Consider the following 266,364-nt stretch of genomic DNA (forward strand, 5'->3'; position numbering starts at 1 on the left):
TATACATATGTATATATATATTTATATATATTTTATAACATCTTCCTCTATTTTATGTGTTGGACACCTGCCACAGCATGGCTTGATAAGTGTAGGTCCACATCTGGCATCCAAATCGGCAAAGCCTAGGCTGCCAAAGCAGAGCGCGCAAACTTAACTGCTCCACCAGTGGGCCAGCCCCTAAGAGTTTCTTTTTTGAATACGTAAAGCATTTACATGGTTCAAAAGTCAAAATGATATACAAAGATATAGTTAGAGACATTTTGCTCCTATCCTTAATCCCTAAACCACATTCCCACCAATTCCTATAATAACCTTTTCATTAGTTTCTGGTTTCCACTTGTCATGTGTGTTGAGGGTTTTTTTGGAAAGAATATTTGTACATACTTATATTTCTCCTTTTTCATTACACAAAAGGCAGCGTACTGTATATACTATTTTGTAGCTTACATTTTCACTCATCAGTACAGAGATCCTCCTTGTTCTTTTTTATGGCCACATAGTGCTCCATTTTGTGAAGTTTTAAAAGCAAACCTCAAATTTAAATAAAAAGAAAGAGAAATAAACTTAATTCTATATCAAATAACATAACCTCAGAGAGAAAAAGAATTAATTCAAGTAACTTTGAGCACAGGCTTCCCACTGAACACATTTTGTGGAATATGATTTGAAGACAAAAGGAACTGCAATGAAATCTTAAAATTTTGCTTAGAAGATTTGTTGTTGGTAGTGATATGGGTTTTGCATCTCTGAAAATCTTTTGTGTGTAATATAGAGAAGAGCAAATGATTGATATTGAGAACCAGGGTTTTTGCTGTGGGAAAAGGAAAATACAAATATGGAATGGAAGACGAAAGTGAGAAAAGACCTTGTGATGTGTGATTTGAATTGGAGGAATTAGTAAAAAGTCATGTTTTTTGTTTTGTTTTTAAGTGTATTTCCTAGTGCCTTTAAGTGCACGCATTCTGCTTCTCGGCAGGCTGGGGTTTGCCAGTTCTGATCCCAGGTGCGGACATGGCACCGCTTGGCAAGCCATGATGTGGCAGGCGTCCCACATATAAAGTAGAGGAAGATGGGCACAGATGTTAGCTCAGGGCCAGTCTTCTCAGCAAAAAGAGGAGGATTGGTGACAGATGTTAGCTCAGGGCTAATCTTCCTCAGAAAAAAAAAAGAAAGAAAGGAGGGGAGTTGGGCCTGGGGTTAAAAGGGAATGAATGAATAAATGAATTAAACAGGAGAGGGGCCTTGCATGGGGCAAAAGTCATATTGTATTCAGGGTTTATTATAAGAAATAGTAATTCCTTGCCCATCACACTCTACTCTGATTTCCACAATCCTTAACATTCAGCTGTTTCAGATTTTTCTTTTGGTACTTACCTTGTATTTCTAAATAAAGCTTTTAAGCTCTTATTCTTGATTTTCCAATTTTAGATGTTTTCCATTGACTATAAATTTCAGAGTCCCTCACTCTCACAGGCCCTTTTCAAGGCCCCATTCTTAACTTCAGACATGCAATTTTCTATTGCTTTTCTTAAAGAGCACCACTCCAATCACATAAGTTTCTGGCCCTAAAAATCCCAGTCTACCCCTGATTTACCACCTACTGTGAGTGATGAGGCGTTAGCTAACTTACAGCCCACCCCCTTCAACACGCACCAAAATATACACATTTCCCCTCCCCAATCTCCAAAGATTTTATTATATTTTTAAATTTTAGCTCATCTATCATGTTTTAACCTCCAAGTGCTCTTTCATGTTATCTTTTCCACATCATCTTGTTCTTGTCTTGTGGACGCAATATTTTATCTCTCTGGTAATACAGAGTTTGTTTTGTTGGATGATTGGTTGTTTGGTTTAGCTTTGTTTTATTCCCTGAACTTGTCTTGGTTTCTTCTACATTCCTTCTTTCCTCATGGAGTGTTTTAACCTCTCTCTTATATTGGAGGCTTTCCTTAAATGAGAGGTGATGCAATCACATTTAAGAATGAGGCACTTAGGGGGCCGGCCCCTTGGCTGAGTGGTTGAGTTCACACGCTTCACTTCAGCGGCCCAGGGTTTTGCCAGTTCGGATCCTGGGCCTGGACGTGGCACTGCTCATACGGCCATGCTGAGGTGGTGTCCCATGTGCCACAACTAGAAGGACCCACAACTAAAAATATACAACTATGTACCAGGGGGCTTTGGGGAGAAAAAGGAAAAATAAAATCTTAAAAAAAAAATGAGGCACTTAGAAAGGGATCAGGAACTCAGGTGGGGAAGTCTTCTAAACGGTGGGTGTTGGCAGGCAGGCTCTAAAATGGCTCCCAGTGATCCTCACCTTCTGTAGTCCTCCCTGTGCAGTGAAGGATTAATCTTGCCCAAGCAGAGGTCTGACCTTTGTCCTCAGCTACTGAGGTCATCTCTAAACTCTTGGAATGCTCTGCCTGATAAGAGTGTCATGTTTACCTGGGGGCCTTGGGCCATGCCAGATAGTCTATACTCACAATGTGATTTATGATGGGGGCTTTGGACCCTGCAGTATCAGCTAAATCTCCAGAGGGGCTGGAGACTAAAGTCAGCCATGCAGGCAATCATGTCTACCTGACTGAGTCCCAATAAAAATCCTGGACACCAAGGCTCGGGTGAGCTTCCCTGGTTGGCGTTGCTCCATGTGTGTTGTCAGACATCGTTGCTGTGAGAAGTGCTACCTGCACAACTCCACCTGGAGAAGATGACTGGGTGCTGTGCACTTAAAACTCTGCTGGCTACTGCCTCAGGTGCCTCTTCCCTCGGTGATTTTAATCTGTATCCTTTTGCTATAATAAACTGTAACTAGGAAAATAACAGCTTTCAGTGAGTTTTGTGAGTCCTTCCAGCAAATTATCAAAGCTGAGAGTGGTCTTTGGGACCCCCAAATTTGTAGTTGGTTTCAGAAATGAGGGTAGTCTTGGGGATTCCCAAAATTGACAATACCCTTGTGTAATACTCTCCCCTTGAGTTTGGGCTAGACTTACTGACTCATTTCTTTCTTTCTTTTTTTTAATTAGGAACTTTTATTGGAAAAGTAATTGAAAAGACAACATCAAGACTGGAAGAACATATTGAAAAATATTTCCAATGGAGAATTTTTATCAAGAATCTATGAAGAAATATGAAAACTCAGTACTTAAGGTGACAAATCATATGAACAGAAATTTCAAAAAAGATGTTGATTAAAATTTAATACATGAGGGGCCAGCCCAGTGGCACAGTGGTTGAGTTTGCATGTTCCACTTTGGTGGCCAGAGGTTTGCCGGTTGAGATCCCAGGTGCGGACTTACGCACCACTTGTCAAGCTATGCTGTGGCAGGCGTCCCACATATAAAGTAGAGGAAGATGGGCACGGATGTGTTAGCTCAGGGCCAGTCTTCCTCAGCAAAAAAGAGGAGGATTGGCGACAGATGTTAGCTCAGGGATAATCTTCGTAAAAAAAAATTTAACACATGAAAACCACTCGATGTTGTGTCATTAAGGAAATACAAATCAAAATCATAAGACACACTATATACTTTAGACTTATCAGATCACTAAAATTACAAAGCCTGACCATACTAAGTGTTGGAAATGATGTAAAAAAACTGTTTCTGGATCTTCTGCTGAAAATGTTAAAAAAACAAACAAAAAAACCCCACCACTTAAGAAGTTTGACTGTCTCTTCATAAGCAAAACAATCACATACTCTGACCCAGAAATTGTGCTGCTAGATATTAACTCAAGAGAATGAAATCATTTGTCTATATAACAATATATATACAGATGTTCACTGCAGCTTTATTTGTAATAGCTAAAGATTAGAAACAAACCAAATATCCATTAAAAGATGAATGGAGGGGCAGGCCCGGTGCAAAGTGGTTAAGCTCGCACGTTCCACTTCCCAGGGTTTGCTGGTTGGGATCTCGGGTGTGGACCTATGCACCGCTTGTCAAGCCATGCTGTGGCAGGCATCCCACATATAAAGTAGAGGAAGATGGGCACGGATGTGTTAGCTCAGGACCAATCTTCCTCAGCAAAAAGAGGAGAATTGGCAGCAAACATTAGCTCGGCTGATCTTCCTCAAAAAAAAAAAAATGAATGGATAAACACTATGCGGTATATCCATACAAATAATATAACTCAACAAAGAGAGTTACCTATTCATATAGACAACATAGATGAATCTCAAATAATTGTGCAGTCTGCAAGAAACCACACAAAAAAAGTAAATGCTTTATGTCTCTACTTACATAACATTCTAACAAAGACAGAAAGTAACTCAATGGTTTCTTACATTTTTAAACTTTTTTTTTAGATTTTATTTTTCCTTTTTCTCTGTAAAGCCCCCCAGTACATAGTTGTATATTTTAGTTGTGGGTCCTTCTAGTTATGGCATGTGGGATGCCACCTCAGCATGGCTTGATGAGCAGTGCTAGGTCCATGCCCAGGATCTGAACCAGCGAAACCCTGGACCGGCCCCTCAGTGGTTTCTTAAGTGTGAACTTTTTGGTGATAAAGAAGAGTAGGACTGTGTCTAAAGAATTTTCCACATTTGCCACACTCATAAGGCTTTACTCCAGTGTGGATTCTCCGGGCTGAAGAAGTATTTTTTTTGTAGGTGAAGTACTTTCTGCATTGACTGCACTCATAAGGCATTTCCTCCAGTGTGAAATTTCTGATGCTTAATGAGGTCAGAGCTGCGTGTCAACAACCTGCCACCTTTGTTAGACTCATGAGGCCTTTCTCCAGTGTGGATTCTCTGCTGTTCCATGAATTTCACCTTTTCCTTAAAGTCTTGCCCACATTCACTGCCTTTGCGATGCCCTTGTTGAGTGGGAGAGGCCTCCCTGCTCTTCCTGCCTTTGGGCGGCTGCTTCCCACTGTGGGGGGCCTTCTGCTGCAGAAAGTCCCAGTTACCCAAGACATCCTTCTCAACATCGACACAGCTGAAAATACCGTCTGACACAAAGGTCTTGCAGCTCTCCACACACTGGGACCTATTCTCTACCCTCCTGAGGCGTTTCTCACCAATGGCACTGCTCCTGGTGCTGGAGTACGTATGAACTGAATGTCAGCAATTTTCTACAAGTCCCAGAAGTGCATGCTTTCAGCCTAGGTGCCCTGCTTTGGTTCTCAGCCAGAAACAAAATGTCTTTCTCCAACAGGGCACACATATCGCAGGAATGAGTCTTCAAGACAGAAGGGACTGCCTTTGGAGTCCTTGTCCGGGACACTCTTTCTACAGAAGTACATTGCTCAGAAGGGGCCTCCTCAGCTTTCACTGCATGCCAACAACCCAGGAAGGCCATAAGTGACCAGTTCTCCAGCATCACCTCTCGGTACGGGCATCCCTGAGCCTCATCACAGAGCACGCACTCTGTCTGGGAGAAGGACACAGCCACATCCTCAAAGGTCCCATGGCCCTCAGAGCATCAGGCAGACTTCACACATCCCTTAGCAGTCTGACCACAGCACTGACATTTCTTCATGGCTTTGCACGTGTTGGTAACACAGCCTTCCACACTCTTCCATGTTTCATCCCATTGCCTTTCAGCAATGGGGGCCCCATTCACAAACCCCCAATGTTCTGGAGACAGGGGCCTGAACCGCAGCGACCTGAGCAGGAGACTCTCATGAGGGGCTTTAGGCTTTGTGTCAGGGTCTGGGGAACACAACAGTCACCTGGACCAAGTCCTTTAGCATGTCTGTCACTACAGGACCCTCTGGGCGCAAGGCTGCCAGGAGACCCATGTGATCATGGCAGAGACCCAGGCCGGACGTCCCAGAAGGAGATCACTTGGGCTGCACTCACACTGAACCTCAGACCCACTCCTGTGCAGTGGGGATGGTGCCTCCTCTGGCTCCTTCCAGTTCCAGTTACCTCGGCCTACCCAGTGACCCGGAGCCGCAGATGAAACGGATGGCATCTGACTCGTTTCTAACAAACGAATTACACTAAAGTAATGAGATGTCACTTCTGAGATTAGTTTATAAATAGGCTGAGGCTTCCATCTTGGGCACTCTCTCCCGCATTGCTTTCCCAGGAAGAAGACAGCTGGCATGTCCTGAGCCAGCCCCGTGGAGAGGCCCACTTGGTGAGGGATCAACAACCACATAAACAAGCCTGGAAGTGGATCTCACCTCAGCTGAATTTTCACATGAGACTGCAGCCCTGGCTGACTGCTTGACTGCAGTCTCATGAGAGACCTTCGGTTAGCGGTATCCATCTAAGCCTTGCCCTGATTCCTGACCCATAGAAACTGTGAGAGAATAAATGTTTGTTGTTTTAAGCCACTAAATTTTGGAATAATTCCTTACGTAAAGAGCTACAATGTAAGGTGATCGGGGGACCTGTGTGTTGAGTATCCACACGTTTTTATCTGGAGGTCTTTTTCCTGGGGCTATTCAATTTCTTTGTAGAGCTCTCTAATCTCCCAGAGAGCACATGCCTAGCAGCCTGAGTTCAGGGGCCAGAGCTGGAAAAGGGACCAAACTTTCCCTTATTCCCTCCATTTTTAGCCACAAGGCAAACCCCTGCCCTCTGGCGTGTCTGGTGTGCCTAAGTCTGGAGCACGTCTCATGTCTTCTGTCTGTTGGTCCCTGGAGCGGTTGTTACCTGGCTACTCCCAGGTGGAGGAGGAGCCTGATGAGTCTAACTGCTCTGTACATAGACTTTCAACAATTTTCCTTGTTTTCAGTTCAGATTCTTGTTCTCATCTTTTTTTTTTTCCTAAAGATGGGCACCTGAGCTAACAACTGTTACCAATCTTTTTTTTTTCTTTTTCTCCCCAAATCCCCCCAATACATAGTTGTATATTTTAGTTGTGGGTCCTTCGAGTTGTGGCATGTGTGATGCCACCTCAGCGTGACCTGGTGAGCAGTGCCATGTCTGCGCCCAGGATCTGAACCATTGAAACCCTGGTCCGCCGAAGTGGAGCATGTGAACTTAACCACCCGGCCCAGTGGGCCAGCCCCTGTTCTCACCTTTTAAAGTAACAAGTATCTTACAAAAATCAATTTCAGAAGGGTTATGGATCTACCATGAAAGGCAAAACAATAAAGATTTTAGGAGATAATGTAAAAGAATATCTTTAATGACCTCAGGATAGAGAAAGATTTCTTAATCTAGTTTCAAAAAGCCCAACTATAAAGGAAAAAAATAATAATAAATTGGTCTACATTAAATATAAGAACTTTTGTCCATCCAGCAACACCATAAGAAGAATAGTAAGATAAGACATAGATAGTTACAACACATATAAAGGGTTCATAACCCAATTATATAAAGATATCTTAAGAATCAGTAAGAAAACAAAATCAACCCACTGGAAAAAATGGGCAAAAATTCCTGAGCAGGCAATTTACCAATGAGGATATTTAATTAAAAAAAAATAGGGGCTGGCCCCGTGGCCAAGTGGTTAAGTTCTCATGCTGCGCTTCGGCGGCCCAGGGTTTCATCAGTTCGGATCCCTGGCGGGGACATGGCACCGCTCATCAGGCCACGCTTAGGCGGCATCCCACATAGCACAACCAGAAAGACCCACAGCTAAAAATATACAACAATGTACCGGGGGGGGCTTTGGGGAGAAAAAGGAAAAATAAAACCTTAAAAAAAAAAAAGGAAGACTTGCTTAATATTGTGGGTAATTAGTGAAATGCACATAAAAACCTAAATGAGCTACCACACCACATCCATTGGATACACTGCAAATGTCCACCAGCAGAAGCATGGTAAGTAAATTGTTGTTATGTTCAGATAACAGAATACTGTCTTTCCAAGAAAATGCACAAAGATACAGGTAACATAATGGATGAATCTTGAAATACATTTTTAAATAAAAGGAGTAAGATACAAAAGAATAAATACAGTATGATTCTATTTATATAAAGTCCAAAATCAGGCTAAACTAGGAATGTATTCATAGATTGTACAACTATACATATAAAAAAGCACGTAATTATCATAAAAGTCAGGACAGTGGTTATCTGTATGGGGGAAGAGATTATGATCAGGAAAGAATGCTAGTAATGTTGCATTTCCTGACTTGAGTAGTGTTTAATGAGCATATGCTTTACAATGATTGGTTATTTTATAATTCATATTTTATGTATTTTTCTGTATTCCTGTTATATTTAATAACAAGAAGTTTAATTTCCTTTTTTGCCTTTTCTATATTTTTTGTTGTTATTGTAGTTCTGCTATTTTAAATGCCCTATTTTATTTTTCTCAGGGTTATCTTTATAATTACATCTTTATATAATATCCTCTCCCCCTCCTTGTTTAAGCAATATTTATTACTTTCCAGCTATGCACAACATGAGCTTGTATCCTCTTCTCTTTCTCCTGTCTCACCCCCTTCTCTTCCTCTATTCAATTTCAATTAGTAACATTACCTGACTCAGGGCTTACCTTTGTGCCATTATAGATATTTATCCTTTTCCTACTTGATTTGTCCCCCTTCAATGATACCCTTTGATTCTGATCTTTGACATGTGAGGCTTTTTAAACTTATTCTACTTCCAAATTCTCTCTCCCTTCTCCCATATTTTGGTAGCTCTAGTCTTTCTACATTGTTAGAGCATATAACATTCTGTCATATTCAGTCCCACATTTATTTTTCTTATCCCTACACTTATTTTTGTTTGTTTATTTGTTTTAGGTCTGAAATGATTCTTACTGTCAGCTCTTCAGCTAAAGTTTGCCCATGTTCTCTCTGCTGGCTACAGTTCTCTAGTGGTTTCCTCAAGACGAGTTCATGTAATCAACATTCTCTGGATTCTTTCTGGCTTAAAACTATTTGTCTGTAACCTTTCTGTGTGAAGGACAGCTTGGCTGAATAAAAAACAATCTTCGGCTCAGTTTCTTTCCTTGAGTATGTTGTAGGTATTGCTCTTCTGTTTTCTGGTATTCAATTTTGCTGTTGGGAAGTCTATGCCAATTTGATTTTCTTTCCCTTTTAAATGACTCTATCTTTCTATCTGGTGCACCAAATAATTCTTCCTTGAAATTTGGATACATTTACTGTTTGCTTGAATTTATTTACTGATCGTTGATTCCAGTGGTTCTTCTTACGGCTGTTCTAGCAGTTCTTCCGATGGCCACCGAAATGACTGGACAAAGGCCTTGGTTGAGAGCAAAGACAGAGGCCATGGACTTTCACACTGGCCTTTTCTTTAAGAGATATTATCACTCTCGTCCAAAATAATCCTGCCCCTATTAACTCTATTTTTCTAGACCTTTGCGAGGTAGCAACATAAAAAAAAAAAAGAGGTATAATTGAAATGCAATAAATGCACATATTCAATGTGTACTATTGGAAGAGTTTTGACATATATGGTTTTGACATATATAGGAGCCCTAGGTTTGGCTCCAAAGTATGTGAATACACATGATTCCCCTCAACACCCTCATTTGACCACTAACTCTCTGAGAAGAAAAAGGAATTTCAACCTTCTGGCAAAGGAAAACTATAGAATACACTCAACAAGATGCCCAATATATCAGTTAAAATCCCCTAAATATAAGTCTTAGGTTTTGCCTAGATTTTCCTTAAAGTGTTTTGTTTTTTGGCACTTGTGTCTTTACTTATATTTTATCCCAAACACCTTTCTTTTGAAATATAATTTCTTTGTTAAAAGTGTTTGGATAAATAATACATAATTATTATTAATACATATATTAATTATTTATTACTATGTAATTTTTATGTGGCCCGAATTTTGAAAGGCTCTTTAAGAATTTAGAAAATATATGGGGCCGGCTCCATGGCTGAGTGGTTCAAATTCTGAACACTCTGCTTTGGTGGCCTGTGTTCATGGGTTCAGATACAGGGCCCAGACCTACTCCACTTATCAGCCACACTATGGAGGCATCCCACATACAAAATAGAGGAAGACTGGCACAGATGTTAGCTCAGGGTGAATCTTCCTCACCAAAAAAAATAAAACAAACAAAAAATAAGAATTTAGAAAATACAACCTACCACAATCTAAAAGAATCATCCTAGTCCTTTAAAACTGTACATAGATCCCTATTTTTCTAATGTTGTCTTGGTCTGAAAGAACCAGCTCATAAAAGCCACAGCATTTATTGATTACAGTACATTTAAGTTCCAGTTTTATGTTCACATTACATATAGGTATTCCCCAATATATTCATTAGTAATTCCCAGACATTTTTGGCCCATCCTCAGAGGTTTTTCTCCTCTTATAAAACGAGTACTTTATACTTGAGAGAATCCTGGCAGACAGCAAGTAATCAAGGTTAACATCACCAGTAAGATATAGAGACATCATGTTGTGCCCCCTGACATGATGCACTGAGAAGAGCACGTCACCTTGTGGTATTCTTCTCAATGATGCAGAACCTCAATAATCATAAGAAAACATTAGACAATTGTGGGACGATTGTCCAAATTGCAGGACAGCCTATAAAATACCTGACCAGTATTCTTCAAAAGTGTCAAGGACTATATTGTAGTTACTCAATATTTTGTGTGTTCATTATTTTTTAACGGTTATAAAGTATTTCATAGTATGGATATTCTGTAATTTATTTGACCAGTTCTCCATTAACACACATTTAGGATATTGACAGCTTTTCACAATTACAAACAATACTTCTGTGAACACCATTGTACACATACCTTTCGGTTCTTGTACAAATAAATCTGTAGAGTTCATTCTTGGATCAAAGAATGTAAGCATTTCAAAAAATCTTTTTACAGGTGTTATCAAATTGCCTTCTCAAAAGGCTGTAGTAATTTGTAGTACTTTTTTGTTCTAACCTTACCCTCAACATTGTGGAAGTTCCCTTTCTCCCCAAGTCCTCTGCAACACTGAGTATTATCAATTATTTTTGTATTCACCAATCTGACAGAATAAAAAGTGATGCATTGGAAGGAGGATTCTGGGAATATGGTGGAGTACAAAGTACGAGAAATCTGTCTCCCCACCAGGACAACAATTGTGCTGGCAAAATCTGTCTGGTGTAGCTCTTTTGGAATTCTGAGTCTATTGGAAGGCTTGCAACTTCCAGGGGAAGACTTAGTCATTAAATTGCAGTTAATTTTGGTCAACTTAAGCTCTCAGCTGGGCAGCAGCTACCCGTTTCCTACATCCCAGCCCCATAGCAGGCAGCTGCGCATGTGTTCCAGGAGCAGCTTGCATGCAGCTTTTGGGAGCTGGGGTGAACAATAAGGACCTTGTCCTCTAAATATAGGCGATCTGTGTTTTGGTTGATGATTGCTGCTTCTCATCATGGAGGTGCAGATCACAGAGGGCAGCCATTGTTGCACTTCCCCACCCCCACCCTTTGTTAAAAGCCTCTGCAGCTGTGGCCGAAGTGACTTCCAGGGGATTTAAAGGGCTGATGCCTTTTCTTTACTCTTTACTTTTCTATTTTTCCCCTTTTGGGAGCCAGACTAGAACATTCAAGGACTAGGACATTCCAAAGCAACCACATATATGAGAGAATTTATAAAGTCACTATGTATGCCTAGGGAAAGGTGTAGGGTCAGAAAAGACTTAAGAAGACCCTAAGTTTACACCTCAGGTTTATTCCCAGCATGGAGACAGTCTAAAAACAATCAAAGAGAAAAATGGAAATAAAAACAAAAAATAGCAAGGAGCAGAGTCTGATTTCTAGAGTTACTACATTATTAGATTCAAAAGTTCAGTTTTCAACAAAAAAAATTACAAGGCATACCAAGAAACAGGAAATTATGGCCTGTTGAAAGGAAAGAAATAAATTAACAAAGTGTCTCCAAGAAAGATAAGATGGCAGACGTACTAGATGAAGACTTTAAAACAATCATCTTAAAGATGCTCAAAGAAGTACAGGAAGATGTGAATAAAGTCAAGAAAACAGTATATGAACAAAATGGAACTATCAGTAAAGAAATAGAAAACATAAAATGAAACCAAAAGGGAATTCTGAAGCCCAAAATTATAATAAACAAATTGAAAAGTTCACAAGAGGGATTCAATAGTGGATTTGACCAAGCAGAGGAAAGAATCACTGAATCTAAAGATAGAACAGTGATTATCATGTCTGAGTAACAGAAAGAAAAAAAAAGAGAGAAGAAAACTGAACAGGGTCTAACGGACCTGTGGGACACCATCAAATGGACCAATATAAACATTGTGGGAATCCCAGAAGGAGATGAGAGAGAAAGGGGGCAGAGATATTATTTGAAGAAATAATGGAACCTCCCAAAGTTTGAAAGACATAAATATAAACACCCAAGATGCTCAATGAACTCTAAGTATAATGAATTCAAAGAGACCAAGACCCGTTATAAACAAACTGTCAACAGACAAAGACAAAGAAAGAATACTGAAAGCAGCAAGAGAGAAGCGACTTGTCACATACAAGGGATCCTGAATAAGATTTCTAGCAGATTCCTCATCAGAAACTTTGGAAGCCAAAGGCAATGGGCCAATATATTCAAAGTGCTGAAAGGAAAAAATTGTCAACCGAGAATCTTATATCTGAAAAAATTGTCCTTCAAAAATGAGGGAGAAATTAAAACATTGCCAGATTTTTAAACAGCTCAGGGAGTTTGTTATTGTTAGACCAGCCCTGTAAGAAATGCTAGAGTGAGTCCTGCAGGTTGAAATGAATGGATAGTAGACAGCAACTCAAAGCCTTAGAAAGAAATAAAGTTCTCAGTAAAAGTAAATTTTTGGGCCATTATAAAAGCTAGTAACATTGTTACTTTGTTTTGTAACTCCCCTTTTTGTTTTCTACATGATTTAAAAGACTAATATATATATTTTAAAGCAATTATTTGTCTAAAGCTAGTACTAGTGTAACTTCGGTTTGTAACACCTAAGGTTTTAGGTAGTTGAATTTATTGCTATTTTCCTTTATGATTTCTGGGTTTTTAGACATGCCTTTAACAAGGCATTCACTACTCCAAGAATTTAAAATAATTCACCCATACTTTCTTATAGTGCTTTTCGTGATTTTTTCTTTACATTATAATTTTTTTTTTGTTTTTAATTTGTTTTCTTTTCTTCTTCTTCTCCCCAAAGCCCCCCAGTACATAGTTGTATATTCTAGCTATAGGTCCTTCTGGTTGTGCTATGTGTGACACTGCCTCAGCATGGCCTGATGAGCAATGCCATGTCTGCACCCAGGATTCGAACCAGTGAAACCCTGGGCCACCAAAGCAGAGTGTGTGAACTTAACACTCAGGCACAGGGCTGGCCTCTATAATTTTTAATTTATTTAGAACTTACGGTTATATAAGGAACAAAGAAAAGACTGAGGTGTATATATACATATATATTTTCAAAATGGCTTTATAGTTTTCCCAACACCAATTTTTTTATTCTATTTTTCTACTTTCAGTTTTTTCCTTTGATCTGATTTAGGTCTGTTTCTGCACTAGTGCCAATATGTATGAATTACTATAACTTTATAATAGGATTTATTATCTGGTTATTTAGTATGGCTAGCTACCTATTACTCATCTTTATTGCATGTTACCTGGCTCTTCTCAGACATTTATTCATCTAGATAAACTATAAAATCATTTCATGAAATTTTAACCAAATGAGCATACAAACAACAAAAACCAATTGGTATTTGGGTTTGGAGCTATGTTGAAATTATAGATTGATTTTGTGAAAAATTGGTATATGTATAATCTGTTTTAATCTTTCTAGCCAAAAACATTTAAAAATTTTATTCATTTCTTTTTAAAACATCTATTTCATTTTAATAAACACTTCCTTTATTTATTTTAAAGATTTTATTTTTCCTTTTTTCTCCCCAAAGCCTGCAGTACATAGTTGTGTATTTTTAGTTGTTGGTCCTTCTAGTTGCGGCATGTGGGATGCCGTCTCAGTATGGCTTGATGAGCGGTGCCATGTCCGTGCCCAGGATCTGAACTGGCGAAACCCTAGTCCACCAAAGTGGAGTGTGTGAACTTAACCACTCAGCCACAGGGCCCGCCCCATAATAAACAATTCTTGAATGCCCAATATGTATTAGGTGCTGCACTAGGCATCGGGAACAGAAAAATTAAGACATGGCCTCTAGGAACTCATAACCTGACTGGGAGTACTGACAAGTAAACAAGTAGCTCTAATGTAGTGTGTGACAAGTAAATATAAAAGCAGGTCTACCACTGAGAGAACAGAGATGAAGGATGTAACTGCCTCATGGAGAAGGGTGCAGGGAAGGCTGCAAGGAGGCTCCGACCCTTACCTGTTCCTTGAGGGATGAACATAAATTCATCAGCAAAGGCGAATGCATATGAAAAAGGGGAGGAAAAAGCATATGAAAAGGGACAAAATAATGAAAGGATATGTCATGGTGGGTTTGGAGAATTATGAAAATTTCACTATGGCTTGAGATTGGGTTCAGATAAAGAATTGGCAGATGAGACTTAAAAGATAACTCATCTTAGATTTAGAAATAATAGCAGAACTAATATGCGCCAGGCACTGTTCTATGTACTTTGTGTGTTCATATGCTATGTGTATTAATTCACCCATTCCTTACAACAACCCTATCAGATAGGTATGATTATTGTGCATATTTCTCACATAGGAAACAGATACAAAGAATAAATAGACTTGCCTGAAGTTACATAGCTATAAGTGACAAAATTTACTCCTGGAAGTTTGAGTTAACCACTAGGCTCACTATCTGCCTCTCTCTCAAAAGCTTTGTATGCCATGGTAAGAAGTTTAGCTTTTAATTGTAAGTAACAAAGGGCCAATGAAGATTTATTTTTAAAGAAAGGAATGACTTATTAGGTTAATTTTGGGAGGAAGATTACTTTGGTAGTAGCTTTGAGGGTGAAGTAGTAGGAAAAGAATGGTTACAAGAAGTGCAGGGAAGAGGCAGTTCCTATCATTCAGAGACGAGAAGGACCTGAATTCGTGGCAAGTGGCAGTGTATGCAGGAGATCAGGTAATGGGACATTTCCAAAGTAAATGAACAGGATTTGGTCACCACGGGATATAAGGATAGGGAGGTATCAAGGACAAGTTGAGTATGAGCATCTTGCAGAACATCCAGCTGGAATCCTCTAGGCCTGCTCGGTAGAGTCACATCTAAAGACACAGATTAGTGTTACCCAGTTTATTGGTGGTAACTGTAGCCTATGGGAATGGATGGCCCAACAGAGCCCTAGGGAACTCCAGCATGTAAGCAATGGGCAGAAGAAGAGAAGTAGCCTGAAAAAACACAGATAAAGACCAATAAAACAGGTAGGAAGATAACTAACCAAAAAAATAGAAAACAAAAAGAACCATATAAGAGGTACAAACAAAGTAATGTGGGAGTTCAGAGGAGGATTACGACTTAATCTCTCTGAGCCCCTGTTAAGTCATCTGTAAAATTAGCTTGGACTAAGTGGTCTCCAAATCTCTGAGTCTGTTCAATGTCTAGCACATGCCCACTAACATGGTAGGACGATACGGGAAGACACAAGGCACAACCCCTGCTCTGGAGGAGCTTTCAATCTACTGGGAAGCCTAACTTATACATGTGTGTGCGTGCACATACACACACACACACTAAAAAACACTGGAGAAGGAGATCATTTATAATTAAGGGGTGAATTTTGTAGCATAGCTTGTGGGCTGCAAATCCACAGAAGGAAGAAAATATGACCATATGTATGTAGAAGCTTAATGGAGGAAGAGAGTAGAGATGGGCTGGATTTAGACAGAGAAGGGGAAAAGCATGGGCAGAAGTAAAGATGTGAGTCCACTTACTTGACGAACCTTGAAGATCTCAGGCGGGAATTCATGGGAAGTAGGGTTTTAGATAGGTAGGGTGAGGCATTATGGAGTTTCTTATAAACTGGAGAATGGAGTTTAGAATTGGCGTCAAGGCAGGAGAGAGCTCCTGTAGATTCTTGGGCAGGGCTGTAATATATTTAAGGTACAGGAAGTAGGTAATTTGATTACAACTATTTTTACTGCACAAAATGTCTACCGCTATTACATTTTTCCCATTGCCAATATCACACTGTAGTGGATTCTGTGGTGTGCTTCACCCTCCTGTAGGTCCGAAGCACTCCAGCTTTTGGAAGAGTTGACAGCTGGCAATTCTCAACTGTTTCTCTCTGGAACTTGCCCTTGGCTGAAGAGAGCCACCTTGTCCGATGTCATGCCAACTCACCAGGAGCAGCCCATACACAATAAGTGGTTAACAGGGTTTACAAAGGCCCAGGCAACCCACCCCAGTTCAGAAAAACTTCAAAGTGTCATCTCAGCTTCAGAACTCCCAGTAGGGATTGGCAAAGGCCTTTGTTGCAACTGTATCACAGTTCAACTTCTCCTGCCCCATCCTTCTGCCTTCTCTTCCCCACAGGTATTGATTCCAAGAACACTCCCTGATAAACTGCCTGTATGCTAATTTCCATCTCAGGGTTTTTTTCCTGGGAAACCAAACTGCAACAAACATGGTAATTATATTTTCACTCAACTTTTCAGTTATGCTACTTAATTTAACTGTAGAAAAATTTTGTGAAGCAAGATTTTGGTTTGAGCAGTTTTCCTCAACAATTTTGACATTTGTAGTTTAGAATACCAAAATTTATCTGTTATAAAACCTGCAATATCTAAGATCACATACCCCTTTTGGCAACATGCATCAGTTCAGTTTGTGCAGAGAGCAGAGCCACAGCTAAGCATAAATAATGAATACCAATAAAAGGAAATAGTGGTTCGTGGTAACTATGTCTTAGCAGGATATCCCCTTGGCTAATGGAGCACACTGCTGGGTGCCTTGTATAGGAACACACTTGGAGGTCACAGGTGCTCTGCAGAGGTGGTCCATAGCTGGACATTTGAGAGTGCTGCTTCAGGTCACAAGGAAATTGTGACCTCATTTGATTTTATTTTCTTTTGCAGTTGTCCAAAATATCTTACTTTTATATAGTTTGCACTTAGCGTGGCTTTATTTTCTTTTTAATCACCAATCATTATACAGCCAGATGGCTCTCAGCTAAATACATTACTCTCCTTCAGTGTAAAAGCACCATGAACAAAGTTCAGAAATTTAATACTTGGAATAAAAATGGGCAACAACACATTGTCATTCTAAAATTGGTGGTAGGGCTGGCCCTGTGGCCGAGTGGTTAAGTTCGCGTGCTTTGCTTTAGCAGCCGAGGGTTTCGCCGTGGATCCTGGGCGTGGACATGGCACCATTCATCAAGCCATGCTGAGGCGGCATCCCACATGCCAAAACTAGAAGGACCCACAAGTGAAAAAATACACAACTATGTACCAGGGGGCTTTGGGGAGAAAAAGGAAAAATAAAATCTTAAAATAAAATAAAAATAAAATTGGTGGTAAAGTGTTGTTGTGGTGGTAAAGCATTGTCAAAATGATTGCCTCTAAGTGTCCACAGTATCAAAACGCCGCACAAAATATCTTACTAAAATGATGATTGGTCTGGCAGCTTCTGCGGGAAGGAAGTGGTGTGGAAAAGGGGTTGGAGAGATTGGCTATCTATATAGCTGATGGCACACGTCACTTTTTTGTCCTCGTGATGCCTTGTTTTTCAAAATCTCCTTTCCTCAACAAGATTAATAGATGTAATTTAGAAACAAGTAACATTCAGTGCTCACTGAAATTATCAAGTTTTTAACACTGAAGTGGATGGGCTTACAAAGCACTCTTTATAATACATACAAATTCTGCAAAGGGAAACATGCATTGAAAATGCTGGGTCTGCAACTGACATATTGCCAAAGAATAAATTATATCCTGTGCTATAATTATGTATTCAGCAATAATGAATACTAAGAGAAAATAGCAAAGTAGCAATTACACCAATTACAATTGATTAGTTGGTATTAACATAAAAAGATGCACTCATTTTATTATACTCTTATACCACAAGAAGGTTCTGATGTATTAAGATACCTGGTTCCTTTTTATTTTATTTTATTATTTTTTTTTCCCAAGAAAGTTTTGCCCTGAGCTAACATCCGCTGCCAATCTTCCTCTCTTTTTGTACGTGAGGTGCCACCACAGCATGGCCACTGAGAGACGAGTGGTATAGATCTGTGCCTGGAAACCGAACCCAGGCCACCAAAGTGGAGAGCGCTGAACTTAGCCACTAGGCCACCAGAGCTGGCCCTGGTTCCTTTTTAAAATCCCTTTTTATAATTGATTAAATTCAGTGAATTTGGAAGTAAACTGGGAATTTGCATTATTACCCATGATAAAATTTTGTTTAGTTACGCTACAAGCTTTGCTGTTTTATGCTACTATGGTTTCTAATTTTCTGTTTTTCCTGTGCTATTGGAATACTATCAGTGCATTCTTTTAGAGAATAAAATAATGCAAAGAAACTGCAATAACTGGAGTACATCAATATTCACTATTGTTTACTTTTTTGGTTAGAAATTGAGATTAAAGGCGGCAAAGTAATTGCTGTTCTATAGAGAGCAGAACTCTGTTTCTTTGCAGATTTCCAAAGTGTGAATTTCACAGTTTAGAAGGACAAGTTGATAATCTTATACTCTTCTGGTGAGTTCGGCACCCTTTATATTTCTAACAATAAAAGTGACGTCTACATGAGATTGAACTTAACCTCTGAAAAAAGCAGAAGGACCCTTCGATATGTGAAACATCAAAATAAATTAATTATCTCCGTTCTCTCAAGTCATGGAATGGAGCACGGACAGGTATTATGAATTGCTGCCTGAGTAATTTATTTAACTTTTTAATGACCTTGTGCCCTCTATGGTCAAACAAGAATACTACAAGAAATAAGCAGTTCCTCTCAAAAGTAGGAAAGCATAACAGAATGTGGATTGAAGGGAAGATCTTCAACTTAGCGAAAAGTACAAGACATAAAATAAGGTGAGGGACATTTAAGTATGGCTAAGTAGATGTTCTTTGGACCAACTTAGTTAATGGTTAAAATTTAATATAAGCAAAAGCATAACACATATAGTTATTAACAGAATTCAATTTAAGAAAGTTATTTTCTAGGTCAGCCCTGGTGGCCCAGTGGTTAATTCAGCACGCTGTGCTTTGGAGGCCCAGGTTTGGTTCCTGGGTGTGGACCTATACTGCTCTGTTAGCAGTTATGCTGTGCTGGTGGCCCACATACTAAAAAATAGAGGAAGATTGGCATGGATGTTAGCTCAGGGCAAATCTTCTTCACTAAAAAAAAAAAAAAAAAAACCAAAAAACTATTTTCTAAGCTGTACACACATCTTTGAAAGAATTTGATTGTATAGTATGGAGGAAGAAGGGAACATGGACTTTTTTACTCTCCTGAATTATGGAACCTTAAACTTCATATACAAATTACTTGACCAAAAATTTTTATGATCTAGAGAGAGAAAATTTATATTGGAGTATTAAAACCCTTCTTTCTCCTGTTGTATTTAAAGCATTTATTTTCACTTATTGAAATATAATGGGACATTTGGGGTACCTTCTATTTCATTTCTAAGTTCTGCAGAATGAGATTACGTATTCACATGAACAAAATTTGCTTATAAAAAATGTTGACACCGCTTTTAAAAGCATTTCTATCTGTAGCAAATTGTATATAAATTAATTTTACTACTGTACTGCTTTCTAATCTCTTCAATAAACATTCTCTTGTAATTAATTTTTTTATGATGGTACAAAATCAGCTTTGGGAAAACCAAAATTTAGCTGAAGGTAACTAAAAATATTGCAGTTGATATTAATGTTTCTACTCTACAGTGAAATCTCATTTTAAGAATGAATTGCTATGCTGTATCCAAATCTTATTAAAATGGAAATTTACTGCTACTGCACATGGACAGACTATTTAATCATCTAAGTAAAATAAATACTAAGCATATTGTTCACATTGTTATCAGCACAGTACCCTCCTTTTTCCTTGTGTATACGCCACCCTTTCTTCTAATGTTGCCTTGACAGTAATTTATGGTGTGGTGTTAGATAAGTCATCACTATCCAGGTGTAAGATTCCTGGTTGGTAAAATGTGAAAATTAAGGGTATGAGTTGCAAGTTGCAAACATCACTTCAATTCTTATCTCACTGAACACAACGTAGTCACATGGTACAAGCACATGATTGGATAGGAAACTGGGAAATTGGTTTTTAGCTGAGCAGCCATCTTCCAGATAAAATTTCTATTATTATAGGTGGAGATAACATATTAGAGGGACAAGTAGTAGTTCCTGCTACAATAAGTCACTAGGACAGTAGCTCTGAGTTTACCCATTTCCCTCTCAAAAGACGTAAGAATCCAACCAAGTGAGATAGATATTATAGGGGTAATTTTGAATCTGTATAATATATTTTAAAAAGGCAGTTATTAAAAACTTCAGATCTTCACCTACTGTTAATAACAAATTACTTATCCCTTATCTCTCAACAAATCACTATAGCAAGGTTAGGAGCTGTTGACTTTTATGGCTATTTCCCAGCCCGAACCATATAATAGACCAGTAACCACATCCCAATTCTCCACTACAAAAATTATACCATAACAAATATAACATGTCTACCACATTTTTCTCTATAAAGAAAAATATCATGGGGAATAGGTAGGTGAACCGCTTATCATATTGGGCCAGCTAAGTTAAAGGGGTTTTCTGTTAACATAGAGAAAATTCAAAGCATAATAAGTATTTTTATCTGGCTAACTTCTTTCTCTCCTGCTGATGGAAGCACCATCCCCATCTTACTTTGGGGAATTATTACTCCAATCCATTCAACTGCCAAGTACAGCACTCCACCACTAAGACCACAGGTACGTGACACGGACCTGGCCAATTACAGTACCCCAAATCTCCGGGCATACCTCTAAGTCCAAGGGCTGAACACCGAATCTAGACCAGGTCAGTCGGAACCCCCCTCCGGAATTATGTATACTGATATATTTTCTTTTCTCTGAGATAGCTCAAGTGGGATGATGTAAGCTGGGAGCTTCCCTGGCTTTGGCTCACATGGTACGGAGGAAGCCTATCTGTAGGAGGAGAGAATAAGGCCAGAAAAGGAGAGACAGAAAAAGAGAGATGAAAAGCAATTAAGAAGACATAGAATCCCTGGATTTAGTTGACCCTGCAGCCAGCCTCACCACCGTCCTTACTAGTGAAACGAACCAGTAATACCCTTTGTTGCTTGAGATCGTTTTAGTTAGCTTTCTGTCACCTGCAGATAGAGTTCCAATATGCAGAAATACCTTCCAAGGATGGAGGAAGCCAAGAGGATCTAATGTACTAAATGCTAGTCCTTAGGGTAGAAAGCAGGGTAAAATACAAATATAAACATCCATTCATAAATAAGTTTACAAAGTGTCTCACTAGTCCATCTTATTCATTTTTGATTTCATGGTATCCAACAAATTTGTATTGAAATAAAATGAAACGTGGGAGGGGCCCACAACTAAAAAGACACAATTGGGGCCGACCCGGTGGTGCAGCAGTTAAGTTTGCACATTCTGCTTCAGCGGCCCAGGGTTCACCGGTTCGCATCCTGGGTGTGGACATGGCACCGCTGGACAAGCCATGCTGTGGTAGGCATCCCATATATAAAACAGAAGAAGATGGGAACGGATGTTAGCTCAGGGCCAGTCTTCCTTAGCAAAAAGAGAAGGATTGGTGGCAGATGTTGGTTCAGGGCTAATCTTCCTCCAAAAAAAAAAAAAAAATACACAACTATGTACTGGGGGGCTTTGGAGAGAAAAAGGAAAAATAAAATCTTAAAAAAAAAAAAGAAAAATGAAATGTGTGGTTTCTATCTGTGACTATGTGCTTTTCTGGCATTAAACAAAAATAGTACCTTCTGGGGCCAGCCCGGTGGCACAGCAGTTAAGTGTGCACATTCTGCTTAGGCGGCCCAGGGTTCACTGGTTGGGATTCCGGATGTGGACATGGCACCACTTGGCAAGCCATGCTGTGGTAGGCATCCCACACATAAAAAAGTAGAGGAAGATGGGCATGGATGTTAGCTCGGGGCTGATCTTCCTCAAAAACAAAAACAAAACAAAACAAAATAGTACCTTCTGTATACAGACTGGCTATCTTTGAGTGGTGGGCTTATGGATAATTTTCATTGTCTTCTTTTTTGCTTGCATTTCCTGAATTGCCTATAACAAATATGTTTTTTTTTTTTACCATTTTAATCACACAGTTATTATTATTTACTGACTATTGTCTTAGTTTCCTATTGGTGCTATAGCAAATTACCACAAACTTAGGGGCTTAAAGCAAAACAAATTTCTTATTTTACAGTTCTGGAGGTCAGTAGTCTAAAATGGATCTACAAGCCTGAGTTTCCTCAGGAGAAGAAAGTTCTAGGGGTGATTCGTCTCCTTGCATTTTCTAGTTTCAAGAAGCTACCTACATTACTTGGCTCATGGTCCCCTTCATTCATCTTCAAAGCCAGGAGTTTCACATCGTCTTTACTCTCTGATCTCCTACTTCCCTCCTGTTGGGACCCTTGTGATTACATTGGGCCACCCAGATAATGCAGGATAGTCTCCCCATCTCTAGAACCTGAGGTTAATCACATCTGCAAAATTCCTTTTGCTGAGGAAAGTAACACATTTACAGGCTTCATGGATTAGGGCCTGTACATCTTTGGGGGCCATTATTCAGCCTGCCACAACTATCTACATGCAAATGCAGGTGAAAGGTAATTAATACAAAAACGGAAAAGCAAGCACAATCTAGTGTAAAGAGAAGGGGTCTTAGTCTGTTTGAGTTGCTATAACAAAAATACCACAGACTGGGTGGATTAAACAATACACATTGATTTCTCACAGTTCTGGAGGCTGGGAATCCAAGACGAAGGCATCAACCAATTCAGAGGCCAGAGAGAGCCCGTTTCCTGGCTCATTGACAGCAGACTTCTCACTGTGTCCTCATTTGGAGGAAGCTGTCTGAGATTTTTTTTTTTTTCAAGATTTTATTTTTCCTTTTTCTCCCCAAAGCCCCTGGTACATAGTTGTGTATCTTTAGTTGTGGGTCCTTCCAGTTGTGGCATGTGGGATGCCACCCCACCATGGCCTGACAAGCAGTGCCATGTCCACACCCAGGATTCAAACCAGCAAAACCCTGGGCCGCTGAAGCGGAGCACACGAAGTTAATCACTGGGCTGCGGAGCCAGTGCCTGGGATTTCTTTTTTAAGGGCACTAATCCCATTCCTGAGGACTCCACCCTCACGACCTAATCACCTCCCCAAGCTCCCACCACCAAATACAGTCACGTGTTGCTTAACAAGGAGATACCTTCTGAGAAATGTGTCGTTAGGTGATTTCATCGTTGTGCGAATGTCATAGAGTGCACTTACACAAATCTAGATGGTGTAGCCTACTACACACCTAGGCTTTATGGTGTAGCCTACTGCTCCTTGGCTACAAACCTGTACAGCATGTTATTGTACTGAAAACTGTAGGCAACTGTAACACAATGATAAGTATTTGTGTATCTAAACATGCCTAAATGTAGAAAAGATACAGTAAAAATATGGTATAAAAGATAAAAAATGGTACACCTGTATGGGGCAGTTAATCACAAATGGAGCTTGCAGGACTGGAAGTTGCTCGTGGTGAGTCAGTGAGTGAGTGGTGAGTGAATGTGAAGGCCAAGGACAACACTGTACAGTAATGTGAACTTTATTAACACGCTACACTTAGGATACATTAAATATAAAAACATATTTTTCTGGGGCTGGCCCGGTGGCATAGTGGTTAAGTGTGCATGCTCTGCTTCGGCAGCCTGGGGTTCACAGGTTCAGATCCCAGGCGTGGACCTACACACCACTTACCAAGCCATGCTGTGGCAGTGAACCACATACAAAAGAGAGGAAGATTGGCACAATGTTAGCTCAGGGTCAATCTTCCTCATCAAAAATATATATATATATTTTTTTCTTTCTTCTATAATAAATTAGCTTACCATGACCTTTCTTTTTTTTTAAGATTGGCACCTGAGCTAACAGGTTTTTTTAACTCATCTTTTTTTTTGCTTTTCTCCCCAAATCCCCCCAGTATATAGTTGTATATTTTAGTTGTGAGTCCTTCGAGTTGTGGCATGTGGGACACCGCCTCAGTGTGGTCTGGCTAGCGGCGCCATGTCCATGCCCAGGATCCGAACCAGCACAACCCTGGGCTGCCAAAGAGGAGTGGGCCAACTTAACCACTTGGCCACAGGGCTGGCTCCTACTGTGATTTTTTTGCCTTATAAACGTTTTAATGTTTTTTACTCTTTTGTAATAATACTTAGCTTAAAACAAACACCTTTTATGACTCTATAAAATATTTTCTTTCTTTATATCCTTATTCTATAAACTTTTTTCTATTTTTAATTTTAAATTTTTTTTTTTTTTTTTACCTTTTAAACTTTTTTGTTAAAACCTATGACACAAACTCACACACCAGCTTAGGCCTACACAGGGTCAGGATCATCAACATCATTATCTTCCACCTCCACATCTTGTCCCACGAGAAGACCTTCGGGGCAATAACATGCATAGAGCTGTCATCTCCTATGATAACAACGCCTTCTTCTGGAATACCTCCTGAAGGACCTGCCTGAGGATCTTCTTGAGTAAGTGTCACTGTTTTCAGAAGTAAGTCCATGGTGCTTTGCTTGGTTTGTTTCTTTTCTTCTTTATAGATTTGCTTGTAAGCAGGTAATGCACCATGAACATTCCTCTCTATTAATGAAAACCTTTTGGTATTGGGGTTCATGCTTCCAAACTTTTTAAGGAGCTTGTTGAGGTTTGTGAAAGCTTCTGCTAAGCCCTTCACTGGAAATTTTCTCGGGGGTTCTTTTTCTTCTCCTTTCAGTTCCCTTTTCTCTTTCTTCTCAGCTCTGCTTTCCTGTTCCAATCTCAACAACTCCTCATTAGTCAGTTCCTCAGGAACCACCTCTAGGAGCTCCTCAATGTCATCCTCATTCACACAAATCCTTCGTAGTCATGGGCAAGCCTCTTGAGTATCTTCTTCCAGATGCCATTCACACACTCCTTGGTGACATCAGCTCAAGCCCAAGCAAAGTTCTCGATGCAGTCATAGACATTGTCATCCTTCCAGAATTGCATCAGTGTCTTCTTCAGTTGCATCAATAGCCTGGGCAAAGGTCCCCCTCAGGTTGTAGGCCTTAAAAGCTGCTCTAACACCTTGGTCCATTGGCTGGATCAAAGAGGTGGTGTTTGGAGGGAGAAACACTGCTTTGATATTGAGAAGAGGATCGCTAATAAAAAAAGAGGATGTCTGAGAGCATTGTCAACAATAACCAAAATCTTGAAAGGTATGTTATTCTCCAAAAAGTACTTCTCTGATTTGGTGGCACAGCAATTCAGGAGGGCATCTTGGAAGAGGAGCTGGGTCAGTCATGACTTCTTATTGTTCCTGTAGTCCACTGGAATTGTGTGCTTACCTGAAGGCCCTGGGGTTCTCACTGTGCCAGATCACAAAGGGTTTCAATTTGTAGCCTGCAACATTGCTCCCAAGCAAGACTGTTACCCTATGCTTAAAAGTCTTGAAACCTGGCATTGACTTGGTCTTCCTTTCCAAGCATCTGTTTCTAGAATAGGGAGGTTTCATCATATTGAATATTTGCTCTGGCAAGTAACTTTCCTCCACAATCAGCTTATCTAGAATTTCCAAAAATTCTTCAGCTGCCTTCACATCAGCACTCACAGACTCACCACACCTTTGCACATTATGTAAAGAATAATGATTCTTGAATCATTTAAACCATTCAGAGATAGTAGCAAATTTGACACCATACCTGGGTCCAGTCTTTTCTTTCCACATTACAGAGAAATTTTTGCTTTGGCCATGATCGTCTTGGTGCTGAGAGGGATATGCTTGTGTGTCTGGTCTTCAATCCAGGTCATTAAAAGTTTCTCCATACCTGATACAGGTCCTTCTCGAATTTTTGTTAGTCTTGTTGCCTTCAATGAAGCAGATTCTTTAACAGCTTCTGTCACTTTGTTCTTGTTTTTCAAGATCATAGCTATGATGGAATGGGACATGCCTGACTGGTGAGCAATAACTATCACTAATTTTCCACCTTCATTGTCCCTTATCACTTTTCATTTTGTTTCCATGTCAATCTCTCAACATGGCCTCTTACTGGCAACATTAGCAGTAAATTTTGTATGGTTAGGGGCCATGATGAACAAAACAACATGAGATTAAATCAAGCACAAGAGAAAATGACGCAATCAAGAAATGTGGTAAACATGAGAGGTATGAGGCTGCTGCTGGTGTAACACGGCATACTGTTTTACACTAAGCTTCTTTTTATAAGTAGAAAGACAACACTCTAAAATAATGATAAAAAGTATAGTATAGTAAATACGTAAACCAGTAACATAGTCATTTATTGTAATTATCAAGTATTATGTACTATATATAACTGTATGTGCTATACTTCATTTACAACATTGTGAAATTTCAGTTCTACATTGTTATTTGTCAGTCACCATATAAATGTGCCCCTTCACCCCTCCCCCCACCTCCTTCCCCTCTGGTAATCACTAATCTGTTCTCTTTGTCCATGTGTTTGTTTATCTTCCACATATGAGTGAAATCATATGGTGTTTGTCTTTCTCTGTCTGGCTTATTTCACTTAACACAATACCCTCAGAGTCCATCCATGTTGTTGTGAATGGGACAATTTTGTCTTTTTTTATGGCTGAGTAGTACTGCATTGTATACACATACCACGTCTTCTTTATCCAATCATCAGTTGATGGGCACTTGGGTTTCTCCCATGTCTTGGCTACTGTGAATAATGCTGCAATGAACACAGGGTTGCATGAGTCTCTTTGAATTGTTGATTTCAAGTTCTTTGGATAAATACCCAGTAATGGGATAGCTGGGTCATATGGTATGTGGTATTTCTATTTTTAATTTTTTGAGAAATCTCCATACTGTTTTCCACAGTGGCTGCTGTATGTGCTATACTTTTATATGACTGGCAGCGCAGTAGGCTTTTTTACACCAGCATCACCACAAACATGTGAGCTATGTGCTGTACTATGATGTTATGATGGCTACAGTGTCACTTGGTGATAGGAATTTTTCAGCTCTATTATAATCTTATCAGACCACCATCATATATGTGGCCCGTTGTTGACCAAAATGTTGTTATGTGGTGCAAGACACTACTTTCACATTGGGGATTAGGTTTCAACGTATGAAGTTGGAGGTGGACACAAATATTCAGTCTATAGCAGAAAGCAATATTTCAATGGTTGGATGAAGAATGAAGACCCCCAGGAGAAAATAAGCTGAATAATCTCTGGGTCATGGTCTGGGCTCAGCTTTCCTGACAGCTGTTATAGCCTATTTGGGAAAGTCAGGAAACAAGGCTATACGCGAATCCTGGGAAACAAAGCATTATCAGGGGTTCTGGCAAGGCTGGAATGCAGGCTAGGAACTGCACATTTGGCAGGAATATGTTCAGGAGACAGATTCCTACGAATTTTCTACTGCCCAACTCTCCAGGAGTAGAATGCTTCCAGCTGGTCAAGGAGGGGAGAACAGGAACCTCATCAGGACATAGAGCAAGCCAAGGGTAGGTCAGAAACGTGGGCCAGGCTCACCTGGGCATTCTGCTCCTCAGGATAAAAAGATGATACACTAGTAGCGGGCATCTTTGTGATGAGAGCTCTCAAAATGTTTGTCTCCTGTGTTACACTGTTTCAGTCTGAACTGGTTGCCCTCTGTTGCATGTACAGATATAATCCTTGGATCCCCTTTCACCAAACTCTTTGTAAGAGTCCCTTTACCTTTTCCCTATGTTGGATCAGAAGAGCACATCCACCAGTAGCTCCTTAAGACACTCAGCTAGTAAATGTTTTTGAGATCTCTTTTGACTGAAAATGTCTTTATTCTATCCTCACACTTAATTGATAATTTGACTATGTATAAAGTCCTAGGTTGAAGAATTTTCATAGGAATTCCAAAGGCACTGCTCCACTATCTTCTTTCTAGCTTCCAGAGTTGAGGCTGAGAAACCTGAAGATCCTTTGATTCTTGATTTTTCGTGCGTCTGTGAGGAAGATTGGCCCTGAGCTAACATCTGTTGCCAATCTTCCTCTTTTTGCTCAAGGAAGATTAGCCCTGAGCTAACACCTGTACCAATCTTTCCTCTCTTTTATATGTGGGTCGCTACCACAGCATGGCTTGATGAGTTGTGTAGGTCCATGCCCAGGATCCAAACCTGCGAACCCAGGTCACTGAAGTAGAGCATGCTGAACTTAACCACTACACCACTGTGCCAGCCCCAGGATTTTTGATTTTTTTTATAAGTAACAGATCTCCCCTCTCCCAGATGTTGCAGAATCTTCTTTTTGTTTTTAGTGTTCTGAAATTTCACAAGTAATATTCTTTGGAGTTGGTCTATTTTCATTCATTGTGCTAGGACCTTAGAATCTGGAAACTCATGTCCTTCACCTTCAGTTCTGGAAAATTCTGAATTATTCTGTTGATGATTTCCTCCCTTCTGTTTTCTCTGTTCTTTCTTTGTTTTTGGTGTGTGTGTGTGTGTGTGTGTGTGTGTGTGTGTGTTTTATCTCAGATTACTTAAATATAGACTTTTTGGACTAGTTCTTCTATTTTTTCCCCCTATTTTCCATTTTTGCCTTTTTGGCTCCACTTTCTGGAAGAGTTTGTCAACTTTTTAATTTCTGATGCTTCCACTGAATTTTAATTTCTGCTACCATGCTTTTTAATTTATGAGAGCTATTTTGTTCTCTGAATGTTCCTTAATAAAATAGCATCTTGTTTTTTATTTTATGGCTGCAATATTTTCTTACTTCTCTGAGGATATATTTCTTAAAAAACAAGAAAGGCTTTCTTCTTCTTGCCCCATCTGTTGCTTTCTCCACAGGGTTTCACTGTTTTGTTCCATGTCTTTTACGATAAAGACATCTCTCAGCTATTTATCTGATAATCTTCAACTGTCTGTCCATATTTAAGAGTAGAGAGCTAAAATACAGATTAGAAGCTCTATGTGTTGGAGGTGGGGAGGTGTTGTTGAGGCTTATTGCCAAGTGACCTGGCTAGGTCATTTGCTGGGAAACCTTCAATTTCAACAACTTTAGGTCTTTTCTCTTGGGCTAGACAGATTCTCCAAAGGACTCTTCCAACTTCCTGCTGAGACAGCGCAGGGCGCCGGGGATGGAGGGATGGATTGCAGCCTTGGTATGCATCCATTCACATAATCCCTCTTTTCAATACTGACTGTGGTTCTCAACTTTGTTGTAGTTTATCTACACTAGTTTCCTAGGGCTGCCACAACAAAGCGCCACAAACTGAGTGGCTTAAAACAACTGGAGTTTATTGTCTCAGTTCTGGAGGCCAGAAGTCTGACGTCAAAGTGTCAGCAAGGCCATGCTCTTTCTGAAGTCTCTAGGAAGAATCTGTTCTATGCCTTTCTACCAACTTCTGGTGGTTGCCAGCAATCCTTGGAGTTCCTTGGCTTGTAGACTCATCACTCCAATCTCTGTCTTCATGTGGTGCTCTTCCCTCAGTGTGTGTTTTCACAGTGTCATCCTTGTGTGTATGTGTGTCTGCGTCTCTTCCCCCTTCCTATAAGGACTCCAGCCAGAATGCATTTAGGGCCCACCCTCTATGTAGATGCCTACTTTGCTCTGTCCCACCTAATGACTTTTGGACTGAATCATTGGTAAGAGAGTGGGAGGGATATTAAAACATGTCCAAGTTAAAAAAAAATAAAAACATGTTCACAAATTCTTCAACATTATTTCAGTCTGAGGTGGAATCTAATTTCTTTCCCCTTGAATATGGGCCGGCCTCACTGACTTGCTTCTAACAAATACAGTGGGGCAGAAGTAACACTGTGACCTCAGAGGCCAAGTCATAGGAGGTAACATCGCCTCTACTGGGTTCTCTGACATATGCCATTGGAGTCCTGAACTGTCTTATAAAAAGTCTGGCTACTCTCAAGCCACCATGCCAGAAAGAACACGAAGACATAGAAGGAGAGAGGTGCCCAAGGATTCCTGAATGTTCCAGCTCCCAGTTGTTTGAGTCACCCCAGCCAAGGTGTCAGGTGTGAGTGAAGAATCCATTGAGAGGACACTAGTCCCAGCCACCATCTGACCACAACTGTAAGAGAAACCCTGAGTGAGTATTCTCTACCTGAGCCCCGTCAATTCCCAGAACTGTGAAAGACAATAAAAATAAATGCTTGCTATTGTTTTATACAACTAAGTTTTGGGTGGCAGTAATATTGGATTGGAACAGAAGGATAGGAGAAAGGCAGGGAGAAGGGGCAGAAGGGGCAGGGGAAGAAGAGAAAGAAAGTATAAGTCTTTTATAAAAAATAAATTTTAGAGAGGTTTCAAGATGATGGTGTAGGTGGACTCTGAACTTGCCTCCTCCCATGGACACAACAAATTTACAACTACTGTGGGAACAATCACCCCTGAGAGAGAACTGAAAACTGGATAAAAAGAACTCCTGCGGGGCTGGCCTGGTGGTGTAGTGGTTAAGATTGTGTGCTCCACTTGAGCTGCCTGGGGTTTGCTGGTTTGGAACCCAGGTGTGGACCTACACATCTCTTGTCAAGCCATGCTGTGGCAGGCATCCGACAAATAAAGTAGAAGAAAATGGGCATAGATGTTAGCTCAGGGCCAAACTTCCTCAGCAAAAAGAGGAGGATTGGCAGTGGGTATTACCTCAGGGCTAATCTTCCTAAGAAAAATGAACCCCTGCAATAAGGGACAGTCCTGACCGAGGTGGAAGAGGCAGAAATCTGGAGAGAAAAAGAGCCACCTTCCCAAGCTGCAGTGGTTCATGGCCAGCTGGGAGCAATCCTAAGGTACTCAGCCTTCCCTGGAGGACAAGGGGAACTGAGCAGGGGAGCATTACTGCTATAAGCATCCTTTGGACTCAGCACAACTGAGATGTGAGTCTCATAATAGCCAGCTTTGCTGGCTACTGACAACAATGGGAAATAGGCCCAGAAAAGCTATCAGACATAAGGTAGAAAAAAAGCCAGATCTTAAAGGACCCATGCACAAATTCACGCATTTCAGAAAGCAACCTAAAATCACCAGAAAGAAAGGTACACAGTCTTTTGGTAAAAAGAGACTCCCCTGATAGGCTCCAGGTGCATCTTGCTGAGAGGTGAGACCTCTCCAGGGACTGAGACATTGGTGTCAGCCCTTACTGTGACCACTTAGTAGAGGTGTGCTGATACAGACACTGGCAGATGCCATTTGAGTTCTTCCCCTGGACTTTTAGCTCAGGGTCTACCCACCCAATACAGTACTGATTTAATCCAGCTCAGCCAGGACAGGCAGCCTCCCTAGGAAATGGCCCCACCCAACAGCAAGCCTTTAGGGCAACTTGTGGGCCTCCTTAGGCTGGGTGCCTGGATCCTCTGCAGCTGGGCAAGTGGGTCTGCCTCTTTGGGGCAGGGTATGCACGAGGAGAGGGTGGAGTGTGTGGGACATTGGTGGAGTGTGTGGGGCCTCTGCAGTGGGGTGATTTGGTCTGCTTCAGGGGGTCAGGGTGTGCGCACAGGGCAGGACTCTGTTGATGGTGTGTGTGGCCCTGTGGGTGGTGGAGCTTTTCAGCTACAGAAGACTTGTACTTCTCAAACAGTCACACAGGGGATCCTTTCCACCTTCCAAAGCCTGAAACAATTGGGTGATCCTGTGCTTGGGGCCAGTTCCACTCAGCTGCAATCCTGAGAGAGCTGACAAGAACCTTGCAGCCCAGAGGCCTAAAACAATTGTAAGCCCCTGAGCCTAGCAACCAGCCACACTGGGTGCCTACTCATTTAACAGAAAAACTGCAACAGGAATGTGCTATTAGACCTTGAAGCCAACTGTGCTGAGGCTCCCCATGCCCAAAAAGTGACTGAAGGGTCCATAGCAGCCACATGCAGCTGAGCATTACAACCAGCTGGTTAGGCAGACAGCCTAGCCTCCCCAGGCACCTGCAGCAAGAGCAACCCTGCCACAACAGAAGAACACATGTAGCCCACACAAGAGTCACTCCTGGAACATTTGGAACTGGTGATGAGAGGGAAGAATACTACTGGGCCTCATAAGGCATCTCTTATATAAGGCCACCTCTCCAAGATCTGGAGACGTAGCTGACTCACCTAATACATAGAGATAAGCACAGAGAAAGAGACAAAATGAAGAGGCAAAGGAATATGTTCCAAGTAAGGGAACAGGAACAACCCCTGAAAAAGAACTAAATGAAACAGAAATAAACCATCTACCTGACAAAGAGTTCGAAAAAAGTCATGAGGATGCTCACTGATCTTGGGAGAAGAGTGGATGGACGCAACGAGAACGTCAACAAAGAATTGGAAAATATAAAAAAGAACCAATCAGAAATGAAGAATACAATACTGGGAATGAAAAATTCACTAGAGGGACTAGATAGCAGAGTAGATGATACAAAAGAATGGATCAGTGAACTGGACAAAAGACTAGAGGGAATCACCCAAACTGAACAGATAAAATAAAAAAAGAGTTTAAAAGAATGAGAACCTCTGAGACAACATCAAGCACACTAACAGTTGTATTATATGTGTCCCAGAAGGAGAAGAGAGAGACAAAGGGGCAGATAACTATTCAAAGAAATAATAGCCGAGGGCCAGCCCAGTGGCGCAGCGGTTGAGTGCATACATTCCACTTCAGCAGCCCAGGGTTCACCGGTTTGGATCCCGGCTGCAGACATGGCACCCTGTGGCAAGCCATGCTGTTGTAGGTGTCCCACATATAAAGTAGACGAAGATGGGCACAGATGTTAGCTCAGGGCCAGTCTTCCTCAGCAAAAAGAGGAGGATTGGCAGCAGTTGGCTCAGGACTAATCTTCCTTAAAAAAAAAGAAAAAAGAAATAATAGCTGAAAACTTTCCAGCTACAGAAAGCACAGAGGACACCAAACAAGATAAACCCAAAGAGGCCCAGACCAAGACACATTATAATTAAAATGTCAAGAATTAAAGATAAAGAGAGAATTCTAAAATCCACATGAGAAATGCAACAAGTTACATACAAAGGAAAGCCCATTAGGCTATCAGCTGACTTCTCAGCAGAAACCTTACAGGCCAGAAGGGAGTAGCACAATATATTTAAAGTTCTGAAAGGAAAAAACCTACAGCCAAGAATACTCTACCAGGCAAGGTTATCATTGAGAATGGAAGGAGAGATAAAGGGTTTTCCATAAAACCAAAAATTGAAGGGGTTTATCACCAAGAAACCAGTTTCACAAGAAATGATAAAGGGACTTAAGTAATTGGGAAAGAGAAGACCACAAATAGGAATAAGAAAATTATCAAAGAAAAAAAGGCAATAAAATCACTGGTAAAGGCAAAAATACAGGAAAGGTAGAACATCAACCACCTATGAAGACAATATGAAGGTCAAAGACAAAAGTACTAAAATTGCCTATTTCCATGCTAAGAGGGCAATGGATACACACACACAAATAAGAGGCTAGATATGATATCAAAAACATAAAATGTTGGAAGAAGGGAGTAAAAGAATAGAGCTTTTAGAAAGAGGTCCAACTAAAGAGACCATCAACTTAATATAGATTGCTATACACATATTTTATTATATATGAACCTCATGGTACTGATAAACCAAAAACCTATAATCCACAAAATTTAAGAGAAAGGAACCCAAACATAATACAAAAGAAATCAAACCACAAGGGAAGAGAGCAAGAGAAGAAGAAAGGAATGGAGAATAACTACTAAAACATGCAGAAAAAAGTAACAAAATGGTAATAAGTACATACTTATCAATAGCTACTTTAAATGTCAATGACTGAATACTCCAATCAAACGGCATAGGGTGGCTGATTTGATCAAAAAATAAGACCCATATATATGCTATATACAAGAGACACACTTCAGACCTAAAGGCGCTCACAAGCTGAAAGTTAAGGAATGGAAAAAGATAATCCATGCAAATAGCAATGAAAAGAAAGCTAGGGTAGCAATACTCATATCAGACAAAATAGACTTTAAAAACAAAAACTGTAACAAGAGACAAAGAAGGACACCACACAATGATAAAGGGAACAATCCAACAAGAGAATTTAACAATTGTAAATATCTATGCACCCAACATAAGAGCACCTAAATAGATAAAGCAATCATTAACAGACAGAAAAGGAGAAACAGACAGTAACACAATAATAGTAGGGGACTTTAACACTGCTCTTACACCAATGGATAGATCCTCCAAACAGAAGATCAATACGGAAACATTGGCCTTAAACGACACATTAGACTAGATGGACTTAATAGATATATACAGAACATTCTATCTGAAAACCACAGAATATATATTCTTTTCAAATGCACATAGAACATTCTCCAAGACTGATCACATAGTAGGCCACAAAATAATTCTCAATAAACTTAAGACTACTGAAATAATACCAAGCATCTTTTCTGACCACAAAGGTATGAAACTAGAAATCAACTATAGGAAGAAAATCAGAAAAGCCACAAAAGTGTAGAGATTAAACAAAACACAACTGAACAATGATTAGGTCCATGAAGAAATCAAACGAGAAATAAAAAAATATCTGAAGAAAAATGAAAATATGACATGCCAAAATTTATGGAATACAGTAAAAGCAGTTCTAAGAGAGAAGTTTATAGCAGTACAGGCCTACTTCAACAAACAAGAGAAATCTCAAATAAACAATCTAACAGTACACCTAAAGGAACTGGAAAAAGAAGAACAAAGCCAAAAATCAGTAGAAGGAAGGAAATAATAAAAATAGGAGCAAAAATAAATGAAATAGAGAATAAAATATAATAGGAAAAAATCAATGAAACAAAGAGCTGATTTTTTGAAAAAGATAAACAAAATTAACTAACCTTTAGCTAGACTCACCAAGAAAAAGAGACAAGGCTCAAATAAATAAAATCAGAAATGAAAGGAGAAATTACAATGGATGCTTTAGAAATACACAAGAATATGAGAGAATACTATGAAAAGCTACATGCCAACAAATTGGATAATCTAGAAGAAATGGATAAATTCTTAGAATCATACAACTTCCAGAACTGAATGAAGAAGAAATAGAGTATTTGAATAGACCAATCACCAGTAAGGAGATCAAAACAGTAATAAAAAACCTCCCAAAAAACAAAAGTCCAGGACCAGACGGCTTCCCTGCAGAATTCTATCAAACATTCAAAGAAGATTTAATACCCATCCTTCTTAAACTCTTTCAAAAATTTTAAGAGGAGGAGAAGCTTCCTAACTCATTCTATGAAGCTAGCATAACCCTCATACCAAAACCAGACAAGGACAACACCAAAAAAGAAAGTTACAGGCCAATATCACTGGTGAACATTGATGCAAAAATCCTCAACAAAATACTAGCAAATCGAATACAATGATACATTAAAAAGATCAACACTTGGGTCCTGCCCAGTGGCGCAGTGGTTAAGTTTACACATTCCACTTCAGTGGCCCAGCGTTCGCTGGTTGGGATCCCAGGTGCGGACATGGCACCACTTGGCAGACCATGCTGTGGTAGTCGTCCCACATATAAAGTAGAAGAAGATGGGCACGGATGTTAGCTCAGGGCCAGCCTTCCTCAGCCAAAAGAAGAGGATTGGCAGCAGATGTTAGCTCAGGGCTAAATGTCCTCAAAAAAAAAAAAAAAAAGATCAACACCAATGATCAAGTTGGAAATATTCCAGGGATGCAGAGATGGTTCAACATCCACAAATCAATTGTGATATACCACACTAACAAAATGAAGAATAAAAATCACATACCTCTCAATAGATGCAGAGAAAGCATTTGATAAAATACAGCATCCATTTATGATAAAAACTCTGAATAAAATGGATATAGAAGGAAAGGACCTCAACATAATAAAGGCCATACATGACAAACCCACAGCTAATATCATACTCAATGGAGAGAAAATGAAAGCTATCTCTCTAAGAACAGGAACCAGACAAGGATATCCACTTTCACCACTCTTATTTAACATTGTATTGGAAGACCTAGCCAGAGCAATCACGCAAGAAAAAAAATAATAAAAGTGATCCAAATTGGAAAGGAAGAAGTAAAACTGTCACTATGTTCAGATGACATGATTTTATATATAGAAAACTCTAAAGAATCCACCAAAAAACTTTTATAAATAATAAACAAATATGGTAATGTTGCAGGATACAAAATCAACATACAAAAATCAGTTGTGTTTCTATACACTAACAACAAGGTAGCATAAAGAGAAATTAAGAATACCATCCCACTTACAACTGCAACAAAAAGCATAAAATACCTAGGAACAAACTTAACCAAAGAGATGAAAGTTCTGTACGCTGAAAACCAGAAAACATTGTTGAAAGAAAATGAAGAAGACACAAAGAAATGGAAAGATATTCAGTGCTCTTGGATTGGAAGAATTAACATAGTTAAAATGTCCATACTTCCTAAAGCAAACTACAGATTCAACGCAATCCCTATCAAAGTTCCAACAACATTTTTCACAGAAATAGAACAAAGAATCCTAAAATTTTTATGGAACAACAAAAGACCCCGAATAGCCAAAGGAAACCTGAGAAAAAAGAACAAAGTTGGAGGCATCACACACCTTGATTTCAAAACATACTACACAACTATAGTAACCAAACAGCATGGTACTGGCACAAAAATAGACATACAGATCAATGGAACAGAATTGAGAGCCCAGAAATAAACCCACACATCTATGGACAGCTAATTTTCCACAAGGGAGCCAAAAACATACAACGGAGAAAGGGAAGTCTCTTCAATAAACGGTGTTGGGAAAACTGGACAGCCACATGCAAAAGAATGAAAGTAAACCACCATCTTACAGCACACACAAAAATCAACTCAAAATGGATTAAAGACTTGAATGTAAGACCTGAAACCATGAAACTTCTAGAAGAAAACATAGGCAGTACCTTCTTCAACACTTATCTTAGCCTATTTTCAAGCACCACGTTTGATCAGGCAAGGGAAACAATATAAAAAATAAACACGTGGGACTACATCAAACTAAAAAGCTTCTGCACAGCAAAGCAAACTATCAATAAAACGAAAAGACAGCCTAACAATTGGGAGAAGATATTTGCAAGCCATATATCTGATAAGGGGTTAATATCCAAAATATATAAAGAACTCATACATCTCAACAACAGGAAAAACTAACAACCCAATAAAAAAATAGGCAAAAGAGTTGAACAAACATTTCTCCAAAAAAGAAATACAGGCCAACAGGCACATGGAAGGATGTTCAACATCATTAACTATCAGGCAAATGCAAATCAAAACTACAATGAGATATCACCTCACTCCTGTCAGAATGGCTGTAATTAACAAGAAAGGAAACAACAGTGTTGGAGAGGATGTGGAGAGAAGGCAAACTTCACACACTGTTAGTGGGAATGCAAACTGGTGCAGCCACTAAGGAAAACAGTATGGAGATTCCTCAAAAAATTAAGAATAGGACTACCATACCACCCAGCTATTCCACTGCTGAGTATTTATCCAAAGAACATGAAAACACAAATGCGTGAGCATACGTTCACCTCTATGTTCATTGCAGCATTATTCACAATAGCCAAGACCTGTAAACAATCTAAGCGCCTATCAAGGGACAAATTGATAAAGAAGATGTGGTATATATACACAATGGAATATTACTCAGCCATAAGAAATGATGAACTCTGGCCATTTGTGACAACATGGATGGACCTTGAGGATATTGTGCTAAGTGAAATAAGTCAGAGGAAGAAAGTCAAATACCATATGATCTCACTCATAAGTAGAAGAGAAAAACAACAACAAACAATCACACAGAGACAGAGACTGGATTGGTGGTTACCAGAGGGGAGGTAGGGAGCAGGGAGAGCAAAAGGGATGATTAGGCACATGTGTGTGGTGATGGATTGTAATTAGTCTCTGGGTGGTGAACATGACGACGATTCCTACACAGGAATCGAAATATAATGATGCACACCTGAGATTTTTATAATCAATGTTACTGCAATAAAAAAAAATTGACATCAGAGGAAAGAGTGACCTAAACAGAAATTTATCATATAAACAGCACAGACTAAAAGCTAAAAAATTGGCCCTGAGGACCTGTATTGTTATCCACTGCTGTGCAATAAATTATCCTCCAATTCAAAAAAGAAAAAGAACAAAACCAAAAAATAAATAAATACATTTAAAAAAATTACAAGGGGTAATGTGATTAAAATATGTTAAGGAAAATTAACAAACATGCCAGTAAAGTTGATGGTAACTGGGAGATTTCTTTCACCTGGACTAGGAAGCTCAAATTTTCTTGAAATTGATAGATAAGGGTGACTATTTCACTCTTATCTTTGTCCAGTATTTTCCCTTGTAGAGATCCCAAACCAAATTGTATATTGTGAGATAAACATTGTAAAAATCAAGCATTTTTCTGCATATAATATTAAATTTCCTTAGAAAAAAAGATCTGTATATTTTATCTTGAGGGCCTTAAGTTAGAATGGTTTATGTTGCAATTGATAGAAAATCCAACTCAAAGTGACTCGCAAAGTAGGCAATTTATTGACTCAAAATATTGAAGATCTAGCAGTGGAGCTGATTAACCTGTTGCAGCAGTTCATCCAACATCATGCAGACTTGTTTTCTCTTAGCTTTTTTGGGGCCATCCTCAAACTTTACGTAGATATTTATGAACAAGAGAGGAATCTCAATCAATGGGACAAAATTTTATGAGTATGATCGGTCTTATATGGCGATTTGTCATTTACTAGAACCATTACTTTCTACAGAGTAATACACTTTGAGCCTGGCACACCAAACTCACCCAGGCCAAGGGAATATGCACTCTTTGCAAGTTGGTCACTACAGTAGACTAGGATTTACCAGCAAAATAGTACAACAGAGTGAAGAAGACTCTGAGGAAACATCACTGAAGACAGGAGTTTGGCAAGGGGCAAGGGAGTACCTGAAGTTGTCTCTCAGGCACGCATGGAGGAGAAGACATAATTTTCTTGGGGCTGAGTAGAAGGTGCAGCAAAATGGATTAGGCAAGCGTGGGATGAGTCCCTCCTATGGGGGAAATAATGTAATTTAAAAAAATAAATCAAAAGATTGCAACATTTGGTGCTCATGGCACTTCCTGGTTATGACCTTGGTCACTTCAAGTTATGATGTTAAACCAGCAACTCTGCTCCCAAGGTGGTATTCTCTTTCTTCCATTATGAAAGACTTGAGAAGCATTGTTGTAGCACTTCACCTTACGCCCTCCTCCAATAATAGGCTTTGATGTTGTTTAGTTTTTATTTCATAATCGTAAACTTAACCCTGCAGTCTAGCTAGACTTGGTATAGGAAAACATGGAACCCAAAGAACTGCAGTGAGAGCCCAAAGATTATAGGAGACTACGAACAGATGGGGGTGGAGGGGTGCTCTCCTGGTGGTTAAGATCAAACATGAGTCAAATTTATTATAGTAGTCCAATGTGGTGACTTGCTGGGCTTGCCATTCCTGGACCCGAAATGCTCCATGATTTCCACAATATTCAAGCCCTCTTTTGGCTTGCCAAAGACCACAGGCTTTCCATCCAACCACTCAGTCTGGCAGTACAGATGAAAAACTGGGAATAGGCTTCTTAATTCAACAAAGATATAGCTCAGCTAAGGCTGAATCTGGTTGGGGAGAAGGGAGAGAGTGGATAGAGGGTGTTGGGAATTGATGTGACAGAAGAGTCATGTCTACTGGGGGAGGGACCATTCTCGCATTACAGACCCCCTTGAGAAGCTGATATAAATTCTACTAAAAATACACGCACACATGCAAAATCTCACACGATTTGAAGTTCATGATATCCTTGAAGCCACTCATAGATCTCTAGCCAGTTAAGAATATTTAGTGCACAAACTTTCAGGTATTTAGTCACATGAGGGAAAGTTACTTCCTTTTGTATATAAATTCCTATGAAAGTTTAGAAAGTGAGAAGTAAAAATGGGGGAGGAGAGGAGAAGGAAGCTGTTTCCAGAAAGCCATAACATGGAAAAATCCTAAATCACGCTAGTACTTTTTCCCTCGAGTGTGGATAACTTTGAGAAGTCTGTTATCAACCCCAGTCTAAAACAAACAAATCTGTTAAGAGAAAACTCAAATGTAATTTTTCCCCCTTTCATCATAAAGAAATATGTAGCAAGGATTATCCTCAACAGTGTTAACATACTATTGAACTTCCCCCAGGATTTAGACCATTGGAATGCATTTTGGATGCCAATTCGAAATCTTCAAAGACTTTTTAACTTCATCACCTTTTTTGACAATGTTACCTAAGCATTTAATACATTTCTCTAGTTTATTTTCCTCTGTAATTGAGCAGTCAGTCAACAGCTCAAGACCATTGAGCTTCCATCTGAGGTTAAAGATTTGTCAGTTTCAGCATATCTCATATATCCATTTCCCAGTGATTTTTACTTAAAAAAGGGCAATACAGAAAATATTCAATAAATTATAAATTCTGTTATACAAAAGATGGGCAAAACTGAACTGCTGGATGGCATCAGCTCCACCTGACAGTAATGTGAAATATTTGTCAGCTCATGTATGAAACTCCACACTTAATGTGTAGAGAGGGCATGAGTGTCAAAATACACAAAATTTTAAAACGATATTTTTTTTTCCTGACAAATCCTTTATTTCTCCACATTTCTTTCTTTATAGAATAATTTCATCATCAGGCTCTAGAAGAAGCTGCTTGGGTTCAAGTTCCTCAGCATTATTTTGAAGCAAAGCCCAAACATCAGCGTCAATTTATCCACAAATACTTCATTGTATACCTTTAAAGATAAGGGAGACTTTTCCAAACGCAGCCATCATGTCATTCATTATCATATCTAAAATATTAACAATCCCTTAATATCATCAAATAAGTAGTGTTCAAATGTCTGATTGTCTCGTACATTTGGACAAGATTGGCATAAGACTTGTACAAACTAAACACTAAGTTTAGTTTGAATCAGGATTCAAATAAGAATCAGAGATTGTAGTCGACTGTGTTTAAGACGATTTTTAAAAAATCATAAATAGGGTCACATCACACAAATTGTTCTGTAACCTGTTTTCCTAAACATGTACCTTCAAAAGCACTGACCCGTGATGTCACATGTCAATCATATCTCAAAAACAAACACAAAAAAAGCACTGACCAGGGCCGGCCCCGTGGCTGAGTGGTTAAGCTTGCAAGCTCCACTGCAGGCTGCCCAGTGTTTCATTGGTTCGTATCCTGGGTGCAGACATGGCACCGCTCATTGAGCCACGCTGAGGCAGCATCCCACATGCCACAACTAAGAATATACAACTATGTACTGGGGGGCTTTGGAGAGTAAAAGGAAAAAAATAAAATCTTTAAAACAAAAAAACAACGCACTGACCATTATTATTATAGGTTTAAAAAATTCTAGGTTTAATTTGTATTATTAATGCTAAACATTTTTTTTTCTGGCGGAGTATTCACCTCTCAATTTGTAAAAGGTCTTTGTGTATAAAGACTATTCTTTAACGAGTTGCAAATATATCTTCTGATTTGGGTAGGAATCTTTTGTATTTTTTAATTCCTTACAAGTAGAGGGGTAAGAACACAACTCTGGCGCTACACTATTGGGTTCAAAACCTGGATGACACTTTGAAGCGATAAAACTGTGGCAGGTTAATCAGCGCCTGTTAGATGTATGTGTATGGACAACAGTAACTACTTCCTAAGGTTTTTGTGAGGATCAAATGATTTTTTTATTCATATAAGTTTAGTTCATCTACCTAAAGTACTTAGAACAGTGCTCAGCACATATTAAGCTTTACGCAACTGTTACCTATGATTATGACGACGTATATGGAGTGACTGTATTTCTGCAGTCTTGTTTGGTAATCAAGAATTTGTTGGGGCTGGCCCCAGGTGTAGCAGTTAAGTTCGGTGCACTCGGCTTCAGTGGGCTGGGTTTGTGGATTTGGATCCCGGGCATGGACTTACACCACTTGTCAGCCATACGTGGTGTCAACCCATGTACAAAATAGAGAGAGACTGGCACAAATGTTAGCTCAGGGCGAATCTTCCTCAACAAGAACACAAAAGAAGTTGTTTAGAACTACTTCTTTATTTGAAAAATACATAAACCAAAAGTTTCCAACTTCTCGTACATGTCGAAAACTTTGAATAAAAATCTCTTGGATATAAAATATGGTCTAAATGCCTCAAAATTAATTCTATGATATGATATGATTCTAAAATCATACATATTTTGAAAGCCTGAAGTTTTTTTAATGGCAAAAAAACAGTACCACTAAGTTGAAATTTTTTATTTTGCTAAAATGTATGAACAGAACATAACAGTCCACATTTTATGGTTTCCAAACATTTCACCAGTGATGATTTCCCTAAGATGCTGTTGTCCTTAATAGTTCAGATGCCTGATCTTCTGTGAAAGCCCAACTTGCCTTCCCTTCTACCCATCAAATTAATTTGTCTTTTCAGAAGTCTTGCCGGATATTTTCTTTGTTTGCCTCTCCATGTTGCTGCTTAATTTGAAAGATTTCATTTTCTAACTGCACAATAGTCCTTTCAATCTCATAATTCTTACTGACGAGGGATACCCAACTAGAAAAAAAAAAAAAAGGAAAAATTACTCAATGTAAAATTTCTCTTAGAAGATTTTATCTTATATACATTTTCAGCCAGGACATAATGGTAACCTTCACTTTTAACTTTCCATTTAAGAAAACTGAGGCATAATTGGGGGAAAGTAAGTAAAGGGTACATGGGACCTTTCTATTATTTCTTGTAATTGCTTGAGAATCTACAATTATCTCAAAATAAAAAGTTTAATCAAAAAAACCAAGCAAATTGTAAAGAGTGGAAGAGACAGGAAAGAGTAATGGAAGATATTATTTAATTGAATTAATAGAAAAAGAGGGAAAATAGGGCAGAGACAATAGTTAAAGAAAAATGGTGGAGGGAGCTGGCCCTGTGGCCAAGCAGTTAAGTTTGCACACTCTGCTTTGGCGGCCCAGGGTTTTGCCGGTTCCGATCCTGGGTGCTGACATGGCACTGCTCATCAGGCCACGCTGAGGTAGCATCCCACATGCCACAACTAGAGGGACCCACAACTAGAATATACAACTATGTACCAGGGGGATTTGGGGAGAAAAAAGCAGAGGTGGGGGGGAAAGGAGATTGGCAACAGTTGTTAGCTCAGGTGCCAATCTTTTAAAAAAAAAAAAAAGAAAAGAAAAATGGAGAAATTTCTGCAACTGATAAGAAAAATACTATAGACTTTAAGGAGCCTTCCCCTTCCTCCACAAAAAAATCTCTAGGACAAATGAAAACACACATGTATATTCAGAAGATAAGAGCTTGAAGAAAAATGTGAGAAAATGCATTATAGATTGATAGCATGGGAAACATGGAGGTGGAAAGGAAGGTGGAATAAGAAGAATGTTATGGGTGATGAGAGAGGGAAGGTAGAGAAATAGCAAAGCAAAAAAGAAAAGAGAAATGACACAAAAATTCATGATTATATTTAGGTATTTGTATAAACTTATTTGCGTACATGAAGAACATTTTAAAAATAAAATATATAAACAAAGGGGAAAAAAACTGGGACACAAATTATCAAGAAAGTATGGAATCTCCCTCCTGCAAGAGTTAAAAAATAGACTTTTTTTTTCCTTTTAAAAAGGAATATAGGCAGAATCCTATTCAGAAGAGAAACAGTGGACTGAAAACAGGGCGCTCTAAAACCAGAATCAATTAGCAGCGGTTCAATTTTCGCTGATAACTCTCTTACTGCCTTCCAAGCCCACATGTCAGAAAGAGGCAGGGCAATGAAGAGCAGTATTCAGAAAACAGCCTTCTTTGACACTTGTGGCATTTGAATACTGTTTAAATCATACTGTTGAATCTTGACCTTAAAAAGTGCTAAACAATTTAAAAGACAATGGAATTGTAAATAACTCACGTTGACTCCATTTCTCTTAATTTAGATCCAGCTGTGAGCTGCATGTTCTTTCGCTGCCAGTTTAAATCTTGATTATGTTTCCTGTAAAAAATTATTTATACAACGCACCTAGATTTTATAAGATTAAAATCAACAGAAAAATCTAAAATCAATATAATACATCTTTAATTCCCTGAGAACAAGAGATATATGCAGTCATAGAGTAATTCCAGGAATTAACATTCTTCTAATTATCTTTCAACTACAAATTTCATAAAACAAGCTCACTGTGAAAAATTAAACACGCACATAAACAGATTAAAAATTGCAAGCCCCTCCTCCCACGTGCTGCTTCTTCTCCTTACTAACTGCGGCTTAGTTTTGGGAGGTGTCGTTCCAGACTCTTTCCTACACCACGTGCATATAGAGATTAGTTTTTTTCACATAAATGAGATTATACATATTATTCTGCAACTTTTCCCTCTTCTAAAAGTGCCTTTTCAATGTCTGCAGTCTTACAAATTGCAAATGACCTGGTAGAGATGTTTTCAGACCTCAGGTCATTTCTCCCCAACTCAAGTAAGGCAAACCCAACAAGAGATGCTGGATAAAGCGTGGAGCAAGTGTTTACTCTCATATGACTATAAAACAGTGGTTCCTTTTTTGTCTCACTCTATTTATCAAGGGTTCACCTAAACTTTATTCTAAAATAAGAGGAAAATACAATTTACCTTAACTTCTGGAGCTCTTTCTGTGCATGTTCAATCATATGAACTAGATTTCTAAGGAAGGAAAAGAGGAAAGTCAAATTAAGTACATTAAAATCTACCAGAACCAAGTAAAAGTGAACTATCTAGTTGATACAAGGTCAAGTTTTTCTGCTAAAAAGAGTTAATTTTATTGAGCTCTCTGTGCCAAAAACAATGTTAGACACTCTATAAACATTAGCTAACTTAATTCTCGGAGGTAGGTGTGATTATTCCTATTTCACATGTGAGGAAACTAAGCTTAGACAGATTCAGTAACTTGGTCAAGGTAACATAGTCCGAACTGAATTCTATTTCAGGTCTTTAAAACCCTCGAGCCCAAGCAGTTTACTGATACTCTGATTTTGTGTACTTACGTCACTTCTTAAACTGTCATCACTTCTTTTCCATGGAAAATATCTGATATGAGTACACTCATTTAAATCCTTTTCATCTCTATGTTTCTATATCTACATTTATCTTGTTATTGTCCCCTTCCTGTCCACTGCTAACTAGAGAGAGAAGAAAACAAAACTATTGTGGAAGGTTGGGATTCAGATTCAAGTCCAAGTCAGTCTAACTAGCACAGGGGGGAAGCTGAGTGACACAGAGTATACCATGTGATTATTATTAGAGAAGTGATTCAAGGGTTGATTTCAATCTCTCTTTTTCTTTTTTGCCGAGGAAGATGAGCCCTGAGCTAACATCTGTGCCAATCTTCCGCCACTTTATATCTGCGCCACTGCCACAGCATGGCTGACGAGTGGTACAGGTTCACAGCCAGGATCCAAACCCACGAACCTGGATTGCTGAAGTGGAGTGTGCCACACTTAACCACAATGCCACGGGGCAGGACCCCTCCTTTTAAAAATATATATATAAAAAATAAATAACAGCTTTACTGATTTCCTCTAAGGCAGCAGAGAATCACCTGTAGGGTACATTTCAATCACACTGGCCCTACTATGATCTCACTCTAGATCCAAAATCATTTCCTGACTTTTGTGACTCAAATTTCCTGCTGCTCGCCTGAGGTTTTTCTCCTATCTTTACTGACTGATTTCTTCACTAACTGCAATTCTCTCTAGATTTGGTCTTCTTCACACAGCTGTGCCTCTCCAAGCTTTCCTTCAGCTCTTCTCACTTTCCTTGACTTCAGCAATCACTCTATGCTGAGGTTAACCAAGCTTAGTACTCTATTCCTGACCTCTGACCATCAACAGGGAGCTTTTCTTCGCATTACCTCTTCCTGAAAGCCCAATTTATTTGTTGTCTTCTCCCTTCTTCCACCCTTCCCCTTAAGTATACAGGTCCCTCCTAAGTATTCTGAACATTTTTCTATTAAAACTTACTGCATTGTATAATGGGAATCAGAAGTCTTGGGTTCTAGTCCACACTCTGCCCCAAACAGCTGTGTCCTTGGATGAGTCATTTGACATCACTGGGGCTGAGGCTATTTATTGTAAAATGGGGGGCTGACCCTGAAGGTTTCCCCTAAGTTCTAAGTACAGAATTTTCTCCTTATTAACAAAATACAAGACTGTACTATTTATTTATTTGTTTTTACTGAAGATGATTTGCCCTGAGCTAACATCTGCTGCCAATCTTCCTCTTTTTGTATGTGAGCTGCCACCACAGCGTGGCCACCGAGAGACAAGTGGTATAGGTCTGCGCCTGGGGACTGAACCTGGGCTGCCAAAGCAGAGGGCACTGAACCCAACTGCTAGGCCACCAGGGCTGGTCCAGGACTGTACTATTTTCTTAGCAGTCCTGCACCAAGACTTGCTTAGAACTAAAAGGTTTCTGCCCAGCATGATTGACACTCTCAAATTCTTTCATGAGGAAAGAAAACTTACTTTGATGAGAAATAGTAACCCTCCTCTGGAGAAGCATCCATTGGGTCCGAAGGAGGCAAAACATGCTCAGGGGACAAAATATGCCATTCCAGGAGGAGGTGAAACATGAGTAAAGGCCCAGAGGCAGGGTACATGATAATTATCTGAGAGAGGACTAGTCTGGCTGGAGTGAAAGCCTAAAACTGAGGTATAGCCTTTTGCCTTGAATACCATGTTGAATAGTCTGGACCTTATCTTGCAGGAAATGGGGAATTATTAAAGGTTTCTAGGCAAGTTGAAAGCAATTTATTTTTTTCCCCTGCGTCCATGTTCTCCTCCATTCCTGGCATGTTCCTGCTCTCCTCTAAACATCTAAATCTCACCCCTTTTTAATAACCCTAATTCTGAATGTCCCTTCTCTGGATCTCCGTAGTTTACAGACCACAGCACACAATGCAGCACTTGCCCCCAGGCTGCCAAAAATGGACTACTAGTTATTCGGCATAGAATATCTTGTCTCTTCAACTAGATAAAGCTTCTTGAGGACAAGGAACACATTTTTCCACTTTGTGAAATACCGACATTTTCTTTGCTTGATCTGTCTCTTAAATTTCTTAATCGCTCTGACCCCATTTTTCCTTTATCCCCCTTGCAACATATTCACAAAAGAAACTGAACTGTTTGTTCTACTGTTTCCCAGATTCTAGATTTTGCCCACTAGATCCTTAGGCGACCATACAAATTTAAAACATAATTCTGAAAATTTGAGAAAAGGTATTTATCATTTGGTGATTTTGCTTTATTTCAGGAAACACACACTATTAACAGTTTTATGCACATACATGAGGTTCAATGGCCTTTTCTCCTTAAATAATTAACAGAGACTCGGGGGATTTTAGGGCTCAAAGGGGTCACAGAGACCATCTAACTACCGAATTTTACAAATAAGGAAATTGAACCCTGGACAGATAACAAAACATAAAGCTAAAGCTAATTATATGGAACAGAAATAGGAGCTCAGCGGCTTGTTTTGGCACTTTGTTTCTGGGGTTTATTCCCTACTTACAGTCAACTCTCATTTGCAGATTCCATATTTATAAATTTGCCTACTCACTCAAATTTATTTGTAACCCCAAAATCAATACTTGCTGTGTTTTGCGATCATTTGCAGACATGCTCAGAGCAGCAAAAAATTTGAGTTGCTGAATGAGCACATTCCCAGCTGAAGGAGTGGAACAAGGAGACGCTCTGCCTTCTTGTTTCAGGTCTCATACAGAGATAACCAAAGGATGGAGTTTAATTTCCAACTCTGGCAAGTTACTTAACACTTCTGAACTTTGTTTTCTCTTTTACAAAATAAAGAAAATAGTATCTGCCAGAATGAGTTGTTTCCACGATTTAAGATTATAATTCATGTGAGATGTGTATGTGTGCGTATTATATATGTATATACACACATGTATACAGACACACATATCACACATACATATTTCTCCCAGGAGAAATGGTAAAATACTTGCTAACAGTACAGTATTTGCTAATTCAGTATTCAAAGCCACTTTATAGAACAGAACATGCAACTAATGAGAACTGACTGTATAAGCAATCCCCCACATTAATGATCACATTCTACCACGTCGGGATTTGTAAATCAGACCTCAGGACTCATTTTATTACAGTATTATACAATAAACATGCTAGTTAGGTTTAGGTCCCCTGAGTACTCTAAACCTTTGAGGTGGGTCTCACAATGGTGGCCTTTCAAATGGGTTGTAGCTCTAGGACATGATTCCAGCTGAAAGTCCAGCTATACTATTTTTATCCCACTCCCTCTATCCTACTTCCCACATTTTAAAGAAATACCAATGCGGTGGGTGGGATGGGTTAAAAAACAAAAAAAAAGCTTCTTACTCATTATACACTTTCCAGGCGTTGCATCCATGCTGTGACATTAGTTCCAGATTCTCAATTCGAACTGCCTGATGCTCTAACTGGGCCATAGAATTATTTACACATTCTTGCCATGCAGTGATGTCATTTTTCTGACCCGAGGAAGGGGCTGGAAGTTCATATCTGAAATTAAACAATAATAAAACCACATATTCCTCCAAACTTTTATATCCCTCCTCCCAAGAGAACGCCTCACAGGTCTATGCACACTGTAAAAACTACAGAAGACTGAAGATAAGACATAGACCTTACAATAATAGGAAACCTATTTATCCTAAGAAACAATCAATTTACAAATGAGATTTAGCATCATTACGTATAGTAACAAAAAACTGTTCACTTAAATGTGAACTGATTCAGTTAGCTATGGTACAGGCATACCTCATTTTACTGAGCTTTGCTTTATTGTGATTCAGATACTGCGTTTTTCACAAATTGAAGGTTTGTGGCAATTCCGTGTCAAGCAGGTCTATCAGTGCTATTTTTCCAACTGCGTTTGTTCACCTTGTCTGTGTGTGTCACATTTTGGTAATTCTGGCAATATTTCAAACTTTCCCATTATTATTATATTCATTATGGTGATCTGTGAACAGTGATCTTTGATATTACTATTGTAATTGTTTTAGGGTGCCACAGATTGTGCCCATATAAGACGGCGAACTTAATCAATGTGTGTGTTCTGACTGCTCCACAGAGCACAACCACTCCTTTGTCTCTCTCCCTCTCCTTGGGCCTCCCTATTCCCTGAGACAAAATAATATTGAAATCAGACCAGTTAATAACCCTACAATGGCCTCTAAGTGTTCAAGTGAAAAGCAGACCCACACATCTCTCGCTTTAAATCAAAAGCTAGAAATGATTAAGCTTAGTGAGGAAGGCATGTCGAAAGCTGACACAAGCTGAGAGCTAGGCTTCTTGTGCCAAACACCTGGACAAGTTGCGAACGCAAAGGCAAGTTCTTAAGGGCAATTAAAAGTGCTACTCCAGTGAACACACAAATAAGAAAGTGAAACAGCCTTATTGCTGATATGGAGAAAGTTTTAGTGGTCTGGATAGAAGATCAAAGCAGCCATAACATTCCCTTAAGCCAAAGCCTAATACAGAGCAAGGTCCTAACTCTCTCCAATTCTATAAAGGCTGAGAGGTGAGGAAGCTGCAGAAGAAAAGTCTGAAGCTAGTGGAGGTTGGTTCATGAGTTTTAAGGAGTGAAGCTGTCTCCATAACATAAAAGTGTAAGGTGAAGAGGCCAGTGCCGACACAGAAGCTGCGGCACGTCATCCAGAAGATCTAGCTCAGACAATTAATGAAGGTGGGATACTGAACAACAGATTTTCAATGTAGACAAAACAGCCTTATATTGCAAGATGCCATCTAGGACTTCAACAGCTAGAGAGGAGATGTCAACGCTTGGCTTCAAAGCTTTAAAGGACAGGCTGAGTCTCTTATTAGGGGCTAAAGCAGTCGGTGACTCTAAGTTGAAGCCAATGTTCATTTACCATTCCCCAAATACTAAGGCTCTAAAGAATTATGCTAATCTACTCTGCCTGTGCTCTACAAATGGAACAATAAAGCCTGGATAACAGCACATTTGTTTACAACATGGTTTACTGAATATTTTAAGCCCACTGTTGAGACCTACTGCTCAGAAAAAAAAATTCCTTTCAAAATATTACTGCTGACAATGCACCTGGTCACCCAAGAGCTCTGACTGATGGAGACATACAAGATTAACGTTCTTTTCAAGCCTGCTAACACAACATCCATTCTGCAGCCCATGGATCAAGGAGTAATTTCAACTTTCGAGACTTAATATTTAAGAAATACATTTCGTAAGGATAGAGCTGCCGTAGATAGTGATTCCTCTGATGGATGTGGACAAAGTAAATTGAAAACCTTCTGGAAAGGATTCACCATTCCAGATGCCATTAAGAACATTCATGATTCATGGGAAGAGGTCAAAATGTCAACATTAACAGGGCTTTGCAAGAAGTTGATTCCAGCCTTCGTGGCTGACTTTGAAGGGGGTTCAAGACTTCAGTAGAGGAAGTAACTGCAGATGTGGTGAAAATAACAAGAGAACTAGAATTAGAAGTGGGGCCTGAAGATATGACTGAATTGCTGCAATTTTATGATAAAACTTTAATGGGGGAGGAGTTGCTTCTTATTGATGAGCAAAGAAAAGTGGTTTCTTGAGATGGAATCTACTCCTGGTGAAGATTGTTGAAACGACAAAGGATTCAGAATATGACACAAACTTAGTTGATAAGGCAGCAGGAGGATCTGAGAGGACTGACTCCAATTTTGAAAGTAGTTCTACTGTGGGTAAAATGCCATCAAACAGCATTGCATGCTACAGAGAAATCGTTCATGAAAGGAAGAATCAATCCATGTGGGAAACTTCATTGTTGTCTTATTTAAGAAACTGCCACAGCCACCCCAACCTTCAACCACCACCACCCTGATGAGTCAGCAGCCATCAACACAGATGCAAGACTGTCCACCAGCAAAAAGATTACGACTTGCTGAAGGCTCCAGTTGATGGTCAGCATTTTTAAGCAATAAAATATTTTTACATTAAGGTATGTAATTTTTTTTAGACATAATGCTATTACACATGTAACAGACTGAGTTTAGTGTAAATATAACTTTTACATGCACTGAGAAACAAAAAAAGTCATGTGATTTGCTTTACTGCGATATTCGCTTTATTGCAGTGGTTGAAACGAACCCACTATCTCTCTGAAGTGTGCTTAAAGGATTCTTATATTGGCTATTAAATGACATTACTGAAGAATACTTGGGCCAGCTCGGTGGCACAGCAGTTAAATTCACGCGTTCTGCTTCTCAGGCAGCTTGGGGTTTGCCGGTTCAGATGCGGGGTGTGGACACGGTACCACTGGGCAAACGCCATGCTGTGGTAGGCATCCCACGTATAAAATAGAGGAAGATGGGCATGGATGTTAGCTCAGAGCCAGTCTTCCTCAGCAAAAAGAGGAAGACTGGCAGCAGTTAGCTCAGGGCTGATCTTCGTCAAAAAAAAAAAAAAAAAAAAAAAGAATACTTAATGCATTAAGATGTTTGTAATATATTAAGGGGAAAAAATAGAATACAAAAAATTATGCTATAACTTTTATAAGACACACCTACATCCATACACCCTCCCACCCATACACCCACACTCCTCTGGAGAAAAAAAATGGGAAGGGATATAATAATTCTTTTGGACCTCACTCTTATTCTCTCACTGTATACTACCCAATCCTTAAACACTGCCAATATAGCCAGCAAATCCACTCTTCACAAATCTCAGTTCATTACTGAGTTACTAAAAACTAAGTTTTAATTTCCATTTTAACATTTTTTACTAGATACTGTAAAAACTCCAAATTATTCTTATGAAAACTTGAGCGATATGCAACTGGCATCAAGAAATAACGAACTGGGGCCGGCCCCCTGGCTGAGTAGTTAAGTTTGCATGCTCCGCTTAGCTGGCCTGGGATTCAACAGTTCAGATCCCGGGTGTGGATCTACGCACCACCCATCAAGCCATGCTGTGGTGGCATCCCACATAGAAGAACTAGAAGGACCTACAACTATGATATACAGCTATGTACTGGGGCTTTGGGGAGGAAAAAAAAGATGAGGAAGATTGGCAACAGATGTTAGCTCAGGGCCAGTCTTCCTCACAAAAAAGCATACCATCGGAAAACTATTAGAAATAATCAACAATTACAGCACGTTGCAGGGTACAAAATCAACTAACAAAAATCAGTTGCATTTCTATACTCTAATAACAAATTAACAGGAAGAGAACTCAAGAACACAACCCCATTTACAACTGCAACAAAAAGAATAAAATATCTTGGAACAAATTTAACCAAGGAGGTGAAAGACCTATTCAATGAAAACTATAGGACATTACTGAAAGAAACTGATGATGACATAAAGAAATGGAAAGATATTCCATGCACACAGACTGGAACAATAAACATAGTTAAAATGTCCATACTACAGATTCAAAACAATCCCAATCAGAATCCCAATGACATACTTCAGAGAAATAGAACAAAGACTCCTAAAACTCATACAGGGCAACAAAAGACCGCGAATAGCTAAAGCAATCCTGAGAAAAAAGAACAAAGCTGGAGGCATCACAAGCCCTGACTTCAAAATATATTACAAAGCCATAGTAATCAAAACAGCATAGTACTGATACAAAAACAGGCACACAGATCAACGGAACAGAACTGAAAGCCCAGAAATAAAACCACACATCTACGGACAGCTAATCTTGGACAAAGGAGCTAAGAACATACAATGGAGAAAGGAAAGTCTCTTCAATAAATGAGGTTAGGAAAACTGGACAGCCACATGCAAAAGAATGAAAGACCATTATCTCATGCCATACACAAAAATTAACTCAAAAAGGATCCAAACCAGCGAAACTCTGGGCTGCCGAAGCAGAGCGCGTGAACTTAACCACTCCGCCACGGGGCCAGCCCCCTATTAAACATGTACTCCGTTACAATTTACCATTCCTTTATTGTTGGGTCTTAAAATATTTTCCATTAAAAAAAATTTTTTTTTAAAGATTGGCACCTGAGCTAACAACTCTTGCCAATCTTCTTCTTTTTTTTTTAATTCTTCTCCCCAAAGCCCCCCAGTATACAGTTGTAGATTCTAGTTGTGAGTGCCTCTGGTTGTGCTATGTGGGATGCTGCCTCATCGTGGCCTGATGAGCGGTGCCATGTCCGCACCCAGGATCCGAACTGGTGAAACCCTGGGCCGCCGAAGAGGAGTGTGCGAACTTAACCACTCGGCCTTGGGGCCGGCCCCTTAAATATGTTCCATTTTTAATTAATGGCACAAAGAATATCTTTGAACATTAACACAGGACTATTTGAACCACTATTACATGAGAAAACAAATATACAAAAACAGATAAAATTTTTTTTGTTTTTAACATTTATTTTGACATGGCTACAGCAGTTTTACTGATAAATTAAAGTTAACAATGATTTAAACTCAGATGAACCCAGAAACAGGACTTACCGTTTCATACTGAGCAATTCAATCGGTTGTCGAGCAGCCAGTCTTTCAAATTCATTTCTCACTATGTCGGTCTGATATATGAATCAGAGAAAAACTTATTTCCAAACTCATATCAACAAATTGAAATTGACAATCACCAAATAGGTAGTGAATCTAACCTACTTATTTATACTTTATACGATCCATTGTAAAGAATCATTTCCCTTCCTCCAAGTCCTCTCTGGGTTAAATGATCTCTAGGATCTGGAGAAAACACAGACAGACAGACAGACAGACAGACAGACAGACAGACAGACACACACACACACACCCCCCACATGTAAAGGGGCCCACAGAGAAAGGTATTAATCCTAGATCAGTGGCTCTCAGTCCCAGCTGCAAATGAGAATAAACTGGGAGCTCTGAAAACAATTCCAGCCCCAGCCACATCTCACCCCTATCCCCCACTCCCATTTAATTATTCTGAAGTGGGGACTGGGCATGATTCTAACTGTTGTTTTTAACCCACCAGTTGATTGTAAAGTGAAGCCAGTGTTGAGAACTAGAGATCTGAGTATTCACTGGGAGTAGGGGAAGAAAAGAGAGGACTTGAACTTAAAATAATTAGCTTTAGGGCTATGAGCCTCAACTTATACTTTCTTTCTGGTCATGGCTGCTATTTTCACATTTTATTCATTGCAAAGAATTGAGAAGGGGGGAAGGGGCAAAAGGAACTGGTTCTGCTAGCTGCTCTAACAATTTTACTATTTTCAAAAAAATGTGGTGTAACTTAACTTCTTTAGGTCCAATGTTTTGGTCAATATCTTATTCCATTGGGTTCCGCAGATTTCCCCTCCTGACTATAAACAACTGCTCAAGTGAAATATTCATTTACAGCAATATCTTAGTTATCCCACATAATTTCAATTTTTCAAGGGCTTCAGCTATCTTAACAATTAGACTAAAGAGTAAGCAAAAAAGGCCTTCCAGAAGCCCACATTCTTTGTTTAAAAGTTTTACAGCAACCATCTCTTATTGGAGAAAGCCTTTTTTGGACTATGGCTGAGTTACAAGTAGCTCTAAGAACAGGTGATAATCTAGTTTCCTGCAGAAAACCAGGGCCTTCTAGCTAGAAGGCTATGCACAGAGACAAGACAAGGAGTAACAACTAACAATTAGATAAAAAACTATAAAAATGCACTACAAGCAGTCTTGAGCCATGTAACACAGGAGCCCTTACCTAACGCACATGGCCACTAAGTGACAGATCTGGAATTTCAACTTAACTCTCTTCGAAGACTGAGACAACACTGCTAGAGCTAAGTCATGAAAAGAGCTCTAGGTATGTCTGGCACACAGTAAGCATTCATTAAATAAAACTGCCTTAGAAGCTCTTCGTATATTCAACTGATAAATATTTAGGTGCCTACTGTGTGCCAGCCACTGTTCTAAGTGATGAAGATACAGTAGTGAAGAAGACAAAAAAGACCCCTGCCCATGGAGCAGTCTCATCTCAGAGCCTTCCTCAACCATCCTATCTAAACAATCACCCAGTCACTCCAAATCACATCACTACTTTAATTCTCTGTATAGCTTTACTAATAAGCGGATATTCTGTGATTTATTTGTCTGTCTCCACACTCTAGAATATAAACTCCATGAATATGGACCTTGCCCAATATCTGGCATAGAAGAGCCCTTCATAAATAGTTGTTAAATGAATTAATGGAAGAACAGTTTCAAAGGCTGTTTGAACAGAGGTCTTAAGCAAATTAGTTAGCCTCTCTAAGCTAGTTTCCCCTTTAAAAAACTGGGACAAACATATATAGTTCACAGGGCTGTTTTTAGGACTGAGATAGTGAGCCCAGTACACTATTAACTTCTATTATAAAAAAAAAATTAGTAACTTCAGTATACTAATTATAAAGATAGGAAGCATATGTTGTATTTAAAAGAGCTAAAAATGCCCAAACTGGTTAAAATATTTAAGTCTGTGACTGAATGCAGTTATCTGACACTTTCAGAAATCAATCTAATAAGGAAGCATTACTGTGCTCAGTTCTTACTGTGCTAACATCTACATCTGGGTAACAACACTTAGAAAAAGCACGGGAAAATATCATATCATAGGAACATCTCTCTCCTACTTACAATTTAACCAACATTTTTTTCATGTTACTTCAATATAAATACTGCGTTTTAATAACAGAATTCTTTCATAAATAAATGGTCACCTACAATGGGGGAAAAGCCCAAACACGTAGGTACTGAAATGCTTAAGAGCATTCATTAATCCAGATACCTTACGCTTAAGTTACTTGACTAGACCCCGAATAGTCTCTTGGGTACACTTCTGGGCTACATATTTAAATGGTGTATTACTTAGGTATGGTTTGTCTCGCCAGTCATTCACATACATCCGGTAAATACGTAGGCTTAGATACAACCTCCGCCCTCCAGTGGTTCTCAGAAGCTTAGGTAATCAGACGTACACATTAAAACACCCTAGATCACCTGTTTTAGAATGGACCTTAGAGTATAAAGGATCCCTTTGAGAACTGACGCAAGGAACCTATCTCGGGAAAACGTACAGATTAATTTTTGCATTGTTAGGCAGTTCACAGAGCCCCGGAAAGTCCTCCTTTAGGCGTCGGAGTAAGAACCCCAGCGGAGGCTATCTACCTAGCTGTTTTCAATGGACTGGTAATATCTATACAACAGGGCAAGGAATAGCTAAGGAAGCAATAGTTAAAGCTGGAATTCAAAATTCACTTATACGTGGCTAAGGCGCTCAATCCAAAATAAAGATTCACAGGATCCTGGTGCATATGCTGGGCTCAAGACATCACACTTACTTCAAAAGCAGAATAATCCGGGGCTGTCAGGTAGCTCAGGTAGTTCTTAGTAGGTCGGTATCTGCGAGTTTCCTCCTCCACCAGCGCCGCAGCCTAAGAACGAGAACAGGGCCAGGGTAGAGCCAGCAAATTGTAAGGGGCCTCTTCCAGCACTAAGGGCGAGCGAGCGCTGAGGCAGCAACACAGGCACCGCGAACTCACCGCTTCCCGCACCCCAGGCGCTTCATAACCTTGGTCAAAATACGGCAGCGCGTCCACCACCACCTCTCCGGCCACCAGACCCGTGCCCGCCATTCTCAGGTTCGCATGGGTTTTTTGAGTCTGCGCAAACTCTGGCCCAGTGAATTACGCCTGCGCCCACCACTGACGTAAGCCACGACGCCTGCGCATTGGCTTTGGCACATGCTCAGTTGCTAATGATGAAGGCACGCTCGCCCAGGCGCTAGGAATTGCCCAGCCATTTTGTTTTGGTCGGACGTGACGTCACGTCTTGGTTTTCTCATGTCTGCGGAACGTCTCAATTTCTCGTCCCCGCTTGTTCACCTTTTTCCCTCCGACTGGCAGCAGTTGGGAGAGGAGCTGAGACTTTTGGTTTCCTCCTGGACGCTGCTATCTGGGAGGGGAATCCTTTAAAACTTTGGAGGGAACTGGCTGCAGGATTTGGCGCGGAGGGAGAAACTGGTTTCCCACTTCAGCTTACTCCCCTCACCTTCCGACTTCTCTCCTTAAACTTCACTCCTTTGTGCCGGGCTTCTCTCCCCTTCCACTTCCTTTCTGTACCCCCTCTATTTTTCGTTCTTGGCTCCCTGAGAACCCCTGCATTGGGTAAGTGCAGTTCTTTCACAGACTGTAGAAGTAGGCGTCAGTCTTCAGGTAAAGTTTCGAAGCTCTGGGGTCTGCGTAACGAAAGGAACCAGATCTACCTCCAAGGCGAAATTTGTAACAGCTCACCAACCCTAATTTTAAAAAATCCTGTCATTTTGCCGTCAGGGCGTATGTAAAATACAATCATTTTGCCTTTAAAACTTCCGTTAATAGAGGAGCGCTCGGCACTGCCTCCCAGCCACTCCTGCTGCTGCCGCTGCACTACCTGGTCGGTGGCTCCCAGCTCCCTTTAGGACCAAATAGGGTAGTCGGACTATATACACGCTGTCCGGTTTGCAATCCTAAACCCAGGCTTTGTCTGCCAAGAGCCTGGAAATGTTGGCCAGTATTAAGCCTGGTTAATCTAGGATCGATTTGGGTTATCTTTTAATCTACCATTAGATATATGTGCTGGCTTTAGATTGAAGTAAAAGATCTTTACTTCTTAAGCAGTTTTATTTAAAATTCTCCAAGAGATCCATGGAATTTTTCTGTTTATTCATTAAAAGATCCGTAAACAACATTTTATACAAATCTTGAGCAATTCTTTTACAAACATGTCCAGAATTCCTAATACTTTACAAAAACAAAATAAGACAGACCTAAGAAAAGGAAGCAGCTTCAGATAGGGATAAAATAAGACCCCCATCCCTGAAGCAAAGGTCTCCTCACAGAGGGATGGCCAGGATCTACCACAGTAAACCTCCTACCCCCAGTTTATAAACACTGAATTCCCGATTACTAATTGTTCCCTCAGGGTTGATGTGTCAGAAGAGACCAAATGGGGAGATGTCTGGTAAGAGCCCCACTGGGGTAAGCTGCTTAATAAACATTTTTTAAAAGACATGGACTCAGTTCTATTTTCTGGACCCACATCTATAGTTATTATAATGCACAGCACCAGGCTTAAATGATGTCTGCTTCAGATTCATTCATGCACACCTGAATGGGTTGTAATGACAATACTGTACAAATCAATAAATTGTATCATAACACAAATTGTAAGGTTTTGTTAAGTTTGAATAAATATTTTTTTATGCCAGTTAAAACCACGAGTAGGAGTTGAAAACAGACATTTGCTATAGCATTTATCAATGAAAGTTGTACTATCACTGACAAATTCCTCTTTCCAATCACTACTACCACTTTAGATATTAAGGGTTGGGGTGATTATATGGTGTGTGTCCACAAAATATCCATATTCTGAGTCCAATTAATTAGAGTCTAATTAATTAGAGCAAAAAGTCCAACAACTCTAGAGCCAAAAAAAAGTCTCATCTAGGTACCCATAATTTGAAGTCCCTTATCCTCATAGCTGAGAGTTGCCTCTGGTACACTTCAAAGAAAACTTTTTCAATAGCTATAATCTCACAGAGCTCAAATTTCCATCTGCAGGACTAATCAACTTTCTCTGTGTTCATAAACTTGTAGTCCTGGCTTCAGTTCTGGCTCTGTTGTCTAACTTTGGGCAAGTTATGTAACCTCTTTGAATTCCAGTTTCTTCATTAGTAAAATAGAGATGCAAATATCTTATAAAGTTGATCTAAAGACTGAAAAAAATGACAGACATACATGTACCAAAGTGCATGGCACATGGTGGACACTAAAAAAAAAGAAAAAGGTAGTTCTCATGCCCTTGAAAGGACATATTCCTAATAGCTATAATTCCACAAAGTTTAATGTTGACACATGAGGGACAAGCTACTCAAGTGCCACACAATGAGGAGGAGCTGCAAGATGTCTACTTGAATAAGATACTCAGTAACAGTGCTAATTAGGGCTTTCACGTAAGTGAGATTCCCCCGGACAGAACATTAGACCAAAAAAAAAGGAGATATATGATGAGTATATTCCTTAGCTCAGCTCAAACAGCCCATAGGTTTAAAGCTGCCGTGGTGTTTCAGTGATGAGAATCACGTGTATAGGGCTAGTGTTCTCCACTTCTAGCATGCCTCTCTAGTACCTTAAACTCAGCGTTTCTCTCATTGTGCTCATATTTGAGCTGTTTTTTAAAAAATGCAACACTAAGTATTTCCCTTGTAAAAGACAAGTGCCTTCATAGACTAAGCAAAGAAAGAAAGACTTCACAAAACGCAAAGAATGAACCCAAGAATCAAATACTTAAAAAAAATAGGAGGCGGAGTAAAGACAGCATTGGTTCCAGACTACTCCCGACAATTCTCCAGTGATTACTACGGCAGCAACAGGAGAATCCTCCTCCAAGGACCTGGTCCGCTCTGTAAACTTTTCAACTTTCAAGAATTTTGTAGAATACTTCAGGGAATCCTGACTTGGAAATATGTTCTTTGGCACTTTCTATTCTATTTATGATGGAGACAGCCAATCAAAGATTTCATTTCTTCTGCAGAAACTTCATTTTACTTCCTAAAAAGGAGAAAAAAGTAGAGTGAACTCTCATTAGTTCATTTTTATTTATTGTACATTATTTGAGGCAAGAGATTAACAACCTTGTCATTCAGGACAGCCCAGGTAAGCTGCCATCTCAAGCTATCAGTTGTTTTTAACCACAAAAAACTCTGCAAGTGTCTAATGGTAGAGGTAGAAGAGAATTCACACATCATCTAATCCAGTGGTTTTCAACCCTAACTGTATGTTAAAATCACTTGGCCTGCTCCCCTGAGATTTCTTGGACCCAGGCCAGGGGGTGATTTTTATTTAAACTCCCTAGAGATTATAATATTGTAGTCACAGATGAGAACTACTGATCTAATCTAACCCCATGGTATAAAGATGAAATAACAGCCCAAGGCATAACTTGTCTCTCAGCTAGTTAAGGATAGGGCCAATTTTACTTAGGGACGTATGTTTCAAAGACCAATATAAATACCATAGAATATAAGTTCTTCATTGTTTTACAGGACTACTACACTACTGTTCTCCTATATCATACTGGATAATTAAAAGTTGACTAAAATTGAAAAATCATAAACTGTTTTTTTATGAAGTGCAAAATTAGAGACTTGCAGGAATTCCTCTTTTGCCTCAGATGCCCTCTAAACCAGGTGTTTTTAATCTGAAGTCCACTGATGGGCTTTAAGGGGGGTACATGAACACCCTAAAATTATATGCAAAATTTGTTTGCACGCTCTAAGTATATTTTTCTGGGAAAAAGGTCCACAGTTTTATAAGATTCTCCCAGGGATGTGCTGTAAAAAAGATTAATACTCATGATACTCAAATTCTTCTATCATGGAGCTTCATCAGAGGAACACAGGCCCATGGACAACTCTGATGGATAATCTCAGCCTCTGAGAAAGACACTTCTTTTTTTCCAAAACACTTTGGAACTAGGGTCATGGTTTCTGGTCAGCCTACTTCAGGTTGTATTCTTGATCTGATTATAAAGCTTTTATGATGAGGCATGCTTACTGCCAAAGCTTTTTCAGCCACATTTATCTAACAGGAAAACAGCAACTCACCAAGACTTCGCAAAATTCTATTCACCCCACTGGGCTCAGACTCAGGAATTGTTTCCAAATACTGGAGGGCCCGGACCTCAAACAAACCTGCAAGCAAAATTCATAGTGGTGAAAGTGTCCAACACTCAAGACTGAAAATCACCTAAATAAAACTCTGCTCACTACCAATGTACTTCCACAGCTAAAACAATATTACAAAATAAATATTTCCCATAATAAACTCAGATTTTGAGCCACTGTAGCTTTACAGTATTTTAGTTTATATTATTTTCAAGCCTTTCAAGTGCTCACTAAATATAAAGGGAGAACTTTATGATGCAACCGACCTTTCACCCCACTTTTCCGAAGCTCTCGGTCCTGGATGAATCCTGCAAACATCTGAGTTTCCATGAAGAGATCCAGGAAGTGGCGTACACTTCGGGAGGTGTGGGATTTACGGAATGGCTCCCTTTGGAATACACGCTCCCCGTGCTCAGTGACGGTCATGCTCAAAGAATAATGTCCCACCAGCTCCACAAAAAACCTGACAAATGCTTCAGACACCAGAGAGTTGAGTGTCACATCTGCTGCAAAACGAAAGAAAAAAAAGAAAAGAAAAAAATCCCCTAAATTTTGTGTTTCTGGGAACACTGGCTCTGGTTATGAAAGTGATGCCTAGGAAACCTCAGATTAAAGGACTGAGTGTAAATGAGGACTGAGTATAAATGTAGGAATCCTCATTCTTGGTTTTTTGCACTGTCCATGACCTGCAAAAAGCAAATGGCTTATATTCTTACCTTCATTTTCTTCCCACACATACTCTTATTACATCTTTCAGCCTAGCTTGCTCATTTATGATTTCACTGTAACGGCTCTTTCAAAGGCCACCAGTGAGGAGCAGCCAAATTTAATCTGCTTTTCTATTTTTATCCTCCTTTAAACTCTACGCTGCATTTTTGCCGACCTTATTTCTCTTGTCTCCTACTTTATGCTCTCCGGATTTCCTGATTCCTCTCCTGCCTTTATGACAAAACATTTGTTTTTCTCTTGCCTCCTATTCCTCTTCCTCTTCCTGAACATGGTCTTCACACTACTTCTCTTCAACATTCCCTTCCTTAAAGAGCTAACTGGCATAGAAATAAAGCTGGCTTTCCATGTTGATAGTTCCCAACTTTAGATCTCCAGCTCTGATATTTCACCACAATTCACCATCTAAATTTTCAGGCTACCTATGGGTGATCATCATTTGGCTGTCTCATAGCACTTAAATTCCATTTGTCTACAAGTCATCACATCAAGTCCTTTGGGGAAATCTGTAGAATATGAATCAAACAAATAAACATGTCCCAAACCAAATTCATTATATTTCTCCACCAAATCAGTTCCTCTCTCAACTTTCACATTTCATATTACACCATGATTATTCCATACTAAATCATAATTTATTGAGTGCTTAAGATGGCAGGCACTGTATTAAGTGCTTTTACAAATGTAATAATCCAACGAGGTAGGTATTATTATTTCTCTTTTACAGATGAGGAAACTGAGGCTCAAAACCAAGGCATTCTCCAGGGTCATCTCATCTGCTAGAGTGGAGAGGCTGCTGGACTCCCAAGTCAGGAGATTCTTAACTACTCTAACATACTACAATATATTGCCTTCCAGGTTCCAGGCTCAAGCCTCAGACTCAACTTAGACTCCCCCTTTTCTTCCATATCCAAACAGTATTGTTTTTTCCTTCACAATGTCTTTTGCTCTTTTCCATGGACTCCACCCTGGACTGGAAACCAGGGACCTAGGTTTAGGCAGAATTCTACCACAAAGCAGCTGTATGATAGTGGGCAACTCCCTTTAACTCTGTAGCCTCTCTTTCCATATCCGTAAAATGAGGTGGCTGTTTAGATGATTTCGAAGGTCTCTTCCAGCATTACATTTTGATTCTAATCTAAATTTGTTATATTTTGTTCAAGAGACTTTCTTCTCATCTCTTTCCTTCTACAGCAGAGAACACAGGTCCATCACTGCTTTTATCTCAACACTTCTGCCCCACTCTCCCATTTCCTAGTTAGCATGTGCACGAGTTTCTCTAGGGCAGTTATCTAAAAATTGAAGTGTTGGGTTGTAAGATATGTATACCCTTAACTTTGCTAGATGATACCAAATTGTTTTTCCAAAGTAGTTAAACTAATTTATACATTCTCACCAATATGTGATATTGTCAGACTTTTTAATTTTTGCGAGTACAGTAGGTATATAGATCCATATTCATTCCTCTTCATAATGAAAGCTAATTGACCTAGTATTGTTTATTGAATGGTTCATTCTTTTCCCACTGATATGCAATGCTGGTGCTGACACAAATCAAGTTTCCTTATGCATGTGCACTCTCTTTTCTTTCCATTGCTTTATTTATTTCTGTACCCAAAACAAACAATCTTAATTACTATGACTTATGATTAACTTGATGTTTTGTAGGGCAAGCCCTTCAATCTTGTTCTTTTTCAGGAGTATCTTAGCTATTCCTGGCCCTTTGTACTTTCAGTAAAATTCTATAAAAAGCTGAATGTCATTCTAATTCTGTCTTGAAACTTCCCCAATCTCACTTTCTTCCTACGATTTCACTGAATCTACTGTTACTAAGGTGTCCAACGCCCTTCTCACTGTCAAATCCACTGGTCAATTCTCATTCTTCATCTTTCTTGACTTCTTCGCAGAATCAGACAACTGTTTGCTCTTTCCTTGGTGAAATACTTTTCTTCATTCAGTTTCTACAGTATTTTTTCACATACACTGACCTGGTCTTTCTCCTACTTCACAAGCTGTTCCTTTTAGTCTCCTTTGCTGGATTCTTCTCCTCTTCCCAACTGTCAAATGTTGGAAATCTAATCACATGATTTCCATCCAACCCAGAGCACAATCCTTAAATCTTTGTTATTTTCTATATATACTCACTCTACAGGGTTATTTCCTCTGGCCCCACAGCTTTAAAATAGCAACTTCTAAATGTATGTCTCTAGCCCAAATCCTTTCTCTCAATTCCAATGCATGGATAAATATGCCTCCTTGATATCTCCAGTTGGATGACTGCTAGGGATTGGACATCTAATAGGTATCTCAAACTTAATATTCAAAACCGAACTTTTAATCACTCCTCTAAACCTGCTCCTTCCCTAATGTTCCTTATCAGTAAATAAGGAACATCTGTAAAATGGGGATTAAATAATGATACCTGCTTCATAAGGATATTACAAGAATGAAATAAGATGTCCGCTAAGTGCTTAGCACAATGCCTGGTACAGAGTAAGCCATCCAACAAATATTCACCCATTTATTCAACAAATACTGCGTACCTATTTAGTGAATACTGTTTAAAGTACTGGAGATAGAAAACAAAATATATAGTCGCTACTGTCACAGAACTTCCATTCTAGCACATCAGATGGTAATAAAAACTGTGGAGAAAATAAGGTCGGGGAGGAGGATAGGGAGTGCTAAAGGAACAGGTACAATTTTAAACAGGACAGTCAAGAAAGGTCTTACTGAGAAAGTAACATTTGTGCACGGACCTGAAGGAAGAAAGAGCAGGAGCCATGTGGATATCTGGGGAAACAGCATTCCATAAATGGAACTAAGCAAGTGTAAAAGTCCTGAAACAGGAGACCTGGCACATCTGAGGGTCAACAAGGAGTGGGTTATAAGCTTTTCAAGGCACAGGCCATCTCATACTAATTTTATATATCCCCAGTAGTATCTCCATACTACTGTGTATATCCTTGTATATACTTTTGTATATCCTTTAGCAGTGTGCTAGGCATTCAGCAAATATTTACTGCCTTGACCTTAAGTCCTCAGACCGTCTCATACCTTGTGAATAATTCTGCTCCTGAGCCAAGATTTCATTGCGTTCTTCCAAAATCTGCATCAGGGCAGCTTGGAGTTTAGGTGGTAGAATTTCATCCTCATCAGATACCTTAAAAGAAGAAATTGAGATTTTTCATGAGCTTTGAGAAAGAAAGTCTCAAACACGTACTAGTTAGGTCCCCAAAATTCCACAGATGACTTTGTATATATTTTGGCTGAAGAGTTTGTCTGAAGCTTCCTTCCCTACATTGAGGAGAATCTATGATGTTTATAGTGTATATATCTTAACTATATTTAAAAAACAAATAACATACTTTATAAAATTTTCTGGCACTTTTCCACCAAATATCGCTTATCTACTCATCTACAAGTCTTAACGCTATATTAAAGTCATCCCTAAACATATGGTGTTTCAAGTGTGATGAGCTAATTGATTTTGAAAAAAGACAAAGTCTTAGGAAACATTCTTTTCACCCTGTGTTCAGTGCTCACAAATCTATATGCAGGTTACATACAGAGGACCGCTCTAAGAAGGCTTTACTAACGCTTCCTTCCACTTCAATATCCAGAATAAATGACCATTTCTTTTTTGCCCCCTACTGGGGGGCAAATTTCTTATTATACCACTTCTAAAACTTTATGAGTATGTCTGCTCCCCTTCCCCCACATGAGACTATAAGGCCTGAGGGTTCAAACTGTGTCTTAATCATCTTTAGATTCTGGCTGACTAACAGAATATCTGAAATAATCAGTGCTGAATGCTTGTTAAATTTAATTAAATTAGAAGCTTATACATCAACTCATCTGGAGTTGAAGGGAGTTACCTCTTCTGAGAATGACATTTAATGTTTCCTCCTTCCTTCTTTGAGATGGACAGCTATAAACCCAAGCCACATTTTTCAGGTCAATCTTGTATGATTGGCCACAGTGTTAAGTCAAATATGTATAGGAACTAAAAGTCTTGCCTGAGTCATCTTCGCTAAGTACTCTCACATATTTTCTGTCCAATTATTCCCAAACATTATGTAATCGCCTCCTTTGTCACTCACCTCCTGCAAGAACTTGTCTGCACAGAGATCAACTATCAGTACCTATGGGATAAAGGAGCCAGGCAAGTTAAACCAGAGACATTCACAGAGAAATACATTAGGCACTGCTAGATTAGGAAGAGTGTTTTGATTCTTTCAAGCAATGGGAGTAATTTTAAACAAAAGTAACTTGAAGTTGTAGTCCATTTAAAAGTTAACTCATCAATATATCAACAAATAAACTGCAAGTTAAAAAAAAACAATGATGGGGGCGGGGGCCGGCCTATGGCCAAGTAGTTAAGTTTATGTGCTCTGCTTTGGCGGCCCAGGGTTTTGCCGGTTTGGATTCTGGGCACGGACATGGCATGGCTCATCAGGCCATGCTGAGGTGGCGTCCCACATAGCACAACCAGAGGCACTCATGACTAGAAGATACAACGTACTGGGGGGCTTTGGGGAGAAGGAGGAGGAAAAGAAAAAGAAGACTGGTAACAGACGTTAGCTCAGGTGCCAATCTTTAAAAAAAAAAGATGGTGGATACTATTTTAAAAGAGACTGAAAAATCATACCAACCAAATGATGCAATGTATGGACTTTATTTGGGATGCAATTCAAACAAACTATTAAAAATTTAGGAAATAACTGGAGATTTGTTGAACACTAGATTTTGCTGATATTAAGGAACTGTTACTAAATTTTTTAGGTGTGATAATGGTATTGTGATTATGTTAAAATGCTCTTATGTTATAGAGATTCATATTGCAATATTTAGAGATGAAATTGTCATGATATGCATCAAAATATTACGGGAGAAAGGAATGGATAAGGGTAAAGATTAACCATAATTTGGTAAGTACTGAAGTAGAGTGACTGGATTTATTTCACTCATGTTTACTTTCACATATATCCGAAATTTTCCATAATAAAAGCTTAAAAAAAGATGAATACAAAAATCAGTTCTGTTTCTATACACTGATAAAAAACAATATGAAAAAAAATTAAGAAAACAATCCCATTTTCAATCACATCAAAAAGAATAAAATACCTAGGAATAAATTTAACCAAGGAGGTGAAAGAGCTGTATATTGAAAACTATAACACATTGATGAAAGAAACTGAAAAAGACACAAATAAATGGAAAGATATTCCACGCTCTTGGACTGGAAGAAGTAATATTGTTAAAATGTCCATACTACCCAAAGCAATCTACAGATTCAATACAATCCCTAATAAAATTTCAATGGCATTGTTAAAAGAAATAGAACAAACAATCCTAAAGTTTATACAGAACCACAAAAGACCCCGAAGAGCCAAAGCAATCTTGAGAAAGAAGAACAAAGCTGGAGGCATCACATTTCCTGATTTCAAACTATATTACAAAGTTATAGTAATCAAAACAGTATGTATTGGCAGAAAAACAGAGATACAGATCAGTGGAACAGAATAGAGAGTCCAGAAGTAAGCGCAGGCAAAATCAATTAATTTATGACAAAAGGAGCCAGGAATACACAATAGAGAAAGGACAGTCTATTCAATAAATGGTGTTGGGAAAACTGGACAGCTACACACAAAAAAATGTAACTGGACCCCTATCTTAAATCATACACAAAAATCAACTCAAAATGGATTAAAGAGTAGAATGTAAGACCTGAAACTACAAAACTCTAAAACTACAAAGAAAAGATAGGGGGTAAGCATCTTGACATTGGTCTTGGCAATGATTTTTTGGATTTGATTCCAAAAGCAAAGGCGGCAAAAGCAAAAATACACAAGTGGGGACTACATCACACTAAAAAGCTTCTGCACAGCAAAGGAAACTATCCAACAAAATGAGAAGGAAATCTACAGAATGAGAGAAAATATTTGCAAATCATATATCTGAAAAGGGGTTATTATCCAAAATATATAAAGAACTCATACAACTCAAGGGCAAAAAACCCCAAATAATCTGATTAAAAAATGGGTAGATGAACTGAATACACATTTTCCCAAAGAAGACATACAAAGGGCCAACAGGAACATGAAAAAGTGCTCAACATCACTAATCATCAGGGAAATGCAAATCAAAACCACAATGAGATGTCACCTCACGCCTGAGAGAATGGCTATTACCAAAAGGACAAAAGATAAATGCTGGTAAGGATGTGGGGAAAAGGGAAGCCTTGTGCATTGTTGGTGGGAATGTAAACTGGTGCAACCACTATGGAAAACAGTAAGAAGGTTCCTCAAAACATTAAACATAGAACTACGATGTGATCCAGTAATCCCACTTCTGGGCATATATCCAAAGGAAAGGAAATCACCACGTCAAAACGGTATCTGCACCCTCATGTTCACTGCAGCCTCATATTCACTGCAGTTCACAACAGCCAGAGGTGGAAATAACTTAAGTGTCCACTGACAGATGAACAGGTAAAGAGGATGTGGTAAAAAATACAATGGACTAATATTCAGTCATAACACAGAACAAAATCCTGCCATTTGTGACTACATGGATGGACTTTGAGGGCATTAGGCTAAGCATAATAAGTCAGGCACAAAAAGACAAATATCATATGATCTCACTTATATGTGGAATCTAAAAAACCAAACTCATAGATACAGAGAACTCATAGATCACCTGGTGGTTGCCAGGTGAGGGGTAGGGGATGGGTGAAATGGGTGACAGTGGTCAAAAGGTACAAACTTCCAGTTATAAGATAACTAAGTCCTGGGGATATAATGTACAGCCTGGTGACTATAGTTAACAATACTCTATTGTATATTTAAAAGTTGCTAAGAAAGCAGATTGTAAAAGTTCTCATCACAAGAAAAAAAAAGCTATTGTGAGGTGATGGATGTTAACTAGACATTATGGTAATCATTTCACAATATAAACATATACCAAATCATTATGTTGTACACCTTAAACTAATTATATGTCCTCAATAAAACTGGTGGGGGTGAGGGGAAGGTTAATCCAGCAGAGTAATGGGGAAGAATAGTTTTTTCAAGAAATGGTACTGGGATAGTTGTTTATCCATATGAAAAAAAATGAAATGACCCCTACCTCCTATCATATACAAAAAAATCAAGTCCCAGGATTCAGAACCAAAAATTAAAGGAAAAATAATAAACTTTCCAAAGCTCCCAGGAGATAATGTAGGAGGATATCTCAATGAAGTTAACATATTTATTTTTTTTAATTTCTTTTAGGAAGATTAGCCCTGAGCTAACTGCTGCCAATCCTCCTCTTTTTTTTTTTGCTGAGGAAGACTGGCCCTGAGCGAACATCCATGCCCATCTTCCTCTACTTTATATGTGGGACGCCTACCACAGCATGGCGTGCCAAGCGGTGCCATGTCTGCACCCGGGATCCAAACCAGCGAACCCTGGGCCGCCAAAGAGGAATGTGTGCACTTAACTGCTGAGCCACTGGGCCGGCCCTACCATGAAGTTAATATAAAGAAAAACTTAAGCAGCTCACAAAAAAACCCACTAACCATAAAAGAAAGGATTGATAATTTTTTGACTACATTAAAATTAAGAACTTCTGTGCATTAACAAAAACACCATCTTGGAGAATGAAAAGGCAGGCCACAAAGGGGCTGGTATCCACAATATAAAAAGGCCTCTTACAAATCAGTGAGGGTAAACAATGCAGTAGAATGACAGACAATGAATTTTACAAAAGATGGTATTCAAATGGCTAATAAACATATAGAGAGATGGTCACCCTCAACAGTAATCAAGGAATGTAAATTAAGCCACAACGAGAATACCACTATATACCTACCAGATTAGGCCAAAATACACAATCTGATGATAACAAGTGTTGATGAGGATGTGGAGCAACAGGAATTCTCATACATTGCTGGAGGGAGTTTAACTTAGCACAACTACTTTGGAAAACAGTTTGACTTTATTTACTAAAGTTGAATATATGCTTACTCCTGACCTAGCAATTCCATTTTCAAGTATATACACGTAGAACTGCATGCATATATGTACCAAGAGTCATGGACAAGAATATTTATAGCAGCATTCTTTATAATAACCCCAAACTAGAAACAACTCAAACGTCCATCAACTGCAGAATGGATACGAAAATCATGGTACATTCACACAATGGAATACTATACACAATTAGAATGATCAAACTACTGTTAAACTTATCAACATGGATAAATCTTACAGACATAATGTTGATCAAAAGAAGCCAAACAAAGTATATATACACACACACAATATGAGTTCATTTATACCAAGCTTAAAACCAGGCAAAACTGTAATATATTGTTTAGGGTTACATGCCGAGGATGTAAAACTATACAGAAAAACAAGTAAATGCACAGCATGAAAGTCAAGATAGTGGTTTCCTTTTGTGGTGGGGGAAGGGAATGGTGATTAGGAGGAGGCATGATGGGGACTTCTCTGGTACTGGCACTGTTTCCATTGCTGTAATGTTTCCATTCTATTCCAATGTTGGTTACATAAGCATTCACTTTGTGATAATTCACTGAACTGTACATTTTGTTTTAGACACTTATCTATATGTGTGTTGTATGTGAAACAATTTTTTAAGGTAACTCAGAGTAGTTTTTGTGTTTGACTTAAAAAAATAAAGACCTACCCTTCAAAATAACACAAGAATGAACCCATGCTTCACTACTGTACATAAGACACAACTTTGGATTCATGTGTACTATAGAATGTTTCTCACTTTAAAGAAAAAGATACAAAAAATATGATAGCATAATGTATTAATAATAATAAACATATATAAGTATTAATTAACGACAACTCCATCACTCTTAAAGATCAATTGTTTTCATTTGTTAGGCCTCCAATCTTTTTATAGATACTATTTCTCCCATCTCACCTCTTCAATGGGTAATTCCTGAAGCTGTGGTAAGGAGCAAGACAGGATTCCAATAAGGAACGGAGTAGGTGAGCACACAATGTCGATCATAGATGCTGGCAGGACTGGGATGTAGGTATGTTGCCAGGTGAACGGATACAGTGTGGCAACCACAGCATGGCCACATTTTGACAGGGTGCTAGCCAGAGGAGAAAGTAAATGGTGTCACATACAGAGCAACACATACAGGGTATTTCAGATATTATGTTACAGAATTACAAATTGATGCCAGTTAGTGATCACAGATTAACAATTCTGTGATTACTCATTAACTTTTAACATTTTATTTAAATTTTTAACTTAATTTACTGAAAATCTTGAATCTCAATCCAGTTCTTTCTCACAATTCATATTGCTAAAAATTAATGTGTACTTAGAAAACCAATACCAATTTTTAACGATAGTTTAAGCAAAACACATTTACAAAGGCCAATTGCAACCCCCAAAAGTTACTGCTATAGTCTAATGCAAACAGCTTTTGAATTATTTACCATTTGGAATTATCCACGTCACTATAGCATTAGGTAATTGCGATCCTATAGTTTTTTAATATGCCCAAATTTTAAAATAGTAAAAACAAGTAAAATATCAGTATAAAGTGACATATTTTACTTATTTCTCACCTTAGGCTATTGGCAACAAAGATCACCCTCCGCTCCAAAAGGAGAGAGGCACACACGCGGATGAGATGACACACACTCAAGCACTTAAAGAGACATTCAAAGTCAACGTGTTCCAATCGGGAATCCAGTGGTCGGCAGAGTTCAATGGACTAAAAAGGAAGAATTTGATTCACAAGAGCTGAGGTTGGAAAACAGTCCTTGATGACAACACTAATGGATCCTGTCATTCTTTTACAGGTTAAATTCACGAAAGAAGGACTGTCACAGAGTCTGTAAAGCTGCCTACACTAATCCCAAGATCTAATACCCTATTTTTGTGCTGTAAATTTCTGGTAAAATCCTTTATCCCATCTGACAATAAGTATGTATAATCTTCATTTATCACACTGAAATTGTCATTACAAAGGGGCTCAATCTATGAATGGTAGAAAATCTCTGGTTCCTGGGTCCAGGATCAATTATTTCACAGATGAACTGGATAGTTCTCCAGTGCTTTGTGGGACTACAACACATTCTGCACAGTTTATGGAAAGGAAAACCATGCCCTGAGCCTTCTGGAAACTCTGCCTATTAGTGTAATGCCTGCTTTTTGGCGGCTATCAAAACTTTTCAAAATGAGCTAACTTACCCCATCTCCAGCCCCAGGGAGGTAGCTCTTAACTGTGATGGTGCGTCCAGGAGCTGGGAAAGGAGCTTCCATGACACTGCGCATGAATGGGTAAACCAGGGCTGGAGACATTTCTCTTCGTTTCTCTACTTCATCCAGAATCTGCACACACAAAACATGCTATTTTATTACAGACTCAGTTCCAAAACATAAAAGAATCCTATTAAAGGAATTGCCGAACTTGGTGTACAAACTTGAAAATAACTCCAAGAGATTTTAAGACAGATAGCTTCTGCAACCAATAACGGGCTATTAAAGGCATCATGTCTCTTGAGGATATCCTTATATCCCCAAGAAGAGTTTCTAAAATAAATCAACTTATTTTTAGAAGAGGAGCCCCTTTTAATTTCACTAAGGTAGGGGCCAAAAAGGTGATGCTGACAATGATATCCTGCACTTTGGAGTGTGGGAAAGACATGAGACAAGACAAGCTTCAGTCTATGTTCTCCTTTAAGTTGGGAGGTTTAGCAAACCAAAATGAGGATGACATGGCAACAGCATCTGGATTAAAGATATAAATTTAAGCTTTTATATCTGTGGTTCTAATTTACTAATGAGAAATCCTTTCTAAAGACTATGCCACTTAACATTGCCTAGTGAAGTCATCAGAAACAAAAACTGAGCACTGAGAAAGAACAGCACTTTTCATAGGACCCGTTCTCCACTTACCTTTGAAAAAAGGTTGAAGCAGCCCAGGCGACTAACCATGCAGTACACCTCAGGGAGTCGCTTCCCTTTGCCTTCTGGCTAAAAGAAAAAAAAAACAAGGCAAAAAGTAAGCAGCACAAGTCATTACTTATTTGGACTATTAATATTTTTTAGCAAAGAGCAGGAACCAAGGCTCTCATCCTCAATAAACACCGAAACATGGGAAAACGCTAAAAAGATAGCAGGATTTATTCCAGGTTTAGTGGAGGCATCTAAGCAAGAAGAAAGTAACTCAGAGCTCCCTCAGTTGGCTCATTGTACTCCATTCCTCAAATACACCCAGACTGATATTTAGCCACTGTGTCAGTGGTTTCTTCATCTATTACAAATAATCAAATAAAATCAATCCACACCTTTTCCATTCTGTAACACTCTGTAGCTAACCCCTACCTAGCTTTTACTGTTTTTTAATTTTATTTTAAAGATTGGCACCTGAGCTAACAACTGTTGCCAATCTTCTTTTTTTTCGTCCTGCTTTTTCTCCCAAAATCCCCCCAGTACATAGTTGTATATATATATATTTTTTAGTTGTGGGTCCTTCTAGTTGTGGCAGGTGGGACGCCACCTCAGCATGGCCTAATGAGGGCTGCCTTGTCTGCGCCCAGGATCTGAACTGGTGAGACCCTGGACCGCCCAAGCGGAGCGTGTGAACTTAACCACTTGGCTACGGGGCTGGCCCCACTTTTACTGTTTAAAGGTAACATAGCTTCTTTAATATACAGATCACTGAGTAGCGTTCAAACTCATCTAGAGTTAGTGTTTCTGAAGTTCCTAGTCTGATTCTATTGTTCCCTAACCAACTCCAACTGCAGCCTACGTCTAGCACTTACCAAGAGCTTCTTACAGTAACCAAACCACCGGCTCCCATCTTCACCAGTCAAGACAAAGGAGAACGTTTCACTGAAAAACAGTCAACAGTTGGAGATCTAAACAGCTACTTATGGCATTCCTCATGGAACAAACAGTTGAAAATTAGGGTCCAACAGCAGTCATTTTGTGATCTAAGAAGAGGCATTCACATTACACTTATTGCAAGTCACTTCTCCTGAGGGAGACTGTGGAGGCCTTGAGAATATCTTGCCCATAGTGGAGTGAGAGAATAGGTATAGATGAGCTGGTGACGCTGCTGCCTCCTTTGACTTTCTTATTTATCCAGTTTAGCTATTAATCAAGCCTATCTTCCTTCTGCTGAATGTCCAATTTAGTCAAACACATAGGCAAGCTATAAAGGATTTTGGCAAGTCATCTCCTCCGTTCAAATTCTTCTACTTAGTTCTGAGAGGTCATATGGAACAGTCACAGGCATAGAATTATATCCCTAATATATAAAAATTAATAAGAAAAATATTAACTCCTCACTAGGAACACAGGCAAAAGATATGCATAGATAATTTATAAAAAGACCTATAGATGACCAAGAAAGAAATTCATTAATAATCAAAGAAATCCAAATTTGAACAATGAATACAAGTGTCTACGTATGGCCAAAAATAAAGGCTGGAAGGGCATATGCCAAATTATTTACAGTGATTATCTCTGACTAACCAGAATGCCAGTGATTTTTAATTTCTGGTTTTCCTCTGTATTTTCCAAATATTCTAGAATAAACACACATAACTTGTTGGGGGGATAAAGCCAACCATGGAGCTGCGAGGCTAGTATGAAAGCAGCTGCTAGGTGGTTAGCAGTGCAACTAACCACAAAAGAGCATCAGGATTGATGGCTCAGAGATGAGAGTGGTGATCAGGCTAAACTGGTTATGAGAGACAGCAGCTTGGTCTGGAGGCATCATGAGGTGGAAGGACAAAGCAGCTACTTAGGCAACAGCTGGGGCTGTCTTCCAGCAGGTCATCAGCATGTGACATGGTTCACATAATCATGCTTTTCAGCCTAAACAGCATGATCAATAATTACAGTTTTGAATAAAGCAGTTATCTATTTACAAGCAGGATTCAGAAATGATAATGGTTTATTAATTGAACATGGTAATTTCCTCTAGACACCAGGAGGAAATTCTTTATTCTTTCCTTCTCAATATACTCACACCTCCCAAACTGGAGCCTCCCTTTGCAAAAGTTCCACAGAGGAACATATAGTCTGGGCTGTGGCTTCTTCTACCAACTTGAAGGAGAAACAAGATACAGACATCGCTCTATTATATCTCTGTTCTAAGTAGAGTCCCTAAGTTCAAGTCTTTTTTCCTCTTCTGTCCACTTGGTGGCATTTCTGACTGTATGTAAAGTGGAACTTTTTTCCTGCAGAATTGGCAAACTGAAGAAATTTTCAAATTTGTTTTCCCTTGTTTTCCTTTGTGTTTTTCTTTTCTGAGCCCCACATAGGAAATGTCCTAATTCTGTTTCTTCCTTTCCTCCCACTGCATCCTTGACCTGCCACAGTGTCCACGTAGCTTCACTGCTGGCTCTACCCATTTCTCAAACATTCGGATTCTACTTTTGCAATTCGAACAAATAGAAATCAGATAAAGTGGCCTATTTACCTCTTGAGTTCTGAGGTTGGCACCCAGTCCTTTGAATCGGGAAAACAAAATTTTGGGATAACTTTGAGCCTCTCTTCAGTGTCTTTGGATTGCTTAAAGCCATGATCACCCTGAAAAAGATAACATAGGTGACTAATATTCTATGTAAGTGGAGAATAGAAATAAAAAACTCAGCCTGGTCTTGGGGAAAGAGGTCTCTGATAAGCTTAAGTTGTCGTCTCAGCACAGTTTTATGCTGTGTAACAAAACAGGAAGGAGAAGACTGGTAATCACTGATGATGCACTGAGAACAGACTTACTAAGAATAATGAATCCTATTTTTACATAGAAATAGTACTGCTGGAGATCCTACAATCTGACGTAAGAGAGATGACTGAAAATAGTTTCTTATCTAAAGGTAGGATCTTAATTCAGGATTCACGTACAAGTGGGAACCCAACATTTTTATGATTCATAGGACATAAATAAAAATCTATTCCACAATAGATTGATAGCAAAAACCTAGTCAGCTCAAGACATTCTGATCAATAATCAAAGATGTTTTGAAAAGGCAAATGAATATTATTCAGAAAAGATACTGTTTTTAGAATCCACCCCATATATAATCATTTCCTTTAGCATATAATCTTTGTTACCTAATTACTGGTTTGCAATTTCCTGTAAAATTTTAGCATGGAAGACCCTGTTGTGACAGTCTGGTATTGTACTTTAAAGAACAGTCTAAATTTAGTTAAACCAAAAGAAATTTAAAAATTAGTATAAAAAGAGTAGATAATAAGTCTAATTACCATACTGCCTTCATATAACTATTACAAATGAGTTATCCTTTAATTTAATTTCTAAAACAAAACATGCAGCCATTCTGGGTCACTTGGATATTAAGCTATTAAGAAACGGAAAAGCATTCTAACAAAATCTTAGTTGTATCATATGCTATTATTTTATATTGTTAATGATTCACAGTCATCTTCATTCAAGGTTTTCCACAATAGAATCAAGAGAGGTTCACTCAGCGCTTTCCCTCTCTAACTTATGGGTGACTAATGCACAAAGACACTAAGTAACTTGCTTAGAGACATCCTTGAATCACTGCCAGAGTCAACTGGGTCCATACTTGGTTCTGAGCCCCATTAATCAAGGCTGTGTTGCAAACAGATTCAACCTCGAGACTTCTCTCTGCAAATGCGAGACTGATCAAAAACAGGAAAAGAAATTAAGCTTCTCTTTATGGGAAATATGATTCCTCAAGACTATCTAGATTACATTATTTTAGACTCTTATGGTACTATGTTACTAAACAGTGCTGTGATACTGTGCTCTCAGGCTACATTGAGGAGTTTTATAAGAAATTAAACACTGATTTATTTATAGTAGGAATGTTGTTGAGGACTTCTTAAAAAAATGAGAACCCAAGTAGGAAACGTCTCTTAGACTCCAGTTCAGTTGTGCTTCCCTAGCTTTTTTAGTGAAACATCTAACTCAGGGTTTAAATCCAAAGTCCTAAAGTGGCTGAGCAGATAACTGAAGCGAGACAAGTGCTACTACTAACTTACTAAATAGTAAGAAGTAAATAAGTACATGTCCCTATTTAAAGAGATCACTCATTTCCACGGCCAGCCACATAATTTGCAGAGCACAGTGCATGACGAAACTGTGGGCCCCTTGTTCAAACAGCAGGAAAAATTAAATATAAGATAAAATATTAAACTTTTTCTTTTCTTCTGTGGTCTCTCTCTCGACCTCTAAAGGGGTTTTTTATTTGCTATTTAAAGTCATGCTCCTTCAGGCTCAAGGATCCTAAGGAACAAGTGCAGACCTTCACAGGTACCCAGGGACCCTGGCCCTCAATCTGGTGCTCAAGCAGCCCACCAGCTGCTGGGCTTCCCCTCTGCCAGCCAGAGGACTGAAACTGTGTCCTGACTAGGGGTAACGAAGTTCAGTCAGGAATCTCCCCTTCCTATGGGCCCCACAGCAGCTCCACCCCACAGCAACTGGGAAACTCTCAAGGGGTGACAGCCTCCACATGGGGACGTACTTGGTATGTGGATTAGGGATGGTCGAAAGGCCTGCCCCACCAAGCCACCCACCGAACACAAGTGGCACTGCCTACCCAGGACAGGGAGGACCTCATTATATGTTGCCTGGAGATACTGCAGGGCAATGCTTGCCTGATCCTGACCCTTTCCATGCCTATGCCCAAGATCATGCCAAAGACAGAGGACAACCTCGAACCCACCCTGGGGAGGTGGCAGGAGGTGAAATGGCACATGTGCCATTGTCCCACCAGATTTCACTTACAAAACACAAATCCAATTACAAAATTATTAAGAATTTCAACGGCGACTGTAGAGCATTAAACCCCCAGTGCAAGGCCATTCTGAGTGAGGCGCCTTATATGACTATACTGGTCACATGCCCATGAAGTCAGTCTTGCTCCTTACTCAGCTTCAGCCAATTCCTGCCACTTAGGAATGTAGGCTGAGTGCTGCCAGTCTTTCCAGTTTCTCAGGAAAAGGCAGAAATACAGATTTTTATATGAAATTTGATTTTTAAACATTGACAACAAAAAATTTTTATTTTTACAAAAACACTGTGGAAACCAAAAATTCTGTCTGTGGGCTCAATTTGCTCAGAGGACACCAGTTTGCAAGCCCTAATTAATGATCATGTTTCTCTCTTTGAATTTGCCAGCACAAAGCTCAGAGCCACATTTGGGGATTATCTTGTAAATTCTGTGAGGGCAAGGACCAAGAAGATCAATTTCATTTATATTCCCAGCACCTAATCTCGGCAAATAGTAGGTATTTAAGAAATATTGATTAAATGAATCATTTTTTGAAAAAGGTAGAGCGAACCAAATAATGTTGGTTAATAATAGCTACCATTTATCAAGTGCTTACCATGTGCCAAGAACCGCATTAAGCATTTTATATACATTATCTCATTAAATCCTAATAGTGGATAACATTATATAGTGCTCACTATGTGCTAGGCACTGTTCTAAGTGCCTTACAACAAATTAGCTCATTTAATCCTCACTACAACTCAATGTGGTAGATACTATTATGATTACCTCCATTTTACAAATGAAGAAACAGAGGCACAGAGCAGTTAAGCAACTGCTCAAAGTCACAAAGCTAGTATGTGGCAAATGCAGACAGTTAGCTCAGAGTCTATACTTTGAATTGCTACCCTATTCTGCCTCCTTTATTATTCCCCTCATTAAGGATGACAAAATTGAAGCTTTGTAACTTGCTAAAGGTCACTTAGCAAACAGCAGAGAAAAAAAATAAAAAACCAACTTAGAGAATGAGCTTTTCTCCCCCCTTGGTTACAGCTCATGCCTGACCTGACATGTCATCAGAGTCACTTACAGATCCTACAAGATATACACTATTAGTAAAAGCTGACTGAGACAACAATAAACAAGAAGAGAGGAAATAAATACACACAGAGACACAGGAACATTCCTGAATGCCTCTTGACCTCCTTGCACTTACCTTGCTAGGGAATTGTTGTATGACCTGGGGGATGTAGTTTATTTCTGAGGGTTTCTTCTGTAAAGACACCACCACAAAAAGTTCAAACAGTTGCTGCTCCTGTAATTCGATGAGATCCCGCTCTAAGGTCTGGTAGTGAGGATTCCTCTTGGAAGACTGCTGCAGCTGTGCCAAGCGCTTGTGGCGATCTGTAATGAGACCACGGAGCTTTGCTTTTCCTCTGTAGCCCTGTCTTCCCTCCAGCAGCCAGAGGTCATGAGACATATGGGACTATCTTCATTCAGCTGTTGCCGAATGATATGGACTAACCAATGTCTGCTAAACAGACATACCTGTTAGGGCTATGACATACTTGGGGGACAAGTGCAGGTTCTTACAAACACCTGGGGGCCCCATGGTGGGACTGACGTTACATGTCCCAACAGATACTCTATGTATGTCCCAACATACCCTATGCTATCCTATCTTTCATGGCATAACACCAGGAGGACACATGGAAAATGTCAAGTAAAAGCACTGGCCTGACAACAGATGCCATTGTTGGGACCACAAAATCACAGGTGGAGGGGGAAGATTTGATCAAAGAACTGAGTCCGATGGAGGGTAAATACATAAAGGAATGAGTTTGATTAAATTAAAACAAAAACTATCCTCATATTAAAGAAACTGTCTTTTTCCCTTCCTTCCTTAGCATATATTACTAACAATGGACATAAACTTATATCAATAAATGGTGCTAAATGCAAGAGGAAAAAATGAAGTAGAAGACATCTATTAGCAGACTATTTCTCAAAAGAATGAAATTATAGAAGCATACTATTTAAACAGTACAAGCAATGCCACTCAAAACTGGATAGTATTTATCCTTTATTCTTATTTATCTCTAAATTCTGAACAATTTGGGGTAGACTCCACTGGGGGAAATGCAGTACTTGCAGAAGATATAGTCTGAATATCCAGGACTTGCTTATATGTCATTCTGAGCCAACGATTGAAAGACATCCTCTAATTGTTTGCTTTTATTTTGAGATATGATGCATTCTGCCCCCAAAGAAGTTACACTAAGGATCAAAATAATAGGAACACTTAAAAATACATCTAGGAGTGGCTTCCCAGAATTACCTAGTATATTTAGTGTTCTAGGCAAAGCTTTACTTACTCCGAAGGGCTCAGTCCAAGTCAAGAAAATTTTAGGTCCTATTTCTCAGCAGTGACAGCACTAAATTAGTCATCTTTACACATCCAGGGTGAACCTGATGATCACTTAAGTTTCACCTCAGTCAGGCTATAGAAGCAAACCCCTGAAGCAATTCGGGTCAGTGGAGGGAGCACACGATTATTAATCATAAGATGAGAGTATCAGACTTGGTGCTGCCCTGTATTCAGCTTTGATAATTCATGTCTCCTACTTTTTCCACACCTCAGTATGTCAGTCAGTTTATGAGGAACTCAATAACTTGCTGTGAAAATCCATTAGATGAAGGATACACAGCACCATGAAGTACTCGAACAAATACAGCCAAAAATGCATGGCATAGTCTATATTCTAACAAAAAGTAAATGACACAATAATTTGGAATATAAATGCCTATGAATAAGAAGTGGATCAGTTTCCTGTCTCAAAGTCAGAAATACCAAAGTTACTTAAATAATTACACTTGCGTGACTACGAAAAATCAGATATTTAATGCTAAGTATTTGTTTTAGAGGATGATTCACATACTCTGTTTTGGCTACTGGGAAACTTCTGCACATATGTCTGAACATGTAGCTCTGCCACTCCCCTAAGAACATTCCATCTTAAGAACCATACTGGTTTGCCTTACTCTACCATGGGAGATTTTTAACACTTTCAAACATCTGACAGTGTACTGTTTAGTTCCCCAAATCTCAACAGGTTCCTATCATGAAGAAATCACCTAGAAAATGAAACTTCATATGGGAAAAACATGCTTAATGCTTAATCACAAAGGAAGGTGGCACCCCACCTATAACCACGATCATCAGGAGAAAGGGAGTAGCCCCACTGACTCACTCACTCTTTGGCAGATACTCGGCATCACTTTCGTTCCCACTGGTTTCACCTGAAAAGAGAGAGAGTTTCCATTTGTACTGTCCAACAGTAGGAAGTACAGGAGGATGAGAACAATGTAAAACCTCCACAGACCTGCAGGCTTGGAGTAAGGAATAACAAGGATGCTGAGTCTTTCTCCAAACCACTTAGTTAATCAGGGTAGGACAGTTGCAAAAGAGAGTAAAAGGCTCAGAGAAGAAACTACTCTATTCCATCTTCTTCCCACACCCTACCTCTCTCCACAGCTCCCCTCGTATTCCTAATTCTAGAAATTAACAGTAGTTCAGACTAGTTTTAAGAAGCCTAGTTCAGGGTCGATTCTATTTCTACATTCATATCCTTGTCTTTATATTCCCAAATAAGTACTAAAGGTAGATCACCCACCTGGCTAAACAAAAATCTCAACATGGAACAAACTATGAACTTAGAATAAAAGAAAAATGTGAGGCAAAGAGAGATCACTAAATCAGTTTATGAAGTAACATTCTACCTCTTTTATGATGCTGCTAAGCTACCTCTTGGCCAAAATGAATTTTCCTTTACTCTGGATTCTTAACTACTCAGATGGCTTTGAACTGCTCTTATTTTCCCCTATCAGATTTGAAGTATCTTGAGGATAAAGAGCTATCCTTATACAAGGGAGTGTTTTGTGCCACAATGCTAGGCACATGGCCAATTTACAAAAAAAAAACAAAACAAAACTTTATGAGCAAGTGAAGGACAAATTTCTAGATTAAGTCTGAAAAGTAAAAGCAAAATAAAAAAACATAAAGAAAGGGAAAATCTTTAATGAATCAGAAAAAAAAAGGCCTAGGAGTCATAAATGAAAAATGCATGTAAGTTTGATTATATAAAAATGTAAAATTTCTAATAAAAAAATCAGTAGATTCAAAAGGTGAACAATAAACAGGAAAATATTTGTAATACGCATTGCAGACATGAGGCTAAGTTTCTAAATATTCAAATAGCTGTTACAAATGAATAAGAAAAAAATATAGCACAACAGAAAAACATACTGGCAATCCATAAAAAAAATATAACTGTTGATAAACATAAATGTCCAAATTCATAATTAAAGAAATGTAAATTAAAGCAATAAATAAGCTACAACTTTCAACCATGATATTGGCAAAAAAAAAAACTTTAATAAAACAGTATTAGTGAAGATTATGAGGAAAAAGTCATTTTCAAATGCTGTTCATAGAAACAGAAGCTATTACAATCTGTGGGACAATCTGGCAGAAGCTATAAAAATTTTAAATGCATATGTTCTTTGATTAAGTCCACTGCTAGGAACTTATTCTACAGATGTATTCTTACTAATATATAAAAATATAAGCAAAAAGATGTACATTGCAGCACTGTTTGAAGAGCAAAAACAAAAACAAAAATGCAGAACTTACACACACAACTTAAATATTCACAGGTTAAATAAAATGTCAGAACAACCAAGACGCCTACCAGCTAAATAAAATTCTGTTATATCTATACAATGAAATGCAGTACAGCTATGTGGATCTTTATGTGTTGATACTGAATATATTAATTACTTTTTAAAAAAAAAAAAGACATACAAAGTCTGAATGGTATAAAACTATTTGGGTAGGAAAAATATTGGCATGTGCATAAAATTTTCTGGGAGTAGTAGGAAGAGGTTTGGGAAACTTCAGCTTTTCATTTTATCTTATTCTATGTTATTGTAATTTCTTGCTGTGCTCATTTAATTTTATAATAAGAAATAACAGAACATTAAAAAAAATGCTGCTTCTTCATAAGATAGGTAGGAAAGGTACATAAGGGATGTTACAGAAAAAGTAGCTATTTAAATACTGTGTACTATACAGCTTTTATAAATTCAAAATAACCACCATAACAAAAGGTATACCGGGTCTATAAAATACTGTTCAGTATACAGGAACAAACACTACACTCCTGAGTCCTATCTGTATCCTTAGCACCAGGCACCTCTTAGGAGCCTCTGAAGTGTGTGGAAAGAAAGAAAAGAAAGGGGAGAAGAGGAAATGTAATAGAACTGGAAAAGACCTTATAAAAAGCCATTCAAGTAGCTTTAATATATTCACATCTATGGGTTTTGATGATCTGCATTCTAAGTTACTGAATGAAGGTTACGAAGTTTAAAGAGGAAAACAAAAATCTGAGAATTGTGACTATGAAGCCAGGAGATCCTCAGGCATGAGAAATTCCTCTGGTCCACTGAAGAAACTGGTCACAGAGACTGGGTAAATGCATATTTAATTTGAGCCACGTAAAAGAAAAACAAACTTGTAGGGAAGGGTTACAATTTAGGAACTGCTCCTTTTTTTGTGTGTGCGCTAGAAGTTGGCAATTCACGCTGTTGAATTTTTTTCTTTTCAATAATGACAGTGAAATAAAGGATTTGGCTCTTCAAAAACTTGTCTTAGAGCCAAATTTACTTAAATATTCTTAACCCATAAGGCATAAAGCATACAAATAAAATAAGAGATCAGTAATAACCCACTTAGAGTGGCATATCTGGAGAGCAATCAATAGACTGCTGTTAACCTGGGAAAATGATGATATTTTCTAAAAATTTGTCTTGGCCCCAGTGTCTTGCTATTTTACATAATTTGCAATTTATGATTTATTTCCTTATCTATAAAACAGTGACAATAATATCTGCCACATAGGATTATTTAGGAAATTAATGATAATGTATCTGAGAGGATTCAGCATATCTGGCATCAGTTTTCATCTTTTGTATCTAGTTCTGAATTATACAAATAAAAAGGCTTGGACCATATCCTTATTGAAGATAAGGAAACACATGGAGAGGAGATAGTTCAACTGCTAAAAATCAGGTTTATGAGAAAAATTGAGTAACTATTGGTGATAGAAAAGGGTAAGACTGTGGTGCCATGCTCCTCGACTCAAATCTATGCTTCCTCCTCTGACTTCGCTTCTCTGTCTATAAAATTAGGAGAGTCCCTACCTCCTAGTGTGGCTATAGGTTATACATGAGATAAAGTATGTAAAGAAACTCTTAGTTCATTCAACAAATGCTAGCTATTGTTAGGAACAACAATCAAAACTATTTCTTCTGTACAAGACTGAACATGTTTTAATAATTGCTTTTGAAAATATGAAAACTCACATTTACAATGGTGACCAGTTGATTTTAATCATCACAGAATAAGAAGAAAGAGTCTTGAATTCTAGCATGGAGAATTTTGTTTTTAGATAGTAATTGTTAGAATGCAGAATAGATTTTCAAGGGAAATTAACAAATTTCTCTCTTTAGAAGTCTGCAAAAATATGAAACATTCTTCTCTGGTATGACTTGGCTGTTGTTTCTCACTTATAAATCTCATAGACAAAAATTACTTAATTCTACATATTCTCTGCCAGACAACCAAGTTAAGAACCTTGCATGAGTTTTTAAGAAAATCTAATAATTCACTATGGATATTGAAAGTTTCTTAATTAAGACAATATAAGTTTTATCTAGGCATCTGAAGGATAAAACTACTGAACTTATTAGATGACTACAAGTTGAGTACTACATACTTTTAGCTTATATATCTTTAATATTTTCATTTCTCCACTGAAAGGGTCGATATTGATAAATGACTATAAATTAAAGTAGGACTACAAAATGATGCAAACTGTACTTGAAAATTGGTCTCACCAGTTTATAATTATTTTTAAATTTATTTACTTATTCATCCAATAATTATCACCTGGTACAGAACTAAATAAAAGGATCTGAGGAAGAATAAGAAACAGTCCCTTGGGGCCAGCCCCGTGGCCCAGTGGTTAAGTTCGCGTGCTCTGCTTCGGGGCCCAGGCTTTCGCTGGTTCGGATCCTGGGCGCGGACATGGCACCGCTCAATAGGCCATGTTGAGGTGGCGTCCCACATACTACAACTAGAAGTACTCACAACTAAAAAAATATACCACTGTGTACTAGGGGGATTTAGGGAGAAAAAGCAGGAAAAAAAAAAAAGAAATAGTCCCTTATCCTGAAGAAATTTTAAATTTAAGTGGGGTAGTTAAGAAAGTAAACCAAAAACTATAATTCACATCAAACATTAAGTAGTATAATTAGTCTCCCCTCATATGCTGATAGCTATGGACAGTTGGCACAATTCTTACCTTTTGAGGGAGGTAAGTCTTTTCCAGTGTAAGGGTGTAACTTTACCCTCTTCTTCCCTCTCTTAGATTCAAATACGTCATCTATTTTCAATACAAGCTGAAAAAAGACCAGAAAAGTACAAGTTAAAACTAATACCAACAAGTTTTGCAGCTTGATGATAATTTATTAGTGATTCTCATTCAGAGAAAGATCCATTTTATAAATAAAAACCTTTATATTTTCTCAATTTTGAATTGAAAATGATCTTTAGTAAGATGGTACGTTGTTCTAATACAAAGTCCATATAACATGCACAAGAGAAGTAGGAAATGATATCTCCTTTCCAGAGGAACCCAGCATAGGCTTGTAGAGAGATTCCTTGTCACTCCATGTCACAACATGCAGGAAGTCTGGCTAAAGCACTCGATATAGTGACCAAGCCTTTACTCTTGGGCTCAAGTTTTTGCTTGTCCAGAGTAGGAACTGGAATACCATTCACTTGGAAGGCAGGATGAGGCTGAGTTATTTCTGCTCCCAGGAATTCTTTGCAAAAAGAGGATAATCAGGCTTAGAAAGTTTTTGTCAAAGGGAACACTCTATCACTTTGCTATCAGGAGTACTAACATGACAATTTATTTTAGAAACATGTCCTAAAAACAGGAGACTCTCAAATATGCTCAAGTACAAAAACCATGCTCCATTTAATAAGCATTACTCCTTAGAATTCCTTCTTTGCTGCTGGGAGGTGTGTGTGAAAGAGAGAGAGTCAGAGACAGAGACAGACATACAGACTGGGCTTAAAAAGGAGGAAAGAATTAAAGTGGACTACTTTTAAAAGGAGGAATTGATTAGCTTTTCCATGCATATTTTTCTTTTCTCTTAAAATGCCAAGCTTTTTATTAACTATTAATCCTGATTTAACATATTTAATACCCAGAATTACAATTGTTAGGAACATTATATAAGATAATAACTAACAAAGTTGCTTGAGAAAAATGCTCTGTTTTCTCTTTTGTCCTTGTTTCTCTAGCAATCTTGGCAATCCATAGGCAGTGAGTGAATCAGTCCAGTGGAAGAAAAATAACACGTGAGAACCATGTGCTTCCAATATGCAGATTATTCCCACATTTTTGGATGAGTTTGTTCTTTTAAAGATTTTTGTAGCTGCAATTCAAGTGAAAAATTACCAATGTTCTTAAAAATTACCATTATAAAAAACAAATAAGGGAATCCAACACAAAAAGGTATTGTTAGGGGCTATAAGAAAGATGTATGAAAGTAAATATGTATTTTGGACTCAAAAGACTAAAAAAAGTATAATTATGAATGTGCGTTTGAAAATTATACTCAAAAGTATACTGAAGTATTATAAAGAAAAGAGAACTATCTGTTCTAGAAATACGAGATAAAGTAATAAAATTTAAGTTTTGGTTATGAGCTAGGAAGAGGAGCCTATATTTACCTTCTAGTTGCAGAAAATCTGTAGAACATTCTTCCTAAGAAATAATAGAAACCATATTGCTGCACACACTTGACACAAACAATATAAAACATTAAGAAATCTACTCTAGCAAACAATCCAACACCAGCTTCTACAGTAGGGAAAGAAAGGAAGGGTGGGGAAGAGGCATATGGATTAGATCAGTGATTTTCAAACTATGAAACCAGTTTCCCTCCCAGGGATAGCTCTAGACATCAAAGGGGAAATAAATGAAAACTGCTTTCCTCATGGAATGTTGTTCCTGAAGATACTCCAAAGCCAAAATTTGTATTGCAAACGAAACAACCTAAAAAGATTTAATCCAAGGAGGGTCACAAGAAGAAATGCTAACAGTCTGTTCCTGCCTGACAAGCAAGAGCTCATCACCATTTTTCCCTCTCCACCTCTCAAAAGAATCTTTGGGAAAATATTCGAAAAGGAAAAGTTTGGATCATATCACCTATAATCAGAAAGAGAACAAGCATGGAGTACTCAAAGGATCCATAGTACATAAAATACTGAGGAACGAAATCAAAAGCACTGCAAATCTCATTAAACTCTATAATCCATAATTCCTAAATACTGGTTACTGCCATTCCAAGAACCACACTGTAAATGCAATCTCTATGGGTTTGTGTTCTTGCCTCTGTGACAAATGATCTGTTGTTTCTGGGCCCTGTGGGTAGGTACTCGGTTGTGCCAGCACGATCTCTCAGGAGAGGACTACTGCAGAATGCCTGGCATCTCTTTAAACTTCTGACTTTTAAATATTCCTCAACATACACAGGAGAATAAACAGCTAAAATTTTTTTTTTCACTGAGAGAGATCAGTTTAGCGCTTTTTAAAAACGATGTTCTTTAACTCTTCACAATTAGAGAGGGAGGGGCAGGAAATAGAACAGAAGAATTAAAGTAATTGTGGAACAGAGTATTTCCCAAGGAACCAATCAGCAGTTAATAAACCAAGAAACAGCTGTGACTTTTGTTGAATGTTAAAATCAGGTACAAAAATTGTGTGCTAAATGCATACATATAGCTAATTCAGATGGGATTAAGGAAAGGAATACTATTTAAATGATCTGATTTCTTCATTTCTGCATGGTAATCCTGAAAACTTTCTCAATTACAGAAGAACAAAGTAACATAAAGAGTATTAAAATATTTTCATGTAATTTCTTAAGTGTCTCTCCTAAAACATACATACATCTGTCTACAAATAATCCCAATTTCTTCATTTTGGTTCCAACGGCTCTAGCTGAGATTATTTACAGACTTACTGGTTTTCTCCCTCGAGAGAGAAGTCATTTATTTAGTATAATTGCTGAAAATTTCTATTCCCAATTAACACTCAAATTTATTTTTTCCTTCCTCTGAATGGAAATTTGTCCCCCAAATTAATGGCATATACTTTGTTATTACTGAAAATCTGTAAACACAGGCACAAAACTGAATTCACTTTGGCAATTAATATAAATGAGTGAGAACACCACCAAAGCCAGCTCAATAGAACGTCCTTTTACATGAGATTCCAGTGCTTTCTCGAAACAGGCAGCTGATTTCAATGAGAACTAGGTAACTGAAGTGAGGCCCTCCATCTAAAATCAATTTTCCAAATCCATAAAGAAACCTTGGCAAAAGCCATATACGCATTTTTCTTGCATGAGCAAAAACTTAAGGCTGCTTTCCAAATCTTCTAATTCCAGTGGGTCAGTTCTACCCTATTATTCATTCCAGTCTAAAGTCTACTTATTCTCATTTATGGAAATGCTGAAGTAAGAGTCAAAGAACAAAAGTACCAGAGTCCTTACCCTTGGAAGATTTTTCCTTTTCCTGTTCGTAACTTCTCCAGCTCGGAAAAGCTTCCATTCAGTTAAAGTGACAGGCAAAGTAGTATCCTTTGTGAGCTTTGACCGTAAAAAAACTTGGGAGTGCTTCAGTTCCATAGTCTTCCGGTAAAGGAATTGAGGTTTGGGAGGAAGCTAAAACAGGAGAAGATGTACTGGTAAGCGTAAGATCATCTAGTTAATGCCTGTGTTCTCAAACACAGAAGAAAAAGTTATCTTTCCCTTAAAATCATCTCAAGTGAGGGTACCATAATTTCTTTTTCACCATTCGTAAAGAAGTTTCTCAGACTTCTAATCCAAAATTCTTCTACTACAATGTAATCAAATTTCCAGAAAACAAAAGCTCAGAGTCCTCATTAACTCAAGGCAGCTTCTGCTTCCAGGGGTGGTGAATACATTCAGGGACCACACAGGTAATTCAGGCCACAGGTTGATGTGAGACTAATAGGGAGCTGTGCTAACTGTAGTGAACTGAAGGTTCATGGCCTGTCTAAAGGTGTTCAATATGCAAATGTTTTTTGCAGTGCTAAAAAACAAAACAAAACAAAAAACCCCCCTCAAAACCAAAGAAAACAAAAAGCTGTGTGCTGCCCCAAAAATCAAAGAAAAAAACCCCACCACTACCAACAATAAAACCCACATTTCAGTGCCCTAGTTTTGGCCCTAGTTAAAACATTTTAACCTTTTTGCAGGGATCAAAAACAAGATTCCAATGTTTTCTTATATTATTTCTCTGGTTATACCTTGGGTGCTTTGAAAGCATTTTTAGGGGGTGGTAGCTTCCATGCTGAAGGAGATCTCCACATGGGCAAAGCCTGCACTGGAATATCTTCGTATGGATTTTCTTTGGTGGGATCTTAAAAAATAGTGAAAAAAATAAGTTTACAGAAACATAATTAAATGGAAACAAAGTGACTACAGCTAGGAAAAGAAATAAAAAACTGACTAAATATGCTCAGCTTTCTATTCTACATTGCTGTAGGGATGTAGGTCTCCTCATCAATGGCACTTTAAACACGTAGACCATGGCGATGTCCAACCAAGCTAAAAGAGTTCTCAAAATACTATACTATAAACATCTACTTCTGAACTGAGCAAGTCCATTAAACCAGCTGTAAAATCCATTAAAGAATAAAAGAATTTATGCAACAAAGGTTTCCTATTAAAAAGAAAAATCTAGAGCAAGATGTGTTTGATTGTAAAAGAAAATATCCTATAGTTAAGGGCTCTATCAAATATATACTCGTTAAATTTAATCGCAAAGTTTGTGGACACCTACATACGATATCCTCATAGATATTGTCTTCAGACTGTGTGTAATAAAGTGTCGAGCCAGAATTTCTTCCAAGTTGTTCATGAATCTTCTGTGGGTTCCGATTTCGAAAGTGCTGAATATCCTCAAATTCAAAAGATTTCCTTAAGAAAGGAGATATATTTTAAAGTTGTACCTTTTAAAACTCTAGTCTTCTCTAAATTGGTCTAACAGACAGAAATTGATATGGACTTGGGTGCCAAACTACAAAGGTGTTTTACCACATACCTAAGAATAAACAACTCTCACGGTGCCCTAAATGCACCATGAGAAAATTGGAGGTTTTTAGCCAATAACATTCATGCTCTTCATTGGGTACCTTTATTAAATTCACCGTTTAATGAAAAGTTAGGCTAAGGCCAGTATGCCCTAAATGAAGGAGAAGAATGTACTTGCTTCCCTACACACATTCTTAAAGATGTAAGATAGAAGTTGTTCTGATGCTTTTATGTCAGTAGATTGTCTTAGGTATTACCTATACTCCTATTTCCTCCTGTATGTATTTTCCCCTCAGGTTAATCAATGTCTATATAATCAAATTAGGGCTGTAACTCACACAGGGAAATGGAAATTGCTTTGAAAAAGAAAAAGAAGCTCAATAGTTCTGTAAGGAAAAATACTTTCAAATCATTACCTATCAAATAAAAACATACCTTTTAGATCTCCCTCTGATTTTTCCGCCATATTTCTTTGGTTCAGGTTCCCCAGAAGAGGTCAAAGAAGACTCTGCACAAGAATTATTTTCACAGTATTTTCTGTCACAGTTTCTTTCTTTATATGGTGTAACACCAGATTCAGATAAATATCTGAATGTCCTACGAGGTTTTGGCAAAGGATTTATAGAAGGCCCACATTCTTGTCCCTCAGGCTCAGAGTAAATATTTTCTAAGCTCTTAGTTATTCCATATGAACTATTCAGAACTCTGAAATTCAGTTCTTTTTCTGAAGAGTCACAATGTTCTAAAGCCAAATTTAAGACTTTATCTGGGGGAAGTGCTTCTATTTTCTTCCACAATATCTGTGAGGTATAGAAATTTCCTGGAGGTAATGAAGTCTCTGGATCCAAAACAACTTTTTTCCAGCTTTCAATTTGTTTGACCTGAGAACATACCCAGTTGGATTCTGATTTATTTTTAAAGAAGTGTGTGTCATCATACTCACGTTTCTCACTTTCCTCCTCATTCTGATCGTGGCTTTTGGCATCTTCATTAATATTCAGACCAACATTTTGAGAGTTGGTTACATCCAAGTTTCTGCTCTTTTCCTCAGCAAAAGGACTTTTCTTAAGAAGTTTCTCTTGATAACAGTTGCTATATTTCACTCCAAAGTCCTTTGGATGCCACTTATCTGGGTTAGATATACCATTAGTTCTTCCTTCCCACTGAGAAATTTTTTGTTTGATGTTTTTGCAGTGGCTTCTTGACAGTGTTTGAAGAGAAGAACGAGAAAAACCAACATCCATGTTCCCAGTTGGGTGCATGACAAGTGATGAATTTTACTAAGGTTCCATTTACAGCTAACTGTGAAATATTATATTCTTTATCTGTCAGTAAGAATCCAAACATTTCCAGTATTTTGCTTTCATCTTTAACTTGGAAATTTCTTCTTAAGAAGAAAAATTCTGATCATTGATCCTTGTTGAAAATGGCTACAATTTTATCTTGAATAATCCTATTAAAATGAGACAAGAATATGTTAACACAGTTTTATAACTTCCTAATTTAAACTCCACTGAAACACTACGCACCTATCCCTAAATAACTTACATTGCATGTGTAAAAATGTCCCCGTAACTGATTAAGTAATTCAACTCCATAAAGGTATTCTTAAGATGGTGATGTAATAACACAGAAAAAAATATTACTTGTGGTATTTCTCAAATTGTCAGCTTTAATGTTCTGCCATATTTAATTTCCTAAAGTTAGGAAGAATGAGATTTTATAAGAGATTACATACAATAGTACACAATACTATTTCACAATAAATCAATTCTTTATGAAACTTTCTCTCAATGAAACAAGGACAGAGTATCACAAAAAGCATACAAATACAGAAATACATCTTCAATAACCAAAAGCCTTATGTATATATCCAGAGGAAGAACCTGGTCTGGAAACACATCAATGGCTAATTTCCTCCTCCTGTCTTATGTTGAGAGAGAATATTATTAGCCCGTCACGTACCCTTATTTCAGCTACACTATTAGCAGCAGAGGAGTCCAGACACACAATGCTAAAGACAATCCAAGGTGCCATTAACTATCAGTTGCTTTAAAATGTATAACATGTTTTGTCACTGACTGAGCTTTCTTCATCTCTGCCACCACACCCTCAATCCAAATCAGCAAAAATACTCACAGTCACTGTCACATTCCTTCCTTTCACACAGAGGCTTCGCTCATTTAGGCCCATAAACTGTTTCCTCAAATGTAAAATTTGGCAGAGAGCTTTTCCTATCAACTGAGTAAAGACCTGATCTCAAGTTCCACTGTATACTAGTTATAAATAGCAGCTGATTCAAACTTCCTGAGGCAGGGGTCATCCTTCCTTGAGCTTTGTCTGTGTGGCCTTGATTAACAGGCAGGAAAATATCTTGGCCCAGCTCTGTCAGTGTAGCTAACCAAAACTGATACATACACAACACATACAAAATTTATTCTAGGCAGACCAACTGCTAATCAGAACTTCCATCAACTTTCACTTAAACCATTCCTAACAAGTTTGTAGGAAAACCAGCTTTGCCAGCAAATAAACTTTGATGAGGGTCTGATTTAAAGAAAATTATTCTAAAAAACCTTAAGAAATTAAAATCGTGGGTGGAAAAAAACAAAAAACCCCAAAATATCAAAGCTGTTGTGCAGAACTCGATAAAAGACTAATGCATACTATTTGAAGATCCAGTCAGCTGCTGCTCATTACTAAAACTCCGAAAATTCTTTTCTTGCTTCTGATGTTTACAGAGGATTCCTAAGGATTTTAGGGTGCCTTAAGACTCAGGTTTTCTTCACTATAACAAGATGAGAGTATTTTTCTCTCTCCTGGGAGCCTACTGGAGGTCTTTGGCAGTCTTTCTTTACTCTTTATTCTTCTGTACTCTTCCCCGGTTAATGTGTTTTAAGTATGAATGGGTCAAACCGAGAAGAAAACTATGAAATTTTCTACAGTCAAAAATTTTTTTAACTTGAAAATTACTGGCAACAAATGCCTTAATCTATGGAACTCACACACATATATAAATGATGTGTACTGATGGTATTTCAGTGCCAATAGAGCAGCACAGAAACATAAGAAACTCCTAATATAGACAGGTATTATAAAGAGAAATGCTACTTGCTCCTAAAGGTATGTATTATTTCACTGTGACTTTCAAAAAATGGACAAACTAGTTCAAAACCAAAAGTGTTAATGCATTCTAACTAGATTGATGCCTGTATTGATAGTATACAGAATCTATCTTTATGTCTGATTTCACAGTTCCAATTTTTTTTTTTAAGATTGGCACCTGAGCTAACAACTGTTGCCAATCTTCTTTTTTTTTCTGCCTTTTCTCCCCAAATCTCCCTAGTACACAGTTGTATATTTTAGTTGTGGGTCCTTTTAGTTGTGGCTTGTGGGATGCCGCCTCAATGTGGCCTTGTGAGCGGTACCATGTCCGCGCCCAGGATCCAAACCGGCGAAACCCTGGGCCACTGCAGTGGAGTGTGCGAACTTAACCACTTGGCCAAGGGAATGGCCCCTCAACATAAACTCTTTATAATGGCTTGCCTCTTCTTACACACTAGTTGTGATTTTGTCCCATCCAAAAAATAAGAATCACTCACCAAACCAAAGTTGCCTCAGTTTTTTTCTTACAGGCATCTCATATCTGACTGTCCCTTTAAGTGAGTTAATTCTGAGCCACCTTGCTCCCCAATACCTACGTCTTCCCCTATAGCTCTCCTAGCCTTCTGGATCCTTCAGAGCTCATTCGCTGCCTCCCTAGTCTCTTGCCTTGACCTCCATTCTCAGTGGACATTCTAACCCTTAAGTGCTGACCCAGTTTTGATGTCCTAGATCTCGCCCAAGCTTCATCTTTTGAAAACTCTCTAAAGCCAACTTCTTCACATATTTGTCTCTGGAGACTGCTTTTGTCAAGCTTGCTTCAACAGTTCTAACAGAAACACAGGCTGAGAAAACTACAATAGCTTCAACAATTTTAAAAATTCTTTTGTTTCTACTCTTAATACCCCAATATTAGTCAAAGACTTCTCCGCCTATTAACGATTATTGAAGTCAGGCAGGACTCACAAAAAAGAGAAAGTAGAGCACACAATCACCGCAACAGGCAATCTCAACAGAGGAAATAGCAACCGTCCTGCAGTTCCTCAGGTGAGTAAAAGTAGTATAAATAAGAAAAATCAAGCACAATTTTAAAGGTATAATAAAACAAATGCTTGGAGTAAAGGGTACTAGTCAAACTTTTATTTCTATTCTTTGTTCCCAAAGAGGTGATTCTTTTTTCTTTTTTTTTTGAGGAAGCTTAGGCCTGAGCTACCATTTGCCAACAACCCTCCTCTTTTTGCTGAGGAAGACTGGCCCTGAGCTAACATCCATGCCCATCTGCCTCTACTTTATATGTGGGATGCCTACCACAGCATGGCTTGATAAGTGGTGCATAAATCCACACTTGGGATCCGAACCAGCAGATCCCCTGGCCACTGAAGTGGAACCTGTGAACTTAACTGCTGCGCCACTGGGCCAGGCCCTAAAGATGTGATTCTTAATCATGTCCCTTTGTTTTTATTTTCTATTGCTTTTCTGAATATTTACTTTCATCCAAGAAATACATCAACTGTAGTTTATCAGCTTAAAATGTAATTTATAATATAACCTATCAGATACAGGATTCTGTGTTTTTAGCAAATTAAAAGAAACCAATCTGATTTCATTCAGGTAAGTGAAACTCTCTTCGGCAAAGAGAATATTAATACTCTATTTTACTAACTCAAGTCTTACACAGGGAAAGTTCCTCACTCCAAATCCTTTAAGATATTTTGATTAAATCTAAATATCTGGCAAAGCAGGAAGAATTTGGAACATTCTAAAAGCTGACTTAAAAACTGATGAAAGAGTACACTTTAAAATGGTTAATTTTTTGTTAAGTGAATTTTACCTCAATTAGAAAGAAAACTGATGAAACGGACCAGGAAGACTCCCACTTCTGGTCACAATGGAGTAATTGGACTAGATTTGCCTTACCAACATAAATAACTATAAAACTGGACTTATATATAAAATAAATGCTTTCAGATATTGGATAACAAATAGCACAGGACTGCCATCTCTGAAAGAAGAAAAACAAAGGTGAGCACTATGATGGTCCCGCTTTCGCCCTGGAGGCTTCTAGAAAACAGCACAGAACACGGTAACCTTGCTGAGTTAAGGAAAAAGAGATCAGAATTCGGAGGTGCTAAGGCAAGAGGAATTTTTAGGGTGGAGTATCAGAAAGGAGGGAGCAACAGAGAGAAAAAGCTTCAGAAACCTACACAGGATCCCTTGGAGTCTTGGGCTAAAGACTAAGCTGCTAATGCTTGGGTAACACTACATGAGGCTGGACAACAAATTACAGGAGAAAGAACAACTACAAGAGACCTGTAAGCTCACTAATACCCAGAGTTCACAAAGGTCTGGGAAATAGTCAACGTTCAACGATCTACAAAAGAGCAGCCTTGCTGAACACTTGAGTAATTCAGTGGCAACAATGGGAGATCATGGCTTACCAGTTGGACTAAACTAGCCCTAGAGTGAAGGATATTTTATAGCCACCCTAACAAAGTTTTTAAAAAGCCTCAAAGGGATCAAGTTGATTCCTAATTTGAGTACCCACAAAAACAAAACTCAGTAATTTTTACATGAAGACGACAAAATCTGGACACTCAGCAATGTAACATTTACAATGCTCAGCAGCCAGTCAAAATTACTAAACATGCAGAGGCCTGAAAACGAGATCCACAATCATGAGAAAAAGCAGTCAACAGAAATAGAACCAAAAATGACAGACATGATGGAGTTGGCAGAAAAGGACTGTAAGTATTTTGAAAACATTCATAAACTTAAAGGAGACATGAACATAATCAATAGAGAAATGAAAGATAAAAAAAGAAAATACAACTTCTAGAGTTTAAAAATATCCTATCTGAAAGAAAAAATTCACTGGATAGATTGAACAGCAGATTTTAGATACCACAGAATAAATATTCAAGTTGAATAACTAGCAATACAAACTGTCAAAAACAAAAACTAAAGCACAGAGAGAAGAAAAGGCTAAAACAAAAACAAAAACCAGAGCCTCACTGGGACAATATGAAATGGTTTATCTTACATAAAATGAGAATCCTGGAAATGACGAAGGTGGGGAGGCAGAGAACAAATATTACAAGAAATAATAGGGGGCTGGCCCCATGGCAGAGTGGTTAAGTTCACGTGCTCTGCTTTGGCGACCCAGGGTTTCACTGGTTCGAATCCTGCGCGGACTGAGTACTGCTCATCAGGCAGTGCTGAGGCAGTGTCCCACATGCCACAACTAGAAGGACCCACAACCAAAATACATACAACTACGTACTGGGGGGCTTTGGGGAGAAGGAGGAAAAACACAATCTTAAGAAATAAAAATAAAAAAGAAATAGCTGATATTTTTCTAAATTTGATGAAAACTCTAAACCTGTAGATACAAGAGGCTCAACAAATCCCAAACAGGATAAAGACAAAGAAAGCCTTATCAAAGGCAAATCATAATCAAGTTGCTGAAAACCAGTGATAAAAAGAAAATTCTTAAGTGGCCAGAAGATAAAATATATACTACATATAGGGAAAACAAGCAAGCCAGAAAACATTGTAAAATATTTAAAGTGCTGGGGGAAAAACTGTGAATCTAGAATTCTAGATACATCCTTCAAAATGAAGGTGAAAGAAAGAAATCTTCAGTTAAACAAAAGCTGTTAGAATCTGTCAACAGCAGACCTGCACTCAGGGCCAGCGACATAATTTGTGGGTCCCAATGTAAACTGAAAATGTGGGACCCCTTGTTCAAAATGCAGAAAAAGTGCTTTAAAATACATATGAAGCTTTTGCCTGTCTTCTGCAGTCACTCTTTCAATTTGTTATGGTGTTTTTTATTTACTATTTAATGTTGTTTTAAGTAAAAAAAAAAATTAAAATTTACAGTATTAGTATGAGTTTTACCATTCACCTATACATATTGTGCAATGCCATTTTATTAGCACCACACTCTAACCAACTGAGCTAACTGGCCAAGGTGCAATGCCATTTTAAATGCAAATGTCAGAGCATTTAACTTGTATGCAGAATAATTGAAAGTAAACAATTCCTATTTCGTGGCTTGTCCTGAAGGGTGCCTCCAGCTGGCCAGACGAGACAAACACAGCTGGTTTCAGGAAGGGTGGAAGGAGAAAGAGAGGTTGCCTCAGGCGTGGAACCAGCCAAGAGAATGTTCTCAGGCCTAGGGATACTTATGGGATAGCAAGTACAGATCCTCCTAGGAAACCGGGAGACCAACCCTATAATGTGGGGCACGCACGTGCTAACTTGGGCCTAATAGCTGCTGGAATCTACCTATTGCCAGCCATCAAACCAACATGCTGTGCTTTGGCTGAGGCAGGGTCTAGGGAAGTAGAGCCAGGTTTCTCCACATCCCATAGGCCTGCCTCCCCAATCATGACAGACAGGTAACCCCCAAGTATCTTTAGACCTCTCTTCAGAACATGCTTGATATCTGTGTCAGGGTGGGCAATAGACTTGCCCTTGTAAAACCAAGGCTTTCACTTGGCTGCTCACCATGGTGCTGCCTGTGTGGGGCAAGATACCACTTTCGTGCCCCGCCCCCAGACACCATGGGGTGTATACGCTCAACCTCAACCCTCATATACCCAGGCTTCTGCCAAGAGCAGCAGAGGGTGGCAGTGGTCACAGGGTGTAGGTGGGGAAGGGGAAACCAGGCAGGGCCAGGTGTGCCAGAAGGATGGAGAGAGGGCAGCTGAGAACCCATCCTAGGGAGGTGGGAGGAGGTGGGACTGTGCATGAATTGAGGCTCTAAGCTCCTAGTGCACACTACATTTTCCAATTAGACTTCACTTACAAAACACAAATTCAAAGATAAAATAATCAGAATTTCAAGATGGCTACCATAGAGCATAAAACCCTACAGGGCCCTTCTGAGTGTAGTATCCTATGCAACTACATTGATTGTATGCCCATGAAGCTGGCCCTGCTTACGCTATAAGAAATGTTAAAGAAAGTTATTCAAGTTGAAGAAAAATGATACCAGATGGAAATCTGGATATAAACAAAGGAATGATGAGGACCAAAAATGGTACACACGGGTAAATGAAAAAGACATATTTTTCTCATTATTAGTCTCTATAAAGGATAACTGACTGTTTAAAAGGAAACATAACGTATTGTGGAGTTTATAACAATGTGGAAGTAAAATGTAAGACACAAAAGCAAGAAGGAGGGAAAGAAAAGAGGAAGTAGAGTAGTGTAAGTTTCTTACTTTATATATGAAGCAGTATATTCATGGAAGGGGATAGGTTAAAGTCGTATGTTGTAAACTCTAAGGCAACCACTAAAAGAAAAAAGAGGAATAGCTAACAAGTTAATAAAAAAGATTAAATGAAATTATAAAAAATACTCAATGCAGAAAAAGATGGGGGGTGTGGAGAAGAAGAAGAATGACCACCACCAAAAAAACCACATGGGACAAACAGAAAATGAATACCAAGGTGGTACACTTAAGTCTGACCATACCAATAATTATGTTAAATGTAAATGGACTAAGCTCTAAATAAAAGGCAAAGATCAAACTTGATAAAAAAGCAAGACCTAAATAACTCTATGCTTCTGTAAAAACTGAATTTTGGGGGCCAGCCCTGTGGCTTAGTGGTTAAGTTCAGTGCACTCAGGTTCAGTTCCTGGGTGCAGACCTACACCACTAGTTGGTGGCCATGCTGTGGCAGCGACCCACATACAAAAAAACAGAGGAAGATAGGCACAGGTGTTAGCTCAGGGCAAATCTTCCTCAAGCAAAAAAGAGGAGGTTTGGCAACAGATGTTAGTTCAGGCCAAATCTTCCTCACCAAAAGAAAAACAAAAAAAACCCTGCCTTTTGAATACAAAGGCATAGATCTGTTAAAGTAAAGAGATACAAGAGCTAAAGTTAACATGATCATAAGAACACTGGATTGGCTATATTTATATCAGACAAAGTAAACTCCCGGGCAAATATATTAGCAAAGATAAAGAGGGACATTTCAAATAGATAATAGTCAATTCATCAAGAAGATCTAACAATCTTAAATGTTCACATATCTAATAAGAGAGTTTCAAAATGCAAGAAGCAAAAAATGTCAGAACTAAAAGGATAAATCCACAATTTTAGTGAGGATTTCATCATACTTCATCAGTAATTGATAGAAAAATAGACATAAAATGAGTAAATATATAAAAGACCTGAATACCACTATCAATTAACTTGATCTAAGTAACATTTTAGAACACTACACCCAACAACAATAGAACATATATTCTTTTCAAGTACACATGGAATATTTACCAACAGACCATATGCTTGGCCATAAAATAAGACTTTAGAAATTTAAAAGGATTGAAATTTTCTGAGAACCTTCTCTAACCCACAATGGAACTGAATTAGAAATCAATAACCAAAAAACATCTGGAAAATCCCAAAATATTTGGAAAGAAATGCTTATATTACAAAAGAAAAAAAGGTTTAAAAACAATGAATGAGGGTACTATTTCTTGGTATTTTAAATTAGAACACATTTTACCTTATTAAAGTTTCAAGTTATTTTAAATTTCTCTCCAGATTAAATGCTCTAGTTTAACAACTGTTTAAATCATCCTACCGTCTATCTTGTATAAAATGTACCTTTTCAATATTATATTCTCCTAAACCCTGTAGTGAAATATGAGCGTCATTATTCTACTTAATATCTGAAAACAAATAAACAAATGAAAAGATTTAAGGTTCTCCCTTAAGAAAAAAGAAAAGAGGATTTTTGCTTTTCCTCAAGCAAAAAGAGGAAGATTGGCAACAGATGTTACCTCAGGGCCAATCTTCCTCACAAAAATAAATAAATAAGTGAATTAAACCCAAAGCATGTGGAAGAAAGAAAATAATAAAGAGTGAATATTAATCAAATCGCAATAGATGAACAATAGAGAAAAATCAATGGGACAAAAAAAGTTATTTGAAAAGATCAATAAATTGATAAATCTCTAGGTAGACTGAACAAATAAAAAAAAAGAAAAAGCACAAATTAGCAACATCAGAAATGAAAAAGGGGGCATCACTGCAGATCCTACATTAAAGGATATAAAAGATTATTATAAATAAATTTATGTTAGTAAATTTGACAACTTAAATGGATAAATTCCTTGAAAGATACAAATTACCAAAACTGACGCAAGAAGATATAGGAATTCTGAATATCTCTGTATTTATTTAAAAAAGTAAATTTTTAATTAAACTTTCCCATAAAGAAAACTCCAAGTACAGACAGCTTCACTGGTGAACTTTATTAAACATCTGAAGAAAAAACATCAATCTTACCAAAACTCTTTCAGAAAACAGAAGAGGGGGAAACATTTTCCAACTCATTTATCAGACCAGCATTACCCTCTTAGAAAACCAGAAAAAGACAATACAAGAGAAGAAAAATATAGAACAATATAAGTCATGAACACAAATGCAAAAGTCCTTTAAAGATATTAGCATATAAAATCCATAAATAAATATATAAAGGATTCTATGCCAGGACTAAGTAGAGTTTATTACAGAAAGCAAGTTGCTTTAACATTAAAAGCCATCATATTCATGAGATAAAGAAAAAAACTCTATATGATTATCTTTATAGATGCAGAAAAAAACATTTGAAAAAGACTCACACCCATTCATAATTGGAGGGAAAAAAAACCTCTTCAGCGAATTAGAAATTGAATTTCCACTATCTGATAAAAGGTGTCTATGGAAAAACTACTGCTAATAGTACACTAAGTTGGAAAAGACTGAACATCTTTCCCTTAAGATTGGGAAAAAGGCAAGGATGTCTTCTTTCATCGTTTTCATTCATAGAGAAGTCATAATCAATGCAATAAGGGAAGAAAAATCAAATAAAAGGGATTCAGACATTCAGATTGGAAAAGGCGTAAAATTTTTTTTTTTTGCAAACATGATTGTACATATAGAAAATCCTAAGAAATATATGATTACAAGCTACTAGAATTCATCAGAGAATTTAGTAAGGTCTCAGGATACATGGTCGATATATAAGAATTAATTGTACTTATACATACTGAGAATAAACAACTGGAAAATGAAATTTAAAATAACATTTATAGTAGCATAAAAAACATGAACTACTTAGGGTACAAGACTTGTACACTGAAAACTACAAGATACTGCTGAAAAAAAATTAAAGAATAATTAAATAGAGAGATATATCACAGGAATGAAGTAGGAGATTCAATCGTGTTAAGATACCAAATTCTCTCAAAATTGATTTGCAGATTCGACACAATCCTAATCAAAATCATAGCAGGCTTTGTTGTAGAAACTGACAATTGATTTTCAAATTTATATGGAAACGCAAAGGACCTAGAATAGCCTAAATAATTTTCAAAAATAAGAACAAAGTTGGAGAACATATACATACTACCAGATTTCAAGACATTATAAAGCTACAATAATCAAGACAATGTATCTTAGTGAAAGCAGACAAATGGATCAATACAACAGTACAGAATCCAGAAACACACCCAGGCTTATACAGTCAGTTGATCCACAAAGCTGGGGAAAGGATAATCTTTACAATAAATGGCATTGGAACAAATGGATATCCACATGGAAAAAATGAACTTTGGCCCTTAACCATACCATTTACAAAAATTAACTCAAAAATGTATCGTAAACCAAACCTAAGAGCTAAAATTATAAATATTCTAGAAGAAAAAATAGAAACAAACCTTTGTGACTTTGGGGAGGGAACAGATTTTTTAGGGCACAAAAAACACTAACCATAAAGGCAAAAAATTGATAAATTGGACCTCACAAAAATTAAGATCTGCTCTTCTAAAGATGTTTTAAAAATGAAACAGTAAGACACAGACAAGGGAGAAAATATTTGCAATACATGTATCTGACAAGGACTTAAATCCATAATATATAAAGAACTATTACAATTGAGTGATAAGTCAAACAACACAAAATATGTCAGCTATGAATAGATGCTTTACAAAAGATTTTATGAGTAGCCAATAAGTACAATAAAGCACCTGAAAGGATGCACACTATCATTAGTCATCAAAGACATTCAAATTAAAACACAAGATACCACTACATACCCACTAGAATGGCTAAAATCAAAAAGAATGACAATACTAAGTATTGCAGCACCTGGAACTCTCAAACACTGCTGGCGTAATACAATACAACCACTTTGGAAAACAGTTCATCAGTTTCATATAAAAGTAAACATATGATTGTCATATGAAGTAGCAATTTCACTTGTAGGTATTTCACATGAAAGGAAAATACATTCATACAAATACTTTTACATGAATATGCATAGCAGCTTTATTCAGAAGAGCCTGAAACTAGAAACTGAAAAGCCATCAACAAGTGAGTGCATAAGCAAATTGTAATATAGTCATACAATAGTATATTCCTCAGCAATAAAAAGAAACTAATGACACACACAAAAACTTGGATGATCCTCAAAAACACTATGCGAGGCCAGCTCCGGTGGCCTAGTGGTTAAGTCCAGCATGTTCCACTTCAGTGGCCCAGGTTCAGTTCCTGGGTGCAGACCTACACAGCTGTGTTAGTGGCCATATTGTGCTGGCAGCCCATATGCTAAAACACAGAGGAAGATTGGCAAGATGTTAACTTAGGGCGAATCTTCCTCAACAAAAACAACACAGCAACAACAACAAAAAACCACACATTATGCAGAAACAAAAGAGTACATATAATATGATTCCATTTATATGAAATGCAAGAACAGGCAATTCTAATCTGTAAGGAAAGAAACAGATCAGTGGTGGCCTAGGGACAAGAGGGTGAGAACCAACCACAAAGGATTATAAGGGAACTTTTTGGGGTGATGAAAATATTACATATTTTGATTGGGATGGTAGTTACATAGATGTATACATTTGTCAAAATTAATTGACCATACACTTAAAATGGGTGCATTTTATTCTATGAAATTATATCTCAATAAAGTTAATTTTGAAAAGTAAAAATAATGATGAAAGGCAAAATAACTAGTACACTCTGCATCTTCTACACATTCTTGCTCTTAACACGAATGAGAAAATCACCCTGACTCTTACAAAAGGTTTAAAACATGCCATCTACTTCAACATTAATTTTCAGTTACAGAGATATGTCAATCTATCTCCCTTCCTCTTCCTAACAACCTTGATATATATATTATTGTGTGCATTTTTATAGGTTGAGGATACTTAAGCTCAGAGAAGATAAATGAATTGCCCAGCTTACAAAACCCAAGGATTTCTTCTATATCACAGCTACTATTAAAAACTTGACAGTTAATTTCAACTTGGTTTTCCTCTGCCAGAGCCAGACCACTGAGTTTTCTAATTGTTTCCCATGCAAAAAAAGAGAAAAGCCAAGATTTAATTTGCTGAATCTGAATGCTTTAAGGGAAAACAACGCCAATATCAAATTTAAAAACAAATGCCTCCTTTGTTGAAGTTAGTGCCCATTAGAGCAGGTGCTACTGGTCTTCTGTACCCTTAATAATGAAGTGATCATTTAATTAAATAGTATTAATAAACTTGTTACTAAAGTAAGCAAAATCCAAACAGAGCGATTCTCACTTTTGGGACAATTTGACTAACCTTCCATAAAACAATCTTCGATTCAATTTTCCCATAAGTCTCACTGGTTGGGGGCAAAGGAAGGTTTGGGCTTAACAAGGTCCATATTTGCAATGAATTTCAGACATTTTAGAAACAGTGAATGTATGCTGGATGAGATATGTTAATTATTCTAAACAAAAATCACTCTTCGTATTTAAGCCTAAATTCTGTAGAATCACTATTACCTTTCTCTGAACAACAGATTTCAATCAGGAAATCTGGAAACAAGCTGTCATACAACCATATTCTTAAACATCTTAAACATCTAAATGATCCGAGATTTCTTCCTCAATGATACATTTAGCCCCCAAGAATACTATACTATTCATTGCAGATTTACCTTAAGCTCTTCTTTTGTCCCGGGAAAAGCGGGGGCTTAGGTGTAGACACCTATTTTTAAAATGCCAATTTGAGGTTTAGGGCCTGTTTATCTGAAAAAAATAGGTGCCAAAAGGATTCCAACTACTAAGCTACTAGAAGGAACATAGTCAAATGGAAACAGAATCACTGTAGGTGTCATAAGGGCAGCTTATTTCAAGAAAGAGAGAAGACGCAAGATAAAATCTCTGGGAAAAATGACCTCCCTCCTCCCAAAAAAACTCTATTGATTAAAAAAACGGGCAGTAAGTGGAAAGAGGGAAAGAGAATCAATATCTATTTTACATCTGCAATGTGCAAAGTACTTTAACCAATATTATAAATCCTCCTCTAAACCAAATGAAGTAGATATTAATCTCTCTGTGTCATATTCTCCATCTGAAAAATAGAGATGAGTGTCTTTCCTAGTCCAAGGTCCCAACAGCTGGTGGAGCTGGGATTCCGACCTGCATATGACTACAGTCATGCATTGCATAATGACGTTTTGGTCAATGACCGAAGTGATATATGACGGTGGTCCTGTAAGATTAGTATCACATAGCCTAGGTGTGTAGTAGGCTAAACCACCCAGGTTTACGTAAGTACACGCTATGATGTTCACACAATAACGAACCTGCCTGAGGATGCATTAGCAATGCATCACTGTACGCCAAAGTCATTTGCTTTTCTCACTCAACATGCTATACTGTTCGCCAAAGAGCACTAGACTAGAAATGAGAAGAAATGGAGTTTAGTCCTAACTCTGCAACTTATTAGCTCTGTGACCTTAGGAAAGTCATTTCACCTTTCTGGGTTTCAGTTTTCTCATCTGTAAATTCCAATTAATCACTGCTCTCTATGTACTTTCTTTAACATTTCTTGTAGTGCAGATCTGCAGCCAACAAACTTTCTCCTCTTTCATTAATTGAAAATAACTTTATTTTATCTCCATGTTGGAGGTCAATTTTGCTGGACATCAAATTCTAGGTTGATAGTATTTCTCTTTAATTAGTTTAAGGTTGTGATTCTTTTGACTTGTAGTTTCTAATGAGAAGTTTGCAGCCATTCTTATGTTAGTTCTCCTGTATGTTATGTGGCTTTCCTTCTCTAGCTGCTTTTAGGATTTACTCTTTACCTTTGCTATTCAACAATTTGACTATGATAAGCCTAAGTGTAGTTTTCTTTATATTTATCCTGCTTGAGGTTTGCAGAGCTTCTGAGATCTTGAGTTGACGTTTTCCATCAAATCCAATTTTTTTTCCTGCCCCTTTCTTTCTCCTCCTCTTCTGGGACTCTACAAACATTAGACTACTTAATATTATCCCACAGGTTACCCGTGCTCTGTTCATTTATTTTTTCCTTTTCTTTTTCTTTCTCTGCTTCAGTTTAGATAAATTCTATTGACCTGTCTTCAAGTTCACTAGTCATTATACAGAGCAAAGCCAATCTGCTTTTAAGCCCATCTAATAATTTTTATTTCAGATATTGTATTTTTCAGCTTGAAATTTTCTATTTGGTTCTTTAACAGTTCCATTTCTCTTCTGAAATATTCCATCTCTTCACCTACTATATTATTTTCTTTCTGTATATTATTTAACATATTTATAATAATCTTAAAGTCCTTGTTGGCTAATTCTAAACTGGGTCATCTTCAGGTTTCCTTTTATTGACTATATTTTCTCTTTACTATGGTTCAGACTTTCCTGTTTCTTCTAATTGTAATTTTTAATCATATTCTTGACACTGTCTATAAAAGAACAGTAGGGGAAAAGATACACCTTTGTTTTGCTTTATATATTTCTGAAACTACAAGGCTTTCCTCTGTCTGGTAATTTGATTGAAGGGCTGATCATTCAGATTCCTCTCACACTCAAGATGAGCTGAGGCTGGGTGGCAGGTTTTATTAGATGAAATTCACCTGGGATTACCCCAATCTCTAATCTCCTGAGCTGTTACCTTTTTAATCTTGTCAATATTTGTGCTGGAAAGAGCTTGGCTACAGTTTCAGTTATTTTTGGTTCAACTTTGAATTCAACTGTGGCAGGGCCTCACTGCACAATTATGTAGGACTACATAACTTCTGTGTGCCTCCCACACTCTCCTGCAAAGCTGCTTTCTTGGTAAAAACTGGAATACAGGGGACACAGCAGATAATTATTAGGCCAACTGGTTTGTTTTGGTATTTGGGATTCTTTCAGATTCCAATCCATATTCCAATTCCAAAAGTTGATACTGTTAACTGAAGTAGTTTTCCCCTTGCTTCTATGAAGCCTCACCATCTATATCAGTGCTACTTGTGCCCAGATCACATGCTTGTCCTCAGGTATGAAAGTTGTTGTGACTCTCTGCTCACTTATAAAGGAATTCACTTCGGAATTCAGTTCATCAAAATTTCCTTGAGTTCACGGCTATTCACTCACCCCAGAGAAATACATGATTTTTATTATATCTAGGATTTTCTTCTTACTATGGGAGCAAATGTTTTTCAAGTCCTTCTACACCTAACTGGATGAGAAAGTCTTAAAATGCTTTTAATGAAATAGAAGAGTGTAGAATAGAAAAAATCAGAATACACTGCATGTAAGTAAGGGTAAGTATTGCTTCAGAAATGTTTGTTTCAGGTGTGTGTGTGTGTAACAGATTACAAATGTATTTATTACAGTGAGGTGTGGTCAAAAAAGTTTGAAAAGCCTCTGTTCTAGAGACATTAAAGTCCACTTCAGTGCAAAGCAAGGCATTTAGAGAAAGGATATAAAGATACTAATCTTTAAAGAGAATAGTCTACTGCTAGATCAACTTCATGCACTGAAACTGTTCAGAAACACAAAGACTTTTACATATCAAAACAGAACAAAATAAGTCCCTGAAAAGATATACAAAAGATACATTATCACAATAGGCAACTGCTGCTAGAGAAGAATAAAATACATCTAGATATATTAATAACAAACAGCCTTCGGTTTTTTATTAAAGCCCGTTTCTGGGCCTAAGTACTATAATTCAATGTGTTGCTACTGATTGCTATTATAGGGTTAAGAACACAAAGAAAGATTCTGGAGACAGAATATGCTCCTTTTACATTTGGCTACCTTAATAAAAATCGTCTTAAAATCGCTTTTTTGGAGTGAGGGACAAAGACAAGAAGATTCTCTGAATGCAGGAAAGCTGTTCCTAGATGAACAGAATAAATACTTTCAAGTCAGCAATCAATGAGACAAATCATAGAAATAGCTATGTTATAAAACACAGACGAAGACCACAATACTTAATTTATAAGGGAGGCATCATGGTACACGATACACAGTGCAGGCTTGGGAGCCAGACACCTGGATTTAAATCTTCTGCAATTTACTTAGTGGTGAGCCCTTGTACTCTTAACCAATCCAGCCTTAATCTATAATAATGGAATAACACTAGTAGAATTACTGGAAGAATCAAATGAAATAATTAGTATCTTGCACAGAGTAAGTGCCCAAGAATAGCTATGATATTATTGTCACAACTCAAATATTATATGTGTATGAGTGTCAGTACACACCCTCACCAATCTAACCTCTTGAATGTCTCTCTTTTCATTTCCATCCCTATCGCAACAACTTTAATTTATGCCCTTATCGTTCTTATCCTAGAACTAACATAATACAGTCTCCTCTATTGCCTACCTGCCTCCAATAGCAACCCCTTTCCAATACTGTTGCCAAAGAGCTATTTCTAAAACTTACATATGATCAAGTCACAAACCAGTTACAACCTTTTAGTATTGCTCCACAATCTACCAAGGTGGTTATCAAAACATACTTCCAAGAAACAATGGACTTTCAAGAACTGAACCAAGGTTCTAATATCAAAATTGAATAACAGCCCACCATCACCAGTTTGCAGAAATAAGTTAAATTAGTGGACATAATTTCCTCAAAATTAAGTTTTTCCCTCCACAAATATATATTAAATATTTGCTCCTCGCTACTATTTGGGGTGCTAGTCTAGACTAACAAAACGGCAATGGGTTGGAATTTGAACTGCTCACATTATTTGCTTTTTCAAATTTTCTATTAAGTATATTTAATTAAAATATTAATATTTAATTTGTAGAGCCTCTAAGTAAAGTTTTAATGAAACCCACAGGAATAAATCTTGCATAAAATTCTTCATTAAATTAGGTTAAAAATATTTTAAAGCAAATGATAAAGGAACAGAGCAACAGAGAAAAAAATAAATGTCAAACTGGCTTCTACCTTTCAAACTTTTATCATCTTGTTGACTGTTCCTTGAATAACAAGTCTTCAAAGCAAGCACATACAGGATATCAGCCTTTTTTCTCACTCCTATCAGAGGAAACAGCCTTATAGGTAACTAAAAATGGTTCTCAAAATAGCAAAGAAACTTTAAAAACCCTAATATTACCAATAATAGACAACATAAACTTCTCAAGCAGTTACTGTGCCTAATTACAAAACAAAAAACATGATTCTTCAAAAAATAAAATTAATTCCTTAACAGTTCTATCAATATCAACTCTGTTGAGACAGCTGTCATGGGAATTTTTTGAGGTTTTTTTTAAACAAAATAATGAAAAATGACAGCTGATTTGAGATTATATTCAGAATTTTGAGGTATAAGCCAAAGATTTAGACTAACTTTGTGACTGTGTTACATGGTTGGTTATCCACATTATATGAAAAACTTACAAATGACTACAATTGTTCTTTGCTGTTTGCTGATTCTAATGGGTACTACTGGAGGTTTTATTTGCCACAGCTGTGTGACCCTAGGAGCTATCCCTTGATTAACCCAATGGTGTTAATGGACTGAATGTTTGTGTCCCCCTAAAATTCATATGTTGAAGCCCTAACCCCGCAATGTGATAGCATTTGGAGGTAGGGCCTTTGGGAGGCAATTAGGTCATGAGGGTGAAGCCCTCATGGACAGGATTAGTGTCTTTATAAGAAGAGACACTAGAGACATGATCTTTCTCTCCACTACAGGAGGATACAATGAGAGGACAGCCATCTGCAAACCAGGAAGAGGGCTCTCACCAGGAATTGAACTGGATGGCACCTTCATCTGGGACTTCTAGGCTCCAGAACTGTGAGAAATAAATTTTTGTTGTTTAAGATGACCAGGACAAACGGTAATTCCTATTGGCTCCACCTTCAAAATATATCTCTAACTCCGACCACTTACCATCTTCACTGCCACCACACTAATCCACACCACCACCATTTCTTTCTCACATTTTTTGATTTCTACTCAGTTTTCACCTTCCCTGTCCATCTTACCTAAAATAAGGTTTCTTTCCCCACATATTTTTCTCCAAGCCTTCACCCTGCTATGTTTTCCCCATAGAGCTTATCATTTACCTGAAATTCTATTATTTATTTGTTTACTTTTTGTCTCCCCTACAGGAACATAAGCTTTTTCACAACTGTATATCCAACACCTAGAAGAGTGTGCACCATTCAGTAATTCCTCAGTAAATATTTGTTGAATGAATAAGTCCTGAATACAAAAACGTATAAAGAGGAAAGGTTTAGGAAAATTAGAAACGCCTATTACTTTAAGCACCTCGAATGATTTGAAGGTGCCTCATTCGTAGAATGGGAAAACATCTTAAAATACTTTAAGCATAATTGAACAACACCAAAACAACCTATTTAAATGATAATAAGCACCACAAGAAGGACTTTTTCTGTATATTTACTATTTGCTAGGCACTACACGGATAATCTCATTTAATCCTCACAACAATCCTTAGAGGAAGATATCTTCATTTTCTAGATAAGAAAACTGACACTTAGCAAGGTTAGATAGCTTTTGAAGGTCATATACCTCATTATAAAAGTAGGAATACCAGAATTTGACTCCCAAACCCTTGTTCTTATTAATAGTACATAACACACTACCTTCAGGTTAGAAAGACATTTTGATAAGGGGCCATAGCTAAGCCAGGGGTCTCCAAATGTTGATTCCAAATGGCTATAAAGAAAAATGATTGATTTACAGGTATTTATAAATTATAGACATGTACAACTATAATAATAGCATACATATTATAAAGCACACAAAAACAAAAAATTTAAAAGCATGAGATTTTTAAAAAATCATTTATTTATTTTGGTGAGGAAGATTGTCCCTGAGCTAACATCTGTGCCAGTTTTCTTCTATTTTGTACATGGGACACTGCCACAGCATGGCTGGTGAGCAGTGTGTAGGTCCATGCCCAGGATCTGAACCCCTGAACCCAGGGCTGCCAAAGTGGACTACCTGAACTTAACCACTATGCTACCAGGCCGGCTGCTAAAAATCATTTTATTTTATTAGTTTTGTTAAAAATTAAATGTGTAAAAGAAGGGTAAAACAATCATTTCATTCTCACTAAAATATTATTAATTACAAATATTTTAAGTAAGAGCAATGTGATTAAACATGATTTTTTTTTCTTGAAACGGTGATTCAAAGATCTAGTTCTAAATTCGGTTTGTTTTGATACTTGGTTCTAAGGATGTTATGGGATAAATTGTGTCCCCTGCAAATTCATATATTGAAGTCCTAACCCCCAGTACTTCAGAGTATGACTATATCTGGAGATGGAGTGTTTAAAAAGGTAATTAAGTTAAAATGAGGTCACTAGGGTGAGCCCTAATCCAATATGACTGGTGTCTTTATAAGAAAAGGAAATTTGGACACAGACAGATACAAAGGAAAGACCATGTGAAAACACAGGGCCCTCTTTTTTAAAAAGCCAAAGAAAGGCCTCAGAAGAAACCAACCCTGCCAACACCTTGATCTCAGACTTTTACCCTCCGAAAGTGTGAGAAAAAAATCCAGTTGTTTAAGCCATTTAGTCTGTGGTACTTTGTTATGGCAGCCTGAGCTGACTAATATAAAGGGCCATAGTAATTGAAAAAGATAACTCAGCACAATACACAGAGCCAACGAAAGAAGAGCTTCACTGACTGAATCAAAATACTCATTAGTCAATTCCATTCACCAGTTAAGCAAAGGTTTTTGTTGACATTTGACTAGTATATTTCCATCTTCTCCAATGTCTACCAACTATACTTACAAACTAAATGGACAGTGTTACATTATTTAAATTTTTAACAAACTAATTAAAAATCCACTGAAACTATATTGAAAGATTTTAAAACAGACTGGAAAATTGTTTCCAAGAGTTCTAAAGTGTGCAGTATGAGAGTTTTATGGATGACACACATACTTGGTTTTGGACAACAACAAATAGCAATGGAAACATTCCCAAATATCAAATTATCTCTGTAAATCATGAGTTTCTTTAGAAAAACAACTGATTTATCATTCATTATTAAAACATGACTTTTTACCTTGAAGGACATATTGAATGTGTTTATATTTTAAAGATTTTATGTCAATAACCACTTGTCATTATGGAAAACCAACGATTTTGGAACTTTTGGTAAAGAAAAACTGTGACTTATTTTAAGTTTGGCAACTTTTTAAAATACTTCTCTACAACAAACTATAGAACTACTACAAGATACTAAATATTTTCATGGCTATTGCTCATCTTATTTTCAAAGAACTGTAATGGTTCTATTATTTAAAATGTAATTGGTAAATCCACCAACTCGGACATGTATAAGCTGGACACATATAAACTGTTATATGTTGCAACAGCTAAAAGTGAACAGACAAGTTAGGATATCACTATCAACTCCTCTTTGTTGGGGAACAACCGCTTTTCCCTTGGGATTAATTCCTTAGATGAAATCTGACAAGAGTGAAGGCACCAAGTGTCAGTATACTAAATATTTAGCAAAGTTTAACTTATTGCTTTTCTGATGAAAAAGAATATAAATAACAATTCTAATGCTCTTTTCACATCCTAATGTATCATCTTGTCTACCCCCAGGAGACCATGAGTACAGAGTAAGTAAGGTATTCCAACTTATACATGCATTAACTTTAATGTTAACCATCTTATAAAGGTAAATTGAGAATATTCAGGGTCTGCTAAGGTAACCAGGTGGCCAAAAGTTCTATGAGTATAAAATGTAAACAACGCTTTCCTTTGAGACTCACATAGGAGCGCTCAGAAGCAGCAAGAACTATTTTTCCCTGCAGCTTCATTAAGATATAATTGACATATAACATTGTGTAAGTTTAAAGTGTACATTGCGATGATTCGATACATGTATATATTGTGAAATGTGTACCACAATAAGGTTAGTTAACACATTCATCACCTCACACAACTACCTTTTTTTTTTTGTAGCGAGAACATTTAAGATCTACTCTCTTAGCAACAGCACTGTTAACTATAATCACCAAGAACTATCTTTTGAAAGGTGCCAAGTACTTGCCTACAGAGGTTATTTACATCTAGATAGTCCTTAGGCTTTCCTGAATGACAGGGAAATACAAAACAAGTCTAGAGGAGAGGAGAGATTCGCACTACAGGCAGGAGGAAAGAAGAATGCAATTTGGGAAAATTGTTCCTCCGTAAACATCAAGATTAGAAATCACAACAGTAGCTGTACTTCTGCTGCATCTGGACTCTAATCTATGGTCCCAGCTAATAATCCAGTTTAGACACACGCTGGGTACGGTTATTGTAAATTGTACCATATCCAGAAATGTACCAGTCCTAAGAGGCTGCATGGACCACCTGGAAAATAGGCCTTAAATAAAGTAGGAAGAGAACTAACTTACCAAGTCAGTTTCTTATACCAAGAAGTTAGCCAAGTTTATATCAGGATTTACAGAAAAATTCAAAATCCCTAGGAATGTGACAGTAGCTTCTTCAGCTAACCACACCTCTTAGAATTTAGGAGATAATTCTGATTTCCAAAGAGTTACTTCAGAGCATAGAGACCAATATAGAGTTGGAAAGTAGATTCACAGGAGCCAATGTAACCGTGAGCCCACTAGGACCAGTTCAACTGACCTCATCTTATCAACAGAGTAATTAAGAGTTGTCTTTCAGGAACTGAGAGTCCCTCCCTTGTCCAGTTCAGGCTGGTAGAGACCACTAACCCATCAACTGGGCCCACACAAATGCTTGACAAGTGACCTTTTGATGCCAAGGGGCTGAAAACTCCATTCCCAGATCATACTAACACTACTCTTTTGTGAACATGCGTCCTATGAAGAGGCATGAAGCTTGACCACACTTGCACAGATTATGAAGTACCTCACTTCTCCTTAGCTCCAATCATCTACCTCTACACTTCGGACTGCACTGCACTTCATCCCATAAATTTGCCCCAAACCCTGGATTGGGGAGATCTGAGAGCATATGCCTCCTGTCTCCTTGCAGACTGATCTAGTAATAGAGCTGTTTTCTTTTCCCAAAAGCTGATGCTGCAATAATTGGCTTTTTTTATGCGCAGCAGGTAGGAGAACCTCATTTTTGTGCAGTAACCCCCAAGAGTGCTTTGTGTGCTAAAAATCCTTATCTGATTCCTACATTAGGAATATAGGTACCAAGCCCCCAGCAACTCCTGTCTTATCCTATGTGTTTTCCTTATAAATCTGGAAATTTCTTTGGGATCCACATTCAATTTTTGATGTGAAAGGTACAAAAATGTTTCATTCATGGATGAAACATAGATTAGCAAAACAGAGATACAGATGTTAGATGCAGCAAAACAGAGACATAAAACATTATTGTTTTGGCTAAAGAGGATGAAAACAGCTTAATTTGTACAATGGGCACCTTAACGGTCAAAATTGGACTATGAATCTCTAGTTGATCCACGAAGTGAAAACCCAAACTGTTCAAACCTTTACTGGCCAGTTTGTCAAGCCATTCAGCTGGTTTCTAAATCATCTCTTCCTGCTATTAGGTAACATTTGTGAAAGGAATGCAAACTAATTTTCTTATAGTAGACTCCCTGTTATAACATATATGCTAATTAGTACACTGATTAAATCACATTCTTGGACTGAAACATAATAATAACACTAAATAAAAGACTAGTATAATGTAGTTCGCCTATAAAGTAATGTTTTACCAAATACCAGCATATTAAAGATATTCAACTAAATTCACCTAAGAAAAATAAATTTAGAAAGACACATGGAAAAAAATGAAAAATATGCAACTTCAAAGTTTTAAAAGATATTTTCCAAATAACCTAACGATATGGTTCACCATCCAAACCACTGTTCCTCTCCCATAAAGCAGGCTGTAAGTTACCAGGAAGTATTTAATTTGACTCAGGTCAAAGCAATGCTCTCAGACTAATCCAGTTCTTACATATTTCTGATCTAATTACCACTATCTAAATATTTTCAGCAAATAAAATGTAAAGAGAAGAAATCCAGGAGATGCAGAAGACATATATTTGTATAGCAATGTTATATTTTAAATGACAATAATTATTTTTCAGGGCTTGCATGTGTCAAGCATTGTGCTTAGGACCTACTTTCATTATTGCATTTAATTCTCATGGCTCTGACAGACAGTTACTGTTACCCCCATTTTGTGGATGAAGAAGCTGAGACTGATGGGTTAAATAAGTTACCCAAGGTAACACAAACTTAGTTCTGCTTTATTTCAAAGCTTGTGCATTTAACTACTCTGTTACTTGTTTGTGTGTAGACATAACAATAACAGCTAATATAACAGGATGTCAAATGTAACTTTTCCTGTCCTCTGAGTTTCAGCAGGGACCTCAAAGGCTAAGATCAAAACAATAGGAGTCAAATAACTCCACAATCTAAAAAGAAGTGTAAGGCTTATAAAGTAAAGCAGCCAAAAACTGGCTCTGCTGACATGAGTTCATTACCCTGGTCAAGACTATATGAGAATTATAATTTGTTAATTGTAAGGATTACAAGGGACAATATTAAAGAAACTAGGTGGTATATGTTCTCCTGCCTCCTAAGGGAAAAGGAAGAGTACTTCCTGCCCACCTCAAGCCAAAGGAAGTGGAACGTCAAGATAACCACTCATAGTGCTTAACGTGTATCCTGAAGGAGGACGGACACAGGGACTGGGAAGATAAAAAGTGCTGGCTCATGGTTAAATTTTAAAGACTGCTTAGGTACAACAGTCAAATTAAACGTTTTAGCAGAAGAGGAAGTTTTATAAAATGCCACAATGTGGAAAATTATATAAAAAATTAACTTTAATAATATGAAACTTTAGAACTTCATCACATTAATGTAATGTTAGTAACTATTGACCTAATTAAATGAAATTTATCTTAACCTTTTTTTTTGAGGAAGATTAGCCCTGAGCTAACATCTGCCAATCCTTCTCTTTTTGCTGAGGAAGATTGGCCCTCAGCTAACATCCGTGCCCATCTTCCTCTACTTTATATGTGGGACGCCTATCACAGCATGGCTTCCAAGCATTGCCATGTCTGTACCCGGGATCCAAACTGGCAAACCACTTAACCGCTGCACCACTGGGCCAGCCCCAATCTTAACCTTTTTTGATCTAATTATCCTTTTTAAAACCTCCTCTAAAGAAAGAAATAATTGTCCCAAATTAGAACTTTTAAACTTTATAAATAGCTTCAAAATATCTTTAAAGTAACCTAGTTTTTAAACTGCAAATTCACACTTAGCTAAGTTCTTCTCAGGAAGGCACTGGAAAATAAAGGCAGCAAAATTTTTACTTCCCCATAGTGTTCAAAGACTGAAAAAAATTTCCAGAAACTAACAAAAAGCAGTTTTTAAAAGTTTTAAAAGACAAAGTAATACTACTAACTTTTTAGAAATTTTGGAAATAAAGAAAATACCTGCAAGCCTACCACCTCCAGCATAATCAGTGGCATATTTTGGTATATTTCCTCTCTGTCTTTTTTCATAAGCATATTTTTATATAGTCGCAAATACAGTGTACATGTAATTGTATCCTGTTTTTTTTAGTATTATATAAAAAGATGGGCTTTTCAAGGATTTAAAAACTATAGATATAACAGGCTCTCCTAAAACCACATTCATATCCATTGTACAATGTAACTTCTTATCTTATTCTAAAGCTAAAAAGCAAGAAGACAGATTTGTCAAGTTTTCAAATCACTTCCCAAAATTATATATTCATTGCATAATATAATATATATTATCACTTGACAATATAAAAGCAAAAAAAAGTAAAACTGCATTCACATAGTTATTAAACATTATCTCCTATCCTATCCTTCAAATCACCGTTTAAAACACATGAAGTATTAGTCTGGAATATATTAACCCTCAGGCCCAACAATATCACTTAGAAGCAATCAAAGTTATTACTAAGATCAAAAATTATGACCAGCTCTTCCCTCCTCTTCCTAAACAATCTGGCCCTAAAGCCATTCGCTAGAAGAGAGTAAGACAGGCATCTACACCTGATGCTAAGGAGCTACAACAGACCAGAGCAGGGTATCAGAGCATCAGAACACGAGAGCGTAAGAGCAAGAGGAGTAAGGAGACCATCCGTGCAGGAGAACTGCCAGAGCCCACATAGGGTAGAGAGGAAGGTCCCACAGAGGGGTAGCCCCACGTGAGATTTTAGTGCTTGAGCAGAATGAGTGGGTAGCCAGGCTGATGGGTGGCCTGGTGCGGTCTGTCAGAGCCAAAGCAAGATAATGAGCCAGGGCAGACCAGCACAGAGTATTGACAAGTGGACCTCGGGCTGGATTTTAGCCCCTCAACTGGATGCCTATGTGTAACTCACAAACTGCTCAATCAAACAGAGCACCTGACTGAACACTATGCAAGTATTAAGAAGAATGAGATAGAGATCTGTGAGCAAATATGGAAAGATGTCCAAAATAAAAGTAGGGGAAAAGCACGCGGAAAAACAATTTCTCTAATATGATTCCTTTTCTATAGACCTTTTAAAAAGGATATACATATATCTATCTATATACCCACCCACATACATATACACACCTTGCAGTTATTTGAATTACACAACTGACTCCTATCCGTTGTCCAGCCCTCTCTTCTGAAATGGGATGAAGGGGTTAGATTTCTTATCTTCCTCAAAGCGGAGACAGGGGATGGTTGGGAAATGATCATCTTATGCTCATTGGACTTTCTCAGTTCAGTATATGGTCAGTTGTGTCAGTAGAATTTTCATCATCTTCATGTTGGTATTTTTTATACAATCAGACTGTCTTTTAAAATTATCCTTGTAAAACATGACTCAATGTTTTATAAGATTGAATTTTATGGACTTATCTTATTGAATTATGCTGGAGACAAGAAATTGTCCACAATGGGACCAGTGAGAAGGACCTGGGGGTAGAGGAGGAAGTTATTTACTCTTCATTTTATAACTTTTTACAACGCTTGAACTTTTTTTTTCACCAGGGTTATCCATTTTTATTTTTTTAATGTTAAAACAGGATCCATCTGGATGGTGGCATAATGGGTCTTTTAAATTGTATTCTTCATATTTTTCTATATTAAATAAACCCTAACAAATGTTTTTTTTTAAAAAATTAACACACATGATAATGCAGAAACATCACTTCCAATAATTTGCCCTAAGGAAATAACTGGACAAATTCACAAAGATATATATATACACAAGAGTAGATTTAGAATATTGTAGATTGAAAATAACTTGAATTTCCAATAGGATATTAAGTATTACGGTAAATCCATACACTGAAATATTAAGTTATAACATGTTCAAGATCTATTAAGTAAAAGAATGTTATAAAAGATTGTGCAGCATAAGTTAATTAAAAAATCTGTATGAATAAACAGAATTTAAAAATGAATATGGATATAAACCAAGAAGTTAACAGTGATTATCTCTGGGTGACAGAACTATGATTAAATTCTCTTTCGGTTTACCTTATTTTCTAATTTTTAAAAATAAACATAAGTTGTACAGCATTTGTTTCATGAAAAGATAACTTACTTTTTAAAAGATTCATCAAATACTTTCTGAGCACCTACTTCATACCAGGCATTGTGGCATTAAAACAGCAGTAACAGTAGGTAAGCTATATTAAATACCTATTGTGTGCCAGTCACTTCAATCACATTATCTCAATTAATTCTCATAGCACCTCTTTGGGGTGGTATATCAATTAGGATTAAGTTTGGGTAAAGACAACTTAACAGTTGAAAATAGCAGCAGCTTAACAAATGTTTGTTAAACAAACAGATGTTTATTTCTCCGCCACTCAAAAAAAAAAAGGAAAGAGCAGGCAGCCTAAGGTGTCATCAGGTCCTCAGGCTCCAGTATTTCTGCTACACCATTCACAACACATGGCTTTATCTTCATGATCACTTTGTAGTTCAGACTAGCTGTTGGAGCTCCAGCTATTATATCCGCATTCCAGGTAGCAGAAAGGAAAAAAGGCAGCTCTATTTAAGCAGCATTCCTGGAAGTTCCACATAACACTTCTGCTTATAGCTCACTGACCAGGACTTAGTCACATGTACTAGATACATGAAAGGCTAGGAAATAAAATCTTTCACCTTTTTATCCTGCAATGTGCCCAGATAAAAAATTGAGTTCTGTTAACTTAGGAGAATGGATATTAGAGTAGGCAAAAAAATCTCTGCCACAGGCAGATATTATTATCCTCGTTTGCAGACAGAAAACAGAGGTGCAGAGTCAAACGGTTAAGTGGCAGAGCCATTAATTTGAAAGCAATCTATTTACCTTTCACTACATATTCTGCGTTGCATTAGAAAATTATACATTTATATATAATTAAAGGCAGTTTATTATTAAATGAGATCTGACAGATGAGAAGGCATCGACCAAAAGAACATGACAAATAGAACAGCAACAAATATTTATGAAGTATTTATTATGTACCAAGAGTTTTCCAAGATTTGTATATTTTCCCCTTTTTTAGTATAATATACATAAAGCACATAAAGTCCACTAATCCTAAGTGTATAGCTCAAAGAACTTTTACATATGAATACAATTGTGTAACCACTACCCAGTACAGAAGGTTCCTCATGTCCCTTCCCAGTCAATAACCATCCCCTCAGAGGGAATCACCATTCTGACTTCTATCCATGGATTAGTTTTGCCTGTTGTTGAACTTCATTTAAACAAAATCATACAGGATGTAGTCTTTTGTGCACAGTTTCTTTTGTGCAAAATAATAGCTGTAAGATTCACTTATGTTGTTGTATACTGTAAGATTCACTTATGTTGTATACAGCAGTAGTGTTTTTTTCTTTTTTATTGCTGAGTATTATTCCATCTAATGGAAACACCAACATTTATTTATCCATTGTCCTGTTGATAGATATGTGGATTGTTTCCATGTTTTGGTTATTATGAAGAAAACAGCTATAAACATTCTTGTATGTGTTGTTGATATACATAATCACTTATTTCTCTTGGGTATTATGTAGGAGTAGAATCCTGGCTTATAGAAGTAGACATATGTTTAATAGACACTGCCAAAAAGCTCTCAAAAGAGGTTGTACCAATTTACACTCTCACCAGCAATATATGAGTTCTAGTCACTCCTCAGGCTCACCACCACTTAGATTGTTACTCTTTTTAATTTTAGCCATTCTGGTACGTAGTGGCATCTCACTGTGGTTTCCATGAAAACTTGACAAACTCATTTATTTCTTACCATACCATACCACACATCCTTTGTTACTATATAATCATACTTTATTTTTAAAATGACTTTTATAGGTCATCATGCTCTGTTGGAATTAAGCTTTATAAACTCCAAAAACATTACTAATCCAAATGAGGTCAGTTCTAGGACATTCTGGGTCAGTCCTCTTCTATCATAGATGGTAATTTAAGTTATAAAAGATGAGAGAAAATATCAAGAGTATGTGGAATCATGGAAGCTAAAAGAGAATCTTTCAAACAGAAAAGAATGGTCCATAGTGACAGATGAACTATCAAAAGATCAAATAAGGTAAAGACTTGAGAATCTATTGGTCATTAGGACCTGGGCAAGAACAGGTTCAGAGGCATAAGGAGGCTAAAGGGAGATCACAGTGAACTGAGATGTGGATGGAAAAAAAGAATGGAAACAGCAACTGTAGACAATCCCTTCAAAGAGTTTACGCAGGCAGGCAAGGGGACAGTAGAGTGGCAGCTGGCCAGAAACAGGGGGTCCAGGAAAGCTTTTCTTTTTTTTTAAGATAGAAAAGAACTAAGCTTGTTTAACACTGGTGGAGAGGAGTCAGTAGAGAGAAAACCCCAAAAGGGAAGAGAGGGCATGTGCATCCAACTGGAGCTGTAGGGATTAGCATTTGACAGGAAGAGGGACAGCTTCCATTGGAACATAAGGTAAGGAGGAAAGAAAGATAAGGATGCAGGAACATTTGCAGGTTTAGAAGCTGCACACTGATGTACACCTTTAAGGAGAGTAGAGAAGGTTTAAAATAGGCATTGTGGAGAAAAAAGAAACAAGAATACACAGCTTCCCTAAGCAGGAAATTTTTAAAAAGCAGAGAGTTAGGGACTAGACCTTTGAAACATTAATCATTATTAGGGACTACAGATGAGAAAAGAGGAAATCAGATAAAGAGCAGAAAAGAGCCTAATGAGAGGTAATGGAATCAGGACAATGTGGATCACAGATATCATGGGAGGAAAATGTCCTAAAGAGAAAAGAAAGAGGCGGATCAGCATCATATAGGTGGGAAAATAAGGATGAGAAAGGGTCCTTGTATTTGGAAATGGGGCATTAAATAAATGGTGTCAAAAGGATGGTGAGGACAGATAACAGCTAAAGTTTAGAGAGAAAATGAGTGAGGAGATGGAGCAAGTATGAATACAACATTTATTTTAAAAGTCAGTGAGAATAATAAAAACAAGGGGGAAGCAACTTCAAATACAGTATTTAAAGGTGGGGGAAATGTATACATTTTTTAAAACTGCAGCAAAAAAAATAATGAAGGATATAATAAATATGTGGGAGAGGGAGGAGAAGTTAAGTCTCATGGAAGAAAGAGGTCTTAGGAGTCTGAGAAGGATGGTAGTTCTTGTTGCAAGTGGAAGCAAGATGAGAAGATACATGTATAATGAAGACCAGACCTGATCAGTTAAGCTTGCTCATACCATATAACCTTAATCTACAAAAATAAAAATAACCATGTTACGATTTAGAGATAAAGCCTAGCTACTTGAGGCTAAAATCTTTACGAGCTATTCAACAACAAGCTGACTAGTTAATAGATTAATGAGAGGACACTCAATTGAAGTTGGATAGCTTGATTCATAGAGGGTCTAGCCTAAATGATTCTTCATCTCCCTTCTAGAACTGAGCACAACAGTAAACACAGTGAACTGGGGCCAAGGATGTGAAAAGTAGTTATTATCTCCAGCTGGAAGGAATGCCTTGCTTCTTGTGCATAATGGAAGATGAGTGGAGCCAAGGAACCTGGTGAGATGATGAGGGCAAAACTGAAGTCTAGGGCACTAGGTGAAGGAGGTGTGTTTGTGGGTAGAAACTGGGCCTCAGGGAAGCAATAAACATAAGGAAAATAGGACACACAATATCAACAGGGGAGGAGATAGACTGAACAATCATTTTGCTGGGGAGCAATGGAAAATCAAAGAGGGATCATCTTAGGGAGGTAACAGCAGAAGTGTATGTTGGTATGATTTTATAGAGTACACACACACAATCCCTAAAGGTCTTGAGCCAGCTTAGTGGGAGAGAAGGTTTGCCTATTGAATCAAATCCTCTTTCTTTCACACTACAGGCCAGTGTTTCATGAGCTCTTTTGACCACAACTTATGGTAAGAAATACATGTGATATCATAATACACACACACATAACTGAAACCAAAGTTTCACAAAACAATAATTTCCCTCACTACATATGATAAAGTAAATCACAAAGTTAACATAAAATATTATTTTATCATTATTTAAATACATTTAAAATTCCAAAATTAATAATATAAAAATTAATATCAGAAAAGATTCAACATAATGCAATGGGTGACCTTTCCGGTTCATAAATTAATTCCAGTCTGGAAAACACAAGGACAGTGCCATGTACTTATCTCGTTCACTATACAATCTTGTATTCTTTTGCTTTAAATTGGGTCAGGGTTGAAAATCCTAGTTGAAACAATAAGTTGTTGTGAATAGTAAAAACAGTACTACATTCTTTCTACTTAGCAATGGAAATTCTTTGGCCATAATACAAAATGATGATAAGCAATGCCATGTAATTTACGTCAGAGTAAATAAAGAACTAAGCTGCAAGAATTCATTTTCTTCTTAGAATACACAAGAAACTCAATTATTGTTGCAGGGCAAATGGATCTTTTACCCAAAGGTTTTTCTTTAATGTTTCAAATTCATTTCAGGAAAATAATAATTAAAAGTTTGGAGACAGAGAAATGAGATTTTACATATCTCTACATTTTATTTTGTTCAAATTTTCTTCATTGATAATGCTCTCTTCCAGATGTAGCAACATTTGAAAGACATAGTGGCTGGAGCAAAAGTCTTACTTGCCATAACAATGTCTTTTGGAACCCTTAGACATGCAGCTTCAAATTTAGTTCACTAAATTGCTAAAAATATCATTTAAATATGCAAATTTTGTTATTCCAAAATATTGGAAAATACCTGCCAAATGAGAATGCCTTTCAACTAGAAAAATTTTAGATTCACACAATCTGCTTAGCTCCTTTTATCTAACAACTATCAAACACTGCTGTGACATGGTAAATAGGTACAATTAGCTCTGAATAAAATATTTTAAAAACCTGGCTACTCAGCAAGCCTCCTTTAATATAATTAACAACTTTCAATGTTTTTCAGTATATCCATAAGATTCAGAGGGCTTTCTATGCATACCAAAGCTTTGCAATGTATAAAACAGTAATTCCAAACAGCACTCTAAGCCCTTAGACCAAATGGGACAGAAAGAGAGCCCAGCAATGACCCGCTGGGCAGTGTGCTCACTCATGCCCAGCCTACTGTTCCTGCTGGAGGGAAAGCTTCAACGACACTAGTATGCTGCCCTGGACACTCAGAAGAAAGGAGGACGATGCCTATACTGACAGTTGTAAAGCTTGGACTATTGCCTGTATGTCTGCATGTCTATCGCTCGCTCTCCCCCTCTCCTTCCCTGTCCTTGTGTGTTGGAAGGGTGCTTTCAGGAAATAAGGAAACATAAGTGTGAGACTCTGGGGAAAAAAGGCACTATTACCAGCAGCTTCAAACAATGTTTAAAATAACTCTTCTATGTTTTCTAATCATATTTGCTATTCCATTACATATAATTATTTATAAGTTTTTCCCCGGTTTAACCTACGAGAATCAACAATTCACTTTTAAAATTCTGTGAACATGCTCATACAGTTGTGGTTAAATTTAAACAACACAAGCAAATCCTCCTTATTGATTATCTTCCTATCATATTTTTCTTTTTTTTTTTAATGAGGAAGATTAGCTCTGAGCTAACACCTGCTACCAATCCTCCTCTTTTTGCTGAGGAAGACTGGCTCTGACCTAACATCCGTGCCCATCTTCGACTATTTTATATGTAGGACACCTGCCACAGCATGGCTTGATAAGTGGTGCATAGGTCCGTGCCTGGGTTCCAAACCAGTGAACCCTGGGCAGCTGAAGCGGAGCAGGCGAACTTAACCACTGTGCCACCAGGCTGGCACCACTTTGCTATCATATTTGACAAACATATTTGCAACTTATAATACCAGTGATCCCATCAATTTGGACTATAAAATCTGTACCAGACCACAGTCATCTTATAAGCATTGTTGAAATGCCCCATAATGGCACAGAATAGAGGTATGTCATCACTAAGGAGTGCAATTTTTAATTTTCAGCTGATTTACCATCAAAAACCATAAATATAACATCCATGCATTCTAGATGAATACTTTTTTCAAGAGATATGTAGCCATTTTTCTCTTATGCGACTGATATGCAACTAAATACAACAACAATGAAGCTTTCTCAGGAATGTCTTTGAATTAAAAGGAAATTGAGATAATTTCATATTTTTTTCTTTCTTTGAAAATATTTGAAAAAGACTTATTGAAAATCCAGATTTTTAACTTTCATTTGCAACATCAATACAAATACACAGAGCTCATTTTAGTCAGATTTTGCATATTTAATAAACCACATTTTAAATAATCTTCATTAACAGTCTTATACTTTTTCTCAATTCACCATTTCCTCAATATTTTTATACTTCCAGATATAGCTATTGACTAGATGTGACTATTGTGTTTATTACTTCATGCTTTCTTCTCCTAATAATTAAACAATAAATTTTAAGGGCAAATTTGATCTAGTTTGCTTTTAAATTACAATTATCATTGAACTCTTAAAAATATCACAATTGAAGAATGCATTTAAAGTTCAAAAATAAAACTTGGTTAGATAGCATCTCACTATTTCTACCAACGGCAGATAAAATTCTGCTACATTTTGCTCGATCTTGAATTATGCTAAGATAAGTTAACTGCGCAATGATAACCATTGCATATGATCATGGTCAAACTGACCATGACTGTAATTCACATAATGTTCCTCTTTTGTTCCATGTTACCCTTTACAGTTTAAGTAGGGACCATGGAAAAGGGGATTTGCAGCAAATATTGTTGTAGAGCAGGCTGTGTCATTTCCTCCCAGCAGGCCCTATTATTAGCCTTAATAGACTCTTATTTAATCAGAGTATCAAAGAATACAAATAAATACTGAAACACAAAATTATGCTTCATATTGCTAAGTAACCAAGGCAAAAATATCCTAGACAGCTGGAGCTTTTTGTTTTTTTAACTCCAATGGGAAAAAAGCACGTCTTTTTTCGTCTAAGTAGCAGCAAGAATCACACACACCCCCCCATCTGTCCTAAATTTTAACATCTACACAAAAAACTCCACAAAAATGCCATTTCTATAAATTTAAACTCTGAAGGAAATTTTATGTCTTTCATGTCCTCTGTTGTAAACATTTATCACTGTTACGAAAACCATTAAAGTCAGAAATCTAACTTAAAAAAATGGAGCATAAATAATAACCTTTAATATGAATGGACTAGTACTGCCTGAACTGAATGCTAAAAATTCTATTTTCAGGCTGCTAACGAGGAATCTAAGATTTAAAAGGAAAAAAATTTCTTAAATTTCCTCCTCAAAAATAGGAGGTGGAAGTGAAACATCTGGGACAGCTAGACGTGAAAAAGGAAGTCCTTTAAATTTTCTTCTCTTATCTCACCATTATTTACTTAATCTTTCAATCTTATAACATGCTATAATGCCCATGAAGTAAAGAAAAGCGCATGTTTTCTTTTCCTTATGATACAAATAATTCATTCAAATCAGAGAGGAAACAGACAAAAGATTCCAGCCTGTCCAAACCTCCAGGAACCAGTGCAGGACAGTCCTTCAAGTTTTGGTCTTTTATTTCACCCAGCTTTCATGTCCCCACTTTGAGGCAAAAAGATCGCTGTTTTACTGGTTCAGTAAAAAGTACTGAATATTGAAAAATATTTTCAAACATATTTTTGATTCTGACATTGTACATGTTAATCTATTTCTCTGCATCTCAGGTTCCAAACCAACAAAGGGAATATTTTCTCACTTAGTGTATATGAGAAATAGAGGATGAATAAAAATTTTTCAGATGTTTTAAGAAATGTACTAGAATTGAGAAGCAGAAGGCATAACTTGGAAGAACTTTCTTTTTTTTAATTAAACTTAAAAATCCAAGTACTTCAAAGAACATCCCTTAGGACAGGATGAGGAGACTATGGTTTATGTGTGGGCCAAAGGCAGCCCACCACCTGTTTCTGAATGGCCTCCGAGCAAAGAATGGTTTTTACATTTCTAAACGGTTTTAAAAATAATCAAAGCAGCATTATATTTCATAACGTGAAAATCATTAGAAATTCAAATTTCAGTGTCCATAAATAAACCTTAATTAGAACACAGCCTATGTTCATTCATTTAAGTACTGTTTATGGCTCTTTTTTTGGCAGAACTGGCTAGCTGTGACAGAGATTTATGGCCCGCAAAGTTTAAAATATTTACTATCTAGCACTTTACAGAAAAAGTTTGCCACTCCCTGCCTTAGAAGACCATACACTACTCTCATACTGCAAATTAGAAAAATATATTTGAAACTCCTCTTTGAAAATGCTTTCAAAGCCACAATACATTCTTTTGAGTCTCCTTAGTGGTGGCAAACCTTCATTCTTTGAAGATGAGTATGAATTTTGGAAACAGCTAAGCAATTTGGAGCCAAGACTGAAAAAGACTGGTTATCAGGATGAATCAACCAGCAAACATTCATTAACAATTTAAATTTATGGAAGGAAAACTTTTTTTTTTTTTTAAAGCACTATCTCTGACTTCCAAGGGCAACAATCAAGTGAGGGGGCTAGTCATGTGCTTTCATAGCTTTGATTCAAGTTAAAAAGGCTATATATGCATGGAAATAGGAAGTACAGAGGAGGAAAAAGAATTCTATAATGAAGCTAGAAGATCTACTTTCTTGAGTGGCTGTGAATTTGCTATAAACTGTTTTTACAAAGAGGAACTCCAATAACAGTTTGCGCAATACACTTAGGGAATAAATGAGTGACTCCAAATGAAATTTTAAAAGAACAGGATTCATCTGGATGTAAAAGTTGTTTAACCTCCAATTAAAACCTATTTTATTGCTTTATAATTACAATTTATAAGACAAAATTAGCATAAATAAATAAGTAATCCCTTCCACTTGTACAAAGCAAATCATTTATCCTTGGCCGCCTTCTCTTCTGGTGGTCTACTGGTTAAGATTCAGAACTCTCACCACCACAGTCTGGGGTTCATTTCCAGGTCAGGCAACCACACTACCGGCCTGCCAGTTGTCATACTGTGGTGGTTGTGTATTCCTGTGATGCTGAAAGCTATGCCACCAGTATTTCAAATACCAGCAGGGCCAGCAGGGTCACCCAGGGTGCATAGGTTTCAGCGGAGCTTCCAGTCTAAGACAGAGTAGGAAAAAGGACCTGGCCACCCACTTCTGAAAAAATTGGCCATGAAAACCCTATGAATAGCAGCAGCCCATGGTCTGATAATAGCGCCAGAAGGTGAGAGGATGGTGCAAAAAGACCGGGCAGGGTTCCACTCTGCTGTACACAGGATCACTAGGAGTTGGAATGAAATCGACAACACTCACACCACCAACTCTTCTCTTCTAATTCCATATGCTCTCCCTGAGCAATTTCATTTGCTCTTAGAGCTTCAATTACCACTTACTGGCTAACTCTGAAATCTGAATCACCAATCTCAGCCTCCCTTCGTGCTCTGGATCCTCTCGACATCTCCACTGGAATGCTCCATAGACACTTCGCACTCAACATGTTCAAAACTGAAACAATGATCTTCCTCTCACATTAAAAAACAAAGTAAGTTCCTCTACCCACAGTTTTCCAAATTAAGAAACTAAGTCATTTATTTTTGTTCACCTTCAAAGCCAACCAAGTTTTAGGCCCTCCAAATTCTGCACCTTCATCATCTGTCCTATCCTCTTCATGTCCTTTACTATTTTCCTACTCCAGGCCCCTATCTTCTTTTATCTGGACTATTTCAATAGCAGTAGCCTTCTAACTTCTCTCTCTCTCTTTTGCCTCTCTCTCTCCAATCCAGCCTCTACACCATACCACCACCATGTTATCTTTCCTAATTACTTAAAATCCTGTCTTTAGAATCAAGTCCAAAGTCCTTAGCATGATTCACAGGTTCTTCACTACCTGGCACCAGCAGACTTTTTTCTCTTTTTCTGAGTCATAACTTTTTGCTTACCCAAATCTGTATGTTGTTTTACAATATATCCTATACGTCAAAGTATTAAAACTACCTTTAACACCACATTCTATAGTGAAAGATTTTGCCAAACTGAACAAATCTTCATTATTCCAAATGAGAGGCACTGAAACCCCATGCTTACCTAACATTTAGCAATTTCAGTGATCCTAACGTGATCAACAACCAAGCTCTGCAATTTTCTTTTTTCAGCTTATTTCTAGGTACCATCCCCTTTAGCCCACTCATCTCTATACACTCTGACCTTTAGTGACAACAGACTACAACATATTCCTCAAACATACCATATACTTTCACACAATATTCCTGATTTTTATACATATCTTTTGTTCCCTTTTCCAACTCAGCAAACTCCCATTCATCCTTTAAAGCCAAATTCGAATACAGTTTCCTCTCTAATCCTTCTCCTTCCCACATACAGAATTATTTTCCCTTGTTAATGTTTCCAGTAAACTCTATATCTCTGTTATAACTCATCACACTGAATTGTAGGCACTTATTTACATGTCTGGTTATAAGCTTCTTGAAGGCAGGGAAGCATTTTCTTTCCTTGAATTTAACATTTAACTTATGGTCTGAGAACAGACACTTCAAACTTCTTATTGAAAAATAATTACCTTTTATATTATTAAGAGAATGCCATAATTGTAATGACTGAGAGCTTAGAAACAAAAAGAATCCCACGTTATTCACCAGGAAAAAAAATGCTCTCACATACAAAGTATAATTAAATTGTAGCTTGGACCTGCCTTCGTCTACATCTTGCAATACCAGTTTCCTTCTCTCTCTCTCTTTCCTTCTTATTGAAGAAGTTCTTCACAGAATTCTCTCTTAAAGACCCACTGGATTTCATTTGTATCTGACAGAATCTGAAACTCAGTATACTGCAGAGGTTAAGATCAGGATTTCTGGAGCCAACTGCAGTCTGAATCCTAACTTTGCTACCTAAGCTGTCTGATGGGGCAAATAACTCAACCTCTGTATGTCTCTCAATGAAAAGATCATAATAATAACACTCCTTATGATACTGTTGTAAGGATGAAATAAACTAATGTATGTCACGAATTTACAACATTGCCTGGCTCAGAGTAGGTCCTAGTAAATGTTGGTTGATGTTGTTGTTATCATCAGCATTTAAAAACACCTTTCTCTGTACTTATTTTAGCCCACTTGCCAGAATATGTCTCCTAGGAAGGAGTTCTATCCAGCCCACACATCAATACAATGTAAATGCTAAAACTGTCCCTTGGACCATAATAGGTGCTCCATAAATAATGTGAATGGAAGACTTCAGATCTCTAAGATTAACAAAGTATAAATCAGCAAAATCTATGTACAGAGTACAGGTTTAAAATTGGTATTTTAAACTAGTTTCAAAACACTCATCTTCCACTGAACTGCTGAAACATGCAAAACTTTTAAAGCAGCATAAAACTTAGATTCACTAGGAACTTCCCCTCTACCCCTCCATTTAAGCTGATCTTGGTATCCAGTGGTCTAAAATTCTTGCCTATAACACAAGACTCGCTACAGATCATTTAAAGTGTAATTTCCGGCTTAAAAAAACTGCCTATTGTCACAACAGAAAAATTAATATTCTTCCTTTATATCTGCATTAAAAAAAAAAATCTACTGCCACATTCAACACAAAAAAACTAATGAAAGGCCAAGAGACACAATTACTACATTTCCTGGTTTCTGCCTGGGAAACTACTTCAGAACACGCCTACAAGAATCCTCAGTAAAAGTATGCTGGTTACAAACTGCTGTTCCCTTTTTTATTTTCAGTCTCCCCCAAAAACCCTTCACACACTCACACACCCATAGAAAAGAATGCAAATGTCTATAGTAAAGGCTGTAAAAAAATATACAGCTATATATTAATCTTGTTTTGGAGGACTTAAATCTTAAAAAAGCAAACGAACTCTTGATTTGAAGCAACACTCCCAGCTTACTTAACCAGGTAACTTCAACTACAACTACCTACCGAAAGCAAACAAGCAGATTATTCGACTGTGACCAAACTTGATGGTTATTCAGTAACAGTGTATAGATAATATGTGCTATTCTAGAAAAATTTATTAATCAGTTAAAAATAGACCACACTTCAAATAATGGTAATTTTATGGGAAAAGAGCTTAAACAATTTATTTACACAGTAAAGAGAGATTTAGGACTTTATCTAAAACACTGGGTGAATTACTAACTTCAGGGTAAAGGTTTACAGAGTGCCTACTATGTGCCTGGCACAGAATATGCATGCTGCTGGTGCACAGTCAGATAACAATACCCAACATTTGTAGAATACTCTCACTCATCTCATTTGACCCTCAGAATACCCCGAGGCATGAGCATCCCAGTTTTACAGCTAAGGAAACGGAGGCCCAGAAAAGCCCATTTGACCGAGGTATTGCATCTGGTATGTGGGTCCTGGCCGAGACTCCAGCCCCTGACTCATAATCTAATCATCTTCTGGTACACTAGTTACTCAAAAGCTCTTAGATGTTCCACTGTCAGATCTTAAAATCAGAATCCTACTGAACGACTTTCAGTATTGTGCTTGTCAGATTCTGTTAAGAATCAAAAAAGAAAAAAGCACACTTTTTAAGAAGTCCATCGTCTCAGCCTGTCGACGTTCAAACTCCGTGGCTGATCGCAGCGAAAGCCGCGCACGCGGGCGCTGCCTCTCCTCCCCAGGACGACCGAGCGCCGCCCGGACGACAGTCCCGGCGCCCGAGGTGACGGCGACGACTCCCTCAGCCTGACTCCGCCACAACCGCCGGGGCCGACAGCGGGACTCCCAAAGGCCGGCGTCGGCGGGCGGGACCCCCCGGGCGTCCCTCGAGGCCGGGGACGTGCCAAGACAGCCCGGCCGAGGCCGACACCTCCGCCAGCCCGCGCCTGCACGGCCACCGGACGGCGCCCGGCACCCCGCAGCCCCGCTCCCGAAGCCCAGCCGGAGACGCCCCCCGTCGCGAGGGGCCGAAGCCCCTGCTTGAGACCCCGTCCCGCCCCGCCCGGCTCCTACCTGCTCCGGGCCTCGACGCCGCCTCTGTGGCCGGGCTGCGAGCCTCCCGTGCTCTCCGCGGGCGCGCCAGTTCTCCGAGGTCCCACTCGGGTCGGCGCCGGCCCGCCCCCGCAGGCTCCGCCGAACGCCCGCCCCGCCCCGGCAGCGGCCCCGCCCGGCTCGGCAAAGCCCGGTTCTTATTGGCTCCGCTTCCCACCCCTCACGCTCGGGCCCGCCCCCGGCACCGCCCTGGGACCGTCGCGAGGGGAACCGCCCCCGCTCGCGTCCGCCTACGGGCTACAACCTTGCGCGGGACATTGGTCTCCCGGAGGCTGCGGCTCTAGCGGGCAGGCGACCAGCACCACTGTCGTTCGGCCGAGGCCTCTAGCCAAAGCTCCATCGCCGTCGCCTTGCCTGCCGTCGGACTGGCCCCACGGCGATGACCTGAACTTTACGGAAGGTTGACTCTTCACAGCAGCCCGCGAGATAAATCCTAACTTAATCGAGGAATCCAAACGGCACCTCCCTCAAGGAAACCATAGAATTGCCTCCTGTCACCGGGCGCAGTAGGCCTGGCGTCTCCGGTGAAAGAGCAGCACCATTTCTCTCGCTGAGCTCAAGGAGCAAACGTTTCTGTGGCAATTGCAGTACAGTGCCAACCTGAAAGGCAAATCATGCTCCGAACACCTGAGGTTTGAAATCCCAGAGCAGGGGTGCGTTTGATACTCCCAGTGCCTGAGGTCGGCCCCCACGCCCTGTTGTGACACACACACATAAGCACTACGCCTGCAACACGCTCGTACTCGGGTATGTGCATGGCGCTGTGCCTACTGCGAGCAGCAGCCCAGTTTCACTAAGGCAACGAGGCGAGGATGAGTTGAGCCTGTTTCCCAGGCACTCGCTAAGCGCCCCGCCCCATTCCTCCCTACCCCACCAAGGTCTGTTGGCTCAGGACCAAACTCTTCCCACATCTGTTCACATAGAGGTACCAAAATAGAAGACTGCCAGAAAGAGAGGTGTTTGGTTACACATCACAGATGACTGTCACAAGTCAACTTAGTCAAAGCAATAAAAGTTGCATATCCCAAACTGTTGTGAAACCATGAGCTGTGGACAATGAAACAGGAATTACCTTCCATGATGGGAGGGGGGAAAAAAAAGGTAATACGACATTTTTAAAATCAAGTCTCAATGAGGATATAAATGTGAATATTGTCTGGAGTAAATTTTGAACAGTGGTCTTTACGGACTACCCCCTTTGCCCCCCAAAATTCCAAACAGTTGTCTAAGATGAAATTTTGGGCTAGAATAGGGTGGTTTTGAAATTTATTTCAAAATTCAAATTTACTGCAAAGTTCAAACTCTGCATTCAGGCAGATTATTTGGCAAAATGAACCAGGCTGAATTCCAAGTACCAAATATGAAACCAAATCTGGCATGGGTTCTGTGGATGTAGTAAATGAATTAACTTGTATGTATTCTACTGCCCTCTCATGGGGAAGACGGAGATACACATAACGGTGGTTAGTGCCTTTTTAAGTCTGAGAATAGAATGTTTAATTTAGCAATTTGTATTATTTTGATGACAAGGAAGCCAAGGTAAAATAAAACCAGGTTCTCTGATACTCAGCAAACAGAAGTTCAACTTAAGAAACCAGGAGAGGATTTGCACTAGGCTAGTACAAACATGCTCTCGGGGGCACACCTATGTTTACAGCTACCTGCACAGAATGTGGAAACATGCAGGAATTTGCTTTTAACTCTTTTTTTCATTTGAAACGTCATCAGTTTCTGAGATGTTTCACAAAATGCTCTTTTTCACATTTGTATCCACTTATCCTGTAACTTCGCACTGTGAACTTGAGAGTAGGAATGAGATCTTATTCTTTATACCTTTGCTGTCTAGAATGGTACCTGATACTCAGATGTTTGATCAGTAATTGTTTATTGAATAAGTTGAATGAAGTAAGAGCCCAAACACTAGATGGCAACACAGATGTGTGTAGAAGTGCAGTCTGGGTCACTGGGTTCTACCTGCCCCTGAGGAGCAGACTTAGCGTGGTGTAGTTTTATCGTACAGTGTAGTATAGTATAGTAATACGTTTCTAAAAAGTTACATGTGTATACTATTTTGGTAAGTGAAATCAATTAACATGTACCACTACAGCTGACTATAACTTTGTTAATTATGTCCTTAAAGCTAGGAATCCTTTTGTAAGATAAAGTCTCCATTAAGTATAATGACTCAAGTACAGATTTTCTGCATTGGGGTACCCCTGTTCTGTTTTTGCCTAAAAACCACTCTTCACTTGTATCCTATCAAAAGGACTTTTCAATGTCTGTGTGCCTTAAGCAAGTTTTGTTCCATAAACCTAAAGCCTACATTCTCCCAATAACAAGTCATTTGTATTTTCACCCCACTTTAATAACTGTTTTGTCTCAAAGTCATGGAGACTCTGGAGTCAGACAAGCCTAGGTCCCCGTTTCTACCCCTCACTAGCTGAATCCTTGTGCAGGTTATTAACTTCACTAACCTCAGTTTATTCATATTCCCCCAAATGGAGGTAATAATATCTACTTCATAAAGTTGTGAAAAGAATTAAATAAAATAATGTCAGTGGAACAATATCTAATACAATCCTTGGCTTATACCAGGGATTCAATAACTGGTAACTATTATTATTCACACTCTACAATGAAAATCTCACCCATATTATTATTTGACTTATTTATTTTATTCTCCTGATTTAAGGCCTTCAGCAATTAAATTAAGTTCATAACACCAGGTTTCATAGCGATAGGCCATGCGAATTTGGGCTACATTTGTTCTCCGGATATCATTTCCAGTAGGGCCGTCCTCACGGTAATTGTCGCCCAGAAACATTGCTTTCTCCTATAATAGAAAAGAAAGCAGAATGATTGTTGTCTTTTTTTACCCTGACATAGACAATACTTACATCCTCCACAAAGATTCCTTTCTTATGTTAGCCATGGGCAAAAGGAAAAAATAAACCATTAAAAGCACTCCTCTGGTGCCCCAATATGCATGGTCTGCTGAAAAATCAAGTATAGTTTATTTCCCTTGCCCAAAAGGATGGCCAGAGAGATAGAATAATTCTTTCTAGTTTCCGTCCGTAGTAACCGCATATGATTTGTGGGATAATTTTTTTACGTGTGTTTTTCAACTAATTTTTCAGTATTCAAGTTACCAGATCCTATACTCAGAAGGGCAACCAGTCAAGGACAGGTCTACCTCATGAGAAATGCCACATTGCAGAACACTGTTTCTTGCCACTTCACACATATCGCAGGTACTCAGCTTGAAGACTTGTGCAGCAATGGCGTATTCTTCCATTAGGGGCTCCTTGGGTTATTTATCCACATGAGGCCAAAAAGAAAAGGAAAAGGAATGCATTAAAGGAAATAAGATCCATCCTGCACAAAAAGAATAGTAAAATTCTGCGTGGGAAACAACAGTCCAGCAAAGTATGCTTGTAATGCTTAAGATTCTAGATGCGTACCTTGGTGAAGTGGAATTGCATCGGGTCGTCCGTAGACAGTGAGATCATTAGCCCTTTCTGGAGGAAATCTAAAAAGGGATTTTTGGCATATTCTAGAAATAAGCTGTTGTTACTTAACGGCGACATAGCGATGGGAATCTGGGCTAAGAAAAACAAGTACTGTAACACAGGACTCTGAAAAGGAAAAGTGAAAAAAATATTTAAGGATGTTAAAAAAGGGATACAAACTGGAAATGTTAAAACCTCAATTTTTAGCTTTCAACAAAATGATCACCTGTTCTTTAAATTCCCTAGTAAAGAAGAATAACAATTTTTAAAAGGAAATACTATTTAGAATAAATTTAATTGGGATCATCAATTTTCAGAAGCTTTGCATCAAACCAAATGGTTTGAGTTTCAATTGCCTAAGTTAGATAGTCTGTCTCAGGCCAAAGACTTCACCTTGAAGCAGTTTTTTTTCTCTACAAGAAAGTTCTGATTCTCGCAAGAGGCATTTTAAAACATGCTATAACAAGAAATCTGGCAAAAACTAGTTTAAGGTAAGCCAAACTGCCTCTGAATTAGCCCTGGTCAGAGTTCTAAAACGGAAGTCAGGCCATCGGCATTAATTCATCTCTGCCACCAACTAGCTAGGTAATCTTGAGTAAGTCCCTTTACTTCTCTGGGCCTTTATAAAACAAGCCACACTAAATAATCTCAAAAGTCTTTTTTGCTCTACTTTAATTTGATTCCAGTGTTAATGACTTGTGACAGAATGATAAGGAAAAAAATTATTCTTCTAGCTCCAATATAAAAGTTAATATTAAGACGAGAGCCTCCAACTCACCTTTTTTAAATTCAGGCCATGCGAGATATTATCTGCTGTCATGAACGCTGTCATGAGATGGGTGAGAGCTCCAGCTTCCCCACAGTGAGGTCGGAACAGAAACGTATTCATGCCTCGTTCCCTAGGGAAATGGAACTGCTATAGGAACCACAGGTGACTGACTAGGACCTGGCAACAATTCTGGGCACAGCGTGACTTACAAGAAAATCTGGTAGGAAAACATTAGCACTCGGAAGGGGAGTGGGGCATCCAAAGGATTCAGCAAAACTGGCAATTCTAAATTGTAATCTTAATTCTTCCTAAACACAGACTTTCAAAAAAGAGGCAGAAGAGGGTATGAGGGTATTGAGGAAAGTCAAGATCTGATTAACTGAACAGAAATATCTTCTCTCTCAATAGGAAATTTACTAATATCATCGTGTCATCATTTCTTTTAATCACACATTATGGGGGAAATGTTTCCAGAAAACCCCATTATAATATTCATCTATTTATTCCTTACCCAGATATTTCAAAAAGGATAAAATTGATGTAGTTTTATAATAAATTGCACAATGATTACTGTAAATTCCTAAACTTCCAAAGAAAAGGAACTGTGAAAGTTATTGAAGACTCCAAAATGTCTCTTCCTGACCCTAAATAAATACAGAAACTGAAGAAAAAGTCAAGGGAAAAAAATTTCTGATTTAGACCAATTGGAAGCATCCCAGCAACGCCGTACAGGCCCTTGAACACCTAGGGTACCAGTGTGTGAGCAAAGAGGTGTGTCAGATAGATTCTCCCTCCAGCTCCGGTTCTCATCTACTTACTTTCTCAGGTTGTTGAGCACCATGATGTTTGCATACATGTAGTAGGTATAGTAAGTGTAAGAGGGATTCTTTTCCATTGTCCACTCCTGCGGCTTGGGGCTCTTGGAGGAGAACATGTGGCCACTGTGTTTGGACTCATCATCAACACTGTCAAAGCCAGTAATCTGTCAAGCAAAGTGAGCCACGCAAAGGGTTCAGTCTGGCTTTGGGGTCCCAGCCCTCAGACAAACTTTCATTTCCCAAAGGCAAGGACCAAAGTCAGAGATAAGCACCAGGAATTAATCACAGCTAGGTAGGAGGGCTGGTGCACGGGCAGCAATAGGAAGGTCTAGAGGGTCATGCTTACATGCTTGAGGAAGACGCTGAGGTCTGGGTGAGCCTGGGGATTGATGGTGGCCTCAAACACTGGCATGAAAACGTTCTCCATCATCTTTCCGAAGTGTGGAAGGAAATTCTTGGATCGGAACACATCACTAGAAGCAAGAATGAAGAGAATTTAGGAAGAAAAAGATGTTTAGGACTGATAACCCCAGTATGAGGAAACCAGAGGACCAAATACCATGTTCAGGAAAAGACCTAGTGTATCCATCCCAGGTGCACTCTGGTACATTCTTCTTGGTTACTCATAAAGAAGGATTCAGTTTGGGTTGGGCATAGGAGAGAGAAATTTCTTGCAGGACCACATGCCTCCATCTCTTCTACAGACTCTCTGTGGTAAGAAAACTAAACCTAAGGCCAGATAGAGAATGAGGAGTATAGGAACTATGTCATAAAAGCTTCCGTGATTTATATGTGTGTGGTATACAAGATGGCGAGCATGAAATTGTTATCAAGAACACCTCTGACTGGGATTGGCTCCGTGGCCTAGTGGTTAAGTTTAGCGCACACCACTTAGGCAGCTCGGGTTTGGTTCCTGGACTCGGACCTTCACCTCTCATTGGCGGTCATGCTGTGGTGGCAGCCCACATACAAAATAGAGGAAGATTGGTGCAGTTGTTAGCTTAGGGTGAATCTTCCTCAGCAGAAAAAAAAAGAGGAAGATTGGCAACAGATGTTAGCTCAGGGTGGATCTTCCTCAGCAAAACAAAACAAAACAAAACACCTCTGATATGCTGTAGCCAGGGACAGTCTAACAAACTCATATAGCACTCAATATATGCCGCTCACTCTTGTAAGTCGCCAGAAATATTTAGCTAATTTAATCCTCATAACAACAATAAATTAGGTATCATTATGACTCTGTTTTAAAGGTGACAAAACTAAGGCACAGAGAGATCATGTAACTTGCCAAAGGTCACAGCCAGTAAGTGGCAGAGCCGGGACTCGGGCACAGCCAGCCTAGGTCCAGAGTTCATGTTCATAACCACCGCACTCTACTGCCTCTCTGCCTTAATGTGATTAGACAGGAAGTCAAAAAGTTACTTTTCGGCGAAAGAGACAGCATAAAACTCTTGCATTGTCACAGGGCACACAGAATGTGGAGGCAGATGACCAGAAAATATATAAACATTTAAGTTAGATAAAAGATCAATGGTACTGAAAATCCCTGAGGGCAAAGAATAATTAGCAGGTGGTAATACCCTTGATAAATATTCCTTGATTATGGAGAACTTGAGCACTTGTAGATGAGACAATTGGCAGACAGTGGTAGAGGTTTTGATACACAAAAGCTACATCCCAGGACAAACGAGCATGGGAAAGAACGAACTGAACACAGAGAGGAAGACCAAGAGAAAGAAAATGTGTAGTAAAATGTACATAGTTCTTATTATAGCTAAATTTTAATCTTTTTCAATAAACTATTTTGTGATCTGCCTCAAGTCCTGTGTTTTCAAAAACAAAACAGAAAAAACTTCTGGTTAGAAAACTGAACTGAAATGATCTTCCTAACTCCTGTGTAGGTTCAAGAGTGCTGAACCCAGAGTGGACAAAGCCAGGCACCCAGGAGCCAGTGCTGAGCGCTGCTTTAACAAAGCTTATTTCTGTCAAGATGTGCTGCATATTCCTTGTTTGTGTGGAGGCGGTGAGGCAGGCGGCATGCGTGCGGGCTTTAGGGTTTCTGATGGGCAGGTACATACTAGATTCTGGGGACCTGGATCATCCATGTCATGTTGGGGCAGTGGATGCGGTTGTGAACGAACCACGTGGAGAGTTTGCTCCACTCATCAGGACTGCGGCCATAGATTGACAGGCGGGGCTCAGCGTGCTGGTACTTGGCATCCACCAGGTCTGCACCGACCTCCTGCAAAGCCAAGAGAGGAGTCCACAGCAAGGAATTCCCACAAGTCCCTCAGGGATCTAAACCTGTGGTGTCTAGAGAGAGAGATGGATACTAAGAAGAATAGAGGAAATGTGAAAGGAAGTCGGAGGAAAACTATGAAGGTTAAGATCTAAGGGGACTGAGAGTTAAAGGGAATCTAGTGGGGGTAAAAAAAATGATAGGACATGATGGAGTCTGGAGAGTGAAAAAGTCATACTAAGGATGATGAAATATCCAAGGCACCTGCAAAAGAAATTCAGCTTCTCATATGCCTCCTACCTCCCAAAACACACATCTCCCAATCCTACATGTCATTCCTACTTCCTAATGCTCAGGCGTCATGACGAGGAGGGCAGTTTCTGAACCCAGCTCTTCCTGAACTCCCAAAGCCTGAACGAGCCAGGTCCTAATCCACCCCAAGTCCACACCCTTAGCTTCTCAATCCTAGAAACAGAGGTCTTTTAAAATCGTTACAGTGGACGTTTCAGAAGAAATTCTTTCATTCATTGTAGTGCTTGGCCCCAGGGACAGCACCCTTCCTCTTTCCTTCCTTCCCGCCTTCCTTCCTTCCTTCCTCGATCCTTCCTTCCTTTCCTGCCCCTCCTCAAGAGCCAGGCCAGTACTGTCCATCTGGCTGGTTCCTCCTCACCTTGATGATAGTAGCAAAATATTCTCCATTAATGTAATTGTCTGTCTTCAGGTAGAGGTCTCGTAGTTCACTTGCTCCTACGGGATTGTATTTGTCATTGAACTTGTCAAAACGCTGGAAGGTTTGGCGTCCCTGAATCAGGAAACAGGAGCACAAGTGTATCATTACCAGAGTTGCCCAGACCTAGAGAGCTAGGGAATGGCCATGAGGAACAGGGGCCTAGGGGAAGGGCTTGGGCCCCAAGAATGGATCTGGGACAGTTGACAATGAGTGAACTTCAGAATTATCTGTGGGTGCTTTCAGTCAGCATGGCAAGCCAACACGGTTAGGAGGGCTCTGAGAAGGGAGAGTCTGTAGGAGAAAGGCATCCGGGGTTCTGAGTATCAGAGTGAAAGTGACATTATCTTTTCAACCTACAGCATGAACATCCAGAGAATCAACAGTCAGGTCATAGGGATGCATTTTTATTTTAGCAAAAAGTTCCTTTAGCGTCAGATTTTTCTCCTTGGTGCTATAGACCACTCTGTCAGCATCAATTTGGTAAGATTTCTTAATAAAGCGCAGGAGATGTTTCTGGTTCATGCAAGCAGCTGCATGGATATGGGTGTCCACCTGTGTGTACATTCAGAGAAAGAAAAACCAACAATCAGCCTTAGTTATGATGTCCTGTTAGAGACTATGGTGTCTGCAAATCCCATTGTGGTGGAAGAAAGAAGTAAATATCAGGGGTCTGACCTGACAGCTGGTGGAGGTAGTCCAGCAGAAAAGAACCCACAGCACATTTTAGTGTCCTTTGGGAAAGGTTGGGCTAGATGCAATAATAGTGCCTGCTTCTCTTGGATATCTGTACATCCAATTTACTTCCTACATTTGATCCACACAAAATTCTTGGGGACTTTTATCCACCCCTGAGGCACAACTGGAAGTGAAGTAGCTACCACGGCTTTCAGCTCCAAAGGGAGAAAGGATAGAAATTATGAAGCCATGGCACAGTGATGGCATTTAGGAGTTAGATATTTTTATAAGTACAATTTTATAAGCTGAAGTTTTGAAAGATTAAGTAATTTGTGAAAGTTTACACAGGCAGCTGAGCCAGGATTTGGTCCCAAACCTCTGCTCATATGTTTCCTATTCCCCCTTCCTTACAATCACTTAAATGGTCAGAACACACCTTGAAAATGTTTCTAGTTGATTAGTTTTCCACAATCATTAGCTCACTGGATATTCACAATCCTCCTGTGAGCTAGATTGATCAGACATATTTCCCAATTTTACAAATGAGGCAATTGGAACTCAGAAATATTTAATCACTTCCCTCAATGTCTTACAGTCAGAAAATAGAAGAAAAGGACTAGAAAGAAGATCTTCCAGATCCTAGAAGAGTGGTTTTTGAGATTTTGTTCTTGTTAATTTTGTTGTTGATGATCTTTATAATTTTTTTATGGCAAGAATGTGGTAAACCTTTCCAATATGGAAAACAATAGAAATGGCATTTTAATCTTTTAGACGTAATCTATCTGCTTTCACTAAATTCTACTGAACCTGCAGAAATCTTACATTAATCAGAAAAACAGTATCTTTATTGTCCTGCTTGTGAAATAATTGGGTTCATGTTTTTGCCCAGGAATTACCTCTGAGCAGCGAAAATGTTTACCTTCCTGCAGTTATAAAAATCCCGGTGAGGGTTGTTCTTCAGTTCCTTTAACTCATCCATCTCATTAAGCATCTGATGGACCTGGAACTTTGAGGAGAGGAACTTCAGACGCCGGTGGGTATAGGTCTTACTGTGAAAAATTAAATCACATAATTCTGAAAAATTTCAGACATTTAAGGAAAACAGTCACAATTTGAAAACTATCCGGACCCATATCACTTATAAGAAACAATTATCGGAACGAACATTTCGGTTTACTCTGCAGTTAGTCTGACTTGCAGTTAGTCTCAGCCAGGTGTGTGACTTTGGGTAAATTACTTAACTCATCAAAATCTCAGCTTATAGGCGCCAGCCAGTGGCATAGCGGTTAAGTTCTTGCACTCTGCGTTGGCGGCCGGGGGTTCACTGGTTTGGATCCTGGGCATGGACCTACGCACCACTTATCAAGCCATGCTGCAGCATGTGTCCCACATATAAAGCAGAGGAAGATGGGCTCGGATGTTGGCTCAGGGCCAGTCTTCCTCAGCAAAAAGAGGAGGATTGGTGGCAGATGTTAGCTCAGGGCTAATCTTCCTTAAAAAATAAATAAAATAAAATCTCAGCTTATAAAACTGGAATTGTAAAAATACTCACCTCATAGAATGATTGTGAGGAGTAAAAGAAATAAGGTACTTGAAGGGTTTTACATAGTGTTTGAACATAGCAAGCACTAAATAAATGCATATTCTTACTATCAGTAGTAGTAGTAATAGTAATAATAGTAGTTTAAGTCTCACTAAACACTTACACAGGTCCTTGGGCAATTAATGCAAGTAAAAAATTCATATCATCTAGGAAGTCATCCAGATTTGGGTAAGGAAGTGGCTTAGGCTCATCTTTGCTGGCTGCTGCTGCATTAGGATAGATGTAAACTACACCGTCCTTCATTGTGAGGTAATAATCCAGGTTTTCGGGGAGGTTATCTGTTCGGAAGGGGTCTTCTCCCTTCTTCACAGGAGGGGTAAAGACTTTTTCAATAAAACACAGAGTAATATATCAGCACATAAAAATAACTAAGATATAAAATACTGTAAGATCTCATTCATTTGGAATCCTGTACATCATAGTTGTAATTATCTAGAGCTAAGCTAAAGTTTATTTTTACATTACTTTTCAATGGCGACTAAATTAGTAGTATAAAATAGCTATAATATTTTATCTAGTGTAAGAATGATTTTCAAGTTCTTTAGAAGTACTGTCTACGTAATTGATATGTTACTTACAAATTATTTTATTTATTTACTGAAGTTGGTTATAAAAGTCTTCCTGTCTAGAGCATCTTATTAGCTTACAGGGTAATTGCATAGAAATAAAAGTAAGACTACAGTTAAAAAGTAGAGTTTGGATCTTTTCCTTGTTTAAACCAACCTTCTCTATTAATCTTAATTGAGTGGTTGTTTTTTTAAATAAATTTTACTTTTTAGGTTCACAGCAAGATTGAGCACCAAGTACAGAGTTCCTGTATACCCTTACCCCGACACATGCACGGCCTTCCCTGCTATCAATGTCCCAAACCAGAGTGGTATATTTGTTACAATTGATGAACCTATATTGACACATCATCACCAAAGTCCATAGTTTACCGTAGGTAAACTCTTGGTGGTGTACATTCTGTGGGTTTCAACAAATGTATAATGACATGTATCTACCCTTATAGTATCATACAGAATAGTGTCACTGCCCTAAAAATACTTTGTGCTTCATTTAAAATAGTTTTAATATAAATTGGAATATAAAATAAATTCTTATAAGAAGTATAATTCTTATTGTAATTATATTTCCCATTTTTTAAAGTACATACAATTTCTGCTAAAGGAATTGAGAAGGGGTCATATGGATAAATGTCCCCCTCTTTCCACTGCTGACAATTTCAACCTAAGAAAGCCAAGAACAAATTCCACACTGTCACAGCCTTTAAAGCACTTGTCCTTTTACTTTCAACAAGTATGTGCTCAAGGCATCAGAAAGTCTCCCATTTGCAAGTGACGACTAAGACAGCCAGAGTGAGAAAAATAATATAGAAAGAAAAAGTTTGCACATTTTCTTTTCAAAATTGGGAGATAAGGAACACGAAAGAAGTGAAACAGTATGTTGCTACCTCAAATATCAATTTTTGAATCTCAAATTTTTGAGAGATAAAGTATAGCTTAGGAGAAACCAAGATAAGACAAACATCCTAAATGTCAATATTATAGAATCTCTTATAGCTGTCTTACACAGAATAGCTAAGCCAATGTTATGAGTTACCAAACTAGACACAAGTTTAATATGATTTTAATATTAAAAGAAATTACAGAGAGGAAGTTAATAATATGACAATTTGAAAGTTCAAAAATCTTTAATATTTGCCTTGTCTGAAATTTCAATTGCAAAGTGTTGTCCTAAAGATATAAAGCACCTGCACAAAGATGTTTATGTAGCCTTGCTGGAAATAAACTTTAAAAAGTCAGAAATCTAAGTGCATAAAAATAGGAATTTGTTAAATAAATTACGATACAGTTATACAATAGAAATCTGTGAAATTATTAAAATCTGATTATTAAAATCTGATTATTTTATTAAAGTACTTGACTTTATATAAGGCAGAAAGGAAAAAGTGAGATATGTAAAGAGAGTGCTATGGAAAGTCGAACATGAAGTTTGCTTTTATCCAGATGTCAGAGGAAGGTGGAAAATGATAGTAGTTGTGCTATACTTTGAAAGATGAGGTTGGATCTGGACATTTGGACATACGGTGAAAAAGTGAAGGGAAGGACAGTGCAGGCCCAGAGAACAGCATGGCAGCAGTACGGGGGCAGGAAAATGCTGAACTAAAGGGAGAAAGGAAATGCTTTCAACCAGAACAAAGAGTTTGGAGTAGAGGAGGTAAGTTTATAAATAGGTTGACTGTGCAAGTCCAAAAGTAAATAGATAAATAAAACGTGGGTAGGAGGCCAGATGGTGGCAGGCCTTGAATGCCGGGCTAAAAACTGGACTTAACTTTGTAGGTAAGGGGGAGCAGTCAAAGGTTTTGTCAGGAGAAGGATGTGCTCAGATCTGTGTTTTAATAACTGGCACCAAAGTGAGGATGAACTGAAAAGGAGTGAGATTAGAATTTAGCAGAGTAGTTAGAAAGCGATTACGATAATTTGGACAAGGAGAAATATAAGCCTAAATTAAGGTTTGGGGAAGGGCGAAGAGAGGAGGAGGTTTTGGGAGAGATTGCATGGACTGAATCAAGTGATTGGACATGTGGGCAGGAGACAGAATGGAGCCAAAGACGAGTATGATATTTTTAGACTGGAGTACTTATAATCTAGGGGAATATTGAATATTTAGTAGTTAAACCTAAAGATATAGTCCATACATTATATCAGAACATCGCTTACCTGGATAGAATTGCTCATTTGCCACCCAAGCCTCACCCTCGATGTTCCGCAAGTACTTGGAAGGAGTTTTAGGGAACCTCTGGAACGACTTCTGCATGTATTTCTCCCGTATACACAATGCCCTATACAGACCTTTGCAAACTATTTCAAAATCTTCAACTGTAACCTGGCAAGAAAATTTCAGAATATCAGTCGCTCCTGTGAAAATCCAAGAACTGGGTAAAGCTTGTCTTTGGCACCTCTCCTGGGTGTCGCAGCCCATGCTGAGCCTCACCTGCTTCATCCTTTACTGGGCCCTGGGTCTCCCTCCAGGAGCTGGTCCTGAAGTTTTTCTCACTCTTACATTTCTACCAAAATGTACCTGTTCTACAAGTATTTCCTTACAGTCCTGTGTTTGGTTTTGATTTTTGCTAGATAGTAGTGATTATCTAGCAAATATGATTAAAAGAACCCATTCTAACATTGAAAATCCTTCCTTCCTTCCAGGTAACATATAGACATTTTAAATATGGGCTTCTGAAGACAACATCTCAATTGAAAGACAATGGGACTCTAATTTGAGAATTAAAATCACTTGCTGGTCAGTGAGGGAAATATTTTGGGATGAATAAGGTATCACACATCCCTCAAACTCTGTCATGCATGCATTGCCTTCTGTAGCTATAGATGGATCAGAATGTCATCATGTGAGAAGTCATTCTTTGGATGGCTTTAAGGAGAAATTTGTGCCTAAAAATAGAGAGATTCTAGAGTAAACTTTTCTTGGATCTGCTGGAAATTTCCTAAACTGGTCCATTTCCTCTGCCCCATTTCTGACTCCTGGCTAGGACTGGCATGCCCAAGCAATTATAAGTTGAAATCATTTAATGTCCATCATCAGAGCCCTAAGACTTTCTGGGACCAATGTAAACCTGTTCCCAACAATTTGAGGCCCAGATATTGATCCTAATCAGTTGAACTCTTTTTAAAGACCTGATGACCTTAGCCAAGAGAGTCTGGCACACGAGCTAGGTCTGGGGGTCTGCTTCCAATGGTATGCTTGTTCCTTTGCCACCTAACGGGCCACCAGTCTGTCAGCTCCTTAAGGACAAGAGCTGGATCTTATTTACCTTCTTGTCCTCATCACTTAGCAGACAATGCCTAGCACAGAGTAGGTGTTCAACAAGGACTGATTAACTTGAATCAATTGCCTATCAGGGATTAACAGCCTTGGAAATTTATCCCTAATTCCCCCTTTACCTCTCTGTTCAACTACAAGGGTAAAGACTGATTCGGGTACAGACTACAACCAGGTCGGGTATTGCTTAGCAGCTCAGCCACATTCAGTCAGCAGGTATAGCAACATACTTGGTTCTTCAAAGACTCCAGGTCAAGTTTCAGGTGCCCTCCAGCTTTCATAGGAGGAGCTGCTACTCCCTGACTTCTGTGCACCTTGATTTTCCCTCCCATCTTCTTTCTTTTTATTCTTGTTTTCACTTCTACCAAGCACATAGGTATCAACTTTGTCTCCTAATTTTTATGTTGTTTTGAACTCTGGAGTTCTCCAAACTTTGTTTTCCATGTTACTGTTAAACATCTAATTTCAGTTATTTAGCATCTAAAACTCCTGCCATTTGCAGAGCACCCATATTATCATACAGAAAATAAATAAACAAGAATAGTGTTCATTTCATTGCTCTGTCACTTCTAAATACCTTAAGACTGACTCTAAGTGGGTCAGTTACATGAGAAGGGGGCTTAGGACTAGTCATTAAATCTATATTTGGAAATTGAACTACCATATGACCCAGCAATTCCACTTCTGGGAATATATCCAAAGGTAATAAAAACATTAACTCAAAAAGATATCTGCACCCCGATGTTCACAGCAGTATTATTTATAATAGCCAAGACATGGAAACAACCTAAATGTCCATCGATGGATGAATGGATAAAGAAGTTACAGTATATACATGTGTGTGTGTGTGTATACACACACACACATATATATATATGCACACAATGGAATATTATTCAGCATAAAAAAGAGGATATCCTACCATTTCCAACAACACTTTGAAGGCATTATGCTAAGAGAAATAAGTCAGACAGAGAAAGACAAATACTGTATGACCTAACTTATATGTGGAATCTAAAAAAACCCAAAAACCAAGCTCATAGAAAAAGAAATCAGATTTGTGGTTACCAGAGGTGGGAGGTAGCGGAAGGGGGAATTGGAGGAAGGTTATCAAAAGGTACAAACTTCCAGTTATAAGATAAATAAGTACTAGGATGTAATGTACAACGTGATGACAATAGCTAACAACCGCTGTATGGTATACAGGAAAGTTGTTAAGAGAGTAAATCCTAAGAATTCTTATCATAAGGAGAAAAAAAATTTTTCTTTCTTCTTTTCTTCTTTCTTTTATTTTTATTGTGTCTATATGAGAAGATGGATGTTAGCTGAACCTACTGTGGTAATAACATATGTAAATCAAACCATCATACTGTTCACCTTAAACATACACAGTGACGTGTGTCAATTATTTCTCAACAAAATTGGGAAAAACCCCCTATATTTGGATCATAGGCTGATGGCTAACAGCAGTTTTAAAATCATGCTGATTCTGCAAGTCCATATGGCAGAGATTTATTCATTGACCAACTGTTCTGGATAGGACAAGCAGGTCAAGTTGTTTGTGACATGAGTTTTCTATCTCCGTGGCATACTAGAGTCTGTTCCAAGCATTAATCTACTGTGTAAGCATCTGCAATGAAATTGGAGAGGACAGTCAGTCAAAAAACAATAGCCCCATTCGAATTTTCTAACTCCTTTCTCATTTTCCTTCTTTTCTCTGGTCTCTCCATTCTTCTTTTCTCTTCTCAAACTCTTTCTCCAGATTTGTTTTCTATGATTACTTTATGAACCTGCAGCCCTTCTCTCTCTTCTAGGTCTGCCCTGGATCTTTCTGTTCCCAAAAGCCCCGTGTGCCTCCCTGAGGTTCCCTTTCCTGCTTTATGATGCCCTCAGCGAGACTAGTCCACCTGCTGATCTCTTTGTTTTTTTTTGTCAAAATCTGTTCTCTGTATTCTGTAACACATACATCTCATTGTGCTGCATATTCTCTATGTGCAAGCAAATGAGATAAAGGAGGAGAAATTATGTGGGAAGATAAAAGCAAAACAGAAATATAAGTCATAGTATATGGGTATTGAAATGCAATAATGAAGTATAACAAAGCACAGGTGAGCTAACACCTTCCTCAAAAGGAAGGGGAGGAAGGTAAGAAGCTGAAACAACCAAGCAGCTATATCTGAGGGGCAAGGAGCAACTCACCCCAGAGGCATAATCACCAGTGATCTGCACTCTCTGAAAATCAGGCACGGTCTGGTAGGTTGGAGACGAGGAAATGTATTCATCAATGTGGGACAGTTTGGCGGAAGATGTTTCAGTGTGTGGAACAGACAAATTAACGGTCTTCCGTCCGCGGAAACGCTTTTTTCTGGGTTTGAAATTACAAAATAAAAGGAGTTAACTTTATCATCATTGGGAGTTTCATTGTGATAAACTGATGTTTCACTATACAATTTCATTTTGAGGACAAAAAGTGAAAATTAAATGTGGGCTGGGTGTCAGAAACAGGATCCAACCATGTGGGAGGAGATATCACATGACAATGTTTCCTTCTTCCTGGTTTACTTTGGAACAGTTGCCTTAGGGAACATACTAGAAGGCTTTTGGCATGGCATTGTTCTTCACAGACCATCCACTCCTAGAAGCATAAATGTCAGTTACTACCTATGTCATTTTGTGCATGTTCCCTAAACTCTGTGAGATTCTGTCTCCCCATCTGAAAAAATGGTGTAATAATGTCTACCTTTTAGGATTTCTGTGAAACTTAATGTATATAAAATGCCTAGCGCAGTATCTGGAACTTACAAGTTGCTTAATCAATACTACTGCCTCGAATAAACAAGTATTTATTGAGTTTCTACTGTGATCCAAGCCCTATGTTAAGTCTATGGGGAATGCCAAAGAAGATGGATTGTTGTTCTTTCCTTAAAGACATAAAACCAAGAAAGAGACAGCAGAATGATCATTTTCCCGTGAAGCTGGTGGGGAGGGGGGAGTGCTGTGAGGAGGGGAGTCCAGGTAAGTGGTCAGAATAAGTTTGAGGAGTAATCGTGGCAGATAGTGACAGATAGTGGGTACTATAGTAGTTCAAATAAGGGAAAATAGACTTTGTGGAGAGAGCTCTATGAAGGCTGCTCAGGGGAGGCAGTAATTATACATCATAGATGTAGGATGGCCAGGCATGAGGGCAGAAATAGAAGGCTCTATCCCTGAGGCCTGGAGGAGATCAGGCTGGCTGGGGGACAGGATTCATGTCAAGGAGCACAATGCTAAGTTTGGCCAAGGATGGAGTCTGAAGACGAGGCTCTTGAGTTCCAGTTTCTATACTTATCATGTGTAAGTTGAGTATGTGCCCAGCACCCAGCAGCCCACTTTCTTTGGGACAATTGCATAGTAGCTCACGTCCTCTTGCTTGGGTGGATAGGGAGGCTTTGACTAAAGGGAGATGTGGATGAGGATAGGAGGTCCACAGCTTTCTTCTTTTTTAGTCATTGTTACCCTGCCCTGGCATATACAGTGTGGAGGAGGGAAGAATTTTCAACTCTGGCAATTTTTCCTCCAAGTTGAACCATCATTCACTCAGACTGAACCATCTGCTCTGAATTTCCCCTTGTGTCCCAATGTACTAAGCATTCCCCTTAAACAACTTACCTCTTGCCTTCTGAAGAGGCGGATAGAATCTCCTGGTGGAATGCATGGGCTTGCATCTCATAATGAGAAATTGGACAGATTTCATCCACATCAAAGGGGGAAATCTCATGACGTCCACCCTCATCTTTGACTTCAGAGGCAAACACTTTTTCAGCAAAGCTACGAATTTCATCATCAATTTCTAAAAGAGGCGTTCATGTGTTAGTATTCAAGTCCTTTCTCAGAAGTCATCCAAGAGTTTCGGCTGTGTGTAAGGCACAGTGCTAAGGATTGCCCTGGGTACACGGCTCCCCTGCCCTCCAACCAGCGTCCCAGAAACTTGATGGAGCTCAATGCCTGCTCTCTTTTTAGTGGGTTTCTGAGTAGGGCGCTTGGAAATCCGTTCTCTGAAATACAGGTCAGATTCCTACAGCACATTTCAGGCGGGTCGAAAGATGGGATTGGGCTCTTGCAGGGCTAGCACTTAATGTAAGATCACCTATTTGTGGCAGGGCTAAGTTTGATTTCATAGTAACCGTTCAACATAGTCCTTCCCATTAGGTTGGTGGAATTTTCCTGATGGTTTTGGAGATTTGGATAGAGATGTTGGTCCTTGGAATTTTTCTTCCTAAAGAGAACCAGTGATCTAAGTATTTCTGAGAAATAAATGTGTACTTTAGGGCCTTTCTTCCTCACGGGACAGATACTGTATTTCTCTCACACATCACAATCTCGTTTTCTTCAAATCTTGACAACTTGATGTGTGGAGGAAGAGAACCACTAAAATTTACTACCCAGTGTTTGGAGTGTTTCTTGTGGACATGTAGCCTTTCATAATGAATGACCCCTGGAAAGCCAATTTTATTTTCATATGCCTCAATTTTCCGTTCTTAAAATGAAGGGAGGGGTGACTTTTAGCTTGGCAATGAACATCCCCAAGATCCTCGGGATATAAGAGAACCAGTTTCATCATATAGGGTGGTGATGGCCATCAAGTATCTGCTTTTCTGTTAAGTTCCACTGTATTTTCCAGATACCCAATTGTTTCCATCTGAATAGTCATTACCTCCAGTACTTCTAATCTCTTAGTATTTCCAGAAGATAGCAAATAATGAGAATGGCAAACAGCTGGCTATTTGGAGCAACAGAAAAAGACAGAAATATTCTTCACATAATGACAGAACAAACTGCAAGCAGAGAGAAAGTCCTCCTCACTCCCACCCCATCAACGTTTATACAGGCCTCCAAAATGCCAGATTTTCAATTCTAACTTAAGTAAGCATAATGTGTTCAAGTAGCTGTTCTGCACTTACCAACTCCTTCATCTTCCTCTGTTTCAGTTTCTTTATCTATAAAGTGGGAATACAAATACCTACCAAACCTCACTCACAAGGCTGTTGTGACATTAAGTGAGATAACGTACATGGAAATGCTTTAACGAAAATAAACCATCAGATTAAACTGAATCATATAATTTGGTAGCATCGGTCAGACAGATATTTGGTATTTGGGGTTAGCTTTGGGCTATTAAGGAAATGATAGGTGATATGACTTAGTAAAGGCTGAAGCATACATTGGAAATGATAGTAATTGATTCATAACTTCACCAACACTAACAGTCAGGTCAGCCAGTTTTCAAAACCTGGCTTGTCACAGCACAGCTAACTGAGAAGCCCAGCCCACTATGCTGGCTGAACTTCACACATTCATTTGTCTCATTAAACTCAAGCACTTCCTGAAACTGAAAAGCACCTTTGGATGCTATGAGTAGTTCTTTGGCAAGCACCATGATCTATGAAGGAACAAATGGGACACTAAGTAGGTACATTTGACGGCCTGAGAATGCCTTTCCACACCACAGCCAATTGATCCCCAGAAATAGTATCATTCCTCCCCGAGCATCACAAGCAAGCACATGCACTTGAGGATAAATGGCAAGCAGAAGCTAGAAGAGACATCATGCACCACAAAGGGCAAATGGAAATAGGCCAGTTGGTGATGATGATGAGGAGGAGGAAGAGGATGAGGATGAAGATGAGGATGCAACTGGTTGTCACTCTAGATCTGCAGCAATGCTGTTGGAGGCCTCAGGAAGGAGAGTATGGAAACGGATGCCCAGGAACCAAATCCTGCTTGCTTGAAACCTAGCTTCCAGAACAAGCATGCCTTACCCAGGACTGCACATTTCTATTTGTTTCCTATTTTTAAACATTATTGTTTTTACTAAGGTTGTATCTCCATTGGCCACTATAGACAGTTGAAAAGTAGAAAAGCTACTCCCAAGAAGTAGTTTACATGATGACCCAAAATTATATGCTTGATATTTCCTTCCATTGAACCAACCAGTTGTTTTGACTTCATGCAATCACAGCTGAAATTTGACTCCGAATTCAAGAGCTTTGCCTTTTAAAAATACTTCAGAGAGTGGTAATGATTATGGAAAGGAAAGAGTGAGACTGGTATTTCAAAAGATGAGTAGATAAGATTTGGTGACAACCTGTATTCGTGGTTGAATTCAAGGAAAGATGACTCCCTTGGGTTTGTATAGCTAATTGCTGAGTTCTTTTTTGAACATATGATGTTTGAGATAATGGAGCATCTGAGTGGAAATGTCTTGAGGATAGGACATCTGCACTTAGATAGAGAATAGAAACAAGAAGTAGAGTGGTGAAGAAGAAAGAACACTGGATTAGAAGTGAGCAAAATTGTCTGTGACAGCTGGGTGGCCCTGGGCAAACCACATAATCACTGGGAGCCTCGGTATTCATCATCATAAAAGGGGAATGTTAATAATAATAATATCAACTTCAGAGAGTTGTTATAAAGATTAAACAAGAAATACCGTAAAAACTCCACAGCACTATCCAGAAGTTGGGGGTTATCATTATTAACATAGGAAATGCAAGACTCTTGAGAAAAGGAATATCATGCTTGCTTCTTCACCCAACAGATCCAGAAAAGCATGCTTATTTCTCAGCAGTGCTTTATTAATATGTAGAAAAGACAGGTTGTAGGCTTTCCATCTGCCACATCGTATCTCATAGAGGAGCTCAGAGGCAGACTTACTATCAGTCAGCTAAAGGACAAGAATAATTTGAGACCGAGGATACATTTAGTTACAATTTTATCTAAAATGGGTTTTTAAAATATCTGATCATAAAAGCTCACCATGAAATTTTTTGCATTGGAGTTGAGGGCAAGACTAAACAGATCCCTTTGGCTAATCTGTCTAAAGGAGAAGATTGTTTTATTTCAAAATATCAAATGAATGCCCTGTGAGGTTCTCTTTAAAAAATGGATTTTTTTTGGAGTCCAGAAAATCCATGACTTCATTTGCTATGCTATCAGATATCCATGGTCATTATTAATCTTTGTTGGCTTTCAATGGTATCATTTAATAAACACTGCTGAAAAATACCCACGTTTCTGAGTTAAAGAATAGTATCATTTTCTTAATTGATACTTTAGCAAATGGCAGGAAAAATAGTCCAAAATACTCACGTTTTTCTTCAGCTGTATGAAGTAAAATAAAACAAGATAAAATATATGAACAACTTTCAGAAATGATAGTGGCTATGAATCAGGGCTTTGGGATGGAAATATGTAGATTGGTACAAGAAAGGAGTGTGGTGGAATGTGTTATTACAACTCATTCTTACATTTATCTGCAATTTGCTGCTGTCAGAAAACCCTGGGAATATCTTCATTATACTTCTCTTCATTTTCTTTTCTTTTTTTTCCCTTCTTCTCTCCAAAGCACCCCCGTACATAGTTGTGTATTTTTAGTTGTGGATCCTTCTCACTGTGGCATGTGGGATGCTGCCTCAGCATGGCTTGATGAGTGGTGCTAGGTCCGTGCACAGGATTCCAATCAGTGAAACCCTGGGCCGCCAAAGCAGAGCGACGCAAACTTAACCACTCAGCCAGGGGCCAGCCCCTTTCTTTTCCTCTCTAATATGTCTGTTTAAATTTATGTTTATAATCTTAAAGAGGTACTCTGTAAATGTGATTTTTAAAAAACCTGATCAAGAGACCTGTAAATTCTCACACAATGTTGGTAGCAGGTAAACAGCTCATTTGGTAAACAATTTAGTAACACCTACCCGACAGCCATTTCTGACAATCTATTCTGCAGAAATAATCCTTAAACACAGAAAATCTTGAGGTGCAAATATTATCATTGGAGCATATTTATACTTATAAAAAACTGTAAAGAACCTAAGGGGTTAGTTAAGAAAATTAGATTATTATACAGCCATTTTAAATGATTTTTCTTTTTAAAGACTGGCACCTGAGCTAACATCTGTTGCCAATCTTCTTTTTTTCCCCCTCTTCTTCTCCCCAAAGCCCTCCAGTACATAGTTGCATATTCTAGTTGCAGGTCCTTCTGGTTCTGCTATGTGGGACACTGTCTCAGCCTGGCCCGATGAGTGGTGCCATGTTGGCACCCAGGATCTGAACCGGTGAAACCCCGGGCTGCTGGCGTGGAGCCCTTGAACTTAACCACTCAGCCAGGGGCTGGCCCCTACAATGATGTTTAAGAAGACTTTGGAATACCATGGTAAAATGATTATTATAATGTTAAACAAAAAAAAGCACAGGATATAAAATAACATAATATAATCACAACTGTGTTTTTAAAAAAATTCTTTAATTTTGCATGGAAAATAGATTGAAAAGAAAAACACTAAAATATTAAAAATGGATATCTTTGGATGATGGACTGTGGTTATTATTTATTACTATTTTCCTAAATTATCCAGTTTCTCTAAATGAGTGTTTATTACTTTTATTTTTTGGTTCAATTTATCTTTATTTCATGTGAAACGTATTACTTTTATAGTGAAAAAGACATAACTTATTATTTAAAAAATTACTCTGTGTACAAAGCTGGATTGTGAACCATCAGAATACACAGATTGGGTTAATACTTCCATTACGCTCACGATTTTCAGCCAATACTATAGCCAGAGACGTTGTAGAGGACCCTTCTCAGAAGTGTGGCAGCACAGGTTTCCTCTGGACTAGCAGAGTAATCATTAAATATCTGACCCAGTTCTCTGCTGGGATCGTGCTACCACATGATTCAGTTTTAGAAAATTATCTCCCTCCCCAAACTGAAAACATAAAAACCTTGAAAACCTTGTCTTGCCTCTTCCTGAAACGTATTATTAAAGCTACCATGAATCCTAAATAAGGGATTACCAGAGCTGACAGGATAGTTAAAGGAATGGTTGCATATTAAACAAATCGAGCTCTCCGAACAGTTTTGCACACCTACCTGCAAGTTTCAAGAGAGGCATTGTTGCTGGGATCCTTGATTCTAGGATAGCACAGTAGAAAGGGAGAGAGGAGACTGCAGAGATGACCGACAGACACTATGAAAGGTCCTGACATTCATTTTATTATTTTGCTTGCCCCTGTAATCTGACCCTTCTCTGCTAAAAGGAGAGAGACGAGCTTTAGACCTATTTATAGCTTTAGGCAATTGACAGTGAAAAGCAGGTGAAGACTTCAGTCTTTACCCTGGGATTTTAGAAAAGATATTTGTGGTAGGCTAGGAATTGCATTTCAGTACTCTCTAAATCTTCCTACGGATTGGATTATCTTCAAGTGCAGTTTTCTTGCATGACTTGACCACTGATGATTATTTTCCACGCTCGAGAAATACAAGGAAGTCTTCCAGGGGCTGGACAGTCGCAGCCCTCAGGATCTCAGTCATGAGAACAGTTTTCTGTGGTTGCTGAATATGCTGGTTTATTCATCAAGCTCTCAACACGCACACGCATACACACACGGAAGTTTTCATTAGAAATAGCCCTGACTTAGCAGAAATTCACGTGACAGGATTTATTTAATGAATTAAGTAGTAAATTTACTCCAAATCTTACAGATATGCAACTGCCATCCAGAGTGCTCAGAGACCTTACTCTACGTATTGTTATAAAAAGAATAATGTCTTTCTTTTGTATAACATTTTATAGTATACAAAGCACGTTCCAAACATTATCTATTTGATCCTAATCGCAATGCTGTAAGTCGGGTAGCACCTTCTCCCTGCTTCCCAAGTGAGAAAACTGGGGCTCTGAGAAGTGAAGTATCTTGCCCGAAGTCAGTCTGCTCGAAAATGACAAAGCCAAGACTCTCTGGAACAAAATTTCATACTCTTTCTGCAATAACGTAGAGTCTTAGTCATGGCTAGGTACGTGATAATTACTGTTAGGTAAAGAAAGTACTCTGCTAGGCTCAGCAGAATTTATAAGTTGTAACAGTTTATACTAAAGACAGTGGCACTAGGTTGAAGCTTCAGATCTGGAACAGAATTATGGGCATAGACCGAATGATCTTTTTACTATTAGCTATTTCCTGTTGAAAATTAGGATAAGTCTCTTTGTTGGCAAAAACTGAATGTTTTACTGCTTAGCTTAATGGCCATCATTTCCTTTCAATCAACAATATTGGGATACATTACAAAGGAGTTACTGAACCAAAATATTTGTTTATTCTTTTCCAGCTCCTTTTTGTGACATTTCCACTTGGATTTCCCAATAATACCTATAAATTGATATGTCCAAACCAAACATTTTCCTCCCAAAACCTGCTTCTCCTACAATGATTCTTATCTTTAGATGTTTCCCTCCAATTTTGCCATCTCATTTGTGGCAGATACCCTAGTTGTCTACTCAAAAGTCATTTTTCCTTTCTTTTGTATTAACAAAACCTTTTTGGTTTGCGTACTAAGGTGTTCAGCCAAAAAACTATATTTGCTAGACTTCCTGGCAGCTAGAAGTGGCCGCATGACACAATCTGGCCAAAGGGAAATAAGCAGAATTGCTGGATGGGATGTCTGGAAAAGCTCTTCTATTATTTTTTTAATTTTATTTATTTTTTAATTTTGGCGGGGAATGTCCACATACACTTTTACTATCTGTGTTCCATGTGGTTACACTAGTTCTCGTCTTCCTCCTCCCCTTGGTAAATCTCTTTTAGGAGAGACCAACTCAGCTGGCATATGTTTTGCCCTTTGCCCTTCTTCCTGCCTGGAATAAGGAAATATCTGAGTAGGGTGGGTGCAAACCAACCAGTGTTGTAAGAGAAGTGGCAAGCAGGACAAAAGCCACATGTGAGGAATGACGGAGTAGAAAGAAAAAGCCAGGGTCTCTGACGGCATCCTGAAGCCATATTAGCCCTGGACTGCCCATCTCCAGACACCCTAATATATAAGAAAAATAAATTTGTTTCAGCCACTGATTAGTCAGGTGTTTTGTTACCAGCAGCCAGTGTCATTCTAACTAGGTCATTAGTTACCTCAAATTCAGATGATTGCAATAGATTTCTAATTATTTTTCTCTGCCTCCAATCCATATTGCAAAATACGGCCAGATCAAATCCTCTTGAAACACAACTTTGATCATTATATTCTCATTTCAAAAATAGTCACTGACTCCTCATTCATTGTTTCAACAAACACTTCTTGGGCACGTAAGGAGACCAAGCTGAACTGGTTAAGGTCAGTTAGATCTCCGTTCTAATTCTATCTCCTCCTACTACAAGCTGTGTGGCCTCAACTTTGAAAACCTAACCAAGCACTGTCCTGAGCAGTGGCATATAATGAGCAAGAAAGACAAGGCCTCTGCTTATATTCTAATGGGCAATACACACAGTAAGATAATTTCAGGGAGAAATAGGTGTTATGAAGAAAACAAAACAAGGTGATTTCTAATGAGGAGAGATGATTCTCAGCCCATTCTATAACCGAGGGCAGGAATAGACCTCTTCTCAGAACTGTTTAGACTAGTAGCATAGATTTTTAGATACCTTATGCAAATTTCTACCGGATCATCAAGGACTCTATCCATATGAATGGCATAATGCACTTTTAGAAAATAACCCACTCTCCCCTCAAAATAACTTGAGAACTTCTTGAATAAATTTCCATGTGACCATGGAGCACTACAGAGAAAACAAATTCCTCAAATCTATGGGATCATCCTAGCTACTTCATGCTCTTATCTTATTGGTGCCCCCAAAACTCAAATGCTTATATACCACCCATTTCAGGACCCAAACTCTTTTTCATAAGTGCACTATTTTCAAGAATCCATGACCCACTTGTAGAATTGCAATTAGTTCAGTATGGTTGGGACTGAAGGATAGAGTTCGAGAAAATGCATGGTAAGAGACAGGGAAGAAAGAGAGGTAGAAATCATAACATGCTAAGAGTTTTGAATTTAATCATTATAGCACCAAGAAACCATTGAAGAGTTCTCAAAAATGGAGTGAAAGTAATAATAATAATAATAATAATAATAAATAAACCCATTTTGACCATGTATCTTATACCAATTACCCTACATTTATCTCATTTAATCTTCACAACATTTCTATGGGGTAGATATTATTATTACCTTCATTTTTCAAACAAAGTAACTGAGGCTCAGACATATGAAGTGATCATCTGTAGTTACACAATTAATAAGTGGCGGAGTCAAGGGCCGGCTCCATGGCCAAGTGGTTAAGTTCATGCACTCCACTTAGGCTGCCTGGGGTTACACAGGTTTGGATCCTGGGGGTGGACATGGCACCACTCATCAAGCCATGCTGAGGTGGCATCCCACATAGCACAGCCAGAAGGACCTACGACAAGAATATACAACTGTGTACTAGGAGGCTATGAGGGGAAGAGGAAGAAGGAAAAAAGAAGGTTGGCAACAGATGTTAGCTCAGGTGCCCATCTTCAAAAAAAGAGAAAAAACAGAAGTGGTAGAGTCAGGATTTGAACCTAGAGTCATCTTAAGCTGAAGACTGTGTTCTTTACTTCCTCATCATACTGCCTCTTATATGGTCTGTTTGCATTTTAGTAAATCCCTTTGGCCACAGCAGGGTTAGGAGGGGAGAAAAGCTGGAGGAAGGAAGACCAGTTAGAAGACCATTTTGAAAACCTTAAAGTTAAAGGTGATGAAGGCTTAAACTGAGACAATCACTGTAGAATTAGAGTGGAAGTGACAGATATGACATATTTTGAAAACAGGATTATCAAATCACAAATTAGACGTGAGGAGTAATGTAAAAGGAGTTGTTGAGAATAGGTCTCAAATTTCCTTGTGAGTGATTTGTAAGAAAGTCATGCCACTCACTAAAGTAAACAAGGCAAGAGGATAGACAGAATTAAAGCCAAAGCCAATGTATTTGGCTTAACTCATCAAAGTGGAAATGTCCAGGAAGCAGTTGGACGTTTGGCTCTGAAGCTCAGGAGAAAATCCTGAGCTGGAGGTAGATTTGAGGGTCATTAGAAGTGATCTTGGCTGAAACTCTGATAATCAGTTATATCACTTGGAGAAAAGGTGTGGAGAGAATAGCAGATAGATTCTTAAGAAAAACTCATAGTTGGGGTTGGTTGTAGAAAGGAGTCCACAAAGAGAAAGAGAGAAAATGATGGGAGAAGAAGGAAGAGAACTAGGAAATACTGTATCATGGAAACTATGGGAGAAAAGCAATCTGAAACTGAGTCACAGGGTTAAATGCTGTGAGACTTCTTGAGAGGACAAAAACAGTCCATAGGCTTTGCCAATTAGGAAGGTTGGTGATCGCTGTTGGGTCAGTTCAGGTTCTTCAAGAAGATGCCCAGACAGAATTAGACATACAAGAGATTTATTGGGGTGATGCCTGTGAAGGATAAAAGAGGAGAGATCAGGAATAGGCAGGGAGAGCCGTCAGACCACATTGTGATGCAGGTCTGACACTTGTGAGAGGAGAGAGGGAAGGAAGGAGGGCTGAGTAGGAAGAGCCTACACTGTAGTCCAAAAAAGTCTTGGCCAGGCCAATACGGAGTTCCCCAGAAAAGACTGCCCATTAGAGGAGTCCTGCATAGAGCAGAATTGGCCCAACTCTAGTACCACACCATGTTCAGTCATTGACTGTAGGATGGGGAGGGCAGGAACTGAGCCTGGCTTCAGGGTTGCAGATTAAAACATGTGGCAACTGGAAGCTGTTAGCCAGCTCCTCATAGCAGGTTCAAGAGCTTCTTCTCCCACCTCTGTGGCCACAACACTGCTGGAGAAGTTTTAGAGGAATCATAGGAATGAAGGCAGCTTGATGGTTATGACCTGAAGAGTGGATAGGAAGTGAGGAAGTGGAGACCCTTCCTTCCTACTGATGTTGTCAGAGAGTGGAAGGAGAAAAAAAGATAGCTAGAGGGAACCAGGATTAAAGGAGCATATTTATAGAATTCTAGTGGCAGAAACAAGTATATGGAGGAAAATAAACACATAAAGATAGTAGTAACTGAAGGACAGAACAAGTTTCCAGTCCTGGAAGACATGGGAGGAGGTGGAAGCAAGAGTCAGGTGGAGGAAGGATCTTGAAGAGAGAGGAAACCTCTTTCTCATGAGTCTGGAGTGGAGAAGGGGAGAAGAATGCAGACAGAGACACTTTGAGATGAGGAGGTAGTTTTTGGGGTATTCAGTCCCCATATTATTTTTAATATTCTTGATTCACTTAGTAAATGAATTAATGAATATATAGTTGTTAGCATGTAGAGATGTCCAGACAAAAGTTGGCCGATGTAAATCATGGGGAAAAGTACAGAACAAATTTTGTCTTTACCATCAAATTAAAAATGAAAAGATCTTAAGAGAGTGTTGCCCTTTTGGGAATTCCATCTGAGGTGGATTAGAAACATATGATTGATTATACTATGAAGAGTTTCTAAGATTGCATATATTCTAACAGTCATTTATTTTTAATAATTCAGTTTATTTTTGTTTTCCCACACAATTTGAAGTGAGTTTGATTATAAAAAAGGACCAATTTATTAATAATACTCAATGTTTAGTATATGGGGAAACAGACACTCAATTGTGGTGGGTGGAAATGTAAGATTTTAGCCTTTCTGGGAAGAAATTTGGCAATATATTCATCAAAAACCTTAAAAATATGCTTATCCATTGACACAAAATTTTCACTTTTATGACTTTATCTTAAGGAGATTATTATACAAGTATTCAAAGATGTGTTTCAAGAATGTTAATTGTAGCCAAACTAATATAAGAGCCAAAAAGTAGGAACAACTCACATGCCTGCAATAGAAGATTGATTAAAGAATGATGCAAGCACAACGTAAAATACCACTTAGTCATTAACATGATGATACAGATGAATATATATTAACATGGAAGACATTCATAAAATTTTATTAAGTGAAAAAGCATATTACAAGACATATACATAGTATAATCTTGTTTTTGTAAAAAAAGAAAGGCATTTAATTTATATATCACTATAGACATTGAAACAGCTTGGGCAACTTACACCAGTGTTCTGTCTGAGTAGTGGGATGATGGCGATTTTTTAACTTTTGGGGAGGCTTATTTATGTTTTCTACGATGAACAAGCATCATTTCTATCATAAGAAAAAACCCCTAAATTTAAAAACCAAGACAAAACAAATCCTGGTCCTATTATCATCTATAGCCTTTCAGGGAAAATGACCAGAAGTTCCCTTCGATGGGGCAATCTCTGTCTACTCATCCTTTTTCTGTAATTAAGCTTGTTTTTATTCAAGCATCAGTGTATAAGATAACCTAGTCTCATTTAATTCTATCTTTTGCTTTAGTTTTTAGCAAAAGAAAAGCATTCTATATCTTTTAAAAATTGTTAATTTGAGTATTTCAGCTATATTATGGATGATATTGTTTGGAGCTAACCTGAGAACCTAACCATCATTTAGAACACTATTTCATTGGAAAACATTCAGAGTTGCAAATAACAAATTTACAAATGTATTTTTTAAAGGGGAGATTTCTTGGTTTCGAGTTAGAGATATCTGTGACCTGAGGCTCTACAGGAAGGAGATGACAGACACGTAACAGGAATGAGCTGTACACAGGACAACACTGCTGCCTGGCTTCTTTTATCCAGAAAGCTCTTCTGTTCTGCTGTAGCAGGTGTCCCTTCTGCTGGGAAACCTGCTGGGAACTCCTGCCCCTTTTCAACCTGCTCTTCACCCTCCTCCCCCGACCCCCCGCCCCGCCATCACCCCCACGTCCTCAGTCACTTATGGTTCAGAGATGCCAAAGCATTCTAGGGAGCTCAGGGTTGCCATTAGTAAACTTTCAGGATCAGCTTAATATTTTGCTACACTGCTTCAGTGAGAGCAGTTCTGAGTTCATTACAACTTCTGATTGGGGAATACAGTCCTTTTGTCAGCAGCAACTATGGACTTTTTTTTGTCACCATGTTAGAGGTATATAAAAGTTACCTTATACCTAAGGAATGAGTTTTAGTTTGGAGTATAACCAAACCTGTGGAATTTTATGGTATTTTACAGGATTCAGGCTCATTTTCCTGTCAGTAATGGTTTCCCATACGCGCCTAAAAATAAAGAAGTCAAATTTATAACTCATCCTTTTCCATGAGACAAACTGACTTTATTTCCTGTCTCTTGAATGGAACTGAAATTCAGCAGTTTGCTTTTAACAAAATAATCTAAACTTCAACAGTGTACTGTTAGAGGACAGAGGGAGGCACGATACGGGAACTGTGCAATAATAACGGTGCTGGGCACTGTTTCAAATTTTTGTTATTTTTTTAACATATACTAATTCATTTAATTTTCACAACCGTCTATTGAGGAATTATTATTACCTCCATTTTATAGGTGAAGAAATTCGGGTACAGAGAGGTTAACTTACCCAAGGTCTCAGAGGTAGTTAAGTGGTAGAGGGGGATTTAAGCCCAGGTATTCTGGCTCCAGAGTGGGGCTCTTAACCACGTGTCATATACTGCCTCACTGTTGCTCAGTTGTGCAATGACCATGACTGCGACTAGAGGATATTGGGTTCTGGGACCAGACATGAGGGTGCGACCTAGTCATTCCCAGCTTGAAAGATGGTTGTAGAAGTAGATCGGTGAAATCAACTGTTTTTAAACTTTTACTTATGAAATCCTCAAGCTAAATCTTGGATGGAAGTTTGAGATGAAAACCGGATAAAAGTGGAACTGCTTCAGGTGAAGGGAGGCTGATGGGGAAGAGCAGAGCCCCACCCACTCAGTCTTTCTCAGAAGTCTTCTTATGACAACTCCACCAGCTTTGAGCAGCATGATTTGAAAACTACCGGTGGACCAAAATCAGGAGACCTGGCTTCAAATCTGGAATAAATCCATTCATTTTTAGGGGATTCAGTTTTCTCATCAGTAAAATAGAGGCCATTCTTGTTTCACATGGCTGTTGTGGACGATTAAATGAGATGAGGTATGTAAGAGCACTTTGAAATTGTGAAGCAATATATCAATAGTTTCTGTTTCTATGGAGTCTTGACTTGAAAAGGAGAGGCCCAAGAGACAATGAGGCGTCAGACAGGTTCTGATGCATCTTGGGTGGCCTTGAGTATTCTCAGAAAAATCGGGAAGGTGGTGACCATGGGCGGCAGTTGAAACACTGAGGCCAAGCAAGTTATGTCTGAGAGTAAACAATGTCCTTCTCCTTTGAAACAATCACCAAATTGCAACTAAGAAATTTTGTTTTAGAGATTCTCCTCAACAGAATATAAAAGATAATAAGGAATCAGCATCTATCTCGTTCACTGCTGTGTGGCCAGAGCAGCATGGTGCCTAGGCATGCGGTGGGTGTTTAATAAAAATCTGCTAAATGAATTAGGAAGGAAAGTCAAAAGGAAAATTTACTGAGCCAACGAAACAAAAATATTTTGTTAGGGCATGTGGTCATGCCTCACAATGAGATCCCAGTGTGGTTCTCTGGGAGGGAATGTCACACCAGCTACAGAATTATGGGGCAACAGGGGCACAGGCCCTGGTAATTTTAGTTCACATGCCATGCTAGAGTTTCATTCTGGACTTCAGTATTAAATGTCAAACTCCTCAAATTCACAGGCAAAACAAGCATAAACTTAAGAGATTTCTTGATCTAACTTTGAAGATGAGTTTAAACTTCATTCCACTGATTTTTAAGAAACCATGCCAGGGATATTGGGTCTCAGTTGTAAATATGGACAATTGATTTATCCTAAGATGAATTAAAATGTGCAAGTTTTCTTTCAGACTTAAATATCATATGTAATCCACACACCTTAAGTTCCAACGGAGTGTCAATAGTGCCAATTTTATCACTTCCACAGCAGCCATTCTAAGAGACTGCTTTTCCTAACCTGGATAATATTTCAGGCTCCTGCATCTAAAGGCTCTAGTAGGCAACTGCTCAGTTGCAACCAAATCCTCCCCCATCAGGCATGTAGCTGCCTCTATCTTTAGAAACATTTAACATCACTTAACCCCCAACATCACAGGTGCTACCTCTCATTTTCACTTTAGATGGCTCCTACAAACTGATGGTCATCTCTATTTATACGAGTTTTGAGAAGAGATCAAGTTCATTCTTTTAGGCTGAAAAATAACCTGCTCCCTATCTCCCCCGGTTGGTTAATAGATAACCTATTTTGGTGCAAGTATGAAGTAGATCACGAATACAAAGTCTCCAGGCAAGAACGATCAATTCACTAGGTCTATTTTCAGTTCATTAATCTGAACATTTTAATGCTCCTTTCGGTACTGCAGAATTTTTGTTACCTGAATTTTCTGTTCCTGGAGCTCCAGTTTTCTTTTATTAAGGTAAAGCATGACATTTCATGGCCTAGTTATTTTTTAACCATTACAAAGCATACTCTTCCCACTGAGATACTGGGCATTGATTCTCCTGCAGTCTCAAGTCATGGAGCTGGAGGTTCTCTGAAATGTCTCTTAAGCAGTTTTGCAAAATGATCACTAGCATGACCTTTTGGCCCCTTTACATGTATTTATGGCTATCAAATAACTCATACAACTATGTTGGCCTTTTAGTGACCCTGAGTATTGCTTGTTAAGAGAACAGAAAACTTAGAACAGAGATGCATAGGAGGTCTCCTCATATCCCAAATAAACAAGCTTCTTTAGCTACTTTTTCAGCTTGTCTCTCTGTAGCTTCATTTTGCCAAACAGAACAGCAGCAATCATCAAAAGTAAGAAAACATGATTTCCTCCTCTCCTCTCAGTTACTAGGAGGTCAAATATTAGCATAAAATAATCTGAAGTAAGGCACAGGTAATCCATTCAAGGGAGAAATCTGTTTTAGATACACAAAGCCCATAATTCCATTTCTTTTTCCATATACGTTTTACAATCTAAAATATTTATACTCTTTCTAGTAGTCCTATCTGCAAACGGTATTTTGTCACTTAAATTTGGCTTCCTTAAGCTTAATTCAGCCAAATATTAATAGGGGGGCCTCCCTGTCCCCTTTCTAAGGGAAAAAGTAAAAAAAACCTCTATGTCTTTGGCAGAATAAACCAATGTCTTTGGCAGAATAAACCGAAGTCCTCATAATCACAGTATTCCAGTGTTAGGTGAAGCCTAGGTTTGAAATCATTCTTTTATAACTACATCTCCTTAATTAGGGTCGGGAACTCAACTTCCTTATTTTGCAAATGAGGAAACTAGGGGCCAGAGTAGCAAAATATTAGTTGGAACCTATGTTCTTTGGCTCCCAGACCAATGCTCTTCCAATTACGCTGATTGGTAGACTGTATAGTAATGAAAAACAGGACAAAATATTTCCAATGGTAGTTTTAAGCACTTCATATTAAGGTGTGTGAATCTGACTTAGAGGTATGAATCACTGCTATGAATCACCCCCAAGGTAAGTTTAAAGTAGGCTTTGACATTTTTTATATTGAGATAAAGTGAGGAACTCAAATCTTCCAACACTGCCCAGATGTACATCCACAAGTCTGAAATTAATACTAACTTTCAATAAAGGCACTTTGGTGGAAAAAAGAATTATGACCAAGCAAAGAACTTCCAGTTTTTATTTTTTAAACATTTAACAAGAAAAACATTCAACCAAATTTTTAAAAATTAGGATGGATTAATTTACAATAAAATAGTCAACTTAGAATATCAGCCCTTTCATTTAGGGCCAAAGAGGCCAAAAGTTCCCATTTAAACAGCAGAATTGCACAATTACTATTTTTACCTATGTTTGATGGCACAGAAATATAAAACTCATACAACTTTCACTGAGATCCTCCCTTCTCTCTAGAGCAGAATTCATACAATTGCTTCTTAGGTCAGTACTCAGGCCCTTAAAAATCACCAGTTATATTCTGAAATATATCTACAACTACTCTGCTAACAAGAATGCTTTTAAAACAATCCTTATAGGAAACACCTTAAAATAATTTTGTGGCACATTAGACTGCATAAAGAAACAGCAAAGATGAAAAATAATGTACAAGAATTATAGTCCCTTGTTTATAGAAAACCACCCAAATAAAATATTCTCCCTAATTATCCTTGCTTCTTATAATTTATTAGCAGAGATGAATTACAAGAAGCAGAATGCACCATATTTTGGTTCTTGGTTGTAGCTGCCAGCTTAAGAGTTCATGACTGAATGTAAAGCAAAATATGATTATGCTCATAAGTTCTGGAATGGGAAAAAAACCAAAATTTCTCTTTAAAGTGTTTCACTATCCTTGCTTTCAAGTCAAGACAAAAAATTCACAGCAGTTTAAAGGATGATGAAAGACTAAACATGGGGCCCACTGAAATATGTATTGAGAATAATTTTACCTATTACACCCCTAAAGTGAAAATTGTACTAAGTATATACTATTACCAAGTAACATTCTAGTAAGCTGTTGGAGCAAATACAGCACTTAACAGATTAGGCATGGTAGCCTTTAGAAAGAACATCTTATTTTCACACTCTTGAACATGCAACCTTTAAAAAACAAACAAACATAAAGCAATATGTAATTTATAACAGCTGGCCAGGCACTTAACTTGGGGAAAGAGACTTTCAGATTTTGAGGTAAACTAGAATTGTTTTCAGCAATCACAAACAGATTCTAAAAACCGTATTTTTACCACACCAACTGAAGTTATTCAGCATTTAACTATAAGTTCGTCACTCTATTGTGCCAAAATTCACACCTAAGTTTAACTTCTTAAGAAGCTATTTAAAGAACATTTTCAAGTCTGAATTTTGGCCCCATTTAGATACTTCTGTGCTTAGAACATACTTTAGAAAACTTTAAGGTACATACATACAAGGGCTATGGGCACAAGAGCCAAAAATGAGTATCTTTTTCCTTAATTTGACATTAAAGAGTCATGCTGTCAGTCACATAGACAAGAGAAGGAAGAGGAAGACAGCAACATTGACACTGATGACAACTAAGGTGACAAGCCTCAATCTAGCCTCAAGAAAATTACAGAGCAATGCTCCAAAAGGAGCAGAAACAAAGCTGCAGAGTTTCTGTTTACAGGTGCTGACAGTACTGTGAAAGCTCTCTGAATTAACCCTAAGGAGCACAACTCTCTGGGTTTATTATCCTCTGGGCACAGTATGTTTCTTCCCCTCTTCTGAATTCATTTCAAGGCAATGTGGGGTTTGCTTAATAAATGAAAATTCCTATTAGAAGACGGAGGGCCTCCATAAATATTTACGCATTAGAAGACCAGAAAAGAAAGTGGCCATTTTGGAACTAGTCTTTTATCAGAAGTTATCCAAGTCCGTTTTTCATTAGAATTAACAGGATATTATCTGCAAATGGAAAAGCCAAGCCTAAAAATCCTCCTAACAATGAATTATATTTCCCATTCCCTTCTCAAACAGCAATTTCAATCCAAAGGCTACTTCTTGTTCTGAACAAACTCATCAGCTTGTTATCTGGTAGCCACAGACTAACCAACATCTTGTTTTAAACCCTTCAAAGAACATTATGAATAAAGAAAAATTTAAAAATTTTGCTCTGAGGCATCCTCATTCTCAAAAACATGAGAAAAAATATTGGCTTAGAGTTCCCATATGGTTAAAACAAGAGTCCAGATGCTTTATTTATGAAGACTTTTAAGCTGACCCCCCTCAGGATACCAAGTTTTTCCAGTCATGGCAAAGGATTTGTGGCTAACTGACCTCTTCTTTTCTTGCAAGACTAACAGCATGCATCTGGCAAAGCCACTAGCTGGAGTTACTGGAGCAATGAGCAAATGTGGAAGAATTTTTCTTTCTGTGATGCCACCTGGCTCGCTCAAATTCTGAAACTGTGGCCCTGGTCTATTAGCACCATGCTTTCTCAACTGAAATAACCAAGCCACCATTGCTGTAGGGCAAGGAACAGAGGGCAGGGTGAGAAAGGGATTGAGGGCAATTATATACATCATAAGATACCATAATATGAAGTGAAAATGTATCTATTAATATATTATATTTGAGGCTTGAAAATCATTGATCACAGCTATTAAATAAAACGGTATTGAATTTTTACAATTTTGAACACCTGCAAACGTAGAGCTTTCTGATATGACCCAAATTCAAATACAAATGGAAGTTCATTGAACATTAGGTTATCAGTAAGCTAGAAGAAACAAACTACATACATTTTGTAGGTAGTAACCTACCAAAAAAATTGGAGATTAGGTAAAAATTAAATGAAATTATTCATAATTGTTTCCAGTTTCATCTTTCTCTTGAGAGAGCCCAAAAACAGGTCTCTGGAAAACCAACTTCATAAATGTAAGAAATGGCATCTGCTATCATACTGGTGTATCTTTCCCTCCATGGTAGACAGGTCACAGACATATCTAGGACATTCATTTTCATGTATAATGGTTTTTGAGACATCTATTCCACTGAAGTACTGTAAAGGAAGTCTACAAACCATTCTAGGAAAAAGGCACTTCATTGTGAAAGTTAGATTTAATTACATGAAAGTTGAGAAGACTAGGATAGACTCAAAAGTCAGTATTCAGTTTTGTATTTATGAATACAGAGCAGATGCCAGTTTATAGAATATAGCCAATAACATTACAAATAAACCAAACAGCAACATTAACTATATTCTCAGCAAAACAGTAATTTATGACATTTCTCCAAAACCCAACACAGTTCCAAGTTCAACAGTAAAAAGAAAAAATATCACCAGCAGTTGCTACTTTAGAGCTCAAGACATTGTTTTGTATAGAATTTCATGTCTATGGCTTGGTTCTCTGTTTCAGAGCATGAATTGCTTCTCAGATGAAAAACGTGGGGTGGTGGAGGTGTATCTGTGTGTGTTAGGGGAGAACCCAGGGTGGAAAAATACTGGGGAATAACAAGAGGTTCATTTCTCTGGTCAGACAACCAAGTGAGGAGGTAGTTATTCTGAGAACTTCTCAGACTGAGAATATTGTACTGATCTACTGAGAGTTGGGGAAGTAGCAGGAGCTTCTTTGTGAGACTAAAGATAGCAACAGGAATCTCTCTCCTCCAGGGAAGTCAGGACCAGGGTGTCAGTGCAGCTGAAATAAAGACAGAATTTGTGTAAGTGGCACATAGAGAGCATAAGAAAAACAAGGTTAAGAAATCAACATGAATGATAATATATTCATTTCCAACTTGTCCTACCTTGACAGTGGCTCTTTTCTGATGCTAGAACTTTCTAAGTATCTATAAGAAAAGAACACACACCATGTCATCATCATCTAGTTTTGATGTAGTGATCCTTCAAAATCCTGGTCAGTGCCAAGAACATGATATATACACATTTCATAAATAATGTCTTCTAATCTCTAGTACTATTGAAAATGTAACGATGTCTGTAAAATAATTCAATGTTTTAAAAATAGTTTAGACCTCAGTACTCTCAGAAAGGGTACCATAAGGAAAATATTTTACAGTTACAAGTGAGCAGAAACTCTCAGTTAAATAGCAATATAGAAAAAATAACAGCAACACTCCTCCAAATTGCTGATGCTAAATAGTAATATCTAAATTATGTCAAGAGACCACATGCTCACCTTGTTACATCACCACACATGGCAACCCCATGCAACCTTGAGTCCCATCATCACTGCTGTTGAGTTTTTTCATTCGGTACTGACGTATTTCTCTCACCAGTGTGTAAAAGGCATCTTCAACACCCTAAAAGAAAGAAAATGATAAAGACAGCTTAATAAACACAATCCAAGTTGTAAGCTCTCCCTCATTTGTACTTCTTTATGTGGATTTAAAATTCCAATTATGAAATTATTAGCTGAAAAAATAGAGTGATTTAGGAAGAGGACACTAAATTTAGCACTCCTATTGACTCACATTAATGGGCTGATATACAAATGGCACATTTTCCAAAAATAACATTCAAGCAAAGGAAAATAGGTAATGTGGGACACACAGTACTACCAGATCCAAAGGTGCCATTCAGGAGGGCTTAAGCCCTAAACAGTGGTTGCAGCTGATGGACAAAGGACTCATGTTTTTTAAGTATCTTTAATCAAGAGTCTTCATTTTAGAAATACTTGTGTATGCTAATGCAGGAGTAAAAATGTCACACCAGAATATTAATAAGTTCATTTTGGGTTTAAACTGAAGATTAAAAAAATAGAACATTGGGGCCTGCCTGGTGGCACAGTGGTTAAGTGCGCATGTTCCACTTCGGCGGCCCGGGGTTCACCAGTTCGGATCCCAGGTGTGAACATGGCACCACTTGGCACACCATGCTGTGGTAGGCGCCCCACGTATAAAGTAGAGGAAGATGGGCATGGATGTTAGCTCAGGGCCAGTCTTCCTGAGCGAATAGAGGAGGACTGGCAGCAGACGTTAGCTCAGGGCTAATCTTCCTCAAAAAAAAAAAAAAAAAAAAAAAAAGAACATTAATTTAAAAATCCCTAACAACAAAGAATGTGGATCATATCTCTAGCAGAGTCAATTAATCAAACTTTTCTGCCTTAAACAAACCCTTGCCAGATGGTGAAGGCTGTACTATACCTGTCTGGTCTTGGCTGAGGTTTCGATGAACGGAATCCCATAACTCTTAGCCAGTTCATGGGCTTGTTTTGTGTCAACTGTCCTTGTTGGCAAATCACACTTGTTTCCTACTAGCACCATAGGTACATCATCTGAGTCTTTTACTCGCTTAATCTGTTCCCTAAAAAAGGGAATATGTTATCATAACATAAGAAAAAGCTTTTAGGAAGGGATAAACAGCAAGGACAAAAAGAATCTGGCAAATTTTATCTAGTCCTATTAGCTTCCAGTACTGAGTTTCACTTTTACTAAGGAGACTAGTTTAGACTTGATGTGGCAGCCATAGGGAAGCCAAGTACCACTCACCTTCCAGTGGAAATGGATGACTATTCTGTCTTGATACATGCCTCTGTTAGGCTAACTGATTCTCCAAAGAGTTTGGCTCTAGATTTAATTGGCAATGCAAAACTGTACTCGAGATTAAGGTCTGAAGTATAAAAAGTAAAAGCTCACTGCCTCTAAACTTTGTGAGGTTCCCTTGAGTGACAGTATTTAATGAAATACAGTCTATTTACTTCTCTAGATGGGTGGTATCCATACATTTTCTTCAAATAAAATTACAGCTGGAAGTCCAGGATATAAAACAGAAAACACCAGAACTGCTCTTACACAGTGCTTTCTAAACACAGTAGTTTAGAAAACTACTGCTCTAGATTCTCTTGACCAACTCTGTCCAATACAACTTTTTATGATTACAGGAATGTTCTGTATCTGTGCTGTCCAACTACATCCACTAGTCAGATGTAGCTATTGAACACCTGTGAAGTCAGTTGCTGAAGTGGCCAAGGAACTGATTTTTACGTTTCATTTAATTCTAATTAATTTAAATAACTACATATGGTTTGTGGCTACCATCCTGCACTGCACTGCTCTAGACTCTACCCTTGCATCACCTACAAAGTCATGGACCTGAAATGCACATATTAGCCATCTATATATGTGCTTTGGGGTCAAGGCAGTAGCCTATCTTAAGGGATAACATAAAAGACAGCCTAGGAAGAAAAATGACTTGCAGAAATTCAGCAAATACTTATCAGGTGCTTGCCAAGTGCTGGGCAAAGTACTGCTATTATTTTCAGAGAGAAAATGGAAAGTAGAGAAGGTTTAGGGAAAAAAACCCCACTGAATTCAGTTTTGGACTAGTTTGTTTCTGTGAGCAGACATCTTCACATGGATGGAGAATAAGCCAGGATTTAAGGCTGTAGGCAGAACACTTGTCTGCATTTACTATGTGCTAGGTATTATTCTGAGTGACTTACATATTTATTAACTCGTTTAATTTTCACAAGTCTTGGTAGGTATTATTATCTCCGTATTATAGATAAGGAAACTGAGGCACAGGGATTTAGTAGTTTGCTCCAAAGTCCTATGGCTAATAGATGATGGAGCCAAGTTTCAACCCAGGCAGAATCTATAATCTTAACCACTATTCTGCTTAAAGAACACAGAACTAAGAAAAAGGAGCCCTGGGCTTTTGGTCTCGGCTTTGCTAGTAATAACAACCATGACTCTGAAAACCTAACAAATCACCTTCTGAACTCTATTTCTTATTCCATAAAATAAGGATGCTATATTAGAATTTTTTATTGTCCAGTTGTGCTTTGAAATTTTATGGGTCGATGGAGAAAGGCCATCTTTATGTTCCTCTGCCCTGCTTTCATCTGTATCTACTCCCCATTTGTTTCTTCCTATCGTATCTTCTATTACTGAAGAATGTTTCTCAGAGGTGTTTTTCTTCTTTGAATTCCTAACACCTTTAGTTTTGAACCATTCCCATTAGCAAGCTTTATTTATGTATTATCACACATTCTAGCCACAGTATATTATATAAAATAAATTCCAGTATTAACTTTCAGTAATAACTACAGATTCTCAATGTCAAACCGCCTAAAGCCAAAGCCAACTCTTCCTCTAATTAAAAAGCTGTATCTTCCCTAGTGTGTTATCCTCATTCCCCCACAAAGCTTCAGAACACACTTACAGATCATCCTTTCAGAAAAAATAATGCTCCTAGTACCTGTAGAGGTTAATATCTGCAAATGATTTGCTATTATTGATGGCAAATACACAGAGGAAGCCTTCGCCTGTCCTCATGTATTGGTCTCTCATGGCACTGTACTCCTCTTGTCCAGCTGTATCCAGTATGTCCAACAGACAGGTTTCACCATCTATAACCACCTGTTTTCGGTAAGAATCCTGAGGGTGTGGAGAGAGGGAGATTCCATTTTTATTAAAAACCACAGGGAATGCAATGCTATTGCCAAGGTTAAATAAGCTCCTAACCAAGTCCATTTCTGTCTCTCTGGTTTGTCCCCCAAACTGCTAATATATAATCACAAACAGAAAGTCCTTAATGTCACCCTAGGAAAAAAGCCCCAAATCCTATATGCCTGCAGAAAGGAAATGTGGTCACTCCATCCCTGGAAAAGATGAAAAAAATGTGGTAATTCAAAAGACAGCTCTACTGCAATTAGACTAGAGATTAGGTTCACAGTGTATTTTACTAAGGTATGAACTGGACTCTTCTTATTTGAGTTGTTTACGGTACAGTTAAAATTCTAAACATACCTCCAAGAATTATAACCTGGCTGTGGATACAGTGTCATTTGTGTTTATGACTAAATACACAAATACTTTTTATTTCAGACAAGGTTATAACATCAGAATCTTTTTCTCATCATGACAGACTGTACCTTTGGCAAATATTCCTCAATGAAATTCTTAAAGGTTCCAAACAAGGTATAGTTATAATTAATTCCTCAGGAAGACAGACTTGCATAGATCATATAAAAAAAATTTCAATTTGGTTCTAAAGCAAAAATTTTACTTGTATTTTAATACTTATGTTCTGGGAGTTCAGTTCAAGAAAATAACCTCATCACACTTAATAAAGATATGGGTCTAGAAACAGAACTCCACCTAGTTTCCCAGCCCATGGATCAGTTCCTCTGTAACTCACTTCATCGTGTGGCTGCAATACACTTTCAAATTAACATAGAATTCACACTGCCAGAACTTCCTTGAGGCATGAAATACGGTTAAATGCATGAGTGTTCTGAGGAAATGAGCAAAATTATAATTACAAAGATAGGTTTTAGTCAAATGAATTTATGATAATGGAAGTCAGAGAAGTGGTTATTTCCTGGCCGGGTGGGGGAGTTTACTGACTGGAAAGGAGCATGGGAGAACTCTCTCGGGCGCTGGAAATAGTCTATATTTTTATCTGACTGGTGGTTACATTAAGTATACACAAATTTAAAAAGTCACTGAAGTATTTTACTGTATGTAAATTACCTCTTAATAAATAAAACTCTGAAAGATATTAAAAGTTTCTAACTATTAATACAAAAGCTGTTAAGCCTAAAATAAAGATTTTTGCCAAAGTCTAATGACTAATTTTTAATAATGGCTATACCAGAGTTAGCTTGCATTGATTAAACACTCAGTAACTGGGTGGTAGGAAGAGCAGCGTGTGGATTACAAGAAAACAACCTTTAGAGTCAAACATTCTAAATTGAATAAAATTACAAAGGCTTTTAAAATCTTTTATTTAAAGGACCTAAGATGCCATTCATTGAAGCCAGTCTAAAACGTGAACTCCGACGAAAACAAAAGAATCTTTAAACAAGTACTATTTATGCAGCACTTTACCATTTACAAAAAACTTAAAGATATTATTTGATTTTTCACAACATCCCTGTGTGGTAAGCAAGACAAATTTACGGTAATTTAACAGATGAGGAAAATGAGAGTCACAGAGATTAAGTGATTTGTTCAACATCACATAACTAAGCTGCAAACAAGGGACTGAAATCCTAGGCAGAGTGACTCAAAATCTCACGTTCTTTCTAGCTTCAACTAGCTAAGAAATGAAAATTGCAGAATATCCAGATCTCTGAATCTTTCCTCTCCATCCTGCTCTCATTCAGTCCCTCTACCTATGGCCTGTGTTTCTTTTTAATACAGATGTCATATATGAAGAAACTAAATGAGTTCAACCCTGAATTTGCAAGTTTACAGAACTGTTAAAAATTGTAAGCTTTTCAGAAAATCTTCAGCAGCTAATAAAAATGAATTCTCCACAAACATTCCAGCTTGACTTATTGTATTACTGAAGGCAGCACCCAAAATAACTTTGTACTTTCTCTCCTGATCATTCCTTTAGCTAAAGAACAGCGAAGGGGTATGGGTAAGGGTAAAACGGAAGAGAGAGAGGTGGAGTCAGCGGGCTACACTGGGCCTCACCTCTATGGTGGGATCATATTCATCTACAAAGTGGTTCTGGATTAGCTGGATTGTCAGTGCGCTTTTTCCAACACCACCTGCTCCAACCACCACCAGTTTGTACTCAGTCATTTCACACCAGCAAGAACCTGTCGGAAGGCAGCAATTAGGGTTAGTTAGCGAGCCACATCTACAGTACTTCAAAGCTTTCTATAATCAATAGTAACTAAAACCAAAATTTGAAACGTATGGCTTCCATACACGTGCCCTCCACTTGGTTCTCAAAATGATTCAGGAATGCAAAAAACCACGGGCAGGTTACTGTGGGCCTCAGAATTCTGCATTACAGTCGTCTAGCTACCCCCACCCTCGTCTATTTTTCAACAGTCCTTGGGCTCCGCCCTCAGCCTAAGGTGAAGGAAACCCCCCTTTCTACTCCTCCCTCAAGTCTTCTCAGCTCTGGGGGTACGCCTCCAGGACGCCCCGTCTTCTTATTCGCCCGCCTATCTCTACAGACCTTCACTGTAGGGCTCAAAACCAAGGACCCCCGCCCAGGGCCTTTGTTTCCAGCTCGCAGATTCCGCTCGATTTCTGGGAACAACGAGACGCCTGTACGCTCCAAAGCCGAAAGCTACACACGCCAGAGCCTTACCTCAAGCTCTGGTGCCTCCGCTTCGGACGGATTTAGGACCACAACCGGGAAAAGTGTTGGAGACCCCGGAACCGCCATGAACAACCCCCACTAGGGAGCGGCACTTCCGGCCCCGCCCGCGACGTAATCAGTCGGCGCCCCGGGCGCTCGAGTCCCCGCCCCGGCCACGTGGGCTTCCAACCCCGGAGTCATGTGGCAGGCCGCACCCAGACCCGCCCCTCCCGCACAGGACGTTGCAATAATGAAAGCGCTAGGTGCTAGTGTCTCAAAAATCAGTAAAACTTTATTCGCTTCCATTCTTTCGCCATTAACAGAAAACTGGAGAAAGCAAAAATGTTTTGTGTTTACAAAGATAAATGGCCTCTTTACCCAGAGAAGATCAAAACCTCAAACGACAACGGGGAAGATAAAAGCGCCCTCCCCCACATCCCCTGAGCTGACCCTTGTCATCTTAGACAAAGCCTTCAGTCCACTGGCCAGGGACCCTGTATGCGGCCAATTCAAGATGAGGGCCAAGAAATCAATCCATTCCCGTGATATAAAGTTGAACAGAAGCTACACCAAGGGTCAAGTGCCTGTATTTCACAGGACACAGGAACCAGGCGGCTACTTATAAAAAAAACAAGATTCATTTCAGGCACAACTTTTTTATTTTTTTTGTTTCGTTTTTAAATCAGTAAAAGAAACTGGGTCCTAGAAGCTGCAGTGATCTAAGCAGCAGCAAGTTTGTGCATTCGTCTTTTTGTTTTCGTTTAAATACGTTTAAATTATCACACTGCTGGCACGCCTCATTTGCATGAAATTCTGCACCATACATTCTAATTGTAGTAAAGTTACCCCCCCATCCTAGGAAAAAAAACTACTCTGGAAGATAATTTTCACTGAAATCTAACCAAACTTCGTTAAGTGGACTGTGACAAGATTATAAATGATATGAAAAATAACATTTTAACATTTGGCCATCAACTTAAGGAAATGGTTTGCCTATACAAATTTTTGTAATTTTTAATATATTCTACCCTCATATGGTCCTCAGAATTAAAGCATAATGAACAGGAAAGAAAAAGAATGCAACTGAGTGCTAAGGCAGAACATCTTGCCAGAAGTAATGAAGGTAGAGTATATACTAAATATCAAGTGCAGAATTTCATAGGGCCAACAAGATAACAGTCTATATTTTTCACTTACACAGGCAAAGTGGATTTTGCAATTACCAGTTGCGTTAAATGCACCAAATAAAGCTCCTAAAATTGATACTATAAGGCGCCACCTTAAGTTTTCCAGGCTGCAACTGTGCATAATTTTAAAATGGTTTTCTTAAATTTATTTATTTTTTTAAACATAACACGAGGAAGGTGTTAAAACTGGTGTAATAGCTCAATAGAATAAGTATTCCAGATTTTAGGAGGGATGAAGAGGGAGATATTCAGAACCCTTCACCAGAATCCCCCCAACTTGATCATAGTGGATTAATGATGTGCTTTGTGGATGTGGTTATTAGTCAATGACACCAGCTTGACGGATCTTTCTTTCTGCACCAAATCCCTGTGAAGAAATAAAATTGCAGTTAATGACCCAGATGCATGTTAATCACAGTACATTCATAATTCCAAAATGAACTACAAAAGCATTACTTTTAATCATCTTAACCACGACCAATTTTTTCCCAGAGGAGGAAATCTGTAACAAGCCCTCCTGATTTATTACCTCAACTATGTTCAAAGTATCAGGAAAACGAAGAAATATGTCTCTTACTGTAAGCAACCATTATGTTAGGGGCTGAATCAATATGGAGGGAGTCCTAACTAGTTATAAGCAATACTGAAGATCTTTGCTTTGTTAAGCTATCTGAGCTATGCTGAAATAGGACCTCAAATACTATGTTGGTCTGTTAGCCATGCCCCCCCCACCAACCCCATGGGGCAAACTTTGTATGCCCTCATACCATTGAGTTATCTGGTCCCCTTGGCTGACGAAGAACCATTAGGCGAGGAGCACTGGCATCATCCAAGGTGATGTTCTTCAAGCGATTGACCAACCTATCAGGTCGTGGAGCTGCAACAGCTTTGGGGCCCTCACTGTAACAAAGTTGAGAGGTAAGAAGAAGCAACATTTGGTGGGAAGAAAGCAAGTACTTGCAGAGGAGTGTGTTTTCTACCTAACTATCCAAATGACTCAGTTTTAATGAGGGGGGACTCTTGCCTCATCTAGCCAGCTAGCTAGCAAGACAGGACAGACAAGTTTATGTTTTTATTCCCAAGTCAAGGTTTATTTCTGCGTAGGAGCTAGAAGAATCAGTTGGGTGAGGGTGATCCCTAGAATGCTCTGCAACAAGAGAAGACCAGTTTCACAGACATAAAACAAGGCAGCAGATGTGAAAAATCTTAAAAAAGTTAGATCTCCTGGCTCCTCTCATGGTAACAATGTCATTGATTAATGGGGGGGGGGGGGGGGAAGCAAGCACAGAGTCAAAACTGCTGAACTAGAAAATAGAATTTTAAGCAGCATATAACCTAGAGATGGCTTAATGAAAGAAAAAGAGCTAAGCAGAATCCTTTAAGGACTACATAATCTTTTGTATAAAAAGGTCTTTTATATAAAAAGATCTATTACATAGTAAGTGCTCAATTAATGTTTCATTGGGCTAGATTTATGAGACTAGAAAATTTAGATGATGAAGACTAGAGGTAAAAAAGACCTAAGTATCAAGAAATAACCAGAAAGTGGCAGAAGAGGATAAATGCAGCAGTGATGGAAAAGTGAAGCAACATGATAAAGCAGAAATTACATAAATTGACAGTCCAGGGAGATTACTAACGCAACAACAAAAACTTACCAGACTCGCCAAACATTACAAGCGCTGCACTTGCCAGTGCGCTGATTAAGAATCACTGAGAATTCCACCTCATCTCCTGCCTGTAGCTCAATACCATCCTGAACTTCTTTCACATGGAAAAAGAGCTTCTTGCTATCTCCTACTTCATAGTTAATGAAGCCAAACTGGAGGGGGGCAAAAAATAAGACAGTAGCTAAAGAAAAAGACATACCACGGTGGGGGAAAGCACCTCACTCTGAATGAAGCACAATGCATGACCCTAACTACAAGGGGATTTATAAAACATGGTATTAATGCTGATACTCTAGTTCAGTTGTCTGTGCTATAATTTAACAGCATATGGGCCTGCAAAACTTGCCAGGGAAGAAATATGTCTTTGAAATTACTGCCATTCACTTTATCACTGCCTGACTGAAACAAGTAAAGAAAGGTCACCTTGTGCCTTTATGTAGTATATGAACTAAGTTTTTGAATCAAGCAACATTATTAGGGAACTGTTACTTGAACATATGTAGTGTTTTAATTCCTGGGTTATGGTACCATAAGAAATAGCCAGACAAAACGTTATATTCACCAATACTGACAAATGTCCTCTTTAAGGACTCAAAGGGATTTCCCTGAGATCTCAGAACCAGGAATAGCTTTGTTTGCCTAAGCTTATTTTATGACTACTACTACACATAGTTTCTTTGTGTGATCTGTAAGCTCTGAGCTAAAGTGTACAAAACCTATAGTTTTTCTATTCTTGAACTTTCATTCCGAATTTATTGTCCCTATCATGCAATGTTAGTTATTAATACCACTCTTATTTTGTTTTTGCTAATATCATCATTTTTTTTCCATGCGGTTTTCTTCATACTTTTATAAGCTACCTCAAATCACTGAAAAAGGGGCAAAGTAGAAGTAACCAAATGAATGTTGATGATTCCCCTTGGCTGAAAAAATCTGAAGGTTCTGGTTACTATTTGGTTACCAATTCATAAAAGGATCAAATTCAGACCCCGAGATCCCATCACTTACCTGATCTTTCACACACTCCACGGTGGCCCTACGCAGGGGTGTGATGTTATAGGCCATAGTCTGTGCATTTTGGCCCAGGACACACAACTGGAATTTGACACTCTCCCCTTTCTGCAGGCAATCCCCTTTGTTGGCCATCCCAACTATGCCAAATGGATAGACCTCACCTTTCATATCCCCTGTAAGGAGAAAGAGATAAGAAGTCTAAAAGCTAATGTTTCACAACAGCTCTCTGCTGATGGTCCTAATAAATTTATAAATAAGTTGCTAAAAATGTACTGTTCCCTAAAAATAGTTCTACTTTAAAGCTTCAGTGAAATCCTAAATGCTAAATACTACCACGAAAACAAATGAGAACTTGCAGCTCATTATTTCCTTACTAGCTAATGAGGAGTTTTAAACTGCATTTATGAAATTAAGAATAACACTATCACTCACAATCTCATTACCTACATATTTGGGCTTTTTTCCCCCCTCTATCCCCCACTCCCTCCCTGTCTTAACTTCCCTTATTTGGGGTTTCTAAGCACTATGGGTTGCTAATATGATCCACCAGATTATTTTATTTCCAAGTTCACAATATGAGCCAACCAGTCAAAAATATTTCTGACCCATGCCCAGCTGGGCATTAAACAACAAGCCAGGAATAGGCAAAAACAATGTAAATAAATTTCTTTGGTATTCTGCCTCCGTTCTTTGTTCTGATTGTGGCTCCCTCAAACCAACAGGCAACCTTCTCCTAGATCAGGGCTCCTTACACTTTTTCTTAAAGGACCACATAGTAAATATTTTAGGTCTGTAAGTCATCCTGTCAGTCACTACTCAACTTTGTTATTGTAGTGAGAAAACAACCAAAGACAAGATGTAAATGAATGGTCATGGCTGAGTTTCAGGTAAACTTTATTTACAAAAACAAGCCACCATATCTGCTGAGCTCTGCCCTAGAGTAAAAAATTGGCGGCACGTCAGTGCAGGCTATGGATAAAAACTGGGCCCACAGAGTTCAGGTGCCTATCAGTTCACCTGCATGGTGAATCCACTGAAGCAATAAAGTGGAAAAGAGGAGAAAGACATCAGTTGGAGTGGAAGCTTCAGAACTGGAAATGATTTTATTTTAACCATTCTCTTAATGATTATAGGGGTAAGCAAAGATTTTTCTTTTCAAACATACAGGAATCAAAAACTTCAAGGAGATACTTCCAACAGATCAAGTCATGCAGAAGGATTAGAGACAGCAGGTCTGATGCAGTGGTATCAATACGAACCACCATTTATTAAACACTTAATACTGATTCATATTTAATCTTCATAGAAACTTCTGAGGTTGAAGATACTAACCTCATTTGAAAGACGAAGAAACTGAGTTAGGAAATTGTCCAAGGTTACATAGCTAGGAGGTGGAAGAGCTGGTGTTCAGATCTAGGTGTGCCCAACTCCAAAACCCATGGTCTTATATTGAGTTACAGTTGTATTTCTAAGTAAAAGAGCTGTTCTCACCACCAAGTGGGAAAATATGGTCTGTCTAGTCCCAGAAAATTCTAGGCTTAGAGATTTCAGAGATTCCCTTCCCACAAAATCCTTGCTTTGGACTATATCCTATAGCCAGAGTTGAAGAATAAGTAGAATACAAAATAAAGTAAAATTAGCATGTTAGAGAGGAGGAAGAAGAAAGGCAATTTTATATTATCTTAAGAGTTAAAGTTAGCTGCTGATACCCTAATGGCCCTTTTAAGGGTATGGTGTCATCATGGCATTAGTTTAAAAGACTGATTTGCTATAAAATCAGTGCTTACTTGGAGGCGTGTGTGTGAGGCAGTACTGGTTCTATGTAAAACAGAAATTCCTAAGAACTCATGTGGTAAAGGAACATGTTATCAAGGTTCTTTTCCTTCTCTCAAATGACCTGCTCCTCCCCACTTTATGTTCTTTCTATGACTCCTAGATAACACAAGACCTATTCTCTTTGTGAGTCAAGCTATCATCTTTCGTTGAACTTTTAAACGTTCTCATCAACCCATTATGGTAATTCTGCTATACTAATGTTCCCTACTATCACTTCTACTGCAAACCTATTTTACACACAAAATTGGTCTTTCTGGTGGTAATAACTAGGGGTAAAAGGTGGCACCAGAACTCATGGAGTTACTGAAGATGGAGAGAAAAAAACAGAAAATGAAAAATATAGGGAGCTCTGGCTTAGAGACAAGCAGTAGGATACCCATGGAACTCTAGCTATTAACGAACAGATAGGGGCCGGCCCCGCAGGTGAGTGGTTAAGTTCGTGCTCTCCACTTCAGCAGTCCAGGGTTTCAGCAGTTCAGATCCTGGGCGTGGACATGGCACCGCTAATCAGGCCATGCTGAGGCAGCGTCCCACATAGCACAAGAAGAGTCACTTACAACCAGAACATACAACTATGTACTGGGGGAGGCTTTGCGGAGAAGGAGGAGAAGAAGAAAAAAGAAGAAGATTGGCAACAGATGTTAGCTCAGGTGCCAAGCTTTAAAAAAGGGAACAGATATAGTAAACTTTTATGGGAAGCACTAATGTTTATAGAATTGGATCGTTACTAGGAAAAGTGTTAATACTGATGTAAATAACTAGTGAATAATAGAGGAAAATTATAAAGTTGTACTAAACCCAGCCAATTGTGAATATTTGATTATCACATGACATCAAATGCAAATTCTTGGTATGACCTTTTGTTCTCAGTCTATTTCAATGTAACTCAATTAGTTGCTCACCTATAAGTCATATGCTTACACAGCAGTCATTTGTTCACTACACAACAGTCATTTGTTCACAACACAAACCCAGGCTGATCTCAGACCCAAGGGATATAAAAATAAAAACCAAGCACGGGGGGAAAAGTCACTTTTCCTTAATTCAGTTTTTAAGGAATCTGAAAACAATTACAACAAATACCATCATATTTTAAAACCTTCAAAGTGCTCATGTGAAGGTAAGACAAATTTCAAACAATCTGACAAGGATGCTCTTACCTTCCTCCACGATCTCAATCATTCCTTGGTACTCAGTCTGTGTTGGATCAACACTCCGCAATGGGCGAATGACTTTACCAGAGTAGATGGTGGGATCAGCTTCCTCAGTAATGCCATTCACTACAAAACAAAGCACGTATACCTCTCACTCAATGGGGTTTTACTTAAACTCTATCCCACAAGGAAAAAAGCAAAAGCCATCAGAAGAAATGTTAAAACATAAGAGGGCTGGTTGGTTGCCTGCTATTCTTGAAACATTTCCAAACTACCATTAAGACAAAGTTAATTTGTGGGGCCAGCTCTGGTGGCGTAGTGGTGGAGTTCATGTGCTCTGCTACGGAGGCCCTGGGTTCGCGGGTTTGGATCCTGGATGTCGACCTACACACTGCTCATCAAGCTAGCCTGTGGTGGCAACCCACATATGAAACAGGAAGATTGGCAACAGATGTTAGCTCAGGGCCAGTCTTCCTGATCAAACTAAATAATTTGTTTAAAGAATTAACAAGTATACAAATTTAAAACATGCCTTGCTCTTTCACCCTTTCCGTATGATCAAATGTCACCTTTTTAGTGAGGCCTTCCCTGCGCTCTACAATGGCAAACCCAATATTTATATCTTTCTAAAGATACTACATAATTTTACTCATCTTGTTTGCCTGTATTTTCCACTAAAAAATAAGCTCAATGAAGGCAGGGATTTGTCTAATTTCTTTACTGCTATACCCCCAGTATCTAAAACACAGCATGCACTTAGATATATTTATTAAACTGAAATGAACATTCTTGGCTGTCATCTCTCTAAGCCTCACCAAGAGAAAGTGTTATTTGGGGAGTTAAGATGAAAGCCAAAAGTAAGCTATAGATCTTTTAAAGGTCAGAGATCCTAAATATCAATGATTTTCTTAAGTTCCCATTGTTTTTCACATTTAGACTCGTTCTTCTCCAAAATGGTCTTCCAGAGAAATCCTTCTTTCCCCAACCCCATGAAGATTTATATCTTGGGGCTATTTTTAAAAAAGATATAGAATTGGAAATAAACTTAAAGCAAATGACCTAAAATATCTAGAACAGTAGTTCTCAAAGTTCCGTGTACATCAGAATCACTGGAACGATTTGTTAAAACAGACTCCCCATCCCCAGAGTTTCAGTAGGTCTGGGGAAGGGTCACAGAACTTGTATTTCTATCAAGCAGCCAGGTGATGCTGCTAGATCTGGGGACTACACTCAGAGAACACTGATCTAGAACAATTGGGTTTTTGCTCCCTATCCCACCCTATCCCTTTATCTCTCACCCAAAGCACAGGCTGACTAACTACAAGTCACAATTCATTACCTGAGTGTGTTTTGTTCACTTTTTCTGCACTGACTTTGTTGCCTTTGCCTTTGGACAAGCTGTACTCGACCATGTCCCCCAGTTCCAGGCTATCGACATCACCAGAGAACTCACTGGGGGGAAAGGAAATGACAATTTGAATAAGCAATTACCACAAACATCAACAGTAGCAAGTAGTCTTTATTTCTTCTATAACAACATTCATGGTGTGCTTACTTATGCTGGATACTGTTTTTAAGCACATTATATGTATTGACTCGTTTAATCCTCAGAAACACTCTATGAAGAGGTACCATAATAAACCCTAGCTTCACGATAACGAAACTAAGATACTAGGAAGTTAATTTCATTCAATAAAAGTTACAAAACTAGTAAGCAGCAGAGTCTGGATTCAAACTCCAACTGGCCGGTTCTAGGAGCCCATGCCCTTAACCATTATGCTATATTATAATACCAAATCAAATATACAACTCTCTGGTAGCAACATATAAAAGAGTATTCTTTCACTGAAGCAGAAAGGCTCCTATCCAATGTTCAAGCATCCAGGCTTTTCTATATCTTTTGGCCACACATTCTCTATATAAAGGTAGATGATTAATTTTAGTTTATAAATTGCCATAATTTTACCAATATAAAATTTCTGATTAAAAATATAACCACCTAATAGTAAACATTTTTTAACTTCAAAACCAAAGGATGCATGGTAAGCTCTAACTTCCTAAAAGGCATTCCTCACCTGTAATGGAAAAAGATTTCCTTATCATGATTGGCTGTTTCAATAAATCCAAAATTATCCTTCAGAGTTGCCACATAACCCAAGAGCCTCTTGGAGTTGGAATTACGACCTAAAAGTCGCACACAAGTTGCAATCTGCTGTCCAGGCCTCTGTTTGTCACTAATACTAAATTCAACCTGTGAAAAACAAGGATGCTCATTAATAGCACATCATTTAGACACCAAGCTCCTTAACTCCTTAAGCTCCATAACTTCCCCAAACCATACTTTGCACTCCAAATATTCTTTGTAAATACTCTGATGGAATAGATTTTCACCAGACTTCTAAGTCTCATTCCATTTTCACAAAGGATCAAATTTTATTCTCCAATGTGTATTCCTTATAGATTCTTAATTTCTCTAAAGGAGGGGTATCAGAAAACCATAAGTACTAAGTATGAGAAAAACGAAAAGCAACGTAAAATCTTTGGTGTGATTTTACTTTGATGACGTTTCAGTGACTGTTTTAACTTTCTCACCAATACTATTAATTTTATCTAAGCTAATTGATTCAGGCATATCTTATACAATGCTTAAATAGTGACTCCTCAAAAAGCTTTTAAAAAGACCTTGCTAGATCCTATTCTAATTGAATAAGCTGCTTTTAAATAGAAAGATGTTCATACATTAAACCTGTAGGCACAAAAAATTGTAATCAAAACTTGACAAAACTTAAACCATTTTCTAGGCTTTATGTTTAAGATGACAACCTTTAACCCTCCCTCTCTCAAATAAGCAGAATTATCTTGCCTTATCTCCTATTTGAGGGGAAGTAGATCCTTCCACATCCTTGGCTTGAAAAGCAATAGTCAATTTCACTCCACAATCATCATAAGCAATAACACCATCCTCAGCCTCCTAAAGAAAGAGAAAGTCAGAATACAACGAAAAAAACCAGGAGCAAAAAAGCAATATAAGCAGCTACAGTTCTTAAAGACCCTTGAGGCAAAGGATTGGCAGAGCTGTAGGGATTTCCTACTCCAGCGTTCTCTAACAATAATAGAATTTTATATGAATAAAGTGGTAGTGTTGCCTTAACCCAGGACTGATTCAATCTGCTGTAACTGGGTCTTCTAGTCTTAATAACCTAATTTTTGCTGTTGAGGAGGAAAAAAGGAAAAACTTATTGAAAATTTACAATATGCTCATTCTATACTTCTCTTAGCCAATCAGAAATCAAATTGGGCATGTATTTTCAACCAGGTAGAAATTCTGTCGGGCAAGAAGATTTTGTAGTGCCTATTTTGAATCTCCTATAGTATCTCACAGTGTTTCATACATAATGTTAATCAATATATTTACCAATGCATGAGAATTTAATTTGGTACAGGATCTAGCACAGTTCAGGGCATTGGATATGCAGGCAAGTGATTAGGTTATGATACACTAATGTTTCCATAATAACACTTAAATTGCTGAATACGAGAAAGATTAGCTCCTCAAAAGTGAGAAATTTCAGGTATGTCATATAGAATCATACAGTAAACGACGACATTGTAGAGCCACTACATAAATTATAATGTTTCTATGGTTTCAACCATCATTTCTATGGGGATTAATGCCCACATGCCTAGTCTAGCTTTGACTCCTTTCCTAAGCTCCAGAACTTATTACTATTACATATTCAAAGTCAATTAATTTCTACTCTTCTACCATTCATACTCCATTTATAACTATTATATAATAATATTTACTGAACATTTATAATGTACCAGACATTATGTTAGGCACTTTGTACTATCAAATTTAATGTTACAATAAAACCATCTCTACAATTACTCTTATCTCTCATTTCACAAATTAGGAAAGTCTTAGGAGGGTAAAAAAAATGTGACTTGCTGTATGCCTTAAACTGATACAGTGATGCATCTTATTTCCCAATAAAACTGGAAAAAAAATCAAACAAAAACAACAAACTTGACCAAGGTTATATAGCCGTACAAAATGATGCTAAGGATTTGACTTTGGTTAAGTCAAGAGTGATGATGTCAGTCAATTCAAGCCTGACTCCAATGGCATCAACTCTTTTGCAAGTCAACCAAACTCAAAATCTCAGCATTTTTGTTCTCAACTCTTTTCTAGCCGTTAACCTCAATATCCAGCCAATATACTACATACCAAGTATATTAAACAGAGATAAGACAATCCCTGCCTGCAAAGAGTCCAGTCTAGTAGAGGAGACAGATTCATAAACAGGTTAAGTGTAATATACTATCATAAGCCCAATACTAAAGGACTTACTAGGATACAGTGTTGGCCTAAGAAGAAAATAACAACAAAAGGGCAGGAAAAGTCTCACACAAAGGCTGTCTTGATCAACCCAGTTTTCCCAGAGACATCTGGGAAGCAGGCCATTCCAAGAGCTAAAAGCCATTAAAAATACGGCCCAATGAATTTTATTTTTATTATTGTTAATAGCACCATCAGCCACTTGTGAAATTTCTAGTATGGGCTAGGCACTGTGAGGGGTTTTTAAACAAAACAGGAGACAAATTTTTTTTTTTTTGCAGGGAAAGATTCACCCTGAGCTAACATCTGTTGCCAATCTTCCTCTTTTTTTTTTCCCCCGCCTCAAAGCCCCAGTGCCTGGTTGTATATCCCAGTTGTAAGTCTTCTAAGTCTCCTATGTGAGCTGCCACCACAGCATGGCAACTGACAGACTGAGGTGGTGTGGTTCCATGATCAGGAAACAAACCTGGGCTGCGGAGTGGTGATAGAGCCAAACTTTAACCCCTGGCTCATCAAGGCTGGCTTAAGACAATAATTTTTTAAGTTTAAAAACTGAAGCTCAGAGGTGAAGTAACTTTCCAAGCTACAAAATAAGTGGTAAGCAAGCTGCTCTCTCTGTTCTTTCTGGCTCCTAAATAGTTATTTCTAAAATTACCTTACTTTCCACCATCTCTCTCATGGATCTTTTCTTGTCTACATCCATTATCTCTGTCTCTAGTGCAAGGACTATCTAAACCATTAAATAATTTCCTATCAAGCCTCTTGTCTTTTGTCTTTCTCTGCCCCCTTCTAGGGTTAACAATATAGCCATTATCTTCCTGAAGTGCATACCTGATGTCATTTTCCAACAGAAATCTTTTTCTGAATACAGAACAAGGTCTAAATTCTTTAGAGTAGCAATCAACACATTCTCAATCTAGCTGTGTCCTGATTTTTCATCCCATTTCCCCTACTCACCTCCATCCAAGAAAAATAAACCCATCTTCCTGTCAAACTACTTAGCGCTTTCTAAAGAAACCCTGGATTTTTCTTACCTGTACCATCATTACTCTGTGAGGAATGTTCTTTCCTCATTTATCACTACCTACTAAATGCCAATGCCTTAGTAAAATCATCCCAGGTCCTGCCAGTTTAGAATTAATTTTCACCAGAGCACTTACTGACTTTTTATGCCAACATTTTCTATATGAATTATCTGTTTCTATACAACTCTCAATTTATTTACTTGAGAGCAGAAGCCATCTTAGACATCTTTCTATTTTTTATTCAGAGGATTTTTCAATAAATGGAGTCCAAATGTGTGAAGTGAGTCTACCCAAATTTGAAAGTTAAACTGCTTGGTCAGTAAGTTCTATCATTTTAGATGAGTGGTTCTCAACTGGGGTGATCTGGGGACTTTGGGTAGTATCTGGAGACACTTTTGCCTGTCATACAGGGGGAGGAGAAAAAGAGAGATATTGGCTTCTACTTGGTAAATGCCAGGGATGCTGTTAAACATTCCACAATGCCTAGAACAGCTCCTCCCGCAAAGCATTATCCAGCCCAAAATGTTAATAATTAGTTCACTGTTAATATTACACAGAATTCTGAAAGAGAGAATATCCCATTATTGTGTGGACAGTGGTTGCCTTTAAGTAGTAGAAGAATAAAGAGCTACAAAAAATCATTTTGATCATGTAAAACTTACCTTTTCTTTGCCTTTATTTGGGCTAGTGGTTTTAGGATTGGAAAAAGTGGCTTCTTTTTCTACAGTGCCCATAAAACGATGATCTGAATGGGAATGGAATGAAACCGTGCCCTTGGGAAGCTTTTTAATCCTAATAGCATGATTTCTTTGGGCAGAGAGCATATCCTACAAATGATAAACAAAAGTAACTTTAACTGAAAAAGGAAGCATCAAGAAAACCCCTCATATTCTTGTCAAAAACTACTCACAGGAACCACAGTAAACTCTACTTCATCTGCAATATGGAGCTGGTTCCCATCCAGGATTTCACTGAAGTGGAAGAACATGCGAGCATCACGATCCACACACTTGATGAAACCAAAGCCATCTCTCATGGCAGCAATTACACCCTGAAACGCAAATAATATTTTCACTGGCTGTGAAGCATGTCAAGACAACAACATTCAAGTTTGGAAACATCAAGTTAAATTCATTAGGAATTTTTTGTATTAATGACGCAAATTCTGTATCCACATTTTAATTTTTCCATTTAAATACAAATTCACTGTATTCCATAAAGTAAGTTAACCTCTGAGCAACTGTCTGAGACTCCCCATGTACTAGAAAGTTATCATATTTGACCATAAACACATGCACATAATTTATTCCATTTAATTTAATCCTCAATTCTGTGAACTTGGTAGTATTACCCCGTTTTGAAAGATGAGGAAATTGAGGCAGAGAGAGGTTAAGCAATTTGTCGAAAGCACACAGCTAGTGAGTGGCAGAAACCAGGATTCCAAATAAGGCCCAAGCTCTATGACAATATAACTTCCAGAAATTTAGAAGATATACCCACTAAAAGGCATTTGAAAAGCCCTGCTGTGAAAACGAAATCTACTTAACTTTGTTTACTCTAGTGTTTACTAAACATCTTATGGAACAGTTTGGGAAAATCTACTTTCTACAATGATGGACTTGAACCTTCTCAGTCTTCATGTTTAAGGGCCAGAGAATCACTGACTCTCAAAAGTCCTTAGAAATCAGCCTGTCCAGATTTCTATTCTAAAGCTTTTTCACCTTTGTTTTAAGATAACTGGCAGAGTTAGACGTCAAACCAAGACCTGATTCAAATGTCTGTGTTCTTTACCATCTTAACACGGTAACTGCCCAGGATCACTAATTTTGAGTTTTCAATATAGTATTACCACCTTGAATAAAACAATGCCCCCCCAATACTGGATACATATCTTATAATGTACAACACTTACCATTTCTCTGGCTTCATTAGTGAACTGAAATGTATTTGACAGAACTTCTATGTTGGTTGCTCGTTCTAATTTGTCACGTCGGTCTGTTGAAATATTAAACCTAACATGGTCACCTTCCAGCAGGGTCACCTTGGATTTTGTATCTTTGTCTCCAAAGGGAAGTTCTTTAGGAATCACAAAGTCAACTTTGATGCGTCCTGGCAATGGGTCATTCTGATGAGAGGGAAAAACTATTTTAGCTGGAGATTTCTCATCCTTCCTAGTTCTAAGTCAAACAAGAAGAACACACAGCAAACCCACATTATTTATAATAGACAGTTCCCTCAAGGGAAAAACAGTGTTGAGAACATAAGTCCAATTTGAAAGCTTTGTGTTCTATGGTCAAATGATACAACCAGACATTCACAACACTGCAGTTAAGATCCTGCATACTGATATTGACAGATTTTATTTAAGGAAAAGAATTTCAGTCTTTTATGTTTCATATTTCCTTAGCAATGACATCCCTGGTCTCATCTTCTCACTTCTCCCACAAAAGAAACAAACTGGGGTCGGGGAACAAATGCACACCCAAACTGTTTTTTTCCCAATTTGACTGGTGTTTCTTCTTTTGTCCCTTTTTCCTTACCACCCAGTAAAAAACAAACAAAACATATTCATGAACGTAATCAATGGTTTCTCATTTAGTTTAATTATACATATCAAGAAATATTTAATTGTTCCACTATCTCAGAATTACGTTAATCGAATACAATAAAATTTCCACATACCATACCATATCATTCTATTACTGCTGAGGCAAAAGAAGACTCTCCTGGAAAAAACTATTTACCTGGTTTTTACTGGGTACTTTTGGAATAACTTTGGTTACAGTTCCTTCAAAATGTTCAATGCTGATATCTTCAAAAATGACTGTTCCTTGAGGCAATAGTCTGACATCTGTTGCAACTTCTTTACCCTAAGTAAGAAGGGAGTTGGAGAGGAGGGGGATTAGGTAATTTTAAGTGTTTCCTAAAAATACAATTCACTACTGATCTTAAAAGAAGGCCAAAGATCAAGGTAGCCAACTATCTTACATTTCTGTCCTTGATTGTGAATTCCACGTCATCTCCAGGCTGTAAGGTTTCTAAGTCACCCTTAAATTCACTATAGTGAAAGAATATCTCTTTTACAACATCACCTCTTTCAATAAAGCCAAAGGCCTCCTAAAGTCAAACAAACAAAAACCAAAAAATAACAGAAATATTATATACTATTCAGTGTACATATTTATGAGTACAACTTACAATCAATAAGCCCTTTCATAAAATTATATCACAGTGGAAACAAGATATTTGGTAAAGTCTAATAGTAATGTTATCAACTAAATGGTCTATTTTAAAGAATATAATGAATTAGTAACCAAGGAATTTTAAGAGATTACTTTTGAGTTTAATAGTGAAATATTTTTAAAGGGAAGACAGAGGAAAAGCAAAAGCCTTCAGTTTGAAGTATAAGACAAAGCAGTCAAAGAAAAAACTCAAGTTTCTCAAATTTGATGACACTTACCTTCATGGCACAAACTACTCCCTGACAGCGGGCTGGTTTCTTTTTCAACAGCATAATGTTACGAGCACTTACAGCACCAGTACTAGAAAAGAATAATTGGGTGGGGATGGGGGGATCAAAGAGGGGTGAAAAACGCATTGGCTTGGTTAGATATGATGCGTCTAGAGAAACACCAGTTTTCTGTGGCCTCAAGAATTCTATGTCATCACTAACAGCAAATTTAAGGTTTATGACACCTGATCCTTTTCATATGGCTTCATATGCAAAGGACTTCTGCTGAAACTCCCTAGCCTTCTAAATTGGGCACACATATATAGATAACTTTTCTCTTAAGCTATTAGAAGAATATCATGGATACATGATGTTCTACTCTGCTTTCCTATTACATAACAATAGAAGTAAAGCCACAAATTGGGTGCAACCAACAACAGGGAATACTGAAGTTTTAGGAAGGTCATTCATTGAACAAATATTTGAATAGGTATTATGTGCTGCAAAAGTACTGGGGATACAGATATGAATAAAATGTGGTCCCTGTTTGCAATGAGTGCTGAATTTAGTAGCTATCCCATCATCATTATTTCTGATTAAACAGCCATAAAAGAAAGTTGAGTAAATGCAATGATTATAGGAGAAATTTGCCATGCTTTAAAAAATGACATTCACCTTCATTGAAACTGGTTTGAGACACCATGTTGCTATACTGTCCCCATCTCTAAGCAGCAGCAATGTAAATTTGAGTTCATTTTAAAGATGGCAGAACTTAAGTCACAATGGTATTTGTTGGTGGAGTTGTTTAAGAAGAGTTGCATACTAAGGGATTACTTCCCTTAATTCTTCAAGGGACAAATTGTAACCCAATTCTGCTTTTTATTTAAAAAATTTAACAAACTAACAAAGACACTGGAAAAATCCTAACTGCCTTTGCAACTTACTGCAGTGAAAAGGCTTTAGGGCCAGATCAAGTTTTAAATGTCTGCTATTTAAAAGCTGTATGACTTTAGGCAAGTTACTTTATGAGAAACAAATCTCATTTTACAGATGAAGAAATTTTATCAGGTGAGGATGTTCTGAGGATTTACAACTACACATGAAGTATTTACTTGCTTGGCACACACAAGAACGTAATAAAGCCCTTTCACTGGCTCCCCACTCAAACTCAAGCCCTATCCCCTAGTTTCCTACTTGAGATTAAATTGAGACTTTCAGACCGACACTAGTAACACCCACAACTTGATCTAATTCCTTCTAGTCTCATAAGAAAGAAAGTTCAAGGCTAATAATTCTGCACATGCTCTTGGGACTCTTCTTTCCTTATGCTGTTGGAAAGTGCCTTTCTAGCACTTTCTCCAACTTCCTATTTTTGACTTCCTTCCGTACTTGTATCTCTTGTCTCTCCCACCCCAAAATAAAAATCATCATCCCTGGGCTTTCTTTACACTTCCCTTAACTGTTAATGCCGATGAATTCAACAACTATTTATTAGCTTGTCTCACACTCACACATGCAACTGCATATTCATATCGCTACTCAGAAATACCCACAGACATCTCAAATTCAAAATACCAAAATAAGTCTAATTTTCCCCCCACCCTTAATACTTTTGCTTTTATCTCCTTAGTCCAGTTAATGGTATCATCACCTGTCCAGTAGCCCACGCCAGAAAAATGGCATTTGGGATTCTGCTTCCCTGAATTCCAATACACACCTCTTTCTAATCAATTACAGAGCTTGATGATTTTATCTTCTCAATGTTGACTTGACTTCTCCATCCAACCACTCCTGGCCTATCTATATTAGGCCCTTATCTTTCATATTAACTCTCATATTACTGCTGCTAGTCCAGAGCATCCCTACTCTCCAAAAGTCTACCACCTTCACTGCTTCCAATCATGTAAACCAATTATATCCCTTCATTTAAAATCCTTCAAGAGTCCTATGCTTATGGAATAAAGCTCAAACTTCATCTCTCTACGAGCCAGTCAATTTAATCAACTCAAATTTCTGGTTCCTTCCCCAAAATACTTCCTCTCCCCAGAATGCTCTCAAGTGACTTGACACTCTTCCCTCAAAACTTACATCAAGCACTGCTGCTTTTGCAAACTCAACACTGACCTCCAGAACAGCTCTGACCATGTTTTAATTACCTTCCTATTTCTGACCCCTTACACAGCAACCATCATAGAATAGACCCTCAAATGCTTAGCTGATAAAAGATAACAAAAATTATCCAGATTTACAAGTTAGGTTTTTAACTAATTCAAATTTCTTATAAAAAATCACTTAGGTGGGAAAAGAGAACTTACTGTTTATTGTTATCAATTACAAAGTTTATTTTATCTCCGGTTTCCAGCTGAACGTTCCCTTCGACATCTTCAGGGGTATAAGTCAGATAAAACACTTCCTGTGAATTAATAAGTCATTATTACTATATTGACAAGATGCATGTTCACTGTATACTGTGATTTACTTCGTTAAATACCTCAAACTGGCATTTAAAAAGCCAAATTTAAAATTAAATGCTTTATGACAAGTACATTGTTTTATTCATATAAACACACACTTCCCCTCCATGATGCTGATGACTTCTGCGAGTCCACAGCTGAGCAGCAACCCAACTTCAAAAAGCTTACACACGTGGAAGCATTTGCCCAGAGACTGTAGTTACATTTCAAAAAAACAATTTTTATATAAGGCATTCCAAACAAAAAAGCTGGAGTTAGTGCTTAAAAGAAACCAGAAAAAAGGTCCCACTCCCACAACCCCCAAAAAAGTGCATAAAAGGAACATTTTACCTCAATGTTCTAACTAAGGTCACACTTGGGCAAGCTAAGACACTTGGAAGTCCTATGGATTTTTTTCTTTGCAATTTTTTGATTATGTCGCACTCAAAGTCTCTCAGACACCAAATTTAAAACTGATTTTATCAACTGCAGCTTACGTTTTCTATTTTGAATTTTAAAGTACGCTTATAGATCACATGGTGGATCAGGCAAAGGTTTAAGAAAAATACACAAGTTTACCCCATTACGTTCGTAGCATACACTCCCTGTTGGACTCTGACCCGGGGCAGCTGGAGATTTACTCTCTAAGTTGTGAGGAACAGCGCACACAACCTACCAGTCAAAAAAAAAAAAATTTCCATTGCTAATCATTTCAGGAGCAGCACTGTGCAATATAAACTGAATTTTAATATCCTCTATACTAGACATAGGGATGCATTTTAATATGATCCACAAGAGGATGTCATGCTGCCAAGTTTCAAACTTACAGTACATGAATTGACTGTAAGTACAGACTTAGGGTTATATGTAAAAACCTCAATTGAGTCTTGACCATATTTTAATTCAGGTCAAGAAATGCCAGTGCTTCTGATTTAATTTTAAAATAGTAATCTTTATATACTATAGCTCTCTTACGTGCAAACTGAGGAGATGGGGAGAATCTTCCCTTTCTAATGTGAAAGATATGCAAATGCAGGGCCCTAAGAAAACACAAAGCTTCAAAGTCACTAACTTGTCCATTAATTCGTTCTTCAGGGAGGATTTCTGGTTTTATCTTCACCAGTTTAACAGCAATGGGTTTCCCAGTCCGCCGGTCAGATGATACTTCGAATTCAACATCATCTAAAATAAACAAAGTGGTGTTTGTTGGGCTAATTTTGGCAAAATGGATCTCACTTTCAAGCTAAACTTAATGTAGCATTTGAGTTGCCTCAGACCAGTGATTCTCAAAGTGTGGTCCCTGGACCAGCAGCAGCAGCACCTGGGAGCTTAGTAAATGCAAATTCCTGGGGCCCATTCCAGACCTATTCAAAGACAAACTCTGTGCATCAGGTACAGCAATCTGTTTTAAGAAGCCTTGTGGATAAACTCTGATACGTACTAATGTTTCAGAACCAGTGCTTTAAACTAAGACAGCCACACCTTAGTCTTAGTTTTCCTGGCATTTACAAAAACTACCAATGAGGCAATATAACAATCACGACGGTTGGCAACTGTTTTTTTTAACCTCTCTCTTTCTGTACTTCAGTTTCCTCATCTATAAAGTGAGGATAAACCAAAATAATGATCTTGCAGGGCTCAGAGTATTTAGCATGCCCAATACTTATGTTAACTATTATTCTGACTTTTTTCTCAATATTTTTAAAAATAGACATTGAGACCTTGTAATGTCAGTCCTTTAATAAGTCATACATTTTTACATGTGAAAGTGTTTTTTATGGTGTCAGCCAAGACGAATTTCCATAGACCAAGTGGTGACGTTGTTTAAGAGTTATTTTTTCAGGTACTACCAAAAAAAATATCTAGTAAAATAATCCAAACTAATATTATAAAAGTTTAACATTTTCACTGGGCTAAAATCTAACATATAGTTAAATAGTCATTATTAGGGTAAATCACAACTAAATCTTCCAAGTATCTATTTAAAAAATACTCAAAGATAACTTTCAATTAGTCTTCCATCCTTCAAAAAGACACCACCACAATAGAAATCAGGACTCTGCTAGTTTATATAGACATAAATGGTATAATTAAAAGGCGAAAACTATAACACTTTGATCTCATGAGCAAGTTGATATGCAACAGAAATTTGTGATTGGCTTTTTAAAACAGAGAATGACAGATTACCTCCTACTTTTAAGTCCTGCAGGTTGCCATTATACTGTGAACAGTGGAAGAAAAGTCTAGCTTGACGTTCTGAACACTGAATAAATCCGTAAGAGGTTAGGAGTTTTTCAATAACCCCCGTTTCACGCAGTGCTGCTGAAGTACCATTGGGGTACCCATTGTGTCCATTGTTGTGGAGAAGATTTGGATCAAAGCTCATCTGTTTTAAAAAGAAAAAGAACTCAATATATACAGATCTGTACATTATCTCTACAACATACTAAATCTGATTATCACCAAATTTTTAATATAAAAAGGCAAAAAAAATAAAGGTAAAATAGGTGAAGAGAAGATTACAGGCTTTTATTTTTGAAATGTTAATTTAGATAGCAAAATATTTCAGAAGAAATAATTTGAATTATTTTAGGGAACTGTCCCAATTTATGGTAGAATATTCACTTACCAAAGAAACAGAATTTCTGGAGTTTAGTATTAAGGTAAAGCAACTACATACGTAAAAGCTGCCTTTACGTTAATTTTACATTACTAAAATAAAAGAATTCAGAACAAAGGTAACTAATATTCAAGGGATGGCAACCCAAACTACCAGGACACTTCCTTAACAAGTTTAACAATACCTATTTTGAAACTTAAATAGAAACTTTAATACTATTTGGTAAGCCATGCATCTCGAAGGCATTATTTAAGTTAGTAGAGATTAAAACAATAAACTTTCTATGCAACACTTATTTCAAACTAGAAAATATCAGAGTAACGCATGCTTAAGTCCTTTAATGGAAGACAAGCCAAAATAGTGAGAAGATGAACTCCAAGACAACAAAAGCTCTTCAAGTCTAAAAGTGTTCAATCAGTTCAGTTACATTTCAAGAAATCTTTTCACCTGTTTCAGACACTCATGAAATTTCTAAATACTGTCATTTTTTTCTATGATTAGAAAAAGCAGAAGAACACATTCTTTAGTGAAAAGAGCTACTAAAATGTAATGCAATGGAACCTGTTTAGATCATCAAATACTGTCTATCACAATGGGTACTTCATTTTACCTTATTTGAATAAAACTATAGAAACAAATTATTTTATTAATTTAAGTGAAGCATAAAACAGGACAAAATCCATGGCAAAGGCTAGGTCTACAAGTGATTTACTACGGCAGCAACATATACATCTTTACAACTAGTTTTCACCTTTTCATGGAAAATTTGATTTATAAGCATTTTCATTTAAGTGTGACAGGAATTATTAATAAAAATATGTCTCCTCAGAAAAAAAAATTACTAAAATTCTAGAAAGATCAACCCAAGTATAAGTAGTTAAACAGTGTCTGGGATGGCCAAATTATGCAAATCAAAGCCATCATATCTGTAGGCAGTTAAGTTCCAGTTCTTTCATGCCAGACATCATCCTTTGTTTGACATATATTAACTCATTTAATTTGTACCAAAGCCCACTAGAAAGTAATATCCCCATTCTATCAAAGAGGAAACAGACACAGAGGTTAAACGACTTGCCAAAGTCAAATGGTAGAGGATTCAAACTCAGAACGCATAGCTCTATAATCTGGGCTCTAAATTAGGGTTTCTCAAACGTAAGTTACCTGGCTATCTGGTTAAAATATGAAATCTGATTCAGTAGAGGCAGCTATTTGAGATTCTCCACTTCTAACAAGCTCGCAAGGCGATACCAATGCTTTTGATTCTTGCACATATTTTGAGTAGCAAGGCCCTGAACTATTAAACTTATCTTTCAAGATTCAAGGTGAAGGAAATGCTTAGAGAAGTTAGAAAGTGAGTTTGCAAGGTATTTCAACCAAAGTGAGTGGCCCTCCTAAGTCATGCTCTTAACACAAAGCAAAATAAGCTGGGATGACTGCTTCCCTGACTTACAGATCTCTGATACATGGGGGTCCTCTTTTGTTTTTTAGTCCCAGATGAGGTAGAAGATAAAGGTAAAGAAAGTGAAGGAGGGGGATGAGGATCTGATGACACAGTAAAAACGTTCTCCATCTCAAACAGCTGTGATAACATAGCACAATGTTTATAACTATGATCAAAAACAATTTAACACATTCGACAGTCAACCTGTACATCTCTACAGATTTATCATTAGGTTACCTTAGGAAAATATAATTCATTTAACCAGATTTCTACTGATGAAATAAATAAATTATAGCATTAACATTCAAAAGGTCAAACTGAAATGTATTTCTTAAAGCCCTTACACAATCCCTAATCCCTAATCCCTAGAATTTACAATTTTTAAAATGCCATAAGGACTCTCCGGTGGTTGCTACAGCGAGACAATTGTGCCCAATTTTCTCTCAATGTCCAACAACTTTACATAGAATCCAATATTCTCAATCACTTGTCTCCCTCAAGTACAGTACACACAGGATAATCCAATAGGGTATGGGAAGAAAATACTAAAAGTATATATATTTTTGTCCAGAGATAAAAACGAGCTTTTATAAATACTTATTATGTATATAAAGGAGAGGCCTCACTGAGTTGGTATGTCACATCATCTCACATCACATACATCACTCAGGTATTCAGAGGGAAGAATGGAGAACTCCACGAGAGGTTGATGGTGAAGTCTTCACTCAATTCATTGGCTTTCAGCCTATTACAGTTCATACTTGCCTAATTAAGTGGACAAATTTAGCTATCTAGTTTAACTAAACTACCCTCACAAATAGACAAATGGTCGACAAAGATTCCTAAGAATCTTAAATAGAAGATAATGCTAATAAGGCAAGCACAGAGTATGAGAACTGACACTTCTAATCTTAGTTCTAGTTCTTTAACCTCCACATTATGAAATAAACAACCTTCTGAGATGTGACACGTCTGCCAAAATGTTAAGTGATACAGACCTATACTAGTAGCAATAAAGCACAATACATGTACACTGTTCCTCAGATATTAATTTATGATAGTATAGTTTTTACATTAAACACTTATAACTAAGCAGGCAGACATATTTCTAGTGAGGGTGGAAGTTTCTGCACTGTTAACAGGTAAACCATTTTTATAATATTGCTTATTTCACCTGTCCTCTATTTGTAGCATATGTTTTACAATGCAAATACAGCTGTATAATCACACAATTTATATGTACATATATATACATATATGTATAATACAAACGTACATATTGACTATACACACTCTTACTAACAGTACGATTAAATTAATTTGAAGACCACTACTCTAGATCCCTGACATGTTAGGTCACGAGTTCCAAGTTGTGCTTCCTTTTTGTTTACGTTGTAGTTCTTATTACCATACAAATGAGAACACAATAATATGATCTGTAATACACAGGCCAAGTTGCGAAAACCACATTCTCAAGTCTCCAGTTCTACCACACATTCCTGCAAGTAGGGAGTAAAACTCCTGTTGTTCTAACCCTAAGGGAAAACGAACCAGAATAAGAAGGAATTAGAGCACTCATTTTCTTCTAAGATTCTAAACTGTTCTCTAACAAGGGTGCTGGAATTTAGGCTGTATTGCTCAAGTCTCATTTTACCTCTAATTGCACATCAAAATAGAATTGAAAAGGAGTGTTCCCCCTTCTCCTAGCATCTTTCCTGACTTACGTTTCTTTCTCTAACCTTTATCCATTTGGGGGCATTTTTTTTTTTTTAAAGGGAAAAACATAACACTCAAGCAACTTTAGATAAGACAGTATGTTAACATCTTTTCCTTCAAAGACTTCCTAACAATTTGGCTAAACTATATTTCCACGGCATTGTAAATTTTCCTTAACCAGCACCACCAAAATTTTAAAGAAGTATCATTAAACAAAACGAAGTTCATTAAAAATAAAAAACCCACAAAAACCAAGACCACCAATTACACAATAGTAGGAGTCCAATGGAAAAAGAAGATAGCTCAAGAAGGGATGTTTATAAAAAAGGAAGATAAAGACAAGACCAAAAAAAGGGGTGGAAGGTAATGACCAGTACGTAAATATTATTTGGCTTTTTTTAAATGGGGGGGCAGGGAATCAATTTAGTTGCTCACCTCACAACATACAAAAAATTCCTGATGAACTGTATTAAATGCCTTAACAAATATTAAATAAAAATGCATCTATTTATAACATTTCTGGAAGGGAGACTTTCTAGGTTTGAAAGCAACAGAGAAAACTGCAAAGGAAAGGATCAATCAATATTTCATTATATAAAAAGTACAAGCTTTTATACTCAAACCTAAGGAAAACAAATACAAATATAAATATATCAGTGTATTAAAGAATTTAAGCAGATCAGTAAGAATTAAACTACTAGAATATAAGCTCCTTGAGGGACTTTTTTTCCAAAGATAAATCCCCAGCATCTAGACACAACAGTGCTTGGCACGTAGTAGGCAGTCATTTGTTGAATTACCAAAAGACATGAAGACAAACAAATTAGTCTTAAAGTTCATTCATTAAACACAAAACATATGAAAAATTTCAATTTTGGCAATCAAAAATTTAGATAAAGTAAATTATTCATTTATCAAACCACCAAAGATAAAAGATTTAAAAACATTGAGAAAGTGGGCTAAGAACAATACGCTCGTACTTTTATGGCAGTGAGCTGGTGCAACCCTTCTGAAGTGCAGTTCAGCAACAGGTACCAGATGTGGAAGTACCGTCCTTATTAATTCCACTGCAGGAAACCTGTCCTGGGGAAATCTGAAATGTGAACAAGGCTTTACGCACAAATGTGTTCACTGAAATGTTTTAAGAACAAATTCCTAGAAACAATCTAAAGTCTAACACTGGTTCAAGAAGTCATAGTAACTTATATAAATGCTAAGCATTTATTAGAAAGGATGTGTGAAAATGCTTAGGCTTAACATGAAATGACAAGTATAAGTCAAAAATAATAACAAAAAAGATATTTATATAGTATGATTTCAACCGTATTTAAAAAAGGAAAGACGAGAGAAGTCTAATTTAATGCTCACAGATGAGCAAACACTTAGAAGATGTCTTAAGGGCAAGAGCTAAAATAAAATGGTAAATGGGAAGAGAACCCAGTACTGACTGCATGGCTCACACTCTTAACCACTGCAACTCACACTGTACCAGAACTTGAGGGCTTACAATGCTTCAGCACTGTTCTAGGTTCTACTCATACAGCAGTGAACACAACGGACAAAAATCCTCAATCTAATGAAGTTCAGACTTTTTTTTAATATTTATTTTAAAATTGAAAAGTCATTTAACAGTATTAATCCCCTTTTAAAAAAAGAATTGGAAAGAATCTCAGGTCAAATTTAAACTTCACTTTTAATTCAAGAAATCAACTAAAGTTTCCTGAAGAACAAAGAACTAGAACCAAGACTGGCTTTTAGTTCTAATTCTTATACTTCTAACTTCTTTTTCTTTTTTTGGTGAAGAAGATTGGCCCTGAGCTAACAGGTGTGTCAATATTCCTCTATTTTATGTGGGATGTCACCACAGAGTGGCTTGATGAGCAGTGCTAGGTCCGTGCCCAGGACATGAACTGGTGAATCCCAGGCCACTGAAGTGGAGTGTGCAAACTTAATCATTACATCACCGGGCTGGCCCCTACTTCTAACTTCTATGGGATTGTTTCCTCAAAGGTAAAGATGGGGTGCAGAAATCAAGACTCTGTGCTTTGTAACTTTTTCTTGTGACATCTGAGTTTCCCCCCTCCTTGCCTTTTCCTAACCTAGTCTGCTTGGCTTCTACTGACAAGGGGTTAGTTTAGAAAAGGCAGCCTGTGTCACTGAAAGTTTTAAAAAATGACTTGTAGGGGCTGGCCCTGGGGCCTAGTAGTTAAGTTTTTGGTGTGCTCCATTCAGCAGCCCAGGGTTCAGCTCCTGGGTGTGGACCCACATCACTCATTGGCAGCCATGTTGTGGCAGCAACCCACATACAAAATAGAGGAAGACTGGCACAGAAGTCAGCTCATGGCGAAGGTTCCTCAAGCAAAAAAAAGAGGAAGATGGGCAAGAGATGTTAGCTCAGAGTGAATCTTCCCCAGCAAAAAAAGAGAGACTTGTATTCTTAATCTAAACATATCTTTCCTTAACTTCCATTGCTCCTTTCAGTTTTCTGAATGTGCAACCGTTTTTCATACACTGTCTTCTGGATGTGTTCTAAACAATTACTCATTAAAGTGCATTTTGCTACTATTCTTATTGTACCCTGAACAATATACAGAGAGTACTGAGTATGTTTTTTGGTTCTGTAGACTAAAATTTCAGTAATTTTGTATGATAACTAAAAAAAATCTCTAGATCATTAATTAGCAAAATCAGGTTTTCTTCTTTTAGTACTTCTGTAACTGATCATTTGTTCCTAAAGAAAAAACTAATCTAATGCTTTTAAATTTCCTTTGTTGGACAATCTGGAGTTCCAACTTATAGGGATAATTTTTAATTATTAGGCTTTGTAATTTATCTTTTAAGCATTCTTCTATGTCCTTAATACTTACCCCACAGGGTGGTTGGAATGGTTAGATTAACTGCTGCATATAAAAAGCCTAGAACAGGTCTTAGCATATAAGAACTCACATAACTACTTATTACTAGGTCCTCTCAAAAAGCAGGGCAAGGAAAGAATCTGACAGCACATATCTGGAAACTTCTCTGAAAATAAGCCCATTAGTCAATACCTTTTAATGTATTATTATCCAACTTACATTTCTCCATACTGACCATTATGCTATGAGATACTCTATCAAATATCCTTATTGAAAAGTCTTATTTTAAAAATCAATCAAGACATTTAAAGTTCCTGGTAATAGATCTCCATTAACTATCACCACATATATCTCCACGATATATCTTAATTTCAGCAAGTCTTCACCTAAACTTCCCTACTCCTATGAACTACAAAGGTTTCTAGCTTGGGCAATTGGAGAGACTAAGTCAATTCTCTCCAGGCTCATCTTCACATTTAATTGGTCACCAAGTCCTATCACTTCTACCATTAAAACATCTAGTGTCTACCTCTTTCTCTGCCTACACCCTAGCTTTTATCTTCCTTGTGTTCTACTCATTGCTCTTATCAGCTCTTCCCATTCTCACCCTCTCTCTTAAAAGTGGTACCATTTCTCTTTTAAAGATATCCTTATGAATATATAACTATAAAAACCAAATAAAGTGATCTCAGTTTTGAAATACAAAATCCATTAAGCCCTTCCTTATAAACATCTGATGACTTTCCTATAGAATAAATTCAAATACAGTGGGCCCTTCCAATCTGCCTCCAGCAAGTGTCCGTTTCCAGTTACTCACTCTACCCTATGAAACTCTTCTTCACTGTTTGTAATGGACTACTCAATATATACCACATGCTTTCAGATCTCCTTGAATCTACTCATCCTGTTACCTCTATACCTCTACCAGAAGACTCTTCTCCCTCTTAACAAAGTACTACTCACCTTCAAATGTTCCTTCTCTGTAGGTTTTCTTTACCCTAGGTTAGAAAGATGGCAAAGGTCAATCCTACCTGAAACTCTAACTTCTAAGTAGTACTGATAGAGCTTTTCTTTCTAAAAGACCAATACATCAAGAGATCTGCATGTATTAATAAGTATAATCTTGTGTGAAAAATCCCATAGTTTTGGCCATGAATACTGTCCTTGTCTAATAAGAGACAACTAATTAAATAGTCTAGTGTTGATATTTTCAGACTAAATAGCTGAGACTATAAATTGTTTTGAGAATAACTTCAGAAGAGAACAGATTAAGAAGATTTTACATTTGACCAAATAACTAGGAAATCCAGAATTATAAACTGATTCTTGCCAATACAAAACTACAAACCTACCTCGCAGTGATAATCAAATATTGCACTTTCAGTAGTATTTGCTGATTCTTCTTTTCCAGCACACGTTTCAAAGGATGAAAGTTGCTAGTATTAAAAAAAAGAGCGAGAGAAAATGATCTATCAAGCTAATAAAGAATACAACTGCTGCTGCACCGGGCAATCTCACAGTACAGCACTGAAGAAAACAAAGACTACTAGCAGCGTTGGGAAGTGCTCTTTCAAAGCTGTTGAGTAGGCACAAACTTCTTGTTTCAGATCAAGTGTTGTGTCTTCAACTTAAGTGTACTCTTCTTTGGTCTTGTTGGTTGTTTCAAGGTTTGTTCTTTGCCTGATCTGAACTTGAAGCAGCAGTTTCAGGTGGTAAAGTCTGTTCTGTTACACTTCATACTAGAGATAAAAAATGAAGACATTAAGTATAACTTACATAAAAGAATCAGGGACAGAGGATGGACAGAGGGACAACTCATTTGATTAACTCAGAATCACTGGTCAAGTATGTAATGCAGGAAACTTGGAAGCACATGCATTTGACCTTATTTGAGCAAACTCTCAAGTGCTAATGGATACCTCCTTTAGTATCACACTCAAAACTGGAAAGTATTTCACAGTCCTTATTGACACCCCTCCCCAAATAAGGTATAAGTTACACAGCATAATATTGAATTTAGAACAAGCATTTTATAAACACCTAGCACTGTGTTAGGTATTGTGAAAAATAAAAAGTTCCTGCCATCAGGGAGTTTACACTCTTACTGAGAAGACAAGAGTTATAAACGAAGAAAAACCAGAATATAGGACAAAACGCCAAAAATTAATTTGCTCAACTAATATCTGGGTACCTAATATGTCACATACTATACTAGAAATACTCATTATTTATTCTCCACTGTATGTTCATCAGAGCAACACTATGAGCATAGTCAGAGAAGGCTGTTAATTAGAGGTGGAATTTGAGCTTAATTTGGAGAAATAGGCAGATTTTTAAGAGAAAGAAAACAGTTGAGTATTCTAGGCATAAAGTATTACATATATCAAGCCAGAGTATGCCACTAAATTCTAAGTTCATTGAGAGCCGGGACCTGTATGTGATTTTCTATGCCTAGCATCAACAGAGGTTTATTACATGAATGACCATGGCAACAAGTTGCTTCCTCTGAAACAACAGGCCAGCCTGGCTAGAAGAGAGGGCTGGGTTAAAGTGAAATGGGATATGTGGTGTGACAGGTGTACTGGAGCCAGATTATGAAGCATTTCAACTTGATGTAACAGGAAACAGAGAGCCTTAGTTCTTGATGAAAGGGTATTAAGTTTTGAAATCCTATGGGAGATGACTTAGTGAAGGAAACAGAGGAATCTCATTTGAGCTGTTGCCATAAACAGACGAGAAATGTCTATAAAGAGAAACAAGAGATAGGAAAAAAAAGAAATAAATTTATAAATAAAACCACAGAATTGTGCTTTATGCTAGCTATAAAAATGATTATTTCGCACTGACTCAAACGTTAACTAAAATGATTTATATGGGGAGAAGAAAAAGGTGGATTTGGTTTTAGATACGCCAAGAGATTAATAGTATACTTGAAAAACATCAGAAATAAGAATGACTATAAGGTGAGAGGTCAGAGCTGGTGAAACAGCTTAGACTAGGAGAACTCAATTCTAATTACTGATACTAGTAAAATGCCACGAACAAGTTTTTTAAACTCTGTTTCAGTTTCTCACATGCAAAATGAAAACTCAGTAATAGCTGATCTGTGGTCATTTTTTGTAGCCATACCTAACATTCCATGGCTTTATGTCGTTTCTTCAAATACCAAAAGTTACATATGTCCAATCTTTCAATTTTATTTGGATCATTTTCCTATTACCCAGACTAGATACATCTTTGAGCAACGGTTCTCAAAGCACTTGGGAAGCTTTAAAAAACACCGATGCCCAGTACCCACTCAAAGAGTAATTTAATTGGCTTGAAGTAGCACCACTGTTGTAAAGACCTTTGATTCCTCCCTCTCCACTTCCACACCCAATGTTGGAAGTCTTATCAATATTTCCTTCAAGATAGTTTTTTGTGTTCATTTTTTGTCCTAAATGACATATTCTGCTCCAGGTGTCTAACACATCTGCTAACTTCCAGTGTCAACCCTTTCCACTTTCTGCCACATAACACTGCCAGACTGATCTAAAACTCCAATTTCATCTCATTTTCTTGTTCAAAATCTTCAGTGATTTTTCCAGCAGGCTAGATGGGAAGTTCTTAATCCTGCCTGCACATCCAAGTCAAACACCTAGGCAACTTAAAAAACAAAAAAACAGGGTCAGCCCCATGGCACAGTGGTTAAGTTCGGCACACTCCACTTCAGCGGCCCAGGTTCACAGGTTTGGATCCCAGGAGCAGAGCTACACCACTTGTCAGCCATGCTGCAGTGGCGACCAAGATATAAAAGTGGAGGACGACTGACAGATGTTAGCTCAGGGCTAATCTTCCTTAAGCAAAAAACCCCCAAAAATCCACAAAGCCTGGATCCCACCCTAAGATACTCATTTAACCTCACCAGGTTAGGTCCCAGGTGTTGGTATATTTTCTCTATACCCTCCTCCCCCAAGGTGTTTCTGACTTGCAGACAGGGTTTAAAATCCACCATTCAAGGTGTGTCTCTCCCCATCTTTACCCTCTACTGCTCTCCAGCTCTTCTCCTCCATAGGTGCATTTTCCTCCTTAATCCAGAACTCTTGGGAGATTCCTGAATTCTAGTCTTCTTTGTGTTTATGGGTGTTCCAACAAAGAATATAATTTTGCCTTCTTCAAGGTGGAAGAAAAGTCTTTCTTGACCATTCCAGCACAGGCTTATTACCTTAATTCCCACCACGAGGCAGTTAACTTCCACTGCCTGCATGGTTCTTTTTGGTATCAAATCATTTCTGCACTTTGCTGACTTCATGTTTATACATCTTGTTCCTCCAACTATATTTCAAATTTCTGAGAGACAAACTCAAGTTTTTTCTCACAGCCCCCTTTAGTGCCTAATCCAGTACTACTAAACTTAACCAAAGTAGAAACTAATACAGCAAAAAGGTAATTTAATCCATAATAGGTAAAAGACATCACAATTCAAGTGTAGACAGTTCTACCAACTTGTAAAAATTTTGTTTTGGTTAATTAAATAAAGTCTTAATTATCCAATCAAGAAATAATCTCGGGCCAGCCTGGTGGCGCAGCAGTTAAGTGCGCACGTTCCCCTTCAGATCCTGGGTGCGGACCTGGCACCGCTTGGCACACTAGGCTGCGGTAGGCATCCCACATATAAAGTAGAGGAAGATGGGCATGGATGTTAGCTCAGGGCCAGGCTTCCTCAGCAAAAAGAGAAGGACTAGCAGTAGTTAGCTCAGGGGTAATCTTCCTCAAAAAAAAAAAAAAAAGAAAAGAAAAGAAAAGATGTGGGTCTTGAGTATCAGATCCAGGTTTAATTGTGGGGGCCGGCCCGGTGGCGCAGCGGTTAAGTGTGCATGTTCCACTTTTCGGCGGCCCAGGGTTCGCCAGTTCAGATCCTGGGTGCAGACATGGCACTGCTTGGCACACCATGCTGTGGTAGGCGTCCCACATATAAAGTAGAGGAAGATGGGCACAGATGTTAGCTCAGGGCCAAGCTTCCTCAGCAATAAAGAGGAGGACTGGCAGTAGTTAGCTCAGGGCTGATCTTCCTCAAAAAAAAAAAAAAAAAAAAAGAATCTCTTCTTTTAAAAACAGACTCAGTACACTGGTTTAACTTTAATATCTTAGGTCTATTTATGAACCAAAAGACCTCAAAACTGCTATCTGATAAAATAGGTGAGAATTTCATTAAACTGTTAAGGACAAGGTTGTTTGTATTATTGGTGGTGTGGGGGAGAGGAATCAAGAAAAACAACTTATCTTGAAAAACCTGAACTGGATTAAACCAGTCTAGGGTGTTGTATTATGTTAAGAACTGTCAGGTTTGTCACTTAGTAACACAGAAATAAGAGACTTCCAGAATCAAAAATCTGGAACATTGCAGGGCCAATCTCGGGCAATAATGAAGCCTATTAGGATCTATTAAAGCTCAAACAAACCCACCAACTATCATGAATAATTGACAGTGCTGAATTTCATTTCATTAGTATCTTTACAGCTTCAAGATTTCTATGGTTAACTAAATGTTTTTCAATCAATTCAACACTCAATGAATCACCTTAGAGGTACCCATGGGGTATTTTAATAAAATTGGCTATCCACTCAAGCCAAGATTAGTAACATTCATAGGTGGTATTGACAACTTCTTTTGCCTTAACCCTCTGGTAAGTGCATCCCCTCCATCCTCCCAAAAGCTAGATACATCTAAAGTCACATGAAATACCGTGTACCAATCAAAAAAACTAAGAACAATTTAAATGTGGATCTGAGTCTCCCTGATTGCTAAGTAATCAATTCCTTTCTCCTTTGCTATGTATGAAAACAGTATCACCATTAGTTAATTATCAACTATTATGTCATACTGTTTTAGGAGTTAAAGTTAATTCCTTTACTTGAACTGATATGCAAAGTTATTCCTTATTTCACCTGTCTCAAAATTATCATCACCTGTTTTATTTACGGTCTTCCCCCAGTTTGCTGCTTTATCTCACAAGCCTACCAGAAGCCAGGCACAAGTAGGCACTAAATTAATACTACGTGTTGAACTAACATTTATGTGGTCAGTAATCCACTTAAAATATATCACATAACCCAGTTTATCATTCTGATAAATTATTCTCAAAGTGTGCACAGCACTGACTTGGGGAGATGTTAACGAAAAGCTAAACCAGTCTACAAAAGTCTCCCCACCTAACCTACTTTCTTCAGAGTACCTTCTTCCTTTGAGAAGAGCAAAGACCCAAATAGGCAGCATGGAACTGAAAAGCTTCTCTCTCTATTGTTGATTTCTATGAATAATACCCTTGCCTTAACTTCCCAGTTCATATTTCTTGATGCATTAACTCAAGGCAAGTTTAGGTATATCCTATTTTGCTATAACCTATATAACTGAAGTGCTTAACAGGTTTTAATTCACTTTTACTCCAGAATATAAGGAAAATGATAAAGTTTAGATAATTAACCCAATTTAAAACAATTTAAGTCATTGCCATCTTGAGAGGAAATAAAAGAAAAGCAAACTGCTGCAACTATCTTTTTGTATATATTTAGTAATAACAATTGTGCTGGGTTAACTACCTGAACAGCTACTAAGATATTTAAAATTATATATCCATCTATCACTTAACTGCTTTTACACACAATAATACTTTGAAATAGGACAAATGCCAGTGTGGGAAGAAGCTGAAGAAATGCTCCAGGCACAAACTCAGAGAATAGTATAGACCAGCACCATCCAGCAGAAACACAGCACAAGCCACATACGTAATTTACAATTTTCTAGTAAAGTCAAAAGAAACAGGTGAAACTCATTTTAATTATCTTATTTAACCAAATATATTCAAAATGTTGTCATTTTCCATATGTAATCAATCTAAAAAAATTGAGTTTTTTTACATTCCTTGAAATTCAATGTTTATCTTACAATTATAGCACATTTCAACTCAGAATTGTGCACAAAGTTCACAACAGCCATACATGGCTAGTGGCTACCATATTGGTTGGAGCAGGTACAGGCTGATGAGGGAAAAAAGCATTGGGATGCTCAATAAAGCAATAGTAAACGTAAGGTCCTTGGGCAAAGACTTTCACTGATAAAAGGAGGTAGTATCTAGCTCACTTGACCATAGCAGGAGCTTGTACTTATTACATTTGAGAAGCAGAAGAGCAAATAACTAACTGGTTATGTATATTGGCTGTAGCTGCTAGCCTGTATGTTCAATGTGAAGAAACTGCTGTGAATTTACTTTCAACTGCACACTGTTTTACCTCAGCATAAAAGAACCTATTAAATATAAAAATGCTCCAAAAATAAAACTACCATTCAATACTTCTGAACAAAATACTGCCTAGAATATCTTATTTAGTTTAACACTTTAATGAAAAATGTAGCACAACAGAAATGTCTAAGAATTCCTAAGGCTTGGCAGTATGAACCGAAATAAGTTTTGTTTTTTGTTTTTTTTTTTTGAGGAAGATTAGCCCTGAGCTAACTACTGCCAATCCTCTTTTTTCTGAGGAAGCCTGGCCCTGAGCTAACATCCATGCCCATCTTTCTCTACTTTATACATGAGACGCCTACCACAGCATGGCATGCCAAGCGGTGCCATGTCCGCAGCCAGGATCCGCACTAGCGAACCCCAGGCCTTCGAAGTGGAATGTGTGAACTTAACCGCTGCGCCACCGGGCTGGGTCCTGAAATAAGTTTTGTATTGTTTTCTTTTTTAACTAGGTACTCACACATGAAAGTGGGAAACATTCTAATATCAAGCCAAAGGAATTTTTAAAATCCTGATTTGGCAGAAGGGATTTAACAGCAAGAAATGATGGGACTCAAGACAGCAAGTCACTCCTACCACAGCAGTTTCACCAATGAAGACATTCCAGCTATTAAGTCTTAAAAAATAGTTACAATTGTTCTTACTCTAATTCTCTATTAATCCTACAAGATTTACAGCTCTCCATAAGACAGTTTGGGTCAAAGATCTTAAAATAGTCTCCCCTTGGTTTTTTGAAAAGACAAACCTATGAAGGCAAATTCCTTGCGTTTATTTAACAAGATCTCAAGATTTTTAATTTATTTACAGTCCTAAAATTCAACTCCTTGAAAAATCTGTCCAAAGCATTTCCCTGTTTCAACTACCTTGTCAAGAGTATAGTCTTCACAACACTGTGAACGAACTTAATGCCGCAGAATGGTACACTTAAAAGATTAAAATGGTAAATTTTATGTACCATCATTTAAAAGAAAATATTTCTTTAAATGTTGGACGGCCCTGCACAGTGTGTCTTCAGATGGAGGCAGCGGAACAGGAGTGGAATAAAGCAGGACTACGTGTCAGCTTTCACACTCTCATTTTTGATTTGCTAGAAATTTACCAGAATTTTCAACAACACTCTAAAGGTCATACCTGTTAAGTCAGAACTTATTTACAAAAAAGAAAACCTATCTTCTGTGCCTCAAATACTTTACTTTTCAACTCAGCTGCTATAAATACTCATCTCGATGGTAAACATCCAGAGCAGCTGCAAAATCACTCAAACCACTATCATCTCTTTTATTTCGGGCCTAGGGCTAAAAGGAAACAAAAAGAAACAAGGTTGAAATATTTATCTAGATTTTATGACTCAAGCATATGCCTATTCAAAGTATGTATATAAAGCCCCTCCTTACCCACACCAAGAATACCTGTTACTGGTGAGTACCAAAAGGACACCAAGGTATTATTATACTGCCCCTCAATGTAGTCAATTAGCATTGCGAACGCTTGCCTTCAAGAAACTCAAAATGAAAATTACTCAGCGTTTTGATAAAGAATAACTTATATCAGTGGGCTATAATTTGATACCTACATTTTACAGATTGGTAGCTCCAGCTGAGAGTTGCCAGTTCATACCATCCTGACAAAAAACGAAGTCTCTCAAAGGAAACAGATTTAACTACCACAGTGCTTTTCAGTGTCCTCCCTCCCTCTCCACCCAGTCTCTCAACTGTTTTAAAGAGGATCACTCATTCTAGGTGCGAAACAAGGAAATTACGTCGCACAACAACGTTCAGATTTTTGTGTTTGCAGATTGAAGGCTGTTTTAGGGCGCGTTCCCTGCCTCGCTTGTGACTCAAAAGAGGAGCCGTCTGGGTGTTTCTAAACAAAAATCTTAAAGTAAAAGAACCATGGTACTAAGATTTCGTACTGATAAAACATCGGATGGTAAAAACCTCGACAGTGTCTCGGACCAGGGCTCTAAAAAACTAACTACAGAGAATGACGAAGCCAAGCCGTTCATTGCACAATGTGGGCCAGGCTCTTGCACCACAAGAGCCAGAAAAGGCAGTAAGGAGGACTTCACTGAGCTCTCACAAAGCACGCCCTAACCCCAGGACAGAGGAGTGAAAGCTACATGCCTAAGATTAGGGGCTGGTTCCCTTTCTCAAAAAGCCGAAGGGGAGGCGAAAAAAGGGAAGGTTGGATGCAGACACCCAAGACAGACAGCTTTAGGTGAGTGGAAGTAAGGATGACAATTCAGGCGCGCTGTCCCAGATGTGGCCGGGGAAAGGAGGTGTCTCTAAGCACTTAGACGGAGCGGGGTCTCAGTCTATACACAAAGGAGGCGCCACTGCCGCACTGCGCTCTGGTACTCGTAGTCATATCCCCAAGCAGGTGACGGCCAGGAAACTATAGCACCCAGAGTCAGAGCAGGCCCCTCTCCTGTGCCTCCGGCTCTTCCATCCTCACACAAAGGACCGCGCCACCACCCCCTCGCCCCGCCCGCCGGGACTTGTAGTTCCCGTTTCCCCCGCCAAGCCGCAGCGGAGGAAGTGGCCAGACTACGACTCCCAGCAGCCTCGGCGCCTGAGCCCCGCACCCCTGCCTCCATCTTGGCTGCGGTCGGAGCCTCCATTTTCGCTCCCTCCCCCCACTTAGTCACTACCACCACCACGACGCGCGACCGCCTGCCTCGACTCTTCGCTTCGGCTCTGCGGCCTGACGTGAGGCCTAGGCAGTTGAACGGGGGCCCGGTGGAAAAGCCCGGGGTAGGGACTTAGGGTGGGATCTTCCCTACCCGAAGCTCTAGGAGTGCCCACCCTGACTCAGAAGTCTCTCCTGTTAGTCTTGCTCTTCTCACCCGTCCTTAGCCTGGCTTCTTGCTACCCTCAACTGGACCCTGAGGTCGTACTCACCCCAACAGCTCAGCGCCCCCTCTCCAGCGCCGCCATAAGCAGCACGGCCCGGTACGTAGGAATAAATCTCGCTTCTCTCGCGAGAGTTGCGGGCTCCAAGCGCGTGCACAGGAAGGGGGGGGCGGGGTACTTCTAATACGCTTGCGCAGGAGGGCTGAGTGACGCCAATCAGGGCTCTGCGCTTAACCACAACCAGGATGGTGGATGCGTTTCTCTACTTTCCCTCCCCCGTGAGCTGTGGGCAGCAATCTCGGTGTTTACTGTCTCCGCTGGGACGAAAGGGGCGGGGTGGCGGGTGACTTTAGGCGTCTCTGATCTTTGCAAACCTGGGTATGCTTTAAGCAGCAAGACCAGGGTGACTTGAGGGCGAACAATTTGGAGGGCATATCTAGGAATGTCATAGAAAGGATTTCTCTTTTCCCAGGGATAATCCAGAAACCCCCAAATCCCACTTTCTCACTCACAGCTCAAGCCTTCTTTCTCTGGTCTGCTCCATTAGACTGGAATTTTCATTAGTATATAGTCAGGTTTTTAGCAAGATAATTTGGAAGTTTAAGTGTGTGCTCCCAGAAACTATATTGCTTGCAACAGACGGACAAGAATGAGCGAGGCAGCATAATCATTTTTAAAAAACCCCCAAAAACAAAAGAACTCCTTCAGCTGACCTTTGTAGTTACCAGAAGCTATTCATAATGTATCAGGTAATCAAAGAGGCTGAATCAGTAACCAAAAGATTGAAATCAGGGCAAATGGATGATTCATCCAGGGAAAATGGTTAATTCTGGCCACAGAAAAGTTCAATGAATTATCCGTTGCCAAACAATAGAGTAGTCCCCTCTGGTGAGAGGAATGCTTTTCTCACATTCTGTGCCTCTCTTACTTGACAGTATTGGGTACGTAATGACCAGTCATGCTCCTGAGAACTTTCCCACCTACTTCATTTTCACTTTCAACACATTTATTCAGCATCTCATGTCATGGCTAGGGTGTTACACAGTGGTTAAGACAAACAGACATGGTTCTGTCCTCAAGGAACTTTCAGTCTAGCATCACTCAATAATCACAAAAACAAATCTAAACAGACACACTGAAATAAGTGCAATGAAGGAAAAGTGCACAGTGTTAAGAAAGTATCTAATATCCAATTCTGAGCAAATCATCTTGAATTCTCAGTGGAGGCAGTATCCTACTTCTGATGTTGCAAGATTTTCTCTCCACCTCTGTTGCTGTTTGGTCCAGTCCCATACCACCTCCAAGCTGCCTCTTTGTTCTCTTTGATGCCTTCCCACACTTTCCTAGGCACAGATATTTGCTTCACTTTCAATGCTTTCATAGATCATTCTCTTGTCATTATTAGTTTATACTAGCTGGTGATACTTTAGGACAGGGCCTGTGACATTCATCTTTGCATCCTGGTTCCAGACAGTGCCTGGCATACACAACTCTCAAAAGCTTGTTGAATGAATAGCACTGAACAACAGTCTAAGAAATTGTTAGAAATTGGAATGTTCTATTGGAGAAGTACAGAATGTAAACATATCAAACCAACTGTTTTGTTTCCTTTGTCCAATTCTTAAATTGAGATCTCTCCTTCCCAGCAATAGATCTAGTCTGGATATTCTAATGTAATGTTACAGAGAAACTGCCCTGCGCTCTTGCACTAGGAACAAGGTCATGTGGAGCTGGGCTAAAAGTAGAATTAGGTCTAAGAGCACACACTCTCAAATGTCACAGCAGTGGGGATGTAAGAAATAATAGTCTCACTAAATTCTATAAATATAATTTCCTATTAATAAGAAAGAATAGTCTCGATTCCCACCAGTACACATAGCTTCTAAAGACCTTCTTAAATCATACAACCATTTCATCATCCTCATTCTGAATGTCTCAATTGCCTTTAAATTCCTCCTTAATCCATAATTATCAATTTACATTAGCACAAAATGCGACTGTGTATAAACCCAGAAGCATACGATATAGCTTCCAATGCATTAGAGAAAGTGAAAGATGGAGTAGTTTGATTTAAATCACTAGTTTAAATGCTTTATTCTTTTTACAAGTACTTGTAATTAGAGGTAGCTTTCATTTGTAGAAGATCACTACATTTTAAGGCGATAATCTTTTTCAGGTTAATTTTAGAGACAAATCAAAAAATATAGTTATCTTTTTATGTTTATTTTTTAAACTGAAATTAATTAAAGCAGTAACTATGAAGTCACTTGGAAAACCATCTCCTATACAACAGGGTAGTCATGGACTTTGGGAAGATATTTAATCTATTAAGGAATAACCAACAGAACAAAAAAATTGTATATATTATTTTTGGTTATTTCTCATACTGATTTTTCCTCTCTGAGAAACTTAAATAGACAATGAAACTGATTATAGTTGTGGGTTTTTTCCTCTACAATTATCAGTGAGCATATTTCTCTGGAGTCTGAGAATAAAAAGTAAGCATCCTTCACACATTTATAGGGTTTTCCTGAGCAGTGGTGTATGAGATTTTTGTTAGTTCTCTGTGAAATGAGAAAAATTAGGTCAATGTAGAGATTTAAAAATAAGGCTAAATTTACTCAAGATTTTAAGGACTGTTTTTATTCTGATATTATGTCTTTCCTAGTTAGGGAGTTAAGGAGCACTTCTTTTATAAAATTATGGTAATAGTGGATATTAAAGGGATCCACATTCAAGATTTCAGGACAGGAAAACACAATTTAGAGCAAAACTTTCATAAAGAATAATTATTTCCATAAGAATGTAAAATATTAAGATTTAATTCTGGGGGCTGGCCCCGTGGTCGAGTGGGTAAGTTTGCGCGCTCCGCTGCAGGTGGCCCAGTGTTTCGTTGGTTCGAATCCTGGGCGCAGACATGGCACTGCTCATCAAACCACGCTGAGGTAGCGTCCCACATGCCACAACTAGAAAGACCCACAACGAAGAATAAACAACTATGTACTGGGGGGCTTTGGAGAGAAAAAGGGAAAAAAATAAAATCTTAAAAAAAAAAAAGATTTAATTCTGGACCCCTACAATCTAAAACTGTTATTTATTACAAGCCCCTAAACAGTTAAAATGCATTATATAAATAAGAATAATATAATAAAAATAACAATTATGTAATCAAATATTATAATTTAAATAAGAATAACGCAAAAGCTTTGTATAAATACTTTCCTTTAAAATGTCAACATTGCACTTACTGAAATGCTAAGAAATCACTATAACATTTTAGCTTTATGAATCAGTTAGCCAGAGGGAAGGGTGGAGCAAAAGAATATTTTAATAAACTTAAATTAGATCTCAATGCAAATCAATTGCACTTAGAATGAAATCCAAACTCTTTTACCATGACTGACATGGCCCTAAATGACCTAGTCCTTACTAAGTCCTTAACCCCTGGTTCCCTGTGATTCAGTTCCACTGCCCTTTTGGCTCCTCTTCCATGGCAGGTTTGTTCCTACTTCAGAACCCTTGCATTTATTGTTGCCTCTGCCTGAAATGCTCTTTCCCCAAATCATGACATATTTGGCACTTTCTCCTCATTCAGGTTTCGGCTCAAATGCTACTGCCTCACAAAGATCTTTTCTAAAGTAAAAGAACCACTATCACCATCACTCTCTATAATATTAGCTTGTTTCATTGTCTTCACAACATGTGTTGCTATCCAACATGAACACATTTATGAATTTAATTGTTTATTGCCCTTCTTCCTGAACAATAGTGTTAGCTTCAGTTCTCTGTTGGTTCATCATTGTATCCCGTAAACCTAGGACAGTGACTGATATAACAATAAATACTTAATATTCATTGAACAAATGAATTCCACTCATTTAATTAAATCTAAGGCAGTACTGATTGTATGATACATCATTATTTATGCACCAGCAAGACGAAAATATGTTGCCATTTTCACTATGACATAATACTTTGATTACTTAGCATTTTAATTTTATATTTATTAAAAGAAGCTCTTTTAAACTTATTTAGATCTAGTTGTTTTTTTATCATGTGTCACTCTCATGTGTCTATAAAGTAAAAAAGTAAGCAAAGCAAGAAAATAAGCAAGGTAAAAAAATAAGCAAAGTAAATTGGTTAAGGTATTCCTAAAACTTCTTCACAAAGTCCAACTCCTCTGAATCTCTTTTTTTTGTTGTTTTTTTAAGCTTGGCACCTGAGCTAACAACTGTTGCCAATCTTTTTTTTTTTTTCCTGCTTATTTCTTCCCAAATCCCCCCAGTACATAGTTGTATATTTTAGTTGTGGGTCCTTCTAGCTGTGGCACGTGGCCTCATGAGTGGTGCCACATCCGCGCTCAGGATCCGAACTGGCGAAACCCTGGGCCGCCGAAGCGGAGCATGTGAACTTAACCACTATGCCACGGGGCCGGCCCCTGAATCTCTTTCTTTTTGGTAATAAATTTGACCATATTTAAAAAATTCCATTCAACAAGAGGCAGCACAAAAAAAATTAAAAATCAACAGACTAGGAGAATATATATTTGCAGCATATAAAACTGACAATGTATTAGTATCATGTATACATACTAAATTAATACATAAGAAAAAGTCAAAAGGGAAATGGGGAGAACAACTTGAAGGTCTATATTAAATAAAAACCTGTACAGGCAAACATTTGAAATTATGCTTAGCCTCATCAGTAATCAGGAGAATGCATATTTGTCTTGAGATAATTTTAGATTTACAAAAGAATTAGAAAAATAGTATAGAAAGTTCCCATAAACCCTTCACTCAGTTTCCCATTGTGTTAGTCTTACCTAACCACAGAACAATTTTCAAAACTAGGAAATTAACATTGACACAATAGTATTAACTAAATTACTAAATTAATTTGGGTTTCACCAGTTTTTTTCTCTAGTATCCATTTTCTCTTGCAGAATCAAATCCAGGATCCCACACTGTATTTAGTTGTTATGTCTCCTTAGTCTCCTTCATTCTATGACAGTTCCTCAGTTTCTCCTTGTCTTTCATGACCTGGTCACTTTGGAACAGTATTGGTCAGTTATTTTGTTAACATCCCTCAATTTGATTTTGTTTGATGTTTCCCTTGCTTAAAGCTATGCATTATTTGGAAGAATATGACAGAAGTGATGTACCCTTCTCATTGCATCATATTAGGGGGTATATGATGTTGAAATGTATTATTAGTGATGTTTACCTTAATCAGTTGGTTAAAGTGGTGTCCTCCAAGATTCTTCAAAGTAGAATTACTATTTTCCCCTTTATAATTATTAAATGTTTTGGGAGAGACACTTTGGGACCATACTTGATTGATTAATGTCCTCTGAAAAATCATGTCTACTCAGAACCTCAGATTGGGACCTTATCTGGAAATAGGGTCTTTGCAGATGTAATCAAGTTAAAGTCAAGTCATTCTGGAGTAGGGTAAACCCTAATCCAACAACTAGTGTCCTTAGAAGAGGGAAATTTGGACACAGACAAAGACATACAAGGAGAACACAATGTGAAGACTGAGGCAGAGACTGCAGTGCACCTAGAAGTCAAGGAATGCCAAAAACTGCCAGAAGCTAGAAGAGGAGCATGGAACACGTTCTCCCTGAGAGCCTCCAGAAGGAACCAACCTTGCCAACACCTCATTTCAGACTTCTAGCCTCCAGAACTGTGAGAGAATAAATTTCTATTGTTTTAAGCCATCTAGTTTGTGGTGATTTGTTATGGCAACTCTAGGAAATTAATACAGTGACAATGCACATATCTTTTTTCTGTTTAAACGTCAGCCCACTAATTTTAGCATACATTGGTGGATCTTGCTGAATCTCCTTTTGGCTCATAGATGTGCAGTTTTTTCCACATAGAATTATTCTTGGGCCACAAAGAATACTGGTAATGCAGCATTTCCTAGGAGTGTTTCATTGTTGTCTCCAGGATTTAATTTCAAGCTACTAAAAGCCAGTGTGGTAGGCAGAATTCTAAGATGACCACCAAGATTCCCACCACCTGGTGTAAATACCTTGGATAATTCTCTCCTTTTGAGTGTGGGCTGGACCTGTGGATATCAGAGGATATGACTCATATCTCCTTTGTGGCAAAAGGGATTACTGTAGATGTAATTAAGATCTCTAATCAGTTGGGTTAATCAAGAGGGAGATTATTCTGGTTGGGCCTAACCTAATCAGGTGAGCTCTTAAAAGGGAGTCTAGAGGTGGGAGACAAAGGAAGTCAGAGAGATGATCTCCTGTTGGCTTTGAAGGCGTGTGAGTTCTACACCTGCAAAAAAAATGAATTTTGCCAACAACTATGTGAGCTTGGGAGAGGGCCCAGAGCCTCAGATGAAATGCTAGCCTTGGCTGACACCTTGATTTCAGCCTTGTGAGATCCTGAGAAGAGAACCCAGTTGAGCCCTGCATAGTCTTGACCTACAGAACTGTAAGGTAACAAATGGGTGTTGCTTTAAACTGCTAAATTTGTGGCAATTTTTTATACAGCAATAGAAAACTAATACAGCCATACTCCAAGTTTATATGCTGGCACTCTTTTGATCTTACAAGAAGGTGCAGATGGAAAATTCACAGAAAACAGTGAAACCCCTATTCCTTTCTCAAATGGTCCTTAGTTTATTGACAGAAATATCAAGAGCTTGCCTTTGTCCAGTCATGCCACCAGGAACGCAAACTAGTGCTTATGCTTAGAATCAACCATACCACAACCCCTACATGTATAAGACATATCCCAATTTCAGAGATGTTAACATATGAAATAAAAATGAATCTTAGGGGCCAGCCCCAGTGGGCTAGTGGTTAAGTTCAGTGTGCTCCACTTCAGCAGCCCAGAGTTTGGTTCCTGGGTGTGGACCTACAAGACTTGTCAGTGGCCATGCTGTGGCAGCAGCTCACATGCAAAAAAAAAAGGAAGATTGGCAACAGATGTTAGCTCAGGGTGAATCTTCCTCAGCAAAAAAAAAAAAAAAAAAAAAAATCTCAGGATCAGTAACATACAGAGATCCACTCTCATCAATTCCACATGTATTTCTAGGAGGGTAGATAAACTGTTGAGTGAATTGTGTTTCATCAAAGCTCTGAAGGTTCTGCATCCTCTTTAGCATTCTTGCAGAGTGACAAAAGAAAAAGTATCATCTGCTTTCCACTATGAATATTAGTGGACAATACTCCTTAATTCACTCTGAAAGTTGCCATGAGACAACTGCTAGTGAAATAACTGCAAAATATGAAATATGACCACTGATAGTGAAATGTGTCTAATATGAGGTAGATGGAGGGAGAATTAAAAATCAGGAAGCCAGATATTAGCAGGTATTTTTAAAAATGTATAATTTTATCATTAGATACATATGTATCCCTTAACAATATATTGTATAGTCACACAATGAAATATTGTACGTCAGTGAAAATGAATAACATCTATATACAACATCTGAGAAACATAATGTTGAGTCGAAAAAAATCAAATCCAGACTATAGTATGATATCATTTTGACAGAGCTCAAAAAGGAACAAAAATAAAAAATATGTCACTTTAGGGATACATACATATTCTAGTTCTTTTAATATGTGAAAAAACCATTAAGGCGGAGCAGGGGGGTGGCAAGAGACAGGAGAGGAGCTCAAATAGATAAATGCAAAGTACAGATAATGTTCTAATTCTTAAATTAGGTGATGAATTGTGATTATGCTTAATAATCTGCATGTCACATTTATCCTTTAATAAGTGTCAAATATTACATTAAAATATAAGTGCAAAATTATGCATAAAGTGTTGACAAAATTTGCATAGTTTTTAAAAGTATGCTTATTTTATCAGTCGGGGTTCTTAATTAGAGAATTTGGTTAATTTTTTAAAAAGTGATTTTATTAGAAGGCTAACCAGTAATCCTCAGGAACTCTAGGACAGCCAGAAAACCAGTATTGGACATTACATATCCTCCAATCACCTCAGATAAGTGCTTCTGTAAAGATCCCACTGTGGCCACTGTTGGGAAGACACTGCAGCTTACACCATTGACTTTGCTGACACTGAACACTGAATGTTGTCACTAAAGCCACTTTTACTGCTTCTCTGTGGGGCTGGATGTAGTTGCTGTTGTTGTAGGTCACCACCTTTTACTTAAAGAATTCTGCATACTTCCATGCTTCTTTGTATGACTACTTTAAAATTTAAGGCAGCTGTATCTTCCATAGCTGCAGAAGAGGCTAGGAAAACATATCTAACACTTTGAAATTTTTTAGGAGGGAGGAACCCTCTGCCTTATTAGGTGAGGGATTCCTTAAACATAGGAGTTAGGACATTGGGCAGCCAAAAAGGAAATAGACGTCTGCCACAGCCCCTTCTCTTGGCTGCTCAAAATCAACACACTCCTTCAGCTAATGCTTACACTTGTTAAAAACTATTCAATGTAAAAGGACTTGTGTCAGACATTGTTAGTTGCTTTCTCAACACTCTTTCCTCTTTGCTAATAGAATACTGATTTATTTGGGGCAGCTATGTACCCAGCCTTCTTTGCAGCTAGAAGTGACATTTAACAGGCCAGACAAATAAGACAAGGGGAAATCTATCTGGAATTTCTGGGAAAGCTTTGTTTTTCCTCATAAAAGAGGATACAGATAGCTGGTATAGGCCATTTCCCATTTTTTTCCTCCCTTCAACATGAACCTGACACAGCAGCGACTTTCTTCAAACCACAAAAAAATAGCATGAAGGATGAAAAACATGCTAAGGAGACAGATTTGAAAGACAGAACTGCATTCTTTCCTGTATGTAACAAGGACCACTGATTAAGCATTATTCCCTTCAGTTGCATGCACACATACTCTCAGCTACACCATTCTAGAAGACAGATGACAATTATGTCTCATTAGTTAAGATTCCAGTTACTGAATTCACAGTATTTTCTAATATATTGGCCGTGGTGTTTCTTTTGTACTATTAATAAAAATATTTGGCTAATCAAGAACCACTTGAACTCTAAACAGTATGTGGCATTTAAAGGCATCTTTACTTAGTAGCTAAGATTATGTTTAAGAGTCTGGTTTGAATCTTGGTTCCAGTTTGGAAAATAACATAACCTCCTTATACTTGAGTATCTGTAAAATGAGGTACAGTTGAAATGGAGATTACTAGAAAGCAGCAAGCTTTCTAGTTCTCCTCCTGCCCATTTGTTGTCTCTATTGGATTCTCAAGTTTAAATAGTCCCTCTTCTGTATCCTATACATCCTTATATTGGATTCATCATACTGCATTGCAATTGTATGTATACTTGTCTCCTCTACCAGATTTTTCTTTGATTACAGTGTAAACACCCTTTTTTCTATGCATAACTTTAAATGAAGTGCCTGGTACATTGTAGACTAGATATTCTTTTTTTAAATTAATGTTTTTTTTTTAAAGATTGGCACCTGAGCTAACGTCTGTTGCCAATCTTTTTTTTTCTTTCTTTCTTTCTCCTTCTTCTCCCTCAAGTCCCCCAGTACATAGTTGTATATTCTAGTTGTAGCTCCTTCTGGTTGTGCTATGTGGGATGCCACCTCAGCATGGCTTGATGAGTGGTGCCATGTCTGTGCCCAGTGTCCGAACCGGCAAAACCGTGGGCTGCTGAAAGAGCGTGCAAACTTAACCACTCAGCCACAGGGCTGGCCCCTGCAGACTAGACATTTTTAAACTAGTGTCCTTAGAAGTTATCTGGGATGATAATTAAAATACAAATTTCTGGATCCCATCCCCAAATTTCTAGTTCAGTAGGTCAGTGAACCACATTTTGAGGAACAGTGAAATAGACAGTGTTTGAATCAAATTATGCATAAGATATTAATATAAGTCAAGGTAAATATCGATAATATTTAAGCACTTTTCAAGATACTTTGAAAGTTTTAATTTTATAACTTGATTTATAATCATATAATTAATGATTTCTAATCATGAGGAAATCTCTAAAACCATTTCAGAAACAACTATTTGTTATGCTGCTGACTACATTTTTTTTTTTAAGATTTTTTTTCCCTTTTTTCTCCCCAAAGCCCCCCAGTACATAGTTGTATATTCTTTGTTGTGGGTCCTTCCAGTTGTGGCATGTGGGACGCTGCCTCAGCGTAGCTTGATAAGCAGTGCCACGTCCGCAACGATACACTGGGCCACCTGCAGCGGACTGCGTGAACTTAACCACTCAGCCACGGGGCCAGCCCCCTAAAAAATATTTTTATAATTTTTTATTAAAAAAAAAAGTACTGCTGTGCTAACTACAAAATATTTATGAAAACCGTCTACTTGACAGGTTGCTACATATAGGGAAAATAAACCTTTGCACTAGTAATTAGACTCATTACTAAGTAAAATTAGCTGATATTCACAAAATGAGGTTTTTATTAGAAAAGCTTGTACTAAGATTTTGCAAAGCAGTTAAGTTCCTCCATCCACTGCAAAAAAAACTTTAATATCCACTCAAAGTGAAGAACATTCCTTCCTCAATTTTCTAACTACACATTATCTTCATAGCATTAACACCTGCCAGAATTTACATTACATAGGGCACTGAGAGCTCTTTAGACTCATACTTCAAGGTTTTGATTTGCTAGGGGGAAAAGTTAACATACAGATTTATCCTGATATCTGAGATATAAAGAACTTTATAAGCAACTCTAAAGGAATATCAGGCAGATATAGGGACACCACATTATACTTCAAGGCCATTTGATTACTTTATCATTTTCATGAAAACTGCCCATGGCAGTTGACAAAATGTAGAGGTTCTCACTTCCTGAATAGAATTGTGGGACATACAGTGGCACTCAGGGCATATACTTCAAGGCAAATAGTTGGGATTAAAGGTTTACTTTTGGGAAATGACATGAAAACAGCCATATTTGGGGTGGAAGTATTTTTCAAATTTTATGCAGGACTTTGAATATAAATTTGACAAACTCTAAAATAACATATACCTGTTCATTAAAGCCGACCACTGTAGGCAAAGTCCATTAGTATTACTGGCATCAGATGCTTTTAGGGTATCGTGGAGAGGTTTTGTTGTTTTAACTGGAGTTAATTCTTTATGGCAGTAAAAAAAGAAATTTTACATCACATAAAGCATTAACAAAAAACTTTTTAATACTGTCTCTCTCCCATGTAGTATGGTGCTTAGTGTTACTGGAAAATATTGACAGATTTAGCATTCATTCTTTTAATTATTTTTGGGCAAATCTATACTATAATGATAGTATAACATGAAGAAATTTGTAAATTTGAAATGCGAGTAAACTGAGATGGGGGAATGAGTTAATAGGTGAGCCTAGTTGATCACTCAGCATTTGAACCTCAACATTGTTTTGTTTTCTGCACAGTACTTTGAATGTAGTAACTCTCACTAGGTGATAAACTTTGCTTCCTTGTGAAAAATGGATCTAAAAACAAAGTACTAGTACTAGTAATGAAAGACATCCAAGTAAGGGATAAGTTCTTAACTATAAAACAGGAGTTATATATAAATTAAATAGAAGAATGTAATACCTAAGAACTATGATGTGAATAAACCTATTATATGCTCTTCACACTGGGTAAACTACTCAAGTTGAAGATTTTCTAGTAGGACAAAACTGAAAAATTGACTATCTAATAAAACAAATACAAGCTACTTTTAGCATCTGAACTAAGAGCACACGTGTATGCGCACATACACAGGACAAATTTCTCAGCATTCTTTGAACAGAACGATGACTACTTCCATTAGAAAAAAACAGTTGACTTATTTTCAAGTGTGTTTCCTGGGGACTAGCAGTAGGTTCTCTCAAATTAAGAGTAAAGACACCATGCCATGAAGTGCCAACTCTTAGCACCAGAGAGACTTCAAACTTCATAGAAAGTGAATGACATTACAAATCAGAGAATCTGCCCATCTAGTTGTACAGTATTACTTTTCTCAAATGGAAAAAAATACAGGTTTATGCCAAATAGATTTAAAAAGCTAATCTCTTTTTAAAACTTTTTACAATTGCAATTTATAATCCTAAATAAAATAAAATTGCTGGCTTATAATAAAATGCTCTAAGTTTCAGAGATGTGAAAACAAAAATGAACTCAAAACACAGTTTATACAAATTGAGGTCCCAGAAATGAAAATTAAAAGTCTCTTAGAAAAGGAATGGTGAAACTCAGTATGTATTTTCACTAACACACCCAAAAACTGTTTTGTGGACAGCCACTTTTAACTGTGACTTCTACACTGCCATCTAATACCTTTAATCAACACTAAATCAAGTCTGAGCAAGACACTCAATGGACAATACTCAAATAGAAAGATAATAACTTCCTTCCTTGATAAACAATCTCCAGCTGACAGTCAGAAGTTGAGTTATTTGATGCCTTGGGAAGCAGTGTGCACTGGGTTTTCCTTCTTGACCTGAAGAGACTCACTGCTGATGGACAATAATTCTCGAAGTTCCTTATTTTCAAGCTGAAAAAAAAGGTATATGTTTATTTCAGGCATTTTGACTGTCAAATTGCATCAGAACACTTTTTTTGGGCTAGGAATAGAAAGGATACTATTTTAATTTTAAATTTTAAGGAAACAAAAGAACTGAGAATTTCCTAAAATATGACTTACTTATTCATTTAACATTTACTGAGGAATTTCTATATGCCAAGTGTTAGGACAAGAAAGAAAAAAACAAGATCCCTCTCCACTTGAGGAATTCACTACTTGTCATACTCGTCATGATTCCCACAAGTTTTACTATTGTTTCTTCTATTTTTCAAATTCCTAATAATATTTTTACTCTGCTCAGTTGTAGCGAGGTACTATGTGAGTGTCTTACATATATTATCTCACAACAATCTGTAGGGTAGGTACCACTGCCTACATCCGCATTCTCTTCAGGAAGAGGGCACTATGGCTCACAAATGTCCAAAAACTTCTCCAGATAACTTGGATGTGGTATTGCTGGAGTCTCAATCTGATGCCCATGTTTTTTTCCACTTAAAGTATTGAGTAAAATTTGTCCCTCATTTCCTTAGGGCTGTTTCCATCACTGGGGTCAATCAGGGTAGTGTAGACAAGGTCATTCCATCATTTTAGCTAATTCCTAATTCCTACTTGGAACCTTATTACTCCCTTTGAATTCCAGATAGGGCAGCTTGCACTCTTTATCCCTAGTCTCTCTGCAGGAACTTCTGGTAAACCACAACATTTTCAGGCTTCACCGAGAGTCAGAGCCCACGGTCATTAAATCTTCTACCATTCAAAGTGCTTCCCTCAGTACTTTTGTATCTCTCTCCTAGCATTTATATACCATTATATACCATTTCATATCATAACATAGATCATATCATGTAAGTACCAGTCTCATTCCTTTCACTAGACTCTGAGCAGGGACCCTTTTTCTCTCTGGTACTTCTCAAATGGCCCACAACAGCATCTTGTAATAAGCAGCATTCAAACCATCTATTGTAATGTTTTTCCTTAACACTTTTATGGGCACACTAACACCCCAGGCTTTTCTTTGTAAACGAGTCCTATTTTAATCAAAATATTACATGAAAATAGCTTTAAAAAAATCAAGACTATAAGGCTTATAAAATAAACATCAGTCCCTTGGCTTTGTTCCCCAAAGGCAACCACTTTTAATGCTTTTTATCTATTTCTTTTGGTATTTACTTCCATAATTCTAAATAATAAGCCTGTACTGCTATTTTCTGCTCATTGATCTTTGACACTTCCTATTTGACTTTCTTTTATGGCAGATGACAGATTTTAGTTCACATGTAATCTGTCCCTTCCACTCTCTTTAACTCTCAATATGTTAATATCTTAATTTTTAGCCAATACATAGTTGGCATTTTCATTATTTGCTGATTACATTTCCTTTCTTGAAAAAAGTATGGAGGAAGAGCTAATCATGAGCACACAGAAAACATCAATACATTGCAGTGATGGGATAGTGATGGCATACCTTCCAGACTCAAGGAACACTCCCTGAAATTTTGTCAACCTAAAATAGCAACAATCTTACCTCTAATTGGGCTAGTTTTTCCTGAATCTTACAAAATTGGTCATCATCCACCTGAACTGCTTTTCTCATCACTTCTCCCATTTCACAGATTCTGTCAATCTGACTCTCAATTTCCTGTGAAGATATTAAGAAAAAAAAGGGGGAAAAGTCATCTTTTCTATAGATATGAAGTTCATGAGAACATGTGCATTATGATGTTAAAAAGTTCATTTAATCTGTGCTACACAGGTTATACAGGACTTTCACTATAATCTGAGTCCTCAGAGGTAAAGCCATCATAAAGTTATCTTTTTTTTTAAAGATTGGCACCTGAGCTAACAACTGTTGCCAATCTTTTTTTTCCCTTCTGCTTTTTCTCCCCAAATCCCCCCAGTTCATAGTTGTATATTTTAGTTGTGGGTCCTTCTAGCTGTGGCATGTGGGATGCAGCCTCAGTGTGGCTTGACAAGTGGTGCCTGATGAGTGGTGCCATGTCCGTGCCCAGGATCCGAACCAGCAAAACCCTGGGCCACCGAAGCAGAGTGTGTACTTAACCACTTGGCCACAGGGCCAGCCCTAAAGTTATCTCTTATTCACAAATAATTGTGTTCTCAAACGATCAATTCTAGTCTAACCAACCACTGCATGTTGGACAATATCTCTAAGTGGCTGTTTAACTTAAATTTGAATACTTTTATTGGCAGGAAGCTTACCACATCCTAAGATACTTTATTCTATCTTTGGACATATCTCTCAGCAAGTTTTTCATATGAGCTAAACTCTGACTCCTTCAGGGTTCAAGTTTTCTCTTCCAGACTAAAGAAAATAAACTTTATTTTTCCCTTCCAAATGAAAGCCATTCACATATTTAAAATATCCCTCTTCTCTAAGACTTTTAAGTCAGTAAAATGCTTTCAGTGGAATCTAAGATGAAACTTATCTTTCATAAATTCCACCACAGCAAATCGTGATGCACCAGTCTATTAATCCAGGAATAAATTATAGAGTATATGTGAATGTACAATGACATCTGCAAAGCACTCTGCAAACATAAGAACAATTACTGGGTCTCCCAATTAAATCATAAGCAACCCAAGTGTAGAAACTATGCCATGTATTTTTTTTCAAACCATACTTCTCTCTCCTACAACACAGTGTGATGCTATGTAGTTCAGTTTAATAACGGTTTACTGATTGCCTGCTATGTGCCAGGTACTATGTTAGGGATAAAAGATGAATTCATGCTCCTTACAACCAAGGAGCTTACAGTTTAGTGAAATGTACAATATTAACCAATCAAGTATTTACTGAGCACCTTCAGCACTAACGGGCATTATGTTTGGTGGAAGAACTAAGCATTCATTAACATCTTGAAAAAAGATCTTGGTGAGGGAGGGAGGAACCTTAGTCCCACTCAAATAAAAGGATCTGAACAACCCTTTACCCACTTCTTTCTATTCATATCGTTACAAAGTTATACCAAAATCAATACTGAATGTGATAAACATGAAAGGAAAACAAGCTTACTTTTCTTCAAAAACAAGCACACAATCTAAAACAATTTCAAGATTTCAATTCGGTTCACTTAGAATTTATTTATCAAGGTTTCTTACTGCAGAGTGAGACTGGTGAGCTTTCAGGACTGGTTCAGCATCCACTGCTTTTTTAGCAACCATTAATTGTAACATCTGTTTCCGGTACTTGCTCATGATGAGTTCCAAAGCATCTTGATGTTCCTCCAAGGAAACCCATAGCTCTATCAAAAAATAAAATAACTTGGCAGTCATGTCTGAGAGACAGCTCCCAAAGCTAAACTTTTAACAGTTGGAATTTTATGACACTCCATGAGATATTGTGAATTCAAAGTTGTAAATCAGTGTTTAAGTACACGAAACACAACAGATAGGATCTATGTGAAAAATAGCTTTCTGGCCAGAAGCAGCCTAGTCTGGTAGAAACAAAATAAGATGTGAAATCAGAACACCTGGGTTTGAGTTCAGTTCTGTGAGTTACTAGCTTAATCCTGAAGCAAATCATTTAAGCTCTCTGAGCCTATTTCTTATCTGTACTGTAAGGATAAATACCCAGCTTTCCTACCTCAAAATGAAGATATGAGAATACAATAGGATGATACATGTGAATGCCCTCTGTAAACTGATAGACAAATAACTATTCATACCACTATCATTAATAATGTACTCAAAAGGCCTAAGAATATATACCCTGAAGATAAAATTTAGCTCTTCCACTTACACAAGAACCTAAAAAACCTTCAATCTTAACTTTAATGTTTATTTCCATTAATATTTAAACATTAAATTTTAAGACCTTGAGGATACTCTTTTGTTACGCAAACCTCCATCCAGGGATGCCCAAATAAGCCATGTAATAATTCACCTCTACTAAGCACCTCTTTGATAAGCTGCCTACAAATACAAAATCAGTCAGATGACCTTGAAAAGGGTAATGTAACAACCTTTATTGGTACTGGGCCAGCGCAGGATAACTTTCCTATTAAAAGTACTGATTTGGAAATACACACAGCATGTGCACTTTTATGAACAGTTTGGCAGTTTTCTAAGAACTTTTGAAATATTACTGGATATGAGAAAATCATAACTACAAAAAAAGGCCTGACTAACCTCTGTTTTCCTGCTGCAAGTCTCTAATCTGTGTATTCTCTTGGGACAGCAGAATGTGAGGTTTGTATTTGGACATGTCCTTTATATCGGATGCATCCTCTTGATACTGGACAAACAGAGACAGACTAAGGGCGCCGCGGTAAACAGGAGAACAGCCGCAAATGCAAATTAAGAGGCAGGAGTCAGGGCTCCAGGACAGCATTCTCAGCCCGGATCCCGCAGAAGGGTCTCACTGCTGCCCTCTGAGACCAGGAATAAATTCCAGGCCCAGTTTTCACTTTACCTCGCCCTCCATCCCTCAAATGCCCAGCACCTGAGGGCACGGACCCCAACCCTCTGCCTGACCTGGTCCGGAAGCGCTGTCCCCGCCTCCCGCATAGCGGCCACCCGCCGGTGCAGCGCAGCCGACTGATCCACCAGTGACTCGGCGGCCGCGTCGTGCTCCCGCAGCCTCTCCAGCAGCGTCTTAGCGTCTGTTAGGATCTTCTCAATGGTGCAGCTCATATCGGCCACACGACCACAAGCCCAACACTGCTCACCTATGCGAACTGCTCAGATCCTCCCCAAACTGTCTCAGCGTTATAGACGTCACTTCCGGGTCCGCTGAAAAGGCGCCTCGGCCGCAGCCATATGCGCCGGCGCAGTGGCAGCCTAGTCGCAAGCGACCCGATTCAACCAGCGGCTTCCCTGCAGCTTCTCCCTACGCGGTGGCGGCGGCCTGCCCTTGCAACGCCCTTCCTTTCGTGTTCCCACAGCCTGGTGGTCAAGATGGTGGTCAAGCTGTGGCTGGGCGGTCCCAGTGTCTCCTTTCCCTACTGGTTTTGCTCAATGTAGATTGCTATTCAGTCGTCATTCTGTTTTTTTCATTTAATTTTTTAAAAATTGTGGTAAAATACACATACAATTTACCATCTTAATCCTTTTGAAATGTACAGTTCAGTAGTATTAAGTGCATTCACACTGTTTTGCGACCATGACCATCTATCTCCAGAACACTTCATCTTGCAGAACTGAAACTGTCCCCATTTTGAACATTGACTCCCTGTTCTGCCTTCCACCCAGCCCCTGGCAACCACTATTCTACTTTCTGTCTCTATGAATTTGACTACTTTAGGTACCTTATATAAGCGGAATCATATAAATCAGATATATCGTTTTGTGACTGACTTATTTCCCTTAGCATAATGTCCTCAAGGTTCATTTATGCACATCAGACTTTTCTTGCTTTTTAAGACTGAATAATATGCCATCTTATGTATTCCACATTTTATTTATCCATTCATCCATTGATGGACACTTGGATTGCCTCTTTTGACTATTGTGAATAATGCTGCTATGAACATAGGTATACAAATATCTGTTTGAGTCCCCGCTTCCAATTCTTTTTGTTATACCCAAAAGTAGAATTGCTGAGTCATATGGTAATTCTATTTTTAAATATTTTTGAATGACCACACTGTTTTCCACAGTAGTTGTACCATTTTACATTGTTACCAACAGTGCATAAGGGTTCCAGTTTCTCCATGTCCTTGTCAACACTTGCTATTTTCTGGGGGTTTTTGATAGCCATCTTAATGGGTGTGAGATGGAGTCGTTGCTATTTTCTGCTTGCCTATTTTTTCCATTTTAATTCAATTAATAAATTGAAAATAAATTTAACCAGAACAGCAATGACATTTGTGCTATTTGTTATATAGGTTTATGAGTTTACCTTGTCAAGCTTGTGTGTCAAACTTTGTTCTTTTTCATTTATTACTTTAATAAATATTTTTGTAGAACTTCTTTATTTCAGGCACTGGTTAGTGTCTGGGAATACAGCAGAGAATGACACAAGGTCTCTGCTCTTAGGGAGTTTATATTCTAATGGGAGAAATAGTTCATACTCTTATAAATGATTGAAAATGATAGGATTAGGAGCCTGATGAAAGGAGCAAAAGCGTCAGAGCAGTAGGGAGAGGTCAGAGAAATGAGGGGAGAGAACTGAGCTTTTTACCTTTGTATTCCCAGCAGCTGGCACAATGGAGGCATTCAATAATTGTTTGTCAAGACGGAGATGGGGAACAAGTTCAGGAAAAATGACAAATCTAGACCACTGAGCAACAGGAAAAAAAAATTAATGCAGAGCCACAGACGTGAAGAGGTTTCATTCATTCACCAAATCAAGCAAAATATCCTCCCTAAGTGATCTCTTTCACTTATTTGCCTTTGACTTCCATTCAGGGATGATGATTCTCAAATCTGTCTCTGTAGCCCCAATCTCTCTCATGAACCTAGGATATTTATATTTATTTGCTTAGAGGATGTTTCCACAGGGACAACCTACAGGAACCACAGGTTCAACATGGTCTGAAACTGATCTCATTATCTTTGCTTCTAAACCTGCTCTTCCTCCTGTTTCAGTAAAGAGCACATTCATATACCCGTTTGCCCAAAACAGAATCCTGGAAGCCATCTTTTATTCTTCCTACTTATTCTTCAAAATTAATCAGTTACCAAAGCAGTCTATCTCCTTTATATCTTTAGGACTTATTTCCTTCTTTGTATTCTCACTGCTATTGTGTAGGTTGGGCCATCATCCTTTCTCACCCAGATAAAGCAGCAGTCTTTCAACTGGTCTTCTCCCTACCTCAAGTCATCTCCTCCTCTAATAACTCTCCCCAAGGACACTACAACTTCTTGCTACCCTTTCAGTGACACGTAATTATCCTTCTATGGCCACGGAAGGTTAGGGATGAGAACTAGCCTGGTCATTCTAATTCTCCAATGTCACTGCCAAGCAGTTACTCTTACTTGCTTGTTAAAACCTCTGCTTTATTTGAAGCTTGTATCATCAAGTTGGAAAATCTTCTTTCTCTCCTTATTGCTGTCAATTACTAACCTACTACCTTGGGTATTCTTCTTTATTCATAGAAGATTTGAGGAGTTGGCTTACAGTCTTATTGATTACTCCATATCTTGGTCTCATCTTGGGTGACATTCATGTCCATGTGGACAATTCATCTAATGTTATATCTTTCCTTGGCCTCCGTACTTCTAGGGACATTCGATTTATTTTTACCATCCATGGCCACACACTTAATCATTCACTAAAAATTGTTTCTCATCAAAAATTTTATGCTTTAATGTCTAACTCTTTGACTGCAAACTTTGTTTCAACCCATCCAGTTATTACAACGCTTTCTTCCTCTACTGTCTCTTTGACCCCATCCAGCTCTTTGATTTTTGAGTATATCCATATTCTTCCTACCTATCAGACTTTTCTTGTGGTCTAATTTTTTTTCCCTGATCAAACTGGGCTCTTGTGATTGTCAGTCAGAACCATTGTCTCTCGAACACCCCTAATTCCTTTGCACCTCTCTTTTTAGGCCAAATGCAAACAGTAAACTCTAACCCTTGACCAATCTTATGATTCCAGTAGTGATTAACAGGCAATACAGAAATAAAGGAGGTTTTTTTTCTGTTTTTGCTTTTATTTTTCTGAACAAGGCTTTAGCATGTTTATAGGCTTTATAGGGGAAGGATCCAACAGAGAAAGAGATACAAGAAAGTAGGGGGACATTTAAAGGAGGAAGAACTAGAAGGAGAAAGGACATGATAGCTACTTAACAAATTTTTGCTGAATATTGATTGCGTTGATGGGGATTAGGTTAAGAATACAGGTGAAGTTGCTGGACTTGAATAAAATACAAGACATTTCATTCTCCTTATTTGGAGGGAAAAATAAGAAGGATAGGTACAACTATGGATTATAGATGGGGAAATATGAAGATGAAGAGAGTTCTACCCTTCAAGCCATCCTGATACTTCTGCATCCCACCCATCAGTAAACCAATAAGATAAGCTCAGGCACCTGTAGTGTTGTTAATGGAAATTATGCAAATTGCCCAAGACCTCTTTTGCTTGTTCTGACTTATTTCCATTTTGATCTAATTTCTATTTGGCTCCTGTTTCTTGGCTCCGTTTCCTCCTTATTATTTCATTGTTACTCTTGGGCCAGGAAGTGATTTGGGGTTTCCCTACCTCTATTCTCAGCTCTCAGATTGCCCTAAAAGCAATTCCACTTCTGCCTCTCTTAGAGTATATCCCTTATCCCACTGATCCTCTGGTGATTCAAATGCCAAATCTGATCCATGGGGTGAGGTTCCTGCCACAGTTACATGAATTCTAGTGAGTGAGGGACTTGGACTTTTTACTGGAAATACCTCTTCTAGTACCGTGCCCATTGCTATAGCCATACGGCACCGACAGGATAACAGGCTTGCTCCTGTCCCTGAACCTGTGAAACCCTGCTCAGAGGTGTGGGAGTAAGACTCTGGGAGCAGATGGTGGTCCCAATTGTCAACAACAGAGGCAAGGGCAGAGATAACTTGACTTTACCTGGACCCTAGCACCCCCACAGCACCTTTGAGTCATTGCCTACACATCCATACTGTATGTACCTTGTTGATGCCACCCCTTTGATACTGCTGGAAAAATTTTGCAATAATTCAAAATGCAAATCTTTATCGATACTTAGAATCTATGGTTAGGAAGTATAGATGTAAAGCATTACATATTCCATATTGTTTATTAAGTACCTATTTTGCTCCTTTGTGCTTCTCCATATCTTAAGCTTTGAGTTCTCAGACCTATTTTTTTCCTGTTGCTGCTAACTAATGGCTTTCTAGGACTTGGCCTTGAAAAACCACAGACCCTCATAATTATGGTGAAAGAAACCTCAAAAAGATAAGGAGAAATGTTTAGTCTTCTCCTAGAAAGCCAGAAAAGCAGATATTAGTTTGTATCATAAAACTTTCCTTGTAAATGTAAATTCTAATTAAGAGACACCCTAACTTCGGAGATTGTTGTTGTGGCCTGTGAAAATGACCTTTAATGTCTAAAAAGACTGTAATTCTGATTGGTTTGTCTTACTTAATAATTTATTGCTCTGGTAGTAATATTTACATGGACATCCCTATTTCCTAAAAGGTTAAATCTGTTTCGTAGTGGTGTATTTGTGTCTCCCCAAAAGATATGTCCAAGCCCTAACTGCGAGTAGCTGTGAATGTGACCCTACTTGGAAAGAGGAGCTTTGCATTTGTAATTAAGAAAAAGATCTTCAGATGAGATTATCCTGGATTAGGGTGAACCCTAAATCTAATGAAAGGTGTCCTTAAAAGTGACAGAAAAGAGAAAAAAGAAAAAGAGGGGGCTGGCCCTGTGGCTAGTGGTTAAGTTTGCACGCTCCGCTTCGGTGGCCCGGGGTTTCGCTGGGTTCAGAACCTGGGCGCGGACATGGCACCGTTTATCAGGCCACGGTGAGGTGGCATCCCACATGCCACAACTAGAAGGACCCACAACTAAAATATACAACTATATACTGGGGGGATTTGGGGAGAAAAAAGCAGAAAAAAAAAAAGATTGGCAACGGTTGTTAGCTCAGGTGCCAATTTTTAAAAAAAAAAGTGACAGAAAAGGAGAAGACACGCAGGGGAGAAGGTCATGTAAAGATGGAAGCAGAAATTTGAGCGGTGTGTCTACAAGCCAAGGAACACCAAGGTTTGCCTCCAGCCATGAGAAGCCAGGAGAGAGGCATGGAATGAATTCCTTCAGAGCCTTCAAAGGGTGTCAAGCTTGCTGACACCTTGGTTTCAGACTTCTTGCCACCACAACTGTGAGACAGTGCATTTCTGTTGTTTCAAGCCACCCAGTGGTAATTTGTTATGACAGCCCTAGGAACTGACATACACACATAGGTTTTTTTTTTTAAATAAAATCAGAACATCATTGGTACTGTCCTCTTCTCCTTCATGTAAGGAGATTAAAAACAAATAAACAAAAGCTATGACTGGTGGATTTCTTAAGTAAACAAAGAGTCTAATCTCAGTCAAAGTAATAGGAGAGAATCCAAGAAACAGGCGTTTTTGGTATTATCAACATATTGAGGGAGACAGCAAGATGGGCGGTCCTTGTTATGAAACTAAAAATATCTCCTGCTGGATTAGACTCTGGATGCTGAAGCTACTTACTAGACAGAGTAGGAGGACAGGTAAATGCAGCCCTAGAGTCCTATTAGCAACGGTGGAGTCAGCATGAGACCAAAGGCTGTGTAATTTTACTTTTATTTTAGTGGAGTTGGCTATTTATTTTTTCAACATTTCTTTGTTCAATCCAGTGGTTCTCATCTAATGTGCTCCAAATCTTTTTCAAGTATGCTAGCAAATTTTGATTAATATGTAAAAATGTGTGTAGCAGAGTCACAAATTTACTTTTACTACACAGATGTGCAAAGAAACTGTAGCTTATTTTCTATAATCTGTATTTTCTTGTGAGCCTCTCTATTCCCACCTTGTTAGGTGATATGGGAAAAAACCCAACCCTATCTTTTAGTTGAGTCTGGTAAACTCAGTCTGGTTAAGTAATTTTACAGTCTGCTTAGGTAAATCAGATTCTTATGTATGACTCAATCTTTCAGATTTCTTCCCCTTTTTCCAACTTTGATCCATGATAGAGTATGGGTATTTAGTGTTGGGTGAAGAGTGCCCCTCCACTCTCAAACCCCAGCCTTGTGCGGCTGTGGTTGGTCTGGTTCCATCTCTTGGCAAGTCTGGTCTATCCCGTCTAGGTTCCGTCAGGACTGGTCTTCCTCCCTGACCATATGAGATGGTGAGGAGGGGTTTATGGATGTAGTGTCTCCCTAGGGCTGTACCTCCCATTTGGTCCCTGGCTTAAGCAGTCCTCCTTGGAGTCCTTTGCTTCAGGACCACTTTGGTACCTCCTGATGTTGCAGTGAACTCCTCTGGTCCCTAGCCAAATTCTCAGCTACTACTTCATCTCGTTAGAGGCATGTGGAAACTTCTGGTGTCTTCCATGCTGTAATCACCATTTCTCCTTTTATGGCTGCAGCAGCAGTGGTTGTTGTGGGGGCAGCTGACAAGGACTCCTCCTCTTTAATTAAAATGAGACACAGATTCCTAAACTCTTTGTTTAAAAAGAAATCTAGGGGCCAGCCCAGTGGCGCAGCGGTTAAATTCACGTTTTGCTTCGGCAGCCTGGGGTTCGCTGATTCAGATCCTGGGTGTGGACATGGCACTGCTTAGCAAGCCATGCTGTGGTAGGCATCCCACATATAAAGTAGAGGAAGATGGGCACGGATGTTAGCTCAGGGCCAGTCTTCCTCAGCGAAAGGAGGATTGGCAGCAGATGTTAGTTCAGGGCTAATCTTCCTAAAAATAAATAAATAAATAAATAAATCTAGCCAAATCATGGGTTTTATTTTTTTTCCTCCATGCATGTGGGAGAAGAGGGAAGAGCCAATGGTCCTTTTGTGATTTGAAAAGGAAATCCTACAGTCCCTTTTATGAATGACAGTTATAATATTGTTCTTAAGGCAAATATGTTATCATTAAGCAATCAACCAGAGATATAGGTGATTTTTTTAAGTTAATAAACTTTTTTTTTTTTAAAGATTGGCACCTGAGCTAACAACTGTAGCCAATCTTTCTTTTTTTTTTTTTTTTCTGCTTTATCTCCCCAAATCTCCCCGGTACACAGTTGTATATCTTAGTTGTTGCCCAGGATCTGAACCGGCGAAACCTTGGGCCGCCACAGCGGAGCATGTGAACTTAACCACTTGGCTACGGGGCTGGCCCAGTAAACTTTATTTTTTAGAACAGTTTTAAATTCACAGCAAAATTGACCGGAAGGTACAGAGTTCCCATAACCCTGTCGCGTAGGTAATTTTTAGAGGATAAAGCAAGGTTTCTCAGTCTTGACACTACTGACAGTTTAGACGGACACTTCTCTGTTGTAGAGGGCTGTTCCGTGCATTGTTGAATGTTTAGCAGCGTCTCTACCTCTTTCTGAGATTTCTTTTTGCTAGTATTTGTTAATTAAGAAAACTTGCCTTTAGAAGTCTAGATTCTGGAATTTTTTTAGTTAGCATTATACGAGAGAGCAGAGCTGAGGAGTTCAAATTTTACTAGAAGAAATAATAATGGGATATGGAATGCTTTATATCTACACAGAGTCTCAAATGGAAAGCAGGACAAAATATTCTTCTAGTCTGGACTTTAACCTAAGGCTTCAGTTCAGAGAAGAAAGATCAGGACCTATATGTGTCTGTCTTCCCACAATCCTCTAACTTATTTTTCCTGCAACCCGCCTTGACAGTATCCTCTCAGGCCTAGATACTCCCAAAGTATTCTCTTCCTCCTTTTCTGGCACTGTGAAGTGAAAGGAAAGAGAGATCAGTTGATTGATAAGAAAATATAAATCAGAGATATTATTTCTAAATGTAATATTTGTTATGAAGTTATAGAGTTAATTGTCAGCAGAAACATTGAGCTAAGTGAGCTATGAATCCCTGTATAGCATAGAGTACCAACTTGAGTTAGGAGGCAAAGTAAACTGCCAAGCTGTCTCCAAAATATTCAATAAAACATGGATAAGATTGTAAATGGTTCATTTTGTAACACGAGCCCACTAAATGCGTGGGCACTGAGTTCTAAGAATTCAAAAAGTTTATCATCTTTACCCTGATTTTGACTGATTCAGTGTGTCCCTACATTATGGAAACATATCCAACAGGGACAGGTCCCCTTCCATTGTATGGAGAGCCACATTGCAGGAGATTCTTGGAATTTGAAGATTTAGCATTCATGATCTTTGAGTTTTCTCAAATGATTGTGACAGTTCATAACATATAATAACATGCTATAAGTTATTGTGTAGGATCTCCGCTTAGCTAGTGAGTTGGCTTAAGCAACAATGTAGCATCTGCACAGGAACCATTTTATTGTTGCCTGTGTTTTTTTATTCATTTTGTGGGGAAAATTATATGCCGTAGTCATCTTTTCAAATTTGGGATATCATAGGGTCTCAGGATTTATCACTCAACAATATTTAGGGTCTACCTTACAAGTCACCATCCTGCCTTCACAAGGAAGCTAGTATCAGTTGAGGCAAGCTGTGAAATTGGGAATGATAAGACTGTTCAGCCATCTTCAAGACTACTTTGAAAGAGTCTGGCATCCTGAGTTGATGAGATCTTTGGCTTGGAACAACTCAGAAAAAAATGGGAATGCTTAGCCTACACCAGATGAAATGGGAAGTTTTATCAAAATTTTTACTTTCATGTCATGAATGTAGCCAGAACTAGTGAATGTAAATTTGTTTATAAGCTTGACAAAAGCAGCACAGTTTCATGCAGTTAGTGCTCTCCTGCACTTTCCCACACCATTGAACCACAACCCTACAGGACATCACATTATGCAAAAGAGAGGTGCTAAGAATACACAACAGGCAGTGGCTCACAGAAGAGGAATCTAGTAGAATTGCCTAATTCTCTTCTTGCTACACTTATTCAATCTGTTCCTATTGAAATCTGGAAGATGACTTTTTAGACCCATTTAAAGCCACAGAGGTAATCAACTCTATTGAATTCTATCTCTTATTATGCTATCCCTTGCAATTTTTTCCTATTAACATTCTCGCTGTGCTTCAGGAGGCCTAGATCCTGCCTTCCCCCTGCCCTGCTTTCTCCTGACATGGGGAGCAAAAGTTTACAGTAGAAGATGTACTTGCTCTGTGGCACCATAACCATCTCTAACACCTGATCTAATGCAAAGGGTTAGATCCAGAAGAGCTGTCTTTGGAACCAAACTCCCACTTCAACAAGAATAATAGCAATATTGATGTTTTTTAGGTGCTTAGTATGTGCTAGTCATTGTTCTAATGACTTTATATTAATCAACTTATTTTAATCCTCACAATGACCCTATGTGTTAGGTTCTTTTATTTCCTCAAAATGATGCCTTATGCATTAGTGTTATCTGTCAAGCTCAAATTTTTCTTTTCTGATATTGACTATTTCCCTAAGTCAGGTTTTGATTATACAAGTCCATAATTCACTATTCAAAACCTTGGGGCATGATGTGTTCTGACATTCAGAAAATTTAAGATTTTAGAAAGGCAACGAGATCCATGTACTTATATTATATAACACCCCTGGAAGGATCTGGAGAAGTACTCATTATTGAACAGAGATTTCTTCAGCAAATAAATGACTGTTCATTTAATATGGATATTAAAAACTATAACCTCACTCAGTTTAGGCCACCAAAAAAAAATTCAGGTCACTTTTTTTGTTTTGTTTTGTTACTTTTAATACAAGCTTTACTGAGACATAATTCGTGTATGATAAATTTCACCCTTTTAAAGTACACAATTTAATGGCTTTTAGTATATTTTCAAAGTTTTGCATTGATTACCACTATCTAATTCCAGAACATTCATTACCCAAAAAGAAATCCCATAACCATTAGCAGTCACTCCCCATTTCCCTTGTATCCTAGTATTGGCAACCTCTAATCTGTTTTCTGTCGCTATGGATTTACCTGTTCTGGATATTTCACATAAGCAGAGTCACAGAACATGTACCTTTTGTGTCTGGCTTCTTTCATTTAGCATAATGTTTTCAAACTTTGTCTATATGGTAGCACGTATTAGAACCTCATTTCTTTTTAAGACTGAATAGTGTTCCATTGTTTGGATATATCACACTTTATTTATCTGTTCATCAGCTGATGGACATTTGGGTTGTTTCTACTCTTTGGCTACTATGAACAATGCTGCTATAAACATCTGTGTACAAGTTTTTGTGCAAACATATGTTTTCTATTTTCGTGGGTATATACCTTGGAGTAGAATTGCTTGGTCATATGGAAAGTCTGTATTTAACTGTTTGAGTTACTGCCAAACTATTTTCCAAAGCAGCTGCATCATTTTACATTCTCATCAGCAATGGATGAACGTTCCAGTTTCTCCACATCCTTTCCAACACTTGTTATCAATCTTTTTTATTAGAGCCATCTTAGTGGATGGGAAGTGGTATCTCACTGTGGTTTTGATTTGCATTTCCCTCATGACTAATGATGTTGAGCATCTTTTCATTGCTTATTGGCCATTCTCTTTGGAGAAGCGTCTATATAAACCCTTTGATCACTTTTAAATTGGGTTAGTTGTCTTTTTGCTGAGTTGTAAATTCTTTGTATATTCTGAATTCAAGTCCCTTATCAAATATATGATTTGTAAATATTTTCTCCCATTTTCTTGTTGTCTTTTCACTTTCTTGATGGTAATTTTTGAAGCAAAAAAGTTTTTAATTTTCATGGAATCCAAATTTTCTATTTTTAATTTGGTTGCTTGTGCTTTTGGTGTAATATCTAAGAAACTATGGCATAATTCAAGGTCATGAAAATGTACTCCTGTTTTCTTCTAAGAGTTTTATAGTTACAGTTCTTACATTTAGGTGTCTTATCCATTTTGAGTTAATATTTGTATGTGGTAGGAAGTAGTCAGCTTTGCTGCCAAATGACTCATAGAAAAAAGCTTTAAAATTTCAGACATTTGTGGATTTTGGAAGAATATTTAAGAGATTGTGGGCTCTTATGATCCTGTTTCCTGACCACAACTGATCAATCTAGACATAGATAAATCACTTGCGTTGGAAAGAATGTCATTTTAAGGACTGTAGGCAGTATCTATATTGTGTGATGAGACTTGGAATTGTTCTATAGATATTTTGGTAATCCCTTTTAGTCTTGGAGATGTTGAGTAATGAGTAATACTACTTATGGTTTTGGGGAGGATCCTGACCCAGTGAAACAAAACAAATTAATATGCTTCATTTTGAGATAATATATGTTTGCTTTAACAGTATGAATTATGTGCCTCTTTTACACATGATTGCATTTTTTATAGAACTGGCTGCCTACAGTTAAGTTTCCTTCATAATTCCAGACTTAGGCTGCTGCATGACAGAATATAATCATTATTTTTCTTTGGGAGTGTGTGCGTCTTTGCTGTAAATATTTGTTTATATAAACTTGAGAGAACAGACCACAAGAGGAACATGAAGGTCAGAAATTCTTTCCACTGTAATCTGGAAGAAAGTGTGTGGAAAGGAACTGAACTGGATCTGACATGCCAGTGTCTGAGCAGGACAGTTAGTGAAGCACATGTGGTCCTAGTTAAGGCTGAATAAGTCAGACTTTGGAAATTGTACTGTTAACTATTACGGATTGGCTTCCTGGAGCCAGAGTCTATATCATACTTTACATTGTGAGAAATAGGAAATCTTTCCTGCGTACAATGCTTGTTCCCACCATCAGTCATCCTCAAGGAGGAAACACGGCCCCTAGATAGACAAGGCTAGCCTTTTCTCTGGCTGGGTCTGGAAAAGAGAGTGAAAGCCCACAGTTTGGGAAGGAAAAGATAGGGTTGAAGGGACTCCTAACTTTGGGAGGAGAGTTGTCATTCTACAACACTGTGGCCCCCTGAAGGATAAAGAGAAAGATCACTGGTAGGGAGCCCTCCGGAGCAAATATTGCCAGTAAATTCTAGGGCAATGATAACTAAAATTTTGTTTTAAATAGTCATCTTTTCCCATGTTGCAGTCCCTTTTATCTTTAAGTCAGCAGTTAAATTTGTAAACACTGAAGTCTCAGGTTAGCTGTCCTTTGGGATTTTAGGGAGGTACTTATGTATACACTTGGGGCAAAGTGTTAGCGGGATACCCCTGACAGGATGGAGAAATGATTTTGAGATAGTAGGAAGAGATCTCATCAGAAACCCAGAGCAGTAATCTGGAGTACAAGATGGCAAGAAACAATAAGGGTTTATTTGTGGAACATGTAAGCATTTTCCAAGGATACTTAGAAATACTTGGGGTGTGGACAAAACTCCCTGAGGTCATATAGGATGGGGGCTTAGACTATGTTAGCAGGACATTAAAGAGAAAGGTGATCCACTCAATTCTGGAGAACTTGGGGGACATTATACTTGTAACCCAAAGAACCCTAACTAGGGCACACCAGGATATGTTAGGACCTTTTAGAGGGCAGAAATGTGGGGCAAGCCTGGCTTTGCCAGCCTTGACAGGTTATGTCTGAACGTGGGAAATGGGAAGCTTCCCCTGACCCTACACCTTTAAGCCAGCTGTCATACATGATAATGTTAGCTGTAGATGGTCTAGTGCTGTTTGTGCCTATGTATTGAACCTCATTTCCTCTCCAATCCTGTTCCCATTTGAGTCTGATTTTTGGCTTCACCTCTTGTTCCCAGTTCCGCTCCTAATCATTGGACTGGCATCAGGATTTGGTCTTCCCTGTTGGATTCTTGACCTTTCCTCAAGGACTTGGCTCAGATCTCAAAACCAAGCTTTGTTTTGGGGTGATGGACGTGCCCTAAAATCAGATTGTGGTGATGGTTGCACAACTCTGTGAATATACTAAAAGCCACGGAAATGTACACTTTAAATGCATGAATTTTATGCTATATGATTAAATAAATACGGTATGTGAATAAAGTTGTTAAAAAATCAAGCTCTGGATCACTGGCCAGTGCACAATATAAGAAATAGTAGCTTATATTTTTAGAACATTCACTATGTGCAATGAAATGATCTAAAGATTTTATTAATAATTTTCACAACAACCCTGTGAGGTAGGTAAAAGTTATCCCTACTTTTACAGAGAAGGAACATGTAATTTTCTCTAGGTCTTACAGCTTATATGTACCAGAGCCAAGAGAAGAGTTGGGAGAATGGCTTCAGAATCAGTACTCTATACCACTATGCTACGGTATGTTGTTAGGGCAGGGTGAGGAATTAAGGATGTCTGTTTTTCTCTTTGCAAAAGGAGGTAAAGTCAAGCACTGAGAATGGTAGTGGGGGTGGTCACTGAATGGTGCAAATGTTTGGAACAAAGTAATTACTGAAGTGAATCAGAGGGTGTATCATTTGTCTATTGCTGCATAATAAACTACCCCAAAACTTAGTGGCTTAAAACAATAACCATTTATTTTGTTCATGAGTCTGCTGGGTAGTCATTCTGGCATGAGTCAGGCTTGGCTGATTGGTTGGTTGCAGGGGACTAGCTGGTCATGGATGGATTCATTTACATGTCTGGTGGTAGGCTAACTGTCCACTGGAGTGATGGGGGTCACTGAGTCATCTGTATTTCATCCTCTAGTAGGCTAGCCGTGGCTTGTCAGAGTTCACATGGCTACAGGATTACAAGATCATTCCAAGCCCCAATGTGCAAGTATTTTTTCAAGTCTCTGCTTGCTCGTGTATGCTACAATGTCTCATTGGCCAAAGCAAATCACAAGGCCAGCCCACATTCAAAGGAGAAATAAACTCCACTTCTTTTTGAGAGTTTAACAATGTGTGTCCATTTTTGCAATCTATCATAGAAGGAGAATTACTGATGGTTAAAGATCAATGAGAAGCATTAGGGGTCTGAGTAAAATTAGAAATTATACTTTTACAGTAGCACAATCTCTGTGATTTTACATTTTTCTGTAGCATGATTCAGCTACAAAATTCAGAGGCAAATTGTAGTACTAGATGTGGAACAGAGCGAGGCCTTGGGAAATCAGTAATGATGCCTAGCTAAAGAAGATGGCAGTGGACCTAGGGAGATGGTAACATGGTAGATAGAAGGATGTCCAACTGAGGTGACAGTGGTGCTTGACAGAGGCAGAACCACTCAGTAGAAGGCACCCAATAGAGTTCATTACTTTTAGTGGGACAGAAGAGAAAAAACAAAATGGATTCTAGATATACTCTTTGGTCCTGTTTGTTATCACATGTAATGCATACCTTAGGACATCCATAAATATGAGTGAATTTTGCTGGAAGACAGGGATCTTGGAAGAGCAAGTAGGGGTGAAAGCCAGTGATGCAGTAGGTTTTTAAATTTCACACACAATATAAATTACAACCTCCAAGAAGGTAATGGCTTCAATTTTTTAATAAATTGGAAAGTTGGGGGCTGGCCCGATAGCACAGTGGTTAAGTGTGTACATTCTGCTTCAGCGGCTCGGGGTTCACTGGTTCAGATCCCGGGTGCAGACATGGCACCGCTTGGCAAGCCAGGCTGTGGTAGGCCTTCCACGTATAAAGTAGAAGAAGATGGGCACAGATGTTAGCTCAGGGCCAGCCTTCCTCAGCAAAAAGAGGAGGATTGGCAGCAGATGTTAGCTCAGGGCTAATCTTCCTCAAAAAAAGAAAAAAAAAGGAAAGTTGGACTAGGTAAGCATGCTTGCTTTATTTTTTCCTCTTTTTTCTATTTGTAAGTGGTATGTGTATGTGTGGGGAGTACTGGCAGGGTTATAATTTTTGCTTTGTTACTCCCAATGAGTTAGTAGTGATTATGTAGTTGACTTCCTCCAATGGACTGACATAGAAGTCTGCTTTTCTACTTATAAGATTGTATATGCTTTTAAGAAAGGTTTAAGATTGTAATGTGTAACTTCTAAACAATGTGAACATTTTTGGATATCGTTAGACATCTTTTTTCCCTTTAAAAAGTGTTGTAGGGATTCTTTGGTGAATTTAATTTAATGGAACATCTTTGTTAAATAGAATAAAAGTAGTAAGAAAGCTTAAACCAAATATATCCACCAAAAAGCACAATAATATTTTTAAATAACAATAATCACAACAATAGGGAACATTTATTGAACACTTTCTGTGTTTTTAGGCATGTGATAAACATTTACACATATTAGTACATTTACTCTTCACAATATTTTATGAAGTAAATAAGAGTAAAGGGTATCTGTTATGTTTTCAAACTTTCCAAAATGTTCTTTAAATGTAATAATGGTAAGATCGTTCATACCAATCAATGATTAAACTTGTTCCATGAATTTAAAAGAGAAGACATTCTTGACCAAAAAAGATTCAAGCTCTCCATTCAGATATCCCTTAAAGGCTGCCAAACTAAACATATTCTTACCATATGATCCAGCAATTGAGCTCCTTGGTATTTGCCTGAAGAAGTCGAAAACATGTCCACACAAAAATTTGCATACATGTTTATAGCAGCTTTATTCATACTTGCAAAAACTTGGAAGCAACCAAGATGTCCTTCAGTAGGTGAATGGATAAATAAACTGGTACATAAGACAATGGGATATTTTTCAATGCTAAAAAAGTAATGAGCTTTCAAGTCATGAAAAGACATGGAGGAACCTTAAATGCATATTATTAAGTGAAAGAAGCCAATCTGAAAAGGCTACATGCTTGTGATTCCAACTATATGACATTCTGAAAAAGGAAAAACTATGGAGACAGTAAAAGGATCAGTGGTTGCCAAGGGCTGGGGGTAAGGAGGGCTGAATGAGCAGAGAACACAGGGTTCTTAGGGAGTGAAACTACGCATCTAGAGTATGATACTATATTGGTGGATACATGTCATTATACATTTATCAAAACCTACAGGATGTACAACACTAAAAGTGAACTCTAATGTAAAGTATGGACTTTGGGTGATAATGATGTGTCAGTGTAAGTTTATTGATCGTAACAAATGTTCTACCCTGGTTGGGGAAGGTTGATAATGGGAGAGGCTATGCATATGTGGGGGCAGGGGTATATGGGAACTCTCTGTACCTTCTGCTCCATATTGCTGTGAAACTAAAACTTCTCTAAAAAAGTAAATCCTGTTTTTTTAAAGAAAGTCTATGTTATCAATAATATTTTTATTTTGTCCTATTTACAGTAAATATCCTCTACTCAAATTAAAGTAACAGAAATTCTTTGAATTGATTTTATTCTTGATTTTCTGCTAGAAGATTCCCTTGGTGTTTACTTTTTAAAAGTGTTCAGCTAAACTTTACTTACAGAATATTAAACATTTAAGCAATTATTTTACACGGTTTTATTAAGGACTTTAAAGTATTACTATCTCATTTAGCATTTTTTTTTAGTATATTCATTGAAATTTAAATGACCATTGACAGATGGGAAAACATTTAAGTTGATTTCTTAGCTATTTTAAATCGGCTCAAGGAATAATATATAATATCATCAACTGAAGCATAATGATGTTCAATCATCCAAATGTTGTTTAACAATTATTCTGAATTATTCAGGAGAAAGAGAATACAATGTATATTTGGGTTGTAGAGGCTGTTCACTCAGGTTACTCATGTTGGTGTCCCCTTGAGCCTTCAGCCTAATCTCTTTTAGAGACTGTATCCTGAAGACCTTTTACTATCCTATGTTTCAGTTGTTGAAGAAACACTTTTCCAATGTATCTTGGATAATCAAGTCTCCTTTGAAACACTATCACTCTCATAGAACAGGGATTCATTTTAGGTTTGAATCCCTCTAACTTGCTTAGTAGTCTTGAATGCTTTTGTCATACTTGACTTTATTGATCTAGTTAAAAATTAGAGGACCAGTTCCTTGGCCCTTGGGATACCCTTGGGATACCCGTGGACTTCTGCCTCCAGCTAGAATCCAGAGTATCAGCACTTTTGTGCTGGTTTCACAATCCTCAGTTCCCACAAGGTGATGTACATGTAGTGGCTCGCGGTAGGAGAGGAACCCGGAGCTTAGGCAATATGAATCTTTTATAATGGGTGGTAAGCATGCCTCCCTTTTGGTCTGGAGGGAGATACTATCTTATCCTTGAAAGCTGTTTGCTATTCAAACATCTTTGAAAAGATAGTATAAACAAAGGGAAGTAAGTCCATCACTTGCAAGATGTGCAGAAATGTGAGAGATCCTTGGAAAACTGTCTCTCAACAACTACCTTCCAGTATTATTTCAAATACATAATATTCCCTTATAGGAGTTGTAAACTCAAAGGCCAAGAGGAGCCGTATAGGAATTGTAAATGAGTTACGTGAGCTAAGTGCTAATAATAGGGAGTGGAGGACACTGTGGTGAAGGTGAATTCAAGATGCCTCCCCTACTAGCCCTACCTCCTAAAGATGTTCAGATTAAAACATTTAAAAAATATAGTGCTTGCTAAATAAAGCTATGGTCACTGTTTGCACTCTCTCAAAGATGAGTGCAATCCTTTCCTTACACATTTGTGATTGTGTACTCTCTATCAGAATTTTGAAAAGAAAATTGACCTACTTATCATTTTTAAGTTGTCTTCTATGATTTTTCACCATAAATATAAATACATTTATTTTTTGATAAAATTAGGTAGGAAACAGTAAACCTTTTATAAGATGAGAATTGACTAACTGGAATACATATTTAATTATATGATTTCATAAATTTGGTTTTAATACTTAATTGAATAAAGCACATGATTTATCTGTAGGTTTTAGCTGGTGTAGCTAAAAAAATTTGGAAGTCTCACAAATACTCCATTTGTATACATTATATATAAATATAAATGCATATAATATATATTAAATATGTATTCAATTTATATTTAAAAGAATAATCCTCACTAATTTATACTGTTTCACTGGTTCTGAATTCAGAACACCCCAATGTATGCCAAAATACCCAATCTCTAATGCTAAGCCTTACTAAGAAAGATAGGGAGCCCTGTGGGTTAGTGTTGATTGATTCATTCTTAAGGAAGATTTCTCCCAAACTAGTATTTTTATTTATGCTTCTGTTTGACGCTCTGGAAGTATAACCCAGGGAAAAGTACCATGGTATGATTTAGGTTGAACGAGGAATATATATTTTGTAAAGCATGAGAATTATTATTGTGAACATAGGCTCATTCTTAGTCAGATAAATTGTAAAAAAGACTTCTTCAGGATCTAGAAATTGACTTCTCAAAAACATCCTTGAATGATGTAAGGACATTTTCATGCATTTTCAGGGGTGCTGGTATTCTAGTTTGGACTACTGACTTCTATTGTGTCCTCAGGAACACCCTTTCTTTTGTGAACAAATTCTTTGGCTGCCTGAATTCTTCAAACATATTTTATATCTCCGTCCCTTTTTTTGAAGGTTGACTTACCCTTGATAATATTAGTCCCCTTTAACTCTCTCAAGAGGGGGCTGCTAAAGGCAACAAAAGCAAAAAATAAACAAATCGGCTACATCAAACTAAAAAGTTTCTGTACAGCAAAGGAAGCCATAAAAAAAAGTGAAAAGGCAACCTCCTGAATGGAAGAAAATATTTGCAAATCATATATCTGAGAAGGGGTTAATAAGCAAAGTATATAAAGAACTCATATAACCCAATAGCAAAAAAACGAGAACAATCTGATTAAAAAAATGAGCAGAGGATCTGAATAGACATTTTTCCAAAGAATACATACAGATGGCCAACAGGTACATGAAAAGGTGCTCAACATCACTAATCATCAAGGAAATACAAATCAAAACTACAATTAGCTACCACATCATACCTCTTAGAATGGCTATTATCAAAAAGACAAGAAATAAATGTCAGCGAGGATGTGGAGAACAGGGAACCCTTGTACACTGTTAGTGGGAATGTAAACTGGTGCAGCCACTATGGAAAATAGTACGGAAGTTCCTCAAATAATTGAAAACAGAACGTTGTATCACATATAACGTAGTTACAACAATAGTCCTCAAGTCTGGCTAACCATCAGAATCAAACTTAGGAGCTTCCAAATTCAAGTTAATGGAATTTGATCAGGAGGCCCAGAGGGCATCATTCATTCATTTCACAATCTTTTTCTGAGTACTTACTATTTTTTGGGCACTCTGCAGTACTAGGGATCAACAGTAGCAAAAACAAATATTATCTCTACTCTCATGGAGATTACTGTCTCGTGGGGATACAGAAAGTAATCTCATAATCATCCTGATGAATACATCATTATAAATAAATGTTCTGGAAGAACATAATTTTATGACAGTATAATAAAGAAAACCAACCAAAACTGAGAAGTTTTGGAAGTCTTCCCTGATGAAGGATGCTTGAGTTGAGATCTGAAGGATCTCATTTGGTTTAGGCTGTGAAGGATCTCAGGCAGAGTTGCAAGAATGAAAGTGTCAGATCAGCAACCAGATTAGATGCTTCATCTCCTGGAACTATGCAAGAATGGAAACCAAAAGAGAGGAGCCGCCTCTTTTTTTTTTTTTTTTTTGGTGTGGAAGACTGGCCTTGAGCTAATATCTGTGCCAGTCTTCCTCTATTTTGTACGTAGGATGCTGCTGCAGCATGGCTTGCTGAGTGATGTGTAGGTCCGCATCCAGGATTTGAACCTGTGAACCCTGGGCCGCCACCAAAGTGGAACACAAGAGCTTAACCCCTATGTCCCTGGCTGGCCCCAATCTCCCTTTTTTTTAATGGTTCTTTTTTTAGTTATATTGAAATATGATTGACATACAACACCATATCAGTTTCAGGTGTACAACATAATGATTCTATACATGTATATATTGTGAAGTGATCACCGTAATAAGTCCAAATTCCATCATCACACATAGTTGCAATTTTTTTTCTTGTGATGAGAACTCTCAAGATCTACTCTCCTAGCAACCTTCAGATATACAATACAGTACTATTCACCACAGTCATCATGCTGTACATTAGGACTCCTTTATTTTATAGCTGGAAGTTTGTACCCTTTGACCACCTTCACCCATTTTGTCCACCCTTCATCCCCCACCTCTGGCAACTACCAATCCATTCTCTATATCCATGATTTCAGGTTTTGTTTAGATTCCACATATAAATGAGCTCATACAGTATTTGTCCCTCTCTGTCTGGCTTATTTCTGCTTAATATCCTGGGCTGGGTCAGTAGGTGGAAATATGACAGAGGAAAAGCTGGTTACCATTTATTAAGTGCTGTGTCCACCAAGGTTCTTAGTTGCTAGCTATAGAAACCAATTCTGGTTGGTCTGAATGGAGAATCGCTTGTTTTAAGGATATCGGGTTGCCTGCAGAATCACTAGAAAGACTGAAGAATCAGGTTCATAGTTGTGTAACCAGGAACAATGTTCAAAATCACGTTGCAGAACTTGTCTAGTGAGAACATTACAATCACCGTCATCATCACTAGATGCTTCAGCTTGCAAGTTTTCAAATACCTCTGCTGCAGTTGCTGAAGGCACTTTATTTGCAATTACATACATGACCACAGAAAGATTTCTGTGCAGTCTTTGCTGTCGGGCAGAGTTGGGGGAGTGATGTCTGATCAGTTGAGCCTAAGTCATGGGTCCATGTTCTAGCTACAAGGGAGGATGGAAAAGCCACATTTTTAGTTTCTATAGTGGAAGTTGGGCTCTTCCTTACCAAGAATCATAAGGAGTGGGAATTCTACAAACATAGTGAAGTTTCAGATACCAGATGGCTAGAAAGAATAATAAATGTCAGCTACAAATGCTTATTGTGAGCTATGCTACTTATTTATTTCTTCTCTTGCTGCATCCTCATAGTTCTGTTTGCACAGCACTAATCACATTCTACCCCGTGTGGTAGTTACTTACATACATGTCCTACTCCCCACCTAGAAAAGAATTATGTTGTATTTATCTTTGCAGTCCTCTAATAGCCATTGAAGTGCTCATAGTCAGGTGGCAAGATGTTTGGGGTATTCATTAATATTTGTGGAGAACCTCCTATTGAGGTGGGCTCTGAATTGCTGTAAGTTGAACTAAATTAAATTTGTGATTAGAGAGGCTGCTATCTAAAATATTCTGATCTGAAAATTCTTTAGAGTTCTCATGTAACGTTTAATAAATCAAGTCCTGATACTATCAATTCTATAATCTTGAAATTCTGAATATCTTAAATGATAATCGTAGTGAATGTTTCTAGAACAATTACCTCTCTGACACTTTAGTTTCACCAGTCATAAATGATTAGAATTGAATTACATTAATGAAAACAGCTATTTACGCTGTCTTTTTCTTTGAAAGCCTTTACTTTCTATCACATTTATTCTTTTTAGGCTGAAAAGAACAGATCAGTTGTTCAGTCTAATTTTTGATGTTTAGCTTCAGTTTGATAAAATACTTAAACGTGGGTACCGAGTGAAAAATGAGGTTGCTAAAGGTTAATGTTTTAATGCTTTTAATAACTATTAGTGCCACTCTGTTTCTTGTCAAAATGATACAAGTTCGTTCTGGTAGGACTCAGTAGAGCTGCTAACAAAGAATTACTTGATGGAGTTAAAAACGAGGAAGAGCAACTGTCCTCCTCCATAGATAATATTAAAAATACTCACTCTAACTCTGGCATTAATATAAAGAGAAGTGCTAAGTAGTCATAAACACTAAATTAAAAATGTGAATAATTTATTATCCTTATAATTAGGATCTGAGCTGATCTGTCAGTGTCCGGTACACAAAACAGACTGACAATGCCAAAAAATGGTCTGCAGAAATCTTGTGCATTTTTATAATACTATGCCAAACGTGATGTTGATTAAGGAACAGGGAAAGTATGGGGGAAAAAGTCTTGGAGTATTTAATTCTATATTTTAAGGTGTATTTATGCAAAATATCTGACAGCCTAAAACCAATGGTGACATTTCCAGGTAAAGAGTGTCACTGTTGTAAATGGTGACTCCCAAATTCTCCCTGATATTATTCAGTTCTTTAATTCATACAAAGGAGATTCACCTGGCTATCTAAACCAGGTGATTTTTTTCTCAGAATAAGGACTCTTAACAGGTGCTCCTATACCTTTGTCACTTTGGAGAAAAAGTAATATTTTTTCCTGTAGATTTTCACTGATATTATAGAAAAATATTTGGCAGTATTATTTTCCAAATTCTCTAGAAAGGAAAATTGTAACTAGACTACTTCAGAAATTTTCCTGTCCTTGAAATTAAGGCTGTTATAAGATTTAATTTCTTTATTGGTTATTTTATTAATATGATTTTAAAATGTATAATATTCTACAAAAGCTGAATGGAGAAACTTCATAAAATACTATTTAATGCTAATTAGAAGCAAAAAACTTTTGGAGCTTTTTCTTCATAAACCAGTGATAATCAATAAAATTTAAAAAATATATTAAATATAAATTATAAATAGGTGGAAATGTCCTTGCCATCATCTACAGATTTCTGTATTCTGAAAGATCTGTACTACATTAATTTATTAGAAACAACATAAAAATGAAGAGAGAAATATTTTAGTAAAAGAATCAACTTTGGGCTCAACAAGAGTTTATCAAGTATCTCTTATGTGTAAGTCACTGTATTAAGCACCAGGGAAATAAAAATGAACATGGTCTCTGCTTATAAGGTATACATGATTAATTTGTTATATAAATATGAACAAAAACAATTATAGCCCAGGGAGATAAAGCACTAATAGATGCATAAACAACATGTCAACTACTAGTGCTCAGTTTTCCTCCTACAAAATGGGAATAAATAAATCTTGAATTCAAAATAGAAGGTATAAGATGATAAACTCTTTAACCAAGAAGTCTGCCTTTCTTGAGTGCTAGAGGCATTTATTACATCTTTACTTTTAATCTCTGGTTGGTTAGGTCAGCAGGTTAGCAGAGCAGCCATTCATTGTTCATTCATTCATTTATGTATTCATTCATACAAGAAATACTTTTTTTTTTAAAGATTTTATTTTTTCCTTTTTCTCCCCAAAGCGCCCCCCCCCCCCGGTACATAGTTGTATATTCTTCGTTGTGGGTCCTTCTAGTTGTGGTATGTGGGACGCCGCCTCAGCGTGGTTTGATGAGCAATGTCATGTCCGCGCCCAGGATTCGAACCAACGAAACACTGGGCCGCCTGCAGTGGAGCGCGCGAACTTAACCACTCGGCCAGGGGCCAGCCCCACAAGAAATACTTTTTGAGCATCTGAGTCAGGTCCTCTGATGGGCACTGGGAACACAATAGTGAAGAAGATAGCCATAGACTAAGAATCTAATGGAACAGTAATGAAAATAAGATGATGTGATTGCATTGAATCTGTAGATTGCTTTAGGTAATATTGACATTTTAACTATGTTAATTCTTCCAACCCATGAGCACGGGATATCTTTCCATTTCTTTATGTCTTCTTCAATTTCTTTCACCAATGTCGTATAGTTTTCGGTGTACAGGTCTTTCAACTCCATGGTTAAATTTATTCCTCAGTATTTTGTTCTTTTTGTTGCAATTGTAAATGGGATTGTATTCTTGATTTCTCTTTCTACTAGCTCATTGTTAATGTATAGAAACACAACTGAATTTGTATGTTGATTGTATACCCTGTGACTTTACTATATTCGTTACTTCTGAAATTTAAATAATGTTATAAAGCAATGTGATCTCAATAAAAAAAGTTTCCACCAAAACCAACCAAACAAAAAGACCATGGATTGAATCACCCTATGAGCTTTTTCCTGCTACATGGCTACAGATCAACTCCTTTAGTCTGCAAAGTCGAGTGGTGAACTAGAAAAGAAGCTCAAAGAACACGCTCAGTTGATGATCAGCCACTAGCATCATTTATGTATATAAAGCTTGCATCTCATCATTATCCCTTATATTTTGAATTAACATTTTAGTTTTTTGCCTTGTTTTTCTAAATTAGTAAGATTCTCAACTCTATAAAATATCAAGCCTTGGGGAGAAAAGATTACAAGAGTGGAGTATGTTTTCTTATAAATCACTTAAAACTTTGTGGCATTCTCATTAAATCCCAATAGAACAATCATTTAGAATTGAATATTTAAATCTAATTTTGTTTTTGGATACATAAACTGATAATTTTGTTTGTGCAATCTCATAAGCATATCTTAAACTAAGAAATATATCTTAAACTATCACCCATGCTCTTTTTCACAGTCAACTAAAATTTAGTAGAATAGAAAATAATGTCTCTAAACGTGGCTTGATTAAATAGGAATCTGATTTTTTATAACTTATAGACAAAAATAAGCAGCTGAAAACTCACCTTTTCACATCAGTGCATAAAAAGTATTGTTAAAACAATTACTCTTGTATAAAGGAATTCACATAGCTATGCCAAGAGAAATGCTGTAGGTCTTTGGGATTCATTCAAAATAAATGGAAAACAACAACAAAATAACTAGGATACTCCTATAATTAGTTGCTTTTAAGGAGCTGTTACTTTGCCCAGATCCTATTCTTTGTTTAAATTTTGTTTGACAAGCATTTTATAAATGATTAGAGGAGGTGGTTTCTGTTTCATTAATGAAGCTGATAATAGCTAATTATTAAAGTGGAGTAAACAGTTCAAAACCAGATGAAGAATGAAAAGGCAATTATGTAGAAATGATCCAGCTGTACTAAATATGATTTGCTTTTACTATTAAAAAAACCTCAAAAATGTTTTAAAACACTTGAGAAAAAACAAACACAACCAAACCACATATCTTGTAACTTTATTTCTTACTGTTTTGTTTAGAATTGAAAGCCACATCTAGTGTAGTTTTCAAATTCAATGAAACAGCTCCAAAACACAAGATGGAATTCACTTGATCTTAACATAAAATGAAAATCAGTACAACTCTTAAGAGACATTCTTTTTGGTTGCTTAATATGAACTCCAACCATAGAGCCTGGCTTTTCTTGTTTTTAGATTGGAGTGAGATTCACATAACGTAAAATTAACCATTTGAAGGTGAACACTTCAGTGGTACTTAGTACATTGACAGTGTTGCACAACTACTACCTCTATCTAGTTCCAAAACATTTCATCACTCTGAAAGGAAAGCCCATACCCATTAAACTATTACTCCCCATTCATCCCACCCCCAGCTCCTGGCAACCACCAGTGCGTGTTCTGTCTCTATGGATTTACCTATTCTGGGTTGTGTCTGATATTTTCATCCTAGGGATCTTTGCTGCAGGCATTTTTGCTGCAAACATTTTTGCCCGTAACTAATTGGCTGTAAGGCAATCTTTCTGCAAAAGATAAAATAACTGGTTGACAATTTGATTTCTCCATTTCTCCACTGATGAATCAACTGCTTAATTGGGCATTAGGACAATTTCTTCCAGTTAATGATGTTATTGATGGCTTTATTCAGCTGACAGATGATGATGATTTGCCCAAGAGTTGGTTTCCAATTTTGAACCCACGTTTCCTATAGAACTTTGGAAGATCTATCAACGTGCATGTGACAATATGCTAAGAACAAACAACAGTGTAGAAGGCTTTCATAACAAAATACAAAGCTCAGTTACAAATATACATCCTACGTTGGAAAATGATATGTCTTAATGAAGGAAGAAATTTTAGGGCAAAAGAAAAAATGTGATGCTGAATGAAGAGATGAATCAATAGGCAAAAAATAAAATGTATACTATGAACAAAAGACTTCGAAAACAAGTGCTTAGGTACAATCCACAAAATAAAATCAGTTATTTGTGCAATATTGCCATGAGTCTACACACATTTATTAACTTTATTTTTATTTTTTGTTATTTTATCTTTTATAGCAAAATTGCCTTATGGCCAATTAGTTTTGCAGTGAAAATGTTCATGGCAAAAAAGCTTGTGGCAAGGATGTTTACGGCAAAAGTACCTAGAATCATTCTGGATATTTCATACACATGGAATCATACAATATGTGACCTCTGGTGTTTACCTTCTTTTACTAACAATGCTTTTGAGGTTCATCCACATTCTATCATATATCAGTACTTCATTTCTTTTTATGGCTTAATAATATTTCGTTGTATGTTTATACTGCAATTTGTTTATCCATTTATCTCTTGATGAATAATTAAATTGTTTCCATCTCTTGGCTAAAGTGAATAGTCCTGCTATGAACATGTATTTGTTGAGTACCTGTTTTTCAGTTCTTTTGGGTATGTACTTAGGAGTAGAATTGCTTGGTCATATAGCAATTCTGTGTTTAACTTTTTGAGGAAACACCAAACTATATTCCACAACACCAAACCATTTTACCTTCCCATCAGCAACATAAAAGGGTTCCAATTTCTCCATATACTCACTAACATTTATTTTTTGATTATAAGCATCCCATGGGGTGTGAAGTGGTACCTCATTATGGTTTTGATTTGTATTTCCCTAGGGCTAATGATGTTCAGCATCTTTTTATGTGTTTGTTGGCCAACTTTTTATCTTCTTTGGAGAAATGTCCATTCAAGTCCTTTGTCTGTTTTTAAATTAGATCGTCTTTTTGTTGTTGAGTCGTAAGAGTTCTTTATATATTCTGGATACTAGACCATTGTCAGACATATGATTTGCAAGTATTTTCTCCCATTCCATAGATTTTCTTTTCACCTTCTTGGCAATGTTCTTTGATGCACAAAAGGTTTTAATTTTGATAAAGTCCAATTTATCTATATTTTCTTTTGTTACTCATACTTTTGGTGTCAGAACTAAGAAACCATTCTCAAATCCAAGATCATGACAATTTACTCCTATGTTTTCTTCTAACAGTTTTACAGTTTTAACTCTTATATTTAGGTCATTGACTCTCTTGAGTTAATTTTTTTATATGGTGTGAGGTAGAGGTCCAACTTCATACTTTTGCGAGTGGATATCTAGCTGTCCCAGTGTCTTTGTCGAAGAAACTATTCTTTCCTTCATTGAATGGTATTGACACCTTTGTCAAAAATCAATTAGCCATAGATGTATGGGTTAGAGACTGGCTTTTAAGTTACTGCAAAAGCAAGTGGACATATCCATCTTACTACAAACATTCTCAAAAATTTGATTCCAGACTAATGGAGGTGTGTAAGAATTTTCCAGGTGTTACATGTTCTGGCCTCCTGGTTTAGTTCTTATAATAGGATAAAGTAGTGAGGAAGCATTCTTCAGTGAAAAGAGCATTCTCTCTAGGCTGCCTAGGGTTTGAATCCCATCTCTGCATTTACTTGTCATTGACCTCAGGCAAATAACATCTGCTTCTGTAGGACAATGTCTAGAAGTTCCTTAGTTGAATTAATCGTCATGATGCTCATTATTGGTATGTTTCCAAAAACTGGATGCTTCTGAGCTTTGTTCTTTTACTGCAGTGACAACTGGGTGGGGAAGGGCGTCTACCAGATCTTTTCTCCATGATGAAGTGTATTACAGAAGAAAGAATTTTGATATTTACTTTTCCATTGTATATGCTGTTCTCCCTGCACTAGTGGTGTGGACTCAAACTAGCTTAGAAAAGCCGATTGTGTGCATCTCTTTCTAACTGTTCTGTAACATCACGTTGGTAGCTTGAAATTGGCCATGGTGGGGGTATATACATCAGGGAAATTCTCAAATGCTACAAATCAATTTTGTTTGTTTTTTCCAGTGAGCTGGTTCACTAGCTCACCACTGCTTCCACTGCTGCCTTGCCTTACTAATTTTTAATAATACTTTAAGACTCAATTGAAGTGAAATCTCACTCACCTCCTTATGTCAAGTGTACCTCCTCTTTGCTTTCATAGAAACTCTCGCATAACTTCATTGCCCTTTCAAGGACTTTCTAAGGGTCAAATTCTATATCAGTCATAATTCAATCAGAGAAGCAGAACCAGGGATTTTAAGGGATTTATTACAAGGAATTAGCTGATGCAATTGTGGAGGCTGACTAAGCAAGTCCAAAGTCCATAGGCAGGTATCAGGAAGGGAGGATCACAAGCAGGCTAGAAACCATGGACATGAGTTGTTTAGAGTCTTCTTTTTTTATTCTCTTTCTTCCCTGTATCATTAGTCTCTCCCCTCTTCACTATGATCATTCCCATCATCGTACAAACATAGTCTACTACTTTATGTTAAAAACAACAACAAAATAAACTTTAAAAAATCTCCCTGGACCTCACAACCCAATCTAGATAGCCTCTCACTTCTCTGTTCCCCCTTACAACTAAACTTCTATCCAAATGAACAGAAAATGTTTCTGTCTGTTGTGTTTTGCTTCCTCACCTCACATTCACTCCTCAATCCCCTGTAGTCTGATTTCACTCTCACCGCACCACAAAAACTGTTGTCCAGGTCATCATAGCAGGCACTTCTGATTGCCTAAACCCTCCAGTCCCAACCCCCTTTTCCCTTGTCCATTTTCACTGTAGAGGCTAGAAAACTTATATTTTCACCTTTCCAGAGCTTCCCTTGCAGTTTAAGGTGTCTGCATGACATAGTTCTGATTAATGAGATGCAAAATAATTCTGAGGTGGGGCCAGCCTGGTGATGTAGCAGTTGAGTTTTTGAGCTCCGCTTTGTTGGCGCTGGCTTTGCTGGTTCAGATCCCCAGCGTGGACCCATGCACCGCTTATCCAGCCGTGCTGTGGCAGGCCTCCCACATATAAAATGGAGGAAGATGGTCACAGATGTTAGCTCAGGGCCATCCTCCTTCAGCAAGAAGAGGAGGATTGATGACAGAAGTTAGCTTAGGGCTAATCTTCAAATAATAATAATAATAATAATAACAATTCTGAGGATAGGGGCTTCTTGGACACTTTTTCAATTCTTGTTAGAGGGACATATGTTACTGGAACCACATCTTTGCCTTTTTTTCCCACCTTGTACATAAGTCTAGAGCAGTGACACCCATCTTACAGCCATGAGAGAAAGTCCAAGGGAATCACAAAGCAGCAGACTCTGACATTCGGCTGCCAACTAATGCCTTTAGCAGCTTACATCCAAACTTTCCGTTGTGTGGAAAAAAAGAAAAGCAGAGTCTTACTTGGGTTTAACTGGATTTTTTTCTTGTTTGTTTCTTGATTCTGAAGTCAGCTCCAACTAATACAATCATCAATAATTTTTGTGCTGTTAAATTCAATGGAAATTTTTTTCTTTCTTATTTAGCTTCTGAGTAGCATTCCACACTGTTAAGGACTTTCTCCATGAAACATATGTCTCCTTTCATTTCTTTGATGACTCTTTTTAGATTTTTCTTTTACCTTTTTAGCTACTCAGTCTATTTTGTGAGTTCACTTTTCTCAAAGCAATACTTAAATGTTAGAGTTCCTCAAGGCTATGTCTTGCTACTTTTCTCTTTCTACGCGATCTTGTATATTTCAATGGCTGTAAATATCATCAGTATCTTGAAAACTTCCAGATTATTAACTCCAGCATTGACTTCTCTAAATTCCAGTCTCGTATATCCAATTTTTTGCTTGACATTCTAGATGCTTCAGGAATATGTTAATCTCAACATGTCCCAAGTTGAACTACTGCTTTCCCATTAAAAACATTTTTTCTCTTCTGCTATTATGCATCTTAGTAAACTGTAATGTAATCTATCAGCCAGAAACCTGGGAATCATCCATGATTCCTTACTCTTCATCTTCCCTAATGTGGCAGATACTATGGGTTGGCTGACTTAACACCCATCGCAATAGACTTTTCCTACCTTTTCTCTACTTTAGAGACTGAAAAATGGTATACAGTAGTCTTCCCTTACCTGTGGGGGATATGTTTCAAGACCTCCAGTGGATGCCTGAAACCACGAATGTATCAAACCCTATGTTTTTTTCCTATACATATATACCTATGATAAAGTTTAATTTATAAATTAGGCACAGTAAGAGGTTAAAAACAATAACTAATAATAAAATAGAACAATTATAGCAATATACTGTAATAAAAGTTACCAAAGACCTTAGCAACCCAAATAAATAAATTTATTTTTTTCTTTCCTTATTAAGTAGAGAACTACCACCTTTTCACTTAAAGGAAGAACTTACAGCTTCTCTTTGGCATAGCCAAATTGCCAACATCACTACTCTTGTGCTTTGGGGCCATTACTAAGTAAAATAAGGGTTACTTGAACACAAGCATTGCCATACCACAACAATCTGATAATAAAGATGACTACTAAGAGACTAAGGCAGGTAGCAAATACAGTGTGGATATGCTGGACAAAGGGATGATTCACATCCTGGGCGGGATGGAGTGGGATGGTGTGAGATTTCATCACGCTATTCAGAATGGTGTGCAGTTTAAAACTTATAAATTGTTTATTTCTGGAATTTTCCATTTAATATTTTCAGACCATGATTGACTATAGGTAACAGAAGCCATGGAAAGCAAAGCCACAGATTAGGGGGGCCTACTGTACTCATTTCCTAGCCTCCTTTCAGCTGAGTGGCTAGTGACATAGTTTTGATCAAAGAGATATAGATGAATATTTCTGGAAGTGCTTAACTTTCTGAATAAATTCTCACTAAAAGAAAATCTTCTCAACTGTCTATCTTTTTTTACTGGAACTCATCTGTGGTACCTGAAGTATAGCATCCATCTTGTGACCATATGGTTCAAAGCCACATGTTAATGGTGAGAGAGGACAAAATAGAAGGATCTTGAAGCATTGATGACATCCATAAAAGTACTATATTAGCCCTGTACTGCTTACATTCAGACTTATTTTTACATGGAAGACAAAACCTTCCACTTAAGTCACTGTAGTAGAGTTTTCTGTTATTTGAAGCCAAACTCAATTTCTAACTCCAACCATCTAATCCATCAGCAAATCCTACAGAGTCTGCAGCAAAATATATCTTGAATTTCCCCACTTATCTTCCAATCCAAATCACTACCATCATTCTAGTCTAGGCTACCATCATCTCTCATCTGGAGTACTGTGATAATCACCTAACTGATTACTTCACTTCTTTTCTTGCTCCCATTCAATGTTTTCCCCATATATCATCCAGAGTTACTTAAAAATAAAATTCACTCAGCAAGTTAGGAATAGAGGAGAATTACCACAATTTGATAAAAAGTATCTATAAAAATCTTACGGCTAACATCATCACACTTAATGGTGAAAAACTGAATGTTTTCTCCCTAAGATTGGGAGAAAGGTAAAGATGTCTGCTATCACCATTCTTTTTTTGTATGCTGATAGATTACATTACAGTTTAATAAGATGCATAACAACTGAGCTAACAACTGTTGCCAATCTTTTTTTTTCCTCTCTGCTTTTTCTTCCCCAAGTCCCCCCAGTATATAGTTGTATTTTAGTTGTGGGTTGCTCTAGTAGTGGCATGTGGGACACTGCGTCAACATGGCCTGATGAGCGGTGCCATGTCTGCGCCCAGGATCTGAACCAGCAAAACCCTGGGCTGCTGAAGCGGAGCGCACGAACTTAGCCACTCGGCCACGGGGCTGGCCCCCTGCTATTACCATTCTTATTGAACAGAATACTGGAATAAGTCAATAGACCTTGCAATAAGTCAGGAAAAAGAAATGAAAGGCATACAGATTGGGAAGAAAGAAAGGAAACTATTTCTACTTGTAGATGACATGATTGTCTGCATAGAATATTCCAAGGAAAGCAAAATCACTCTAGAATTTATGTGAGTTCAGCAAGGTTGCAGGATACAAGATCAATACAAAAAATGCAATCATATTTTTATATTCCAACAATGAACATGAAGTCACTGAAATTAAAAACAATGCCATTTACAATCACTACAAGGAAAATGAAATACTTAGGTATATACTTAACGAAACATGTACAGGATTTGCATGCTGAAATTTATGATGAAAGAAATTAAAGACCTAAATAAATGGAGAGATATGCTATGTTCATGAATTGGAAGGCTCAACGTGGTAAAGATGTCAATTCTCTTCAAACTGATCAATAGGTTTAATACAATTCCTATAAAAATCACAGCAAGCTTTTTTTTTTTTTGTAGAACTAGACAAGCTTATTTTTTTCTTTCGAGGAAGATTAGCCCTGAGCTAACATCTGCTGCCAGTCCTCCTCTCTTTGCTGAGGAAGACTGGCCCTAAGCTAACATCTGTGCCCATCTTCCTCTGCTTCTTTATTTGTAGGACGCCTGCCACAGCATGGCTTGCCAAGCGATGCCATGTCTGCACCTGGGATTCCAATCAGCGAACCCCGGGGCACCAAAGTGGAACATGCAAACTTAACTGCTGGGCCACCAGGCCAGGCCCCAAAAGCTTATTTTGAAATTTATATGAGAAATCAAAGGTCCTAGAATAACTAAAACAATCTTGACAAGGAAGGATAAAGTGAGAGGAATCCCTCCATTCAATATTAAAGCTTACTAAATAGCTACACCAATCAAAACAGCGTGGTGTGGTATCAGTGGAGAGATAGACGCATAAACCAATGCAACAGAATAGAGAACCAGAAATAGACCACATAAATATGCTCAACTGACTTTTGACAAGGTGCAGAAGCAATTCAACAGAGGAAGTATAATTTTTTCAGCAATTGAACAATTGGTGCTTGAGCAATTGAACATCCGTTGGCAAAAAAATGAACATTAAACTTCACACTTTATAAAAATATTAATTAAAAATGAATCATAGACTTAAATGTAAAACTTAAAATACAAAACTTTTAGAAAATACCTAAGAGAAAATCTTGGGGATGTAGAGCTAGGCGAAGAGTTCTTAGACTCAACACTAAAAGGATAAATCGCTAAGTTACGCTTCGTCAGAATTAAAAACTTATGCTCTGCAAAAGACCCAGTGAAGAGGATGCAAAGGCACACTACAGATTGGGAAAAATATTTGCAAACCACACATGCAACAAAAGACTAGTATTTAGAATACATAAAGAACATCCAAAACAACTGTGAAAAGATAAACAATCCTTAGAAAATGAGGAAAAGATATGAAAAGACCTTTCCCCAAAGAGGATATACGGGTGGCAAATAAGCACATGAAGAGATGTTCAATATGATTAACCATGAGGGAAATGCAAATTAAAACCACAGATATCACTACACGTCTATCAGAAAGGTTAAAATTAAAAATAGTAACAATATCAAATTCTGGCAAAGATGCAGAGAAACTGTACATTGCTGGTAGAAATGTAAAATTGTACAGCCATTCTGGAAAAGTTTGACAGTTTCTTATAAAACAAAATATAGAGTTATCACAAAACCCAGGAATTATATTCTTGGGCATTTACCCCAGGAAAATGAAAACTTATGTTCACACGTAAATCTGCACATGCATGTTCATAGCAACTTTATTTGCAATAGCCGGAAAATGGAATCAACCCACGTGTCCTTCAATGAGTGAAGGGTTAAACTGTGGTACACCCATAAGCACAGATCATGACCCAGCAATGAAAATGAGTGAACTGTTGATACAGACAACAACTTGGATCAATCTCCAGGGAATTATGCTGAATAAATGAAAGCCAATCATAAAAGGATACATAATGTATGATCCATTATATAGCATTTTGAAAAGACAAAATTTTTAAAATGGAGGACAAATTAGTGATTGCCAGACGTTGTGAATAGGGAGAGAGATGAGGGAGGTTTGCATGGTTAAAACAGGATGATATGAGGGATTCTGTGATGTTGGAACTCTTCAGTATCTTGACTGTGGTGGTGGCCTCATGAACCTATAGGTGATAAAATTGTATAGAATTTAATACACAAGCAAAAATAGGTACAGGTAAAATTTGGGAACTCTGAATAAAATAGGTACTTTGTATCAATGTCAATATCCTAGTTGTGACATTGTAGTATAATTTTGCAAAATGTTATCATTGGGGGAAACTAGGTTAAGCATAAAACAAATCTCTCTGTATTATTTCTTACAATTGCAAGTGAATATACAACGATCTCAATAAAAATCTGAATTAAAAAACCAAAATAGCGAAAGAAAAGAAAACGAAACAGATTATGTCTCTTTCCTGCTTAAAATCCTTTAATGATTTTCTATTATGTTCAGAATAAAATTCAAACTTCTCTCTAAGGCTCCTACAATCTGGTTTATATTTTCTCTCCAATCTCATCTTGTTCTAATGCTGCCTTCTCTCATCATTCATCACAGTAGCCTTCTTTTGGTGTTACTCAAGCCAACATACGATAGTGTGTTGTTCCCAGCAAAACATTCATCCCTCAGCTTTTCTTGTGGCTGGCTTTTTTTCATCCTATAGTTCTTGTCTCAGATGTCCCTTCCTTAAAGAACCTTCCGTAATGACGCTTTCAACTTTACAGCAAACAAGTGGGTCAGATTTGTAACTCTTTAAATTATTCATTACTGATAAGGTAATAATGTTAATATTTATTTGAAATGGTGTGAATCTAGGCTAGCTGTGTATTGAGTGACAATACACGAAGAGTAAATTTCAAGAAATTTCCCCCTTTATGCTTGTTAAGGAATATCAGTGAACTACGTGATTATAAATAGATGCTCAGGTGACAGTAGCCTGTGTAAAATTTAAAAATGTGTTCTGTTTTCCCTATTTTAAAATATTAACATGTATTTGCATGTATCTTTAAGTACCTTGGAATGAATACTATGTTAATGTCACAGTAAATCTCAGGTATTATTATAAATCAGGGAAGTACATGTAAAAATTTGTAGCTGTAAAGTTCTGAGTGAGTTATTCTTTGTAAAACTGAACAAAGAAGCTGATTGCCAATGAATTGCAATATCTCAGGAATAATCAGGGTGTGACTGAAGGTATGAGTGGTTAAGAGGATATGAATTAGTGAAAAGTTTGAATCATTGAGCATTTGAAGATATATCATTTAAATACAGAAACGAATAATTTTGCTTATAAGTAGAGGTTAAAAATGGGAATTATCTAAGCAATAAAAGTAACATAAATTATCACTGATATTTGTATATTAATAATGAAAAGGCTGAAGTTCTTTTAAAAATATGTTCTCTTAAGAAACAAATGTTCCTGATAAATATTTAGAAGTTAAACATTGCTTTTAAAAAATATCAAGTACTGGGGGCCGGCCCGTTGGTGCAGCAGTTAAGTTCGCATGTTCTGCTTTGGCGACCCAGGGTTCGCCAGTTCGGATCCCGGGTGTGTGTGGACATGGCACCGCTTGGCACAGCATGCTGTGGTAGGCGTCCCATGTATAAAGTAGAGGAAGATGGGCACAGATGTTAGCTCAGGGCCAGGCTTCCTCAACAAAAAGAGAAGAATTGGCAGCAGATTTTAGCTCAGGGCTAATCTTCCTCAAAAAAAAAAAAAAAAATCAAGTACTGTATGTCTGTTTTGCTGTTTTTCAATGTAAAGTTGCTAGTAGAATGTCACTTCTTTTAAGACGTAATTTGGAACTTGTATTTGGAATATTTTAGAATCAACATGAATTGTAATCCTGTGATTATTATTATTTGGTTTGCTGATTAAAATTCACATTTATTAAATTCACATGTATTAAAGCAGAAACAGAGCCTATTATTTAAAAAAATAAACAAAACTCCATGTGGCATGACTTGCAGATTTTATCAGGAATTCTGCCCTGTAGTAGATGAGCACCTTTGAAGAATTCAGCATCAATATAGTAGTTGTGAAGTAGGAAACTGGATGTGGACTAAGATCAGACTCCAGGAAATGTAGAAGTGTATATTGAAGCTGGGCCTTGTTAATGTGAAAGTGGAACTGAGCAGGACTGAGACCAGAGCCTAGAGTAACATAAAACAAGTGAGTCATCAGGTCAGAGGAGGTGTGACCAAGGGAACAGGAGCTCAGTCGTGGAACCCATTTGTAATCTTGACTTGGCAGAAATGCCTTAAAGGGAGGAGACTATGAGCCTGGTGTCCAAAAGACTTTATTTATGTAAGCAACATTTAAAAAAAATCTTAATGAAGTTACTTATATATCCTGTTAAACTGTCTGGATTTTCATTGAATTTCATCTCTGCTACTAACTAGCTCTGAGACCTTGAACAAGGAGTGGTATCTATTTGTGTTCCAGGTTTTCTTAGCCAAAAAAATGAAAGAGTTGGACTAGATGACTTGTACACACCTAACACCGTACCAACCTACGCACTATTATTCACACTAATTGCTTTAACAAATTCTTTTTTTTGTAGGTAGTGCAAAGATAAACTTCAAGTTGAATTGTTACGGCCCCCATATTAGTGGAGGGAGGGTTTTTTCCTTCCTGTATGTAATACTCAGTCATTTGTAGAGACTCAATGTGTTGTAACCAAAATGGGATAATGTCAAATTCAATCAAGAAAACAAAATATTTATTAAGTAAACAGTAAGGAACTCTGGGAGAGTGTGACCTGAAGGTCCCAACGGCCTCTATCCCTGATGATCTGGTTATTATTTGATTTATGTCAGTTTGTAACTGCCCTTGTTTTGACCCAAGAGAGGACTGTGTGGGAAGTTTGTCTCTGAGATACAGCTGAAGCATTGCTCTGCAGTGTCTGGAGCCGAAGTGAACGCAGGGTAACCCCCTCTCCACCCCTTGATAAATAGGGAAAAGACCCAGTTTGCTCCAGCTGGAAAGTTGAAGTCATTGCTCAATCTATCTATACTCATTCTGTGAAGAAAAGGACAATCTCTAGTAATATCCTTTAACTGTGAGTATTTGTCTTCTCTAAAATAAGAAAAGTTTATAATTTTATGCTGTCTAAATTAAAAATGAATGCTAACTTTGTTGACAATTTACTTTAAACTACTATTAAACTGTAAGGTGTTAATAAAAAGCATATTTTTTGACATCTTTCCACGATTATTAATTTAATCTTTGAAAAGTGAATAAGTCAATTGTTATTAATATGATAGTCAAACTCTAAAAAGCATTTTCCCCTTGAAATTAAGAAATTTAATTAAGTAAAGTGGACTATACAGTAATTTAGTTCTCTCCTAAGGAATGACAAGGCAATTTTGAACTGTAGTTGACATTTAATGTAATAATGTAAGTAGCTTCACAATGATGTTTACTGTTATATTTTGAAAATGAAACTTCTTTTCAAATCAAGAACTTATTGATAAAATGTATTTTATTTTTTGAAACAATAACATATGTAAATTCAAAGCAACTTGAGTATATTCCTATAAAGGTGTATGCAGGGAATTACAGCACTGTTGAAAATGCTTTGATGATATAATCATGAAAATTATTTCGGATCATGAAAATAGACACACAATATATTTCTGCATCTCTGAAGTATATAAAATATTAATTTTATAGTCATGAATTTTCTAAATATTTATTTTCTCTTTCTGTCTTAAGCTGTGAAAAGTCCTTGACATTATATTAGTTAGTTTTTTCATTTAAAATTATATATGGAATTGTATGGTTCCATTTATATGAAATGTCTAGAACAGGCAAATCCATAGGAGCAGGGAGTTAATTAGTGGTTGCCAGGAATTGGGGGAAGGGGATAATGGGGAGTGACTGCTTATGAGCATGGGATATCATTTTGGGGTGATTAAAATGCTGTAGAATTAGATGGTGGTGATAGTTACACACTGAATATTCTAAAAACAACTGAATTGTACACTTTAAAAGAATGAATTTTATGTTACATAAATTACATCTCAATAAAGCTGTATAATAAAATTTCACAGTGTAAAATCCTCCTTTTATTCCTGAGTTAAAGGAGAGATTCTTATAAAGGAATCAAGAAGCCTTAATTTGTGTTGTTATTCAAATATATTCTTTTCACTTTCTTGGTTCCAATAAACTCAGAGAATTTTGACTGAAACAAGACCTACCAGGGAAAACCTTTTAATAATTATATGTCATATAGCACTATCATTCTTTTTTTTTAGTAGAGGCTACCATGAAAACTAAAATGGTTTTCTTGTGAATCAGTCTACTTCTCAGTTGTATCAGTTTTAGGCAATGTATTATTCATGATTCAATCGTCATATACTGCAAGAGTAGAAATGTAAGAACTGTAAAATTCTTTAACACAGGAATGTAGATCTCAGGAATCAATGTTTTCCCTCTTAAAATTCTAGCTATATAAAGATTTACTAAGAACAATTTGTGGTTAAGGTAGAGGAGATACAAATTCATTTATGCAATTAAGCATCTTTTCCATAGAAAAGCAATTATAATCTGTGGAAAGTACAGTTTTTTATAAAGTTATATTTGTTAAAAAATATAGACTTTGCCCATGCCAAATTGATCCTCTTGATAAAAGCTCCTCTCTTAGCTAAGTTATTTTTGTTTTAAATAAATATTTACTAGGAAAGATAACAAAACAGAATGATTCCAGGCCCATTATACATTTTTTCTTTACTTTAACAGGATGGGAAGTTTTTGATTACATACCTCTCTCTATGACATTGATAATTTACTTAAGTGTTTTAAAACTTATTTTATGAACACTATTTCTGAAAGTTTTGTTTTACTATGCATACATATTGAATACTTTTATTAAACATGTAAAAAACTGGAGAAAATTTAATTAGTGAAAAAATTTATGTAGAAAATAATGCAAACATTACTGTAAACATATAAAAGAGAAATATTTCATATTTTAAAAGGCATAGTTTTAATCAGAGGCT

General features: G+C 37.9%; 6 protein-coding genes across 22 annotated transcripts; all 6 read right to left on the reverse strand.

Annotated features, from left to right (window-relative positions):
• Nucleotides 1-42,310: 42,310 nt before the first annotated feature.
• BCAS2 (BCAS2 pre-mRNA processing factor) lies at nt 42,311-56,739 on the reverse strand. The gene is made up of 7 exons (XM_046645312.1): nt 56,581-56,739; nt 56,380-56,472; nt 53,546-53,616; nt 48,455-48,616; nt 44,694-44,744; nt 43,984-44,064; nt 42,311-42,623 (listed from the first exon to the last, which is right to left on the reverse strand). The coding sequence occupies exons 1-7, from the start codon at nt 56,671-56,673 to the stop codon at nt 42,497-42,499; spliced, it is 678 nt and encodes a 225-aa protein (XP_046501268.1). The 5' UTR covers nt 56,674-56,739; the 3' UTR covers nt 42,311-42,496.
• A 981-nt stretch (nt 56,740-57,720) lies between these two features.
• DENND2C (DENN domain containing 2C) lies at nt 57,721-130,486 on the reverse strand. Of its 5 annotated transcripts, XM_046645311.1 has the most exons (21): nt 130,369-130,438; nt 91,037-91,185; nt 90,432-90,941; nt 89,924-89,996; nt 89,238-89,374; nt 88,702-88,814; nt 87,923-88,093; nt 84,655-84,751; nt 80,486-80,530; nt 78,447-78,634; nt 74,947-75,056; nt 73,280-73,349; nt 72,411-72,488; nt 71,703-71,843; nt 71,075-71,223; nt 70,413-70,590; nt 65,573-65,614; nt 64,527-64,632; nt 61,010-61,249; nt 60,684-60,770; nt 57,721-59,628 (listed from the first exon to the last, which is right to left on the reverse strand). In XM_046645311.1, exons 3-21 carry the CDS (start codon nt 90,748-90,750, stop codon nt 59,597-59,599), a joined length of 2,376 nt encoding a protein of 791 aa, XP_046501267.1. In that variant the 5' UTR covers nt 90,751-90,941; nt 91,037-91,185; nt 130,369-130,438; the 3' UTR covers nt 57,721-59,596. The 5 variants fall into 5 exon arrangements, with proteins under 5 accessions (XP_046501267.1, XP_046501266.1, XP_046501263.1 ...); XM_046645310.1 differs by having other exon boundaries at nt 61,010-61,246; nt 89,924-90,941; XM_046645307.1 differs by having other exon boundaries at nt 89,924-90,941.
• Nucleotides 130,487-133,072: 2,586 nt separating this feature from the next.
• Nucleotides 133,073-153,628, reverse strand: AMPD1 (adenosine monophosphate deaminase 1). The gene is made up of 16 exons (XM_046645569.1): nt 153,499-153,628; nt 151,719-151,730; nt 148,239-148,419; nt 146,790-146,955; nt 143,474-143,639; nt 140,854-141,073; nt 140,067-140,196; nt 138,830-139,024; nt 138,413-138,544; nt 137,582-137,745; nt 135,850-135,976; nt 135,504-135,667; nt 134,695-134,815; nt 133,869-134,042; nt 133,601-133,711; nt 133,073-133,240 (listed from the first exon to the last, which is right to left on the reverse strand). Exons 1-16 carry the CDS (start codon nt 153,518-153,520, stop codon nt 133,082-133,084), a joined length of 2,244 nt encoding a protein of 747 aa, XP_046501525.1. The 5' UTR covers nt 153,521-153,628; the 3' UTR covers nt 133,073-133,081.
• A 10,432-nt stretch (nt 153,629-164,060) lies between these two features.
• NRAS (NRAS proto-oncogene, GTPase) lies at nt 164,061-174,063 on the reverse strand. Its single transcript, XM_046645510.1, has 7 exons — nt 173,933-174,063; nt 173,302-173,429; nt 171,074-171,252; nt 169,018-169,177; nt 168,051-168,174; nt 167,659-167,700; nt 164,061-167,552 (listed from the first exon to the last, which is right to left on the reverse strand). The coding sequence occupies exons 2-5, from the start codon at nt 173,410-173,412 to the stop codon at nt 168,055-168,057; spliced, it is 570 nt and encodes a 189-aa protein (XP_046501466.1). The 5' UTR covers nt 173,413-173,429; nt 173,933-174,063; the 3' UTR covers nt 164,061-167,552; nt 167,659-167,700; nt 168,051-168,054.
• A 127-nt stretch (nt 174,064-174,190) lies between these two features.
• On the reverse strand, nt 174,191-210,994 carry CSDE1 (cold shock domain containing E1). Of its 13 annotated transcripts, none has more exons than XM_046645294.1 (23): nt 210,868-210,994; nt 202,040-202,426; nt 201,651-201,685; nt 198,813-198,915; nt 196,126-196,254; nt 194,243-194,441; nt 193,128-193,237; nt 192,635-192,727; nt 191,918-192,015; nt 189,612-189,693; nt 189,140-189,268; nt 188,896-189,021; nt 188,064-188,276; nt 187,062-187,202; nt 186,814-186,978; nt 183,648-183,755; nt 182,860-183,035; nt 182,124-182,236; nt 180,791-180,910; nt 177,789-177,967; nt 176,769-176,932; nt 175,878-176,010; nt 174,191-175,477 (listed from the first exon to the last, which is right to left on the reverse strand). In XM_046645294.1, the coding sequence occupies exons 5-23, from the start codon at nt 196,243-196,245 to the stop codon at nt 175,430-175,432; spliced, it is 2,517 nt and encodes an 838-aa protein (XP_046501250.1). In that variant the 5' UTR covers nt 196,246-196,254; nt 198,813-198,915; nt 201,651-201,685; nt 202,040-202,426; nt 210,868-210,994; the 3' UTR covers nt 174,191-175,429. The 13 variants fall into 13 exon arrangements, with proteins under 13 accessions (XP_046501250.1, XP_046501251.1, XP_046501253.1 ...); XM_046645295.1 differs by having other exon boundaries at nt 198,813-198,925; XM_046645297.1 differs by lacking the exon at nt 201,651-201,685.
• A 10,204-nt stretch (nt 210,995-221,198) lies between these two features.
• Nucleotides 221,199-228,042, reverse strand: SIKE1 (suppressor of IKBKE 1). Its single transcript, XM_046645860.1, has 5 exons — nt 227,821-228,042; nt 227,476-227,581; nt 226,447-226,589; nt 224,855-224,968; nt 221,199-223,299 (listed from the first exon to the last, which is right to left on the reverse strand). Exons 1-5 carry the CDS (start codon nt 227,977-227,979, stop codon nt 223,198-223,200), a joined length of 624 nt encoding a protein of 207 aa, XP_046501816.1. The 5' UTR covers nt 227,980-228,042; the 3' UTR covers nt 221,199-223,197.
• Nucleotides 228,043-266,364: the final 38,322 nt, after the last annotated feature.

This window comes from Equus quagga, chromosome 18 (assembly GCF_021613505.1).
Source record: "Equus quagga isolate Etosha38 chromosome 18, UCLA_HA_Equagga_1.0, whole genome shotgun sequence".
Classification (NCBI taxonomy): Eukaryota; Metazoa; Chordata; class Mammalia; order Perissodactyla; family Equidae; genus Equus; species Equus quagga.

Bases quoted from the DNA above. Each gene is read 5' to 3' on its own strand.
- BCAS2 (XM_046645312.1), bottom strand. From the start codon at position 56,673: ATGGCGGGCACGGGTCTGGTGGCCGGAGAGGTGGTGGTGGACGCGCTG. The intron at 56,473-56,580 runs GTGAGTTCGCGG...TCTCGTTCTTAG, and splicing joins CGCCTGGGGTGCGGGAAGCG to GCTGCGGCGCTGGTGGAGGA. The intron at 42,624-43,983 runs GTGAGTTATTTA...TTTTTTTTCTAG, and splicing joins TTAAGAGAAATGGAGTCAAC to TTGGGTATCCCTCGTCAGTA.
- DENND2C (XM_046645308.1), bottom strand. From the start codon at position 90,750: ATGCACCCAACTGGGAACATGGATGTTGGTTTTTCTCGTTCTTCTCTT. The intron at 84,752-87,922 runs GTAAGGACTCTG...GTCTTTTTTCAG, and splicing joins AAAGGAAAAATCTTCCAAGG to CTTGTATTGAAAATAGATGA. The intron at 60,771-61,009 runs GTCGGTTGCATC...TTTTGCTTGCAG, and splicing joins TCGGAAAAGTGGGGTGAAAG to GTTTGTTTGAGGTCCGGGCC.
- AMPD1 (XM_046645569.1), bottom strand. From the start codon at position 153,520: ATGCCTCTCTTGAAACTTGCAG. The intron at 137,746-138,412 runs GTGAGGAGGAAC...TTGGCTTTGCAG, and splicing joins ATTTTGCTACTATCATCAAG to GAGGTCGGTGCAGACCTGGT. The intron at 135,977-137,581 runs GTATGTACCTGC...TCTTGCTTCTAG, and splicing joins ATCCAGGTCCCCAGAATCTA to TGATGTGTTCCGATCCAAGA.
- NRAS (XM_046645510.1), bottom strand. From the start codon at position 173,412: ATGACTGAGTACAAACTGGTGGTGGTTGGAGCAGGTGGTGTTGGAAAA. The intron at 171,253-173,301 runs GTGAGGCCCAGT...CCACACCCTCAG, and splicing joins AATATGATCCCACCATAGAG to GATTCTTACCGAAAACAGGT. The intron at 169,178-171,073 runs GTACTAGGAGCA...TCCCTTTTTTAG, and splicing joins GCAGATATTAACCTCTACAG to GGAACAGATTAAGCGAGTAA.
- CSDE1 (XM_046645292.1), bottom strand. From the start codon at position 196,245: ATGGAGAACGTTTTTACTGTGTCATCAGATCCTCATCCCCCTCCTTCA. The intron at 187,203-188,063 runs GTAAGTGTTGTA...TTTGCGTTTCAG, and splicing joins CTAATGAAGCCAGAGAAATG to GGTGTAATTGCTGCCATGAG. The intron at 177,968-180,790 runs GTAAGAGCATCC...TTCTCCTTACAG, and splicing joins GATTGAGATCGTGGAGGAAG to GGGATATGAAAGGTGAGGTC.
- SIKE1 (XM_046645860.1), bottom strand. From the start codon at position 227,979: ATGAGCTGCACCATTGAGAAGATCCTAACAGACGCTAAGACGCTGCTG. The intron at 227,582-227,820 runs GTCAGGCAGAGG...CTGTTTGTCCAG, and splicing joins GGACAGCGCTTCCGGACCAG to TATCAAGAGGATGCATCCGA. The intron at 224,969-226,446 runs GTAAGAAACCTT...ATATCTTCACAG, and splicing joins CTCACCAGTCTCACTCTGCA to GAAATTGAGAGTCAGATTGA.